At 43.2% G+C, this 288358-nt stretch overlaps 3 protein-coding genes and 2 long non-coding RNA genes across 13 annotated transcripts; 3 read left to right on the forward strand and 2 right to left on the reverse strand.

The window, feature by feature from the left end:
• Positions 1-3638: 3638 nt before the first annotated feature.
• ANLN (anillin, actin binding protein) lies at positions 3639-54065 on the reverse strand. 3 transcript variants are annotated; one of them, XM_072964673.1, is made up of 25 exons: positions 53926-54065; positions 47940-48093; positions 45624-45938; positions 41442-41827; positions 40076-40289; positions 37982-38172; positions 37600-37707; positions 31644-31770; positions 29133-29243; positions 28199-28425; positions 27341-27486; positions 26914-27061; positions 25873-26008; positions 25055-25237; positions 23630-23756; positions 22986-23034; positions 22837-22893; positions 22196-22234; positions 21909-21930; positions 20898-21001; positions 20098-20151; positions 14407-14493; positions 9812-9919; positions 6068-6240; positions 3639-4994 (listed from the first exon to the last, which is right to left on the reverse strand). In XM_072964673.1, exons 1-25 carry the CDS (start codon positions 53941-53943, stop codon positions 4871-4873), a joined length of 3408 nt encoding a protein of 1135 aa, XP_072820774.1. In that variant the 5' UTR covers positions 53944-54065; the 3' UTR covers positions 3639-4870. The 3 variants fall into 3 exon arrangements, with proteins under 3 accessions (XP_072820774.1, XP_031530137.2, XP_006201955.2); XM_031674277.2 differs by having other exon boundaries at positions 28187-28425; XM_006201893.4 differs by lacking the exon at positions 20098-20151 and having other exon boundaries at positions 28187-28425.
• On the forward strand, positions 53859-104363 carry MATCAP2 (microtubule associated tyrosine carboxypeptidase 2). 6 transcript variants are annotated; one of them, XM_072964674.1, is made up of 8 exons: positions 53859-54012; positions 59174-59243; positions 78653-79353; positions 96364-96507; positions 97198-97330; positions 97852-98157; positions 99778-99875; positions 101726-104363. In XM_072964674.1, exons 1-8 carry the CDS (start codon positions 53896-53898, stop codon positions 101885-101887), a joined length of 1731 nt encoding a protein of 576 aa, XP_072820775.1. In that variant the 5' UTR covers positions 53859-53895; the 3' UTR covers positions 101888-104363. The 6 variants fall into 6 exon arrangements, with proteins under 6 accessions (XP_072820775.1, XP_072820776.1, XP_072820779.1 ...); XM_072964675.1 differs by having other exon boundaries at positions 79052-79353; XM_072964678.1 differs by lacking the exon at positions 53859-54012 and adding an exon at positions 55040-55077.
• Positions 104364-106174: 1811 nt separating this feature from the next.
• On the forward strand, positions 106175-111772 carry LOC140697379 (uncharacterized). The gene is made up of 2 exons (XR_012074350.1): positions 106175-107488; positions 111602-111772. It is a non-coding gene; the product is annotated as an uncharacterized lncRNA (long non-coding RNA).
• Positions 111773-120765: 8993 nt separating this feature from the next.
• Positions 120766-219213, reverse strand: EEPD1 (endonuclease/exonuclease/phosphatase family domain containing 1). 2 transcript variants are annotated; one of them, XM_072964680.1, is made up of 8 exons: positions 219042-219213; positions 217208-218269; positions 156453-156504; positions 132850-132960; positions 129355-129489; positions 127060-127198; positions 122694-122888; positions 120766-121481 (listed from the first exon to the last, which is right to left on the reverse strand). In XM_072964680.1, exons 2-8 carry the CDS (start codon positions 218083-218085, stop codon positions 121282-121284), a joined length of 1710 nt encoding a protein of 569 aa, XP_072820781.1. In that variant the 5' UTR covers positions 218086-218269; positions 219042-219213; the 3' UTR covers positions 120766-121281. The 2 variants fall into 2 exon arrangements, with proteins under 2 accessions (XP_072820781.1, XP_072820780.1); XM_072964679.1 differs by having other exon boundaries at positions 218738-219213.
• Positions 219214-219584: 371 nt separating this feature from the next.
• LOC140697550 (uncharacterized) lies at positions 219585-222853 on the forward strand. Its single transcript, XR_012074698.1, has 3 exons — positions 219585-219653; positions 221019-221172; positions 222485-222853. It is a non-coding gene; the product is annotated as an uncharacterized lncRNA (long non-coding RNA).
• The last annotated feature ends 65505 nt before the right edge of the window (positions 222854-288358 follow it).

Consider the following 288358-nt stretch of genomic DNA (forward strand, 5'->3'; position numbering starts at 1 on the left):
AACAACAAAATGAATTCTGAACAAAAGCACATCAGCCTTAACTGACTGCACATCTGGAGCAGAGATATGTCCAGTGGTATGCTGGCACATCATGGGAGGGCGCTGGGGACCTGACTTTTTTATTAGCAGCATTTTCCAGTTTCAATGGTACAAAAACTCCCATCATGGTGAACTTCGAACTACCAGTTTGACATCACTGAACACGCAGTTGGGAAGAAATGGCAGCAATTCCCAGTAGGAGTTGGTCTTAGCACATCACAAATGTGCCTCCCAAACTCCTCTCTTCTAGATTGAGCCTCATATACAGCAGGCTGTGGGATCTGACGGTGTTAGAATGAGCCTGACGGAGACACTACAACCTGTAACCAGAAGATGAGGAGATACTCTCCTGATAATGCTTTATTTTCAAATGCACTGTGGGAAGCGGAGTCAAGCAAACAGGAAATGGTTTATCAGCCCCAGAGGACACGTAACATTTCTAAGAACTGAGCAAAATAATAGGTAATATGGAGCTTGACAGTATTCCCATAAGAATAAATTTTCCATACCCTCTAAGTCTTCATCTTTCCAGCCTGGAGTCTCACATTTCGGTAAGCTTCACTTACTACATCCAAACCTCTGAATTTTGTGAAATACGTATTTTAAAAAATTACTTCACTCACACAAAAATCTAACTTTTGGGAGAAAGCAGAGTAAGTCCATTTTGCACTTTTATAGAAGTAAAAGTTGTTTTCACTCCTCAAGGAGGTCTTAAAAGCAAGAAAAAAGATGTTAATTGAGGGCAAGCAATTCTAAAATTGTATCATTACTGTTATTTTCTCCCTGAAAAAACTTCAGTAAATACCATAAAGTGCTATTCGTTGCCAAGGGAGTTTCTAGACACTTTTAAATCTCAACAGCCTCTAACTTCAGATGGCAAGAACAGAAATCTTGGTGTTGGGAAGACGACTAGCCGAATCAGATTTACATCTGCCTCTGTCCCGATCTTCTTGGGCAGCTAATGCCACAATAAACAATCACTGCCGCCTGTTAGAAATTTACTTTGCCTTTTTACCCATCTGACGCCCTAATGTTTACTGTCTTAATGCTCCCAACAGAGTATGTGGTAGGTACTAAAATATTCTATTTGTAGCTGAAGAATGCTCAGCTAATGAAGGAACCGAGGGTAGATGCAGCCACATGTAAAGGAACATTAATCTCCCTAACATATAATCTTATAGCTCATACAATAAGAACAAATGAAATATGGACAAATGACACAAATATGGAATTCACAAATGAAGCAATACATAGGACCAATCAACACATGGAAAGATGTTTGAATGCACTTCAATCTACTCAAATTGCCTAAGCAGTTAGGAAAAAAAAAAACCTCACCAGTTTTGCGGACACTTTTTGATAGAATTAAAGAAAAAATGTATTTCATAGAGAGAGGATCGTTTAAATTAACATAATTAAAACCCACAAGATGTGCCTGAACACTCTGGAAATTATAGACTGTTAAAACTCCATCAGTGGGACCGAGAATGGAATGGATACATTTCTCCCTATTCCTCCCTCTAAGCACAGCCAAAGCCCCGGGCATCAGAATTTACGGATTCATGAGGCAAGACTCCTGAGAGTCCCACAAGCTGTATTACTACTATCGGGCACAAAATGGTAGTGTTTCCTTACCTACAGGCTCCCTGCTGTGTGAGAGCTCCCAAACCCCATGTGAGAGCTCATCTATTACTTGTCCAGTGTGGGAATATTGTAGACTCCCTGCTTAGGCAGTGCCTTGATTGCTTGTGTTCTTGAAATTATAAGTAAAGCTTTATATGGATAAGATCTCTGATGCGTGCAAGCCTGATCTAAGACTGATCCTGTGTTAGTTAGCAAGTTGCCAATCAAGAAGGCTCTAGCAGTTTCTGTTTTCACCAAAAATATGAGTTTCTCACCAAGACTGACTAGATTCTACCATCTGAGTGGCCATAACTCATTGCCATTTAAATTTGTATTTTTGTTTATTAATACTATTTTTACATGTTTGCTGACTCTTTGAACTTGTGTATATATGTATGCATTTTCTGCTAGTATTATTTGCCCTTCTTTTTTTAAAGAATTTATATTGTTTATTTAAAAATTAAGAGAAAAAAGGCTAAAGGGGTGGAAGGAAGAAAACAGATTAAGAGAATAAATATAGATATCTTATTTGCCCTTCCTTTTTTAGGTTAATTTTTCTTTTTCTTACTAATTTGAGAACCATCATAGTGTAATGATGAAGTATGTGAATTCTGGGTTCAAATCCTGGCCTGTCATTTGCCTATGGCCTCAGAAAAGTTACCTAAGTTCTAGGTTTCCTCATTTGATGCCTATTTCATAAGGTCATGTGAAGATTATACGAGACAATGAATGCAAAATACCAAGAGTGTCACCTGGTACATAGTAAATGCCCAAAGGATGCCAGCCAGTCATAGGAGTGCTTCATATATTTTACATATTAATTTTTTGATTATTGAATATGTTGTGAACATTTTCTCCTAGTCTGGTGATCATGTGTTAACTTTGCCTAAATTTTGTTTAAATTTGTCTGGAAGGAAATCTCTCATGCAATCAAATCCGTCATTCTTTCCCTCTGTAGATTTTGTTATAATTCATTATTCACCCGAATCATTTTATTGAATTGACGACTCCAGATTTCAGTTGTTTTCTTTAACCCGCTTTGTGATTTTTGCGGTCGAATCCTAAGACCCTTCTTTGGTCTCAGCAGACATGACTCTTGTATTTCTCTCATAGAAGACACTCACCAGCCACTCCTTTTTCACTTTTTCCCTAAAGATCATGTTCTTTCTGTTCTTGCTTCTTTCCACATCATACTCCCTGGATGATCTTATCAACTCTAATGGTTCCAACAGTCCCCCTAAGCAGACGACACTGAAATCTTCAGAGCAGTATTTCCCATTGTTTACAAGGTATTTCCAACATATGTTCCACAATCACCTTAAATTTCTTCTAAAACTGAGCTTTACATAAAGCCTCTAAACCTATACTAAAATGCGATGTTCGCTAAGGGATACGGTTGTGCTTTTTTTCTTTAACTTACAACAAACAGTATGTATGGAATTTTTTTAATGAACAGACGAGCTGAAATATGTTGATGTAATATGCATAGAATCTCTCTAGGAAGACACCCCAAAACTGGCAAAAGTGGTTGTGACAAGAGGAACACACTTTTGACTTTAACTTCTTTGCTCTGTGTCTTTCGAATTTTATATAACAACATGTAATGCCTGTTCAAAAATAAACACAAAGCTACAAATAGGTAAAAGGGACCCTCTCTCCTCAATCCCGCCAAAAGACCTAGTCCCTATTTTGGTGATGATACTCATCCACTCAGTCTCTGCTAAGCCCTTGGGAACCACCCTCCATCTCCTCAAATGTGCATCCAAGTACTTTATTCTGTTGAAATGCCTTAGAAATGGATCCTTTGTCCACCTCCTCATTCGACAGTGACTCTAAGAACATACAGTGAGCTGAGCGCTGGGCTGGAGGTAAAGAGATGAATGAGACACAAAGTCGTACAGCCCCCTCAAGAAGCCCCAGCCTAGGGGTGCAGGGAGGCACAGCGCACATTTTAATACTATTTCTTAACTAGCTGATTCCTTAGGCCATTTGCAAGTATTTATTTAGGTAAGAGATCATAAAATATACTTCTGTAATACACATACGAAAAAACACATTTGAATGAAAAATAAAATGACAGGAGGTGACAGTATTTAGTGTTTATAAATGAGACCATCAATAACTTTAACAATTCAGAGAAGAAATTCAAAGTGTTCTTAATGTTGAGACCATGCTTTACAATATTTTATAATTAAAAAAAAGTATTAGGCTTTTAAATGTAATACATGACTTTACAGCTTTTCAAGTGATTTTCTTAATGGGTTTCTAGACACTGTCGTATGTGGATGTGGAAAAAAAAAAAAAGACAAGAACTTTGGCAAGCAAAGTATTAGTCCATAGCAGCTTGGTAAAGTTCAGTTTTCTTACATAACGATTCTTCAGTTTATATTTGTTCTTGTTACAGGAGCAGAAAGAACTAACTTGCCATGTATATTTGAGGAGTCTGTAAGCTATATAGCAAAAATAGTTATTTTTAAAAGCCTGTATTGTATGAAAATGTGCACCACACAGCATCTAAAGTAACTGAGTAAATGTAAACCATGTGATTATTAAGTCTTCTAAATAAAATATTCAACCCCAAATCTCACACAATATCCTGTATGTCCACATCTCTTATCTGAAGGCAGCCTTGAGCTTTAAACTAATATATATTTGCTATTTTGAAAAAGTTGTTCCCTCCATTACTAAAAATGCTTCTGTGAAGTCCCTTAGAATTTTTTTTTCAGTTCTCTAGTAACAAGATATATCATGATCAATAAGTGACCACAACCTTAGAAAACAGTACCGAGGCCAGAGAAAGGATGGTCAGGTTGGAGGTTTCTGTCTCCAACCCTGGAAGACTCTTCTACTTGGAGACCCACAGCTCCAAGAAGACAACTCAAAATTCCTTACTTAAAAAAAAAATTTTTTTTATCATGAATAACTGAATAATTAGATTTATAGGAAAATGAGGTTTTTAAATTAAAATTTAGCAAAATTGACTACAATAAATTTTTTCTTCCAATCATTTAAGAATAATAACAAAAGAGAAATCAGGTGAAATTTTACATACAAAAGATATAAATACTGCATACAATGTAGTGAATGAATATTGGCACATACCCTTTCGCATTTAAAGCATAAAATGCAATCAGCAAATTTGATGCTCTTAACATACATTTATGACACAGGCAGAAAACCTCTATGTGACATGGAAGTGTCCCACACTTTAAGGCTTTCCAATAGGTTTATAGCAAGCATCAGGTTGCCAGAGGCGAATATCAACAAGAACTTGATTGAGTTTTTGCATCCAGAGATCCCGCTCTTCCTTGGTATCTGCAGACAGCCAGTTCCTACAGGAATAAACAAAAATGTCAGGAACTTTTCCCCTATCCCATACTTCCATGTACGTTTGCTCAGAGGGAGCCTAAGTAGTAAAATGAGTAACTCATTACTATCTTTCTTTTATTTTTTCATTACCGCCTTTTAATGGATGGTTATCAAGCGCCCCATAGTGAGGTGCTTCCCCAATTACAATCAGATTGGTTAGCTGAACCATAATTCACATTGATGATATTTGGGAAATGATGGACTCTCACACCAAAGACAGTACCTATCTTGTACAGGTGATCTGGCTGGGCAATTTGGTGGTGCAGGACAGCCACTGGTGGGTCCTTCCTAGAAGAGCAAGTGCGCCACAGGCCTGAATGTGGGAGCCCCCCAGGCGCCTCAGACTCGGGCTCCCTAAGAGCTGGAATCACAGGCTCGTGGACCCTCACCTGGCTTTGTAGGTAATACTATTTTGTACTGTCTCGCATTATTTTTGTCTTACTGTGTTAGCAGAGCAAGGTATTTACGATAAATGATCTGAAGATCCTAAGGTGTCGCCTATCCTAACCTCTCTGTTCACATCAGGACTCTCTTCTTTGCATCCTTATTTAGCTACATCTTATATCTAAGTTTAGGCTTAACCAAAAAAGTGACACTCCCAATAGTTTATTCTGTTCATCTCCAACCATAAATTTGCAGAGAGAATAACATTGTTTTTATAAGTCACCTGATTAATTGAGAGCATTTTGGGGATGGCAAGGAAGGGATATGTCAAGTCCCTAAGTAATACTTGACTTCTCAATTACACATGAAATCTTTAAACTTAACCCAAAGAATATTAGCCTTGAAAAAGGCTCCACTGTGAGTATACGGGAAAACAGGATTAGCTAAGATATAACTTGAATGCCGTGCTTTTCTTAACTATATTAATATAGATATTAGATTGCTCTCCAACTAATGTGCGTGTGGTTTGTTTTCTCATTCAGACCATACCCTCTTTGAAGACAAGGATCATCTCTGATATTTCTTACAGTGGTTAAGAACATAGTCGCAATCAGTTACTTAGCTGACAGAAAATGTACAGCCTAATACATACTTGGTGACACAGAGTGTGTCCCTGCATTGGCTGACCAGAGTCTCTCGGTCATCTTCTCTTTGTGGTCGGACAGTAATTAATTCAAAAGTGTTGCGTCTCGCACAAAATTCTCTGTTGGCTGGTTCTATCTGACGACTGGTACAATTGGCCAAATTTAATCTTCCTATGGGATTCTATAAAAACAAATTTTTAAAAAACACGATTAGTAGAAAATAAACAAGACCATTTAAGTCAGTAAGCATCAAGCAGTATTCAAGTTGGCACAAACTGAAAATTAAAAAGCCATTAATTTAAAAGTTAAAATCTAATTATGTGAGTTTAGAGAAACATATTTAATATTTATTATTGTTCTTTTGCTGGACATAAAAATAAAACCAAAAATGTTAACTGGAGATCTCAGCCAACTTACAAAACAAACTCTTTGTTATGGAAAACTTCAGATTAAAAAAACACAACAGCATAATGAACTTCTCTATATGCATCACTCAGCTCCAAAAATTAGAAACACACATTCAACCACCTGATAGCCCACTCACTTCCTCCCTTTCTATGAACAGAAACCCAGACATCTTATTTCACCTCTAAATATTTTCTATGCATCTCTAAAAGATACGGCCAAGCAATTGCTTTGGATTTTCAGAAGCTACATCATTCCTAAGGTACAAGAGTTGAAGATAAAAATTTGAGACTAAATGATCCTGAAAAATGGGAAAAGGGACATGTATGGGCACAAACAATTTAGAGACAGCCAACAGAAGTGTAACTCTGTTAGTAATTAAAAAAAAATTAGAATGAAATACACCCTTTTAAAACATTAGATTGGTCAAATCTGGAAAGAATGGTAATAACTTCTGTTGATTGGTTGGGAAGTAACAGAAACTCTCATACACTGCTAGTCAAAGCACAAAACGATCTATTACTGGTAGATAATTTGATAACAACAATCAAAAAAATTCAAAAAAATGTGACAATGAATATATGTATGGTCATGTATAACTGAAAAATTGTGCTCTACACTGGAATTTGACACAACATTGTAAAATGACTATAACTCAATAAAAAAGTGTTAAAAAAACATTCAGAACGGGCATATTCTGATCCTACAATTTCATGTAAAAGAAACATGCTAAGCAAATATGCAGGTGCACAAAGATGTTTAGATAGGCGTAGCCACTGTTTTTTCATAATAGTAAAATGTTTGAAACAAATAAACGACAGTAATAGGGGACTATTTAAACAAACAGTAATGTTTCCAGAAAGTACGGCAGACAAACAGCCTGAAAGACCTCCCATAACCCCCCAAATGCTAGATAAGTAAACTCACAAGAACGTAAAAGACACCTTCAAGGGCCAAAATCAGCGAGGAAGAGAGAGTGCAGGGTGGTGAGCTAGCCTGAAACCTGGCTTCACAGGGGTATTTACCAGGGTTAGGAAGCAGCAACCTGGACTCATACGGGTGAAATGATATAATATAGTCTGATATCTTTAAAATAGCTCAGCAAAACAAGAACAAAAGAGTATGCATGTTGTGGAGAGATAAATGAAACATGAAAATTAATTATTGTTGAAGCTAGGAGTCTATTATACTATCTCTCTCTGTCTTGTGTACATTTGAACATTTCAATTATAAAAAGTTAAATATATAGGTACATATATTTCCCCACGTGCACACGTGTGTGTGTAAACAGCAAGGGCCAAGAATAAGTAACATATTATTGAATGAAACTACAAGGTAAGAGACTTGCCTTATCAGACATTAAGATTTATTTTAAAATTATGGTAACTGAGACTGAGAAATAGAGACCAAAGAAAACAGGCTAGAAATCTAAACATAGACCTATATATTTAATGATATCTTGATACATGCCAGAAACAGCATGTGGATTAGTGGGGAAGGGATGCACCATTCAATGGTGCTGGCATAACTGGGTTTTCAAATGTGGGGGTGGGGGGTTGGGGAAGGATCAATTCCAGGTAAATTAAATGAGAAATGTAAAATTTTATAACTAGAGTAGGGATGGTTTTCTTATGTAAGACTCAAAAAACAAAATGATAAAGCTATAAATTGACAAATTTGATTATCTTAGCATTAAAAAATCTGTTTATGAAAAGATACTATAAAGACAAATTAAAACCTACGCCAAGCAAAAAAACAGGGAAATAAATGGCCAAAACACATAAGAAAAGATGTTTACTCTTAATGCGTAATCAAGGAAAATCAAAATAAAAACATAGTGAGATAACATTTCACACCTATCATACTGACTGAGTTTAAAAGGCTGACACACCACGTGCTGGTGGGATGTGGAACACTGAGAACTCTCATATACTCCTGGTGGGAATGGAACGTCATACAACTACTTTCCAGAATCACTGGACAAAATCTAGCTAAGTTGAAAATGTGCGAAACTCTACAACTCAATTCTGCTACAACATACAAACCCAAGAAAGAGCTCTAATTCATGTATGTAAGAAGCTAAGTCATAGCAGAGCTGTTTATAATAGCCACAATTTGGAAATAATCTAAGTGTCCATAAATAGGAGAAGTAGATAAATTAACTGTGACACATTCTTACAGTGGAATACCTGAGTACAGAGAAAGATGGCTGGAGCTCTACGAACTAAAGCTACATGCGCCAGTCTAGCCTAATTTCACAAACCATGGTGACTCAAAACATGCAAGTTGCAGAATAGCATATGCAGTATGATATTATTTGTAAAATGTCTCAAAATATGCAACTGCAATAACATATACCACTTAGGAATATGTACATACATAATTAAAATTTAAGGACATACATAGGAACAAAACTGTTTCAGGATAGGAGTTCTCTATGAAGGAGAGAAGGTTACAGGGGGAGCATCAACTGCATTGTTAACACAAAGATTGACAGAAATTATTTGTTCTTTAATGTCTTTTTGATTAATCCAAATATTTCACAATAAATTTTTAAATAAAATTTTACATGGCTACAATGTAATACATATAGATACTGAATGCAATATCACAGATGTATTTGTACTGATGTGAAAAAATGTCAGGATATATTATCAAGTAAAATTCAAGTTATAAAAAGAATGATACTTTATTTTTTAAGTTTAAAGAAGATTCATAAATGGACATATATAATTATACATTTTAAAAATTTAGAAGGATACACAGTCAAAATTAACAGTAATTGTCTCTGTTGTGGATGATTTTACTTTGTAATTCTGCTTATTTCTATTTTCCAGTTTTTGGATTAAAAAAAAAACAACACCTGGGCAATAACATTAAATTCTTTAAAAACTAGATGCAATTCGTTACATAAAATCTTATCAAATTTTAGAAACAAAATGAAAACCACTATATTCCTATGGTAGCTTTCTATTACTGTTTTATCTCAGATTTACGTAAATCAACTGTTAATAAAATACAAAAGTGAATGTAACGTATTTCTGACTAAAAATGTCAATTAAAAACATTATGAAACTTCCAGGAAAAAGAAAAATATATGTCTTAAGGTATTTTCAGAGTGGTCAAATCAAAGGGAATGGATAAGATGTAAAATTTTTACACAAATACACATACATGCACACCCACACTCATTCACTAGTCTTGCAACAAGAATGTTTTTAATGGTTTAGTAAATATACTCAAAGGGGAATTTGGGTGGGTGATGGGGGCCACAGGGAACACTTGCATAAAACATTATCTGAAAGTCAATCAGGGTTTTCACTACCGATCAACAATATTAATATTACCTTTCGTTTCTCATCATCTGGGTAAGTCCAATAAGAAATACAGTTTCCAGAAAGAACACACCATCTTCGATGCCAGGCACCAAAACCACTAACATCTTCAAATATGGTCTGGAAAAGTCAATGAAATACTGACTTCAGAAACCTGAGGATCAATTACACGTTTTCTACACATTAAACTTCAGTATGTTGGCATATTTCATACTTCAAAATCTACTTGCATGCTTTTCATCATCTGCTTTATCTTAGTAATGGAAATCACTGGTTGCTCATATGCAGAAATTTGCCTACATTCTCAACATCGTCTATAAGCATACAGCATGTAAGAACTTTCAGATATTAACCAAATTAAGACTTTAGACCTTTTAAAGCATGGTGTCCCTAACCAAATGCTCCTTAAATAAACGTACTTCAAGTTTTGGAGAGTAAAATATCAGAATATCATACCTTAAATATTGGGAAAAAACTGGTAGCTTGTTAAATTAGACTTATCTTAATATGGAAGATGGTATTTAATTCAGGAGAGCAAAACAGGATCAGAAAAGAGTCAACTCATGATTGTAAGCCTTGAGAGAGCACTGTGATAAACATCAGAACTCCCCATCTGCTGAGCCATCAACCACACGAGGAAGTAGCAGTCAGGTGGTCAGCCAGCTCATGCATCTGGAATGTAAGTTACATTCTACCTAATGGAAGGCGAAGCAATCCTGTTGTTAAGGACAGGATTCTGGAATAGGTAACTAACAACATGTGTTTTTTCCACGGAAGTACTTTTACTTAAGCCATATAAGTAGAAGCTGCTTTTTCCTCCCACTATTTTTTAGTTGTAGTCATAATGGAGCCCTAACTTATATGAAAGTCCTTACTTTTAATTAAAAAAAAATTCCTATAAGAACTGTTATGTTAAAGAACGAGGCAAAGTAAAAACGTAACAATGCTGTAGACTTGGTGCTGGCAAATTTTCTGCAAAGGGTAAAGATTCGAGACTTTGTGGGCCATATAGGTCCTGTCATGGCTATTCAGTTCTGCTGTCACAGAGCAAAAGCAGACAGAGACACTATGGAAACAAACGGGCTCAAGTACTAGTAAAACTCTGTATAAACAAGCAGCGGGCCATACTTTGCCAACCCCGATCATAGACAATCCAAAGGCATCTTTGTGTTTGATTTCAGAAAGCATTAAGGCTTTTTTCCACCTTCCAATGGCTCAACTAAGCCTTACACCAACCCTCTGATGGTGGGAAGTACGCTCTTTCTGTGTGAATTTACCACTAGGTGACTTGAGTTAGGAGTGCAGTCACTGGCCATGGGGGAAGTTATTTTGTGTGGAGAAGTGCATCCACGATAGAATGAAAGCTCAAATTTGTTAGCCTGATTAATTAGCTAATGAGCTTACTCCATGTGTCCTCTTGCCCCACCTTTTCTTCTTCCGTTCACCCGCTTTCCTCCCCACCAAATGCTTTCTCTGGGCAACATTACTCATAGCCACCCAAGGGAGAAAGATAGGAATCTTGTTACTTCAGTCTCAAGCAGAAAGTTAGTATAAATGATTCACCAGTGCCCACATGTGTTTATATTCACCTTTTACATCATACAGATAAATAGAAAAGGAAAAATTTGATGGGTAAAGATAATACAAGTTATGATTACACTCTATTATAATCAAAGAAGAATCACAAGAGGATAGTGTTTTCATTTTTACAGCTGAGAAAACTGAGGGCCAAGGAAACTAAATGACAACACACAATCACAAAGCAGAACTGGAATCTTCTAGCTAATCCAGAATGTACTTCTCTTGCTGCTCATCAGTCTTGGCAGAGCTAGATTAGCACCATTTTAGCATCATTTCGCTAGTTTCTCTGGTTGGCCGTCTCCTTCCTTCCAGCTGTTCCTGGCACATCAGGAAGGAAGACTGAACCAAGCGACTTTAATTTCAATGACTACCTCTATTTTTTATAGAGGTTAGAAGTAATTAAAAAGCATTGGTTAGACAGGGGACAGAAGTCATTCTGGGGAGTCCTGAGCAATTTTTTTTGCCACATTTCTGTAAGTGTGGATGTGACAGGAACACTATAGGATTCAAGACAGAGTAAACCTGAAGAGATCTCTCTAAACTAGTTAACAGCCCAGCTCAAAAATTAAATAGGTCAAACATTATAGGCAAATGAACCAGCTGCCCTAGGTGCTAAAGGTATCTATGATAAAATAAGGAAATACTTACATTAAAAGAAAAGATCAGGTAAACAGTGCCTTCAAGTCAGAAATTTATCAAAACGCTTTTCCAAGAATATCTAGTGCCACCTGCTGGATTTACATGTGAAAAAAGTCTGATTTACAGTCACCTTGGCCACCTGAACTTTCTGTACAGTCTAGCTCTTCTTTCTGTAGCCTTTGACAGCAATGGCAAATTGCTCTGTGATATCCTTTGTATAGGTCAAATTCTTGCCTCACAAAGAAAATCAAAGCTATTAGATTTTCTCTACTTCTCGCACCACACCCACAATCTTCTGTGTATTCTGCACACATACCTTTCTCCTCTGATAATGGAAAAGGAAGAATCTGTATAAGATCAACCCCATAAACCATGACACGGGTCTTATTTGTTCTCACTCTAATGACCTTGTTCCACGTATTATTCCTTAAACCTAATGCTCGTTCCCCTCTACTTTCCTCTCCTTTCAACCTCTTTGGCCCTACTAAAAGCTACCCATTTGAATGTAAAAATGCTCAAGTCTCTGTCTTAAAAGTGTCAACAGAATCCTTCTTTCACCCTACCTGGCTCTGTAAGTACCACACTCTTTACTCCTTTGTGGCCAAACTTTGTTTCAAACAGTTGCTGTACTCCCATTCCTCACCCTCCACTCCATTTGTAAACATCTGCAATCTAGCTCCTGCTCTCACCAAGACTAGAACGACCACCTCATAAATAGTCCGACAGTCTCTAATAGATCCTTACCTAACCTGATCACTCCCTCTTTCAGACTCTCTTCTCCTGGCAGTCATGACACTGACTTCTCCATTGCCCTCCCTGTAGTCTCTCTCGAGAGCTTCTCCTTCTAGGTCTGTGGCTTAAGTGTTAAGTGTTCTCCTGGTTCTGCTTTACCCAACTTCGCGTAAGCTTCCATTACTGTCTCTCTGCTGCAGATTTCCAAATCTTCATCTTATCTCAAATGTCTATCTCGCGCTCCAAACTCAAAACTTTGAAACATGTCTTTTGGCATCTAAAATTCAAGTTGTTTAAAACTTAACTCATTAAAACTTCCTATCTTTGGTGGGGATTGACTAATGAGAGGCATGAGGGAACTTTCTGGGGTAATTTTCTATATCTTAATAGAAATTTGGGTTACATAGATTTATGCCTGTGTCAAAACTTGGGGGATGTACACTTAAGATTCAAGGGAACATGCTAATGTCTACAGTATACTTTTAAATTCTTCCCCCCAAATATGGTGTTTCAGGATTGGCTAGAAGGATGGCTAGGTAGTAGACACACAATAAAGCAAGGATAGTAAAAAATGTTAAAGGCAGAATCTAGATGCTGGGTATACAGGTGTCCACTGTAAAATTCTATAAACACTGATGTATGTTTGCACTTTTCCACAATAAAATTTTGGGGAAAAACACTTTCCACCCCAAACACAGACACTTGCTCCTCCCCTAAGGTGCCTGATCTCAGCACAATCACTGCCACTCAACAAGTTGTGCAAGGCGGGGATCTGGGTGACATCCTCACTTCTGCTCCTCCACCCCTACAGTCAAACCACTAGGGTCTGCCCTTCTTCATCTCTCCACCCTGACTGCCAGTCCCCATCCCCTCTCTCACGGGGTAACTCAGTCTCCTCACTAGTCTTCTTCAGGGTCACCACTCCTCAATCCACTTCTACGTGTCAGTCAGAATGACTTCCCTAAACCCCATATTTGATGTTATTCCTCTGCCTAAGATCCTGCAAGAGCATCCAGCTGACTACAGGATAAAGTCCAAATTCTTTAAAAGGCCCTCTAATACTTGGCCCCATTTCTCCCAACCTCACTTTTCTTCCCAATCACTCCCCTCGCTTCCCCACCTGCACGCACACACTCAAACTCTAAGCTTAGCTATCTTGAAATGTCTACCACTATGTAAATGTGTCATCTTTTTCTTTGGTGGGGGTGAGAGAGGGAAGGGCCCCAGGCCATTTGCACATGCTTTCCCCTTCATCTGGAACACCTCTCCCTCCTCTTTCCCGCTGGCTAACTTATTCAGTTAGCAGTTTACAAGTTATTTCCAGTAGCTCTCTTGAAGCCTTCCCACCAATACCGAAGCCCTGGTGTCCCACCAATTTAAACCCATGCACTGCATGCTTTCTCCTATTATAGTACTGTGTTGTATTTACCCGTTCACTTATAATCCTCCTTTTTAAACTAAAAGTTCCTGAGTAGAGGGATTATTTTTCATGGCCTATTATATTTCCAGCACCAGCACAGTGACTGGCATGTAGTGGACATGCAACAAATCTTTACTGAACCAATTTATCACTTAATCACATAGGCTTTATTCCTAAGGGAAACAGTCTATACTTCACAAAATGCAAAAAAGAAAATATAGATTTTGTTACTTACTAGAAAACCTCTTTCTTCAACACTTGAATTCACTTGACACTTTATTTTTAAATAAATATGACCTTCCAAAGGAGATAGAAAGGGCACCTGCGAAGAAAGGGAGTAAATTATTTGTAAAACAGTTTCAAAGTGTGATGTGATGTTTCTTGATAAAACATGTATAAGTCATGAATAGAGAATATTATGCCTTGAAAATAAAGTATTTTCTAAAGCTGGAATATGACATAGGTGGCCAAAAAGCCACTAGTTCCTTAGCAACAAATGCTTTTAAAGAATAAATTCAGTCAAGGTAGAGTTTGATTAAAAACAGAACCCTAAGCCCCAAATTAATGTAATAAAGAAAACACAGATTTTAGAAGAGAATACATATGTTTATCCATTCTCTATCAACAGAATATACTTGATAGAAGGTGGGATAAACCAACCGGTATATCAATACAATGTAATATTATTCAGCAATAAAGGACAGGGAACTGCAGAACGGAAAAGTTGATCCTCAAATTCATATGGGATTGCAAGAGGTCCCAAATAACCCACTCTTAAAAAAGAAAAACAAAGTTGAAGGAATCTTACTTCCCAATTTCAAACCAATCCAAAGCTACAGTAATCAGAACAGTGTGGTACTGGCATAAGGAGAGACATAGAGATCGCAGGGATAGAATTGAGAGTCCAGAAATAAACCCATACATATATGCCAGACTGATTTTCAACAAGGGTACCAAGGCCTTTCAATGAGGAAAGAGCAAGCTTTTCAACAAATGGTTCTGGGGAAACTGGAGAGCCACATGCAAAAGAGTGAAGTTGGTTCCCTACTTCATATCACATACAAAAATTAACTCAAAATGGATCAGTGACCTAAATATGAAAGCTAAAACCATACAACTCTTAGAAGAAAACACAGGAGAAGATATTCAATGATTGTGGATTTGGCAGTGGATTCTCAGATATAATATCAAAAGTAAGTGAACGAAAGAAAAGATAGACAAACTTCCTTAAAATGAAATTTTTTTCAGTATGGAGGTCCCTCAAAAATTAAAAATAGAACTACCATATAATCAAACAATCCCACTACTAAGAATTTATCCAAAAGAATCAAAATCAGGCTCACAAAGGGTTATTTGCACTCCCATGTTCACTGCAACATTCTTCCTAATGGCTAAGAGGTGGAAACAATCTAAATGCCCATCAACAGCTGAAGAGACAAAGAAAATGTGGAACGGTTTCCTTTCTTTCCACTTCTGCATATGAAAACTACTCTAGGCCATCTGGATCCTGCTCTCCTTAGAGTATGAAGTCTGTCTTTTAGGCCCTGAAACTCCCAGTGTATATTTTCTTACGTGTCCTAACCCACAGACCCCACACCTCTGCAAAGCAGATCCTTGAGGTCAACTATTGTGTCTTTCTCATGTTTGTTTCCATATCCTATTGCCAAATCATATCTAGATATTCAATAAATGTTTGCTAAAAGACTATTATTTTGTCAAATAATACCCAAATACTCCTATTGAAAAGAAGAGGGTGGGGAATGTGTTACATAGAAACAATAAAATATTATTCAGCCATAAAAAAGGAAATCCTGTCAAATGTTACAACATGAATGAACCTTGAAGACGTTACGCTAAGTGAAATAATCCAGTCACAAAAAGGACAAATACTGCAGGAGTCCACTGGTACGAGGCATCGTGAGTAGCCAACTCATAGAAGCAGGATGTGGAACGGTGTTGCCTGGGGCTGGCAGGAGTGTGGAAAAGGGAGTTGCTATTCAATGAGCACAGAATTTCATTCATGCAAGGTGAAAAACTTCTAGAGATTGGCTACAATATTGTGCTTATAGTTAATAATATTGTACACTTAAAAATTTGTTGAGAGAAGATCTCATGTTATATACTGTTTATCCCAATAAAATGTAAACTTCAGTGTGTCAAAGCATTCTGTCAAGAAAGTAAAAAGACAATGTACAAAATACGTGAAAATATTTGCAAGTCATATATCTGATAATGGTTTAGTACCCAGAATATATTAAAAACTCTTATAGGACAACAATAAAAAGATAACTCAATTAAGACATTCCAAACAACCTAATTTAAAAATTGGCAAAGGACTTGAGTAGGCATTTCTTCAAAGATACACAAGTAGCCAACAAATACCTTATCAAATGCTCAGTATCAATAGTCATGAGGTAGTAAGTGTTAGCTTGATGACAATAATGATGAAGATGAAGAGAAGGTTGAGGATTCCAATGGAAATCTCAGATTGCCATTGTGCCCAGAGCCATTTAGTGAAGAATGAATAAAAAGGAATTTGACTTTTATTGGAAGCACATTGTTTTGAACCAAAATAAACATAAGCTAAATTATAAAACAAACAATAATTTATTGAAAGCATACTTTTTAAATTATTTATTTTACAGTTGAATCACTCTGTATCTATAAAGTTTTTCTTATTCCTTAGATACAAGGTGTTTCCAACATTTATAATCCCCAAGTTTATGCTATAGATTAAACCACATTGTGGCTGAAATGTGTCCCCTCCCCACCCCTTACCTAATTCACATGTTGAAGCCCTAACTCCACCACAGAAAGTGACTATGTTTGGAGATAGAGTCTTTAAAGAAGGTTAAATTAGTTCATTAGTATGGGCCCTAATCCAATAGGATTTATGTCCTTATAAAAAGAGAAGATTAGGACACAGACACTTACAGAGAAAAGACCATATGAAGACACCTAAGGGAGACAGCCACCTACAAGCTAAGGGTGAGGGTTTAGGAAAAAACCAACCCTACAACACCTTGATCTTGGACTTATGGCTTCCAAAACTGGGAAAATATAAATTTCTATTGTTTAAGCTCTTCCAAAAAATTAGTCATTAGGGAAATGCAAATCAAAACTACAGTGAGGTATCACTTCACATCCAATATGTATAAATCTACCCCAAAGGAATAAACTTTATCTGAGCAATAATTACCTAGCAGGTTATACATAGATAAAAATAAAGTTGCCCTATGATGTATAAATAGAGAACTAATACATCTCATGATGACAATTTTCATCAAATGTTTGTGTAATTTTACTTCCAGGCAGATTTCTAAAATTAAGGATCCCATATCTAGCACAAGTCTGCATAACAGAGAGGGCAGAAAGCTGCAGACACAGACCTGACAGTGAAAGCCAATGTTGAAATCTATCTGAAGAAGATTTGTTTAAGGTCAATATGAGAAGGTCTGGAAATGTCCTAAATCCCCATGCCAGATGCCATTACTGTCATGATGCACTGACTCTTCACTCCCAACCATGGCTGATGTGCTAGCTACAGAGACATACACAAAAGTAAAGACAAGCTGAAGAGGGGATTCCTGGTCAAAAAGTATACATTTCAATAGACTAATTCTATAAAACAAACCCCCCAACTTTCTGAATTTAAAGGCATCTATAAAGTATAATCAAAACATCATATGCCTCATTATCATATTTGTTATAAATTCTCTTGCCTTTTTCTTTTCCATACTGTCAGTGTTAAGTTCCTTAGTCTCCCAATGCTAAGTCATAGCAGTCTACTGTTTGGCCCAGAAAATGCTGCTAGTGAAAAGAATCTCATAGAGATGAGAATCTTCCTTCTACATCTACAGCCGTGAAAAGTAGACAGTATTCTTGGTGAGAAGCTTATCCTGATGAAGTGAATTGAGAATATTCACAGAAGAGTCAATGTCACTACCCCCCAGTCCAGTGCAGAGACGTGTGAAAATGTATGATCCTATTCTGTTTTCTGTTTAACGAAAGGTCCTTTTAAGATTATCAGCATCTCAAAAGGTTATTGTTAAGAGCTGTAAAATGTAGTCCCTATAGTCAGGGTGACTATATAATTTTTTATACACCAGGATTTTTCTGATAGAGAATAATTATACCTGTTAATAGTTATACCAGGCCGACAAAATCACGCCTTCTATCTAGCATAAACCAAGATAGCTTTGGACACACCAGAACACCTACTCACTCTTCCTACAATCTCAAAATTCTTCAATGTCAATCGGTTGTTTTACTTCATAATTGTATGCCCTAATACTGTCTAAACTGACATCTCTATTTCCTAGAAGGTATTAATACCCATGAAGTTTCTTTAAGTCAGAAGATGATTGTGGGATATGCTTCTCTTTATCCATAAAAGTATAGTAAAACCTATGATTATTTTGGATTCTCTACTCAAAGAAACAATTTAGAAGTCTGTGACTCATTGAGATTCATAATTCAAATTCCAGGATGCCAGACTTTACATCAGATACCTACAACTTCAAATAAGGGAATCCACTATCAGTGGTATCCTAAATTTGTAGAGCAAACAGCCTGGGTTAACCACAAAAGAAACTGCATTCTGGGGATCTCAGAGATAATTCCAAGACTTGTCATTACTGGTCAAGGTACCAATAAAATAAGCAAATGCTCCCTTGCACTGACGTTCTCTGGTAGGATATGAGAGACTTGTCTACTCTCTCAAATTTAATCAAATAGGATTATTATGTGAGTACAGAAGACCATCCATTTTCCCCACCAGTTTAAACAACATCTGAACCTAACTATTTGAATATTCTCCTACATTAACTACAAGATATTAGAACAAATATTTGTTCCTCTTACCACTCAAAAAAGCACATTTGGGACAAGTTTTACACCTAAATTGTATTGTATTTGACTCAGAAAGAGATTTTAGAGTATTGGACACAACCAACTAAATTTAGTGATTTGATTTTACACTCAATCATGTGGTTGGATATTTAAGTTATATTTCAAAAAAATTAAGAGAATGGATATATCATAATTTATTTTTAACTTATGTGACATTTTAAATTAAAATGGCAGCAAAAAATTTTTAAAGAGCAGTCAGTCTATATTTAACATGCCATTGAAATCTCATTCATTTTAGAGATTAATGAAATCTCTTACAAATACAGAAATTGGCTATTTGACTCACACTGAGTAAGGAATACAGTTCATAGAACTCCAGTTCTTATGCTTACATAATTTGCAAATCTTATTTTTGAATTTAAAATAAAACAAAAAGTACTATTCAGCATTTCGCAAATTAGCATTTCCATATACCCACAAAATGCTTGAAATGATCTTCACAAAGGTATTAAAAATCCTTTAAAAAACCTTCTAAAATATATGATTATATTTAGTAGAATTTTAGCATGAAATGAATTTTAATTTTGAAATTAATAAAGCATCACCTACATAGCAACATACCTATTAGCCAATTAAGATCATAAAAGTTTTCTACTTTTATGTAAAATATCATCAGCAGTTTGTTCAATAGACAGGAGGTAAACAATATTGAACAGATTTTAGTTTTAGACATAGTTATTAATTTGGCATTTTGGTACCCAGAAAATCAATGCTGAAATGACTATAGACTCTTAAAGAATTATAACATGAAAAAAAAGAATATAGAAGAAAAGTCCAAATTACCAAACATGCATGAAAAAAACTAGAGAACTTTTAAAGAAAACTTTAAAAGAATTATAAAAGTAAAGAAAAAGATGTCCAAGAGTCTAAAAGAAAGAATAATGCACATAATTCCTTAATTATTCAAAAACAATCAAGAAGCCATGAGAGTGGTTAGTAAAACAAATATGTAAGCGCCAAAAATTAAGGAGTGATTTTTAAGCTCATTAGTTTCAAGCAAAGAAAATGTGGCAACCTTTTCCTGGAACATATAGCCCAGTAGCTCTCGCTCTTTTACATCATAATTTATCTAAAACAAACAAAATAAAAGACAAAGAGAAAAAAAGAGCCAGAATCACTCAATTTGTTAAACTAGCTGAATTACTAAATTAAAAGTTACATGATTTTTTAAAACATCTCTATATTCTGACTACAGAAATCTTTTATAATATTTTAAAATACTCTATATTATATATACAGCAGGAACCAACCCTAAGACTAAAGTTTGCCTCTCATTGTCTCACTACTTAAAATGGTCATGTTAGCTATTGAAAGTTAAGTCATATCACATTATGGTGAAAAAGTATTCAACAGTGATATTATACAGGTCTAAATTGTGAAGCCTTAAATTTGGAGAGGAAAGAATGGGAAGGAAATCCATCAGATTCATGAATACTCCTCTAAGAAATTAACCTATCTTTCCCTACTCTGTCAAAACTAAATCTATAAAATGTTAGTCATTTCATAATATTAGTTTCAAACAGGCAAGAAACTACATTTAAAACTCGTAAGCTTAACATCTACATGCAAGAAGTAATACTTGTTTAGTCAGAATTGCCATTTAGAATAAACCAGTACGTGCTGCTGTGAAGACTTAACTATTAAGATAAAGAGAGAAATACTTTCAACATCAAAAAATGTATCATGCAAATAAGCCTATGTCTAGTTAAAATGTACAATTCTAACAACATACATTTTCAGCCAAAGATTTCAAAGTACTGGGGCATTTCCATTGACCTAATTTTTCAATCAATCAATAAATAAATTCTGGATTACCTTGTCCAGAGCAAATTTCGTGTTTCCTATTGAAGACAATGACAGCGTGTAGGATCCAACAAGGGCAAAGTTGCTGGTCCGCACAGCATTAAGACTGGCCATAACTAAAGAAAACAGAAATGAAGTTTAGTTCAGAGTGACTTTGGTAAGTATAAATAATAATTCCTCACCCCACCCAACTGCCATGGAAAAAACTGCTTCATTTTCCTCTATCTCTAAATATGGTGTGGGACGGGGGGTGGGTGGGCAGAATAAAACATCAACATACTTCCTAATGAAAGGAAGCTGTTAGGTACTTTATATTTAACTTAAGTGAGGTACAGGCACTCCTTAATATTTGGGACAGATGTGTTTCTAAAGACACAGAACCTCAAAATGTGTACATGTAACATAGATATAAGAAGACTTCATTGCTCCAGTCTAGGATGACAATGAGCAGCGGAGACTTCATCTGCACGGTTCTTCTTAGTTACTCTCTTGAGCCAAGGAAAAAGAAATCTAACACCCAAAGCTGAGTGAAATCAACTCAATCCTAATCCCCTTTGGAAAATTTAGGCCTAACGCCACTCTGGAAAAGTCCTTTCCTGGCTTACTGGCACTCCAGTTCCCAGTGAACTAGAAACGTGCTTTTCTGACATGATACAATGCCAGTCAGGAGCCGTGAAGTTAAGAGGTAAATTCCGCAGTGTGGGTAGCACAGAGCAAATCTACAGAACAGGAGAGGCAAGGGTGAAGAGTGATGCTGCCTGCGGCAGCTGTCAAGTGACCAGGCACCACACGTGTCCTGCCTGCTAGAGCCTGAGTAATGTGATGTTTGCTGGCCTTTGCTGGTATCGGATGGCAGGCTATTCCGGCCAACAATCTTGAAAGCTACTAAAAATGATATAGAAAATATTATTCAAAGGAGACTAAGGTAAACATTCACAAATCAAGATGCCCACATGTACAAGTATGCAATTGCTTAGTTCTTTTAATTATTCTAGTGTTCCAGAAAGTTCAAGACCCACTTACCTGAAGAATGAAGGGTGCTTTTCTTAAAAAAAAAAAAAGGAGAGATGTGAAGAACAGAAGTTATTTTCTTTATTTGATACAAAGATTTAAATATTAACTACAAAACTCTCCAACATTGCAAAGACTACACTTCAGAAAACAGTATTTTTTTCTTTTTAGTATATTTTAAAGTATATTTTAGAGATTTCCAAAGCACTAAGGGCTTAGAAATGGTTAACAAACTTACAATCTTATGTGTAAGATGAAGATTTCTCAAGGAAGCTCAGTTTTTTAAAGATTCTACTTACTGTGGTTATAGATGTGAGGAGTCGCTTAGGAGTAATAGCCTAGAAAAAAGATAACGGTATATTTCCTATTAAACATTATGATTCAGAGCTTAAACCCAACCAAACTTGAGATTTTCCCACACAGTAATAATTCTTAAATATGAATACATTATAAATGAATCCTTTATTAAGGCTTTATCCATACTGTTATTTCTTTTTCATTAAAGCTAAATACAATTCTTCTAAATGATGATTCAGAAAAATAACAAAAGAGCAAAGACTAGGAAGGAGGGAAACCAAGCTCGTTCTGTTCTGCACACTTGTGGTGACCATGTTATTCTTATTAGTCAGACTGAGAGGAGTTAGTGAGAAAATTGTTCAGAGGAAAGGCTTGAGAAAAGTTTAAAGAGATAACAAAAGTTAGTTGTCAAGTAAATATACAGAAAATAGAATTATCCAGCCTGAGTGTCTCAGCAGCTTATACTTAGGATCATGATCACTCACTGTAAGTTTACTCTTAATATTCATACCTACTAAATGCAGTAACTAGGAATTTGGGGCATAAAGATGACCCCAAATAATTACAAATTATACATAAATTAAAACTGACATTATACGTGCTATTTTTGATTATATTTTTACTGGGTTTCTTTCATTCTCACCTTTGACTTGTATGCCTTTTTCTTTTTATCAGTGCCTGCGGGATCTTTCTTCTGCACCTACACACAAACCCAAAGCAAAATTAACTTAAAATCTGGTACCTTTAAGAAAAAGTCACTATTAGTTATTTTAGAAAGCTTTAACTGCTTACCAAGCTGTAAACTTCAATATTTATTTCAAAGTCATTGGACACATCTTGCCTGGGAAAATAAAAATGTCAAATTATGCCATTAAAAATGATGCCACAAATACTGTTCTAAGACTCAGAGAAAAGGAATTTACTGTGTTTTAAAACTAAACACAATAGTTATAAACCATTAAAGAATATAAAAATTAATAAGAATGGTCTACTTTTTCCTGTAATACAAGTCAAACATTTTCTTCATTATTTTGCAACTCAAGATTTTCAATAATAAAAATAATTTTTTTCACACTGGATTTTGACCCTAGTTTCAAAATAAATCTTTGACACTGAATATTAAGTATATATAAGATTTAAAGCATATATTAAAAAATTGTGGTCCAGATTTTATGTGTATGAATAGTAAATAATGTTAAAACATTTCAAAATATTAAACACCTATAGTCACGTGGAAGAAATGCGCTACTCAACTGAAGGAAAGATCAGAAACATAAGAGTTAAACCAACAAATTGAAAAATGAATTACCTGTCCACATAAAAAAGGATGAATATACTGCATTTCAAAAACTGTAAATGCTACCTGTATGCTTAGAGTGTATTAACTCTATTAAAAGAAAAATATGTTTGAATCATCAAAAGCCTAATTTACTCACAGAGTAAATGTAGTAGTGAATGTTAGAGCGTCGCCGTTAAGAGAATTTGAAGTACTTGCTAATGGTGTGGCTACCATATTTTCAGCTCCTGCTTTTAGTATAATTAAGAAATAGTAATTTGCTGCATCTGCAAGAAAAAAAATCACATTACATAATAAGCACAAGAAAAATCAGATTTCGATAATCAGCATTCTGGAAGACCAAACGAATAAAGTAATACTGCAAGTGATTTACACAAAATTCATTTAAATTTTCTAAAGTCAACTTTCCAGACACAGAAAGATAAGCCATAAGCAGGTGAGATGGTAATCCTGGATAGCATCACCAAGGTCTCCTCCTACTATGTGAACTGTAATAACTTCACCCACATCTCTCAATTTCTGCTGAGTTCAAATTTTACCTATTGACCCCAAATTCTTTAGCTAATAGTATCTATCTCAAAAGGGTAAATTATGGCTTGTTATTTCAAGACAGATGAAAATACTGTATTTCTGTGAAAGTTACTGAGAGTCTAATAAAAACCTAAACTATTTCTTCACTGTCTGTCATTAAATACCCATGTATCTCAGGTATATACTAAATTAACAATAGATTAATGCCCACACCCCACCAAAATCAGACAACAGCACAAATTAGAACTTAAATTACCTCATTCCTACAATAAGTGCTCAAACTTTTAAAGATCTCCAGTCTTCACTTTCCCCGTATCGCAAATTCACTTCTCACCTAGCCCTCTATTCCCTCAAAGAGAACGTTTCACACAAAAATATAAAGCCATCCTTAAAAAAATTATCCAGAATTTAATAAAACTTGTATTTTATTAAGCCTGCTACATGCCCTGCCCTGTTTTCAGATCCTGGTGCCATAGCCTCCGTTACCCACTTTGCTTATATGTGATTTTAAGTAGAATAGTTTAGAAAAGTTTACTTATTCAATCTAGAAAAATAAATGGAAAAAAATTTCAATAGAAGTATCTATACTATGGTACTTTTCACTCCTAGAATTCATAGTCTAGTAATTCAGCATTCATAGAACAAATTTCTATAATGGAGTGAATTTTAAATAGAACATAGTAAGTAAAATAAGTTCTGTTAGATGTCTTTCCACAATAAAGTTAATGAAAGTCGAACGATCTGCTGTGTCAGGATAACTCATCTTGGCCATTTATTTTATGTTCAATATTATGTTTAACTAGCCTTACTTTCAGTTAGAGCCATGTCTGTTATTACGTGGATCAGTAAGCCCATATATGAAATTCTTCCTTAGTTATTTTTATATACATATCTTCATAAAAGGAACTAAAGGCCCCAGATACAAGCTTTGCATCTTTATGCTCTACTTGTTTACATCTGCACAATTACAATCTAGGTGAGGTTCATAAATTAACATATAATCTAGAAGGGATGCAAATAAAAATCACCGTACCTGGTTTCTGAACTGTACTGCAGACAAAATCTGCTTTTAGAGGCAAGCGGATTTCTGACAAAGTAACTGATCCCTTGGAAGGGACAAATTCACTTTGGGATATGGGACCAGCCTTATCCTTCCTCTGTGGCCCTTCATTCTTCAATTTATTCAACTCATCAATCAGAAGTGTTCTCTTCTCAGCTATGTAGAAATATGCAAATTAATATTTCAAGTAATAAAACTGTAATTGTTTTTAAATAAAACCAATTTAAGAAAATGTACTGACATAGCAATTGTATACAAGACCAAAGGCAAAATCAGTAACTCCTTCTTTACACAAACAGGTGGTAGGGAGTTGGGTAAAACCTTGATTGCCCATCTGTTCACCAAATCCTTGTAATTCAATACTTCAACTTTTGGTCAGTTTTCTTGTGTGATTAGTCTCTCCATCCTTACCTGCCCTGTCATCCATCACCACACATACACACACACAACAAAATTCATATACATTTTTTAGCTATACATACATACATAGGTGCAGAGACAATGTGTGTGTGCGAGCGTGTAAATATAGTAATACATTCACTCTTAGCATACTCTTTACGACTACATTTCTTCAAATGTATTACAGGTTCTTTCACCCTTTCATGCAAACTATATTTTACTTTACATGCAGAGTTTTCACAAATCTTGTAAGAAACAAAAAATAGATCAGCTGAAACAGATGATCAAAAAAGCCCTTTCTCTAAAATTCGAAATTTCTGAATATACTAGACCAAATGAGTTTTCCCTGGTTTGAAATTGTGTTGGAATTGCTTCAGGTGTATCACACATACTTGCAATTAGAAGAAGTCTTTCCGCTTCGGCTTCTTCTAGTGACCCTTTTCCATGCTCTTCATCAACACAACAGTTAAGAGCCTGGCTAGCTTGATAGATCACTGTCTGCTGCAAATTTATTTCATTATTGAGTTCCTAGTGAAACCAATGAGAGGAGGAAAAAAACCCACATTTTTAATCACCATTTTCACTTTACTTAAATTTTAATTATAACTTATCCAATTAGATAATTTCCAAAACATCCAGAGTGTTAAGTCAAAATGTTACAGTTTCACTGTTCAAGTTTCTAGACTATGTACCAAAAATATCTAACATGCTATATAATACATTAAACAATAAACATTCTTCCTTGTGAAAAGACTTTCAACTCATACTTATTAAAATTATACTTTTATTAAGGAGCTATATCTTACAAAGTAGAGATTTAGAAATTAATGATTCATTTTATTTAAATCACATGTATGTTATAGTTTTTCAAATGCTTTCCTTAGCATAAAAGAATGCCTAAGAGCAAAATAAATGTCACATTTCACCATCACCTAATTTATAGTTATACTTTAATGATATTTATGAGAAATAATCTTTTTTAAACACCTTTATTGTGGTATGATTCCTGTACAGTAAACCACACATATTTCAGATGTACAATTTGATGAATTTTGATAAATGTATTATTACACCAATGAAACCACCACCACAATCAAGACAGCTAACATTTCCATCACTCCCTAAGAGGTGCAAATTTCAAATTCCCAATTTATCCCTTCCCACCCCCTTTACCCTCTGGTAACCATAACTTTGTTCTATGAGAAACATTCTTAAAAGTAAGTATTTCAGCAATATCAAACAAGCGTCTAACTTTTCCAAAAAAGGGGACCTTTCTCAAACTGAATTTAAGCACAAACTACTGAGCTCCTATGTGTCAGACACTGTTCTAATCACTCAGGATACAGAGATAAATAAGGCGGGCCCTTTTCCTCAAGTAGCTCACAGTCTCATGCCATAAACATTCCAAATTCCCTTTCCACAGAAGTACATACCTGCATTTTCTGTTTGATGTTAACCTGACAAGGAAAGCCATTCTCTTTTTCATCCAATTTTGAAGAAACATCTTCCTTCCGAACAATCACCTGCTTTATTGAAGGACGGTCTGTTTCTTTGACTCTTTGAGATCTATATGCATCAATGCTTCAGAAAATAAGTTATACTCTGTTAGGAATCCAGCAACACACTAAGCACTATCCCTTATTGAACATATCAGCAGAACTCGATAATGATACTGCAACATATCAGCAGAACACTCCACTAGGATAGAAAACGCCATTGGGTGAAAGTGAGGCTGACCAAAGCTATTCCAAAGCTTTATAAAGATTAACATTAATAACATTGTAAGTATAAATAACACAACTTGTTATGTCAATCTAAACCATGACTTTAGTGAGTGAATGTCTTCCGAAATGTTCTTACCTATAAGGAAGATCACGATCTTCAGAACCAAGGCTATCACCAGACTCAGCTCGAGGGACACGGGGTCTCCGGAATTTTCCTGGCTTGGGACTTTCATCACTTATGCTGGTGTCTTTCAATTCCAACCTAGGCGAAGAAACTAAATTCTGCAGGAAAGCACATCAGAGATTAGTAGGTTTTATGGATGACATTGATTCTAAATGAGAAATCTGAGGAATTGAATGAATTCTTATCTTATTACTAGAAAATAAATATCCAGTAAGTTGACTGATTCATCATAAAAACAAGGCAAACTAAAATAAGTTCCTAAAAAGTGTATGAATAGAAGTTCAAAGTCAGCTGAAGCCTACATTGTAACTCTTTTTAAAAATATTTCTAATTGAATCAATTTCCAAGCAAAGCTACAGTTACTCAATTTAGGGTGATGGCTAATAACAGGAGTTAACTCTCAATAAATATTAGTTATCTGTCAGGTGATAAATACAAATAGGATTTAAGATTCACTTCAAGCCCATGATGTAGGTATGTTTTCAATCTCATTTAACAGATGAAGGAACTATGGCAAAGAAGTTAACCTGAGCAACAAACATCAGTAAATGACAGAGCCAGGATTTGAGCCCAAATGGCCGGCCTTCTAAGCCATGTTACAGTTGGGATTTTATCTAAGGCCAACAGGAAACCACTGAAGAGTTTTAAATTCTCTTTTAACAGAATTAACATTGGGTTTGCAAAGTACCCCTGGGTACAAAGTGTCAAACCCCCACGCATCAACTAGAACAAAAGGGGATCCCAACACTACTTAGTTTCCTTACATCCTGGCCCTGTTAACAGTTAGTCTTTTCTTACCTCTGGACTTACCACACCAACTGTCTGTGCTAATGGAGTAAGTAAAGACATTGAGGAGATATTCAGCGCATCCTCCTGTTCTTCGCTGCTTTCTGCGTCTGCTTCATCTATCTCCTCTTGGATCTTTTCCACATCTAGTTCACTTTCCTCTAGGACATCACTGAAGATGTCATTAATTACTTTTGAACTGTTGATATCATCGTCATCATCCACGCTCATCTCAATTTCACGTACCACTTCTGAAAAATATTTTGATAGGTGAATGCTGTGATATAGACCACTATGTATGCTAACATTCATATGCTCACTCAATAAACAGGGGAGAAAACCCTAAAAAAAAAAAGTACCTCCTAAACAAAAACAAAACAAAAAGAAATAGAATACTAATAATATAAAGTTCCAATTAACATTTTCTAAGTAATGAAGGTGGGAACTATCAAAAGCTGATTCAGTGCTTTGGGTTTAAGAAAGAGTATTAAGTACGAACTCAAAATGCAAGATAGTAACCAAAAGCTCAGCTTTACAAAAAACACTTTCAAATAATTCTTTTCCTTTTGTTGGGAGCTGCCCTTTTCACGTTGCACTCAACAACAGGAAACCATTAATATTATTTAGGACGCGTTCACAAATAAGCTCCATGGGTCACTAATTCCTCTAACAGTATACGCAGAGTGTGGAAGGGCAGCGCATTCCTTTCTCTGTGAAAGTGAGTGACAGCCTTAATCAGATTTTCACTGGGGTCCGTCTGGGACCTAACGATAACTGTGAACAGTACTGTATCTTTGTGGAAGCTAGAGTACTTCCTAGCTGAAAAAAAAAAGACTATTATAAAATCACAAGACATTCTGAAATACAGAACACTGTATATTTCAATATGTGTTTCCATCAATATACTAATTCTTACAGTGTGTCCAGAGTCAATAAGAAATAAAGAATGAAAACCAACCAGTCTGCTGTTCAATCTTTGGGTCGGATGTTACTTTTAAGGACTTGTCCTCTTCTAAAAACAATGTTATTTTCAAAGGGCTAGACTTCGTCATTTCACATTCAGTAAAACCTGAAAATATTTTAGGAAAAACCATATGAATATATATAAGAACCTAGAAATTTTTGATTAAGGATTCTTCTGTATTTTTTTATTATAAAACTATGCATTTCAAATCTAGAGATGTATAAAGAATCCCCCAAAACACCTCTTCTCTTAACTTTCCCATCTCTCTCTTCTTCCCCACCAAGAGAAAGGGGACATCAATATTACCAGGTTATTCCTTGCTCTTCCAGTTTCCCCCATATGCATACATATGTGTATATCCTTTTCTTTTATCAGAAAGTGATACTATACATGGTGTTCTGCACTTTGTTTTTCATTTTTAAAAAAAATATCGATACAAACACTTAACTAGCAATAGCAAAAAACTACCTCAACATAATAAAGACCATATATGAAAAGCCTACAGCTAACATTATACTTAACAGTGAAAGACTGAAAGCTTTTCCTCTATGATCAAGAACAAGACAAGCTAGAGACAAGCCCACTCTCACCACTTCTATTCAACATAGCTTTAAAAGTTCTAGTCAGAGCAACAGGCAAGAAAAAGAAATGAAAAGAATCCAAATTTTAAAAGAAGTAATATTATCTTTGTTCACAAATGACATGATCTTCTATATAGAAAACTCTAAGATGCCTAATATTTTATGATAACTAAAATGGAATACGATCTATAAAAATTTTGAATCATTATGTTATACACCTGAAACTAATACTGTAAATCAACTGTAACTCAATTTAAAAAAAAAAAACTTTTGTGTATCAAAAAAGACAAATGCAGTAACCAGGCAAACTATGGAATGAGAAAAAATATTTGGAAATCATTTATCTGATAAGGGGTTAATACTCAGAATCTATAAAAAAAACTCCTATACCTCAACAAAAAAAATCAAATAACCTTATTAAAAATTGGCAAAGGACTTGAACAGACATTTCTCCAAGATAATATACAAATGGCTAACAAGCATGTGAAAAAACACTCAATATCACCAATCACAGGAGAAATACAAATCAAAATCACAGTGAGCTAACAGTTCATACCTATCAGGTTAGCTACCATCAAGGAAGCAGAGAATAACAAGTGTTAGCAAGGGTGTGGAGAAACTGGAACACTTGTGCACTGCTGGTGAGACTGTAAATAGTAGGACTACTATGGAAACCAGTAAAATCGCTTCTCAAAATATTTTTTTCTAACCTTTTTTTTTTTTAATGGAGGCGCTGGTGATTGAACCCAGGACCTCGTGCATGCTAAGCTCTACCACTGAGCTATACCCATCCTCCTCCAAGCTTCTCAAAATATTAAAAATAGAACTATTACATGATGAAGCAATCTCACTTTTGGGTGTACAGCCAAAAGAATTGAAAGCAGGGTCTCAAAGAGGTATTTGCACACCCGTGTTCATAATAGCACTATTCACAATAGCCAAGAGGTAGAAGCAACCCATATGTCCATCAACAGATAACAGATAAACAAATGTGGGATATATATACAAGGAAATAGTATTCAGCCTTAAAAAGGAAGGAAATCCTGTCACATACTTGACACGTGACTTGTCAATATGGATGAACCCTGGCACATTATGCTAAATTAAATACACTAGCCACAAAAAGACAAATATTTTATGATTGCACTTATGTGAGGTATCTAGTCAAGTTCACAGAAACAGAAAGCAGAATGCTGGTTACCAGGGGCTGAGGAGAGTGGGGGATGGGGCGTTGTTGTTCAATGGGTTTTGAGTTTCAGTTTTGCAAGATGAAAAAGTTCTGGAGTCTGTTCCTTAACAATGTGAATATACTTAAAGCTACTGAAGTGTACACTTAGAAACTGTTAAGATGGTAAATTTTAGTAAATGCTTTTACCACAACTTAAAAAAAATTTTTTTTAACTATGATATGTTTAATGTCATTACATGCAAAGCTACCTTAATCTTTTTAAGCAGCTACATAATATGTGATTACATGGATTTAGCACAGTTTACTTACAGTCTTCCGTGGATGGGCACTTAGGTTGTTTAAATCTTATCACTATTAAAAATGGTGCTACAATTAATATCTTTATATGTACATCTTTGCACACTAGTTCTAAGAACTCAACTTACAGAAACACTTGCTGAGAAGCTGAATTAAAGAGCGTGCACACTTTACAATTCAATAGATATTACTCAATTTTTCTCCAAAAAAAAAGTTACAGTAATTTATACTCCCATCAAGAGTATGAGTCCTCACTCTGGAGAGAGAACTAAGGAAGAAGGATATTGCATGGCTAGATATTTGAAAAAGTACATGGAAAAGAAGAAATGAATCTGTCTTTTTACACTAGCACAGCATTTCTGCTTTCTAATCCAATTTCCAAAACCATGGTAGATTGAAATCTACACTTGAAGTGAAGTAGAAATAGAAAATGATTACCTGTAGGTTCTGTACTAGACGGTTTTGCTGGTATCTGATTTTCTGTCACCTTTTCTGTTACTGGAAGTGATGGAGCATTTGCCCCAACTTGATGTTTTTTGAGAGGAGTGTTCTGAGAGCGAAGTTCCTGCAAAAAGCAAATGAAGAGACAAATTTTACTTCTTAAAACTATAATTTTTTTCTTTATACATGTTATTAAATGAAACAAATAAGAATTATTCTATATAAGCTTCCTCAGAACAAAATCAACAATGCACATGAACGGGTCCAGCCATGTTTAGAACAAAAGCCCGTGCTAGTTTATATTATTGGTAATTCACAGTATGTAAAATCTTTTTTAGAGATCAGCGAGTAAGAGAATGAAAATTCACATCAGAGTTCAGCTTTAGATAAACCAATTCAAGTGAAAGCCACATATGGGGAAAAAACAGTTCCCCCGAGACACTGATCTCAGCCCACATCTATAAAATGTAGTGACAGCTTCTATATCAGGGTGCACTCATCAGTTATTCAGTGCATAAAATGCAAAGAAAACAAAGGACAAAAACTGATCAGAAGGAAAGAAAAGAGAGAAGGGGGGAAAAATCCCTGAGTCTTTTTTAATCACTTATAAGGCTATGACGAAAAACACTCATTGTTTGTGTGTTTTTGAAAAGGTTTTATGATTAAAGCAATAATTGCAATAAGCAAATAAAAGTAAGAATAATAGCAACTAATATCTGGATACGGCTTATTACATGCCAGTCACCTTTCTAAGCACTTTATATTATAAAAGCCTCACTTAATCCTCCCAATGATCCTGTAAGTTAGGCAATATTATGTCCATTTCACAGAAGAGAAAACTGAGACAAAGGAGTGTGAAATAACTTACACACACAGCTAGCAACAGGCAGAGTCAGCTTACAAATCCAGGTATTCTTGTTCCAGATCTAGGTCCAGACTACACTGTCACTCAAGTTGGAAGAAGCTTTTGATGGACAAACACAAAGCAAACTAGCAAATGCTGTGCTGGAAACTATTTCAAGGGTAGGTAAGACGCTTGGGGAGGAGAAGACAAGGTAGGACAAGACCATTACAGAAGAACGGGCCGGGCATACCTTGAGAGCACAAAGCTCTTGTGCTTTGTATACAATAGGAACTCAAAAATTTGTTGAGTAAGTGAAAGAATGACTGTGGTGGCAAGGAAACGCCAACTGCCCTCATTCTCAGGCTTAAACCAAAGCTTGAAAACACAATGCTAAACAAAGTCACTAAGCTCCATCTCCTTTCACTGTGGATCACTGCCTGAGGATAAACACAGTGGTGAAAGGAGGCTCTGGGCTCAGGTCTGGTCAGAATCTGTGGCTTCACCACTTACCAGCTGTGAATCTTTGGACAAGTGATTTACCCCTTAAGTCTTAGTTTCTCACCCAGAAAAGGGGGAATTATGTTACTACCTGATTTAGACTATTCGTAGGAGGATTACATGATGCATTAAAAACAAAACAAACAAACAAAAGTACTTATCAGAGGCCCGGCATACTGTAGACATTGAATAAATATCAACGATTGTAAGGATCTTATTATTTCTGTCTTTTCCATTAGTCTCATCTGCATACTGCTCTGTATTTTCTCTCTCCCCTATGTCAAACTCCCCGCTAACTGGGCTCTCTGAAAACCCTTTAAAGTGCCCAAACAGCCCTCTTCCCTGATAAACAAACTCCCCTACATCCTTGTCCTCTTCACTAAATATCCCCTCCACTTTCTAGCCCTATCAGAAGCCCAGCGCCCACGTACAGACACACCTTACAACTGACTAACAAAGCTGGTTCTCTCCCTGAACCCTAACAGCATGAAGGCAACGTCCTCTCCAGTCTCTAGCAATACTTCCACATTCTTAGAAATCCTCTTTTAAAAGCTCCTTCTCCTTTGAGGCTCCAGCCATCTGATCACCCTACTTCTCTAGTCCAAGACCTGCCACCGGATGGGTGATGTTAGTATCCACAAGTACTTTCCAAACAATACTTGGGCCCCTCAGTTGCATGAACACTTCAACTCCAAAACTTCCACCACCACTGCAATCCAGCCAGCCACTGAAAACCCGTTTCTTCCCTGAAATCCTAGATGCAAATATCCCACTCTAACAGCACCTCCAATCTCTCTCTTACACAGGAATTCCTACCAGATCCTGTTCTTTGGCCTCATGGGAACCTCTGGTCATTTGATGTTTTCCTTCCTCTCACCCCTACACTCACATCCACATTAGACCTTATGACCCTTCACTTCAGTTTTACCAATATTTTCAACCCCCTACCTCAACTGGACTTCCATTCCTCTTATCAAATCCCCAACGCTGGAACAACCCAGCTTCTCCATGTCTATATCCAGGCTCTGTGGACATACCTAGGGAAAAACTCACAAGTGCATAGTCTGGTTCTACTATAAATCTACGCTCTCACAGTGCACCTGGTTCTCAGCAGTACCCCCTAGCTCTTCTCTTTCGGAGTCAGGCCTCTCTTCCATCTTTCAGAGTATTTCACCTGTCACCCTCCCATCACGCAGAATGAACCAAAGAGAAGCAATCAGATAGAACATCTACCAGTTTTCTGTCACCTTAGCTCTAGAACTATCAGCCCCCAAACACTGCTTTCCTTCTTATCACACCAGGAACTGTGCTAATCCTGTCCTTTCACTGTGCTCTGGCGTCCATCCACTCTAACCTCGTCAAAGACTCACCCCCTCCCATCAATTATCACCCCCTTCTCCTTCCCACAGACACCAAAAGTGACTTAAGTCTCCTCAGAAAGAACAAAATGAACACAAATGCAAACCATACATCACCTCCTTATCCCCCTCCAGCCCCCACCGACCTTCTCCCTCCCCCGCAGAACTTCTGAGGGCTGGCCCACACGCCCGGGCTCTGCTCTTCACTCACTACTACCTGCATCCCACCCTCACCGCTTCCCTAAAACTGCTCCGCCTAAGTCACAACAAGCTCCTTCTTTCCATGCCCACTGATCTCGGTCCAATCCACACTTGACAACAACGCCTGACAATACCAACCACTCCTTCCTCCTCTGAAAGGCTCTTTCTCCCCTTGCCTTTAGTTACACCACATTCAACTGCTTTTTTTCCTGCTTTTTGGCTGCTCTTTCTAAGGGTACCACAGATGAGTTTTGAGGCGGGGAACTCCTCAGCTTCCTGTTATGTGTTCAGAATTTTCTTTATGGGCATATGTGAAACAGTCTAGGCAGGGATTTCACAGGTCTATCGGAGATTATTTAACACAAAAGAGTTTAAGACCTGTTGTCCTATATTTTCCAAAGATGTAGAAGGAAAATCATGAGACTGTGAGATAGTGGCAACCAAGTGAAGCAGGTTCTTCAAACAGAAGAGAATGATCAACAATGTCAGATGCTGCTAGTAGGTCACGTTAAACACCTGAATGACTACGGATGATCACTAGTGAATTTGATAAGGGTATGGTCTGTGGAGCAGGTAGTGGTGAGAGTTCGAGTGGAGAGATGAAGAGAGAAGGGAGGGGAAGGACTGGTAAAAGTAAGTAGAGGCAGTGTTTTGGAAGAATTTAGATGAAAAGGAGGCAAAGGAAGGGAGGGCAATGGGGGATCAAAGGAGCTGCTTTTAAGATCATAGATAATAGCTTACTCTATGCTGATGGGAGGGATTAGAACATTCACTCCTTCTTTCAAAGATAAATTTATTGAGCTCCTACTGTGAGCCAAGCACTAAGAACTAGAGATGAATAAGGCTCTCACAGACAGAGGTGGAAGGCAAATTAAGACAATTACAGGAAGATCAATATTCCAGTGAGGTAAACACAGGATGACATGAGCCAAAGGGGGGGGGGTGGAGGACGGCCAAGTAAACACTTGCAGAGGGGATTAAAGTGTGACCTGTTCTCAGTGAAGCAGGAGCTCACCACAGAGATACTTCATCCAGCGAGAAGAGCAAGGCAAAGGCAAAGAGATCTGAAAACATGGGGACATTGGAGAAACTGCAAATAGTGTACATGACAAGACGGAAGCACACATGGGGAGGAGCAGCAAGGAGGAGCCAGATTCTAGATATTAAGTCAAGCACTTCAGACATTTTTCTGAGGATGACTATGGGAAGCTCTCTAGGATTTTAAGCAAGTGAATACATGAATACATGAATATCTGCCTTTTAGAAATATTTTTCTGGCAGCATTGGTTAGATAGACTGGAGAGCAGCCAGACTAGAAGCAAGGTGTTCAGTACAAAGCTATGATATTGATTAAGGCAATGGCACAGAAAATACAGAGGACAAGGCAGCTTGGTGACATACTTGGAAAATGTATCACTGGATATGTGTGTGTGTGTGTACGCAAGCACCAGAGGCCAGGGGGTGGGAAGACACAGCAATAAAAGGAAGGAGCCAAGGAGGAACCCCCAGATGTTTTAGATGATGAGATACAGAGTAAAATTCTAAGTGAAGACATGACTACATGGGGCAGAGACGCCAGCAAAGTGTAGAAAGCTCCACTAGCCAGCCAAGGCTCAACTAGAGTTCAGGAGAGAGGTGAGGGCAGCAAAGCATCATTAGCATGTCGGTGAGTGGCTGAAGCTAGATATAAGGATGGGAAAGAGATGTCCCAGGACAAGTGAAAAAAAACAAAGGTTGAGATCAGAACTCTGGGAAACATGATTTGTTAAGCAAAGGAACTGATTAAAAACAAAATCAAACAGATCCTTCTCAAAGAATACTGGTTAAACATATTGCTCTATTTCCCGTGTTAAATATAGTTCTATTATTTTTAGCTTAAAAATATATCCTAACACAGGGAAATTAAGAGGTATAAATTTCCAGTTACAAAATAAATGAGTCACAGGGATGAAATGTACAGCATGGAGAATACAGTCAATAGTAAAATAATATCTTTGCATGGTGACAGATTGTAACCAGACTTATTATGGTGATCACTTGTGTACGTTTACAGAAATATCAAATCACTATGTTGTGTGCCAGGAACTTACATGGTGTTGTAGGTCAATTATACTTCAAAAAACAAACTCACAGTAAAAGAGACAGTTTTGTGGTTACGAGGCAGGAGTAGGGGAAGGGGGAATTGGATGAAGGTGGTCAAAAGGTACAAATATCCAGTTATAAGATAAATAAGTACTAGAGATATAATATACAATGTGATTAATTAACACTGTGTGTTATATATGAATGCTGTTAAGAGAGTAACTCCTAAGAGTTCTCATCACAAGGAAGAAATATGTTTTCTTTTTATTTTGTATCTATATGAGATGATGGATGTTCACAAAACTTATTGCAGTAATTATTTCACAATGTATTATACTGTATGCCTTAAACTTACACAGTGCTGTATGTCAATTATATCTCAATAAAACTGGAAGAAAAAAATTTAAATGTATATATATATCTCTTAACACAATATTTTGTACACAGTTGGCAAATGTGTACTATTTCATGTAGATGAAACAGTAGATAGTTTCACAGCAGAAATCTTGTTGAAGGCTAATCAATGAAATTTAACATAGAGTAGTATGAGTGAAGAGAAATCTGGGAGGTATTTGGTAACTAAAAAGATTACAGATAGTCTTAAAGTATGGTACTGGGGGAGAGATATATGATCATTGATGAAAAAAGTACATTCTGAGAAACATTTTGAAAACAGCATCTAAGTAGAATGTTAAAAGAAATCTGAAATCAATTGAATGATGAGAATAATTTTGTAGACCTGATTTTAAGTAGGTCATCAGTGAATATGATAAAAAAGTTCCATTACATGAGAAAATATGACAAGAGAAAAGCAAAGTTGGTATGAACTTTTAAGGAGTTTATGAATGGAAAGTGGCATAGTTAACAGGAACAAGAAAATGTATAGAGTTATTTTACAGTAGAGAACCAGAAGTTAGATCCGAGCACTACTTTGGTACCCAGTTCACTTTTATATTTCCTGTTTATTTACCTGTTTGGTTTCTAGCTGTTTGCTTCTTGAGTTTTCGCCTTTTTCTGCACTCCATAAATTGCCCTTGTCAAGTCGGCCACGAAGACATGCTAGTTCTTTTTCACGTTCCTAAAACCATCAAAAACTCTATTTTACACAAGAACCAACAGTATGTTTAGTAATATCCAAACACTAGTAACTTTACTCGTCTTCAGTTTTAAGATTAAATTCACAATACACATGGAATACAGGATAATAATATTTCTAACTTGAAATAAGTGATACAGAGAATATAGATGCTCTTTATCGCAGTCAAAAAGACTGGTGTCAGAATTCATAGTTTGATTTCTAGGTTCTATGCTGAGATCACATAGTAAATAATGTTAAAAGCAGTAAGCCATACCTGCTTGAGTTGTTGCGCTAAATGGGTAGTAGATGAAGATGCGTTTTGCCTCAACAATCTTTCTTGTATGGCCTTTGTATTTGGAGTGACAATGGGGGTTCTTTGGGGTGTGCTACGAGATGGACTTCCTTTGATGTGTTCTTGACAACGCTCTCCAAAGCGTTCCAAGAAAGGCTTAATTCCTGCTCCTCCTACAGAAAACACATTTTTGGAGGCTATTCAGAATAAGTAACAATTATGATTTCTATGGGAGAAGTTCTAAAACTCAGTCCAGCTCCAAAATGCTTTAATTCTACTAGGAACATTCAGTCAGAAAGTAAACATTTAGTAAGAAAATAGTTCAAAAAAAATTTTATCATACTACTTAATTCCATGTCCTAAAATTTTCTTATAGGATTTAATTCTTTAAAAAAGAAGAATTTTTAAAAGGTAGAGTGAGAGGAGACTGGGGATTAGGAAACCCTTAAACTAAATAATCAGAACGTAAATGACTGGAAATTGACTGCACATATATTAATAATACACCCTAACCACCAAGCGTCCTGACCATAATAACCAACTACTAATATTTCTCCAGCCCAATATACTTTACCTTGTTTTTAGTAAGTCTAACATGAAAATCTAATGATTAAATCCTTTCTCTCTTCCAAAAAGAAAAACTAGGGATAATTCACTTTATCAATGTTTTGATTTTACAAAAATCTTAAAACAGTACTCATCTGAAATAGTATGAGGTACATTTAAAATAGGACAAATGGGATATACATCACTTTTATTACAAGGATGCTAGGGTTGTATTATATAAAAGGAAGTTTGTCTATATCAGTAATTGGCAAACATTTCCCTATACAGAACCAGAGAGTAAACATCGTTGGCTTTGCAAGGCATATGGCCATTGTCACAACTACTCAAGTCTGCAATGAAGCATGAAAGAAAAGGCAGTAAATGGGCATGGCTGTGTTCCAATAAAACTTTATTTGCAAAAATAAGTGAAGGGTAGGATTTGACCTATGACCATAGTTTCAAGACTCCACATGTCACTTATTACCACTCCATCCCATATCTCAAACTAGAGTCCATTAAGAATACAAATGAGTGTGTAAATTAAATATCTCTGAGGTCCTGTTAATGTATTCTGGGTATATTCAGTAGCCAAGAATAATAAAAAGAATGCTTCTTATTTATGCCATTCTTTTCTATGTCATTAAGTCTAGAAAATTGGGAGTAATAGTGTGATTCCATGTGGGGATTTTGCTACTATTTCCACTTCTCATTTTGGCTCATCTGGAAACTGACTGGTTTCTACTTACTCCATAACTAATGGATTCCCCACTTTCATCTCTCTGTCTGCTTCTCTTTTATGATAAACTATAGTTTCTGGAGAGACTGTATTTTTAAGAAGTTAAAATTAAGAATGAAAACAGCCTTTCCAAAGGCAATTCTAATGAAAAAGAATACAGCTCAAAGTAAACTATACTGCCACTTATTTGAACCATATTTTATAGTCCTGTGTTTCTCACTAACAGCATGTGGGGGTATACCAGAAGGTATAAGTCACCACAAGATAAATATGGTCTTCCTGGACCATCAATTTACTATAGTAAAATTGAACTTGCATACACTTACACACAATATACACACATACAAATAAAATGGGAGTACAGTCATTTGTATACATATTCCCTTCCCTTTGGTATGAGGGGTGCTTTCATAGTGAAGTTTGAGAAACACTGTTCAGCACACTTGGTTACAAGAATGTTTCTCTATTATGTCCTTAAAATGTGATTTCCAGTTGTATATGCTTTGTCTGCATCAAGAAGTACAGAAGAAAGCATCTAGCATAGTCATTCTAGAAAAAAGCATGTTTAAACTATTAAAACGTAACAGGTTAAATTCTTGGACCAGTAACTGGGCTAGTCTACACTAATGAATATTCATTCAATCAATGACAGCTGAATTTGTGGAAGTCTCACTTGATCCATTTGGACATTTGCCCTGGCAACACTGTACCATTCACAACTGGATATTTAAAATGCAGAGAAAAAACACCCTGAAAATGGTCAGCAGTACTTTGGATTTTTAAAAATACATAACCTGGTGTTGTAGATTTGTCCTTAGCTTGAGACTGCAGACAAATGTCTCTATTTAATTCTTCCTTGGGCCGAACTGTTTGGGGTACAGTGGACTTCTCAACTGATTTCGATACCGCTGTTTTCAGAGGACTAACGGGAGTTTTTTGAAGAAGTTCAGAATTTTTAGCACTGGTGATGGATGTAGTAGAAGATTTCACTGGGGAAGAAGTAGCTTTCTGAAACATGATAATACTTAGGGTGAATAACAACATTCACAGTATCTAAAGGTAGTCCTACGACAAAACACCTCAAATCCTATCTGCTCGGTAGCCCTTCTGTAAGCTCACGAAAAAACATTTCTTGCTAAGAGAGCAAACCGATTTGAAAGGTTTGGAAAAAAATTAACTTAGAAAATGCTATTATTCAAAATTATAATACGTAGTTAAGGCTCATAATATAATGACGGGTAATTTAATACGAGGGACAGGACCACTCGCTATCTAAAAAAAAATTTCTTTATATTACTGCATTAGTACTTTTATACACGTTAACTGTATTAGGTCAAGTTACATATTTATTTGTATTTTAATTAAGTCAATGTTAATTTAACAAAACCATATCATGTACTTGATGGGGAATTACAAGTTCTTCAGTACTTACTATGTGCCAAGCACTCTACTAAGTACATTACACACATTATCTCATTTAATCCTCCCATAACCCTTTCTTTCCCATTTTATAAATGGAAAAATAAGGTTTTGCAAGATTCTCCAAAGCAACACTTCTAATTATGTGACAGGGCTGGGACTGAATGCAGGTCTGTCTAATTCCAAAACCTGGCTCTACACTTAAACACAATGCTCAGAAACACATTTTTTTTCTTTTTTTGGTTTTTGAATCTTGTTTTTAAAAACCACTGAGATAATATATGTGCAAAGTAATCTTTCAGATATTTCAAAAGGCTATATACTGTGAAAGTTTTGCGCCCATCCTTGACAATTGCCCTCTGGAGGTAACTACAGCTACTAGTTTTCAGAGATATTTGGTATCTTGTATTTAAACACATACATAAAGCGTTCTAATGAAGAAAGTAATTTCAGTGGTCTCCCTGATGACCAGGAAGAGGTCCCACCATTCCATATTATATTGTTTGGAATTACATTAGATTAGTGTGATTTAGTTGTCAACTGCTAATTTATCTTGGGACAGAGTACCAAATTTATGATTTTTTTACTTTCTGTGAAACAAATACTCTAAAAACACATATAAACACCCTATATACATGTTATAAAATAAATACCTACACACACACACACACACACACATTATCACTCATAACAACAACAACAACAAAAAGGTTTCCAAAGACCAAAATTCTATTTACTCACCACAGAGCTGGAAGTCGCAACATTAATCAAAGATGCATCCACAGCACTCGAGGATGGGGCTTTATTCAAAGAGGCCTGGCCATCCCTTTGGGAACAGCATGTAGCTTCCTGCTCAACACTGCTGCTATTGATCCTAGCAGATGCTCCACTTGCAGAGGAAAATTTGGATAAACAAGTGGTACCAGGCTGTTCTTGTACACTGCTTTGCTTTGCAGATGAGCTTTTTACATCATCTTCCCAGGAGCAAATAGTTGCAGCAAGGTTGGCCAGACGGCCCCTTCTCCCAACGGGAGTTGCTGAAGCATCTGAAAGGGCTGGTTTGGGAGGGGAGGCAGCCTTTTCCTCTGATGGCACTGTTGAGATGGGTGAGCTTTCAGGTATATTATCTGAAAATGTTTTCAGAAAAAGAGTTAAAAACCCGTAAGTTATGCTGTCATATGCATGAAATTACCAAGCTGCTTAAATTTGACAATATATTTTTAAACCAGACACTTAATCCAAATTTTAAAAAAAAATTGCTACATCTATTTTTTTCATTTTTTTAATAGATTATAAACCTATAAGATACCATACATTTAGGTTATGTTTTTAGAATTAATTCATGATGTTATAACACTGCAGAATTTAAGGTTACATATTCCATATATTTGTTTTAAAAATGGCTTTGAGCAGTACTATACAATAGAACTTTCTGCAATGATGGAGATGCTCTATATCCATGCTGTCTGATACAGAGCACCTGAAATGTGGCTAGGGCAATAAGAAACTTCACTTCATTTTAATTAATTTGAATTTAAAAGCTACATATGGCTAGTGGTTACAGTACTGAACAGCATAGGGTTAGACTAAAATGTTTTTCCACACAGTTCCTTCATTTGGAGATAAATCTCCAGTAAGTAACACTTAACTGACAAAGGCGTGTATGCACAAAGAGTATACAAGGAAGTCAAAGTTCACAGCATTTTCTAGTCCACAAATTCAGTCAATGGAACAGGTATTCTTCCTACTGTCCAAGGCTTATTCCTCTGCCTGAAGTTTTAATTCAACTCCTCCAAAGCCTTCTCAGGGATCTCACTCCAGATAACCCCTTCTTCCTCTCTACAGACTTTCTTTTCTGCACATAAATATGTTCAAGACTCTTGCATTCTAAAACTAAAACCAAACGTCCTCTCATCAACATTCACCCTCTTTTAGCTACTGTCCCTCCTTCCCTGCATGATATTCATTCACCACTCAACTCACTTCAGTCTGCCTTCTGCCTACACCACTGCCCTGAAGTTGCTTTTGCTATTGTCACCAGATGCCTACACACTTTGCAGGCCTTATATTGTATTTCCATTTGTGACATCATCATCTACTAGTTCTGTCTTTAAGGGTCTGACTTCATGGTCTCCCTCTAATGATCAACCACGTCCATATGGCTATCCCACCAGCACCCCAAATAATATATTGAGTTCAAATTGCCCCAAACACATTCCTCCTCATCATGGCCTCTTCCTCCATTTTCCCTACTCATCTACCACCCTGTCATCAAGTCCCACAGATCCTTTCGCCTAAATCTCTTAAATCCAGCCTCCTCTGCACTTTCAGACCATTATCATTATGCCTGAATTATAACATTAGCCTTCTAACTGGTCTTTCTGCTTCGAATCTCTTCAGTCCCTCCTCAACGCTGATGCCAGCATGCTCTTCCTAAAACATCTGCCTACTTAAACTCCCCTGGTACTTCCCCATCACCTCCTGCTTAAATTCCAAATGCTCTGGACCCTGCTGCTTTCTCCAAGCGTATCTCTTCCTTCTCTACCACATGAACCATGTACTGGAATACTCTTCATACGGACACTATGTCTTTGGTACCTCTGTGCTTTTTATACATTCTGTTGTTTCTGCCTAGAATCCCTCTACTGTCTGAAGCCAGCCGCCCCTCGAAGTCCAGGTGAATTACCTCTGCCTCCTCCAGGAAAGCTTCCCTGACCACCACCTCCCCTACAATACCATTTTGCATGCCTTTATCATTTTCCTTAGAATAAGCACTAACCTCTAAGCAGATGACAGTTTTATTACCATGTTTTAGGATTGGGCTTAAAAGACCTCTAGCTCTTCTAACTATTCTCTGTCAGAAAGAAAGGCTTCAGATAAATTACATTTTAGTATAATCCCTCAAACATTTAATCGGCTTATATCCACATCCTTGTATAGCATTCACTAAATCATTCATCACAAACACTTTATTCACATGTTTCAATGCTTAAAATTAGACAGGCTACGATGCTTTAATGAGATTTCTTTTCAAGGCTGAGGCAGGCATTTGTTAACATTTGCTTTCAAAATATTCAAAATCACTGCTGGAACGTTTTCTTCTCTAGAACGTTTAGGGCCTTGGTTGTTCTTCTGATCACGTGTTAAATCACACCCCTCTTTCTTTTTTCAAAAAAAGAAAATCTGCACTCTGCTGCCCTTGGATACTCCCTACAGAACAAAAACGGGACACCATTCTATTCAGGCAAATCTACTGGTAGCATCTTCAGGCATCATAAAGAAGCCTGGTTAGCCCCACCCACTATGAAAAGAAATAGGTATAATTGACAACATGGAGTATCAGCACCCTGATATGCACCCCCCAAAATCAGGCAGGTCACAGTCGGTAAAAGTTGAGCCCTAGAGTCAAACTACTGGGTTTGAGGTGTTAGCTGTCAATGGTGGGCAGGTATCTTAGCCTCTCTGAACCCCGTTTCCTCTTCTACAACATGAGGAAAAAGCAGAGTGTATGTCTTACGATTGTTGTAAGAATTAAATGCTATACTATTTTAGGATAAAAAAGTGTCTAGCATTTCGCACAGTAAGTATTTGCTCTTGAGATTATCATCACTGTCAGAAGGGATAATCTTAAATACTCTGTTATCCAATACTTATCAAAATTTCAGTTAAAAGAGTTGATAATTTATGGAAGACTGCCTGAAATATATGTAGCCCATCCATTTCTTCAGATCACTTGGTCTTAATTCTGGTTCTGCATCAGAATTACTTATAGAGTTTAAAAAAAAAGAAGAAGAAAAGAAAGAAAAAAAGAGCACACCCCAGGGCTCCACTGCACTCCTGAGATTCCAATCCAATGGTCTGAGTGATTCTGATACACAGGAGCTGGGTTGAAAGCCAAAGCTTGAGGAACGCTTCCTTGGGGAAGGCCCAGTCGCCACTGAGTGGTCCACTGCACTGTGCTGGCTCACTCTGGAACTCTTTTACTGAACTGAGCTTGGAGCCAGGCTGTCTGCCTACCTTGAGGAATGTTACATACTTGCTAGCTCCCATGTCATTTTTGAGGACCCAGGGAAGAAAGTTCTCTATGGTTCCATTTTTGATCTTATAAACATTAGTCATGTAACTGACAGTGTTTCACCTCTTTGCGTTGGAGGCTAGCAAGTTCAGAACCATCTCCAGCAAGTGAGGAAGACCTGAAGGCTGGGATTTAATAAACCAATTTACCCTTCACTATGTTTTTCCTTCTCTTCACCTTGATTTCCTTATTTTTCTCATTTTTAATACAGGCATTTTTATAAATCATCCAAGGCTTTTTTGGTAACAAGGTAGGAGATAAATAACATTTATTGCAGAACAAACGACCCTGCTGCATGATTGCTGATCTGCTCTCAGGCTCTCCATCAGATTCTGGGCTCATGAAAGGCAAAGACCAGGTCACTGTATCTGCCTCCAGCATCTTAGCTTTGTAGGTGCTCAATAAATGTCTTTTGAAGTTTTCTCTCTCCCCTATTGAACAGCATTGCATACCTTGGTCACTCAAGTTTATTTAATTAGTGAATTCATGAAACAGGATTACTTGAATATAGAACCGAAGGTCAGCAGTACTGATAATGCTAACAGTATAGTTTAATCTCTATTTCTTTTTATTGCAAATAAAAGATAGTTCCATTGCAAGATCAGGTTTTTGTGAGTGAGTCTTAAGAACCTCATCATCATCTGCTTCATGTGCTGAGAACACAACCAACTGATAAATATATACTGATATATAAGCCACTTGCAAGTATTGCTTGCAAATGGATACTCAGGATATCGACAAAAAAGCATTTACCTTTCATGTGTTAACTGATACATAACATTTTCAACATATCAAGTTGAATCTTACTGAAGCAGATTTAAAGACCACGCCATCCATGTAATTTATACCTGTCACATCTTCGTTATCCCAATGACGCCGTTGCTCGGCCAGCTTTTGCATTCGTGTTTTGACTGAGGAAGCTGCAGTTGCCTCTGATCTTGAGTTCAGGCCTCTCCTCATACCCAGCAGCGCTGCCGGGGCAGCCGTGGAATCACTAACAGGAGCTGGTGCCTGTGGCTGTGCCTGAGGGGACATAGGACTCGGAGAACAAGAGTTTGTAGAAGCTGACTCAACCGGTTTTTCATTTTCCAAGTTAGAAACTTTTACTTCAGTGTTGTCAGAACAGCGTTTTTTTGATGGTGATGGTTTTGGACAAGATTTTTCTAGATTAAAAAGGACAAAAAAGAAAAAATAAAAATTCTGTAATTTCTAACATCATGAAAAACTTGCAGTAAATACTTGACACATTAATAAAACATTACATCTCTCTTTAAATAATTTTACTTACAACAAGAAATATGTAAAATTCTACTTTCTTTCAGTAACTTAGAAATCTAATAGGAGAGATTTCTCTTTAAGCAAACATAATTTACGAGTTAAAAAACCTTAATGAAAAAATATTCAAATAACATTTTCAAGATATATGCATAAAACTCTACATGGTCTTAAGACCCTAGGAAATAAAAAAGTGCACACGCACAGAATAAGCAAATGTTCTAAGAGATTTTAAAGATTATACAGCCCAGTCATCACATATTTAGGTAAGAAAAATCAGACCCAGAGAAATCAAGTTAACTGCCTATAAAGTGATACAGTGAGTTAAGGAAACTTTTCTGCTTTTAAAACAATCTTCCACAAACAATAATAAAAGGGGTAGAAGGGTACCTGGCTTGAGGTTTAGGAAGCAGGGAATCAAAAAAAAAAAAGACTGAATTATTTGATCGCTATCAAACAAATTCATCAGTACAAATATTAAACATTTCACATTTTAAACTTCCATGAACACCTCTAAAATGAATTTAAAAGTTCTAAAAAAAAAAGAGCTATCCAAACAAAAGGCATGTAATTTTTACCCAAGAATGAGTCTTAACATATCTCCTAAAAAATTGAACTTTAAAATGTAGGGCATAAATTCCACATAAGGTCAGTTTCATTGGCTGCCTGACCAAGCGTTCTTGTTCCGGCAGTAATTGAAGTAACATGAGGGGGAAGTCATGATTGCCCTCATAAACATCAGTCCAATGAAATGTACATCATGAAACTTTCCAATCTCATTCAACTCATTTACGGACAGATTTTCAATGAATTTGTCTAATCATTTTTCTTTGGAAGTGTTCCTATTTTAACATGGTTCATCACCTGGATGTGCAGAATTCTTCAAGTTTACGTTTCTTATATAAAACAGTAAATATTTCTATTTAAGCATCAAAACCTAGTTCCAGTCACTAGTTTTCAAGTACACTGTACTCAATATTTGATTGCAGAAACGTGTGCCACAGTGAAAACAGAAGAAGAGCCTGGACTGAAGCCAGGCCTCTATTTTCTTATGTGATATACAGAGCAGTCCCTCCCTTCAAAATGTGTAAACACACAAAAGTAAATTCTCATTCTATGATTAGCTTAGAAAATAATTGTGACCAGCACCATACCCTCATCTTTTTTGTATTGGTTTTGCCCTCTGTAATACTCTTTGTCTATATGTATTTTAAATTTATACTAAGGAAACTTACCATCTCCAGACTATTCCAAATGCTAGGAAAGATTAAATCAGCTGGCTCATGCAGGCTGAGGATGCCAAGATTTAGGAAAGAAAAGATAAGATTCCAGGTGTGTTTGGGTTTGTTTGTGTGTGTATGTGGGGGTTTTTTGTTTAATTTTGTTTTTGTTTAATTTCACCATTCTGTAGACTAACAACCTATACTTTGCAACCAGCTCCAGAGAGATGGTTCAGCAGACAGAGGATGAAAAGGCTCATTCAGTTTCAAGCATCTGCAAGCAGGTCTGCCTTTTGTTGCCCTGCTCATGCCAGAGACACCATCTGAACCTGGCGGTCAGCTCCTCTGGCATCGTTGGGGTAGAAAAACCACATCCTTGCCAGTAAGTGTTCCACTGCTTCTTTATTATGCTTCCCTTAGGGTTTTTAAGGATATTTTGGAATGAGGAAAATAAAGTTCAACCAATTAATCTGAAATACCTGTTAGAAATTCTGCTCTGGCCTGATAGGTTCTAGGCTTAATATAATAGGCCTGAAATATAATAAGAGGCTGATCTTCCCCCCAGAGGCTATTACATTTGTCTCCCAAAGACCCCCATTCTTCTACACGCCCAATACAATGGTTGGGGCTTATCTCCTTTTAAAAAATGCAAAATTTACTTTTCCCCACCTTCACCACCAGTTAGGGGTTGCTGGTTACTTGCTTCTGAAAGCGGCTCCCTGACTCGCTTGGCGTGAGTCACAGACCGTGCTGCTGGGATGGGCCGCTCCGCCATCTTTCTCTGAAGATTCTCTCGTCTGGCACGGGTTCGTTCAAGCAGTTTCTACATATATGATATATCAGAGCATTAAAACACAAGTTCAGCCAAAGGTTCACAAAACTTCAGGTACCTTCTAAAATCCCTAATTGCCATCATGCAGGCTAACAGTTAAACACATTTCAAAAGTGAAATCCTAAGTAATTAAGTCAAGATTCACCAAATGAGCACCCCACAGTCAAAATTATTACAAGCGTAATATCAACATTAAAGGGGGAATAAAATGTATAAAGTTAGTTGAATGAGATTGTAAATGACTACAGATCTTTTTCTGCCTCCATCAAAAGGTAGAATCTGTTTCCACACCTTTGGATTGGGCTGGCCTTATGATTTACTTTGACCATTAAAACGTGGCAGAAGTAGTGATACTGTGTGACTTCCAATCCCAGGCCTCACGATGTCTTGCAGTTTCTATTCTCACTGCCTTGGAACACTGCCACCACCTGAAGAAGCCCAGGTTAAGCCCGCTAGGCACACGGCCCAGCTGACTGCCAGCATCAACCATCAGACGTGAAAAGAAGGCCATTTTACACCATCCAGTCCCAGTTAACTTGTGTATCACTGCAGACTCCTGCATGACCTCAGGGGACACCAGAAGCCCAGCTCAGCTGAGCCCAAATGCTGAGCCACTGAATCATGAGAAATAACTTGATAGTTGTTTGAGGCATCATGGTAGGCAGAATAATGGTCCCCCAAAGATGTTCACTGTCCTAATCCCCCAAACCTGTGAATATGTTAATTAACAACCTTGAGATGGAGACATTATCCTCGATTTTCTGGGTGGGCCCAATGTATTGTATCACAATTGTCCTTATGAGGGAAGAGAGGCCAAGGAGGTCAGAGCCAGAGAAGGCCAGAGTTAGAGCAGATTTGACAAGAGAAGCAGAGGTCTGAATGATGAGATTGCTGACTTTGAAGATGGAGGAAGGGGCCACAAGCCAAAAAATGCAGGTGGCCTCCATCAGCTGGAAAAGGGGAGGAAACACTCTCCCCTACAGCTTCCAAAAGGAACACAATCTTGCTGACACTTTGATCTGAACCCAGTAAAACTCATCAGACTTTGACCTACGGAGTAATAAACATGTGTGATGTTACACCAGTAGAGTTGTGGTAACTTGTTATAACAGCAAACCTAATACAGCCACTAAGATTTGGGGTGATGGTAAATAGCAAGCAATAAGTGACACATTAGTCCTTTGAAAACATGACGCTAAGAGAAAAAAAAAATCCTATGTTTTATTTGATTAAATATCAGTATTAATAAACTAGCTTTAAGTTGAAATCTTAGCCATCCCATAAAATCGTAAATACTACTCTTTTCTAACTCCTTATCAATAGATGCTCCTATTTGAATCCGTGTAGTAAAGCAAACATGAGACCCTGTAAAACAATTCATTCTCTTCCAAATGAACACAACTGAAGGAGGCACGTGGATTATTGGCTGGAGTTGATACACTGCCCCGCAAACACAGATCTAGCAGTTAGTGCAGACTAAGGAATTAAATTCCATTTGCCCTTTTTAATTGCTTAATTAAAAAACAGAATAATGTTTTCATCCCTCTGAGTATGCAAAAGAAGTATGAGCTAAACTTGGAAGAAGGTACAGCTCTCTCCTTAGGAATGATTTCTCAGCCAAAGAAGCGACACAATCTAAATGCTGTGTCACTGACAGAGTAATTTATGAGCCAAAGGCCTTCCAAAACACAAGACCTTCACCCTTTAAATAAAAGTCTTCAACAAACTCAAAAGTGATAGTATTACACAAATTTATACATGTCTGATCATTTCCCCCACAATAAAATATCTCACTCCCTAGATACAAAACTAGCCTAATGATATTCATTCATGGACACACCCACATTCCATTCTGGTCATTAGAATGCCTGAGTCAGTATATATCTTCAGTTACTATGACCAATGGGTCACAAAAGAATGTGTTTTGCCATTCAAACATACACAAGTGTTCTACTGCCACATTAGATTCAAAAATTTCAAGATTAAAAAAATTAGATATCCAATAAAGTTCCCTAATCTGTAAAATAAAACTAATTAAGCACCAAAGATTATTAATTTCAAAGAAATGATGTATCTAAAATACATAAACTCAGCTCAAAAAAATGTAAGTCACCCTTCCTTGCAATAGCGTATCAGGAATTTAAGGGTTCTTTTATTTATAAGGTACATTCTTTCATTATCATACCTCCTTATTCAAATAATAGAGGCATTAAAAAAAAAACCACTGCAAATTACTAACGTAATCAGGAAATAAGATATTTCACATGGATGAATCTAACATAAGTGAAGCATATAGTCCTTAAGCAATTTCTGCCCCACATGCTCAAATCATTTCTGAGAGAAATGTTTTCTAGGCGATGTTACTGATTCCCTTGCCTTCTTAAACAGAGTGGACTCAATAAACTTATTATTTTCAAAATATTGTAGCAGCATTCTTTCTCAGGTCATCACAGAGATTTCACTTAATTCTGAAAAATTAGAGAAATTCTATTCAAAACAGTAATAGCACGTTTGTCTATTTATACCACAATAAAAGATGGTTTACATAGTGTTTTAATTGTAGCTTTTTCTCTTTTGAGGTTCCTACATAAAAAGTTATGACTTGGCACACTTAGCTCTGGGCTTCCCTATGCTAATCTTAGACTGGGATGACCATCACCCCAAGCAGATCTTCAGACTAAGAGGCTAATACCAGTATTATGAGTAGTAAGTTTGTAGTTTTAAACCCACCTAACAAGTACAACAATCACTAATGATATAGGACTTAATACAAAGTACTTTCAGTGTCTGCACACACGATTTCATTTCATCTTCAAAATCTGATTTGGTAAAATTCTGTTTTTACTACTGTTTCACAGATGAAGAAATTCAGGCACAGGTTAAATAAGAAGCCATAGGTCATATAGCTAAGAAGCAGCAAGCCAAGACTTAGACCCAGGCTCGAGTCTGAACTCTTAACCATTTTGCTATAAGCTACCTTTTGACAAAATCCAATTGCTCTTTTAAAGAACTTACTATCAGCAGAGCTAACCAACTTTGTATCATCAACATAACTTTCTTAACGCTATCAGCTAATCATAATAATAAACGTGCCTTAACTGCTTGTTCATCCATGAATCAAGATGGATTCTTTATCTGGTTGGTCCATTAAGAACATTAGGGATACCCTGTTTAGAAGCTGATTCAAACAAATTGTAAAAACATTAGACACTTAGGGAACTCTGAACTCTGACAGGAAGTTTGATGACATTAAGGAACTGCTGCTAATTTTTTAGGTGTGACAATAGCATTATGATCAAGTTTTTTTTTAAGTCTTTAGTGTTCAGTAATAAATACTAAAGTGTTTATGTATAAAATTATATGATCTTTAGAATTTGATTCCAAATAATTCAGTGGGAGGGATTAGAAGGGAATGCAGTAAAACAATATGGCCATGTGTTGCTGGGAGATGAATGCACGAGGAGCTATTATACTTGCGTAATTTGAAATTTTCTATAATGAAGAAAAGGAACATTGCTAAAGTGTTCTAATAATTACTACTGTATATTATGATCTGTTTGTAAAATAATTTGCACTTAATAGTTCTCCATATCAATTCGGCAGAACATTACTGGATTGTGCTCGATGTTAGGAAAACATTTCTCTGAATAGGACAGGAGTCCTACCTTCATGAAGCTCACAATCTAACAGGAAATGTGTTCAACAAGTAAATAAATGCAAGTGAGATGGCTATTGTGAAAGGTAACCTCCCTTTGGAAGAAGGGAAATCAAATTATAAGCTGGAGGTTAAATCTGAGTTTGCCAGGCAGATGAGGCAGGTAGAGGAAGAGTGTGCCAGACGGTACTAGTGACAGCAGGGAGGAGAACCAGTTCCTTGTTTGACAAAGGAACAAAACTTTAGGACGACTGTAGCCTTTCTCAATCATAGTTACCAAGAGAATTAATCCCTAATGCCCTGGCATTAATGAACTGACATCTCTCCTATGCCTGTAGGATGGCATGATTAAGAATCATCTTTGGGAAAACTGAGAAAATAGTTCTTGTAAATAATTTTCTGGGTTTTGTGGTTCTGATAAGGAACTCTGGATGAAAAAGTCATTTTAACTGACTTTCAATTGTTTTTTCAGACAAGGAACTGTACTAGTTAGTTTCACTGTGCAAAAATGTTGTGAATGCTATAATTAAGTACCTAATCTTTGGAACCAATTCAAATAGTTCACTCATTACCAATTAAGGAAAAGATGTCAAAGCTGTTTTTTCCAACTGCAACTGATCTAACTTTTCATAATATAACCCATATGTATTTCTGAGCACACTCTAAAAAGAAAGGCATCTTTTAAATAAAAGTTTCTTTCAAATGAGATTTGTACTAGCTTCAGAAGACATCTTTAAGCAGAATGAAGTATATTTTCAACTTTCCAAATGCTTTGTTCCTGTCAGCTACTTAGGAGAATAAAAAGAAGAAACAGAACACACAGGGCTAAAGTTTTAAGGAATCCTATTCTAAGTTGTAGCATAATATAATCAATGTAAGGGGAAAATATATGGTACATGACTAGCTCTATACAGCTAATATAAAATGTGTTCTGGATTTTTCTGTTAGAAGATTTAATTAAGGTTAACAAATTGATGTATTTTCCCCAAGATGATTGAGAATTTGAAAAAAAATATATACTGTGGTGTTTGAATGCAAGTAAACTCTAACTGTGAAACTTTCAATATCTTAGACTTAACTTATAGAATCGTAACTACATCTCCAGAAAAAAAATACTACTCTCCATCTAAGTTTTTCAGTCTAGTGTAGAGATATTTTTAGGCTCACTTTGCAACAACTCAAAAAAGTAACTGTTTGAAACTTGCACAACAACCTAAAGAAAGAGGAACTACCCTGGGAGAAAAGGAAGTGGACAACTGGCCACACGAAATTCCTGTCAACGTATATTGCCAACAAGAAGCCAAAGTTAGAGAAATAATTGACAAAATAACGGTGTAATTAATCCACATTCAATTTCCAAAGAACAGATGATTTAAGTATTCCTGTGATGCTATGCTTCATAAACACACACAAAAATGGTTTCTTTCTTTACTCTAGTTTTTTAAATTGCCGGCTATTAATTTTGGTTTGCACATTTTCGGCGAGCAATGTTTCCTTTCAATTAGTGTCAGTCCCAGGTATGAAACTTCATCGCTAGTTAGCTGAGCAACAGAATCTGAAAGAACTATTGACTATAGGAACAGATGCAATGGTTTCAGGAATCGGCTCATTTTCACGTTTTGCTGTCATTTTGTTCACAGCATCCTTAAAGGCATAGCTCCTCTGAGGGCCGCACGAACCCCGCAAATCACATTCCATTTCATTTCCAGGCGGCGGCTGCACACACAGCACTGAGTCACTAAGACATCCGACTCCACCCTGCAAGTTATCCGCGCTTTTACTTCCAACAGGACCTGTTCGGTCAGGCCCCAACTTCAACACTGGAAGAGACAGGGATCCACTCCAGAGGGGCATAAAATAACCGGGGCTGACGGAGGTTTTTCACTACTGTCTTTGAGGACAGACTCAAAACTTTCCACCCAGAACTTCACCTATCTGCAGGACAAGAACAAGAACAACACCGCGGACGAACCGCGGGCGCAGAGCAAGCGGCATCCGCCGTCCGCTCTAGTCCTCCTGGGTCCTCCCCAGCCCGACCCCCGCACGCACACTCTGCGCACGCGCGCGCACGCGCTCTCCCCTCGGTGGGCTCCGAGGTTGACAGAAGGTGGGAAGGAGGGTGGGGGCCGAGAGGGCTCATGGCTGGCTCAGCCCGCAAGTTTTCTCACCTCGGTAAACGGGTCCATCGCCCCGGGCTTCGCGTGTCGATTACGAGACGACGGAAACGGTGGTTCAAATTCAGAAAAAGAAAAGAAGTGAGTGTCGGCTCAGTGTGTCCCTTGGAGAAATCGAGAAGTCCGGGGCAGGGAACTCTCCCAGCCTACTCTCTTCTCTGCTCTCAGCCTCCAGTGTCGGACTTGGCCTCCAGCGGCGGTTCAAATTTGAATTTCAGCGCCCGGAGCCGGGCGCATGCGCGCAGAGTGGGGAGAGGGCCGGACACGCCTCTCCCCGCCCCCGGCGCTGGATCACGGGGCCTCTCCGGGGCCCGGTGTTTCCCAAGGGTGGCCTTTCCACCCCTTCTCAGTGACAACCTAGCCCAGGCGACGAGTGAGGCGGGGTTGCGGCGCCGCGGCCCTTCAACTGCCTCTCTGCTCAAAGCCCCACCCCCTGCGCTCGCGCACCCCACCCTGTTTGAGCCGATCCTTAACGCATCCCGGTGCTTGGGCGTTCCGGCTTTCCTTCATTCCTGCATCTAGGATTAAGAGCCCTTATGGACCTTTGACCTTACAAAGCTTTCTCTCCGCCCGCCCCTTCTTCACCCCAGGGGGCACTCAGGCTAGGCCTTCCAGCGGGACAGGTCTGGTGGGCCTCCGGCCACTCGGGGCCGATGACCGGTGACCCCACCTTGAGCACTGGAGGCTTTTCTCTTTGGGAAAATAAGGTTAACAGTAATAGACCATGTGTGAAGACTTTACACCCAAAACTCTTGTCCCTTTTTATTTTAATCCCATCAAACTGCATACAGTGTTAGAGCTGGAAGGATTCTGAGAAGCCACCCACTTTAATCCTTCCTTTTACAGCTGAGAGAAGGGAGACCCTAAGACATTAACTGGTCCAGGAGAAATGGAAGTCCTGTTCTCAGTTCACAGTCCACTTTCCACCACTGGATCAAGCTGTTTCTCACGATTCATCTTTCTAGTTGACTTAGAATTGTAAGATACGTTGTATAGTTACTGTATCTGACTCATTTCTTATTTAGCAAGTCTGTGCTAGGGCTTGTTATAAAGACAACAAACGAGTTTTGACTTGTTCACCTGTAACGTTGTGTAGATTGTTGAGTGACTGCCCAACAGCTAAACAAACCAAACTATTTTTCCCAGGTAAGACGTTCCGGTATAACGTTTCCATTTTAGCCGACAGTAAACATTATAAAACGTAAATAATATCTCTAATTTGAGTTTTGGTGCTATAGGTAATAATGAAAAGAATTCTGAGTGCAGGATTGGAAGAAATTCTTTAGGTTCCTGGCTCCACCAGGACCGTGTGACCGTTGTTAGGTTTTAGACAAAAGATTTACCCCACAATTTTTTCAGCCTTTTGGGGGAGTCATAGATGCCTTTGAAAATATAATTAAAGCTGGCAAACTCCCACTCAGTCATAAAGTCTGTTACATAGGATTCTATGAAGCGAATGGTCACCAGGTTAAGAACCTCTGATTTAGCCTCTTTGGATTTTAGTTTACTCACTTGTAGAACAGGAATAATCAACTGCCCTGCCTCTCTAGGAGTGTTTAGGAGAATGAGATGAAAAATTAACAGAGATCCAAAAGTATTCTGTAATGAGAAGTAACGCCGTACCCAAGTGTTTGGTGTATCAAATTATTTAATATTTAACTCAAAATATGCTACTTACGAACCAAAGAGAAAAGATGCTTGAATTTTTTTCATGTGCTGGACAGGACAGTGGTGTGTGTATTGGGCCAGTTGTGGGTGAGGGGAGTTAGGGGGAAGTTTACATAACATTGGAAATTGAGTTGTTAGAAATTTATGAAGCCTTGTGCCTTTCGGTTTGGCCTGTGAGCCTTAGATTCTTTATAACTAGATTCCAGTCAAAACTAAAAGATAAATAAGCATGTAGCTCGATATAACTACTCAAAACGTTTAGTTTATCTTTCCTCACAGTCCTTAGCCTGATAATGATGGTTATAGCAACCACCACACAATAGCTGAAATTTGTTAAAACACCTGCTACGTGCCAGAGCCGTGCTAGAGGCTGACGTCTGCTCTCTTTAGAATCCTACATCTCCTGTCTCCCTGTTTCCCTTCATAACCCTGCAAGCTCATGCTTCAGTTTATAAGCTAGGATTACTTTTCTTCTTTTAAAAATTGTGTTATGAAATATTTCCAGTTTACCAAAAAAATTAATGAATAAAACAGGTAACTGTGTACCCACCACCAAGCTTAAAAAATATGTAACTTTGAAGTCTCTTGTGGTGTTCCTCCTTAATCTAACCATTCACCTTCCACTCCCCAGGGGTAAAACTATAGTGATGATGTTTATCATTCCCATGAAATATATGTACTCTTATTACATCTACATACATATCCATATCGATATATAGTGTTTTATATAAATTTTATTTTTACTGTAAGTAAAAATTTCTGTAATTGGTCTTTTTTCTCAATATTCTCTTCATGAGATTCATCCTTACTAATAGGTAGAGCTGCATTTTATTCATTCTCACTGCTGTATTCTATTGCATTAATGTTGTAATTTGGGTATCCATTATCTCATTAGTGGACGTTTAGCTCATATCTAGTTTTTCTTACCAAAGATCCCATGATACCATGACAATTTTTATGTCTCCTTATACATACATGCAGAGCTCTCTCTAGACTAATATACTTAGGAATTAGAGGACTATTTCAAAAATATATTCCAATATTATTGCCAGATATTAAAAATGAATTGCTCTTCAAAATGATTCTAACAACTTATATTCCAATCAGCAGTATATGAGCATGTCTGCTACTCATATACTTGGATACATTTTAGATTCTGTCATTCTTTTTTCTCTTGTAATTTTTTTAATTGAAGTATGGTTGATTTAGAGTCTGTCCTTGTTTGTATGCATTTCTCCTGTTACTCATGAAAGTAAATATTATTTCCTGTGTTTATTGGCCTTTCAGTTTCCTTTCTGTGAATTTCAACTTCATATCCTATGCCAGTTCTTCTGTGTGGTTGTCTTTTTCTTATTGATTTGTAGGCTTTTTGTTGTTTGCTTACTATTTTCCAGGAAAATAACTGTTGGTTTTTTTGGCTGGCAAATATCTTTCTCTAGTTTATGGGTTGTCTTTTCACTTTAAGATGTCTTGGATGTACAGAAATGTTTACTATTAATGTACTTAAATACATGTATATTTTCCTTTAGTGTTTGTGCTTTTTATGGATCAAGAAATTCTTCCTTATCCTGAGATTATAGAGATATTCTCCCATATTTTCTTCTAAAAAGTACAGGTTCTCATGGTTTTGTCTTTAAATTCTCTGAATTGATCTTGTTTTTTATATGGAGAAACAATGTCTTAGCAGCAGTTATTTAATTGTCCATCTTTTCCCCACTGACCTGTAATGCCACTTTTCATGCATATATAGGTCTATTTAGTTCTACTGGTTTATTTTTCTATTCCTTTCCTAATATCAGACTGTCTTAATTATGTGTTGATATGTGATAGGGCAAATTTAAAATTGACTTGGTTAATTTTGTCCCCTTGTTCCTCTGTATAAATTTTGGGGTCACATTGCCAGGGTCCAAAAAGGAAAAAAATTCTCTTGAGATTTTTGACTGGAACTGTATTGAATTTATCAAATAACTTGGAGGAAATTGACAGCTTTGTGATATCAAGCCATTCCATTCGTGAACATGGTTATATTTTCATTAATTTAGACCTACTTTAATATCTTCCAAAAATATTTATAATATACTTCCATAAAGATCTTTAAGCTCTAATTTATTCCTGTGTATTTTTTTGTTGTTACTGCTTCTATAAATGGTATGTTTTAAATTGTATTTTTAAACTATTATTGATATATAGGAACATGATTATTGCAAACATTCTGAACTATCTTACTAATTTTAGGTATTTATAGAGCAGGAGCTTTTTAAAATGTAAATTATACAATGCCAATATTGTTTAGAGCCAGTTTGTCTTCTGTTGCAATTAGAATAATATCCAAATTCTTTGTCATATCTGCAGGGTTCTATATGATATGGACCTTACTTGCCTCTCCTAGTATCCTCATAACCTCCAAATACCAAAATACTCTCCCTTTTCCCCACTAGTCTCCAGCCTCATCTGCTTTTCTTCTAGTCATAAAAATATGCCAAAATTTTCCTGCCTCAAGAACTTTCCACCCCCTGGACATTCCTAGATTCTACTCATGGCTGGTTCCTCATTAGTTGGGTCTAAGCTTGAATGTGCTGCCTCCTCAAAGAAGACATCCCTGATCAGGTGGCCACACCCCTCCTCTCTGCCACCAAATCACTTTCTGTCCTATTACTCTATTTTCTTCATTGCATTTACCACTTACGTGGGATTATTTTTGATATGTATTTAGGCTTATTATACTAGGGTGTAAGCATGGAATGGCACGGACTTGTGTATAGCTGTAACCTAGCAACTTCAGGGCACAGAAGTTCAGAAGGTATTTGTTGAATGAATGAATGTAAGATAACTATTATTCCTTTTGTAGAGATTGGGAAACTAAGATACAAAGAGGCTAAGTGATTGATCTAAGACCATCACCTAATAATTTGAACCAGATCTGCCTTGTTTATGATCTTAACATTTCAGTTAATTTATTTACTTTGATCACCAAAGACTCAAATAATGAGGTAATATGCTCTTGAGTTATATCTAAAGTGCTGAATAAATAGCAATCAATTGCTTTAGAAGTTTTTTGAACTACTAAGTTAGGAAAGGAAATAAACGTGTTATATTCACATGATTTTAGCAGTTGGACAATACAATTTGGCCTAAATAATGTTAATACTGTGAAAGTCATCAAAAGTGTCTTCCCTAGTTATTTAAATAAAAAGTTATTTACGTAAAGATATTTATTTAGGTAGACCATAGTTATTTAGGTAAAGACCACAGCTTATTTTATTATTTAGGTAAAGGCCACAGCTTATTATGTTAATTTAGAATAGAATTAAGGCTCTGAAGCAGAGATAACTAGAGATTAAATGTGGCCCTAGTAAATGAGTATTTGTTCCTTATAAGATCCTTTCTTTCCAACAAAGAAAATGATAATCATGTCTTTCACAGATAAAATTGACAGAGGGCTGAAAAAAACATTTACTTCAATAAGACACTCCAAATGCTATGTATTTACAATTAATTTTTCCAAGTATATTTGTACACATTTTCATTTCATTCACAAAGTAATACAATGATGTAAATATCTTTATTTTTACAGGAATCAAAAAGGCCAAGATCTCACCATAAGGCAGTGACAAGAAGGATTAAAGTCAAGTTCTCTACTTCAGGTTATCTGGCTAAAAGGCCACTTCTTTTACACATTTATTAGAAATAAGAACCATCAAAGATGTTATATATGTTTTACTAAAAGGGCTATTTTATTTGTTACAATCTTTACTGTTCATGGTCACTAGCATTATTTATATTTTAACAGTTTAAATGGTTTAGCATTTTTTTTTACTTTTCTAATTCAATCAATCAAATGTTTCATATTCCAAAGCAAGGGAAAAGAGATTGTGTGTATGCTTTTTAACATATTGTATTATCTCAAAAATCCAAGGCAACTGCAGTCATATTTCCTTTATTCAGTCATCTATTCTCAAAATGTATACAGCTTTAATCTTCTTTTTACTTTATCAAGTGGTTAGTAAGGGTATTAAGGGAATTCACATTTAAAGGACCACAATAAATCCTTTCATAAAGGTGAAGAATTCTTTTATGTATTTATCACACTATAATTTACATATTGCTAAGTTTAATTTTCTGTACCTAGAGTTCTCAAAGCTATATTCACAGAATCTACTTTTTAATTTTTTCACAAGCCCATATAGAAGAAAGGAAACTCAGTATTTAAAAATAGCAGAAATCCATGTTTCTTAAACATCAGAGTCTCTTTATTGAACATCAAAAATAAAACCTTCTCCTTAAATTTGAAACAAGAAGATTCATTATACTCCACTGATATTTGTCATGAACTTCTTTATCTTCCAAACACTTCAAAACTTTCTCCTCACACACTGCTTCCAGACCATGGTACTTCTCCTCGCTCACTAGCCCTTCCAAATGTGGGTGTTCATGACATCCACTTTCATTCTTCTGTCCCTTGCTTCTCACAGCCTGACCCCATTCCTGTCTTCCTTGGCACCATTCATGCCTGGCATGTACTAGGCCCTCAAGAAATGTTTGCTGATGAATTCTTGTAACCACAACCTTCTACACTCTGACCCCAACACTCCTCAAACCTTCCGACTCTACTAATCTCCTCATCTCTTCTACTTGTCCACCATATATATGGCCACAGTTGGACACTAATCAATACTAGGAAGTGCTCCATCTCCAAGTTTTCAAATCCCAAAACTGGCCTCCTGATTGTAATCTTGAATCCATAGCTTTTGTCCACTGCTGCTCATGCCTGCTGAACCCACAGTCCCCCTCCATTGGGGGTTAGAAGGTTAGGATGGACTAACCTTCAGTCTATTCTCATTTCCCAACTTTCAGTCAAATTTAAAGCGTTATAGTTTATTTGTAGCCATGCCTGTGTATTAGCCCTCACCTCCCACCTTGCCCTTTTCTATGAGACCACATGCTAAGTAGTACATCTCTTCTGAAAAGGAGGCCAAGGGAGTTTTTTTAAAGCAGGATCTGGCAGGGATCACCTAATTCAGCCCCCTGAAACAGTAGATGAGAAAACAAGATTGTGACTAGTCAAAGATTTCCAGAACCTGTCATTGGCCCTTCCCAGGGCTCTTCCCCAAACACTGCCCAGCCTCCTTTATGCCTCACTTGCCAGACCCCAAGGGAAATCACATCTATACCATTCTTCACGGCCCCTTGTCCTTTTTGCTTCATTTCATTTGCCAATATCAATCTACTTTTTCTGTTTTTCCTGGCTTGCTGAGCATTGAGCCAATTCCATTCCAAATTTATTCCAACTAATTGGACCTTTAATGTTGCTCAGAATCCTTTTATTCTTATCCATTTGAATCCTTATCAAATTCTCTGTCCATTTCCCATCACATCTTTACTCTGCAAATGGCTTTACTGCCCACTTTACTTAATGTTCAATGCCAAGGGATGTGCTTAAAGAACAGGTCTCAATCACTTGCTGTTCCCTGAACATATCCTGCTGTACTACATCTGTGCTTTCTCACCTTGATCCTGCTACCAAATTGCCCTACCAACACCTTTGGTTATCTAATTATGAGTCCAGCTGAATATCATGTCTTGTAAGATTTCCCATTTAGGACACAGTGAGGTCATTTTCCAACTTACTACTCAATTTGCACCACTTTATTTTGATATGATTTCAAACCTAAAAAAAAAGTTGCAAAAGTTTTATACACATACACATAGTAAAACGTCGAAGAATTCCAAGGTGTCCTTCAACTAGATTCCGAATATATTAACATTTTACTATATTTGCTTTATTCTCTCTCTCTCTTTCTCTCTCTCCCTCTATCTCTCTCTAGATAGGTAGGTAGGTAGGATTCTATAGATTTATATATAGATATACACATACATATGTAAATACATATGTATATAGTTGACCCTTGAATAACATGGGTTTGAACTGCGTAGGTCCACTTACACTCAGATTTTTTTCAATAAATACAACAGTACTACATGATCTGTGGTTAGTCAAATCCATGGATACAGAACTGCAGATACGGAGGGCTGGCTCTTAAGTTATACATGGATCCTCATCAGTGCCGGGGGCAGTGTCCATACCCTCCCGAGTTGTTCACGAGTCAAGAGTACATATATATTTACATATATACATACATACTGTTAAGTATTTAAGGGTAGAGGAGCATCCTGTCTGCAAGCTAAACACTTCAGAAAAAAAGCCATATATACACACACACATATATACATAGATATGTAACTATAGTTACATATACATTTCTCTGTGTGTCTATGTACAGACGGTCCCTGACTTACGATGGTTTGACTTAACAGTGATTTGACTTTACAATAATGCAAAAGTGGTATGCTTTCAGTAGAAATGGCATGTCAAATTTTGGTCTTTTCCTGGGATAGCAATAAGCTGTATGATGCTCTGCTGATGCTGGACAGCTGCAGCGAGCCTCAGCTCCCAGTCAGCCCTGCAGTCAGGAAGGTAACCACTATACTTAAAACCGTCCTGTTTTTCACTTTCAGTATAGTACTCTATAAATTATATGAGAAAGTCATCATTTTATTATAAAATAGGTTTTGTGTTAGATAATTTTGCCCAAGTGTAGTTTAATGTAATTTTTCTGAGCATGTTTAAGGTAGGCTAGGCTAGGCTAAGCTTTAATGTTTGTTAGGTTAAGTACATTAAATGCATCTTTGATTTAGGATGGGTTTATCAGGACATAACTCTATCATAAGTTGAGGAAGGGGTGTGTGTGTGTGTGTGTGTGTGTAACTTTGTTGGCTCCTCTCCCTCTGCCCCACAGCTAAATGACTAAGAACTCTCAATTCTACCCTGAGTGCTCTTGTTTACCTACACAGAGTCCCTAGGTGATCTCATAAGTCCCAATGACTTAAAATACCATCCATATACTGATGGTTCCCAAATTTATTTCGTTGGCATGATCGCTTCCTTGAACTCTGAATGCTAATATCCAGCCACCTACTTGAAATCTTGACTTGGACTTCTAACTGGTGTATTAAACTTTTAACAAACACGAAATGAAATTTCCCCACTAAACCTATTCTTCCCCAATCTTCTCCATTTCCATAAATGGCACCACTATCCACCCAGGCCCAAAACCTAGTGTTTTATTCAATTCCTTCTTCCTCTCCTCCTATCCACATAACCAACCTACCGATCAACTCTGCCCCCACAATATATCCTGGGTCTTTTACTTCTCTCCCTCTCTACAGCTTCCATTCCACCTTAAGCCATCATGACCCCCAGCTTGACCCACTGTAAGAGTCTCCTGTCTGGTTCTGCTGCTTCCACTTCCACGCTCTCATCCATTGCTTTCAGAGTAGTCAATGCTATCTTTAAAAAAAAAAAAGCCACATTATGTCACTGTCCTGTTTTAAATCCACCAGTTGCTGCTGACTGCACTTAGAATAAAGTCCAAACTCCTTTCCCTGCCCCCTTCCGACCTCTGAGATCCTTTCTCCTACCACTTTTCTCCAGCTCACTGGGCTCCAACCATGCTGACCTTCACATAGCCCCAGGATCATGTCAAGATCATTCCCATCTCAGGGCTTTTGCCTTTGCAATTCCCTCTACTTTGAATGCTTGTCCCCCACTTTATTCCAAGTCACCACCAAGTATACTTCCCTAATTTACTCTACTTTCTAACACCTGTTTGTATCTGAGATTACATCATTTGTTAGCTTGATTGTTGTTTCTCTGACTATAAGTTCTGAGAGAACTGGGATTCTATTTGATTTACTCACCACAGCATCCCAGATGTATGTGCGCAAGGACTGCCTGATATATGTACATCAGGTTTACGTATATACGTATGCACTACCGTTAGTAAAATAAAAATGTAATAAATATCTGTGGAAGGAGTAAATTATGCACATCTTGGTTTATTCAGAATATAATGAAGATAGGCAATTTTTTTTGGTCTGATTAAAAAATATCCTTCCTTCCTCAGTCATTTACGACAAATCATCCTATCAAAAAAAAAATTACAATGTTCCCCAGGATTTTTGTACTGTTCTGACCGTTTTCATTGAGGTGAAAAGGCAGAGGCAGTTTCACAGAGCATTCTTTGATTTGGCTTCCACGTCATGCTTTTCATTCTGCTGAAAAAAGACAGGCTGAAAACATTCCATTCTCTCTATACAGACATCCCGAAAGCATTCAAACTGCACTGAAAAACATTTTTTAAAGCTACAGAAACCCAACTTTCCCTGGATTTTTTTTTTCTTTTATCGTTTACAGCAGCCCTGAGGCTTCTGTTAATGCTTGTTAGAATCTGGGGTGTTGCAACTCCAATTGCTCTGTTCTTTTATTGTGGCAGTCTGCAGATTAATTTTCCTCAGTTCATATATTTCCAATGAAATAGAATGTTATAAATTGCTTCCAAGTGAACAGGGAGGAAAGTCAAAAGAATTTTCTAGAAGCTTCCCTCCCCTCATTCTTTTAAGCTCTCATCTGAAATTTAAAAGTAAACATCGTTTTAATGTTCTAATTTTTTTAGTTACTAATATAACATCCCCTTAAGAAATTACACTGTTTATCAGTTTCAAGCATAATACATACCTGATCTGCTCTCAACAAAATGAACTTTTGCTGTAGAAAGTCAAATATTATAGTTAATTGTCTCTCCACTGGCACTAGCAATGCTTACTAACATTACTGACAACCTTTTCCAAGTCTTCACCATCTTTATTTTCCTCTTTCTTGGACTTTACTACCCAGCTTCCCCATTCAAAGTTAATGATCAGATGTATTCTAAGCTTTTAAAAAGGAAGATGTTAATCTTTTTTTCCTTAAAAGAGTCTGATCTTCTCTCTACAGAAATGTTTTGATTGACTTTTATTATCCTGGAACTCCACCAGTTATGAATAGCTTGCCGTGAAGTTTGTACATGGAATATACAAATTAACATATGAGTTAAACAAAGTTGCTGATAAAATTAGAAAAATATAAGATCTTTATCCATAACATAAAAATCTCACTACACATAAAAGAACAATATTTCTATGATAATAACTGTTCTCCTATCATTTCTGTGTCTAAAATTTAATGGAAATTACCATAAAAGAGATTCAGAAGTCAAAATGATCCACAATATGATGTTGGTCGTGAACATAAAAATAACCATAAAAAGGGGAAGGTATAGTTCAAGTGGTAGAGCGCATGCTTAGCATGCATGAGGTCCTGGATTCAATCCCCAGTACCTCCACAAAAAATAAACAAACCTACTTATTCCCCCCCGAAAATAAAATAATTAAGTAATACAATAACAAATAAAAAAAAATTTTTAAATAACCATAAAATAGTGAAGAATAATGCTGCCGTAGGAAAACTGCAGTAGCATTTTTGGCTATTATTGGACAACTTTAATAAAACTTTAAAAAGGGGGGAGGCATATCCTTAGAGACACACAAATTAAGAGCAGTTTTAACAGTTCTTAATTTTATTTTGCAATCAGTGCTTTGAAAATGGAGTTGATATAGAAACAGGTATAAAGGAACTTTCTCAGAAAGATGGAATTGTTCATTGTTCTGGCAGATATGTAAAAACAAAGCTGACTCAAAAGCAGCCAAGTGGACAGCTGCAGATGCTGTGCCCAGTGGAAATACTAAGCAGGCGCAGCACGAATCAATAACTAACAAAGCAGATGCACAAAGCTTGATGAGGATGAATAATTGCATAGGCGGGAACGGTAAAAGGAGCCCATAACAGTACTAGTTTTGTAAGAAATTAGATAAACTCTTTGTTTTCATGAATTTGTTAGCAAGAGTACTTCAGTGCCTAACAGTACACAAAGAACATCTTTTTTAAATGCTTTGAAATTAATTGATATGCACCTTTGTATAGGATTTATCACTGAAAATATTCATGAATCAAAATGATACACCAGAAAATATTGGTAGGGTGAACATAAAAGTAATTTTTAAAGTAAAGAATAAAATAATATTCCAGATGGGCTAATTAACTACAGGGTGATCAAATTGTTTAATTTTAGAATTCTTAAATTTAACAAAATGTTGAAGAGGGAGGTAAAGCTTTAGTGCACATCATTTTCTAACTTGTATTATGCGTGTGTGTATATATGTATATATAGATACATATCCTCTGTGCTAGAAACTGTCTTGAGGATAAGCATTGTCTTTTATGTACTCTTAAAGCACTAAGCCTAGTGCCTTGTATATAAATAAATAGCTGTGGAATTAATAAAATAATTCATCTTGGCTTCTTCAAAATATAATGAAAATGGACAATCTGATTAAGCATGCCTTAGTAAAAGCATTCAGAGTAAATTTTTTACTCAGATGTTGAACATATGAAGTTTGTTTTTTTTTTAGAAATACAGTTCTTAAACTGCAGAGACTTGAAAGATTAGAAATTTGCAGAGGTAACAGATATATTTATAGCAAACTTGGAAAGTAGGTTTCAAAGTTTTGGGTATATAAGGAAGCTAGGTGTATAGGGTTCATTTACAGCCTTTTTCCTTAAGACATGTTGCAAGAATAACTGCTCTTCTAAATGCAAAGGATTCATTGCTCATTACTCTAGCAAGTGCTTTAACTTGAAGATTTGTTCTTTACACGCTCATTTTATATCATTCTACTTTCTTTGAGTTATCATTGAAAATTCATATTCTATTATCTACTTATTCATTAACTTACAAGTAATTTATTAAGTACCTACTTTGTGCCAGACACTATTCTAGGTGCTGGAAATGTAGCAGTGAACAATCAAAAATCACACTTGTGGAAATTTTGCTCTAGAGATGGAGGCAGACAATAATCAAGATAAATCAGTAAAGTATATAATAAATTAGATAATGTTAAGTGCTAAAGGGAAAAAAAATAAAGCAGAGAAGGGGGATAGAAAATCTGAGAAAGGAGTGAAATTTTAAATTGAAAAGCCAGGAAAGGCCTCACTAACAAGTGACATTTGGATTAAGTCCTGAAAGAAGTGAAGGAGCTAGTCCTGTGGACATAAAGATGGGGTTAGGGGAGGAGGGCAGTATTCCAGGCAGGGGAAATCCGAAATTGCAAAGGTTGTGAGGTGAAGCAGTGCTTGGTATAGTTGAGGAATGTCAAGGAGACCAGCATGTCTGGAGGAGACCAAGGGGGAGAGTAGTGGAAGATGGGACCAAAGAGATGACAGGAGGTTACGTCACTGAAGGACCTCACTGGTAAGAAAGGAAGCCACTGAAGTGCTTTTCACAGAGAACTGACATCTGACTTTTCAACAGGATCACGCTAACTGCTGAGTTTTGATAATGAAGTGAAGAGGGCAAGAATGGAAATACAGAGTTCATCTAGGAGGCTATAGCTGTAATCCAGACAAATGATAGTGGTGGCTTGAGCCAGAATGGTGGCAGGGGTGATAGTGAGAAGTGGCTGAATTCTGGATATAGTCTAAAGACAGTAGTCACAGGATTTTTCTGACAGAATAGGATGTGGGGTTATCCATTGTCAAATTTCCACTGTTCCTCCCTAATTGATGAAAAAAGATACAGATTCTCACATGTTTTCTGTCATTCTCAGAGTACAATGTTCCTGACATAACTTCACTTTCCTTTTGTTCCTGAGTTGGAAAACACATCCCACGATTATTTCTGTGTCCTGTCTCAACCTTGAGGAAGGATAAAAAGAAAGTGTGGCTCTGAAAATTGACAGTGCCAACACTATCTTATGAGTTCCTCCTAGACTGGTAGCTCCAGACAATTCATTTTCCTTGTTTACATCCTCAAGGCCTGTCTCAGAACCTCAAAAAATGTTCAGCAAATGGTGTAGTCTCTACATTTCCCATGCCAGTAATAAACAAAAAAATTTATCCCCTATCAACTGCCCATAAATTAGAATTTGTATTTTAGTATTAAGGATATTATGCCAAGGTACTTAACTAGTAAATGTAGTTGAGCTCCCAGCACTTTCACTATTACCAGCCACAATCTACAGTTTTCAGCTTTTGCACCCGGAAAGGCAACTAAAAGGCGGAAGAGACTCGCTGTGCAATTCACAACTGGGACTGAGTGTCACACCGCCTCTCTCTTGTGAGGCTGTAGGAATTAGGCCCTCTTCAACAACACACAAATAGTAACTACTATATATAAAATAGGTAAACAAATTTATACTGTGCAGCACAAAAAACTATATTCAATATCTTATAGTAACCTATAGTGAAAAAGAATATGAAAATGTACATGTGTATGTATATATATGACTGAAACATTATGCTGTACACCAGAAATTGACATAACATTATAAACTGACCATACTCCAATTAAAAGGAATGCAAAAAAAATAAAGTCTATGGAGATGATCAGTTAAAATACGAGAATTCCAAAGGCTGGAGACCTGAGCCTCTCCCAGAGCCCAGCCCACCAGCCCCCGCGGCGGGGACCTGCGCTGTGCACGCCGGGAGTTGTAGTTCCTTCTCTCTTCCGGAGCGCCTGTCCGCCGTTGCTCGAGCGCCTCCAGAGGCGCAGGCTCTGTGAAACGCAGCGCACGCGGACGGCGAGAAGCGTTTCCTAGCAACGGGGGAGCGGCAACGTCACGGCGGCGGGTAGTAGGAGCAGCTGCACACCGTTGGGCGGCCTTGAGTGCCTTCCAGCACCTGAGGGCTGGAGGGAACACTGCTTGCAGCTCTGTGTCCACCGTTTTTGGGCGTTCTTACCCCCTTTCCTGCCCCACGTCGCGGAGAGCACCCTCCCGCCACGACCCCGCTTCTGCGGCACGGGCCAGACGCGAGGGGCGGCCCGCCCGGCTCCTGTCCGTCCCTCGCCCGCAGCGCCTGGGGGCCCGCCGCCCGCGGCCTCGGCGGGACGATGCTGGAGTCCATTCGCGTGACGGGTGAGTGCCGAGAAGGGCTGGCACCTGGGGTGGCAGGGGCGGCTAGCGTCCTCCCGGCTGTTTGCTTCGAGTATGGGGAGGGTCCGCCCGGAGGCCGAGGTAAATGTGGGATGTGGGCTCCGGTAACCAAACCGAAGCCGGGAACAGTGCGGAGCGCGCTGGAGGTGCACCGGGGAAATGTGCGCAGGGAAGAGAGAAAAACGGTCCTTTTTCCTTTTGTCACTTATTATCAGTAAGCACGTGCTGTGAACTGTAGTCAGGTCAACTATAATAGCTTACTGGCCCTACAAATGTACAGTCTAAATATTGTTAAATTCTGTTTGAAAGCGTATTAGGTATGTAATTGGGTATTATAGTGCACCAGGATCTAATTTTCTAGAATGCTCAGAAAAATCACAGCTAAGCAAAAGAGCACATCTCTGTATATCAGCATTTATACTGTTTCTTTGTATGTGTGCTTTTATTGTTAAGTCAGAACGTTCTGAGTTGATACTAAGAAGTTACTCTATAGTATGTATTTATTATACCAAACGCAAAAAATGGATGTTTAGACCCCAGGTCAGAAAGTTTACTTGCGTTTTGTTATTTAAAAAAAAACTGTTGACTATTAACTATTTAAAAATTATCTTGTATAATATTGGAATAATTTCCTAGGGCATTTTCCCGTCATTTGATTCTAACATTACTACGAGACAGGGTTTGTGATAGTCTAGCATCATGACTAAAAACAACGAAAAACAACAGAGTAAAGGGAAATGTTTCATCTAGAAATAAGGCCAGGTTTTTTTACTTTAAGGCATTGCAGTACCTAATAGACCTTTTTCTGCAAAATTTTTAATTTTGTAACGAAATTAATTTTTAATGAATATATTTATGGTCTGAATTTTATACTATGTTATTTCATGTTCCATGTTAGAAAATAGGGAGCTGATTTTGTGCGGTCATAACTGCTGTAATTCATCTCATTGTTATTTATGTTGACAGGAAGCATGGACGATTACAAGATCTAAGATTTAAGAGAGAACTTAAATTGGCATTAGATTTTTTTTTAAAGTAATTTTATGTAGATGCTATTCTCTCATCTTAAAATACAATGAAAATATTGAAAGTTACTTAAAAATACTATATCTTCTTTTTGTCTTGGAGCAGGGTCTCTCAACTGGTGCACTGTTAATATGTAGATAGTAAACCCTCTCGTCCCACCCCACACAGAATTTTAACAACCAAAAATGTCTCCAGATATTGTCAAATGTCTCCTGGAGAGCAGAATTACCACGCCTCCTCCCTCATTTGAGAACAACTGCCTTGATGAAAAACATACTAAATTCTGTCAAAGTGAAGGTTATTAAATAATGATTCAGAAGTAACGTGGATTAAGATGATTTTTCCAAAGCATGGCAATCATTATAGAGAAAGAATAATATTAGTTTTAGATAATATTAGATAATAAAGATGATTATTAGTTTTAGAAAGAGGGTGTTGTGACCAGTCAGTCCGCAATATGAAGTGGATCTCCTGATTTTCAGTACGCAGAGTTGGAAGTGTCAGGAGAGAGACTTTATAATAGACTCACTCCTCTTGCCTCAACTCCCTTTCTATAGTTGATTGACAATACACTTATCAGTCCAGCTTTGCATGTTGCATATCCTGAGATAGATAATTAGGCAGCGAATTTCTATAGCTTAGTAAAAATTCAAATAGCCGTTTGAGACAATTCAAGCCTCAAACATAAAACAGCTGACTGATTATTTTTCAAAATCGTTTCTCCATTTCTTTTATATGGTTCTTGACTAGTTAAAATGATAATTCTAGAACCCCACGCCCAGCATTTCGCTGACATATCAGAAAGCCCAGTTTCGACTGCTAGAAACTATGAAGAGAGTTTAGCCGAAAGCATGGCCCCTTTCCCCCTCACTCTCCCCACACTATTCATTGATTTCTAAGAAGTCCATGCTCTTCTGGTTAGCATTAAGAGCTTGATTGTTGGTGAGAGTACTGATGGAAATGTGTTCATTTCCTTTCAGCTCTAAAATAGCTATAAATATAGAGCAAACTGGTTGTTTTTTATTTCAGGACTAAAGCAGTTACTTGTTTCTGAAATCACTTCCTATGTACCTGCCTATCTTACCCACTTTTGACTTACTCGTCATGTTTTAATAGGATCTAAGTATAACATCCTGGTGGAACTGCTGATTGGAGAAGTAAACTAAAGATGTGTATGCTATGTATACTGTGCGAAATGGAATCAAATCACAGATTTCTTTGCCACCACATAGCTTTTAAAAGAAGATAGTTTATTATACTAAAGCTACTAAAATGTTGATTCTAGAACGTAGAATTTATTAATGTTAAATTTACCTCAGGAATCCAAATTTTATGATCCTAAATATTTTTCCACTTACATTATTCCTTGGAGTATTTCTCTGGGAGCCGAATATAATAACAATGCTGATAAATAACACGTGCTGCTTAGTGCAGGCCAGCACTGTTCTCAGCACTTCACATATATTAACTTTTTTGATCCTCACACCAATACTGTGAGGTCTGTAGTGTTATTATCCCTTTTTACAGATAAGGAAACTGCAGCACAAAGATGGTAAATAACTTGGTCAAGGTCACAGATGCTAATAAATAGCCAAGATTCAAACCGGAGAAGCTCCATTCCAGAGCCCATTATCTCAAACAGTAGGAAAGTCAGAAGGCTGTTCCAATGACTACGTGCTGATTTAAGCTGCAAAATTCAACATGAAGATCTCATTTAATATCAGTGGTACATTAGCTGGTAGTTTACTCCAGGTGTTGTTTTTAAGTTTTTATCACAGGTAAATCTGTAGTAATTTTTACCTGGAAAGATCACATTTTACTTGACTATAAAATTGTTTTCAGGATAGGAAAGAAGACATCTAGCTCATTCAGTGAGTAACCAAATGCTGTCAGAAGCCATTTAATATAAGACTATGTTAATGTATGAATTCCTGCTGCCCATATTTTGTATGTGATACAAGAAGTGATTAATGAATCATCTGGAAATGAAGCTCCTTTGTAACAAAAGTGAATGTTTAAAAATACTGGGGACAAAAGTCTTGACAGCAGTGTTTGGCCACCGGGGATGAATACACTTAGGCACACAGCTCCTGTTTGTCCTGCAGCAGTAACACCTGCCATTAAAACTCATCCTCAACATCACTGATTGTTTCATTTTAAAAAATGAATGCGTCTGGTATGATATTTTCCTCCACCTTCAGGCATTCAAATCCTATATCCTTTCTCTTCTCTCAAATATTTTCTTTCGTTGGCCACCTCTCAGGGCATTAAGTAAGCAAAACCAAATATAGATGTATGCCATAATGGGACTTATAATTTCAGTGATGGGGAAGGCCATCAAATAAACAAATACAGGACTGCAGCCATGACAAGTGAGTCAAAGAACCTTCCAGGGAAGATTTCCTGAACAAGTGATATTTGAACTGAAGGATGAATAGCAAATAATATAACAGAGAGAGGAAGAAAGGGCTCTCCAAACATAGGGAGCAGAATGCGAAGAGGTGTTGTGTCTGGAGAGAGAGTGGTGAGTGTGAGGGATTGACAAAATGAAAGGAGGCTAGAAGGGGCTGCCTGAGGAGGAACACTGTGCACGATGAGGCCAGGGAGGCAGAGTGACCTGACCACGAGTGACTTCATGTGCCATGATGAGGAGTTTTGTCTTCCTGGGGAAGTTTGTCTTCACTCATATTCACTATTGTTTTAGGTGGTGTTTAATGCTGTTTCTTTTATCACAACCATCATTTTCTGGCATTATAGAATACCCTGAATGTTTCCGAATGCAGACAAACAAACAAAAAGACACACACACACACAGCAGATTTTGACCAAAAACCCCCAATAGTGTCACATTATAAGAATCCTTGCTAATAGAGTAATATTAAAGTGCTCCTAACTGGGACTGTGACGTTTTTAAGAATCCTCAGTACAGTTGAGTTTCTCAGTTCTTGAATGATACTAGCCTTTTGATCTCTCTCTTTTCACTTACAGTTGAGAAACTGTATTGGATAATGTTGAATTTAGAGATATTGTAATTAATAGACTATCTGTTATAATGCAGACAACTTGGGCAATGAATATGCTTTTAAGGATACTGACTTTTTATATACCTTTTCAGAAATTCTGGTGTAACTTGTATTCAGTAAAGTGTGTAAGTCTTAAATGTGCAGCCTGATGAATCTGTACCTATGTAACCACTGCCCAGAACAAGATAGAGAGCATTGCTAGCCCCAGTACCCTGGTACCTCCTCCCAGGTTATAACTCCTTACTCAAAGGTAACCACTGTCCTGCCTTCTAATTCCATACCTTAGTTTTGCCTGTTTTTGAACTACATATAAATGGAATTATACAGTATGTACTCTCTTGATCTGGCCTTGTTTGCTCAGTATTGTCTGTGACATTCATCTATATTGTTGCTTGCAATCTCAACTTGTTCTTTTTCATTACAATATAGTATTCAGTTGTATGAATATAACACAATTTATTCATCCTTTCTGCTGTTGACAGATATTATATGAGTTTTTTTAACATTTTTTATTGATTTATAATCATTTTACAATGTTGTGTCAAATTCCAGTGTTCAGCACAATTTTTCAGTCATTCATGGACATATACACACTCATTGTCACATTTTTTTCTCTGTGATTTATCATAACATTTTGTGTATATTTCCCTGTGCTATACAGTGTAATCTTGTTTATCTATTCTACAATTTTGAAATCCCAGTCTATCCCTTCCCACCCTCTACCCCCCTGGTAACCACAAGTCTGTATTCTCTGTCCATGAGTCTTTAGATTCCACATATGAGCGATCTCATATGGTATTTTTCTTTCTCTTTCTGGCTTACTTCACTTAGAATGACATTCTCCAGGAGCATCCATGTTGCTGCAAATGGCGTTATGTTGTCAGTTTTTATGGCTGAGTAGTATTCCATTGTATAAATATACCACCTCTTCTTTATCCTGTCACCTGTTGATGGACATTTAGGCTGTTTCCATGTTTTGGCTATTGTAAATAGTGCTGCTATGAACATTGGGGTGCAGGTGTCATCCTGAAGTAGATTTCCTTCTGGATACAAGCCCAGGAGTGGGATTCCTGGGTCATATGGTAAGTCTATTCCTAGTCTTTTGAGGAATCTCCACACTGTTTTCCACAGTGGCTGCACCAAACTGCATTCCCACCAGCAGTGTAGGAGGGTTCCCCTTTCTCCACAGCCTCTCCAGCATTTGTCATTTTTGGATTTTTGAATGACGGCCATTCTGACTGGTGTGAGGTGATACCTCATTGTAGTTTTGATTTGCATTTCTCTGATAATTAGTGATATTGAGCATTTTTTCATGTGCTTTTTGATCATTTGTATGTCTTCATTGGAGAATTGCTTGTTTAGGTCTTCTGCCCATTTTTGGATTGGGTTGTTAATTTTTTTCTTATTGAGTCATATGAGCTGCTGATATATTTTGGAGATCAAGCCTTTGTCGGTTTCACTTGCAAAAATTTTCTCCCATTCCGTAGGTTTTCTTCTTGTTTTATTTTTGGTTTCCTTTGCTGTGCAGAAGCTTGTAAGTTTCATTAGGTCCCATTTGTTTATTCTTGCTTTTATTTATTCTAGGAGAAAATTTTTGAAATGTATGTCAGATAATGTTTTGCCTATGTTTTTCTCTAGGAGGTTTATTGTATCTTGTCTTATGTTTAAGTCTTTAATCCATTTTGAGTTGATTTTTGTATATGGTGTGAGGGTGTGTTCTAGCTTCATTGTTTTACATTGCTGCTGTCCAGTTTTCCCAATACCATTTGCTGAAGAGACTGTCTTTATTCCATTGTATATTCTTGCCTCCTTTGTCGAAGATTAGTTGACCAAATATATGAGTTTTAAGTGTTGAACATCTTAGTAAAATTAAAATGTTTATCTTTTGGGGGATTGTTTTGCTTTATTTTGCCTTTTCTTCTGTAATCAAGCAGCCTATTGTTTTGTGGTATAAAATTATCCCAGGTTCTTAGGTTTCATAAGTATTAGTGAACCATATGAAATTGCCATTTTATGGGCCAAAATTGGTTGAATGGTATTCTCCACCAAGCTTTGTTTCTGATGATCTAATCTTCCTTTCAACCAGGGACCTTATAATTACTGTGAAACCTCACCTATTCGGTTGTGAAACACTAAGAGTTTAGTGAGCAGTGTTCCCCTCTCCCCCCCATTCCTTTCGATGAGGAACATGAGGCACTGATGAGTTTAGTGATTAGGCTGATATTACAGAGAGGTTATTGAAAGAGCTGGGAATGGAAGCCAGGAATCCTGGTATTATTTTCTGCTGTTCTAGATACAAATTAAGCTTTCATTGTGTTGGTAATTTCAGTATATTCACCTACTTGTGAATGTACTGAGTATCACTTTTAATGTAATATTATTTCCCCTTTTTCTCTCAATATGGGTAATCAGATTGGGGTGAATGACTTCTTTGATCAAGAAATTTTTTTTTCCCACAGCTTTAGTGAAGCAAATTGCTGTTAGCTAAAATGTTACATTATATAGTGACTTTTAATATGAGAAAGTATGATTTTTATTTCTTTTATTACTTTTACTAGAAAAAATGAGTTTCACTCCAAAGAAGCCGGCTTGTGCTTAAAAAAAGTTTTAATTTTTTCTGGGAAAAAAAGAGAAGAATAGGGTGTTCTTCATTGAAATTTTGTCTTTTTATAATGCTTTTATATATGTTTCAAAGTCTTTTTTTCTTAAAGTAAATGATGGTATTTAAAATTACAAAAACAGTATTTTAGATTCTCTAGTACTTAACAACTAAAATATGATTAGCATGACTCTGAGGAGTTAATTTATATCCATCTTGTAAAAGTTGTTTGAAGGACCACCTGCCCCACATTCATGAACTTCACAGGATATCAGCACTTGGCAGGATAGGCTTTTAGTAAACAAATACACTATTGGCACTCCCAGACTACTTTTCAGCAGATGGAGCTTCGAAAGCACTGATGCTAAACCTCTCCGGTGGAAATTAGCAGATGAACTGAAACTGAAAGGCTGCAACTCCTGAGATGGGTGAAGGGGTTTTGTCATACACATGGTCACCTCTCTCCCACCTCCAACTCCTGTTTTGACAGGTGGTTTAGGACTTTCTTTTTTGTATCCTAAAATGTACAGGTTGTTTGAGATGGGGCAAAATTATGAATTTAGAGGTCACAGATGCTTTATGACAAAACAACAGAATTCTGTGAACACAGCTCTTTGATCATAAAGCTACTGAGTCTTAGGAACCAAGGAAAGCATTTTTACATTGAATATTCAGTTTTTTAAAAAATCCATACACCTGTAATAAATCACTAAAATTAGGAGTTCTTTAGCATAGTTTTATTCACTGATTTTAATTTGAGGCATCTTACCCTTTTATTATGGAGACCAAGTGAGAAAAACCTGACTACCTCCCTTTAACTTCCAGGCTGTGTCTAGTTCTCACCCGACTTTTCTAGGTTTGTGATTCCCTTATTCTTATCTAGGTTCTCTTGCTCTTTTCCTTTCAGTGTCCATTTCAGTCTTCCTTTTGTTATCACCTCTTGTCTCCTAAACTTGTGGTGCCTTGTTAGGGAAACTGACATTGTTCATGGGCATCTGGACTGCAGCTTGTGTTTGCCCAGCCTGCCCAGTTCTAACTATCAGTTGGCAGCACTTAAGTGTGAAACCCTTGAGGACCTGGGACCTACCAGCCCCTGATGGGAGTTTTGTTTGTTCTGTTTATTTGGGGCTGGTTTTTAACATTATTGAATGGCTTCTTTGTACAGTCAACCTTCAACATGACCTTGTGCAGTCTGGTTCCTACCTCTCAACTTGTACATGTAGTAGACATTTTATTTAGCCCTTGCAAGTTGATACCTTTATCTTTAGACAGCAGGACTCAAAGTTCACATATTGGCCTATAAAATGTTAACTAAGAGGACTTCTAAGTACCTTACATAATTGGATTGTTTATTATCTGCTTTGACCTGATACTGTTTCTTTACCCTAAACCCTGTGTCTTCTGGGCTTTAAAAACTTACATTTAGGGCAGGGTTTCTCTGCCTTGGCACCATTTTAGGGCAAGTACTTTTGTTGTAGGAGGCTGTCCTATGCATTGAAGGATGTTTAGCATCATCCCTGGCGTCTACCCACAAGATGCTAGTAGTACCCCTCCCTAGTTGTGACAACCAAATGTCCCCTGGGGGCAAAATTGCTCCTAGTTGAGAACCACTGGTTCAGAGTCTTCTGTTATATTTCCACTTCTGCAGTGATCTCCTTATAGAAATATAGAATGGTTCCAGAACTACAAATACCTGTACCTAAATGGTTAGAGAATGGCATGTTTACGGTCATGCCATTCATTCATTCATTCATTCATTCCATTATTCAGTGTACATTTATTGAATGTCTACCAGATACTATGCTAGATGTTGGAAAGAGAAAGGTGAATAAAACATGGTCCTGGTACCTATCTTAGTATATCAGTTATTCAGGTTACCATGTAGTACTGTGCATATAGCAGACTTAATACTAAATGTCTGCTGATAATTGGATGAATGATCATGTATAATAGAATGAGCATGGACTCCATGATCAGACACATTTACATTCATATCACAGTTTGCTGTTCACTACTTTCTTGCCACATAACCTTGAGCAGATTAACATTTCTGAAGCTTAAGTGATACAACGTGCAGTTTTTGGTGAAATCCCGAATTCCCATAAATGTGTCAACAAATAGTGACTGCTATTATTATTGTTACGATTATTTATTACTACATATTATTGAAAGGCTCCTGAATGTCTGATCTTGAATAAGTGACAGATCTATGTGAATAAGCAGGTTTAAAAAAAAATGGAATAAAAACGTGTCTGCGGCAAGGCAGGCAGCTGTCCAAGTCAGCTAGCACTGAAATTGCGTCCGTAGTAGGAGCCAGAGGTTGAGGGCTAGAGGTGTAAGGTCCATGAGACTTGGAAAGTAGAGCTGTTTGAGAGGATCATATATCACATTTGCAGAAAGGATTTAGAAAAGGCTTATAAGGTTTATAAGCCGATAGGAGTTCAAATAGCAAGATTTAGGACAACCTCCAACACTTTGTCGATTTAGAACTGAATTTGAATGCTCTAAAGGGTTTACCTGAAATCTGCTCACCTGCTTGTCTTCACATTGCTCTCTTCCTTCTCTGAACTCTAGGCTATTGTCTATATCTTTTGTTTTTCATATTTAAGCTTGAACTACTTTGTGTTATCACTCAGATCTGCATAGGACTGCTTTGCCTACAGAGCCAGGTTAGAGCTAATTGATGGCAAGAACAATGCATTTATACAGATGTTTTTCAGATCCATGTACCTACTTAGCAGTATTCCTATATTTGTGCAATGAAAGAGTGTAAATCAACACAGCTTTAAAACAGTGCATGAACAACAGTATTTCAATTGATTCTTACCTCTTTATAGCACTTCTGAGATCTAAAGGCAAAAGTGACCTCTCTTTATTGTGACATGTGATATACTGATATTTTACATAGTGATTACACTTTTTTTTTCCCGTCTTGGCAAGAATAGTTGATTTTTCTTTAATCTTAACCTGTCACCTACAATTAAGAAAATCAACCAGGTAATACTGAGTGACATTACTAAAGCATGCCTGAGCATACACATATCATTTATTTAATCTTAAAAATGTTTTTTGAGATAGCTAAGACAGTGTTGTCCTTCTTTTACTGATGGCTACCTTTATATGTTGTGTCAGATTTCAAGATTGTATTGGCTTTGAAAGTATCTTGAGTTTTACTTTGACATTGGTATTACTATTGAAAACTATATCCTTTCTATAAAATCCATATTCTCTGATAGAGTTGGGTATTCAGATTATTTATGTGTATTATCTTACATTTTTATTTGACTTTGATCATCTAAGTGGTTTGAAGTTGAGGATTTTTACCGATAATTTAGCATGTATACACTCATATGTAAGTGGCATTAGCATGACCAAAGTGTAGTAATATATTCTTTTAACATTTAAAATGTCTTTGGTTAAGATTGTTGCAAAATTATAAAGTTTACAGAGCCTTCAGAATGCTTTTTAAATAGTAAACTATTTGCTTCATCTGGTACCTTTGTTATTTCTTTTGTTTTGATTTTGTTTTTTAACACAGAAAAGCTGCACTGGCCTGAGCAAGAACTTGCTAAGAAGTCTGTTCTAAGTGCAGAAGAGTCATTGATCATTGACAGTAAAAGAAGCATTTCACATTTATCTCCTGGAATACTGAAGGACATTTTCACAACTGGAACCAGTAGTTACAATGTCCTACTGCAGAGCAAAGAGGAGAGAAAGCATCATTCACAGAAACAACCTTCCTCCACCTACTCCAAAAGATGTAGAAAACCCAGCAAATCCCCTAGCTCTTGTCGCAGTAAAGAGCTTCGCAAGATGAAAGCCCCAGTGCCCGTGGTGCGCAGCAGCACTTGGTGCTGCCTAGAAAGGCAGCCTGCTGCTTTTGTCACTAGTTCAGTGTCAAGTCCTGTAAAGTTTACACATGGTATCTCTGTTACAGGAAGCAGCATAGTACCGCCACCCAAACCCCCAAGCGAAAGGAGGGTCAAGCGATGCCACTTCTCTACTCTTCCAAAGCCAAAGCCGCAGCCTCAGCTCTCTAGAAGCTTTGAAAAAGGAGGTGACTTTTCTGGAAAGAAGTTTTGTATACTGACTGCTATAAAGCCCACCAACTTGGAGAAAGAAAAACTGAGATTCTTCAAGGCTGACTATACCTACAATCCTCAGTTTGAATATGCTAATCCTTCTCTGCCAAGTGTGTTAGCCAAGCACAGCAACGCATCTGACCGATTTCTTAAACAGGTAAAATCCTACTTCAGTAGTGGTATTTCATTTTTATGTAATGAAAATAAGTATTTGCAATTTTATGGAAAGCAAAAAAAAAAGGTTGTTTAAAAATGTTCCAGGTATTTATGTTTATAGTTAACTCCCATCCAGAACATGTAGATAGGTGACAGGAAATCTCCAGGTAAGTGGCACAGCCCATATGTAACTACTTTGCACTAATCAAAATCTATAAAGTTGCTTCGTGGCAGGAAGCAACTATATTAGAAAACAAACTCTTTAGATTTTGGTTCCAAGCTTTCATGTGGGAGTTACAAACTTGTGGCCCGTTTGTCAGCTCACAAACAGTGTTGTGTAGCCCACACTGTTTGTGTTCTCTTTTTGATTTTGACTGCTTTAGATGGAGTGTGTAATATCTCTGGTTCTCCCTGTTGTGTTACATTCTCAACTTGCTTAGGCCCCTAGAGGCATTTAGGGGACCTTGGCTTGATACTTGCCAATGAACTTTTTATGCTTTATTAAAAGTAGTAATCATCATCAAGTAAATATTTAAGTACTCAAAGAAGAAAATAATGGAATTTAAAAAATTATCTTCAAGGTTAGCAAATCATGATATAAATGATGTAAGCAACAGCTTCCAAATTGCTCAATTTAAATACTCAGCACATAGTTTTGTATGTTAAGGTCCTAACAAACTTCAAAATCCACTTAAGTATTTAAGGAGACACTGGCTGCTGTTTACCTTCAGGGCATAGTGTTGAGATCATAAAAACAGAGTACATTTGATTAAATTAACTGTGTACAGATTTTTAAAATGCATTAGGTTCGACTTGGCTTTGTTAGTGATTGAAAATCTGTTTGTAGCCTAGGTAAAGCTGCAGGGTTCCATTTGTCTGTGGTGAATGCCCTACTTTAGTATTTTGCTACAATGCAAGTTCTCTGGGCTTGTGGCCAGCAAATTTTTTATTCTTTCTTATAAATTACATGAAATCTGACCAGTCTTTAAAAACCATTATATAAAGATTATTTTAAAATTAAAATAACTTTAATCTTGCTGCTTATTTTCTTTTGTTAGAAGAAACCTTTTCTACTGCTTCTCTTGTTTTTTGAAGGTGCTTTTTATTGAAATAAGCTGAGATTGCTAAACACTGATAAAAAGGTCAGCTATTGTTTTTACTCTTATTTTGGCAGTCATTTATTTATTTATTTATTTTGGGGTGGAAATTGCAGTTGATTGAATAGGGTTTTCACTCATTTAAAACTTACGGTAATTATAAAGATGCTATTTGCTTTTTCCCTCCTTAATGCTAAAAGAGATGACTGAGATTTATTTCCCAATATTCTGTAATTTTGAGTCCTACCCCAAGCCCTACCAATTGGGAAAGGGATTTCCCATCATCAGGTCAAAATGGATGCTCTTTCATTTCCTTTGAAGGGAGTTAGGAACCATCAGCAGCTCCAAAGATTGAGAATTGACAGTGCTTGGCCCATGGCTCTCCAATCTTTATTTTAATCCAATTCTAGCTTGAGGAGATAAAACTTATACTTGGGTTGCTTCAGATTTCTAAATAGCACCAGCAGTCCTAGCTGGCTGGTACTTCAACTGCCACCATTTGGGAGAATGATCTCAACAAATGCCAAATGTACTTTTTAAACCACTTTAATCAAATAAAGGAGATTCATCAGAACAAGATCTCCATAAAATATGCTTAAATTCCTGCCTAGCATCTGAGTGAATTCTGACATGGTATATCCTTTCCCTCCCAAGCTGTGAGGCTAAAGCAGCAACTTCAGGACTGGTCTCAGGACTCAGAAACGTGTTGCACAGAGGGACTAGGATGGCCAGATGGCCCATGCTTGAGGCCTTATCAACCCCTAGCTGACAGTTCCCCAGGTTTCATGATCTGGATCCTTCCAAGACAGCAAGCTGTATTGTTATTGGAAGAGTGATTGTGGTCCTGTTCAGTGCGCAGATTGATAGAACAGTGGTAACCTTTCTAGGCGCAGATAAAGTGTCCCACAGGGGAGCGAAGGCAGTGCTCAGGTTCTGGTCATTCCTAATTGGTTGCCCTGTCAATGTCAAGGAGCTCCAGGACTCAGTTCTTCCTTGTCCAGGCAGTTGATTCCTCAGAAGGCACTCAGGCCCTTTAGGTGGTTCATGGTATCTATCACTGGCTGTAGAACTTGAACGTGTCTCCAGTGGAGCCTGCTAAGCCCCACTTAGCCTCTTGCTGGCAGCCGTGGTGGCCCTCAGCTCCCTGAGCCTTGAGGAACAGACGCTGAGAAGGTTTGTTTTCTGAGGCTGTAGACCTTTGCAGGAAAGGGTGCAGTGCTTCCTGAGTGCTGAAAAAGGCATCTAGGCTGAGAGAATGCTGAAGGCTGTTCAGGGTCAGGTGCCTCCTCACCAGTGGGTCAGAAGTAGATCCTTGATGGCACATTTGAGCAGTAACCTGGTAGCTGGTACACTTTCTGCCCTACCTCTCAGTGGCCGACATCAAATCCATATAGCCATAGACTCAGCACATTGTTGAACAGAATTGGAAGTGAGAGATGAGAAGGATCTTCAGGGCAGTGATGGGAGTCCTTGGCAGTATTTCCAACAGTCAAATGGAAATTATATATTTACGTGGCAAAGCCAACAGGCAGCTTAAGTGACTGGTTTTCCACCTCTAGCTGGAATCATATCTCAGGGTGGATCCTAGCTACCTCATGCTAACTAGAAGTTCTGATTGGTAGAGTGATATTTAATAACATAGGGAAGATAAGTCAACTTCTGCTTGGCTTGATAAGGTAAAGTTTGAATTATATTCTTATTTGTTAATAAAACTGGAGCAGTGGGGGTTATTAGTGATTGATAAGTGCAGAATTTTTGTGTGAAAGAAGGAAGGCTTTGGGGTGTTAGATAGAAATGCTGGACTGAGGCTACCCTCTGGCTGTCAGAGAAGAAAAGTTAAAGGTGTGCAAAAGGAGGTAGCTGAACAGGCCTGAGACTGCCATCCTATTAACCTGAGGCTGGTGTCTGGGAACTTGACTGGGAAACAGCTTTCTACACTGAAATAATCCTTTTCGTAAATGATAAGAGTAGCTTGCTGTACCTAAACTGTGCAAATGGTATTTTTTATGTTGAACACTTATTTTCCTTTCTGGAGTCTACAGTTTTAGAATATGCTGGGCACAGGGGTGCTTTTGTGACCAGCCTCCGATAAAAACCTTGGGCAATGAGTATGTAACAAGTTTCCTTGGTAGACAGATCTTTACACATTCTGACAACTCAGTTCCTGGAGAAGTTAATTGTATCCTGTGACTTTACTGGGAGAGGCTCCTTTTTGAAGCTGCTTCTGGTTTCCTTCAGACTTTACTGTACTTTACATGAGAAATGGGGAGTGGTGGGCTTAAGTTGATTTCTTAAAGGCATTTACATTTCAGATTTTAGAAAAAGAAGAAAAAACTCTGTACTGTCCAACTGAAACATCTCCGTGGGCTGTATTCGTTGTCAGTTTGAGATTCCTGATCAGTTATAAGATCACTTATAGCTTTGTAAAGGGCTATTGTGTTGCACAATTCCAGGGAGTACCATTCACAAAGTGAACCTGGGCTCTACATTCATACAATAAATAGGGCTAATATTTACCGTAAGCATGAGATTCTTTTTTTGGCATTGTAATACTCCTCTAACACTTTTTAGTTGTATGATATTTGTCTTAAAAGGGCAAGTAAATTAAATGTATGCCAAGTTAGAAATCTTGCATGTAGGGTAGCTGGGAAAGAATGAACAAAAAAAGCATACCTGTTCTATTTTGAAATTTTTGGCAGTGCCTTTTTTTCAGGACCCTTGCTCCTTCATTATTCTATTAAAATTGCTTTGAAATTTAAGGACAAAGTCATAGGAACCATCTATGTATGACAAATTACAACTAGCATTGATAGAGTGCTTAATTCTGCTTGTTATTCTGTATGCTGAGTACTTTTCTCTGATTACCGTCTTTAGTCCCTCATATGAAGTACAATACTAGTAGTATTACCAGTTGAAAAAACTGATCTAGAGAAGTAAGTTTTCTGTCATTTCTGTCATAGTAGTAAGTGAAGTTGCGGAAACAGGAGTCTACCTCAAGCACTCTCTTGTCTTTCACACAGTGCTTTGTTGGCAAACTAGCTCTCAGTTTCCATCATGTAACATGTAACATTTGCAAATTAATAAAGGTTGAGTCAGCTCTGACAAGCCAGCATGATCCGCTCCAGCAGAGCACTGTTTCACAGAATGGTTTTAACCAGTCTTTTCTAACCCTAATGCACCCAAAGGGTACCAGATCAAAAGATCCTCTCACTTTGCTGGCAAGGATTCATGCCTTTGGTAAAAATGATTTTAGGGACTTGGAGGATATTTTTCTTTGTAATACACCTATGAAATAGTGATTGTTAGTTAGTTTTTGGGATCTTTAAGATGAGAGTATTTACCTTCTTCCTGTTACGGCACCCATCCTCATCTTTCAGCTACAGCTTAAATCTCAACTCAAAGTACAACACTGACTAGTGCCTTAGGAGGAATGGGTCAAAAGGTCAAAACTGGGCTCCTAGTTTCTAAACTGAGTAAATATTTGAAAGAAGTAAATACAAGGGCTCCTCAAAAAGGCTATCCACCACATTTTAGGTGGCTGGTTTTCTCTCTCCATGTCCCTTTGACTCTGTCAGAGACAAAGGAGAAATATCCCTTCCATTACAGCTCCCATGATACACACTTTTTCTCTGTTGACCACTGTCCTCATCATTGTATTTCACCTGTTTCCTTTCTATTTCACGTGGAGTATACACAGTCCAGAATTGACAAGAGGGTAAAATAAAAGTACTTATTTTCAAATGAAACAAAATAATTGAAAATAGCTTTCAAAAACTTATTCAGCAATGAAGTAGTGTGTCCATCGTTTTCCTATTTCTAAGACTTTATATTTTCAAAATAGTTGTTATTTGCAAATACAGAATTTGATTGCCTGTATTGATGGAAGGAAACATTTATATGGATTAGCTAAAATGGAAAGATTATTCCCTGCTCTGTCTCTATTGAATAATTCTCATCAGGGCAGTCATCTTAGCTTTCCTGCGTTGACAATGCTATACCAGCTATAATAAGTAGTAAATGCAGCAACTGAAAAAGCCACAAAACAGTGGCATAAAATGGAGATTGTAGAAGGAAATGATGTTAAAATCCACCATCTAAGTGAAAATAAGCCACTGAAATGATTTATTAAGAAGAAAACTTTTTGAACCTTTGATTTGAGTCCAGACATCTTATATTGTCATCTCTCGGGGAAAAGATGCAGTTAGGATAGTAGGGGATTAAGTATTGAGGAATGTTAGTATGAATGAAAAACAGGTGTTATAGACTAGTAGCTACCAAAAAAAATGTGCAGATATATTTGCCAAAAAATCAATATGTTAAGAATATATAATAAAATATCTTTCCATCTTAGCATACCAAAACACTCCATAAAAATGTACTTGTTAATCTTTGTAGTGTCTTGAGATGTAACCCTCTCAACGAATAGAGAAATGGGTTTGTATAGCTGTTTGTAAGAATTACTGTCTTAAATGAGAGGTTTGTTAGACATATAAATGTAATTAAGAAATTGGGCAATTGCCTTCTTTTAAAAATATTCTTTGATTTCTTATTGCTTTTTAGGAATCCTGTTCTATAGGAGAGAGATGTTTCCCTTGCACAGAATGGTACAGAATGAGTGTTCCTATTTCTACTTTAGTTTTACTTTAGCCCCCATACTGCATACTCATTTAAACATTGCAGTGTCTGCTTTATTTTCCTCATATATATATTGAAGGAAATAGACTCAGTGATCCTTGAGAGCCCTTTCTAGGACCACACACATCTCTCAAGTTTCAGGCCCCAAAATTCCACGGCTAATCAAAATCAAGATTCTGTTTCATCTCACATTATGTATCTGGTTGTGTCATATATTTTATGAAAGCATTCAGCCATTCTTCCACATTACATGTTAATCACAGAAAAACTCAGAGTTTCTACCAACTATGTTAACTGAAAATTCTTTTTACTTCAGATAACAGTGCTTTATTAATGCAACATAAATGGCAAATAATGTGGTTTGTTAAAATTAATTTTTTTAAAAGGCGTTTGATGTCTCTGAAAAAAGCCATTTCTATCATAACCATATTATTTAAGAGTTAAGGGTGGTGGGTATAGCTCAGTGGTACAGCATGTGCTTAGGTTCAATCCTGGGTTCAATCCCCATTACCTCCGTTAAATAAATAGTTAAGATATTACTTGATATTAATATAGTCTACATCTACTTAACTGGAAAATAAAAACTTCTGCTTGTGTAATTAGTGTGCTAAAATTTTCTTTTTTACTTAAAGTTAATGGAAGTTAATGGTTCTGTGCTATGAAGGGTAACTTGGTAGAGTTATAGTAAAATTTCAGAGGTATTTTAGAATAGAGAAAAGGAAAGGACTCTGACTTTAACAGCAACTTTTTTTCCCTTCATTAAAACAGCATTAACTATTCACAGCATCCTGTGATATAGCATTACATTTTCATTTGTAGAGTTCAGATATTGAAAGTGAGTACCTCGATGGACCAACTTCATTATGTTAGGAAATAAATTCTGATTTTCTTCTTCCTGGTTAGCACACTTTATAGAGCTGGATTATCTCAAGGATCACAAACTCAGATGCCTATAGGGTCTGATCAGGGATCGTGAGTGATTGCCGGGAGCTGAGAGAGTGCAGGAGGAAGCTGGAAACCAGACAGCAGTTTGGGACCCGAGCCGCATTTTGGGTCCAGTGTTACCATACCCTCAGAATTTTTAAGAGAAGGTAGACAACCTGAATTTTATATGAAGTCTTCCAATTATGTTGACAGCTAATTCAAACAAAAGCTGTTCAGACCCATGAAAAGCTGTCTGTGGGCCACATTCATCCTGTGAGTTGCCAGTTTGCTCCCTCTGGTTCATTGGCTCTGTTAAACATAAGCTTTATTTTAGGAGGGTCACTGATAGCATAACATAAAGACTTTTAAATGTGATTCTCAGAAAACAATGTCTTGTTTTTAGAGTTTATAGTAAAAATGGAATAGGTAATTCATTGTTATATTAAAATGCATACATCATAAATACATAAAGTCATGCTGTGTTTTAAAGCAAGACCAATTTTTTTTGATAGAAACAACATAATTGGAAATCAGATGGCTTCACAGATAGCAAGATGTCTTGACATAAAATTTCTTTAAGGCTAAGTTTTCATTGTACTAGCATTGAAGGTATTTTATCTTGGTAGACCTCAAGTTGTCCAGACAATAAAGGGGAGGGAAGAGCAAGCCTTCTTTAAACTATAACTCTCCCAAGGTGACACAGTTTTCTGTTTAGCACATCACAAACTTTTCCCAGACACATTAAAGTTATAAGATTTTTTAGAGATTATTTTGAGTTTAGTATATTACATAGTGGTTTTGTGTGTTAGACTAGAGAAGTGAGGACATTCCTTAAGCTAACAGCAAGAAAGATTTTCTTACAGTTAGAGATGGAAACACCCCAATCCGATTGTATGTCCTTGGGAGAAGGTATGACCTTAATAACTCATTGAAACAACACTTTGTTGATTTGCCTTTGAAAACTTGCCTTATGTACACTCTTAGATTCTTATCCTAACAGGGTCTTTCCTCCAAAACAGCTTGAATATCTGCTTATTCCTTGTAGGTAGTGAAAGAAGAGTCTGCAGTACTAAGCTGTTTATAAATATCTTCTCCTGGTAGCAGTTACCCTCTCATGTTCCCACTCACCACGCTATATATCCAAAATACTCCCAACTCTGGTGACACGAACATGCAGAAGAGGGAGAAGGGAGTCAGGGAAGGGCTGCAGGTGACATTTTTCTTTGTTCTACTGTGTTCTTTCACTTACTCCTTCACTGAAGGCAGACTCAATGTGTGGGATCTATTTATTTCCTGTATTCTGCATATGTAGAATATAATTTATTGAAATATTTTTCTTTTTATTATAATCTGGTTACAATTACCTTAAATTCTAAAGTTAAAACCCAGCTTCTGCTAAAACTTAAGAACTGTATACAGGCATAGGGGAAATAGACTACAAAGCACATTCGTAGTTTCTCTCTCTCTCTCTTCCTTCCCTCCTCTCTTTTACTCTTTGTCTCTAATTTCACTCTCACACCAACCCTGTGAGGTAAGTAGGGCAAAGATTTTCATCTCCATTTTGCTGTTGCAGAAACTAAACCTGAAAAAGGTAAAATGACATACCTAAGAGCACACAGTCAGTAGAAGGTAGGGCACTAACATAAAACCAGATCTTTTGACTTCTAGTCTTTCCAGTATCACCCAGACTCATATCGTATTAGGTACCTATTGTGTATAGTTTTTCATTGAGTGAAAACTGCAGTTGAGAGGGAAATAGGTTTTTAGCACATTACTGCTGAAGTGGCTCGTGATTGATGGGTCAGATTTCCAAATTGCTAAATGGCCAACAGAATCAGTAAGTAAACCCAAAGTAGATCATTTACAGAATGTTAAGATTCTTTAGAAAGTTTGTTATATCATCCAGACAATGCTCTAAGTTTTATATAGAGATTTTTCATTTTCTGAGTTAGTGGTACATTGTACATTTGATTACTGTTCCCTTTTTAAGTAACAGCTTTATTGAGATTTTACTCACATGCCATATAGTTCAGCCATCCAAAGTGTACAGTTAAATGATTTTCAATATATTTAGAAATATTCTGCAGTCATTGCCACTATCAAATTTGAGAACATTTCATCACCCCCAAAAGGAAACCCTGTGCCCACTAGAAGAGACTCACCATTTCCCACCAACCTCTCCACCCCAACCCTAGACAACCATCAGTCTACTTTCTCTCTCTATGGAGTTGCCTATTCTGGACATCTCCTATAAATGAAGTCATGCAGTATGTGATCCATTGTGACCAGTTTCTTTTATTTAGTATGTTTTCAAGATTAATCCATATTGTAGCATGTATCAGTACTTTTTATTGTTGAATAGTATTCCATGTATGTATATATTACTTTTTATTCATCCATTCATCAATTGATAAATATTTGGGATGGTTCCACCTTTTAGCTATAATGAACAATGCTGATACGAGCATTTGTATACAAGTTTTTGTGTGGACACATGTTTTCAGTTATCTTGGGTATATACCTAGTAGTGGAGCATATGGTAGGTAGTCATACGGCAGTAAATCATATAGTAGTGGGTCACATGGGAACTCTGTGTTTAACCTTTTGAGGAAGACTGTTTTCCAAAGTGACTGCATCACTTCACATTCCTACCAGCAGTGTATGAGTTCTAGTTTCTCCACATCTTTGTCAACTCTTTTTTTTTTTTTTTCCTGGCCAACTCTTGTTCTTATAGTCTTCCTAGTGGTGGGTATGAAGTGGTATCTCGTAGTTTTAATTTGCATTTCTCTGATGACCAGTGATATTGAGCATCTTTTCATATGTTTATTGGCCACTTATATATCTTCTTTGAGAACTGTCAGATCTTTTGCCCACTTAAAACTGGATTATTTGTGTTTTTATTGTTAAGTTGTAGAGGTTCTATATAGATTATAGATATAAATTGCTTTTCAGATATGAAATTTGTGAACATTTTCTCCCGTTCTGTGGGTTGTCTTTTCAACTTTCTTGATGGTCTCCTTTGAAGCACAAAAGTTTTTAATCTGGGTGAAGTCCAGCTTACCTATTTTGTTATTATTTGTACTCTTGGTCATATCTAAGAAACCACTGCCTACTCCAAGGTCATGAAAATTTTTGCCTATGCTTTCTTCTAAGAGTTTTATAGCTTTAGCTGTTACATTTAGGTCTTTGATCCCTTTGGAGTTAATTTTTGTATATGATATGAGATAGGGATCCAGTTTTATTTTTATTTGTACCCAGTTGTCCCAGAACCATTTGTTGAAAAGGATGTGATTACTCTTCTTGTTTTAATAGAGGAGAATAAGAGTGCTTCAAAATCATGAGATGGCAGGTCTGTAACATTATGAAGAACATTGATGTTCTGTTTTGTGTAGCATATTAAATGACATCCAGATCTGGAGAGAGCTAAGACCATTTCCTTCATGCTGAACAATTGCCCATTTTGCATTTATTTCCTCTTCGCTTTAGGTTTGAATTCTCTGAAAATCAATTTATTTTGATGCCTGTAAGATATGCAGACCTTTAAAGTATTACCCTCTTATAAAGAGGAAGGATTTGGAAATGGTTGATTTTTGAGGAGAGATAATATATTGAATCATAATTTAGCAAAACATGTAATTTTTGGTTCACTATTTTTAAAAAGGCAAAAATATGTTTGGATTGTTTCAACCCATTTTACCAAGAACTGTTATCCTCCCTGATAACTGTTCTTAGGGAACTCAAAAGTTGATCTTATTATATTATTTTCTAACATAGTTGTAGAGGAGGTGGCCAAATAACAAGATGGAAAAGTACAAAGTCCAATTCATGGAGACTAGGGAACCAAGACCTGGACAATAAGGATAGGTGTGTCTAAAGATGTTCTGGTTTCAGGAGTTTTAAAACTGATTAGTGAAACTATGTTATGTCACATTGCTTACTGTTTATATTAACTACCCTTAGAGTTGGAAGGAAGCAGATAATCTATTTGATGTCAGTGGATAAATCAGGACTAGAGTTCCACATGGATGAGGGAAGTGGCTGCTTGCTCCATGAGTAGACCTCAAGAATGTAAGCCATACCCACTCTGTCCAGCAGCAATCTGCTCTGCCTAAAAATCTACCATAGAAAATATTTGAATTTTTAAAAAATTCTCTTATTTCCTTTTTAAATACTCTCGGGAAGGGATATCAATGACTGACTGGCCAATGGGAGAAGGTAACTAGAAAAGAAAGTAGAGGGCACTTAAACATTATATTTTCCCAATTATAAAAGAGGTATGTTTCATGCAGAAACTTGTGAAAAGTATGAAGCAGAGAATAATTCTAATTCCACCACCCCCAGGTAATCACTGTTAACATTTAGTGTGTTTTCTTTGTCCCATGCCTAACGTTCACGACTGAGTTAGCCTAGTTTGTCTACATGTCTGTATTTTCTCATGTCATTGAAAGCTGTCAGCATTTCCTTTTTGTCAGCATTATTTTCACTGACTATCTACATTTGATGTAAGGGGTGCACAGTAAGTAGATTCAGTTAAATCTTTAAGTGGTTGCTGTTGTGTATTTAAGTTCATAGAAATGTTTAGTTAGTAGTCCTCTTGAGGGGCCTTCTTGCCCAGATTTGATTGGAAGGAGGCTAGTTGCTAAGCTGTACAGTGGAGGCACCTTCTGTGATAGGCCTGCCCTGCACTAGAGTCAGGGGAGGACCACAGCTGACCCAGTTACATAAGGATTGTTTGTTCCTTCCTCTCAGCCATCAGTAAATATACTGAAGGGAAAGAGAGGCCCTAAGAATGGGGGAGAGATGGCAAAGAATCAAATCACCGATTATGCCTTCCTTTCCCAGTCAAGGTTCTTTAGGCCTTAGGCCAGGCCCCACCTAGGGGAGGGGAAAGAGCTTTATTTGGTTATGTGATTTATGTTTTAAATTGGATTAAATTGATTTGAAGTAATTTTTTTTTCCTTTTAATACTTGAAAGTTACTGGAAGCTAAAGAAACTGGTTGAGATATATTTGAGGACAGGAAAGGGATATTCTGGATGGCAAATTGAAAGTGATGGTTGGAGAAAAATAATTGAGCTCCTTCTTGTTTGAATCCCCTACCAAGTAATATTAGGAGATGTAGTTTTCTGATTAACTTAAATGGTGATATTAATGGAGAAGAGATAATTTGACATGAAATTTGTTGCCCCTTTAAAGTATTAAACATGTATCATGGCACTCCCTTCTGGCCTGTAGAGTTTCTGCTGAAAAAATCAGCTAATAACCTTATGGGAGTTCCCTTGTATGTTATTTGTTGCTTTTCTCTTGCTAATTTTAATATTTTCTCTTTATCTTCAATTGTTGTCAATTTGATGACTATGTGCCTTGGTGTGTTCCTTTTTGGGTTGATTCTTTGTGGTATTCTCTGTGCTTCCAGGACTTGGGTGACTATTTCCTTTCCAAGATTGGGGAAGTTTTTGGTTATTATCTCTCTGAAAATTTTCTCAGGTCCTTTCTCTCTCTCTTCTCTTTCTGGTTCTCCTATAATGCGAATATTAGAGCACTTTATGTTGTCCCAGAGTTCTCTTAAACTATCCTCGTTCCTTTTTATTCTTTTTTCTTTTTTCTGTTCTGAAGTAGTGATTTCCACTAATGTGTCTTCTAGCTCACTGCTCCGTTCTTCTGCCTCATTTAGTCTATTCTTGGTTCCTTCTAGTGTATTGTTCATTACAGTGATTTTATTCTTCAACTCTGTTTGGGTATTCTTTATATTTTCCAGCCCTTTGCTAAAAACTTCACTCTGTGCATCTGTACTCCTCTTGAGTTCTCTGAACATCTTGGCCATCATTACTTTTAAACTGTTTCTCAGATAAAGGGGGAAACTTATAACCAAGAATACTGTATCCAGCAAGGCTCTCGTTCAGGCTTGATGGAGAAACCAAAAGCTTCACAGATAAACAAAAGCTAAAAGATTTCAGTACCACCAAACCAACTTTACAACAAATATTTAAGGAACTTCTTTAGTCATCAAACCATGAGAGAAGAGAACAAAAAGAAGAAAGAGAAAAAAAAAAGAGACCTGTAGAAGATTGCTTTGGCTGTTTGGGGTCTTTTGTGGTTCCTTATAAATTTTGGAATTGTTTGTTCTAGTTCTGTGAGGAATGTCGTGAGTTTTTTGATTGGGGTTACTTTGGATCTGTGGATTGCTTTGGGTAGTGTGGCCATTTTGATAGTGTTGATTCTTCCAATCCAAGAGCACAAGAAATCTTTCCATTTATTTGTGTCATTTTGGTTTTCAGAGTGTAGGTAACAACCTTAGTTAAGTTTATTTCTAGCTATTTTGTTGTTTTTGATGTAATGGAAATGTCTCTGCCAGTTACAAAATTCTGGCTTTTGAAGTGAAAAAGTGAGTGAAGGGCTGCAAATGGCAAAATATCCTTCTTTTTTATGGGTGAGTTGTATTCTATTATATATATACATATATATACACATATATGTGTGTGTGTGTATATATATATATATATATATAGAGAGAGAGAGAGAGAGAGAGAGAGAGAGAGAGAGAGCATCTCCATTATCTATTCAAATGTTGATGTGCACTTTGGATGCTTCCATATCTTGGCAATTATAATGTTGCTGTTAATAGCAGGGTGTATGTATCTTTTTGAGTTAATTCTTACTTTGTGGTCGGCTTTATTCTTTTGATAACTATGTAAGTTTCAAAAGCTAAAGGTCTGAATGTTCTTAGAAACAATGAACAGTACATTGTTCATTGAGGGAGGGAGGGAGGAATGAGTAGATGGAGCACAAGGGATTTTAGGACAGTGAAATTATTCTGTGTGATACTATAGTGGTGGCTAAATGTCATTGATGCACTTGTCAAAACCCATAGAATGTGCAACATCAAGAGTAAACCCTAATGTAAACTATGGACTTTGGTTGATAATAATGTGCTCACATTGGTTCATCGATTGTACCAAATATGCCACACTGATGAGGGATGTTGAAGGTAGGGGAGTATATATGTGTGCACAGGGAGGGCTATGTGGGAACTCTGCTTTTTCTGCTCAATTCTGCTATAAACCTGAAACTGCTCTAAAAAATAAAGTCTATTGAAATAAAATAAAATAAAATAAAATAAAATAAAATAAAATAAAATAAAATAAAATAAAATAATTATTAACCATGTGGAGGTGTGTGAAAGCTTGATCCTCAAAGTTGTATGGATATTGATTCTCTGAACTCTAGGGGAAAACAGTGAACTCTCTTTTATTCCTTTAAAAAAATTAACTTTTGTGGGGAGATGTGGGTCAAAGGCTAAAAACTTGCAGTTATAAACTGAGTAAGTTCAGAGTATCTAATGTACAGCATGCTGATTGTAGATAATACTGTATTGTATATTTGAAATTTATTAAGATCTTACATGTTCCCACATTAAAAAAATGGTAACTCTGTGAGGTGATAGGTTTGTAAATTAACTTGATTGTAGTAACCATTCCACAATGTATATATACATATATTAAGTCATCACATTGTACACCTTAAAAAAATACGTCATACAACCTAAGTATATACAATTTTAAATTTGTCAATAATACCTCAATAAAGCTGGGAAAAATGACTTTTTCCTTTACATATTGTAAAGAACTGTAAAACTTCTATAAAGTAGGAATAATTAAACATCAATGCAACACATCACCCTTTCCCAAACAGGAACATCATGTCACATAGCTTTTGGGTGTATCCTTCTAGACTTCCTTGTGTCCTAAATTGCTTATTGCCTTTTCCTTTTTCTAAAATTGAGGGCATAATTGTAATATTTTTGTGGCTTGCAAGAGGTTGCATAAGGAAGTAGAAATTGTAACATAAAAATATTTACTGATGAAGTAACCATTCAACATTCATGATTGGTCTCTTACTGAATTTATTCACCTATCCTACCACTGTCTATCTCTATGCTGAGGTCTACTATAATGCAGATGGATTGGGAAATCAGTGAAGGATACTGGAGATCTGTGTAGTCGCTGACAAATCTGTCTATGTTTGAGTTGAAAAATTAATGAAGAAAAATCAAGAAATGCCAATAGGATTGGCACTTCAGTTTTGAACATGATATAATATAATATAATTGAACACAATATATTTGGGAGCATCCATGTAGCTCCCACATAGGGTTGCTACCAAAATGGCGCCATGTAAGCCATTGAAGGATTTGAAGGAAATGATATGCTATTGTATATCATAGTGATGGAAAAATTACACCCCCTCCAAAAAAAAAACCCATTATTTTTATCCATTCTTTCATGTATCTAAGAATTAGTTCATAGGCATAAAGATTGCCTCAAAATTGTTAAACTGCCAAAGTTAAGATTTTTTTAAATCTCATATTCATAGGGTACCTTTTTCAGAATAAATTTCCAATCAGATCTTTGTTCCCTATTATGAATATGAATGCTTATTAGCTTTCTACTAAGTACCATTTATTGATAACAAGGAACACCTGTATATAAGTTTTCCTTACTTTTATAGACTGTTTTATATCTGCTATAATTAAATAGTAAGCAGATAAGCACATTTTCCTACTGAGTAAGCATATGCTAGAAAAGCTAATTTTATCTGAAATTAAGTTCATACTTTTAAAAACCTATAAGCACAAGTTATAATAAAAAATTTCTTTAACTTTTTTTAGATCTAAATATAGATCCAATATAAAAGGTTCCACTTCTCTCTTCTGGAAGTAAGGCAAAATTTCTCACATTCTTCTTACTCTGACATATAGATGACTAGTGACCATCACACTAGTATATGCAAATACCTTTGCTAATCTGCTAAAATGGATTTTTAATTATGTGCTAATTTGTTCTTTTAATTAGCCTAATTGTATAAATACATTAGCCCCTAGGGTATTTGTCCTATGTTCCCATTCCCTGAGATCCCTCTCACTTTCTACTGTGCACAGGAATCAGCTGAGGATCTTGTTAAAATGCTGATTCTGATTCAGGCGTGGAGAGTGGAGAGTGGAGGCAGGCAAAATTCTGCATTTGAAACCAGCTTCCAAAGCAGTGCCAATGCTGCTGGCCTTTGGCCCACACTTTGAATAGCAAAGCTTTCAATAACAGCTTTAGGAAATGAAGCCAGGCAAGCCTGTTGAAGCCATTTCTTGTTATGATAACTTTATGGTATATGCCAGTTTATCAGTAGTACATACTTTTCCAGTGGGGATATATGTTTACTTATAACTTACGTGTGAGCGTTGCTGTAGTTTTTGTGTTGGGCATGTCAGCTACAGTGCTGGTACTTACAAAGAATGATAACATACTGATGATGATGACGGTGATGACGTACTGGTTGACACATACTGACTACTTATGTCTGACACCGCTTTACAGAGGTTGACTGAATTTTCTCAACAAAACCGTGAAGTAGACATTATGTTGTTATCCTCATTTACTAATGAGGAGGCTTAGTAACAAGCTTAGTAACTTGCCCAGGGCCACACAATCAGAAGGTGACAGAGCCAGGACATTCACTCAGGAAGTCTGACCTCAGAGCTTGTACTTTTAATCCCTGTATTAGCCTGACAACAGCTGGAAACTGTAGATTTAATATAATGTGTATCTGAATTTTCTAGCTTCTGTCACCATTCATAAAAGATACATTTGAATTTTCTAGCTTTCTGAAACAACCTTTGAAGAGCATTCTCCTTAAGTTTTCCTTTTTTGTGGCTTTCCCATAGATACTGATGATCTGTGATTTGGTACCAGTTTTCTTCATCTTCTTTTCTGTGGATTTGTGCTTAGAGAAAAAGATCTCAACTTTCATATTCTTTTGGTGTGAAAATTTATGAAGAATGCAAAGTAGATAGTACCTACTCTGAATGAAAGATGAAAGTTTTAGTAATGTTGAAACTGTGTTTCCTGCCAGAGTAGCCCAGGAAAACTTCAGGTTTTATAGGATCATCACAGAATAATCAGCCCTTTTTTTTTCCTTTATCCAAATGGTAATTATATTCTAGTGATTAGTCTGGGGACATACCTTCTGGGTTCTCCTGCACAATCACCAAATGGTCTTAGAGAAGCCAAGGAGCCCCCTTGTCTTAGCTTCTCAGCCCGTCAGCTGTTGACAGTATGCAGCGCATGAGCTGCTGTATCCTTCAGTGTCTTAAGGAGAAACAAGTACATATAAAGGTGTGTGTAAAAATTTGTGAAATGAGTGAAAGTTGTTTAGGATTAGAAAAATGTGGTACCTTAGCTGCAATTTAATTTGGAAATCAATTAACACAGAATAGATCATGATGAATAAGAATATAAGTAGCTCATTACTTATCTCAAAGTAGTAGGAGGCTGTTTACTTTCATTATCTCTGTTTCTTTCACAGTCCGTCAATATTATGGAACTGACGTTACAAAAGTATGGAAGTTATGAAAGATTTGAACAGGCCACTGGTGGTAGCCTGCTATCTAAAACTCGAATCTGGAGTCATGTTAGGAAGTACATGATGAAAGAAGGCTGCATGGGTGAGGTATGAATCATGAGTGAACACGACAAGCTAACTGGGCATTTTAACTCTCAGTCAGCGCCAAGTCAGTGCCACATGTGTTTTTTTCCTGCAGGTTTTGTTTTCCCAACCCTATTTTACTCATTAAACTAGTCACCCAGATATCTTACTAAGTCTAAGTCTAAGTTTCTATTGCATTGAATTGTCATGTTGAGTTGTTTTGGTCTGTTTTTCTTTTCTTACTACATTTTTGTATAGCTTGTGGGATTATGTGAATTGGTTTATCAATATTATTACTGAAGAGATTTTCTACAGTGGCTTCTCTTATTAGTGGCCAGTTCCTAGGGTTCAGTCTCAAAATAAGCCTTGACCCAGCAGTGAACAGGACTCTGGTTCCTGCACCTTCCTTCGCATCATTCCGGCCAGGGGTCTGTATTTGAGAGCACAGCAGAGGCATGACTTCAGTTCTCTGTGTCTCCTTCAGCACAGCCGTCTACTTCTCTTTCAGTCCAGTAAAGGTTCTTGTGTTCCCAAAGGGTCAAAGTTGGAAAGATCTAAAGTGACTGGCCCTGCATTTCATCTTCTTGGTTTCTGGGAGATTCAAGGTGGTATAAACAAACAAAAAAAGTATTAATTTATAGATCCTTTGTTTTCTGTGAAAGCTCCCCTCCCCTACATTTTGTGTATACATGTATTTTTCTTCTTGCTCCTTAGATTGTAGTTCATCTCACTGAGGACCTGCTTTCCCGAGCTTCCATGACAGTAGTCAATGGATGTCCAACGCTGACCATCAATGTTTCCACTGCACGTGAGCATTGGCTGGAGGGAATGCTGAGGCATGAAATAGGTACGGGCAACCCTTCTCCACTTGCTCATTTGTAATAGCAGAAACATTTCAAGGACGTGTTCTTTTATAATGGGTAATATTTCTTAGTAATATTTGGCAAAAAGTAATTAAATTGTTAGGATTCACTTGAACTAAAGCTAAGATACTGATGTCTCATTCAAATTAGAGTTTTTAGGATACTGTGTAGCTGTATTAAGCTTGGAGAGTCATTTAACTCCTGTGGATTTCAGTTTCCCCACCTTTAACTGAGGGAAGTGAATTAAGTGATCTTTGAGATTCTTTTCAAATATCAAATCTATAATTCCTCTCTGTAAAAAATTGTTATAAAAGTTAAACCTCTTCTAATGAGACATGTAATTCTTCAGACCAAAGGGCACTAGGGTCAATTTATTTCCTATTTTGTTTTGTTTTGTAGGTAGACATCAATTTGGTTTTAGAACTGTCGGAGACTCTTTTTTTGGGAGAAGAGTTAAAATAAGAATGGCATTTCTTGTTTTTCATGTGCCTTTTCTTTTCCATAGGCACACATTATTTTCGAGGTATTAACAACCTTCAGCAGCCATGGAACAGTTGGACTGGCCGTAAAAAACATGAGCTAAAGCCAAACAATCCCACAGAGGAAGGACTGGCAAGTATTCACAGTGTCCTGTTTAGGAAAGACCCCTTCTTGTGGAGGGCTGCCCTCCTCTACTACACTGTTTATCAGGCCAGCCAAATGTCTTTTTGTGAACTCTTCAGAGATATTGGGAAGTTTGTCAAGGACCCCAACACAAGATGGGATTATTGTGTTCGAGCCAAGAGGGGATGGACTGATACTTCCCAGCCAGGTAGGTGTCTCTTGACTTAACAAGTTTTCTGATTTATTGGGTAATTATCTTTGACTTTGGTTACATCCTAATCTGCCCATTAGAGAATTCACTCACCAGTGAAAAATTAAACCTTTGTTACTTGAGGTCAGTGCTAGTTCTCCCAAACCGTGTTTTGTTGGCATTGTTTTTCCCATCTCATTTTGAAAAATTTGAAACCTACAAAAATAGAGAAAGTAATGATGGAATGAACATTTATATATTCTTCCTCTGGATTCACAATTGTTAACATTTTGTCAATTTTGCTTTCTCGCTCTGACTTTAAAAACAGCTTTGAGATACATCATTCACATGACATAAATTTACCCATTTAAAATGTACAGTTTAGTGGTTTTTAGAATCCATGGTGTTGTGCAGCCATCACCTCTAATTCCAGAAAATTTCATCATCCCAGAAAGAAACTTACACTCATTAGCAGTCAGTCCCTGTTCTCTCTCCCCATTGCCCCCAGTGGTAAGTAACCGTCCGTCTACTTTTACTAGTTTTGCCTGGTTGGGACATTGCATATAAATGGAATCATGTAATAGGTGATGCTTTGTGGCTGGCTTCTTTCACTCAGCATAATGTTTTAAGTTCATTCATATTATAGCATGTTTCAGTATTTCAGTCCTTTTTATTGGTGAATAATATTCTAGTGCATGGATATGACACCTTTTATGTATCCGCTCACCAGTTAATGGGCATTTGGGTTGTTTACACTTTTTGGCTATTATGAATAAGGCTGCTGTGAGCATTTGTGCACAAGTATATGTTTGTAAGTCTCTTGGGTATGTACTTAGGGGTGGCGTTTTTAGGTTATATGGTAACTCTGTTTAACGTTTTGAGGAACCGCCACTATGTCCAAGGTGACTGCACCATCTGACATTCTCCTGGGGTACTGGCTTAGGATCCCAGGGTGTCTCAGAGCTGGTGTTGGCCCAGCTGCTGGTCAGGGCTAGGGACCAGGGGGTCCCAGAGCTGGCACCAGCTGCTGGTGGCTGGGCTGTGTCCTGGCTCAGCATGCTGAGGTCGTCTGCTGTGAAGTGGGCTGTATGCAGCTAGTTGCCTCGTCTGACGTGACCCAGTCCTGGTGCCAACAGGCTGGTGAGTTGGAGCTGGGTCTCAAGGAAGATAAGCTAGAGGGAGGAGTCCAGAATGGTGCTTTGCAGCCCCAGTCTGAACATGGTGCCTTGTGCAGGCACCACATGTCTATATTCCAGGGTCAGCTCCATCTGCCTCCTGCCTCTTCAGGAGACTCTCCAAGATCATCAGGGAGGTCTGACCCAAGCTCCTTTCAGATGACTACTTCTGCCCTGGGTCCCAGAGCATGTGAGATTTTTTTGTGCACCCTTTAAGAACGGAATCTCTATTTTCCACGGTCCTCTGGGTCTCCCCAGAGCAAGTCCCACTCACTTTCAAAGCCAGATGTTCTGGGGTCTTGTCTTCCCAGTGCAGGACCACTGTAAGAGTTGTGTGTTTTGAATTACTAGCATTTCTTTAGGAAAAGTGCTATTTTAATTACTAGGAATGTAGATCCAGGGAGAAGGACTTCTTAAAGGGATGACTTAGTAGGCTGCAATTACCGTATTCTGGTTCCTCCAGGGTGTTTCAGTAAAGACCAAGTATACTTGGATGGTATCCTGCAAATCCTCCGCTATAGAGAGACCATTGACTTTCATCTGCTGACCGCCCTGGGGAAGGTGAGTGAAACTAATGACAGAAGGCCCCAGGCCAAGATTTCAGCTGATTTCATGATTTGAGAAGACTCAAGTCGGGAAACTGTTTTTACTTTATTGTTGGGGTAATTTTCCTTTATGTGATAACAGAGGGGCAGAAAACCTGTTGTTTCACAGAACAAAATTATAGTATTTCCTAGTGGATATTAACAGATAATAAAGAAGGCAATAGGAAATTTGGGAATATATTATTTATTTTTATATACATATATTTTTAAGTATTTTATTTTGGGGGGGCAAACAGCATACAAACTTTACTGAACGTTAATCACAACATTTCCCAGTGAATATCATATTTGACAACAGAACAACACAGGGCGTAATGGCAGGAGGGCATCTCACGCAGTCATCAGAACACAGCGCAATGAATACTGTATTTCATGATAAACATATGCTTCCAGTAGGACGTTCAAGATTTCTCCCCCTTCTCCCCCCCTTCTCCCCTCGTAGCAAAATAAAAATCTTTGAATTCTATTACATTTTCACTCCCTCTTTGTTTTTAGTATTTGGACTTACTGCTTTTTATTCCATTCTTTCAGTGGCTGTGCCTATGTTTTTTAGAACATGTCTACTTGTTTCCTGGCAAACTAAGATGTTTTCGGCTCATCTTGTCCTTTTTTACTCAAATCTGCAATTAGGTGTTTCTCCAAGGAAGCCATGATTCCTCTGGTGGGAAGTGGTATTTAGAAAAAATGACCTGAGTGCTCTAGGTGTGCACATCAGTCCTGCGGGTGCTGATACTTCTACACCTTTTCGATGAGCAACTCATGTATTTGTTTTAAATCATAATAGCATTCTAAGTCAAACCGGGGCAGTACAAATTCCATTTACAACTCCTTTCCCTTTCTATATGTGTTTCTCCCTTCTGTTAAGGTGAGAACCTTATTTCCCAACATCGGTATGTTTACTCATTTTCTCCTTAAAAAGAACTGTGGTTTAAAAAATTAAATCACTCTAATATTAACAAACCCATTTCCATTACCCTTACTGGAATAAATACTGAATACAATAAATAATTTTAATAGCTAGAATATAAATAAAACTTAACATGAACAGAATTTATTTAAACCCTTCCTACTAAACCAGAAAGAATGTTGGTCAGAAGTTAATAGTGTTTTTAAAGCCAGCCCACATTTTTGAATTTAAAGTTGCAAAGATAAGTTATAGAAGCTAAAAATTTTTCACCTCTAAACTGAATATAAAACCTGTGAATGATGGCTTCTTACACAGGTGAATGAAAGATGTCAAATTTTTGAAACCACTTAAAAAATTGAAAATGAACGCAATAGAATTTAGTGCAAAGCACAGATTACATTTCTCAAATTAAATACAAACAGGAATCTAATGTATAATTTGCAGGTTTTCCTAAGTTAATACTATGGTATTTACATTCTATTTTCTCAATTCTTTTCCTTAGATTTTGTCAGGAGCTTTGTTTAGCTTTAGAGTCTTTTCACTCACATATTGTTTAGTTGTGTAAACTGAACATTGTTTACATACACTGTTTATATATACAATATGTATTGTTTATGAACATGTATATTGTTTTCTTGTATCATTTCTAGACCAACTGTATAGGTCCAAGATGGAGTGTTGAATGAAATACTGAGTTTTCATTTTTGAAATATGGTCATGGTTTAAGCGGGCAGATAAATACTTTCTTGACCGAGTAAGTTTTGCTGATTTCCAGGTGTTGGAGTAATTTGAAAAACAGTCTACATACTAAGGTTTCAATTAGAACCAAAGGGAGAAATTGATCTTCAAAACATAACTGGTAGTTACATTTAAAAAGTAACCCACCTTCCTTTTTTCAGGTCTCTTATGAAGACGTGGATCGCTTAAAAGGATTGGCAGTTACTGAAAATATGAGAGTCCCTCACTTTTTGCAGGACCATGGTCGATACATGGAACACTTAGAGAAGATCATGGAAGTGAATGAACTGACCGACAGGGAACTGAGAGATCTTATATATTAACTAGCATTCTTGCAAACTTAGCAAAGCTGTACCTCCATGTCTATTAGCAGTTAGGTGCAGTTAGCACCAGCAGATTTATAAAGAAGAATGACTGTTTACATGGGTTTTCTGAAGAATGATCTGTAGTATTCAGCTGAATACTAAGGTTACGAACAAACCTTATACTCTTTCCTTAAAATGTTTCTTTGGCTGCAGGGAAGTTACTCGTATCTTCATCTGAATCTCAGAGTCAGATGAAAATACTGCTGATGAGTGTTTTTGACGAATATTGAGGAATATTGGTCAAACTGAGTGATAAGCTTCTGCCTGAGCAGTAAGCACTGGTCTCAGTGCCCCTGCCTGAGCACCAAGACCAGCTGTGACTAGAGATGGAATTCCGCTGTTGCTCAAACTCCAAGGTTCTATTTTATTTAATAAATAATCCTAATTGTTCTCCTTTGAAAAATTAGTTTGTGTTATGCCCCCAAAAGCTATATTTAAGATTTATTATTTCTTTATATGTTAAGTACTGTTAAAGGGAGGGGAAAAGCAATTTGTAAAGTTTTTCCTAGTTTTTTTATTTTATGCGTTGTTTCACCTTATCAGTTTACGGAAACTAAGTAGAGAATTCCCTTGTTTAGTCCAGTTATCCTTTCACTCTTACCCCTTCAAAATTTTAACTAAGTTTTAGGGTCTTTCCTCCCTGTTCCTTTATACAAATGTTAAGTACAAGTTTCAGGGAAGTTTTTCTACATAAATTAAAATAACTGGGGAAAAGAAAACCTACTTACCTTCTTATTAACGAGCAACAAGCAGGGGATGATTCGTGCAGGAACTGGTGTTGACTGGGTGGCATCCACAGGAAACTTGACTGTGCTCTGAGAAACAGTCTCAGGCGTTGCCATTTGATCAGCCAGCCTTGTGATATTGGCTCACAGTGTTTTTACAAAATCTTCATCAAGCCAATAATAACATTTTTTGAACTTCAGAAATGTGAATTCTGCTTTGCTACATTTCTGGCTAAAAGCTCATACACCCAGCTTTATAATTTATCAGTTTCAATATATACTTGGGCATGTATACCTGGGATCAAGTAGTTTTTCAAACAACTTATTTTAATGATCAGAAAGAATACCGATGTTAACACCCCATTCAAAATTGCTGCTGTAATTTCTACCCAAAGTCTGAGAGTTTATCTTTACCTCAATTCAGGCTTAAATATGGTGCTAACGCTGATGGATGCATACTGCAAAGCCGAGTTCACGTTCATACTAGGAAATGATTTTGGAAACTCTTACAGACTAGGCTGTGATTTTTCTCTTTCACATATCTAGAAAGGCTTGCCTCAGAAAAGACTGATACACTTTAACAAACAGGATATACTCTAACTGGCACCTGGTGGTTCATGCACAGCTGTGCATTGGGCCTTTGGCAATAGCAGGTCAGGCCCTTTGGAGCAGGGAAGGTGCCCACACCTGTGCCATGGTGGCTGGAGTGTGGCCTGCGTGTCTCTGCAGAGCTAGGGGCACAGTGCCAGACACTGGAAAACCATTCCTGTTCCCTCAGCCATTATTTCCTTGTAGCAAAGTCATCCAGCTTCAGCTTCGTGTAGTGTTTTCTGACTTCACCTTTAAACTTATCAAAGGTAATTGTGAAAACGGTGTCTTATTAACTAGTATTGAAATACAAACAGAAATGGCAATATTTATCTCCTGTGACTTAAGCCCAAATGCTTATAAACAACATTTATAGGCAGTGACACTGCTCATCTTACGTTACGGTTTAAATAGAAAGGAAACTCACAGCTGCCTTAATTTCCTGTGGGTAGGATTATCTGCACTGCTTCTAGTCCCTGAATTTTCAAATGGATAGATATTCTCTAAGTGATATGAAAAAGGAAAAGTTTTCTTGCCTTACTGCTTTGGTATAAAGACAAAAAGCATGAGCACTATCCAGACAAAAAAAAAAAAATGACCTTAAGTCACATTGATCAAGGTATTCCTAAAGTTCACAATGTACCAAAAATAGTCGAAGACTAGCAGAAATACTTAAAGAGCTCTAAGTTTTAAAATTTGAGATTGAAGATTTAATTACTGTTCATACTATTTCAAGAAAGAGAATAAAGGTCAGTTTTGTTCCCCAAAATGAAAATTTTAAATAGAAAATCATAACAACAGTGCTTAGGAAAATAGTTGAAGATCATATTAGTTTTAATTATCATCGTTAATTGCTGTAGGGTATTGATGATTGGGATTTCATGCATTTTGTCCACTGTAATTCTAACGTACAGTTGTATCACATACAAATTTTGATAAACTGATAGGTTTTCACACCAGACAGATTCAAAGTAAAATTGTTTGCAAACATAAATCCATCGTCTTCTTTATATTTTCACCTTTGCAGAAGTGTTTACAGTTTGTTATCATTTGTTTTATATATCTGAGCATTTTGTGTCTAGCTGTAACAGAAATAAAGAGCCCTGAGGTTTTCAAATGAAGTATGTGGATATTTACACATGCAAACTTCTGTTTTGCGAAAACAATACTTTTATCGTGGTGTTTCTGGTTTTTTATTGTGGTTATTATTGAAAAGACGATGTTTGTCTTCTAGCATTCTTATTTATAGGAGAGAGGAATATTCAATTTGCCACACTCTACCTTTCCCCTAATTAATTCGGCTTATATTCTCAAGTGGCATAGGGCAAATTCTGTCTTAATTTACTACCCTGTTTATTGAGTCAAGACTCATGCAGAACCTCTTGAGGACCAGGATCTGTGCTGAGTGTCAGAGGTCCTCTGATGAGGAAGACAACTGTGAGGAAGAGTGGCACAGACCCAGGTTACAGCACTGCCAGTCCCACACCCAGGAAGTGTCACCAAAAGACTGTAAACCACAGTGAATGGACCTGCTCATGTGTTTGAAGCACAGAGAGAAAGATCACTTGCAAAGTAGTGAATGTTCACAATATTCTTTACTATTTTTTGCAGGGTGGGGGTTCGGAGCCTGAGCAGCTTTAGCCCAGGGGAAGGAATAGACCGGGAACACAGCGGCTTGGGTTGTCAGAGGCCTGGAGGAAGCCTTTGAGGCTGTCAGCAAGTGCCCAAAGGAGTCAACACTTAATCGTTAATTGTCTTGGTCTTTGAATTCAAACCTTTATGGCACTTGTGAAAGCCTTGTTAGCTGGCTATGATTTCATTAATATTTGTTCACTCTGATTCCAATGGCTGAAAGAATTAATGTCTTGAAACTAATGCCACGATGTGGAATACCAACATTTGTTCGCTAGCTTTAAGAATATGTGGAATTTCAAGTACTCAGAGTGAAAAGCATATGCAGAGGGAGCAACAGGGCGACCCATCTGCAAGCCAGAGAGATGCCTAGAACAGATCCTCTCCTTTAGGCCCTCAGGAAAAAAATCAAACTTGCCAACACCTTGATTTTGAACTTCTAGCCTTCAGAACTGAAAAGAATTGTACCTAAAGAAAGAGGGCAAAGCAAGGAAATCTGATCACTAAGAAGAGACTACTGAATATTCATTTCGCCCCAGCCATCCATTTATCCTCGAAGACAACCAACTTCAGAAGTAACATCAACATGGCTGAATAAGCCATCCCTCATTTGTGTCCCCCACCCCCAACAATTTGGCATCCACTTACAGACAAAATGCCTTTGTGGGAGCTTTGTGAGCCAACACCATGTACCAAGCAATCTGGTAGGAATCTCGTCCACCTGGGCATTGGGTAATAGACATACAGACCTAGGTCCCTGCTTGGACCCTGCAGTGGTCTGTGAACCAGCTCCAGTCCCACTCAGCTACACTCTGGAAACCCCTGGAAAGTTTTATCTTAGATAGTCACCGTGGACAAGAGGGCTTTTGTGAAAGTCTGGGTTTCCAGTGGAGAATTTTCAGCATGCCGTTGAAGCAATAAAATTTAATGAGTTTAGATACTTTGAAGAGGAGCAGTTTGATTTTACTCTCATCACCCCTCCCCTAAGGTGGCACAGTTCAGTGTCAAGAGAGACCTCAACCTGTGATTTCTCCTGGAGGGGAAGGAAAGACTGAGTACCAAGCTTTTTCGACTATATTGGATGCTGCCAAAGAGACCCCTTTTTCTCATCCAGACTACTGAATCATGAGCTGCATGACCAGAGGGTGGAAGTTGCTAGAACAGCAGCAGACAACCTTTGGAGGGCATTGAAGGGTCACAGAGCCTACTGTCTGTCATGGTCCCATCAAGAAGCTAGCCCCACACCACTGGGGACACTTTACCGGTAGATCTCCTGACTGGCCCATGGAACCAGCAATGCCTCACCTACACAACACCCCCCACCCTGTGGCTGGCTCCTCTATGTGCTCCTGACAGCATCGAGAGCAAGCTTTGGCAGCTGGCTAGTGAGCATTGCAAACAAAGCCAGCCTGAATCTACAGGACAGGGAGAGACTACAGCGTAAGGTTTAGCCCCACTTTTTGGGAGGTGGAAGGGAGGGTGTCAGCACCCAGCCTTCTGCATTGCCGAATCAAGAGAAGGCATACCACAAGACAGCAAGAAGTGTGGAGCAGGCTTATCCATAACCGATCTGAGAAAGCCTCAGAATCTCTAGCAGGGCTTACTAAAATTACTTCTCTCCTGAAGCAGTTAGTAAACACTAGAGGAGGTGACTGCTACTTCAGATACAAAGACAACAAAGCAAAACTTCAAGGAAATATGACCAAAGGATTATGATAATCTTCTAGTAAATGATCCCAAAGTCATGGAGAGCTGTGATTTACCTGATAAAGAATTTAAATAAGTGTTTTTAACATGTTGATCGCCCACTGTGAATTGGGTGCCCCTGCGGAAACCCAACTGTCACCCAGATTTGGATGACCTGGCGATCAACGGAAACTCCGTGAGCTATAGGAATACACAACGACAATTTGATGAAATCAGGAAAATACATGAACAAAATGAGCAGTTTAACAGAGATATTAAGGACCAGAAATTCTGAAGTAGAAAAATAAAATGAGGTGAAGAATATAATAGCATTCATATCAGAACTGATCACACAGAATAAAGAATCTACGAGGTAGAAGATGGGAACTTTGAGATTATTCAGTCAGGAAAACAAAAGAATGATGAAAGCCTATTAAGACCTATGGGATACAATCAAAAGAAACAATTTGCAAAATATTAGCATTCCAGAGGGAGAAGGGGGCAGAAAGCTTATTTAAAGAAATAATGGCTGAGAAATTCCCAAATCTGAGGACAAATTTGGATATCCAAGTTCATCTATCATTCAAAGAGATCTTCTTCAAAATATGAAGTAATAAAACTATCAGAAATCAAAGACAAAGAATCTTAAAAGCAGCAAGAGAAAAGAAGTTTGTGAATTACAGGGGAACCCCTATACTGTAACTAGCAGACTCCTCAGCAGAAACTTCACAGGCCAGGAGAGAGCGGAATGGTAGTTTCAAAGTGCTGAGAGAAAACGCCCAACCAAGAACATTCTGCCTGACAAAGATGTCCGTTAGAAATGAAGGAGAGAGAATTTCCCACACAAACAAAAGCTGAGGGAGTCCATCAGCACTAGATTTGCCTTCCAAGAAATGTTTCCAGGCACAATCCTCAAAGGGTATTTTTGGTAAGTTGATTATAGAGTTCTATTAGAAAATACACAAAAATGTTAAAAGCATATATATCCTTAACCCCACAATTGCACAGTATTTACACACATTCATCACATATACATTGTACACCTGTGCAAATATATATGTATAAGGAAATTCACTGCAGTATTGTAGTAAAAATAGAGTAGAAACAACCTTAAAATTCATTAGCAAGGACTAGTTAGATGACATTTATAAAACTAGCCTATTTAAAAATAAAGTAGACCTGTAATTATTGATGCAGATTCTACATCACTATAGAACAATCTCCAAGATCTATTAAGTAAAAAGCATGTTTCAGGACAGTGTTTTTAGTCTTTTATTTTTTTAACAGGAATGGTGTATGTTTGTACCTGTACACACATTTGTTATACTCACTGAATATTTCTGGTGGGCTACACCAGACACTGGGAAGGTTGGTGACATCTGAAGGACTAGGACTCAGGAGTAAGGGACCCATTTTCACTCCATGCTCTTTTTATTTGAATGTTCTCTGCCATATACATATACTGTCTTTAAAATTTTCTTGCCTTTTTGAGTCCATGTTTATTTTAATCAGTGTGAGTGTTAGAATTCTAGGTTTACTCTTAATCATTGCATTTTGAAAATTTTTAAATTTCACATGAAAAAATAAAATGGCATAAAGTCTCCTTCCCACCCATGACTCCCATCCCTGCAATTCTCCCCAACCAAAGACAACTGCTCTTTTCAGTTTCCTATATAACTTACCAATTTGTGCATACACAGGCAAATAAATATATATTCTCATCCATCCTTTTTCAGAAAGCTAGATTGTTATATAAATCTCCATATATTGCTATTTCCACTTAGTTGCATACCTTAGAATCAAAATCACAAGCCACAAAAGGAAAAATAGACTGGGCATTTTTCAAAATTAAGTATTCTTGTTCTTCAAAGGATACCATAAAAAACAGATGACCCACAGAATGGAAGAAAATGTTTGCAAATCTTGTATCTGAAAGGGACTTGTATACAGAATATATAAAGAACTCTGAAAATGCAATAAATAAATGCTAAAAGAATTCTTCAGGAATTTCTAAAAGAATTTCTTTCAGGAAGCTGAAATGAAAGGATGCTAGTTAGTAACAGTGATAAAAAATAAGCATATAGCCAAATTTACAATTCTCTAATATTCTAATATGGTGGTGTGCTAATCACATAAGCCTGGTGTAAAAGTAAAAGGACAACAGCATTAAAATAACTATAGCTATACAAATTTTTTAGTGAATACACAATATTAAAAGAGGTAAATTGTGACATAAAAAATGTACAAGTGGAAAGTTTTCATATGTCGTTGAGGTTGTTATCAGCATAAATAGACTGTTACATCTACAACATGTTTTATGTGGACCTCATGATAACCACAGAGCAAAAACCTACAGTAGCTCCACAAAAGATAGAAGGGAATCAAAGCATATCACTATGGGAAATCAGCAGCACACAAAGAAAGGCAGCAAGAGAGGGAGGAAGGAGTACGAACACAACAGCTAGAAGACAATAAAATTACATTAATTCTTACCTATCAGTAATGACTCAAAATGTAAATAGATTAAGTTCTCCAAACAAAAGGCATAGAGTGGCTGGATGGGGGGAAAAAAACAAAATAAACCAAAGACCCAATTATATGCTACCTATGGAGATTCTTCCAGCTTTAAAGACACACACAGGCCCATGGTGAAGATACGGAAAAAAATATTCCAGGCAAGTAGAAACCAAAGAGAGCAGAGGTAACTATACTTAAATCAGACAAAATAGACTTGAAGACTTTAAGCTAAAATTGTACAAGAGGCAAAGCGGGTCACATATAACGATAAAGAGGTCAATTCAAGAGAATGTAACAATCAAATGTGCAACAGCGGAGCACCCAAATATATTAAGAAAATACTAATAGATCTGGAGAGAGAAACAGACAACACTACAGTAACAGCTGAGGACTCCCACTATCCCACTTTCAACAATGGATGGGCCATCCAGACAGAAAATCAGTAGGGAAACATTTGAACTACACTTTGGACAAAATTAACCTAACAGACATATATGAAGCAGTCAATCCAACTGCAGCAGAGTACGCATTCTTCTGAAGTGCGTACAGAACATCCTCCAGGATGGATCAAATGACAGATCACAGAACAAGTATTAAAAATTTTAATAAGACTGAAATCATACTAAGTATCTTTTCTGACCAAAATGGCATCAACTAGAGATGAGTAGTAACAGGAGGAAAACTGGGAAATACACAAATACGTGAAAATTAAACAACACGCTCCTGAACAACCGAGTCAGAAAAGAAATCAAAAGGAAATTTTTTTTAAAAAAAATCTTGAAACAAAAATGGAAACACAACATTACCAAAACCATTCATGGGGTGCAGCAAAAAAGTTATGAGGTAAGTTTATAGTGATAAACATTAATAAAAAAGAAATCTCAAATGAATAAGCTAGCTTTAGATCTCAAAGAAGTAGAAAAAAATAGACTCAGCCCAAAGTTAATAGAAGGAAAGAAATAACAAATAGCAGAGCAGAAATAGAGACCAGAAAAAGCAATACAAAAGATCAACAAAAGAGCTGGGTTTTTTTTTAAGATAAAATTGATAAACCTTAAGCTAAACTAAGAGAAGAATCAAACTCAGACATGAAAACGATGTTACAACTGGTACCACAGAAATACAAAGGATCATGAGACTACCATGAACAATTATATATACACCAACAAATTGGATAACCTAAAAGAAATGGATTAATTCCTAGAAACATGCAACCTACCAAAACTAATAAGGAAGAAATGGAGCCTCTAACAAACCAATAATGAGTTAGACTGAATCAGTAATTGAAACTCTTAACAAAATCCTAGGACCAGATGGTCTCCCTGGAGCTTTCTACCAAACAGTTAAAGAAAAATTAATGCCACTCCTCAAACTCTTCCATAAAATTGAAGAGGGAATTTTCCTAAACTCATCCTGAGGCCAGCATTACAGAGAAAACTACAGGCCACTTCTGTGATGAATATAAACGCAAAAGTTCTCAAAAATATTAGCAAACCAATTTAATAACACATTACAAAAGTCGTACACCATGAATAAGTGGGATTTATCCCAGGAATGCAAGGATGATTTAATATCCACTAATCAGTCAATATGATATACCACATTAACAAACTGAAGAATGGAAATCATATGGTCATCACAATAGATGCAGAGAAAGCTTTTGACAAAATCTAACGTCCCTTCATGATAAAAACTCTCAAGTACAGGGTATAGAGGAAAAATACTTCAACATACTAAGGCCATATATGAGAAACCCACAGCCAACATCATACTCTATGTGAAAAGCTGAAATCATTTCCTCTAAGATCAAGAACAAGACAAAGATGCCCACTTTCACCACTTTTGTTCAACATAGTATTGGAAGCTCTAGCCACATAAATCAGACAAGGTAATAAAGAAAATTCAAATTGAAGACGAAGAAAACTGTCACTGTAGATTGCAAATGACATGATACGATATACAGAAAATCTTAAAGATGTCACAAAAAACTGTTAAAAGTAACACAAAGTTTTAGAATATAAAATTAAAACACAGGAATCTATATACTATACACCAATAAGCTATCAAAAAGAGAAATTAAAACAATCCCATTTATAACTGCATGAAAAAGAATAAATCTAAGGATGTAAAAGATGTACTTGGAAAACTATAAGATATTGATGAAAGAAATTGAAGATAACACAACTGGATCAGAAAAATTAAATGTAAGACCCAAAGCCATAAAATTACCAGAAGAAAACATAGGCAGTATGCTCTTTGACATTGGTCTTAAAAATATTTTTTTGGATCTGTCTCCAAGAGAAAAAAAATCATTTGTTTTGTTGATAGTTTCCTTTGCTGTGTAAAAGCTTTTTAGTTTGATGTAGTACCATTTGTTTATTTTTGCTTTTTCTCTCTTTCTATGGGGACAGACGTACTAGCCTTACTGTGATTATTTCACAATGTATGCAAATGTCAAATTGCTATGTCTCACACCTGAAACAAATATTGTACATCAACTAAATTTCTTTTCCTTTTTTTTAAGTGAAATTTCAATGGCAATAATTTCATGAGATTGTAGAGCTCTGGAGATTTTTTTTTCAACATAGAGATGAGATAAATGTAAAAAATCCCAACACCATTATATATCAGAGTTCTTAAGAGCAGCAAATATGTGATGACATGAGGAGTAAACATCTAAAATTTAGATAAACCAGATATTTGGTTTTCTTGTCATTTAGAAATTACCTCTATCACATTTATAGTACTTTCCTAGTTAATTACTGTATTAAGTAGCTTGGATTTTACATGTAGACTGACTTTCTTGGATTTAGGGAAACAACAGCCCTCTTTTGTGTTGAAAGATCTAGTCCTGTGAGCTATTTGAGCACCGGCAAGAATTCTTGAGTGAATTTCTGGGTGCCACTCCAAAACTGTCCACCAGAGGGACCACAGCTCTTCTTTTTCCCTTCCCTTCTAGCTCTTTTCCCTTTTAGTATTTTACTTAAGGCTGGAAGCCCTGGAGATGATTAATCGTGCTGATTGACCCTTGGAGCTACACCCAAACATATGCTCTGATTTTAAGCAGGCATAGCTTTACTAGGAACGAGTTGCCTATCACTCTAAAGAGATAAAGAGAAGGAGTTATGAAGTGTCCTACAGGCCTGTTCCAAAATCTGTTTCCTCTTCTGTCCAATTTAAATTTCTCCTGAGCAGTTTTGAAATAAAATTCCTTAAGATGGGTTGGGCTGAACAGCAATATACATACTCTGTATAAATATACAGAGTCTATTCTGTGCTAAAGTATTATTTAGTCTTGAGAGAGATCTTCAATAACATTTTAATGTGTCTGAAACAAGCAATGTGAGATGTGAGCAATTTGAGATTCAGATGCTGTTTATCTTACCACAGCTTCCTAACATAATTACCAAAGATGGTTCTCAGGGAAACCAGTGTTTTCCTTTTAGAGAAAAAGAGAGAAGGACATATTGAGTAAAGACACTAGATTCCTTGGCCAAAGAGATTTCCCTGCTTAGCAGCTAATAATGGTCCTCAGCCTGGGGCCTGAGCCCTAATGCTCCCCACCCATGAGGAAACTCATTTAATTAAATGATTTATTATAATGGAGGCTGCGGGGCACTTAGGGGAGCCCATCTTCCGTCGCTGACTGTACAGACACTATTAGGCGCCCCAGAACCAAAAGCACCAAGTGAAGCCTGCCTTGTGTGGTTTGACCCCCAAAAAGCAGGAGAATGCCAGCAGGTGGGACATCTATCTCTTCTGGGACCTTTCCTCTCCCCACAGCTCCTCCCTTCCTCCCAGGCCACCTGGAGCACCTCCACACAAGGACAAGGCTGCGCCCTCTTTCCCTGCTGCCTTCAGCCTGTGAACATCACTGCTCTCACCAACCGGGATTTCCCATGTTACCAAGCCCAGCCTGGCCTCCCAGCCACCCCCATCTGAGATGGAGAGAGTGCCCCCCTCCAGCCTCCACCCAGGGGTGAAGGGAGAAATGGAGACCCCAGGGGGACCCAGACAACACCTCACCTCTGCCTTTGAAGCTCGTCCTTGCTGCTCTGGGCTGCACTGCACCCTGGCCCGCAGTGGCTGGGGGCCTGGCCCCCCCCAGCCCTCTGCTCCGTGCTTTCCTTCAGTCTGTGTGCTGCAGGACCAACTCCCGGGTCAGCCTGGGCTACTCAGCCTCCAAGCAGTTACCAGTGAGGAGGAGGCCACCGGATATACTCCCAGGACTTCCCTTTTGCATTAGCTCCACCTGCCACTTGTTTTCCACAGGCCTCTTTTATCTGCTTGATGTGTTTCAGGCCAACAGCACTCCTTATCACAGCAAAACCTGAGTCCTTAATGCTCCCCACCCACAATGAGAATCATTTACTTGGTTAATTCATCATGGTGGAGGTGGCAGGGCACTTTTATCACTGGCTACTGTTGGGAGCTGAGCTTGCTAAGCAGACACCATCAAGTGCCTCAGAACCACAGGTGCCAGGTGAAGCCTCCTTGTGCCGTTTGACCCTGAATGTCAGGGTCATCCCCCACCCCCACAGGTGGCCTATTTTATGCCCAACAAACTCCTCCACAATACGGGTCCTCCCACTTCTGGTTTTAGGCACATGGCCTGCTTCTCAGCGGCAGTCAGGTCTCCCTGAAACCCAGCTCCCAGTCAGTCCCTGGCATCTGACCTCATGTCCATCTTTATAGTGTTGGTTCACCCCGAGGGGTCTCCTCATGCTTAGCTGGGGACTGTCACAGGATCTGGGCAGAGACGTGGTTGGGGAACTCCCCAACCCTTCCATCTCCCAGAGAGGCTTGGCCACCACAGAAGACGATGATGATGGTGCGGAGAAGGAGGATGCACCACACACATTTAATATTTCATTTCACCTTTAGGATGATATTACAGAGTAGGTAGACATAGCCCCATTTTTTAGATATGGAAACAGGCTCAGGGAAGGTCAAGTAACTTGCCCCAAGTCACATTAATAGTAAGTTTTAGATGGATTTAAACAGGAGCCTGGGCCTATAACACGTATTCCAGCTGAGCTCTTGGTGCCACTCAGCAACTCCCTCCCTCTCATCCCACCAGTACCCCCTGCCTTGCTGGGCTCCAACTCCTCCTGGGACCATTCCAGGGGTCTGCTCCCCAGGGCCAGACCAGCGTCGGGGGAAGAGCGCCTTGGCTCAAATGCAGATACTGCAGAGTGGGAGTGAGTGTGGGGAGGAGCAGGGGAGGGGAGGGGATACACTTGAGGTGAGAACCCAGCTTCACTGGTCACCTCCAGGGGCTTCTAGGCTCTCTGGCCTCTCCCTGCCCCTCAGGATCTGCCCTGGTGACAAGACCTGCCCTGGTGCCTCCCCTCAGCCCATCTGCTGCCGTTCCTGGCCACAGAGCCTTCCTAGGGGAGGTGAGCACAGCCCGTCCCACTGGACACGCAGGGCTGTCGTTCTCTTGTCTCACCCCACACTACTGCTTTCTGCTCACGCCACCCCCCGCCATCCCTCCCTAAGCTTCATTTATTTGCTCACTCCTCAAATGCTGTGAGGTGCCAGGTTCTGGAGATACAGAGATGACTATAGTTTTTTCCTGAGAACGCTGTCACAGAGTACCACCAATTGGGCAGCCTAAGGCAACAGAAATGTATCATCTCATAGTTCTGGAGGCTAGAAGTCCCAAATCACGGAGTCATCAGGGCCGTGTGCCCTCTGAAACCTGTGAGGAGCATCCTTTCTTGCCTTGTCCTGCTTCTGCTGTTGGAATTCTTGGCGAATAGATGGATCACTCCATTCTCTGCCTCCACCATCATGTGGGTTCCTCCCTGCATGTTTCTATCTTCTCTTCGTATAAGGACCCCAGTCATACTGCACAAAGGGCCCACTCTGCTCCAGTGTGACCTCTTCTTAACCAATTACCTCTGCAATGACCCTATTTCCATATTGGGTCACATTCTGAGGTAGAGGGGTTAGGACTTCAACACATTTTGGGGGGGAACATAATTCAATCCATTATACTGGGTAACAGGACCCCTGCCCTCGATAAACCATCCGAGTCGTTGTGATGATCATGATCATTATCTTCAAGAGTGGGCCAGAGTTCTCCAGCTTCTCTAGATGAGAACAGTCTGGCCTGGTAGTCAGGCCTGAAACCAAGGCATCCTGAGACAATGTGTGTCCTCGTGGAGGGGTGTCCTGGCCTTGGTGGGAGCACAGGAGTCCAGGCATGGAAGCCTCTGGAAGGGCAGCTTTCCCTGCCCAGTTCCAATGACCTAGACCTTGTCTTACAGCCACCGGAGCTCAACTTGTTCACAACATAGCTCAGTATCTTTCCCCAAACCTGGTCCTTGTCCTGGTTTTTCTCTTAACCTGACAAAGATCAAGTTCTCAGAAACCTCAATGTGACCTTGGGATGTGCAGGGTGAGACCCTGCGAGGAGCCACAATCTGCCCACAGGCACTGGCTCTGCTCTGTGCCAGCACTGCTGTGCTCCAGGCTTCACATGTGGTGCCTTAAAACCCGACCTCAGTTCTGCCTCACGACATCCCTGAAATGGTAAGTCAGCTCAAGGATTACCCCAGGCAGATGTGGCTTCAGCTCCAAGGAGCTCATTAGGGTCCAGCCATGTACCCCAGTGGTTGCCCGCAGCTGGTCAGGGCAAAGACAGGACTGGAACTCATGCCCTCCTACCACTTAACCTTGCCCCCTAGAGCCCACCTCTGGTCCCCGCCCCTCCATGCCCACCACTGCTCTGCTCCCGGCTTCATTGCTTCCTCCAGGACCAGTGTGATGACCTGCACTTTCCTTGCCAGTCTCCCCGCGCACTGCTGCTGCAGCCTCTGCTTCGCTCAAATCCTGCGGAACAGCCTCCCAGCTCCTTAGCCCACTGCCTTTTAAAATCTGGCCTCTGGCTCTGTTTGGTCTTCTTCTCTCAACTCATCATAAACTCTTGCCAGAGTGACCTATACAGAACCCTTCCCTCCTCCGCACCCTTGCCCTCAGTACCCCCTGCCCTGAATGCCATCTCCTGCTCACCCCCTGCATCCCCAGTCCTGCCCATTCAAGATTAAGCTTAGGGACACCGCCCCCAGGAAGACCTCAGCTTTGCCCCCAGGTAAAAACATACTCTCTTCCTCTAATGACACAGCGCTTTATATCTCTGCCATACAAGTTTTTCTGTGTTTGCTCTTAATTATGAACCTCTCCCCTGAAGAACTTTTAAAAGAAGGCCTTTGGAGTCTGACAGCTGAGTGTTTTAATGTCTTTTATTTATTTTTTTTTTTGCTTGGGCTTTTGATTATTTATGCATTTATTTGATTGTGATTACACACAAAAGTTTCAAACACACAAAAGTAGAAAGAAGAGTAAATGGACCCCTGTGTTCCCAACACCCAGCTTCAACAACTATCCACAATTGGTACATTTAAGTATCCTTTGGATTTTAAGCTCTACTCAATCCTCTTATATTTACTGCTCAGCAGGGAGGGGAAGAGGTAGACCGTGCGATTATTCATCTTAAAGCTTCTAGAAAACTTGAGCTTTTAATTCTGTAAGTTTGATGAAAATCCTGCCTCTGGGCTAAAGGTGCACAGGCGGGCGGGGAAGCGCCGCGGAGGCGGGAGCTGGCAGTGGGCCAGGCAGCTGCTTCCCTAGCCTGGCGCTTTGCTGGGGAAAGGCTCCATCACTCCGCATGGCTGGGAAGGGAGACTTTCAAAGGCTAAATGTCCCCATCGTTAGCCCAGTGATGATGCCACGTAAGATGCTACGTCCATTCCTTCTGAGAGCCTGGAGTCCGTCTGCTACCACCTATCAACTCAAACAAAACAAGTCCCAGGTGTCGTCCCTGGGAGATGATGCACGGAGTGTGCTACCTAGTTTCTCCACCAGGGGCAGCTGCGAGGGGCAGGCAGTCTTGGACCCTGATTAAGACTTTGGGTCTTTTTCAGTGAAATGTGTCCATGTGACAGTCTTCCCTGGGTGGGGGTCCTGATTTCCAAGGGCCCAGCTAGATCAGTGTTCAGTTGAGGATCACAGACTGTTGGGAAACCACAAAGCTCATATTCCAGTTGAGCGGAACAGACAGAATCTGGGAATAAAATATAAACAACAATAAATCATTTAAAATAATTTTAAAATTCTGCTGCTGATTGAGTTCATACCATGTGACCAGAGCTCTCCCTGGAGTTGCGCCCTATGCTCAGACAGTGGCTAAGAACTTTATAGATGATTTTAACTATTTACAACCCTGGGGGCTTCTATCTTTATTTAACAGAGGAGAAAACTGAGACTCAGCCAGACAAGCAGAATGTGCAGGGCCAGCTGCTCAGACATGGCAGAGCCGGGACTCAGTGGCTGGGTCCGCTGGCTCCAAACCCTGGGCTTGTGGCCACAGAGCAGTGACATCACTCCTGGGGTCCTCGGATGATTAGCGCCCCTACTCTGCATCTGCACTGTCTGCGTACAGCTCAGGCTTAGCGGAAGCAGTGAGCAGACTCCAAAACCGAGCGTGGTGGCGATCGTGTGATGTGGGCACTGGATGGCCTGGCTCCCATCGGCTTTGCCACTCCTGGTTGATGGCCCTCGACTCTTACCTTCTCTGTGCCTCAGTTTCCTCATCTGTAAAAGGAATCCATGACCGATAACAGTACCAACTTTATTGGACTCTTCTGAGGAATAAAGCAGTTAAAAATATAAAGTGCTTACAGGGAACTATAGCTTGTAATAACCTATACTGGAAAAGAATCCGAAAAAAAAATGTATATATACACATAACTGAATCACTTTGCTATACACTTGAAACTAACACAACATTGTAAATAAACTATAGTTCAAATGCAAAAAAAGTGTAAAGTGCTTAAAGGAGCTATGAAGAGAGGACAAGGATCATGTGAGAATGGGAGCCAGTGTAAGATGAGTGAGTGGTGTTGCAGCCATTAATTCCTTTGCTCCGAAAGCAAACTCCGTGGTGGCCTCAGGTGAGGTGCACTTACCTCCCATCCACAGGTGGCGGGGACGTCGGCCAGGCTGGGTGACGACACAGACTCTGACGGCCCAGGTGTCTGGGTTCTCGAGTGGGACGAGGTATCTGCACTGGAGGAGAACTCCAACCATCAGGCCCAGAGAAACACAAAGAAGACAGTGACATCCCTCTGGTTTTGGAAGAACGCAGCCCTCTACCAAGGACCCCACTTGTTTTGCTCCCCCCAACATCCCCAGAGCAGATATGAGGGAGTCACAGCATGGGCCCCATTATTTGAGGCTCAGGAGGGCTAAGTCTGTTACAGAGCAGGGCTGGGGCAGCAGTACTGAGCTACATGGGCTCCTGCATAAGGGCTGGGCTCTCCCATCACAGGGTCTCCTGCGGGGCAGTGCGCAGGAGACAAAGGTTCCATTGGGGCAGGGGGAAAGGGGCAGCTGGGGGCTCTCAGGGCTTCCCTAGCACTTAATTCCCCATGCCCCACCTCCTTCCAGAAACCCAGCTCAGCATCAGGGGACACGCCTTGGCTTCTCTGACAAAGTGGTTCCACAGTTGGGCCTCTTCCCGGACAATCCTGACAGCAGGAGAAGGAAGGAAAGAATGGGGAGGGGAGAATTGGAGAGAGATGCTGTATTTGGGGAGAGGAAGAGGGAGAAAACTCTGGAGAAGGGCAGGGGCTTAGAAACAATCTGAAGGCCAAGCAGAAAAATTCCATACAATGGAACATTATTCAGCAATAACAAGAAGTGAGCTCTCAAGTCCTGGAAAGACACAAAGGCAAATTAAAGGCAGGTTGTTACGTGAAAAAGCCAGTCTGAAAAGGCTACGTATGTATGCTTCCAACTACATGACATTATGGAAAAGGCAAAATTAGGGAGACGTAGAAAGATCACTGGTTGCCGGGGGAGGGATGAACAGGTGGAGCACAGGGGATTTTTAGATCAGAGAAACTACTCTGCATGCTCTGTAAGGTGGACGGATGTCAATATGCTTTTGTCAGAACCCACATGGAGTACAAAGAGCGAGGCCTCGTGTAAACTACAGGCTTAGTTAATAATATACCGATATTAATTCATCGACGGTTAACACATGTATCACATTAATGCAAGACATTAGTAATAGGGGAAACTGTACAGGGCTTGGGGGGCTACTTTCTGCTCACGTTTTCCATAAACCTAAAACTACTCTTAAAAATAAAGTCTATTAATTAAAGACAATGACAGCAAAACAAAACAAAACACAAACAAAAGATCCAAAAAGAAAACTCAAGAGGGCTGGGCCCAGAGCAAGACCAGCGGCCCCTGTGGCCAGGCTCCCCGAGCCGGCCCTGGATGTCAGAAGCAAAGAGGCCGAGCCCACCCTGCCTGTGAGGTGTGGCCACTGTAATGCAGCTCCCCAGCCTCTGGCTCAAACCAAATGACTGTCACAAAGGTCATTCAACTGAATTTCTTTGACCTCTTCACAGTTGAGGAGCCTTTTCTTCCCCCAGTTTTTGGGGGCAGAAATCTGGCTGCAAGGACTCGGGGCAGCTGGCTGCTGAATGCAGGTGGAGGTTTTAGCTTTAGATGAGTCAGCTCAGCGGGGAAGCACCCTTTCCAACCTGCCATGACTTTTCGCTCTAACTCAGCTGCTTTGGGTCAAGGCTCAGCCCTCACAGGTTCAGTGCCTCCAGGTGCCACTCATCCTCCCACTGGAGAGACACTCCCTCAGAGTGGGCGTGGCTGACACCCAGGTACACCTGGAGCCCCCAAAAAGGACTTCCTTCTTATGCCAATGACCAGTGATGCTCCTTGGAGCCAGGTGGCCCCAAAGGTGGCCTTTGGTGGAAAAGAGGCCATCACGTCCCTGGGTTCCCACAGCGTGATGCTGGTGGTCCATGCTGTGTTCGGTGCTGGAGGAGGGCTAAGCCCTCAGAGTCCGTGGTAAACTGCAAGGAGCCGGGTCATGACTCACACGTTCACCCTCTGTGCTGATTCTGACACACTACTGCTGGCAGCACAGGGTTGACACATAGGCATGCGCTTTGGACTGAGCGTGGATCTTGTCTATTTACTTACTAGTTGAGTGACCTTCATGTGAAGCTCTCTCAGCCTCAGTTTCCTCGGCTGTGAAATGGGCATCATCTTGGTCTCACAGGAACCTCAGTGAGAACCCAACGCAAGGAAGGGAAGGGTGCCTGGTGGCAGTTAACGTGTGCTCCCGGCCTGCAACACCCACCGACAAAGAAGGACCCTCCCTCCCCCAGTGCTCCCAGGCTCCCTGTGGGTCCAGAATCAACAGCTATTCCTCAGAAGCAGCAGAGGAAGGCTCTGGGCTAGAGGCTGGGAGGGCGAGGACACGGAAAGGGGGTGGAGTGGGGAGGGACGGAGGAAAGGACATCGTTGTGATGGAATTTTCCCCCAGCACAAGGGAACCTGCACTGGATCTAGAGGCACAAATATAATAGCACGAATAACAGACGGTCTGACCAAAGGTCAGAAGATGCGCGCTCTGGGAGGGAGGAGATGATTTGAGATTTCACAGAGGTCTCAGGGGGTCTACGCGGCTGTGACAGACACCTGTGCAAGGTCTCAGGCGGGGATGTAAAGGAAGCAGGCTCCTGGGGGCTGGGGTGGGGGGGCGCACTATGTTCGGGACCCCTCAGGCCACAGCCCGCCAGGGGCATCCAAAGGGAGCACAAAGCACACACGGCAGGGGAACTGTCCCCGGGCTCTCACCGCGGCCAGGCTGGTTCATCTCTGTTTATTTTTTCAAAACAAAACTAAAAGCCACCACTCAAAATATTTGAGAAGACTGCTCAAGTTAAAAGCTTTATGTGATTTGCAGCCGGAACATCGCAGACTGGTGGGCAGAGAGGAGCTCCCGGCAGCCCTCGGGCAGGCCCGGCGGCCGGGCATCTCCCACTCCCTGCCGCTCGGCCGCCGCTGCTCCTCTCCGGGCTGCGGTCCAGGCGGCGGGCGTGGCCAGCCGGTCAGCTGAGATTGGCGGCAATCGCAGATGGCACACATTTCCGTTCTCTGCTGGGCTTCTGATCTGACCATCCAGCACTTCAAGGGCCCAACGTGCTCCCGCCTCTGCCGGAGGTCCGAACACATCCGCCAAGACGGCAGGCGGGTCCAGGCCCGGGCGCGGACCTGGTCAGAATGAAGATGAAAAGGCAGTTCCTGGCGCTCTGCATCTTCACCGGGGAGGGGGAGCTCCTGGCCTCCGGGGTCCGAGGGTGGAAACCCGGTTCAGTGTCATCACCGCTCGTGCTTAATGTTGGCTTCACTTCGCTCCAGGGTGACCCCGCTGCCGTTCCGGGCGCCTTCCTTCCTGTTCCAGTCCTTCTCCGCGTAAAACTCCGCCAGCACGGGGCAGTGTTCGGAAGCCACTCCGCCCCAGGACCAGTTATCTGGAATCCAAGGGTTCGTGAGGCCCTCTCTTACGACAGCCCAGTGACCTGAAGGCAGAGGGAAAGGAAACCAAAGGTCAGGATATAGGGGATGGGGGATGTGAGGGCGGGGTGTCACAGGCTGGCAAGTGGCTGCACACCTGGGCTCCCTGATGAGACTCAGCCTGGCTTGTCTGTGCAAATGCGCTGTCTCAGCCCATTTGATTTTCTCAGCAAGTGAGGGTTTACCACGTAAGCACTGAAACTACCCCTAAAAAGCTTAACAGCAAGGGGACAGACGAAATGATTTCTAACTTCCCTACAGCCCAGTGTTCTCAGGCTCCCCAGCTCCCGTGGTGAGAGCACTGCCTTCCACTAGCGCCTCCTTGCAGCCCCAGCCTCTGTCTTGCCAGCAGGCCATTTTTACAAACTGCATCTCACCTAGTTTGATGACTGTCACTCCTCTTGAGACCCACTTTCTTCATCCTCTGGATCCTCCCATGACACAGTCCAACAGGAAACCGGTGCCCAGGACGGGAAATTCTAGTCTTGAGGATCTAAGTCTCGGCTGCATGTCGGGGTCTCACAGTGGGACCCCAGCATTAGTACTTAAAACATTCTTAAATGTCTCGCTGAAGTATACTCTGCATCCATTGGCATTAGTGAAGCTTCCAGGCAGGACTGAGAACAACTGTTCTTGTCTTTCATCAAAAGACCCTACCATTGCGTCTATATTTCTGTTTTCTGATCCAAAGTCTGCTCAGCAAGTGACTGTTATGGGGGGATTGCTTTTCAGGGCTGAGATCACCCACCACACCCTGGTCCTGGAGGAGTCCTGTTTAAAGCACTTCTCCCATCCTGTCAGCTCACCCCTAACCACTGCTCCTCAGGGCATGGACGGTGAGTCAGTAAACCTCAGGCCACAACACAGCGGCTGAACATGATAGGTCTGGAGGAGTGTTTGCTGAATGACTAAGTGTCCTTAAAATTAGGCTACATTATCAGCTCATCTTGGAATCTGGGGATGCTGCCCAGGACACACTGGCATTGCCCCTGTGGTACATCAGTGAATGCCTTTTAATTATTTTTCACACCCCTTCACTCTTAAATGTGACTCTATTTGAATGATAATGATACAGTCACCTAAATGATAACCCAGTAAATGCCTGGGAAGGCAACTCCTGGCTCTTGCTCAAACCAAGTGATCTGGAACTGTCAGCTCAGACAGGTGCATTCTACTCCATTTCGGAGCAGGTGGAAGGACGAGTGACTTGTGTTTACCTGTGAAAAACTTCTTCAAGCTTTTACTGATCCAGATGTTGTCCAGAGTCTTTGAACCTTGAGGATTCTTGGTGCTGATGTTGGTGAAGGTGTGTGCGGGGATCAGGGGGTAGAATTTTTCTTTCCTCAGAATATCATAGTCAGTGCTGTCTGGCCCCTGGCCGAAGTCCCCTAAAACAATCACGTCTTTTTCTCCTGGAAGTGAAAGAAAGAAAATCAGGAGTTTAAGAGGAGGTGAGAAATGAACCCAACACTGATCACAGCCCATTTAAGTGGGATCGTGGCTGTCTGATTTGACTCGTAAGGTTAGGACTACAGCATGGTTCTTATTCTCCCAATTTTTCCAAACTCCTTGTGCCAACCCCCTCCCAAACTTAAGAACAGATTAGTGACACATCTGGAAATGGGGGTCAGTGTGATGGAGAGATCACCCCTGCTCCAACTCATGGGCTCCAAATCTCACAGCACAAAAAGGCCTAAGGGTCCTGCTCAGATATTTAACAAAAGCTCAACAAACATTTATCGAGCACAGAGGGAAGATCTTGGGAACACAGGGAGAAGACAGCCATCCACAAGGCAAGGAGAGAGGCCTCAGAAGAAACCAAATCTGCCGACACCTTGACCATGGACTTTCCAGCCTCCAGAACTGCGAGAAAGTAACCTCCTTTTGTTTAAGCCACCTGGACCGTGGTATTTTGTGACCGCAGCCTGAGCACACTAACACAGGGCCAAAGTGGAAAGCTTTTCTCTTTAAAGTATCTTCAATATTTCTCTCATAGTTTGATTTACTAGAGTGAGTGGGATAGTGATGAAGTATTTTCCAAAGTGAGCAGAAAGGACAGTGGGCCCGAGCGAGGCTCCCTGGGATTCGCATGGACTGCCTGACCGTCATGGCCTGTCTCCAAGGTCCCTTCAGGGGAGCCACGTTATCATAGGGAGCGGCATTTCTGTCTCATCTTGCAAGGGAAGCTTTAAGGAAAGCAGTTCATAAATGAAGGCCAAATGCATCTGAGACTCAGCAAATCTTTTTCCTGGACATGAACATGCTTCAGTAACAATGGCTGGAGGGAAAGAAATCTAAAGTGGAAGGACACACGCCACCAGCAGAGGGCGCTCGCTCACTGCACGTGACGCCCTCCACCGAGGCGTGGGCGGAACAGAAGGGAAGGGGAGGGAAGCCTTCCCTGCAGCCATTTGTGTGGTCCACAGAGATTTAACCCCTCATGCTAGATCCTAACAAGGTTGGCACCCAAAGCAGGGTGAGCCCAACCACGTGGTCTTGAGAAATCGGTGCCTCCTTCCAAATAGCAAAACTAACTTGAGAATAACATTAATAACAACTCATCCGTGGCCGGTGTTAATGACCATTCACTGAGCCCTCACTGTGCACTGGACCCTCTGTGCAGGTACGAGGCTGAGGCTCCGAGAGGTGGAAAGGCTTGCCCAGGGTCACCGAGCCAGCACTCAAATCCAGGGCTCTTTGCAAAGAGCAAGGATGGAAAAGCCCCGTGTGCCTGGAACAGTGCCTGCTGCCCAGCAGACGCTTGATAGACACGTGTGGAAGAAACAGTGAACAAGGTGAGGGGGAAAAAAAGTGAGGGGAAAACCTCGGAATTAGGGTGCAGTGTAATTTTGAAAGGAAAGAAGGAAAAGGTGCTGCATTTATCGACTATCAAGGAAAACTGAAGTTAAGAAAGTCCGAGGCAGGAGGTTCCCATGTGGCAGGGAGGTTTTCACTGGGGTGCAGATCTGAAGAAGTGTGAGCCGTAAAAGACACTTCTGAAGCCAGGGGAGATGCAGGTGTCGAGGGTCAATGAGCCGAGCTCTGTGTAACTTTAGGGATGAAAAGAACAGCTCTTTTTGAACAGGCACATCTAGGTTTTTTCTTTCGGTTAAGTCAGTTGGGGATAACATGGCGACAGTCCTTGCCCGAGAGTCCCCAGATGTGCGGAGACCGGAATTCTCCTAGAAGGCTGTCCACTGGGGTGGGTGCCTTAATCATCTTGGTTTCTGGGAGTGAGGGGAGAATGCTCGGGGCTGATTTGCTCCAAGTCTCAGGATTTATAAAATGCCAGTGAAAACAGCAGAAGCGGGTCCCCACGGGGGGAAGGAAGGTCCCCCCCAGATGTCAAGGATGACTGCACCCTGTGTCCCTTTTGCTGAGTTCACAGAGCAGGCCCCCCGGGGGGTGTGAAAGAAGAGAACTCCATCAGAGGATGGGCACACCCCAGCTGACGTCAACCTGGGTGCACATTCCAGACAAAGGCAGAAAAGCCCAGAGTTTACTAATCAAGTCGGCTCTGTTTGCTCTGATAGAAAGAAGCCCGTGGAATATAGGCTTAGTCTTTGTTTTAGCTGAACCGCCTCTGCTCATCGATGCACCCGTGTTGCCCCCTGGGCAGGCTGCGGCACTTCCTGAATCCTGGGTCTGCCGCGTCACCAGTTAACAATGAACTGGACCTTAGTTACACGCAGGGGGACACAGAAACATGAGTCACTGTCCGTACATGGGTGTGTCAAGGCCAAGCCAGGCTGTGGGTCGATAGTCCCCTGGCAGTTTGGAACATAACCTGCCTAGGTTTGCTAACAAAAACCTTACCACTCCCTGGATATCAGGGAGGGGTAAAAAAAACCAAAACAGAGAGAGACTAAGGTTATCAGAGAAGCTAGAGGCTGGCATCTTTCCTTTCTGCTTCCACGAAAAGGAAAACCTTGAGATTGAAAATAAGAGAAACGTGCACAGATCTGAAAAGCTATCAAGTCAGCCTTTTTAGGCTGGAGACTGCAGGTGAACAATTTCCCACATAGTTGCTCCTTGGATGAAATATCTCAGCTTAAACATCTTTCTGATACTATCTTAGCCCGAAGACTCATAATTTAAGGAGAATGCCGGTCACAGCACATCCTGGTTCAAAATGTAACTTGCATATCAATGTTTACAGCAGCCCAAAGATGGAAACAACCCTAGTGTCCATCGACCAATAAACAGAATAGTATTTGGTCTTAAAAAGAAAGGAAATTCTGACACACAGTATGAACCATGAAGATGTAACATTAAGTGAAATAAGCCAGAAACAAAAGGACAAATTTTGTAAGATTCCACTCACAGGAGATACTCAGAGTGGTCAAATTCAGAGAAACAGCAAGTTGAATGGAGATGCTCAGGGACCCAGAGAAGGAGGTATGGGGACTTTATGTTTAATGGGTGCAGGTTCCGTTTGGGGAGACAAAAAAATTCTAGAGATGGATGGTGGTGATGGTTGTAAAACAATGTAAATATGCTTAATATAACTGACCTGAAGGCTTAAAAATGGTTAAGGTGGTAAGTTTCATGTTATATGTATTTTGCCACAATAAAAAGTCTTTTCAAAATGTAACTTTGTAGTCTGACTGAATTATTTTTATAGCCAAATCTTCATAAGCCCATTGTGAGGGGCCAACTTAACAAGGAAAAAAATGCTGAGCCAGCTAGAGAACACTGGTTAAGACTCTAGTTTCTGGAAGAGAATTCTAGCCTCCAGCTGTGAACCTTCATCTAGAGAAGCTTTGAAAAAACCAAGCGCAGTCACACACGTCCCTATCTTTACGGCCATATCAAGTTTTCTTTCTGGTAAACTGTGCACAGAAAACCTTCTGTGTTATTGGCGGCAGAGCCCAGAAAACAGACAGCCCACCTTTCTTCTAAAGTTCAGCTCTTTTCTATGTTTTCGTAAACCCAGTGGCTTTTTTTTTTTGAGTCAATTCATGTTCGCTGAGTGCCTACTATGTGCTGGGCACTTCCTCAGAAGGTCACCAAGCCCCCTGAGCACCCTGTCAGGTCACCACTGTCCGTCCCCTGCTAGACGGAGCTTGAAGGGGTGGTAACTTGCCTGATGTCCTACAAAAAGAGCTGAGATTAAAATCCAGCTTTCCCGTCGGCTTCAAGGCTCCTTCGGTAAGGTCTGCATCCCACCAGAGAGAAAAATGCATCTCACTGCTCGACCAGACTTTCCCACCCTTGTCATCAACTTTTCCTCCTTCACAAGAAGAGCCTGTGCAGATGTGCAGGCGGCACACCCAGGGCAGCTGACCCACAATGAGCTGTCACCGGGGAGGGTGTCATCACTGAATCCTTTCCATCAGAGACTGAAGAGCCACAAAGCTGACACCATGGAACCCGTGTGCTAGACTCACGAAGACAAGCTGTCAGCATGTCCAGGGCAGCTGGGCTCCCTGAGATGCAGGGAGTGTGGTGCTTTCCTGGGCTTTGCTGCCTACTGGACAGACGGCCAGATGAAGGGATCGGGCGGAGAGACACCCAGAAGAGGCAACCCCTTCTACAACTCCTGCCCTGCAGAAGTGGGAGCTGAGAAAGACAGCCTCCTACCTTTCAGGGTTTCCTGCAAGGTCTGCACGAAGCTGGCCCAGCGGTGGCTGTCGCTGTGATTCCTGCTCGGGTTCTCGCTCCCTGGGAGGGTCAGGGCTGCCAGGTGAAGGTTCACAAGGATCAAGTCATTACTTCCCACCTGGGCAAGAGGAAAGGACACATCAAGGACAGGCGCGATGCTCTTACTTCCCGCTTTATCTGACTCACACACAGCTTCATGCCCAGCGCTGAGCACAGAGGCTGGCGCACCCTGGGAGATGGGCACCGGAAGGGTTTTCCGACCCCCCTGCAGGACAGAGACCTATCTTGTTCTATCAGTGCACCCCGACATCACACCTGCTCCTCCTAGGCCTGGAAAATTGGGCACATCTGGAAATGGCAAATTTTTGTTTTTTGCTTTTTCTCTTCTAAGCAACTAACAAGGGGGAAGCGGGGGTCTAGCAGCTGGTTGTTACCAAAGACCTGGGGCTCTTAGGCAAAGGGCCAGATCTCCATCCCCTGCCAGGACCCACTGCTGGGACCCTCCTCCTTCCCCACCGCCCACCCCTATGTGTTCTTCTCCCACCAGAGACCACTGTGCCCTGATGCGCACTTTCACCCGATTTCAAACATGTCGAGAACGACAGCCGGCCGGACCCTAGCAGCGCAGACTATGCCTGTGCCGCGTCCCCAGGGGTGGCCGTGGTGCACAGGTGCGGAAGCGCGAAGGGCGGGTCGGTCCTCGAGCACCACAGCATTGCTCAGCTGCTCAGAGTTTAGCAACCTGTCCTTCCGTTTGTCATGGCAACAAAGAGTAAACGCTGCCAGGAAGCAGCAGGGTGCAGGAAGTGGAGGCTGCCAGTTCTGTCTTACAGATGTGCCAGCACCACCACCCAGCCTGGAGGGTGGAGGGCTCTCTCTGCAGCTGTGGCTCTGACCGTGGAGGAACCACCTTAAGGCTGTGGGCAGGAAAACCCAGTGTGGAGAGGTGAGCCGCATCTCTGCTCCTACCACTTGTCTGGCCTGCGACGTGCCATGAAGTGCAGCAGGCTGCGCGTCTGTCGAGGCGATCGCTTCATTTGGACGCCTTGGCCAATATTTCGTGACCTGACAGCATTTTTCATTGGCCATTAAAAACAGCCTGCCTCTTAGAGTCACTGGCTGGTTCTGCGTGTTGTCTTGCTTGGCCAAAACCATTACAGCCATTTTACAGAGAAAAGGGATCCAGTGTGGAGGCGATACTGGTATTAACGGTGATACCTGGCTGAATTCCACATCAGCACCATAAGCACAACCCACAGACACCCCAGGGGTGTGTGTGTGTGTGTGTGTACGCACACGGAACGCCAGTGCCTCTGCAGCTATGGGCCTGAGGGGGACAGTCCTGGGCTGGACCCCAACCAAAGCCATCACAGCCCCAGCACTGGCTGCCCCAGCCCGGCGCTGCCAGAAACTGCGCTGGGGTCTGTAGCAATTCGCAGGCTACGGAACCTCTCTGGAGCGTGTGGCAGGTGGGTGGGGTGGGCAGCAGGTGGCTTGCTAAGCGCTATGGCCAGGGACCACTGTCTGATCCTGTGACTTCACAGGGATAAGGCCAACTGCTGACTTGCTGATCTGTTTTGGCTGCTGGCTTCTTCTTGATCCTGCTGCCCAGCTTCTGACTGCTTGCTGTTTATTAATATTTCCCAGGGATGTCTGGGGAAATCAGAGAGAGAGCACAGATCTGGCTGCTTGCTGCTCCAGACTCTGGTGAGATAGGGCTTGTCTGGAGGTGTCAGTCATAGGGCTTCCCTGGCTCCACTGCCCAGAAGCTCTTTCTGAGCCCTTTTCAAGCCCAAATGACCCCTTCAGAGTCCCCCCTCTCCCTGGTAAGAGAGGGGGTCCTCAGAGAAGTCCAGTTGCCCTCTAATCCAGTGAGTCCCAAATGCCCAGCCTCGTTTATCCCTGTGCAGGGAAGACTGAAGAAGCATTGAAGCTTGAAACCCAGACATTCTGTGTGTCTGGGGCAGGGTCCAGGAACCCCTGATCTTAAGAATCCCTCCGGGTGGTTCCGAGGTGGGTCAGGTTTGGGCAGCAGCCCCCTGACCTCCTTCCCGCCCGCATGTCAACGTGACCAGAGCTACAGATCCTCCAGATCCCTCTCATTCTTGCTCTGGACGTGGTCCCCAGCCAAGGGAGCCCCAGGAGGGTATGCTGCCCCAGCCCAGAGAGAGAAGAAAACCAAGGCAAAAGATGAGCTTCTCCAGCTCACAGTTCAGAAAGGGCCTTTTTTCCTTTTTCAGACGGAGTGGCTCTTCACGGCGACATGAGCGGTACCTTGAACCTCGCAAGGTACGGGCTGGGACCCACGGGCTTCCCGTGCCCATTGCCAGGCGAGCTCTCCTGCCAGGCGGTGTCTCTCAGCTCCACCCCGGCCGCCGTGTCCCACAGGAATCCCGCAAACCCGGGCCCCTGCAGGAGAAGACGAGGGTTAGTGTGTGTAGGGGGTCTGTCTGGTGGCAGGGCTCAGCCCTGAGCTGGGGAAGAGGCAGGTGAGCCCAGGAGGAAACGATGGGGAAGCAGCAAGCTCTGCTCTGGGTCCTGAGATTACATGCCCAGGGGCTGCTTCCGAGACAGAAGCACACCCAAAGCCACGGCGTGTTCCTCCTTGTCCCCCCACCCAATTTCCCAGACCGGCAATTTCAGGGAGCTTCACATACTGCCAGGGGTGCCTGGGCTCTTCTCTTTTTGAGGGGATGGGGCGGGAATGGAGTTATCTTTTTAATCATCACACCCCATGAAGTAGCTGCTCACACTCCCATCTGTCAGATGAAGACAGCTGCTCAGAGAGGGTAAGTAACTTCTTTAAAACCCCACAGCTGGTAAGCGGCAATGCTGAGGATCAAATACGAGAATCCAAAGGGTGGTTTTGCTTACAACAGCTGGGATCTGGCACCTAGCAGAAATTCAATAAACATGTGCTAGATGAACAGAGGTCAGGAGTAACAGTCTCAGTGGTTTGGAACCGGTCAAGGGTCCTCTTCAGGTGGATGGGGCCCCACGTCGGGGTCTGAAGCCCCAGGGCAGTGCGCTGCGAGGGCCAGTGAGTGGGGCAGACAGACAGGGTGGTGTGAGCAGGGTCAAGGTCTCTGGCCATCAGAGGGACCACTCTGAATCTGCCTGCTTCCTGCTGCTGCCACCGGGTGCCTTGTGGAAAGAGGAAAGTCTCCCCCTACCGCCAGTCCAGCTGCTGGGGGCTCTGTGCAGGGGTGGGGTATCAGCTGTGTCACCCGGTGGGGGCAGCGATGCTCTTGGCGAAAGGAGAAGTGACTGCACATCCTGAGTGGGCTCTGGCCGAGTCGCCAGCTTCAGCTTAGTCCCGGCCGCACGTGTGTGGCAGAGGAGGGACGGGGGGAACAGCGTTCTGCCTTCTGTGAGCCTTTCTATTTTAAAATGATCGACCTGCCCACCCACTCGTGGGGGCACTAGTTTAACAATGAGAAGACCTGGGTCTCAGAACCGCCTGAGCCACTTAGCGGTGGGATCTCTGGGGAGCTGCTGTGTTTTTCTAAACCTGTTTTCTCAGGTGTAGAGTGAAGGAAATATGATTTGCCCTGTTGGGATCAGAGAGTGATACACCCTTCCCCTCAATTTATTGTTTCCCAAGCGGTGGTGCCAGAGTAACCTTAAGTACCACTAAGGTCACCGTCTGCTGTAAAACCCAGGGGCCCTCCGGGTGGGCACCTCCCTGTTCATCACTGCCTTGCATGCCTGCTCGCCTATGTTCCCAGCACGACTGGGCCTTCCTGGCCTTGTGTTGCTGCTTCTTCCACTACTGGTTCCTCACATCCTTCTGGGAGCCTTTCCCAAGCCCCCAGCTCAGGTGGGCCCTTATCCAGAAGAGCTGCCCTCAACATGGGGTGGTGGGAGGAGACGGGGCGTTAGAGTCAGAGAGCGCTGGCTGGGTCGGGACCTGAACCCCACCTCGCATCAGCTGGATGACTTCCGGGCAAATCATTTTGTCTCACTAGACCTCAGCGTTCTCATGTGTGGACTGCCCCTCCACCAGGGGGTGAGGCTGGAGACCAAGGAGAAGGCACCTTAACGTCCCTTCAGACACTGGAGAAATGGCAGCTGCTGCCACACTCTCTCCTGCTGGTCCGCGGTCCAGGTGGCACATTTGTGACTTGCAGATTGTTTGTTACATCCAGACAGTGTTTAAAATAATTTTAAAATGATCTACCCACATTTAAAATTCAGGAAATTTCACATTAAAATCCAGATATTGGCACCTTTTGAGAAACCAGGAGATTTGTCCACTGGCCCACAACTCTCCATGGCAACCTGAGACAGGCACCCGCTCCCCGCCCAGCACCACCGGGCCTGTCTGCCGCCCATGCCTGTTAATCAAGCATTCAATGCACGTTATCTTTCTAAATCCTACAGCTGTCCTGTGAGTGAAGAGAGGGCTAGTTGCTCCCGTTTTACAGATGAAGGACTTGAAGCTGAGAGGTTTAAGTGGCTTGAACTTGGGCCTCCCTGCTGTTCTCCAACAGCCCTGACACCCTACCTGGAGTGGGGTTACCCGGCCTGTCCCCACCACAGGCTCCGTCAGGCTCAGGTTCGGATTCCCGGACATGCAAAGAATGAAAACAGGCTGGGCTGGGTGGCTGGGTCTGTTTTTGTCACCTTATATATCTGGCTTGTAACACAGTGCCTGGCATGCAGTCACCTTTCTAATGATTTGTTGAATATGAATGAATAAAAAGCATTAAATGCGCTGTTAAGAGACTTGTGAACCTACCTATGTGTGAAGTGCTATTAAAAAAAAAGGAAAGGGGTATTATTGTTATTTTCATGTGGACTGAGAAGGGACAGCTGTGGGCTTGAGTGGTAAAGACCAGATACATTCCAGTTTGACAGTATTTCCAGCCTCCTGTGAATGCACGCTGGCTCCCACCTACAGCAACCATTTTCACTCCAAAACCCAGAGAAATAGAACATAGGTCACACTTTAAGGTGTAGCTAAAAAGAGAGCTTACTGTCAATAAATGACTGGATACTTTTAATCCAGTAAACATTTATTAGTTAAAAGCCTCAGATCTCAATATCACTCAGCTAAGCACCATTCATGTGTGTTTACAAGCATATTAGGAATACTAGAGAGAAAAAATATATAGCATCTGCATTTATAGAAAAATTATGTGATGATACATTTTTTCCACTCATAATTAGGAGGGTTTTTTTAAAAATCTACAACTCCACTGATACTGAACATTTCAAGTGAGTAAAAACCGATCTTGAATATGATATGCCAGAGTGAAAATCTATATATATACAGAGATTTACCCAAACCCAGATGGGTGATACTACTGAAAGAACATGCAAAATTAAAATCGGCTGAAAATTTCCACACACCATTTCCACGTGCACAGTTCCTCCCACTGAAAGCCAAGAGTGCACACGCAATTAAGTGGGTCTGAAGTTTTCAGTCAATGAACACGGGCTCGCCACAAACTTGGCAGCGGTTGGAACCGTGGAGAAGGGATTATGAGCACAAAGGACAGAAATACCCTACTTGCGGACTTGGTTCCAGACAGGATTTCTCCTCTCCTCCCAACACCCAAACTCCCATTTCTGCTGGGCGGCAGTCCCTTCCCGATCCAAACAGGAAACAAGAACCAGGACATTTTGAAATGAATGGCAAAGAGCTAAAAAGTGGGCAGAAATACAAAATCACACCAAGGATGTTGGCAAAGGAAACATTTAAATGTCTAGGGTTGGGAGGAAAAGAAAATGGGAAGAAAATCCAAGTTCTGCAGACAAGGGTACCTTCTGGAGCTGAGTCGAGGGTGTCTCTGAAACAATGACCTTCCAGCATCCTCGGGGCCCCTTCCACTTGCGGATGTTGGGCAGGATTGGCTGGTTGAGCTCCGTACAGAACTGTGAAGACAGAGCACAGGTAGGTGTGTGTTCTCACAGCAGGCAGAGCCAGAAAACCTCGATCCTGACTCATCAGAGACTCATCAGATTCCATCCCCGTGTTCTCAAAAACCAGGGTCTGCAAAGACCCAGAGGACAAAACAGGTACCACAAATTAAACAAACTGTCCACCTATGAAATACACAATTATCACCTGGGGACACTCAGTTCACAGCAATCAACTCTCTGCAGCATTTTACCGCAAATAGTTCAAAACAAGTTGTCAGAATCCATTTAATTCTTGTAACACTAGGGGTTTCAAGGTTCCACGAGGGTCTACATCAGTATCAGATGCAGAGGAAAAAAGATGAATACATGGTGTCTTGTCTTCCCACCGCGGAGCTTAGAGGTGCAAAAACTGCCCCCAGAATTTAGTTGATAATAGTGGAATAACTTGTATGATGAAAAATGGTAACTAGACAATGTGGTGATCATTTCATAACATATAAAAATATCGAACCACTATGTGGTATATCTGAGACAAATACAATATTGTAAGTCAATTATGCTTCAACTGAAGAAAAACCAGCTGACCCCTAGCTTCACCATGAGCCACCATACTGTCCACCTTGGTTTTGTTCTGAGAAGAAACGCCTCCTGTCGTGATGGTTCCTACGCCCCACGTGTGTCTACAGGGTGAGATTCTTTCCGCTTATGCATGTTCCACCAATATGGAACCAGAAGGCGACTTTATCATCAAGGAAAACTAAAACTGCACAGGCAAAGTAAAATGAAGAGTTGAAAAACTATGGGCTTGAAAGTATGTGGACCAGTTCCTCTAATTCACGCCTCACATGCAACCCCGCCTCTTGGGGATGGCTACTTTGAGGGGTCCTCGAATTTTTCAGATATGGGCTCAGTTTTTGAGATGCCCTGACATCTGGTACTGCCCCTTCCCAGTGACACCCTCCTGTCCCTTTGCTTCATGCACCTCGGAGCACCCCACTCCTCTCTGTCTCTGCCCGGCCCTCCAAGCGAGTCTCTTGGCTTCCTTCTGGGGCATCACTGCTCTTTCTTTAATGAGCCAGCCTTACCTAATCTTACTCAGCCCCATGGCTTCAGCTTACACCTCTACCCCAAAGGCCCTCAAATCTATACCTGCAGCTCAGATTTCCCTCTTGAGTTGTGAATTGTATTTCGACTTCCTTTTTAACATTCCCATCTGGAGGTCTCTATAGAAGTGAAAACCCAGCAGCAGGTCCCAAAGGAACATGCCATTCCTCTGCCCCACCCCATGCCCATCCCAGTTCCTGGCATTTGCATCCTTCCGGCTGCTCTGACTCTTGCCTCTCCTCCTGTGTCCCATCTTGCATCCGGCCCCGCCCATCATCACGTGTGTCTGGAGCACCCTCTTTCTTCTTCCAGTCCCACTGCTGTGGCCTGTTTCAGAGCCCCATCTCCTCTCACCTGGGTCACTTTTAAAAAGTCTCCCTGCCTCTGTTACCTGGTCACCTTCCACCTGTCCGCTGGGTCAGTTGTGACGGCTGCACTGATGCTCCACCCCTCGAAGTGTGGTCCTGGGCCCAGGAGCATCAGCATCACCTGGGAACTTGTTAGAAATGTTCTGGCCCCATCCTAGACCTACTGGATCAGAAACTCTAGGGTGAGGCCCAGCGATCTGTGTTTTAACAAGCCCTCCAGGTAATCCTGATGCCTGCTAACATCTGAGAACCACTGTAGCTGCTACCTCCTCCCAAAGCATCTGCCCCAGATTTGGGGCAGCCCCTTTCCGGAAGGCCTCAGCTGCAGAGAGCAGCGCCTGTGCCCCTCCTGAGGCGCTCACATCCAGTGGCTGAGAGATGGCAGGATCTAACGGTCTGCTCTTTGCTCTCCTGTTGCTTATGCTGTAAGAGGGAAGATGAGGCATAAGCAAGTACTCAGCCAGTCATTTCTGTGGCAACTGCTATGGAGAAAATGAGACTGGGCAAGGGTGGAGCGTGCTGGGAGGCTGCTCCAGACACACGCTGCTCTAGGAGTTAGGCTGCCTTTACAGTTAGATGTTAAGTGCCTGCCTCTCGCCAACAGTGGATGCCATAAGGGAAGGGACTGTACCCGAGTCACCTTTATGCAGCCCACCTGGCACAGTGCATGGCGCCCAGTGACACTCTGAAAGCATCTCCTCGTGAACCAGGAAACTCCAGGGAAGACCACCGTCCTCAAATCCATGTGTAATAAATGAGAGGAGGGACTGCTCCTTGAGGCTAATTATCTAATTGCCTCAATTTTAACCTGACTTTGAGTTTGCCTGGGAAGTGCTCTCTCTGGGATTTGCTCATCGGTGACTGTTGTCCACTCCCCTTTCAACACTGCCCAGCGGCCGTGGACAGTGTTATTCCCAAGGGACGCTTCACCCCAGATGAATCCCCATGGCCAGATGGTCCTGGCTGGTAACTATCCCCGGGAGAGAAATGAACCACTTTGGAAAATGCAAGAGGAATTTATCAACTCTGACTTTAGGGATCCAGCGAGGAAATGTACTTCACAAATGGTCCAATTTCCTGCCGGGGAATCATTTGCTCAGCAGAGTAATCATTAGAGCTGAATCCAGGAATCGTTAAAAGTGAGAGCAGCTCTCCACTGCCCATCTGGTGCCTCGCTGCTCTCCACGCAGGGGGTCTCAAGCCTGGCTGCTCGCCCGAGTCTCCTAGGATGTACCCCAGGAAGCTCTATTTTTTAAAAATCCCCCCAGGTGATCAGCCAACCAGCCGCATTACAGAGCTTCCGCCTCTCGGGGCCCGCTGTGCTAGGAAGAGCCATCTGCAGGCAGCCGGAAATCTCATCTCTCCTAACCCTCGCAGGACCTTCAGACATCTGGAGACAGATGAACCTCTCGTTCACGCCGCAAACCCCAGCGCAGCTTAAACATGCCCACTCCTGGCAAAGCCACTGTGATCGGCAGGGTGAGAACCGGGAAGAGGGGGCACAGGCTGGCATGTTTCCCACGTGCACCACTCCTACAGACGGGCTTTGGGGACCCACGTGGTGCTAGTCCAAGTGTGCTCATCGGTATCCCCTGGGATCTGAACATGCTATTGAATTAGAATCCCCGGCGCGGAGCCTGGAAATCTGTGCTTTAACAGCCCCTCCAGGCGACTCTGATTCGAGATGCAAGTTGGTGTTACTGATGAAGGAAAGACATTCTCCTTTTTCTTTGCTTTATACCTGAAAGAAGCTCCACGCAGGGAAACTCTGGGAGATAAGGAACCATAACTCCTGAACCCTGAGGTATGTAAGGTATTTTGTAAGGTCCTTGATGACCTCTCTCGGCCCACAGAGTAGATTGTCCCTTTCCCTGCCCTCTTCTTCAGTATTTCTCATGTTATTGGGGACAATTAACAATATAAGGGACCAGGGAGAAGATTGCTGATGGCCGAAAGCCCCCTATGCCTAAACTTGCATGATCAGCGTCAGGTAAGGGGCAGGTATTTTCTTCTATTTCTAGGGCTGAAAAAAGACTTGCCAGCTTGTCGACCTAGTTGTCTGCACCAACAGTTCGCAGCAAACCTAAGGATGGGAGCACCTTTTGGGTCCTTGCTACTCAGAGTGTGGGCCATGGACCAGTATGTTAGAAGTGCAAGCTCTCAGGCCCAGCTCAGACCTCCTGCACTGGGATCTGTATTTTCCCAAGCTCCCGGGGGTGGGGAGGGTTCATGAGCTCAGCCAGCTCTGAGAAGCCTGCTCCAGAGCCTTCCCGTTTTGTACACACCGTCCCCGGCCCCCCACAGCGCTCACTCTACCAGTTATTCACGAGTGTCATGCAGCCTGGAAAGGTTATGCCCCAAAGTGAGTTCACATTCAAGATTACATAGCTGATAAAAGAGTTAAGAGGGAGGGTCTGAACTGAGGTCTGTCTCCTGATGCTCCACCTCCAGGCCCGGACAGGACAGGTGGGGCAGGTGGGGCAGGGGCAGGCTGCAGGGAGTGGGGCCAGCTCACCTTTAGCGAATCCTTAGATCCTTTCTCCCCCAAATTTCAAAGGAAAACAAAAGCTTCCTGTGAGAGCCCTCCACATCTGAATTCTGCCTTAAGGGTCTTTTTTTTTCTTTTCTTTGCAGAACAGCTCGTTCTCAAATTGTCTGCTTCGCCCACATACCAGAAGGAAGACATATTACTCGTAAGTAAAAGTGGCTCACCATGGCCGAAAGGATCCTGCTGCAGCCCTGCCTCTAAGATCCTTTCCCAGGGCCCAGGGGTCTGCGGGATGGTGGGGCAGGGATTCCTCCGCCCCTTGGAGGCTCACTGGGCAACTATCATTTCCTCATATTGAAAGAAAGAGGTGGGCTTGTTTCTTTGGAGCCTTGGTAGTGTCCTCAGAGGGCCACCTCTGGGGGCTGGAAGAAGAGGAGCACGGAGGAGCTCGGGATCCCGGGTCTGTCATCTGACATCCTGGGTCTCAGTCTCCCCACATGTAAAGTGCAGGGATAGGAGGAGAGGACCCCGCCAGGGGCTCTTCTGAGTTCTGCAACTGCCTGATGCTAGGACACGAGGAGGAGAGGGTGGAGAACAGGGAAAGGCGGGAGCGTGCGGGCAGAGAAGTGTAAAAATGGGAGAGAAAACACGGGATTCTCATAAGCATTAAAACTCCTTCTTCCCTCTTTCTGTGATAATCGCCACATGAACTCCACAAAGAAGTGGGTTGCGATGACTGGGTTAACGTTCCAAAGGCTTTCCCTCAAACAGGAAGAGGAGCATCCACTCTGCCAAAACACAGCATCAGTTGTTTTCCTTAACGTGCCCTACGCCCCACTGGAAGATCCTTTGCTAAACTGCCTAAAATAAAACTTACTTACTAACAGGTAATCATTCCAGTAGGTTCAGTTTGGGTAAATCCAGCAACAGTAAGAAAACATAGGTGGCCAATAATCTATGACCAGGTTAGCTCCTGAATCCTCTGAAAAACCGAGACCCAGAAGCAGGAGGAAGGGGAGGAAAGGGGACGAATGTTTCCTAAGTGCCAACTATTTGGCACTTTTCACATATTGTCACCTTTAATCCTAATGCCAACCAAGGGAGGCAGTTAATAATTCTCTCATTTGACACGTGGGGAAAGCAGGGTTCAGAAAGGGAACACAGCAAGGTCACTCACTGCCGGCCAGTGGGCCGGGCAGGATGAAACCTGGGGTAGCCAAGCCTGATGCTCAAATGCACGTAGGAGAGAAGGCTCCGGAAACACATGTTAAACCAACGCCCCCCACGTGACAATGCACACGCACGCATTCCAGATTTGGGGTTCCCTGGAGCTAAAAGCTGCATGGCCATCACGCTGCTAATGTCAGTTTCCCAATGCGCCAGGCTGCATGGCCTGGGGACACTGCTCTCCCAGGGAGGTCAGCACATCAGGCTGCCACCTTCCTTCTGGTAGGGTCAGGCACCAGCAGGACACACAGTCAAGCATTCAGAGCTTCCTAGGGCAGCCCCTGCTCTAATGGCTCACGGCCGTCCCTCTCCATCTGTCGGGAGAAGCAATGGACTCACGGCCCTTTCGTCACTCCACCCGCGAGCCCCGCTAGGTCAGCTCCATGTACATGCTCTTTCACAGGGACCCGAAAGGACTCTGGGGGACTGTTCATCCTTGTTTACACATTCTTACCACGCTGAGGAAGATACAAAGCAAACAAGGAGGCATTTCCTCAGCCTCCACAACCAGCTGATCGTTAGCAGCTTCTCAGAGCCCAGGGAAGTGACACCCACATGCACTCCTGTCAACAGAGTGGCTGCTGGTTCTGCTGGCCTCTCCTCTGTGCTCCCAGAAGTTACTCAGCACACGTTTCCCGACTGAGATAGTTAAACATAAGCAGGGCCAGGACAGAGGTTGGGGTGAGGGGGCTTGCCAGGGCAATTAGATTTTTTTGCAAGGGCGATTATAAAATGGAGAGTAAGGAGTTGAAGGTTTCGTGGAGCTGGAAGCCAGGTTAGGACAGGGAGGGAGAGGCACAGGGCCCAGGACCCTCGTGTGGGGGTTCCACACTCCTGTGCTGCCACCGCCCTCATGATCCCTTATTTCTGCCCTTCAGGGACATTTCCAGAGGCTCTTCTCCAAATGTCTCCAGATGCTAAAACTCTTAATCCTCATCTGTAACACAGGGACAGAAATCACTCCCGCCTGTCTCATTCAGTATGTCTGAAGCAGGGAGCACATGGCCCGGCCGGTGCCCAGCAAGTCTTCTGCGTTCCCGCAGTTGTCCCATTGACTGGGCCACACCCTCAGGACAGAGTCAGGGACAAAGGCTCCCCGCCTTCAACAATTCCTCAAACACGCCAGATGAGGAAGTGGGCAGGAGCAGGGTTGCGGCCAAACGCCACCAAGTTGCCTGCTGGAAGGGAGAGCCCCCTAAAAGTGCAGAGACGGACAGACAGACGGGACACCATAGTGTAATGGTCTCTGTGAAGAAGGGAATGGGTTCATCCAATCATTCAATAAAAACTTAATAAGCACTGACCACGTGGTCATCCTGGACTAAATTCTAGAGCTATAACAATGAGCAAAAGAGACTTGCCCCCTGAGCTTCCCTGCCCACTGAGCTTACAGTCTGGGGAAGAAGGGTGTTGGGGTGGCAGTGTAGGCAAAGTTCTTTTTTGTTTTTAATTATAGCTAAAGTACTTTTATTGAGGTCATTCTAGTGCCAGGTACTTAACATGTATGAATTTATTTCATTCCCACAACATTCATCTAAGGTAAGTGTTATTATGATCTTCATTTGATAGATGAGGAAACAGAGGCACAGAGAGGTTAATTAACTTGCCCAAGATCACACAGCCAGTAAGGGACAGAGCCAGCATTTGAACCTGGGTAGTCTGGCTCCAGAACCCATGCTCTGCATACAGCTGCCTTCTGTCTTTGTAGTCACAGTTATTAATGAAATAATCTTCCAAATGTAAAATTGCAACTGGAATTTGTGCTACAAAGGAATAGTTAGGAGCCTGTGGGCATCCAAGATGGTAGGGGTGGGGTGGGGTGAGTCTGACTTAGGGAAGGCTTCCCTGAAGAGCTGAGGCATGAGTTTAGAACTCTGGGGTGAGAAGGCGTTAATCAGGCAAAGAGGAGAGAGGAGCATTCCAGGCAACAGGGGAGCATGTGCAAAGGGCCCGTGGTGGAGCCCGGCATGGAGAGCCTGTAGGACAGAAAGGTCAGTGTGGCTCCGGCAGAGATAGTGAGGGGCAGAATGGTGAGATGAGCTTAAAGGAACAGTTAGAGACCTGGCTATGCAGGGCCCCGTGGGCCTGAAACGAGTTTGTGCCTTATCCTGTGAGCAACCTCAAAAATCAGTGAAGGGCATAAACACCAGGTCTGCATTTTGAAAAGGCTACAGGGCTACAGCGTAGAGTGCAGACTGGGGAAGGGCCAGACCAGCCAGCCAGGGCACCAGAGACGAGGGAGGCTCGACTAAAGGGAGAGCGGTGGACAGGTGTGAGAGACAATCAGGAAATCAGCACAACGTGGCTCAGAAGAATTGAAAACAGACTCAAATACCAGTACATGAACGTTCACAGCAGCACTGTTCCCAAGGGCTGAAAGATGGAAACAATTCAAATGTCTGTCGATTAATGAGTGGATAAATAGAATGCGCTGTATCCGGACGCTAGAACAGTATCGAACCACAAAGGAAAGCCGAACTCATACCCACGACATCACTGACAGGCCTCGGAAACATCAGGCTGAGCAGAAAAGCCAGACACAAAAGGCCACAGATTGGATGATTCTAGCTACGTGAAACATCCAGAATGGGCAGGTCCGCAGGGACAAAAAGCAGCATGGTGGTCACCAGGCGCCAGGGGGAGGGAGGGACGCGGAATGACCGCGTAACAGGTACCAGAAACTAGAGAGGCAACGGCGGCACAACACGGTGAAGGTGCTAAATGCCACTGATTTTTCACTTTAAAATGGACTCGAAAATAGTTAGTTTTACGGTATAGAAGTCACATCAATAATTTTAAAAGTGACTTGGGCAAAGGGTTAGGTGGTTTAAGGTAAAGCAGAGGAACCACTCTTTTCATTCGACAAGCACCAGGCGCTATTCAGGGAGACAGCTGTGAAGTCGGGCGGCTGCTCACGGAGCCCGGGATGAGCTGGGGAGCAGGGAGGCCGCCTCTGGGTGGGGTTTATTCCAGCCTCCTCTCCACACGGTTACCATGCACCTGGCAGAGATGCACACAGCCTGGAATTCTTGGAATACAGATTCTCTGACGCTCGAAAAGACAGTTTAAGGCCAAATAAAATACTTCGTCCCAAATTAGGCACTAATCTTGTGAGTAATGATTGAAACTAATTATTCTAAGTGGAAGCAGGTCTGAAAATAGCACAGAGTTTTGGAGGATTTTGTGGCTATTTTAGAAGAGCGCAGGAAGTTGCAGGTGGGGTGAAGTACCCCAAGTCAGAGTGGAGACCCTGGGATGGCCACGCCATGACCTGCACCAAGTGTGCCACTCCACAGATTCTGTCGTTTTGACGTCACTGGAGACACATGCCAACCATGAAGGCTGAGAATGCAGAGTTTCATCTGGTGCCTCCTACTGAAATGCTGAACCAAGAATTCAACAGGAAATGTCAACCATACATGTTACATCATTTCACTTGTAAGCAAAAAGGCATCTGCCCTAACGTGATGGTAGCATTTCCTAAGACAAACCATGCTGACTTAGCCAACCACTGTTCTTCCTTTTCTAGAGTCTTCTTCCCTCTTTGATATTTTTCAGGTGAATAGGCTCAAAGAATGAGTAAGATGGGTATAGACAGAGGAAGGACTGTCTCTAAACCCTGACATATCCCACAGTCCAAATGATTCATAAGAGCACTTTTACCCAAGAGCAACAGCCAGGGCAGGGGTGGGGAGAGAGGAAGCCAGCACAGAAGGGTGGGAAACGATTATGCAGCTACTTAAATCCAAAGAAATGATGAAGGAGCAGAACAAAGCTGGCAGTTTATTCCTACCTTCCCACGTGAACACCCACATATTTTTTAAAACCCCAGAGTTGTATTTTCTGGGTCCAGAAACACTGAAGACTAGTTCATTCTTAGACTCACTCTGGACAGCGAGGCTCCAGCACCTCCCACCCGTGTTTCTGTGAAGAACCCAGGGCTATCGAGGAACCGTCACATCCAACAGAGTTCGGATTCATGGACCCTCAGGGAAATTGCTCTGGTTGCCCTTTTTCTTCTGAAACGTCGGCCTCCAGCTATTCTAAATGGTGTTGACGCAGCCTGCCTGTGTCAACCATAAAGCAGCATCTTCAGCAGCAATAACCATAAAGACTTCAAAGCTGCGGGTGAAAGGATTACAGATTCATGACTTGCTTCGTTTGCATTATGCCAAATCCTAGGCTTTAAAGTCCGTGCATTTCCTATTTTATTTCAGGGCAAACCACACAGATTCGATTGTTCTTTCCGAGAGACCTGTGATTTCTCACTCCCGCTTTATGGCAGCAAGAACCACAGGTGGCAGTTCACGAAACAGCATTTTCATTTTGGAGAATGTCCTGAGACTCACTGGTTCTCAATTTTCCGTGCTAACGGGAGACATGGAAAGCCAAATCCCCAAAGTATCTTTCAGTCAATCTCCCTCCCCATCACGTTTTCGGCCAGAGGCAATTAAAAATAGCTAAACTGCCCGATGTTAGTTTCACAGGCTTCTCAGGCTTCTTCCAAATTACTGGGAGTGAGTGGAGTGAAAGCAAACAGGACAGAGAGGAATGTCACAAAGATCAAGTTGCACACCAGGCCAGGGCCACGTGGACGCCGTGACAGTGTCCTGCAGGCACGAGGATGACTCCACATTGATGAGCAGTGACCACGGCGTGACCATGGCATGCACTTCACTAGAATCCTCACCACGTGCCAAGCACCACGGCTGGCTCTTCACACATGTTACACGGTGTGACCCACAGTATGGTTCTAGAGGGAGACATCATCCTTGCTCAAGAAATGAGAAATGTAGGGTTGGAGGGGTTAAGGTCACCTATAGGGCAAACGGCTGAGCCAGGACCCAAATCCACATCCATAACCCCATTATACCACTTGGCTTCCAGCTGAAGCAACTCCAAGGAGGGAAGTTAATAGGCTCAAACTTGCATTTTAGGAGGGGTTACTCTGGTAACCATATAAAAGAAGGACTGAAACAAAATTACGGAGACCAAACAGTAATTTTATATGTTTTAATTTTTCTCCCTGCTTTCAAATTTTCTAGAAATTTCACTTTTCTAGAAAGCCACAGTGTAAATACTAATTGACTTGAACCTTTTCCATGCAGAAGACATGTGAGTGCACACACACACACGTGTGCTCACTTTATTCTTCCTCATAAAGCTGATTAAATGAAGTTACTAAATACATTAAGCACCAAAAACAACATACAAAAATGCCACTGCCACTGAAATGAAGCCTAAAAATACTTGTCACTCTTCCCCTCCTGTTCACAAATATAGCCAAGCAAACTAAGCGCATAACAAGGATGTCTGGATGAGGAGAAACAAAATGAACAATCGATACGCAGCCATTTCTTCTCTGACTAGAGGTTTCAGCCAGATGGAGACATGGCGGGGACAAAGCGTGCCCGATGGAGAAGACTAGCAATGGTGCAAAACTACAGTCTCACAATTTTACAATCAAGCTGAGAAAGGCTTCAGTGCCCCTGATCCCCACTCAACCATGGAGCGGGTGCAAAGGTTGGGAATTCAGGCAAAAATCCAGAACTTGTCACCTTCCCTTTCAGGCTCAGCCTCTGGATGGTAAATGCTGGGGGTCTTGTTTTAATTCTGGGCACTTTTGATCCCTCCAGATCCCTGGAGCCGGATACATCGGAAGATGCTCTGTGACCCAACAGTGATTTTTATAAAGCCACTGAAATCTCTTGACTGCCCACTTTGTAGGAAGCCACTAACAGCTAACTAGGAAGGCAGGTAATTTTAGAGTAACTCATATATGGGGAGCTGCTCTGTTTTCCCTGGCTGTCTTCTTCTAACCTAATTAATTCTGCATGGGAAAATGAGCCTGCATTTCATGGGCAAGGGATGGGGGGACAGGCTTGGGCAAGGGAAGAAACAGGGGTGGCAGCACAGAGTTTGGTGGGGAAACCAAGTCTAGGATCTAGAAAGAGGACCTGGATTATGCTCATAAGGGGTGTCTGTGTACTGCTCTGAATTTCTACAAAGATAGATCTCTAAGTGTCTAAAAATCTAAATCTCTAAAAGTGGGCTGGATGCTTTCCCAGAAGTCTGGAGTCTTGTTAAGGCCCACACTCACCATTTCAATGCCTCCCGCAGGTTAATAAAAAATATTTTATCAGCTGTAGGAATTACTCACTCTAAGTGGGTAGTTAACAATTTAATAGCTCTCTCCACTGAATTAATTCTGGCAAAGCATGCCTTAATGACCAACTCAATCAGGATAATTTTACCTGCTGAGAACATCCCACATAAATGTTTTTAGCAACTGAGCCAAATAGTTTCACCTGCCTGTCCTTCTGTTTCATTTAAAATTATAAGCTAGCCCGAACTTTGCTGAATACAAAGGCATGCTCTCAAGAAATGAATCAATGAATCATTCACAAAAAGTCTCAGAATTCTCTAAAACAGGGAATTGAAAGTTCTCTCAGTACCAACTCATTGTTAGCATTTCCTGATAAGAGAAGCATTTGAGGGTGGACCAAATAAAACAGGAAATTGCATAAAACTCCTGTCATCATGCTGTGTGAGGGTTGCTATGAGGTGGTGGCTACATGCAACAATTTTGAGGGGAATGCAGTGGGCTGGGCACATTTTCTTACTATTTGAAAAGCAAAAAAGAGTTAAGAGATTAACAAGGCAGGAGGGGAAAGTGCTTAGGATACACCCAAGGGTAAGCAGAGCCCTTCCAGTGCTGGAAAAATTCCCAGAGCAGGCCGTCTTCCCTTCTTTCAAGCCAAGAAATGGTCTAGGGTGTTTCCAAACATTTTTGACCATGACTCATAGTAATAAATAAATTTTTATATGGCAATCTGGTATATTCTATTTGTCTACTTGCCAACTATGTATATATGCATGTATGTATGCAAGTGTCCACCTATCCTTCTATCCATCTGTCCATCTATCCATCCATGCCTCCATCCACATACATATATAATGAAACAAATGCTGGTTGTAATTTACTCAGTTGACTTCATAACCTGTAATTTGAGAAGCAAACTCAGATATTCCTTATTATAAAGTCTTTGGTCTGACCAGAATATCATAATGCCCTTTCTTTTTCATTTCTCTTTGCCAAAACGAAGTGAAATGTTTTATTGGATTTTATGTAGATAATGCCTTAGAAGTCTCCTCAAACAAACAAGACTCACTAAAGTTGAACTAGCTTTGGGAATGAGTAAGTATGAGCCATTTCTCAGAAACCCCCAAAATAAAATATCCCTTCAGCATGCACGGTGCCCAGAAATATAGCCAGCTTTCAAAATTCACTTGTTCCTAATAAGATTAACAACTGAATTTTGATCAGAAACAAAGAAGTACAAAAGGTAGTGGACTGACATATTCAAAGTGCTATCAATGAAGAATCTTACATCCAGAAAAACTTTGTTTCCAAAATGAAGATGAAATACATTCTTAGACAAAAACAAGAACAAAAACAAAAACAAAACCTAAGAGAATTTGTTCCTAACAGACCTCCCTTATAAGAAATACAAAGAAAGTTCTTCAGGCTGAAAGCCAAGTGACCTCAGACCAACTAGAATCCTCAAGAAATCCTCAGGAAAAAATGAAGAGAACCAGTAAAGGTAATTATGTAATTATAAAGAACAGTAAAAATGAAATTTTCTCATTTATTTATATTATATGAATAAGAATACATGTATACATAGTTGTATTGTGGAGCCTATAACAGAGAAATGTTATATATTTGGCTAGCACAAAGGAGCTGGGTAGGAGTAAAGATGAGCTGAAATAAGAAAATGATGCTAAATAGTAAGTTGAATAATCCACAGGAACACATGAAAATCAGAAATGGTAAATAAGAAGGTTAATGCAGCTAACTCTATAACTATGTACTTGTTCTCCTTTCTTCTCTCATCTTTAAAAGACATAAAAGTACATAAAATAATGATCATAAGAATATATACTTGGATCTGCAGCATAGTTAGATGTAGTATGTGTAATAATAACACAAAAAGGGGGAAGAGGGAATAGAGCTACATAAGAGTAATGTTTCTCCATCTCATTGGAATTAAGTTAGTATAAATCTGATAAATTAAGATGTACATGATAAACTAGAGCAACCACTGATAATATAACTCAAAAAGCATAGTGAAAAAATCATTCAGGAAATTAAAATGACACATTAGAAAATATTCACTTAATGCAAAAGAGAGCAGTGAAAGAAAAAAAGGAACAAAACAGACATAAGATACAGTAAACAAAACAAAAAGTAAAATGGCAGACATAAACTCCACCATATTAATAATAACATTAAATGTGAATAGATTAAACAACCCAGTCAAAAGGCAGAGACTGTCAAACTGGGTAAAAAAATAATATCCAACTATAAGCTGTGCATAGGAGATGCAGTTAAGTTTCAAAAATACATGTAAAAAGTAAAAGATTGAAAAGGTTATATAATGCAAACAGCAGTCATAAGGAAGTTGGAATGGCTATACTAATATCAGAAAAATAGTCTTTAAAACAAAAACTTATTAGAGATGATGAGAGACATTTTATAATAATAAAAGAATCACTTAATCAGAAAGACATAACCAGTATAATATATATACAGCTAACAACAGAGCCCCCAAGTACATAATACAAAAATTGCCAGAAGTGAAGGAAGGAACAGATAATTCAACAATAGTTGGAGAATTCAGTACCCCATTTTCAATAATGGATAGAACAAAATTGATTAACAGTAAATGAAAGACTTAAACAATAATATAAACCAAATAGACATACAGACATTTATTAAACACTGAGCCCAACAACAGCAGAGTACAGATTCTTCTCAAGTCACATGGAACATTCTCCAGAATAGACCATATGTTAGGCCTTAAACCAACCTCAGTATATTTAAAAGGACTGAATTCATGATAAATATATTCTCTGATGACAACAGAATGGAGTGAAATTAGAAATCAATAACAGAAAAATTGGGGAGAAATTCACAAATAAGTGGAAATTAAACAACACACTTTCAAATAACCAATGGGTCAAAGAAGGAATCACAAGGGAAATCTAAAAACACTTTGAGATGAAAGAAAGTGAAGACGCAACATACCAACACTTACAGGAGTCATCGAAAGCAGTGTTTAGAGGGAAATGTATATGCTTATATTAGTACAGTAAACAGATGTCAAAGCAGTAACCTAAACTTCCAGTTTAAGACCCTGGAAAAAGCAAGGAGATCTAAAGCCCAAAAACCAAGGAGGACAGAAATAATAAAAATATGAGCAGAAATGAATGAAATAGAGAATAGAAAACAGTCGAGGAAATAAATGAAGCCAAAAGTTCTTTGAAAAGCTCAACAACAACAACAACAACAACAATGAGAAACTTTAGCTAGACTTACCAAGAAAACAGAGAGAAAAGACTCATGATATCCTCTACACCTGCCTGAGCCCTAGCTGCCCACACGGACCGCGGAATGCCATCAGGTAAAGGCCATGTGGACGCAGAACTCACCCAGTGTGCTTCCTTCTTTTGAGGGTTGACGTCTCTCCAGTTTTGGGTTGCTCTTAGGCACCTTCAAATAGTTGTTTGCACTTCACCCAGAATTTCTAATTGTTATTTGTGGGAAGGTTATCCTGATAGAAGCTACCCGGGCATGACTAAGAACTGGAACCTCCAGATGCCCTCTCGAAGAGGGAAGAGGGGGGTCCCAAGGCGAGAGTCAGCACAAGAAAAGTATCAGCATAAACACATTTTATGCTTAAATCATGGGCCAGCCAAGTTCACAAAACCAGCCTATCACTTATGAGCCACCAGAAGAGGCCAGAAAACTCGCTAGTTGATGATACAGTGATTCTTAGCAAAATACGGCGAGGGGAGATTTTTCAATGTCCCCTTGACTTTGAAGCCTGAATGATACGATCTTTCTGCCCTTGCCGTCGGCCTTGCTTTGGCCTCTGCCTGAGTTTGCGATCTATATGGCTTATGATAAGATTTCTCTTCTTTTCTTCTATAAACCCAGAATCAATTAGGAGACTAAGAAGTAATGAAGCTTTTAGAGTATGAAGACAAAGTAATGGAACCATCAGGGGAGTGTCCCCAGGGACAACCATCACAGGGAGCAGACAGCAGTTGATGCAGACTCCCCACGCAGTGCAGCTCTCCTCAAATAAGACAAGCTCTAGAAACGATTTCTTTCCATTTCCCGCTCCTAAATTCACAGCATTATATTTGAATGGCTTCAAAATTTAAAAAAAAATTTTAACATTAAATCATTATGTATGCATCATAAAAACAGAAATAGGTATAAAGAAATTGCCCCTAAATGATCACTGCATATAAAAATGTTAGGTTCTATGTAAAGTTATTTCATAATACTTTTTAATAGAAAGCAAAAAATGTTTTCAACAAAAAACCTTTGGGTTAGAAGTTGGCTAGGTAAGCTGTGATTTATTAGATTAACTGGGACAGGGGCTAGGCTCCTCAGGGTTAACGAGAGCTGAGAGGAGATGAAGGCTGGGTGTGGAGGGTGAGAATTTACATTCAAGAAAACCAGGAGTACATGAACGAAGAGAAATAGGACAGCAGCAAAGAGGAAAGAAAGTAGGACAAGTAGCAACGCATTTCAGATTCCAGGAGACCTAAATATGTCTGAAGTTACCAGGGAAGAAAATGATGCTAGAAAGAAAGGTGTGAAGAATGGAAACACTGGTCTACCTCCATGACCTGACTTTGTTTTGGTGTTTTCTTGGGCTGTGCTATGACTACTGTACTTAAATGAGCATTTATGTAATTGCTAATGTTTACCTCACCAATTCTACGAGCTGCATGAGGGTAGGAAAGAGAAACGTCTTGGTCACAGATCTATGTGGTTCCCAGCCGAGCACGAGGCCTGACACGAGTACTCAATAAACACTGGTTCAAAGAATGAATACGTGTATTTTTTACATAGCTGTAATTCTAGCAGGTACAACTGCTTACCCTCTTTCTTGTACCGGTTATATCAAATTTCTACAAGGCTTAATGATTATCATTTTGAATGGCCACACACCAATCCACGGGGCAGACCCACCATAGACTGTTGAAACCCACCCTTCCTACTGAGCAGTGCACTGCCTGCAATGATTCATAATTACAAAGCATGCTGTAAAATGTTTTTTTCACATTGTTTTGGATCTCTTCCCTAAGATACACCCCCAGGAATCCACCTTGGTCAGAGGGTAGGGGCATCTCAAAGGCTAATGAAATACGCCACCCCAGAGCTTACAAAAGGACAGTGCCCCCTCCTGACCCTCCCCATCAATGAATGGGGACACAGTATTATTATCACAACTTCAACATCATATATCATTGTTTAGAAACCTTTGCCAATGTAATTGTACATTTAAAATGATCCCTCATTGTTTAATTTGCTTATCTTTGATAGCTAATAAAGCTAAAGAGAATTAAAAGGTCCTATTTTTGGTAGATAAACAACAAGGTCCTACTGTACAGCACAGGGAACTATGTTCGTTATCTTGTAATAACCTATAATGAAAAAGAATATATATCTATGCATAACTGAATCACTATGCTGTGCACCAGAAGCTGACACAACATTGTATATCAACTATACTTCACTAAAAAAGAAAAAAGGAAACCTCTAATAGAAGACCTGAAAACCAAAAAAAAAAAAAAAAAAAGAAGAAGTCCTATTTTGGGACTCTACTTTTTGCTCCCTTCAAATAAAAGCTTTTCATAGTAAGAGAAAGGTAGTAGGAGATCTTAAATATATATGGTATCTTGTGACAGTTTTGAAAGAATAGGAGAAAATGCAACTTCTTCCCTTTTTTTTTTAAAGAACCCTATTGCTCGGCCCATAATTCACCAGATGCTCCATCTTCTGGCAGCTGAGGTGCTCTTGGAGGTACCCCAGCCGTGCCCTTTCCAGACGGGGGCAGGGCCCAAGTGTACAGTTTGCAAAGCAGAGCTGGTGAGCGGTGGGCTGTGGCAGCCCCTGCGGGCCTGAGTCAGACTCCACACAGTGACCCAGGGTGGTTGGGGAGCCTGGGCTCCACAGGGGCCCCTGTTTCTGCTTAATCACCCTTCAAGGAAGGTAGCAAGCTGCCTCCTGCTGGAAGGGGCTGAGCCGGGAACAGGAACACAATGAGTTTAATCAGGATTAGACACTGATCTGGCTCAACCCACTTAAAAAAAAAATCTAACAGATACATGAAACTGACCACCCAAGAGGGCATTCAGATTAAGCTCGGACTATATGAAGGACTAAGCTTTGGAGAAAAAACAACCCCAAGGAGCTGAAGAATCTCATTCTGATATTTTTAAATGAACAGAGTACTGTTTTGTAAAAGGGCATTTTGAAGTATATTTTATGCTAAGATTCTTGAAGCAATTCATCTGACACTGAGCCTCTGATGGTGGGGTCCTCTGCTTCCCTGCCCTCCAGCGCGTTCCTCACCGCCCTCCCTCACAGGCCCCGATCCCCTGCAGCCCTCACACCACTGCGAGTTCCTCTCCTCTCAGACGCTCCCCTGACAGTGTCCGCATCCTGAGCCCTGAACCTCCGACTGCCTCCTCCTCCAGCCCCCAGCCCACGGCCTCTGATTCCCCTGCTGGACCCAGGGGTGCCCATAGAGACAGACACGCCCATGTCTGTTTCGCTCCAAGGATGAGAAGGCCTGGATTTAACTTCTCCATCACCTGGGCCATGGACCAGCCCTCCGGATCTGCTCCCACCCCTGGAATATGCAGAGATAGAAGCGTCCCCAAGGTCTGCTAGAGCTGACGCCCAGGTTAAATGAATCCGTGGGAGACAGGCAGCAGCCATACTGAAGCGAGCTGTGGAATGGAGCCCAGTCCACCGGGGCTGGTCTTGCTTCTCCCAACACAACTGCTGTGGGCCCTGGGCGAGGAGGACCCTTCTACACCTCTGACCTCTGTGTCTTGTCTGTAAACTGACAGATGATAGAGTTGGATTCAATGGCTTAAAAACTCTCCCTCAGCTCTGACACTCTGGGATTTTATATGTGCCATTCAAATATATATACTTTTGGTTTGGGGGAGTTTTTTGGTTTTGGGGGGATAACTAAGTTTATTTATTTGTTACTAAGGTTATTATTATTAATTTAATGGGAGATACTGAGGATTCAACCCAAGACCTTGTGCATATGAAGCATGAACTCTACCACTAAGCTAGACCCTCCCTACCAAAATGTATTTTTATAACTTTATCTCCCTCGGTATGTAATGCAATTTAGGCAAAGCATAAGCACCCCACTGTTGCACAAACTGAATTATCAGGAAGTCCAAATCACAGTGAAAAACACTTCAAAGCTATGTAATAACAAAGCTAGAGCTTCTGTCTGCACATGTGTGTATGTTCAGAAAACACCATCACCAATTACAAACACAAGCACTTGTCATCCTTAAGTTATTCATATACTTCTCTGTGACAATTATCTACCTCCTATTTCCTTCTGAAAATCCCCAGGAAGTTGCTAACTTCAATTCCAATGCCACTCACCACCAGGGTTCAGCTGGGAGAGTCCCTGATTAGCCACCATGTGCAAACATCAAGTTCAATGTTTCTAGACTCAGGTTTGCTGGTGAAATGTATATGCTTTATCTCACATGGAAAGCACCAAGAGGTCTTAGAGATCATCTGCTCCACCTGTAGGAAAGCTGGCATAAGAGTAGGACTTCAGAGCTGAAATTCCAGGGACAATATCTAGCAGCAGCAGGCAGGAAGTCTGGCCAGTGTTTTGTCTTAGACAATGTGGCAAACAAGGTCGGGGTGGGGGCGGGGGTAGGACAGTCAGTGGCCACGAGGTGGGGGTCCTGAGCCTCCAGCCCGCAGGCTTGGGCCTCTGCTGGAGTCAGCCAGGGCTCTGCCCTCTGGGCCTTTCACAGAGAGGGTGACCTCCAGCTGGAGGGAATGGCCAATCTATTGTTTGCAGCTTTTTGCAGGAAGCTATTTGAAAGGGTCATTGAAAAATGATCTTACTAAATCAAGCTGTACCAATATTTTTATTTCCTTTCATGCAATGCCTCATTTAAAGGCATTAGATGGGCCTGTTTATAAAGCCTGGGAAACAAGTCTGTATGACTTAAGTTCAGAAAAACAAAAGCATCCTGCTCTTAAAGCACAGAAAACACACAGAGAGTGCGATGGTGGGCATCTGTCTCAGAGCAAGTCCCTGCTCTCCACACCGAATGGATGTTTGACAGAAAAAAAAAAAAAGCACATCAAATCCAAAACACTTTTTCAAAGAAATGTACACGTACTGACATTTATGCATATTCAGTTATCTTCTCAGGATTCTAGCAGTTTTTTAAAACCAGAAGAGATTATTAACTGTCTGGTTTAGAACTGATTTTTTTTTTAATGACAAATCACTGTCACTTGTCTGGGAAATGGCTTTATGTCGTGTTAGTGGGGAAGAGAATTTCAGAGACCTGACCTTCCAGGTGTCCCCAGCCTCCATCCCGATCGACTGCACCTGAATTAAGACAAAGAACGATTGAAGAGGTGAGAACTGGAAACCTACTGATCTACGTATGGGGGTCCCTGGGCAGGTGTTCAGCACTGGCCTCTCCCCAGAAAGTGCGCTTTGAGGGATGGTGAGTGGGGCAGATGAAACACGGAAGCCTCGAAACCAGCAAGGATCCTTGTTTCAGGAACAAGGAAGCAGAGAAGATTTTAGAAAACAGAGAGTGAAAGGGAGAATTTTCCCCTCTTCACAATGTGATCAAGGATCAACTGTGAACCCACGAGTTCTGGAGGAAGGAACCATAGAAAGACTAGAATGCAATTTTACGGATTAAGACAAGGGGTCTGGGCCCCCAAGCAAGGCCCTCTGCCAGGTCCAACGGCCAAACACAGGTGAGGCTGAGAGGAAACCTCCTACAACAGAGCCTCCCCACAGCTGCTCTGTGAGCTGCAGAAACTGGGAAAGCCCTGGCACTTCCAAAAATGGACAGGCTCTCTACCTAAAACCAGGGAAAGTCCAAGTCAGGCAAACAGCTGGTAATTTTAAGCTAAAATGCCAAGATCATAATGACGGTGACTAATATTAGGGGGAAAAAGCAGTTAAGAGTCTTATTGTCCAGAAGACTCCAAAACACTGCTGCTGCTTTTTAGCCTTTTACATTCTGTTTTAAATAATTTAAATATTTTACTGTCAGATTTAACCTACAAGTAGCTATGAGGGAAATGACCCCTGCAGAATGGCTTCCATCCTCCAAGAGAGAGACACGTGCAGGTCTCTGCTGTTGGGACTGTCTGGAAGTAATCCCAGCACGGTGGGATGTCAGGAGCTCAGTAATTGCAAAACCCAAAAGCATGTTACCGTTTGAAGCCCAGCTGCAAAGACAAAGAGGTTTGAGGTTTGCAGGATGTGTGTCTAACTGAGGTCATTCTTGCTGGCTCTACCTATTAAACAAGACTATTTTCTTAATGAAAGGGAGAAGCAGGCACACTAAAGATAAAAACTGAGTTCCTACAAGGTGACTTATGGCTTTTACTTCTCTTTTGGTGTGGAAAAAGAAGCTCGATGACCAACAAAAGCAAAGAGCTGACCCCACACAGGTTCTCTATGAAGACGGATTAGTCAACAGCAGTGACGATGATAATAAATGATACTCCTCAGGAGAACTTCTTGGACTTTGATGCGCACACATCGCCTGGGATCCTGTTAGAAGGCACCTGAATCAGGCAGCCTGGGTAGGACATAAGATTCTGCATTTCTCACAAGCTTACGATGCTACTGGTCTGCAGACCACACTATAGCTCACTGAGAACTTTCCTTGGTGGTTCTTCAACTTGTCCAGGTGGATGAAAACCTGGAATTCTTTTGGGAACATATCTTATTCCAATATATAAACTGAACCAATCTTGCCGCAAAAAATAGCAGCATGCTAGGTAATATACCACGTGTCACTCAAAATCATGCTGTACACCGGAAATCAACCCAACGCTGTAAAGTGACTATAATTCAATTTAAAAAAATGCAATTGGCTACCATGCTCGTGTTGACTGGTTGCTTCTGGGCTTGTCCAGAAATGTTTTCTACTTGCCTGGCACATCGGAAGCTTAACAAAGGCCTTTGTATGTATGAATGAATAAATGAATGAATGAATGAATGAATGCACAAATGAAAGAAGGAAACTGAGTGAACTTGGTTCCTAACTGGTCCCTGTGATTCTTTAAACCATCTTAAATCCTTCCACTGGTGATGTGTGGAGATAGGGGCACGGTGCAAAACCATTATCAGGCTTGGTGAGAAAGAGGGAGGAGAAGGAGGAGGAGGAGGAGGAGGAGGAAGGGGAAGTAACATGGGCAACAGCTAACTTTGGGGGATCACTGAGTGCCAAGCACGGCGTTAAGCCCCTTACAACAACTGTCTACTTCACCCTCTCAAAGCCTCTGTGAATTTCGGGTTATAACGATTCCCATTTTACAGACTGGGAATGTAAAGCACAGAGAGGGTTAATAAACCAAGATAACGCAGTTAGGAAGGCGGAGGTGGTTCTGGGCCCACGCTGTCTGAACCCCACACTATACTACAGATCTCCACATCGGTATTAACACAACTCTAAAGACTTAGTGGAGAATCTGAAAACAAATGTATGTATGCATATGTATGACTGAAACATGCTGTACACCAGAAATTGACACATTGTAACTGAGTATACTTTAATTAAAAAAAAAAGACTTAATGGATATTTTTGGTGCCTGTGTTTTTATTATGCTGATACTGCTTAGCACATGGGCTCCATGCTTTGTGTCAGTTTTGTTTTTAACTGAGGAGTAAGAAAGACAAATACCTGTAAGGAATACTGAGAAGATAATTGTTTTTGGAAGGGTAACTTTTTAAAAGCTTCAAGAACATACAAAGAATCTTCATGCACTCCTGGATCTAGTTTTAATGGCTGGGTGCATACTAAGAATGAATATGAGTAATTAAGAAATATGAGTCGACAGACTGGGAGTTCGAAATTTGTAGATACTGACAGGCACATGTAGAATAGATAAACAAGATTATACTGTATAGCACACGGAAATATATACAAGATCTTGTGGTAGCTCACAGCGAAAAAGAATGTGACAATGAATATATATATGTTCATGTATAACTGAAAAATCGTGCTCTACACTGGAATTTGACACAACATTGTAAAATGACTATAACTCAATAAAAAAAATCAATATGAGTCAAATGCTTTGGCATTTAGAAAGATCTTCCACTGCACTAACTCATTGGGTTGTCACGTCACCTCCTTGAGGCCAGGGTTTCATCTTCCCCATGATGGAAATGAGGCTGAAGGGGCACTATATTCGGAGCCAGAGCTCAAATACCTCCCTCCCCTCACATCCCTGCTTGGTGCTGAATTTAAAGACTATTTGCTTTACTGCCAACCAACAGACTGACCACCGATGCCAACATGTAAAATTCTATAAATAAAGTAATATCGTTATCTCTAACTATTTTCTTTTACGTCAACCTTGGAGATTCTAAGTAACACCCACAGCCACATACCCAGGAGGAGTCCTGAGCCAGCCAGGGCAGCAGCAGCAGGGTATGAGCTGGGGGGCTCGTGGGGAGGAGGGGAGTTGGACCTCCCTGTCACCTCCCCAGCCTGCTTTTCGGAGCCCATCCCACCCTGCACACCAGAACTTGAACACACAATTGGCAAAAGACCCCCAGCTGCGTGCTTGATCTGAACGCAGAAAGCTGAGACACCCTGGATACCTCCTTCCAGGGCACAGTGAGTCACCAGCTGGAGGTGGGAGGGAGTTTCCCAGTCCTCAGAAGTAGCCCCAGAAGGGCCTCAAAGTCATGAACTTGCCTATTAAATGGAAAAAGCATTGGTTTTGGAAATGAAACCAGGAGGCTCAAATCCTGCCTCTGCCACTTAGTTAATTTTCCTTGGGCGCATTACTTCACCTCGTTGGGCCTCAGTCCGATCATCCGTAAGCCCAGAGGAGGACACACACACGCGCAGAGATGGAGTGAAGCGCAGGATCTGGCGTGTGGGTCGCACCCAGTGTCGGGTGTTTCCAGGCACAGAAAACCTGCTCCCGAGCCCGGCCCGCAGCAGGGCCAGCCTCTGTTCTCACTCAGCTCTGAAGGAGCCCAGCAAGGGGGAGTTTGCAAATGTTAATGGCCTGTGAGCAACGTGGGATGTTTTGGTCAAAACTTTGCACGGTTCGCTGATTGTTATGAACACAAAATAACACACCAGCTTTGCAGTAAGTGATGGGGGTGGAATTTTCTCTGTGCGTGGCACTCTGCTCTAAGTGTGCGAACCTGGGGTAGGAAGAACAAAATATTTACCTTTTCCAGGGCCTCTCTGTCAAGTAGTTCTTGCACAGCTAGCAGCTTGATGCTGTAAGAAAAAATTAAAACCACACTTGAAAACAAAACATTTCACATCACCAAGCATCAGGCAGGTCATAAGAATGCAAGTCTGAAATTTCAGCCTATGTTTCTGCATCACCTCCCATCTTAAAGCGACCTTTGGTTTGAACTGAAATGACCATTTCAGAACTACTAAAAATGTTTCTGAACTGTAAAAGTGATTTTACCATAGTATCCAGCAATCCCACTTCGGGGCAGATACCCAAAAGGGCTGAAAACTGGGACTTGAACATTATTTACAACACTCATGTTCATAGCAGCATTATTCACAACAGCCAAAAGGTGAAAACAACTTAAATGTCCATCAGTGGATGAATGAATAAGTAAAACACGGTACATACATGAAATATTCAGCTTTAAAAAGAAGGAAATTCTATCACATGCTATAACATAAAGGAAACTTGGAGACATTCTGCTAAATCAAATAAACCAGACACCAAAGGGCAAATACTTATATTCCACTTACATGAAGTGCCCAGACTAGCCAAACTCAAAGAGACAGAAAGTAAAACGATGGAGTTATTATTTAATGGGCACGGATGTCCATTTGGGAAAAAGTTCTGAAGATGGATGGTGGTGATGGCTGTACAACAATATGAATGTACTTAATGTCACTGAATTGTACACTTATTAATGGTTGAAATAGTAAATTTTAGGTTATGTACACTTCACCACAAAAAATTCTAAAAGTGAGAGCTGCTCATGTAAGGAATTTGAATAAATTCAAAGAAATAAAAATAGTGGTCCGTGTTCAGCATGAATCTACCCCTGATGTCCCTTTGATGAGAACAAGCAAAGAGTTACAGTCAGTCCTTACGAAGAGAGCCTGCTCAGCTGCTCATGTTTACCGCACATGGATTGAGCCCTACTGTGTGCAGGTCGTCGAGGGTATCTGATGACCATGACCACCTCCCGGCCCACAAGGGGCTCACAGCCTCTCGGAGGCCACAGTCAGACCAGAATATGACAAGCAGGGTGCCACATGGACTGGCTGAGGCACAGAGAGGAGCCGAGCCCAGCAGAGGTCAGAGAAGGCTTCCTGGGGGAGAGGCTGAGTTAGCCTCGCCAGGGGAGGGGACTGGGGAGAAAGGCCACCTGCGGGGTGGAACTGGAGGGTGGGGGTGGCGGCAGCAAAGGCATGGATGGGAGAGGATGGGCTTGGAGTGTATACAACTCTCCAGTTTCCAGTTTAGGGGCCAGAGCTCAGACTGCAGCCCCCATCTGAGATGAGAGAGTTCAGATGCAGATGCAGGTTTTAGAGGGGAGGTCTTTTCCCTTTTGTGACAAACTGCTTTTGAAGTGTTCATGGACACCGGGAGCAGGCAGCCAAGGTGGCCTCGCTGGCACACAGGAGGAAGCAGGAGAGTTCACGAGACTGTTTAGGGAGCGGGTCAGCTGCTGATGGTGGCATTGCGCTCCCACCCCACCCAGCTAATCTGCCGGTGGTCACTGGTCACATGCTCCGACCTGCATGGTCCCTAGAGCAGAAGTGCGCCCCACCTGTGCCACACATCTCCCTCAAAAGGGGTTGTGCCCATGATACAGTTCACCTCAATCTACAGAATTCTTCATAATCTCCCTGTACAGCTAAGCAGGCACTCACTGTCCAATCACATGCAAAGGTTTACTTAAAAGCAATTCCAGTGAGTGCAATAAAAGTTTTAAAAGCTTACAAGAAACCGTCACCACCACCAACAACAATTTAGCAAACATCAGGGCTAACTGACAGGACTGGGCATTCCCTCTGCTCCAGTCACACTGACTTCCTTCATCTCTTGGACATGTTTACTTTTGTTGTTTCTCTGGCTTGGAGCAGTCTTCCCCAGATCTTGACAATATCGATTGCAACTCATTGCATCATTTCAGTCTAAGTGCAAATGCCGTCTCCTCCAAGCAGCATCCCTGATCACCATTTTTTTTTCTAGTGCACTTACTGGTGCCTTAAAGCATTTATTTGTTGGGATGCTTTTGTCTGTTTCCTCCCAACCAGCATGGAAGCTCCTTTAGGCTGGGGGCTCAAGGATGTTCTCACTACTGTAACTGAGACGGGGAGGGCACTCAAGAACATTTACTGGCCGTCTGGCAGGGCCTGGGGCTTACGGGCCACGTTGTTATCAGTGTGGTAGCTAAAATCACTGGCCAAGCCTCCGTTTCTCCATCTGAAAAGGAATGCCTCAAATGAGATGACCGTTTGTGTTTTCCCCAGGTGAAAGGTGCTACGCACATCTGCAGAAATGCCTGCCATTAATGGGATGTGTCTGGTGGCAGGTCAGAGCCACTAGCCACTCCTTAGCACATGCCGATTCCCAGTGTGCACATCCAGATTCCAGGTTAGCAATCTGGACTGCAATTTAGAGGCTAAGGAGATTCCAGTTGTAGCTCAAGTTTCAGAAGCTTAAGCTGCTTCTGAAATAGCCACTGGAAAATATTTATACTGGAGGAACTTTTAAAATAGCCTCTCATTCTGGCCTCTCTACAGTCATGAAGTCCAATTTAGGATCAGATGGCAATAGATTAGAGGAAAGGTTTAAACACTGTTAATACATTCAACTCTCTTTTTCTCCCTCTTCACAAAGATACAACATTCAAACCACTGTAGAAAGTGAGCTGAAACCCAACTGTTTCAGGCTTTGAATGAAAATGAAATTAAAACAACTTCAGGTGACTCTTATTTACAGTCAAAACCGGAAGGATGGTCCCTGCTCACCACTCTGCTTTCCTCTTGAAGGGGAGGGGGTGGCAAATACTTGGCAAGCATATTGCCAACTCTCCAACTCTCTCCACCTCTTTCCATGGAACTTCCCCCCATTTAACTTAGATCCAGCTGCAGAATCCTCCTCAACACTCCAGGGAGCCACAACCAATCCACTGAAGCTGGCACGTGAGACTAAGCCAATTTAACATCTGCTCTAAAACCAACACCAAATAGCATTCATGTACCGGGTGGGGACAGGAAAATGTCGAGGAGACCGTGTCACACTGCTGAAACACAGCAACACAAGATGAGATTTCTTTAGAGACAGTGGGAGAAGAATGGAGCAAAGATGATCGGACACTCAGATCTAGACAGTCTGAGTTTCAAAATGGAAACAATACATGTTAATCGGAAGTTACTGCTACAGCTGCTCGAAACACTGGATTTCTTCAGGAAGCTGTGTTTTTTCCCTCCTGAGAGCTGCAGTCTTTAGGAATACTTGAGATGTTTCCTGTTATATAATGATCCTGCCGTTAGTTCTTACCTCTTTGGAAACTGTTCAAGTTTTGGAGTATTTATTTCAGTATTTATAGTGTCAGATTCTTCTAGCACATCAGATACTCCCCAGGAGGAAATTTCACACACGCAAAGAAGCAATGAAACCGTTTACCACATCCTCCATTTGCAAACTTCTCACCCTGGAAGGGAATCTCATTCCTCATTTTCAGTTTTGCTCCCCCTTCCCTCTCTTCTTTTCTCCATCTCTCCTTCCGTCCCTCCTTCCATCCCTTTGCTAATTTCACAAGCATATACTGAGTGTGCCAGGCACCGGGGAACAAAGGTGAACGCAATATTGTCCCTCCCCGAAAGGGCTCACGGGGGCTAGGATACTGCTGGGGCACAAGCCCAGGAGATGTGTCTCTGAGACTCTCCCGGGTTTCAACATGGACCAGCAGAGCTGGGCTAAGCAGGGCATGTCTGTCGGGTGGCCTGCTGCTGGGTCAGCAGCTTTGGAAAACAGCAGAGCTCCCATCAGATGGAAGCTTAAATGAACTGCAGTTTCTTTTTCACACTTCACGTTGAGAAGAGAGGCAAATCACACAAAAGCAGCTGACAGCCATGACTTATTTAGAAAAATGGCCATTTCAAGGCCAAGTTCTGAAGTCAAGATGGGCAACACTCAGAAAGACCAAGAATGCATGCGATTAGTGTGTGCTAAGTAAGCTACAAGGAGGTGAGGCACCTGAGGGCGTATGTCTTATTCAGCTGGGTAGCAGCTGGCACGTGAGGGCTGTAACGGAATTCGAAGTGGTGATGGGAAGAGTGCCGGGCGGACACTGACAGCAGGGAAGAAAAGCAGCAGAGTTGAAGAGACGGAAGATGGAGGGCACCCCTGCAGGCCAGGCGTGGCTTAGAGCTGCAGACTGAATGAACCTCAGTGGCCCCAGAAAAGGCAGATAAGAGGCAACCCTGTGGACGCAGCAAAAACGCTTAGAGGATGAACTCCCAACGACACAGAAACTCACGCTTCCAGAACCGATTATGACCTACAGGGCACTGGAGTCAAGAATTCACTTTGGCTCCCTTTCTCTGAGGATTCTGGCACTTTGAGTTTCCACTGCCGTTACTAAGTGACACGATACAGTGCATGAGATACAGCAGATTTCAATAAATGCAGAAAGGGTGTAACACACTGAAGCCATGCATTCACTGCACAGGTGAACTATTTCAGAGGTACGTATTATGTACCAGACACTTGTGGAAGCTGAGGGTACAATGATAAGCAAACGCAGCCTCTGCCATCAAACATGTGAGTCCGATGAAGGAACCACATTAAGTGAATCAGCCACGTGAAGGGTGCTCTCAAGAGGTGAACTCAGGGTGCCATGAGGCCCTCTGGAAGAGCATTATTCAAGCAAAGCTGGGAGGTCCCCTGGGAAGTGACTCCTAAACTGACACCTACAGGCTTGCACGGCAGAGAGCTAGGGTGGCAGGAACAGCATGAGCTTCAAAGGAAGGAGGTGGGAGATCCAGCTCGGCCCCCTCAGGGACTGCACACCGACCAGGGAGCACAGGGTGGCTGGGGGCGGCGGGGGCAGGTGCTGAAAGATTTTCTCTTTTTTTTGCATTATTTTTTATTGAAGTATAGTCACTTTATAATGTTGGATCAATTTCTGGTGTACAGCATAATATTTCATACATATACATACATATATTCCTTTTCATGTTCTTTTTCATTATAGGCTATTACAAGTTACTGAATATAGTTCCCTGTGCTCTACAGCAGAAACTTGTTTATCTATTTTCTGTCCAGTAGTTCGTATCCACAAATCCTGAACTCCCAATTTATCCCTTCCCACCCCCTTTCCCCCCGGTGACCATAAGTTTGTTCTCTATGTCTACCTATTTCTGTTTTGTAAACAAGTTTATTTGTGTCTTTTTAAGAGTCCACATATAAGCGATATCATATGGTATTTTTCTTTCTCTGAAAGATTACCTTGCAGAAGCACACGGGCCATGTCTCTTTGAGGGTTTGTTAAGCCATGTTAAAGAGTCTGGCCTGTACTTTGGGGGCAAGGAGTGGCTACTAATGATTTAGGGCCGTGGTGTGGCAGAGGGCCCAGGACACCGAAGATGCCCAATTAAGGTATAAAAATGGCCCCAATGTGGAGAATGGACTGGGGTGGGGTGGGGTTGGGGACAAGACCGGAGGCAGTGAGATCTGAAGTGGGTCCAGGGAAGAGATGATGGAGGCTGGTGTCGGGAAAAGACATTGGGCTAATTCCAAACAGATCAGCAGCTGGTAGGACTCAACAAAGAATCAGACGTGGGGGGATGTGAGAGAAGTATCATTGCAATATCCAGTCCCAGAAACTGGGGTCTGAAGGGACCATCTACTTAGGGAGCAAAGCCAGGCTGCATGTGGTGAGTCAGGTCGTGGACACACAGGGCCCATGGGTCCTCTCGGTGGCGTGTGAACAGGCAGCTGGCTGTCCCTCAGCAAGTTCTGGGCTCTAGCTTTGGACACGAGGAGCCTGAAGATGACAACTGGAGGTGTCACCACACAGGAGACTGTGGAGGGACAGAAGCCCAGGGGCCATCGCCACTTCAGGGATAGGCAGAGGAACAGGGCCTGTCAGGGAAACAGGAAAGAAGCCGCCAGGAAGGCGGAGGGAGAACCCAGAGCACGCGGCCCAGGAGCCAAGGGGAGAGGGTGATGCAAGAAGTCGGAGCGGTGGGGCGGGGGGCAAGGGTTCTCATTTTGAGGAGCACCAGGGAAGTTAGGGCTGGTATCTGTGAGAGAGGGAGGCTTCAGGAAGTGGTGGAGAGACGCCGGGTTTCAGTGGGTGAGGAGTGGATGGGAGACAAAGAAGGGGAAATAATGAGATTAAAATCCAGGTGGAAGAGGTAGGGTGCCAAGTCCCCGGGTGCAACCTGCCCAGGGGCAGAAGGCAAAGCCGAGAGGTCTTCACCTTATCAAGTGCACATAAGTGAAAGTACAGACAATGACCCCTCTCAAGGCTTCTTCCCTCCTCTCTCCTTCCGTCCTTCTCTCTCTCCCACCGTCCCTCCTCTCCCCCACCCTCCCCAAACGGTATCATCCCAGGACCTAGCTCTTCCCCCCAGCATAATCAGCATGATCTGGGGAAACATAAAGGTCAAGAAAGTCCTCAACAATGCCGGGGTGGTTTTGTTCTGTAATACATTTTCACCACCTCTTGTGCAGGAAAAGAAGGGGAAGGGGTGTGAAGATTCGTGGGGATGCACGCTCTGGGCCCAGTGCTCCAGCCCACTGTCCCCGGGCCTGGGAGCCAGGCCAGAGAGGGGAGCAGGGTTTCCACGTGCACCTGAAGCAGGAGACCAGAGTCTCAGCGACAGCAGTATGAAACTGGGGGAGAGGGACAGGCAGCCAGCAAGGGGGGTGGGGGGCCCAGGAGGAGAAAATGGAGAGAAGGTAGAATTGCAGGCGGGACCAGTGTCCATGAGCAACAGCCACTGTCTCCTCGTGTGTCCCGTGCAGGATATGAGGGCCACTTATGAAATGTCACGAAAGTCAGATTCAGAAACCGCATCTATCCAGTTGCCTGAACACTTCTCCATCCCTCTCAAGGAAGGCTCCATGTTACCTTCCCCTGAGCAAAGCAAGGAAGAATTCTTTCTATGGATTACCAAATTTTAGAAGATGTTACGGGTGTTAGGTTCAGACCTGTTTTCCCTAAAGCTTTCTTGTCTTCCGCCACTAGCTCGGGACTGGGAAAACTCAGCAGACATCGGCCTCCAGACGCAGGTGGGGGTGCACACCTGGGGGAGAGGACACCCTCCCGGGGAAGGCGCTGCTCTCCTCACACACGTCCTCTGCAGCGTCTCATCCCATCACTGCCAAGCACATGCTCACATCTCACCCCTCATTTCGAAAGTGAGGCGCCGAATTAGTACATCAGCACCAGAACGGTCTACGTGGAGTTGAACTGAGGTGACTGTCCTGGGCAGGTGTGCAAGAACTAGTCCGCAAAACAGTGGGAGGAGACTTCTCCAGTGACGTCCTGTGGTGTTTGCTCTGTTTACGTTTTCAGCTGCTTGAATCAATTACAATAATTTCCATTTCTTAGAAATTTATTAGAAAACTGTCCAATCCATTCAGATTTTCAAATTTTGAGCACAGAACAATACTAGTAATCACTTTTAACTTAAAAACAACTTCTGTTTCTGTGGGCACGCCCCCTTCCTCATGCTTTGACGTGTGTAGCTTTTCTTATTTTAAAAATTCGATTTGTGAGGAATCAGTCTACTTTGTTGGTCTTCTGGAAAAAAATCAGCAACAAGATTTATCAAGTCTGCCATTTTTTTCTAATTATTTAAGGTCAACATTTATCTTCATTAATTCTCCAATTTCCCATTGTTTTCTTTAGTTTCTCTGTTTGCCTTCTTGAGTTGGATATTCATTTATTTAAGTGATTTCTTGTATATAAAGCCAGGAATTTTTCTCTAAGTAAATATTTGTCCTTGTTTCAAATCCCGTGATGTAGATTTGGTCACTTACTGGACTCCACAGCATCTGGACTGTGCTCTTTTGTCTCTAAGTATTTGGACTGTAAATTTTATAATTTTGTATTTTCTATAATTCTCATGCACTGTGGTCAAAGGAAGTACCCTGTACCTTTCCTTCTTTAAAAAAATCTGTTGATGCTTTTTCTTTATCTATTTTATGATGAGTTTTGCTTTTCTATTTCCCGGTGTTTGGGTACCTTCAGAACTTGTTTTTGGATCTCCTGGTGTTAACCTGTAAGGTTTTCAGATTAGCGCAGGGGATAAGGGAAGGGCTCTGGACTCCGTCGACCTGGGGTTCAAGCTGCACCACCTACAGGTGCGGGATCTTAAGGAACCTTTAGAACAGTGGGTGGGAGGGAAAAGATCCGGCATCCACCCCTGTGGCCTTGAGCAGAGAGAATGGAAGTCAAGACCGGAGCACATGGCTTAGCTCAGAGTAAACCTCCATAAATGGAGGACTTTGGTACCGATGCCACTCAGAGCCTTTCTTTTAGCCATCACACTTCTCTGAAGATTAAAATAATAAAAGAAGTAACATTGGGGGGTACCAACCTATCTCAGTCAAGCAGCATAACAAACCTTTTACGTCCTTTTTCCTTGCTGATCTCCATTAACCACACTCCAGGGCTCAGACCCAGAATCCGGTCTATAGCTTATTTTAGGAAACATTTCTGACGTGTGTATTTGTTTCGTTGCCAGACGTATAATAATAATTGAAACCGCTCTCTGGGTTTACAGCGTCTGTGCTGATGCTGCCCATTCTTGAGCTCTGTTTCGCTTTACCTCGTCAGCTTCTGCAACGTATCCTTACGGCAAATTTTCAAAAAAGGAACGTGTGTTTATTTTTCTAAGCCCTTGCATGTCTGAGAATATCTTTCTGATGGGCCTCCTACACAAAAGACACCTCAGTCAAGTACAAAGTAGTTGGGTTACCACATAACCCCCAAAACTTCATAGATGGTTCACAAAGGTACTTGATGATTAGAAAACCTTTTAATGTTTCAGATTCCCAGGTAGGAGTGAATATATCTGAACCAAACACAAAAAACAAACCCCCTCCCCAGCAAAAAAACAAACAAACAAAAACCAAACAAACAAAAACCCTCCCTGGTGTTCTAATCTGATAAGTTCAGTAGTACAGACTCTCTGTTGCAGAGAACAGGTCGGTCTAAAGTCAGCTTGATTTCTATTACTCTTTTCTCTGGGCACTTGTGAAATGTTTTTTTCTCCTCTTTATCCTTATAGTTCTGTATTTTCCCTAGGGTATGCCCAGATGTGGGCCTCTTTCCCCTGAGTTTGTTCCGAATGTGGTAGTGAGCTCAGAGAAGTATCTGCTGCCCGGTCCCAACAATCGCCAGCAAGCTGAGTGTGGGCTGTCAGTCCCGCCTTCCACAGCAGGAACCGCGTCTCTTGTTCTCTTTCTTTCTTGCGTTGTCCAGAATGGTTTTTCTAGTTGTTTGTTTGGTTTTTTTTTTTCTTCACCCACATCCCTGATTTGATTTTCCATAGCATTTGTATTCATTTCCTGTGACTGTTCTAACCAATTATCACAAACTCGGTGACTTACCACAACAGAAATTTATCCTCTCACAGTTCTGGAGGCTGGAAGTCTAAAGCCAGTATCACTGAACCCAAACGAAGCTGTCAGAGCAGCCACACTCCCTCTGGAGGCTTTAGAGGAAAATCTGCCCTTTGCCCCCTCCAGCTTCCAGTGGCTGCTGGCATTTGCTGGCTTGTGGCCACATCATTCTAATCTCTGCCTCCATGGTCACAGCGTCTTCTCTTCTATCACCAAGTTGCCTTTTGCCCATCTCTCAGAAGAACACTTGTGACTGCATTTGGTGCCCACGAGGAGACCCCAGGATAAGCTTGCCATCTGTCAAGATCCTCAACTTAATCACACCGGCAAAGTCTTCTTTGCCGTATAAGGTAGTATCCAGAGATGGAGATGTGGACATCTTTGGGGGCTGTTCCTCAGCCTCCCACACGTTAATACTCTCTCCTGCTAATTTGGATTTCGGTGCTGCCACTGGACTTTGTTTCCTCAAAACCTTTCCTCATTTCATCCATCTCTCTCTCTCTTTTTTTTTCTTTCATCTTTCTGTTGCCTTTTCATAGCAACCCATACTTTCCTTACATTTTTCTGTCCCTGTCCCAGGGAGGCCATGTCTTTCCGTGGTATACTGAGGAGGCTACACATTTCCCCAAATCTGTCTCCTGGAGCCTGGAGCAGACACGGCTTCTGGGTCTTCAGAAGCTATTGCCTTTACCTTGTTCTGCAGGATTTTTTCCACACAGTCTTTTGTCTTCATTCGTCCTTGAATAAGGAAAGTCAAGACCCAAGGATGAAATTTCAACAGACACTATGAGTGGACTGACAGGGGCTCTATTTTCTGCCCCCTGCACAAGGATGGATGTCCTTCTTGCACCTGCCACGTGAGGGGACAGGGCAAAGGCACAGCTTTTGGCAACTCGGAGCCTTTGCTCTAGAAGGGTTCATTCACCTCTTTCTTGGAGACCTGATCAACTCAAGACAGAAAGCATCCTATCCCCCAGCAGGTACAGCTTCCAGGGCACCCCGTTTGTAGCACTCTGCTTTTGCGGAGCAGACTCATTAAAATGCACCAAAATCATGCCAGTTACCCTCATTTCCCATCCAGTTTTAGTCCCATGTTTTCTTTCTCTACTTGGATTTTGGAGGAAAAAGAGAGAGAGAGAGAGAGATGGTGGGTTTACAACAGTCTACATCTGAAGCCTGAAGCTGAGAGAAAAAAAATAAAAAGGTCAACCAGCTGGAATCTGCTTCAAGTACACAAGTCAGGAATTAAATAAGAGAGAAACTATAAACTACTCTCTGACTTTTCTCCGGGGACTGGTGGTGGTGAGACGGGTTTCTTCTCCATGGACCTTTGTGTCATGGGCTACATCCTGGACAGTCCTGCAGTCTGTCTTCTAACTGTCAGCAGCAGACGCTCCGAAAATCCCAGCATCTGTCAGTCCTTCTTGATTTTTGCTGGCCTTTGAGTTTTTGTTATTTTTCTGTGTCATCGTGGGTATCTCAGGGGGAAATCAGGAAGGGCTGCAAGCCACGGGGCACCTGAAACCAGGGTCGAGCCGGTGCCCTTCTGATGAACGAGAAGACAGCTTCGGCGACAGCCTAACACCTCCAGAGATGGTGTCTCTGAAGGGCAAGATGATGTCTGGTCTCCTGTTTTTAGCAGCTGGGCTGTTCAGCAAATGGAAAGACTGGCTCCCCCTCAAATTGCAGGACTGTTCATCCTCCACATGAGGAAAAGCATCCCACAGGGACTGTGCTTCCCCGAGGCAGGTTCGGCTCCTCCAGATGCCGGGGCTTCTGGCTTCAGGCTCCGGAGTATCTGGCATGCACCCCAGACCGTGGCTCCCAGGGAGCCCCTCCGTGTGCAATCAGGGCAGCACCCTCTGGAAATCTCTTCAAGAACAAACCACTGGAATTGCCAGAGGCAAGGAAGCCTGACTTTAAGTGAAAACAGCTGAAGACAGACAGACCCAAGGCCAGACAGCTGGACAGTGAAGAAGGCTGGCTCCCAGTGGAGATGGGGAGAGGCTTTCCCAACCCATGCTTTTCTTTTTCAGCAGCAAACTGCCTACTTCACGCCATTTTTTAAAAGGCTAAAACATTTCACCTAATCTAAGGTCTCAGGCCGCATGGGAAAGCCTATTAGGAAGTTAATGGCACGGTTTAACTGCAGGAGAGAGAAGGACAGGAGACTGGGCAGTTTCGTTGTGGGAAGTTTGGAAGAAGAGTCACAGGAACAGACTGAAATGTGGACAGAACCAATGAAGGGGAGGAAGAGGATGCTGGAGTGTTTTCCAGGTGTCAGGTTCTCCGCTAAGGCTTTATTATGCCGCTTTCCTCACGCCTCCAAGCTTCATCTTGCAGGCACAGCTGGAACAAACTGCAGATTCCAAAGCTAAAGGGTTCTCAGGGATTGGCTGTCTGATTTGGATGCTACGATATTAGTTTTTCTTACTCCTGGCTTTGTGAAATTTTATTCTTAACTGAAGAGGCAGAGATTTCGACTCCTGCCTTACAGCTTCAGAGTGATTAAGTGGCTAGCACGAGATCCACACAAGAGCTAGGAGAGGAGCCCAGGTCTGCATGATTTAAAAGCACTCACTGCTTTCCATTCACTCAACAATGATTTACTGAGCACCTACTATGTGCCAGACATGGTTCTGGGCACCAGAAACAGAGCAGTAAGCAAAACAACATCTTTACGCTCAGGAAGCTTACATTCTAATGACAGGTGGGGAGCATCACAGGGACGTGTGTCATTAGCTCCACTCTAGAGAGGACAGTGGGGCAACGTCACTAAGCAAAAGCAAAGTGGTCATTCAAACCCGGGCTCAGGGCTCCGACTGGTAGCTCTAGACTTCATACCAAACTTCCTCCCCAGTGTCACATCCAAATGGTGAGAGATGAAGCCTTAGAACTTGGATGAGGTTCTTGTTGGTCATTCTTCATCCAAGTGGTTATAATGACATAGGTCCAGATGTTCCTAAACCAAGGGGGCTCTCAAATTACCATTCACTGCTCTAGTCCATGTGAACTGGGGACTTTCTGTAACTTGAGCCTTCTCTCTTAAATATTTTTCAACACACTTCTGCACAAGAAGACATCTGGCTAATATAATCAAAAGATGCTGCAAATATCATCTGAAGATAATTTTTCCTGCAGAAAGAAATACTTTTCACCACCCTCTCCCAACTGCTTTTCCTGAACCCTTTTTGGTTTTCATTGGGGAGGTACAAAAAACAAGCAGACGAACTGCGCTTTTGTATCACAACCTCCCCTGGCAACAGGGAAGGGCTGTAGCCGACTCTGGTCCCCTCTGCACTTCCGCTTTGTTGTGGTCTTCCCGAAGCAACTCGTTCAGAACCTGGTGGATGTGTCTCCAAGGTGAGCTCGTCTTATTTCCCTGCGTTCCCTTCCCACTCCCTAGGCCTCTTGCCAACATTTTTGACTTTTGCATCGTAGGTGTTTCTCTATGTGCATCAAGTCCTGTGAGGACAGAGATGAGTAATATATACACACACATTTTTTTCAACAAGTGCTGGCCAGCTCTCAGGTCAATCATTAAGTGTTTGGGGTTTTTTCTTTTTTTGGCCCCCACATTTTTGTATCTGGGGATTCCTGGGGGATTCTGTGTTATCTGATTTTTCTGTAAATGTCCACAAGTTAGGTTTTGCCATCCAGTTACTCTTTTTGTTCCCCGTATTTTAATTACGAATTTTTTCAAACCTTCAGGACAGTTGAGAGAACTGGGCAGTGATCACCCCTACACCTACCACCCAAATTCCACAACTGTTAGCATTTTGCTATACTTGCTTTCTCACACACTGGTCCTTCTAACCATCCACCCAACCATCTCTTGTTGCTGATGCATTTCCAAGTAAGCTGCAGCCCAATGATTTGGTTTCTGATATTTTGCACGAAGGCTGGCCTCAAAACACTTTCTCCTCTGACTTTCAACCCACCCACTCCCTGCAGACTCCAGGCCCCAGTGTGAAACTCCACCCTCAGGCTCTGCTGCAAACCTCAGATCAACGCTTCTCCTCCAGGGCCTTCCTCTCCAGGTCTCTCTTAAGCTTTCGTGAGCCCCATCCCCGACCTGGACGAAATCACCATTCATCCTCACCCCTGTCCTCTTCCACTGTCTAATGTTTCCATCCTAAGCCTGTCAAGCCACCGTGAAATGCATATTTCTGAGGCTCAACTTTATATGTGATCACATATTTTCAGCCAACAAGAGTGATATTTTCACAGTTCTCGGTATAAATGACCCCTCCAGGTGTACCTCAAGAGGAAATGAGACTGGCTTTGCTCCTGGCCCCTCCAGCCCATCACCCAACTCCTAGTGACAACCAGAGGGCCATTTATGCCCAGTGAGGCTTATCACTGCTGCTTTCAACTACCACCGCCACCGTCTTGAGAACTTAGCTACTTGCTTTATTTTTCTGGGAAAGAATCAGAGTGATTAACTGAACGTGCAAGACAAAAAAAATTTTCCACTTTCAGAACATCCTGGAAATTAGAAAGTTGTCCAACACAATACAGGGTCTGTGTGATTCCAGCTATTGCTCCTGCCAAAATTCTTCATCTGGCTTTCAACGCTGACCTTTCACCTCTTAGCAAGATTTCTCTTCCTTTTAGGCCAGACGAAATTCACCTCTGGGTTTTGTCAGCGGCAACAGCCTCATTAATCAGCAAAAAAGCAAATGTTCATTTCTTCTTATAATGCAAACCACCTAGTTAGAGGCTCTGGGCAGGAAGATGTTTAAAGCAGCAATTATAAGGGCATATTTCACAGGGATCTTTAATTTATTTTTTTAAGAAGTAATTTACAAAGCACACATTAAATGCAGAGAATTCAGAAAATACCAAAAAAAAAAAAAAAAAAGGAGAGCGAGAAAAGAAACATTAACCATAATTCTGCTACCTAGGAATTACCAATAACGTTTTGATGTATATCCTTTAGACTTAAAAAAGCAAATACAAATTTACACACATAGTGTATAAAACTGAAATCATATCGTATATGCTATTTCTATTATTTTTAAATTGCCATTAGGTTATAAATTATCATCATTAATAGACACGATTCCATATCATTAAATATTATTTGATGTACTATTAATGTAGACATATCTAGCTATAGATACAAATATAGATATGTATTTAATAATCCTTGTTGGACTTCAAGGCTGTTTCTAATTTTTCACTGTCCCAATGATCATTTCAGTGAAAAACTTTGAACATACTACTTTCTGCATAACTTTGTTTCAAATAAAAAATTTCCAGGAGGTCATGGGCTATGTGCATTTGTAAGATTTTTAAATAACTTTTGCAAAATTGCTTTGCAGACTTAGACTTCCACCAGCAATTATACAACCCACTCCCTTGCCTTGTGTAATTTCTGTAAATCCTTCCTAACCCAACAGGTGGAAAAGGTGTTATTATGCTATTCAAATTTACATTTATTTGACCACTAGAGAAAGAGAACATTTTACTGGCCATTTCCACTTCTTCTTCCATCAGAACTAGTGAACGCTGGTGAGGGAGGGGGCGGTCCTGGGGAAATGTGTTCCAGCACCCAGGAGTGACACTGGAAGGCCCACGAGAGCTTCAGCAGCCCTGAATAGGGCAATCAACGAGCAATCAGACATGTAACTTAGCTGAAGTTCTCGGACCATCTCTCTCCTTCCTCTCCTTTGTTAATTGGATATATTTCTCTGGAGACACGAGAACAGTATGTACAGGAATTTTTAGATTCCCAAATATTCTTGATATTTATTGACAAATACCTACTATCAATATTTTGCCCAAAAAGTTTTACCTAGAGGCCCCCGCCTGGAAGAAGTGTGATTAAGGCCAATTCACGGGAGAGGAAAAAAGAAGAAAAGAAAAGGAGTACTTGGTGGAAAGATTTAGTCTTTGGATCAAAATCACATGAGTAAACTAGAACCAGAACCGAGGGCTCCCACCTTCCCTGTGGTTTTCGGCAGCAGAGGAAGATGTGCCTATACAAGTGTGCAAAATGAGGAAGAGCTTAGGTTGGATACAAGTCTGTGGCCTGCAGGAAGCCCAGAGGTTTTCCCGAAGCAGGAGAGCAAACTCCCCAGTGACAGTGCAGGCACTCACCTGCTCTCACTCCCACCCAGAAGAGTCCCATCAGGGGATGGTGCAGGTCCCAGCTGCCCAGAATCTACCCACAACACTGCTCAATGATGCAGAATAGACTGGAACACAAATCCCAGGCGGCAAGGCCCCCAAAACATCCCGTTTACAGGCTTTTAGAAGGCCAGTGAGCACCCCATTGCAGGGAGAAACTGGCACTTTCTCTTTGCTGAGAGCCTTGGTTATCTGTGAAATTTCCAGGGGCAGCCTCAGATGTGTGGGGATCTGGCTGGTCCCTGGATATCTGTCCCTCTGAATTTCACAGAGGAGAGAATTCACTCTACCACTCTAGCAGTTAACATTTGCTGCTGGTTGTCCTCCTGCGAGCTGCAGCCAAGTCGAGCCCCTTAAAAGCCACAGCAGCCATCGGGGCTGCCAAGCTTTTATCCCCGGGGACACCCAATGTGCACTGGGAGCTCGGAGACCCAGCGTGGTGGTCAGGATGGCGGCTGGTGGGCTGTGGCTGGTTTTTGTTAAGCAACGGCATCTCACCAAGTTTTCAAAGCTACAGGTCCCAGACGCCACCACTATGAATTCCAGCTGCTATGTGTGAAACCTTATCCTCCGGTCTGTAACCCCTCGGGTCCTTCACTGTCTTAAATTTAAAATGCCGAATTCAGGGAGGTCTGGGAGGCTCCCCTTCCCCACCCTCTCGACTGGCTGGCTCTGAAACTAGTGTTCAGAGTCGGACCAGGAAAGCTGCAGAAACTGCTTACCCTGGGACAAGGTAGAAGCCTCTAACTTTATCAGCCCAGTTCTCCAACGGCAGGGAACTTCAAAGCAAGTTTTGGCAATTCTGAGTCTTTCGTGATTCCATATCCTTTACTATATATTAAGTTCTCCAATCCCATAGCCATATTTTCTTAATGCAACACGTAGTTTTTGTTTGTGATGATAAAATATTTACTCATTACAGGAAATTTTGAAAATACACAGGATAAGAAATTAGAGAATAACTACTGATAATTCTATCATATTTCCATGCATGTGTGTCTGTCTCATGTTTATGCACCGCAATCAAATTATGACTCTCTATGGTAGACTGTTTCCCTGGTGGCCACCAGTATTCATCTCTTGTGTGGTCTGCCCCCTGTAAGTCAGGGCTTGGTCACGTGACTTACATTGGCCAATGGGACATTCGTTAGCATGATGCAACCAAAGGCCCTTGGTTAGGAACTGATGCATTGAATCATCTTAAAAAACTTATTTTAAAAGGTTGGATGATATTTCTGGTGTGTATGTGCCATAATTTACATACTATTTCCTTTAGTGCTGGGTATGTAGATTTTTTTCCACATTTGTCTTAATGATGAATAACGGGGATCTCTGCACATATATCACATGCATTTCTGCTTATTTCCTTAAGCTAGATTTCTAAAGTTGGCTTTACTAGGTCAAAAGGTGTGTATATAGTTAAATCTCTTCAAACCGTATACCAGAAAAGTTTTATCCAGCTCTACTCCCACCAGCAATTTAGGAAAGTGCATTTTTCAACACAACCCCTGCTGGGTAACCTGAGAAAAAAAAGTGATATTTCATTTTACTTTGCATTTCTTTGATCGCCGGTAAGTTAAACATCTTCCCCCATGTTACTTGGCTGTTTGTATTTCTTCTGTGCATGGTCTGTATCTTCCCTTTGGCTAATTTTTCTATTGAGATATTAATGTCTTTCCCTAAAGATTTACATAAGCAACAACTTATATAGTAAAGGCTTTTGACTTTTTTTCTGTTACGTGTGGCAATTTTTCTATATCGACTATAAACTTTGTTCCTAATGCTTATGATACACAGAAGTTAATTTGTAAAAACAATCCAGTCCACTGCTCTTTATCTTTTTCCCCAGTGTTTTGTTCTCAGAAAACTATTCTTCCTTAGAAGATGTTTCCATATTTTTCCTTAGTTTTTTTTTATGGTTTAACTTGAAATGTCTAATTGAAGTTTATTTTGATGGATGTTGTGGAAGAGAATGTAATTATTTTGCATTAGTCCCTTACTAAATAATCCATCCATTTTTCCCACTGATTTGTGGTGCACCATCTTCCCACATAAAATTCTCATAAATGCTAGGGTTGGTTTTTGAGATATTATTCTGTTCCTTTAATCTGTGTCTCCACTCATATACCAATCACTACTTTACCTACTGTGCACTTATAGTATGTTCTACCATCATGCTTTCATGGATTCACTCAACAAATATTTACCAAACGCTATTGTGAGCCAGGCACAGGTCCAGGCACTGAGGACACCCCAGTGAACCAGGCAAAGCATTCCTCTGCCTGCTTCCCTTTTTCATGGGGGAATGCATGTTAAACAAGTAATAACAACATTTATTGCGTACTTAGTGTGTGCCAGGATTTTGGGAGCACATTACATGTCAAGTTTAATCCCCACAACAGTCTCGGACAGTCAGTACCATTCCCATTTTACAGATGAGGAAAACTGATGCCCAGATGGCGGCCGAGCAGTAAGGGGCAATACCCAATATGAATGGAGGCTGTGCAGGCCAGAGCCCACACTCTGAACCACCACACTCTAAATAAAGTGTATAATCCAGATAAAAGCAGAAGAGAGTGATGACAGAGAGAGTGTAATTTAGGCAGGGGTGGTCAAGGAGGGCTTCCTGGAGGAGGAGGTGCCTTTGGAGCAGAGACCTGAGTCATAAGAACGAATGAGGCAGGAGAAAGTCTAGACCAGAAACAGTTCAGTGAGGAGACAGCAGCAAATGTGAAGGTGGGCCCGAGCCTGGTGTTCTCCAGGAAGCAGCAGCTTGTGTCCCAGGAACTCAGACAGCAAGAGGGAGGTAAGAGGTAAGGTCCAAGAGGCCGGCCACCTAGGGCCTACAGGTCCTGGTAAAGAAGGGAGATGTTATTCTGTGTGTGACAGGATGACACGATCAGATGGACCTGACTCGTGTTTTAAAAAGATCACTCTGGAGGGTGTGTGGGTCACAAACTAAAGGAGACACCATTACCCTCCCTCGTGAAAAAAGGGCTTGGTTATTTTCAGCTGCTTATTCTTTGAAAGGAATCTTAGAATCATTTAGTCATGTTCCCGAAAGCCCACTGGGATTTAACCGGAATCACATTAAATACTCCAGGCATTGATTTTGGAAGAAATGTTATGTTTACACAATGTGGTATTCTTATCCGGGAAACTGGTCTATCATCCTTATACTCATGTCATTCAAAAATCTATCAGTAAAAATGTTGAAATTTTCTTTAAGAAGATCCAACCTGTATTTCTGGACCCTCATTATCAGTTGCCTGCACTATTGCAACCAACCACTTCCTGAAACTTCCCTCCCTTCCCCACTCCCTACCGCCCCCCTCAACCAAGCTCTCCACCTCCAGCTACCTCTCTGCTTGGTAACCCTCCCAGCCGGCCCCAAGGCCCTTCGCACCCCCTCCCCCAAGGGCTCCGCCACGCCTCTAAGAGGGCTTTCCCCCATCTCTGCACTCAGTGAACTCTGTCACCACAGGGCCAACCTGCCAGCACGAGATGTCCTCTTCAGAAAGACCCACATGGATAGTCTGAGGCCAGGCATTATGGGTCGAATCGTGTCTCCCCTCCACCCAAAACCATATGTTGATGTCCTAACCCCCAGGACCTCAGAATGCGACTGTAATCAGAGATATGGTCTCTAAAGAGGTAGATCAGTTAAAATGAGGCCAGTAGGGTGGCCCTAATATAACACGATGGGTGTCCTTAAAAGAAGAAGCGGCTTAGACACAGATGGTACAGAGGGAAGACCATGTAAGACACAGGAAGAGACAAAAGCCATCTACAAGCCAAGGAGAGGGGCCTCAGAAGAAATCAACCCTGCTGACACTCTGTTCTCAGACTTTTAGTCCCCAGGACCGTGAGAAAATAAATCTCTGTTTTTTAAGCCATCCTATCTGTGGTACCTTGTTACAGTAACCCTTCCCATGTATGCAAGATGGAGTGAAAACTCCTGTCAAACATGATAAAATGGAAGGATATGTGGCCACGATTCAGAACATCTCGATTCTCAAGCAGCCCTTTCCTGTGGCCACAGCCACACCTAAGCCCCAAAAGAGATGGCAGCAGGCCAAGGAGGAGGCTGATTCTTGGACCAGGCAAGGCCCATAAACTGCACACAGCCTCCTGCTAACCTGCCCCGGACACACAGCCTGCGTGACTCCTCTGGCCCGCCGCACCGAACAGTGACTCTTAATAGCCTCCCACCACAACCCAGTGACAGGAATGATCAAAAATTCACACTCAGCTGCCTGACAACCAGCAACAGCCGGAGGAAAGACGCCCTTGTGTGTGCAGGACAAACATGCTAACCAACAAAGGCACACGCATGTCAAACTCGGGCTTGGCCTTAAAGCCCTTCTCTCTCTGTTCCGAGCAGCTCCTACTACAGAACCAGAGCTGGCAGTGAGGGAGGAAACCCCCTGGGCGGCCCAGCCCACAGAACAGACGACGTTTCTGATGCAGAATGAGATGTGGTGATGGCTAATTGAATTAGGTTTCTAAGGGACAGCCGGTACAATAGAATGAGTAGGTGGATGGCCCTGTGGTCCAGCAGACCTGGGATCAAAGCTGACTGTGAGTTAGAGCAGACAGTGAGGGTGTGTTGGCCCCGTGCCTGCACTGTTCTAGGTTTACCATATGTTCCTTAATGTAACCCGCACAGCCCCATGAAATAGAGGTTCGCACCCTCTACCTACAGACAAGGTACAGGGTAGTTGCCCAACTGGCCCAAAGCCACACGCCTGAGGTTTGAGCCCAGATTAGCTCCAGGTCTGAGTTTTTCACCTCTTGGGTAGGGGGTTCCCAAGCTTTAGCATGCTTTAGGGTTTCAGGATGGTCTGTTAGAATACAGACAGCTGGGCCCCTCCACAGAGTCCTTGTCCTGGAGCCCGTGGGAGGGGCCCGCGAATCTGCATTTCTAGCAGGTTCCCAGGGGATGCTGCTGCTGCTGGTCCAGTTCCCACACGTGGAGAACCCCCGCCCTGTGGAAGGAAAACTGCCTCCATCAGTGATAAGCTCACAGCACAGCTGTGCAGGACTCAGGGGCCCACAGGGCAAAGGTACTCAACACAGGTCCCGGGACAGCACCAGGGGCCCACAAATATGGTATTTCTTCCCTCCGACTCAAGCCAGTTTCATGAGCCAACCGTAGGATGGTGGAGGCTGTCCTTGTTTCTAAAACTACCATATCATCCTGAGAGCCTGGGGCAGCCGCCACTCAATTCCAGGGAAAGAGCGCAACCCCAATGCCCCATCTCTGAGTGTGAAACCATGCTGTTCTGATGCATCAGCATGGACGAATTCTCAGCAGAGCCTCGCATGTGTGAGTGCCAAAGCCAACAGGCCCGAATTCCACCCACAGCCAGACTCTGAGAGGTACATGCACTTGATTTCTTGTTTCTAAATATTAACATCTGAATTTTGCAAACTCTGCTTGTTCTTTTAAAAGGGCTGCTATGAAGGGGATGAGGGAGCGGGGAATACAGGCCCCGGTTTACTTTCAGCATAGCCTTTTCCCAGATGGAGAACTTGTCAGTCTGGCCGGCCCCTCTGGCTCCCTGCCCCGCCCTGTCCAGTCACACAGGGAACCCCCATACCTGCCACCCCAGCCCAGCGACGATTCTGAACTGGAGTGACCTGGTCCTGCTGGCCCAGGCCCAGGCAGACAGCTCATTCGGGTCACTAGGATTCACACTTTAAAAGGAGGAACACGCTGATGAGATAAAAATAAAAACTGCTGAGTGCAGAGAAGGCTCGTCATTCCTGGAGGGCTGCGGGCCTCAGGCAGGCATGTGGATGTGCTGTCCTGCCTGAGTGGTGGCCAACGGCCTTGTATGGACGAAAGGCAAGAGCCCAACACCCTGTCTGGGTTAAAATCCTTGCACTGAAATTCCAGGTAGGTGGTTGGTTCACCTTGGGTTGGAAACCTCCAGAAATGGCGATGCTCTCCCCAGGATTCCCCAGGAACTACAACAGAAACACTGCAAACAACACTTACAGCACCCATCGTTACTATGCTTTACCTGAATGACAATACAGAATTGTATGCAAAATATTCTTCAGTTAGATCTCGAAACAAAAAAATAGCTGCTGCAAGCAGGAAAGGACCCTGGAATTGAGGTCACCTGACCCTTGAGTTTCAGGATAGGACCCTTCCCACCACCTATTCCCTTTCTAAAGATCGTGCCAGATGAATAGCTTTGTCCAGATGAATAGCTGCTCTAGGCCTGGCTCACCTGAACTCCTCCAGGACCTATGAACGCCTGGGAGGATTTCGAGCAGGTGGCCTAACCTATCTGGGCTGTAAATTGGACATACAAGGTTCAGAAGTTCTAACTAGAATGAAGCATGTTCAGAATGCATCTCCCTTTCACTCTCATTTATCTGCCTAGCAAAGGTTTTATTCTTTATCTTTCTACTCAAGTATGCCTCCTCTGAAGTGTCTCCCCTAACATCGTGGGCAGGGTTAGAGGTGTTTCTCTTGTGTTTCCATAGCCCCTGCACAGATCCACTGCAGTTCTAATCACACTGACACATGATTTGTTTTTCTCCCTTCCTGGAATCTGAGCTCCAAGAAGGCAGGAGTTGTCTGTGAGTCAGGATCCAGCACCCAGTACACCCTTAATAAATGTTTGCTGAAGGAATTGTACCTGCCTGTCCTCCTGCACAGAGTTTTATGTGCAAAGGAGAGAATACTAAAGTATCCTATAATGGAAAAGCCTTATGAAAATGTAAAGTATTACAATCTACAACCTGAGTTACTATGGTTGAAAACTTTTTTTTCCCCCAATGGCAGGAGAATGCTGTGAGGACCCAGCAGTGATCCCACTGGCCCAGACAGCATCCCAGCAGCTTTTCATGCTGTGAGATGCTGAGTGACACAGCTCCTAGACCTGCACCGTCCAGGATGCTAGCCAGGAGCCCCATGTGGCTCCCGGACACTTGAAATGTGATGGGTCCAAAGTGAGACGTGCTGCTAATGGTGAAACACACACACTGGATTTCGAAGAGTGAACAAAAAGAACGTGAAACATTTTATTAGTAATTTTTATATTGATTATGTGCATAAATGTGGAATGTTACTATTTTGGATGCATTGGGTTAAATTGAAATTGTTAAAATTAATGCCACTTGTTCTGTCTTACCTTTTTAAACTGTGCTCATTCATCGGGATTCTTATGACACAATCCTACTCCTTAGTTAGTGTCTCTGTCCAGGGATTTAGCCTTGTTATCGCCCCGCCTACAACCAGGCTCCTGGAGCCAGGAAATCCTCTGTGGGAGGGTCTGGGGCGCTCTGGCTGTCTCTGGACAGCAGCCTGTATGTCGTGTCGTCTGGGGCTTGAACGCACACGGGGCTGGCGTGTGAGTGGAGGAGGCCGCGGCCTCAATTCAGCCCATCCTGGCAGCGTGAGCTCGTCGTTTTGGAGGAGTCTTGCCCTTATTTAGGTCAGTGGCCCCATTACCCCAGAGTCTGAAAGAGAAAAGTTTCTATGGGGTTTTGTCTTTGACACTCTTTGCTACTCTTTGCAGAAAATGCCACTTTGCAGAGGCGCTAAAATGTTTAAAAATAGTTCGAGATCTGGTTTCCAAGTGCTACTCACTCCACCATCCTGATAAAATGGCCTGCTCGCTTTGGGGATTTGTTAACCATTTTCAGAAGTTAAACATACAATGTAAAATCTAAAGCTACTTCATTTGGGGGAAAAGAATCTCATTCCGCACTTTTCACCTGAAGCTCAGTTTTCCAAATCACACTTGGGACGAACGCCTTCGCTCTTCCCCACATGGCTTTGGGACCCAGAATCGAAGGGCCGCTTTGGTGATGAAACTTGAAACCCTTTGCAAAGCTGAAGAGAGGCCACAAATATTTTTCAGGCCACTCCTTCCTGCCCCACGTGAAAATGGAACATGTCTTCCTCATCACAAAATAATCTATTGGAAGTGACAGACATATGACACAGTTCTGAAAGGAGAGAAGTCTTTGGAGAATCTGGAGTCAAAGATTAATTAATTTTTTCCTATTGTTTATCTTCTAAATTATCTTATTTATACAAATACAGTAATACATGGCTGCATTCTCATTGCAAAAAAAAATCCCAACAGTGCAGAAGTGACTGAGTGACAGAAGGCTCACACCACTGCTGCCTCCACCTTGTTTTCTCAGCTTTTGCTCCTGATGAAATGCGATGTCTGTTTGTCACAGTTGCCAGCTCTCTCCCCCGCCCAACCTGCACTGCCTTGAGGGCCAGGGATCCAAGCACACCTAACCCTTTCCCTGCTGAGAAGCAGCGTGGCCGAGAGCCGGGGATGACCTGTGTGCACAGGCCACTGGTGGGAACAGAAATGAACCTGGACCACTGTTCCCAGCTTGAAGCACAGCTGACCTTTCGTCCTGTCTTATAACCATTACAGGATGGTCTTCCTACCAGTTCCAAGAGGGAAAGAGCCACAGTTTATTCCTCCCTACACCTCCGGTGTCCGGCACACAATCTAGCATCCAGGAAGTCATCAGCAGACATTTGCTGCACTGTCCCAAAGCACACCATTTTATAACCACTGTTGCAGTCATGTCTAGCCACTTCAGGACCTCGGTGGAGGCTCTCCAGAATATGGGGAGGGGGAGGCACACCCAGGAAAGTGGTAGCCCCCGCCTCTGCAGCCCAGGTGGTCCCATGTGTTTGCCAGGCTCAGGACACCCATTATGTCACACTCTGTTCTGGGGCAGCTGCACAGCCCTGAGGACCAGACAGCCCTGAGTCAAATGGGGGCACCAGGAGTCAAGGTCGCCTCACTCAGGTGGACAAATGACCCACACCCACGCAACGGGGCGGGCTTCTGCAGAAGGCCCGCACACCACTCCCCTGGCCTGTAGGGTGGTCAGACCTCACCTCTCCCAAAATCTGTTGTCAGCCACTAGTAAAGACCACCCATATTTACTAACACTGCTCCCCTCTCTGCTCAATCAGCCAACATTTACAGGACACGTACAGAGGACGCTGAGCTACAAGGAGACACGTGAGAAATGGCTCTGCCCCCAGGAACTTCTTTTTCTACATGGGAGACACCAAATCAAGAGACTGGAGTTAACCAACAATATGAGGCAACAAAGGTCGAGCAAGGGATCTGGGCGATGGGTCCTGAAGAACCAGAAATGCAGACCTCCTCTCTCTCCAGACATCTCAGTCACAAGGTCCAACGTTCACCAGACACCAATCCCTCTCACCTCGCGGGCCACCGTGAGGCCACCTCCAGACCAAACAAGCAGAAAGAGGAAAAGAAACAGGGAGTGGAGGCTGGTTCTCCAGGACGGTGGGGAACAGGCATCAGGGCTTTAAAACATGCAGACCCTTTGACCCAGCAGCAACCTATGGGAAACTAAGAGCGTGCTTAAACATGTATGTTCATTACAGAGCTGTTTAAAATACTTTTTTTTACGTGGGAAAGCTTGAATGTCAAACAAAGATTAAATGGGAATAACAACAGTCCCTCTCTCACACTGCTGTGCGAGGCTAAAGCGAGCTTGTGAGTAAAGCTTAGGACAGTGCCCGGCACCGAGCACGTCCCACACAACCTGCTCATCGTCCTCCTCACGCTGTTGCCGCCGCCCTTAGATGAGTTACGATGCCTTAACACAACGCAGCCATTTTACTACTAAAAAGAGCATTTAATGACAGAGGAAAAGATGGAACTATTACTGAGTGAAAAAAAGAGGTTTATAAAACTTTATATCAGCATGATCCGACTTTTGTACAAATAAACATTTATTCGTGAGCAGAGGAAGTGGAGACTGAAGGTGTATTTGCCAAGGTGCTGAGAGCAGTTGGTGCAAATGGTGGTATTAAGGATGGTTTTTCTTTATTATTTGTGCTTTTCTGACACCTCTAAATTTTCATAGTAAAACCTATTCTTTTTATGACATTTTTTCAAGTTAAAAAGTGAAAGAGTAGCAAATTTTGGCCCACTGCTTAATTTTCATTAAACCAATTGGCTGGTTTCTTTCAGTTCCTGTAGAAGAGGGTCCAGGGTCTATTTTTTATTGCCGTGTTCCCATCCCACTACAGATCATGGTTACTCCCACGAGGCAGCTTTTTAAGGTGATGCTACAGTCGTTCTAGAAGAGCTAATTACCTCTGAGCCTTTCAGTTGCATCTGAGAGAGAACCAGAGCTTTACAAACACCAGCCTCTCCATCACTGGCATCCAGAGGAAAGGATAAACCAAACTGGCTGGATGTGAATTTAGAGTTTCTGGGGGTTTTCCCCTCTCCTCTGCTCATCTGTTAGGAAGGAAAATGACTGCAGGATGGGAACAGTGACTGTGTGGTGCAGCCACAGTCCGTGGTGCTTCCCTGAGCCGCTTCCTGTCCAGGTGCAGCCTGCTCCCTGACTGCCCCAGACCCTGCCCAAGTGGCCACACTTCAAAGCCACTATGCAGTCTGGACTTTGGCTCAGCCATGCCACCCAGAGCTGCACTGTGATGAGCATTCTTTACCATGATTCTGCCTGGTCACCTAGCCCGCAACCCATCCTTCTTTGGGAATTGGTGATCCACCCAACACCCGTGCTCAACATGCCAAGAGTGACCACCAGCATGTCCAATCTCATCAGAAAGCATGGTCAGAGGGCTTGGCAGGTGGCTCATCCAGGGCAAGTGCAGAAATGCAGGGAGGAGCCTGCAGGGTCATGGCCTCTGCCCTGTGTGGGAGAAGGCATTGGGGTGGTGCCCTGCTTCAGACACCAGAAGGGAACCTGGATCAGTACAACACAAGGTTCAAGAACTGGGCTTGAAGACAAGACATGGAAGCAACCTAAATGTCCATCAACAGATGAATGGATAAAGGAGATTTAGGATACAGATACAATGGAATACTACTCAGCCATAACAAAGAATGAAATAATGCAATTTACACCAACATGGACAGACCTGGAGATTGTCATACTAAGTGAAGTAAGTCAGAGAGGGAAAGACAAATACCATATGTTACCACTTATATGTGGAATCTAAAAAAATGACACAAATGAACTTGTTTACAAAACAAATAGATTCACAGACATTGGAAACAAACTTACAGCTACCAAAGGGAAGAGGGGGTGGATTGAATTGGGGGTTTGGGATTTGCAGATACTACCTACTATATATAAAGTAGACAGAAAGGGCCTACTGTGCAGCACAGGGAACTATAGTCAATAGCTCATAATAACCTATAATGAAAAAGAATATGAAAAAGAATACATACATATGTATAACTGAATCACTTTGCTGTACACCAGAAACTAACACAACATTGTAAATCAACTATACTTCAATTTGAAAAAAAAAGAAAAACTGATGGGAGGGAAAAAAAAAAAAGAAAAGAACTGGGCTTGAAGGAAGCGCTGTTTTCGAATCCTAGCTCTACTTACAAGTTGTATGATCTTGGCCTCTGTTAGCCTTTCTAAGTCCCAAAGTCTAGGGCTATATAATGAGGCTGGCGGTGGTCCCACCTTGTGGAGTCATTAAACAGAAGGCACTTAAAGCACGTGGCTCAGATCTCAGTCACGCTGGGTCATCAAGGAAGGTGAGCTTAGTGTAAACCTGCACAGCACCGGAGTCTAGCTGGGAGGAGAAGGTCTTGCCACAAAGCCTCTGACACATCAAAGCACCCCGTGCCGCTGTCCATTCCCCGTGGGCACGCGTGGAAGCTGGATGCTGCCAACCTGTGTGCGGCGGCCCCGGGTGTGCTTGGCACAGGCTAGCAGGGCGAGAAACCCAAGTCCTACAGAAGATAAGCAGCCCCTTCAGGTGAGACCCGGGCCAGGCAACCCCACGCAGAGGCCCTGGCTGGAATTCCAGCCTGCGGGTAGGACCTCAGGCCCCTAAAGTCTCCTGGAGAGAATTCCACTCAGGGGCCTGGCCCTGAATGATGCGCCCTGAAGGCTTTTCTATCCTGTGCTCACGCTTCTCAGCTCTCATCTTGATCCTCGCCCAGCACCTCCCCCGCCTAAAGGAGGCCTGAGCCGGCAAAAGGGCAGCTGAGGCCGGATGGACTGGGGCTCAGTCCTACCTCAGGCCTCAGCCAGCAAGAGCCAGTCAGAGAGGGCCTCCCCTGCAGAGCTGCCCTCTAGACCTCGGGTGTGAATGCTCGTGCAGGTTTTGGAAGATACCACACGAGGGGGTGCCTGGTGGAGGTTAACAAGATTAAAGGACAGGTCGGGGAAAGGCTGGAAGGTGGGAAAGAAGACAAATTCTCGCTTTACAACTGGGTCAGGGAATGTCACTACAGTGGGTCACACACGCCTCACTTATCCTCACAGCAACGCCGGGAGGCGGGCAGGTGAGGAAACAGAGGCTCAGACAGGTAATACGACCTGCCTCATGTCTCTCAGCTAATAGCAGTCAGAGGGAAGATCTGAACCCAGACCAGGCCTTTCGGGTTCCGGAGCCCAAGCACTTTGCTCCACACCCCAGTGTGGAAAAGATGCCAGGACCCTTCACCCAGCTTCGCCAAGAGTTAGCATCTTACGAAACACAGTGCAATGATCAAAAACAGGGAACTAACAGTGACACGACACTATTAACTCTTAACTGTAACACTCTACAAACTAGACTCGCATTTCACCAAGCGTCGACTAAGCTTCTTTCCTGCTCCGGGATCCAGTCCAGGACCCCACCCTGCACTCAGCCACCACGTCCCCTCGGTCCCCTTCAATCTGGGAGAGTTCCAGAGTCTTCGTCTTTCATGACCCTGACATATGTTAAGAATATCGGCCACTTATTTGCCAAATGTCTCTCGATTTGGGTTGGTTTGTTGTCTCCTCGTGATTAAATCCAGATCATGCGTTTTGGGCAGAAATATCACAGAAGTGAGGTTGTATATATTCTTCGGGGAGCCTCGTATCAGGAGACACTCGAGGCAGCCATGCCCCCTATGGTGGGGTCTGCAGGGGCTCTGAAGCAGCTGCCACTTTCCCCTTTATAATTAATAACCACTCCGTGGAGCGTTACTCAGAGACCATCCCATTGTCTGAACGGGTGATTCTAGCGCACACTCATGTTCAAGGGCCGCAGGGCTGGAGCAGCAGTTAGGAGGCAGGACTTGAGAAACCTGGGTGCATGTTTGACCCCCTAGTTGTCACAACAGACATGCTGCAGAAGACTCCTGGGCCATGAATCCAGCCTGGGAAATTCGTGCATCTTAGTAACAACAACATCTTAGTAACAACAACAAAATAACCCCAAAACACAACCCAAATAAAGCCCTCGGTGCCAACCTCCCAGCAGGAACGTTCTGAAGGCAAACCCGGCATCCACAGCATCCACACTAGAAAACTGGAACGGGCAGGTTATGATTCCCCAAAAGTGATTTCTAGAGCCAACCTCCCAGCAGGAACGTTCTGAAGGCAAACCCGGCATCCACAGCATCCACGCTAGAAAACTGGAACGGGCAGGTTATGATTCCCCAAAAGTGATTTCTAGAACTGAGCTCTTATTTGGGAGCAAAACCAGGTATGCTTAAAGAAATGTGATGCAGGAGAAAGTGCCAACAAGTCTTAGAAAAGAGCAGGAAGAACTCAAGATTTACAAGCTGAGAAGCAATGGCTATCATTAGCAAATTCCTTCGAAGGGCCAGATGCTCCAGGTGCCACATGTCAGGCTGGTACTTGGAACAACCCTGCACAGGTGAGGGAGGGAGCTCATCCCTGCAGCCCCAGGCTCTGATGCTTCTGATGCTTGCAGCTCCCTTCCCCCAGGGGAAGTGCCCCTCCCCTCTGTAGATTCCGGGGGCACAGTGGCTTCTGGAAGGTGAGGGGTGTTATTCTTGGCTGAGACTCAGAGAAAATGCCATCACCCAGCAGGAGATGGGTAACGAGCAGGCTGATCCAATGGCACGATGTCTCCCCACCTCATTTTATTTTTCCCCAAAGGCTCTGCAAAACTGGCCCGGGGAGTCCTGGACATTTCAGAAGTCATGGACTTACTAATCCCAAATATTATTGTGTATTACTACTTACGATAATCCCGGGCATGAGGCTTCATTTCCCACAAACACCCCTTGCTGCCATCTCTCAGCAAGTCCCCATCCTCTCCCCCTCCTTCTGAGGGCTGTGCCAATAATTAGAAAAGTTAAACTTCTAAAGGGAGGGGATAATGAGCTTTTAATAATAATGATAATAATGATAGACTCCCCCTTCCTAGAAATTCATATCGTTAGGATACTGGAAAACCAAAGCAACTCAGTTCCCTGATACCCAACAGAGTAACGGCGGGTGAAGGGCCAGCTCCAGGTGAGTGGGTCTGAAGCAGTATGTGTGGAGTGTTGGCAAGACTGCAACTTCTGGAGATTCTTCAGATTTCTCAGAAAGAAAAAGAGTTCCCATCTCCCGAGGACAAACCTGCATTCCCGGGCCGGGGTTCTGGTCAAAGGTGTTATGCACAGCTGGTGTGTCCCGCCCGAGCTGGCTGGGTGAGCACGGAATCCGGAGACCCCAGCAACGCGGAAGGCGCTCTTCTGCTTTGGAGGAACAGCGAGGAGACTGGGCCTCCCGGTGACCCTTCCCTCACTGCAGAGAGCTCCGGGAGCAGCCAGGAGGGCACCCCCCGACCCCCAGCTGCTCAGACCACAGGCAGCAGCAAGTCAGCGGCTGGGCAGAGGTGTGCTTAGGGAGACAACTCTGGCTAGAACCCCTGGGGAAGGGACACTGACGACCAGAGCACTCATCAATCTTAAATCTCGCCTTGACCTAACTTAGCACTCACATTGTCCCCACACACAGGAAGGCAGAATGTCTAATCTCGTAAAGCTTCCGTTTTACCTTCAGAAGGAAGGTCCTTGACACTCCAGCATATAAGTGCCCTGCACGTGGTGCACAGACCCAAAGAGATCCCTGCTCAGCATCACATATCTCATCAGAGCTCTTGAACTAAAACTGGGAGACACGGCAGACTCAGTTCATCAAAGAGTCAGGCCGTATCGGATGGCTTTCTCAGCTTTTTTTCTGAATCATTAGGAGGGGAAGCATTTTTCTGACCCACCCCAATCTCACAGTGAGGATGGATAATGGATTCAATGCCCACAGCATCCCATCAGGGAAGCCAGGCGCTGGGCCTGGCTGTGGCCCAGGCTCACTGGGTCAGGGCCACTCTGGGCCACCTCTTATCTCCCGTGAGCAAATCAGACATGCCTTCCCCCTGCCCGACTCTCACCTCAAAGTCTGTCGGGCCTCAGCGTCCCTCTGTCAGCTCCACCCTTCACACTAGCAGGGCAACCGCTCGTGGCCCTCGGGAAGGGGGGTCCTGCCTCTCAAGCTTCACTGTATTGCCAGGACCCGGCCAGGTCCCTGCAGAGCAGGCACCCAGCGGTATCTGATCGCTAAAGGAAAACAGAAATGGACAAAGGAAGAAATGAGTCAGAAAGAGACTGCCTCAGGAGCTCGACCTGAGGCTTTAGGAAGCATTAGCTTCAAAAAGAAAGATTTTAATCATCTCCAGGGGCGTGAGTATTCATGTGGAGTAACTGGAGAACAGGTGAAGACACACCCAAATCACCACTGGAATCAAAGAACAAATCCTGGCACACACAGGGACATAGGGATTTCCGATAAAATGCCCACATTTTAAAAATGTGTACTTCTAAGCTAAAGGGTTAGGCAAGCTAGGACAAGGTGAGCTGGCTCAGGACCCAATGCCGCCTCTTCCATCATTTCTCTCAGAGCAGATCCCGCAGATCAAACCCCTATTCTTCCCAGGCCCGGCCAGACCTAGCCTGGGACCCCTCCACCTTGGACACTCTGTGTACTGTCCACTCACCCTGTCCACCTGCCCCAGAAGCACCCGGGATTCCGTTAGGGATTATGACTGCTGGCTCACACCGCACGCTGAGTAGGACTCACTGAGGGTGGGGCCGGGAAATCTGTATCTGAAAGGATGCCCAGGTGAACCTTCAGTAGAGGGACACTGAAGAACACGACTCTAGCAAGAACTAACGATCACGTAGAGTCCGTCCCATCTGCCATCCCTGGACTAGGACAGTATCCCTGGAAGGCCACACAGGGGTTTTTCCCACGAGAATAAGATCTCAGTGGAGTATTCACAAGCTCCAGGAATGCAATTCAGAACACTTAGGTTTTGATGCAGGGGAAGTGCAGAGGTAACAAGCCACAGAAAGAAAGGGTCAGCAGGAGGGGCCAGGACAGTCCGCTGAGGTGCCCCTATCCCAGGGGATACTCAACTCAGAGGAGGCCACAAGGAATGAACAGGGAGGGGTGACAAAAGAACTACTGCAGTGAAAATCACCAACTTGAAAAATGTGCCTCAGGCTGGAACTGGATTCATTCACATAGTCATTCATTCATTCATTCATTCATCATTACAAGATTTCTTCCTCCAACAAGTTCTTAACATGCCTGGACCTGGATCTGACCCTAAAGCGTGAACTTGGCTCCACAAATAACCAAGCTGTTCCCGAGGAGCAGATCAGGGCCTGGAAATCATGCCCAGTGAGATGACGTCCGCTGCAGGTGTCAAAACCCATCTTTCCCTACGTGGAACTAGAAATCCAAAGGTCCCTCATACGTGAACTCACATCTTTTCTTGACCTCACAACAGAAGTAGTCACAGTTCTTCCAGAATGAAAAGGACTCAAAATATGAAGTTCAAAAGCCACACAAAATAAACCAAGGACGGCTGAGTCCCAGGACTGGTGGGGGCTGCTCGGCCCTGAGGACTCGGGTGGAGACAAGGGGCTCCATGCGAAACTCTCCAATCCCCTCACGTTGTGTCCCAGGCTGAATTTTACTGTCAGCTCAACCACAGCACCATGATATGGCCCCAAAGGCCGCCTTAGAGGGAGATGATGATTATTCTGGAAAAAGCCTCAAGAACAGCGTACCAGGATGGATGAAACTGGTCTGCTACTGGTCACCCACTCACAGTGGCAACTGATGGCTTGAGTCCTGACTTGCTCCTAGCAAACACAGTCCTGGGCACATGCTAAACAAGACTGCCCCTCACTAAACATGAAACAACACCCCACAGGAGCCAAAGGCAGAACCTCCTGGAGGCTGGGGTCCCTGGAGCTTTTCTAGCCAAGTCTCTACTAAGAGGGGGCCTCTGGCCACCTCAGGGCACGACTCCATCAACATGTACTAATGAAAACTCCAGAGCTTCACTGGTGTTCCTGCCCCTCCTCTGTGTTTTCCACCGCTTCCGTCTACCCTCAGGGTGACCCCAAACCTCTCAGTGGCCTCCCAAGGCATGCTTGAAGGGGTCCGTCCCTTCCTGCCCAGCCTCCTCTCTCCCTCACTTCCCTCCCCCCAGAGCATCCTCTCTGTACTCCCGCCATACTTCACCTTCATACTCCAAACCTCTGCACTTTCTCCCTCTCTGGAACTCTGTTCTCTGAACCTCCTCTTTGTCTAACTTCTGGTTGGCATTTCAGACCTTGGTGTTCCCTAACACTGCATTCACCCCAAGACTTGGTGAGCGTCCTTGCTGCAAACTTCGCACTCCGTGCCCTTCTCGCCTCCCACCCTGGACCAGGGGATTCTTCAGGGCAGACACAGGGTGAGGGCCAGGCGGAGTCAGGTGGCAACTCCCTGCAGAGGGGCGATGAGGAGTCCAGGCCAGGCTGCCCCTCCCTTTTTCCCTCCCCAGCAACCTGAGCTCCACACGGGAGACCGAGGGACAGGAGCCTTCCATTCGCACCCAGGAGCACCAGGGTATCACTCATCCTCGGGGAGAACGTTCAGCCACACCAGCCCTGGAACTTGGGACAAGGAAGGAGTTCTTCCTACTCTGACGCTTTTTGTTTCTAGATCCAGAGGGTCTCTAATTACACTCATGGAAACACAATTTAGTTCTCCTGCTGGTCCAAGGAGTATCACTTCTACTCTGAGATTTTAATACTAATTAAAATATAAATATATATAAAATATATTTTTATATATATATATATATACACACACACACATACACGGGGAGCTGGGTTATATGAGAGTCTATGATTTTAGTAAACCAGGTTTGCCCAGTGCGATCTAGTGTTGAGATGCATCACCTTGTGATGTTACTGCAAGCTCGACACTCCTGACTTCTGTACTTTTCAGTGTGCACAAGAAAATTATTTCAACTTGTCTTAAGGAAAGGGAAGGAAGGAATATATGCATGTAGAGATGGACATCATCAATGCCTGAAAATCAGAGGCAAAGAAAGGTGTCAGCCACCCCAGAGGAGACAGGTGGACAGAATTTCCTGTCCACTCGTTTCTGGCATGCTGATCTGTCCCTCTGCCACTGCTCAGAAATGCCTCTTGCAGATTTTTTCCCTCGATTCATGTGACACGAGGAGCTCGCTACATCTGTTCTTTTGCTTTCTTCCCTTTTAAAAATAATTTGTGGTTTGTGTGTTTTTACACAATACAGATTAACTGGCTGTGGATGCGTCACTTCTCACACACCGTCACTCCCGGAGTTTAAAAATAAAAATCACATCTGCAATGCAAAGCTCATGCACTCCACTTTTAGAAAAGGGTGAGAGACTTCGGTGCCCAACACCTGCTTGTAAACGCAATGCAGGCCCCCACGTGCCTGTGCAGAGCTTGTAAAGATGAGGTATTTTAACCTGCAGGGTTCTGATAACCTGGAAGTCTCGGCGCCCCAAACTTTGACCTCCCAAACCCGCCCATGCCTTCTCAAGAGCGTGGGGCAGAGGTCACCAACGGCCTCAGGATCCCAGACACCCAAACCAGAAAACGCTGTGGTCTCTGGCCACAATCTCCCCAGCTGTCCCCAGGATAAGCTCCCTCAGACTAACAAGAGAGCAACCTTGAGTCACAAAATAAAAACACAAAATAAGGCGCATCTGGTCAGAGACCCAGCACTGGCTTCTGGGATTTTTTTTTAATCAATTAATTTTTTTAACGGAGGTACTGGGGAGTGAACCCAGGACCCCGGTTCATGCTAAGAATGTGCTCTACTGCTGGGCCATTATGCCCCTCCAGATGGCTTTAATCAGATTTACACCTCCTGGGACGGCTCACACCTAACCAGGCAGCTGACCACGTCACCACTCATTCCCAGTCCGAGAGCTCCGCTCTCTCCTTCAGTGTGGGCTCAAGTCTCACTGTGGAAAGTAAATGACAGTTCACCCCCGCCAGTGCCACCTCTGGCCTTGGCCAGAATGAGGGACGGGGACTCGGCAGGCCAGGTGGCAGCTGCCTCCAGGCGACTCCGGTGTCCCTCTCCCCGCCTCTCTGGTGTGCAGCCCACACCCTCTCCCACGCTTACCCACAGCGGTGCCAAGAAGGTTTCACCCAAAGCAAGGCTGGAACACTGATTTTAGGTTCTAAACAAAAGCCATCTCAGACTGGCCGACCCTGGGGCCCTGTCTCCTTGTCCAGCTAACTCACTCTTGTCAGTCTAAGCACATGCTTAGTTCAAGGACCAGTAACCCTGCCGCCCAAGGGAATGAGATCTGGCACAAACCAACTTTTCTCAGGAGAATGTTTCCTTCACAGGACCACGGGCACTTCATAACTCAGTACCCCTGTGGTTACTTCCTCCCTCTGCCGGGGTTTAGATCACCCCACCCAAAGGGGGGAACGCTGAAGCTCCCGTGTAAAAGCAAGTGTGGAAACTGTTTCAAGTTCAGAAACCTCTTAAAGCATTTTTCTGGAGAAGAGGTCAATGACCTACGGTAATGACTCAAGGGAAGACGGCTGGCAGGAGCCCAAGATGAGGAAGCGGAACTCTCGGGATGTGGTGGATGCAACCACTGCCAGCCAGCCTGGACTCAGCCCCAGGAGGCAGAGGCCAGGGAGGATGTGCGATTACTTGAGGGTGGGCTTCTCTCTAAAAATAACGGGGATCCTCGAGCTGCAGGCTTCACCCCCGATACTCCGACTTTCAAAGAGCGGGTTGTTTTACAACTGTACTTGGATTAGTGTTATTTTTGGGCGCCAGGCTTCCATCAGGCATTAGACTCAGAGAACGAAAATAAACCCAGAGGAACAAAGGAAGCCGGTGGAAGGGGCCAGATGTCTTCCCCTCGGCCAGTCCCCGAAGGCCACCCCGTGTGCTGGCCATGGCTCCCAACGTGTCACCTTCAGGAGTGAGCCTGTGCTTAAGGAGGAAATGTGCAGCCTTTGAAAGATCAAGCAAGACTCATTTCTCGGTCAGGATCATCATACTGATCTTCGTCTGATTATGTCACAGGAATGGAGAGTGGGCGACGGAACTGGGAGCCAAAGCAAGTGTCACCTGAGCTAGAAAGAGCAGCCTGCACTGAGGGCATGTTTCCCATGTGGTGGGTGCCCTGCTACGGAGATGCCCATGCACCCTCAGCTTCACGTCATCAAAATCAAAGGGGCTCCTGTAGTTTTTATTTTAGGGATGGGGAAACTGAGACACAGAAAGGTTTCATAATTTGCCCAACCTGTCAGACACGGCTCGCATCAGGCACAGGACGTGACCCAAGGCTATTTGCAGACCCCTCCTCTTACCCACAGTGTTAAATAATCTCTGCAGGGGGACGTGGGTAATTCATTTCTGGGAAGCCTTCTTCCTCAGTCATCTTGGGGAGGGGAGAGTGTGCACTTGCCTTTATCCCCAGAGCACCTGCGCCGACCAGGGCTCTTCACCCAGGGCAGGTTCTCAGGAAACACTGCCCGACTGGATTTCAAGTCTCACATTCCACGAAAGTCTGCCTCCAAAAGTTCAGACACCCAAAGAACTTCAGAAAGAGTTAGGAAAATTAATGTCCACTAATAATATTAAAAAGTTCAACATGTTAGTATCATAGTTATTTGCACATTTAGTAGTAAAATAAAACCATTCATGGGTTTTTTTTTCCCCTAGGACTTGACATTAAAGAAAACTACCCCTATTTTTCAACCAGACACATGTTCCAGCCTTCAGAATTCCGATTAGCACTCATCTTGAAATCCCTATAACCTGGGTTAAATCCTCTGGAGGACCACACTGCGCCCGGCTCGGGGCTAGGTCCCTCCCGCACGGCCCCTGCAGGGCTCTCGGGATCCCACATGCTGCGGGGGCTGGGGCAGCGGAAACGGTCTGACACCCACTAACACCCACGGCACAGGCCAGGGCGAAGGGCAGGAGGGTCTCAGTGGCACTGGATACTGCATCAGACTACTCAAGACCCACAGCATCCATCAAATTGAACCCTCTGAATGACACTCAATTTGTCGTACATCAAACAGATATTTTTAAAATGTGGAAATCAATATTTGCTAATAGATTACTGTGAAGCATTTCTAAATATGAAATTATATAAACCCTTGGTAACACTTAGCATTCTCATAATAAAACATCAGAAGTAACCAATGGGCCTCAAAAGCATTCATCTACTCATTTTCCAAAAGTATGTAAAAATAAATGTCTATAAATAGCCGTTTACACATTTCAGAGCTCAATTTTCTTTCAGCGCAAACCACTCATTTCAGCAGATAACTAGGAAGCAGGACAAAAGGAAAAAGCTGCAGAATTCACTCTCACCACCTATTCATCATCTGAGTGAAGGAAAGGCCCTGATGGAAATCTCACTTTTTATTGAAGCTGATTATTGATTTAGCCCGTAGGCTAACGGGCTCCCCCTCCCCGTAGGACTGAGAAGAAACAGCCACCCAGCTTGCCTGTCTCAGTTGCAGTCACAATGCTGCAGTGTCCCACCTCTCATCAGTGTGGTGGGAATCGAAGGCCAATACCACACCATCGAGACTGACCCCAGCACAGTGCCGGCAGGTGCCAGACACGAAATGACCGATAAAATGACGGATGTCGGGCAGAACAGCAAGGGCCTCTTCCTACTTATTTCTGGCCTCATCCTCAAATACAATCACTTTTACTACACTGATTATCAAAAAAAGTACACGTTCTAAAAATCCTGTAGCAAAAATAACAGGGTTTATGAAAAAAAAGAGAGACAGACAGACTGTTCAAGACTGATGCAAATTTGTACCCAGAGAATTAACAAAGAAAGTAACAATGACAAGTTAAAAATTACCAACACAGTTAAAAACAAGTTAAATTATGAATAAGTAGAGAAATAGGACTAGCAGATAGATACTTGTACCCCCATGTTCCTGGCAGCATTATTCACACAATAGCCAAAAGGTGGAAATAAATCAAGTGTTTACAGACAGGTGAATGGATAAACAAAATGTGTAATATACATACAGTGGAATATTATTCAGTAGTAAAAAGAAAGGAAATTTGGACAAAAGCTTCAATACAGATGAACCTTGAGGACATTATGCTAAGTGAAACAAGCCAGTCACAAAAGGACAAACGTTGTACAATTTCACCTATAGGATGCACTTAAGAGGAGTCAAATTCACATAGACAGAAAGTAGAAGGGTAGTTGCTAGGAACTGCAGGGAGCAAAGGGAACAGGGAGTTAGTGTTTAGAGGGGATGTAGTTTCAGTTCGGGAAGATGAGAAAGGCTCCAGAGATGCATGGTGGTGATGGCTGCATGACAAATATGAAAGCTCCTGATGCCAATATACTTAAAAACGATTAAAATGGTAAATTTTATGTCATGTACGTTTTACCCCAATTTTTAAAATTAAAAAAAGAAAAAGTGGCGAAGAAAGGAGACTTCACCTACAATCCTAAAAGGTAAAGGTGGCTGACTGAAGAGGAGGTAAAGACTGAGGCTGCTGGGTTGTAAGGACAAGGACAAACCGTGCACAAAGCTCAGACAAAGCCCTGCAGGTCACTTCCGGAACAGAGTGCGCAGCCACAATGAGCCAAGAACAAGGTGGAAGGGTTCTGTGTTCTGCCTCGCCTTGCAGCATTCTGCAGGGTTTGTGCACTGTTAACATGCTGGGAACAACTCTTCCACATTATACTGACATCATTCCATATTTATAATCGTAAGAGTATATGAGCTAGCCTGGATAATAGAAATACATATTGCAGCAGAAACGTTTGGTATTTAACATTTCCAGTGACAGTTCCTAAGACTGCTGAAAGGATAGTAAGCTTACTAAATTTTAATCAGTCCAAATTTGCATCTACCCCAGCCACAGCGATGACGGTGCCCACACAAGTACACAGTCATGCACCCTTTACTTGTACATTTATTTTGAGTGACTTTTGATTGCCTGCCTTGAGTCACTCTATTTCCCTTAAATCGATGCAGACATTTTAATTTGTCATAAAGGGAAAAAGAGACAACTATTGGGTCCTTCCAAGCAGGCTACTTCTATTTCACAATCCAACAGGAGGATGCGGTGATGCATTTTTTGTTGTCTTCACAATCCTCTTTAGGTTCCTCACTGAACTCAACAGAGTCCAGCTGAAGGTCTGGGGTTGGTGCCAGAGGTACACACCCAGCTCCTCCCTTCTGGGAATCACACTCGTAAGTTCAGACTGATCCCACCTGGGATAAACTTTTTGGGGGTCAGAGAGTTGACCTCCCCCAAAGCCCTTTCCACACTGGCCATCATCTTCCTTCACTGTGAACCTTGAGGAAATAAGAGACCAGACTTTTGAGGAAGAGGAGGGTGAAAGACGGAAGGAAGGAAACCTGCAGGGAAGGGGAGGGCTCAGAGAGGTGCCGCAGTGGGGCCTGCGTGCTAACAAAGTTTTGGCCATTTGGCCTCTGGGTCCCTGCAGAATGCAGAGCTAGGATCACATGCTGCTGGTTTTCTACAAATGCCAGGAAGAAACTAATCCAGCAAGCAAAACAAATACAATCTCTAGAAAGGAAAGAATGAAGGTAAATGCACTTTGAGTATCTATATTTATAACGTAACAGCCAGTTATACTTGTTCTGAGGTTAAATGGTCTCTTTTGCCAGTTGGTAGAGGGATATTCTGATTTATGCCGTACACTTTTATGCCAAGGTAAAGGCTTTCATAGAGTTTAAAAGAAACTTAATATAGAACATATGATCCCGGCAAAGCCTAATGACACGCCAAACAAACATGTTGCTGTCAACACAAAGGGCACAAAGTGAAACACCCAAGCTGCTCAGAAACCATAAGCGGACACACAGGCATGATCTTCCCTCTCTGACCAGAGCCATCCCCACCTGAGGATGTTCATATCTTACCAGTGACCTTCATGAGCTGGAGAGGGCAGCATCTTTCTAAAGTAGCAATGTGATGGACTACAGCCCATCAGGGCAAGGGATCTGGGAATCTACATGCTCGCCACTGTTACATCATGTCTGGTACAGAGATGCTTGATGCTACTGCAATCAATGACGTAAAAATTCCAAAGTCAGACACTAAAAGCTGGCCATTCTATTTCTAATATATTCTCAAGAGAAACCCTTGCTCACATGCACCAAGAGACACCTGTAAGAATGTTTGCAGCGGTACTGCTTGTGATAACTCTAAACGGGAAGCAATTTAAATGTCCATCAACAGTAGAATGGATAAGCCAATGGTGGTGCACCCACCACTCAAACAGTGGAACTGTCCAGCAGTGAAACGGACAGATCATAGCTATGTGCACCCATGTGGACAATCTCAGGAGCATGGGGTTGAGTGGAACAAAAAGCAAACTGCAGAGAAGTACACGGCATGTTACTCCATTTACAGACAGCGCAATGATGCATCTGTTTAGGGATACAAATATGTGGTAAAACTCTCCAGAAAAGCAAAGAGATGATTCACTGATGAAATTTCCAGCAAGTCGTGATCTCTGTGTGGGGAGGGCACAAAGGGAACTTGAAAATAACAGTGTTGTCTTTCTTAAGTTGTGTGGTAGGCAGATGAGGGTTCCCAGAATCACTAATTCTTTCTATCTTACATGTATTTTGTGAAAGTTTTTGTAGTCACTCATTTTATCAAAATGCTATTTTCAAAAGCTGCCTGATGATGAGAGAGAACCATAGTCCTTCATGCCTCACACTGCAGGGATTGCAGATCTTCAGGGGAAGGAAGGAACACGGAGCTGCTGTTCCAGAGCCTTCTCCTGCCCTCACAAGGTCCCACGTCTGATGTTCCCAGGGCATCCTTGACTCTTGACTCTGTGGTTGTCACTTGAATAAGATGGACTCCAGGTTAAACGTGGCCTGGGGGCTGCTGAGTGTACGTAATCCCTCCTCCTTCTCAGAAGTGACCAAAACACATCCATGGTTGGGGACACACATCAGCAATCTGCAAACCCATGGGTCATATCCAGCCTTGACAGCTGTTTTTGAACAGCCTGTAAACTACAAATGGTCTTGACATTTTTTTTAAAGGTTGAAAAATATCAAAGGAAGAAGAATATTTTATAACACAAGAAAATGATTTGAAATTCAAATGTTAGTGTCCATAAAGTTTCATTGGTCCACAAACCACATTTGTTTATCTGTGGCTGCTTTCACTCTACAACAGCCAGTGGAGTAACTGCCTAAAATATTTACCATCTGACCCTCTGCAGATAAAACTTGCTACCCTTGCTCTAGAGAAAAGTTTAAAAAATAAATCAGGTCAGGTACAGAAGAAACTAAGACACAAAATTTGCTTCTTTGCTTATACTTGGCCTCATTTCATATGGACTATAAGGCTGCTTGGGAGAATATATGATACAGTGTAAATTTAAAAAACAAGGACTAATCTGGTTAGAATGGGGAGCCAGGCCCAGTGAGAAAGACCACCCATGGCAGGAAACCTACACAATTATCAGTACTAGAATACCAATCTGTGTTTTGAGCAGTCAGAGCAGAAAGGGACACCATCGTAGAAAAAGTCACGTAGTCTGAGGAAGACAACCAAAAACGTAACTGTTATTCGGAGCAAAGCTGCTCTCCCATCAGGTGTGAAGCCTTTGCACCAATCGGTGATGTTCTGACAACATCCCCATGGCGACACTTCCTGCGACGGAAGCCGAGGGTGTGATTCCACAGCACAGCACGAAAAGCAGCCATTCTATGGAGCCCTCTGTCAGGCGGGGCTACCTCCGGTAGAGGTGACTGGATTTTATCAGAAAGAGGCTATGCTCAGGCTTGCTGGTCTTCTTTATCTTCCTCTCCCAGGGGCACAGCTAGATTGTGTGTTCACCAAGTACAAAGCCTGCACCAAGCACATCAGGTCCCAGTGCCCATGGAGAACATGATGATACGTGCCATCTGCACACCCTAAGACGCTCAGAACAGCCCACAGTCAGCTGCTCGAACTTGGGGAGAACAGTTATGACAGCCTGGCATGTGAGCTGGCTCAGTGGCTGGGGCTTAGAACAGGGACTGGCACCCCTCCGGGCTCTCTCTCTGAGGCCAGCCTGACCCCAGCCACCCAGAAGCCCTAATTCACCTGCACCAGAGCTTTAGGGTTGCCATGGCAACCACTGCCCGAGGAGGAAAGAAGAGGAAAGAGGTCAAAGGTCAGCATAACATGAAGAGTAGAGACTAATGGGATGTGAAGACCCAAAAGGGCATCTACAGACACAAAGCAAAACTTTAAAAGGGTAAAAAGGTACCAGATGCTGGATTTAACCTCAAGGGCGCTATGTTAGTGCTGCTTCTGCATGTTGGTCCTATGTCCATCTGCCGGAGGGAAGGCACCTCCTTCTGTTGTCTGATGTGCACAGATGGAGCCCTGCACAGGGGATCAGAAGCTGCAATCCTGCCCCGAATGCTGGATGGGAACTTAGGGCAAAAGCTGCTAAGACTGGTTTGGTTTTACAATTGTCCCTAGACATCCACGGGAGACAGGTTTCCCCCAGATACAAAAATCCAAGGATGCTCAAGTCTCCTATACAAACTGGGGTAGTATTTGCATGAAACCTATACACATCTGCCTGCAGACTTTAAATCATCTCTAGGTTATAATAATTTACAGTACCTAATACAGTGCAAACGCCTTGTAAATAGTTGCTGACACGCAGCAGATGCCAGTTTTGCTTTTTGGAACTTTGTGGAATTTTTTTCTCCCCAAATATTTTCAATCCAAGGTTGGCTGAATCCATGGATGTAGAACCCACAGATACAGACGGCCAAGTGTACCTACAAAAGAATAATCAGTCTGTTTCTGTAACAATATTTTAAATTATACTATAGATATTTTTATTTATATATAATTTTGGAAGGTAATATAGTCACATAGTTAAAAAAATTAAGGTGTTGTGGAGAGACACACTGAGAAATCTGGTTCCCACTCCCCGTCACTGCCCCCCATGTGTCCCACCACCACCACAGAGGATCATTTTATTGGGTCTGGGGTGTCCACCCAGCTTGTCTTAACAAATTTACAAGTAAATACACACACATACCCGTATTTTTCTCTCCCTTTCTTACACACAAATGTATACATTGTTCTCTTACTCTCCCCCCTTAACAATACAGAATGGGGACCTTTCTCCACGGGCGCTCTCTTTTCTCTCTTTTCTCTGTTATAGCTGCAGGGTGTCCCCCTGTGTGGCTGGACCCCCTGTGCCACAGTGGACACATAGGCTGTTTCCAGGCTCTGCTGTCACAGACAACATGCAATGTGCAATCTTATCCAGACGTCACTCAATGTGGGCAGGTCTGTTTGTAAGATAAATTCCCAGAAGCGTTATCAGAGATTTTAACTCCCCTTCCCCCAACACTACTATTTTATAAATTATGTTTATTTTTGTCGATGGCTTTAGTCAATGATGAGAAACACAGGAGAGGGGAACTCAGGTAGCAAAAGTCTCGGAATCCTTGTTTTTGCTGGTGATGTTAGAGAAGGAAGAATATTCTATGGCAAGACTGTCCTATGGTCCTGCCCTTTTTCCTCTGCCTCCTCCTGGTTGACACTGACAAATAAGGAGCTGAAGAAAGAATAAAAGAACCTATGGGATGTGGAAATAAATGCTCCTCACAAGTCTACGAAAAGGGAAGCCTTGTGCCCCAATGACCTGCTGGTCTGTGGCACTGAGGTGAGAGGCACCAAGAGAAACCCCAGGTGTTCCCTAACTCCACTGCCATATTAATTTATATCCCACACCGATGTATTTCTACACGGACCCATATTTCCCTCTAAAATGAGGAGGGGAGGCTGGGGGCTAAGTGCATAAAGGATTCACAAGGTCCAGGCCAAACTCAAGGTGCTTCTACCCTGGCCACCCTCAACTTGCAAATTCAACTCAAAACTTCTTTTTATGCCTTCTGCGTCAGGCTGTGTGAGACGTGAGGAGCACAAAGATACGATCTCTTGTCGTGAGAAACTTGCAAAGAAGTCAACCCTGGGATGGGGACAATCCAATAGTTGCTAAAACACGGGATGAGCACGGGACACCACCAAATCTCTCAGATTAAAACTAGAACATTGCTTCACTTAAATATATTTTAAAAATCCAAGTGTGGAAAAAATAAAGAGGATCTCCACAGGAAAAAGTTGGTTTTCAGGTTGAACAGATGGTTAATGGGTAAGTTCTTTCATTCCATGCAAAGAAGGTATTTCTAATTTAGGGCTTTCAGATCCCGGGAGATCAGATGGAAAAAGGGTCTTCCCCTTAAAAAAGCACCATCTCGCAGAATGCCAAGGCTAAGCCTCTTTTCCAAAGTCGAACCTCTGAAAGGCAAAAAGGAGTCTTTTCTAGAACAAAGACCCAAAGAAAGAAAGGATTCTAGACCTAAGGCTTCCTAAGACAATAGGATACACACTAGGATCAAGTTATTCCCCTGGGACAATTAAGCAGGAAGGTGAGTCAGCACTGGAGAGACACAGTTGATCTTCAAGGGCTGCTGACTGAATGCCAGGCATTGTGCTGGAAGCCACGACCTGCGAGGAGCAGGAGGGCACATTCTATACCTCGTGGGGCTCACAGTGGATACATGAGTAATTACGGTACATGGGGCTCACAGTGGGTACATGAGTAATTACGGTACATGGGGCTCACAGTGGGTACATGAGTAATTGTGAACCCAAAATTGGGGCCCCAAATTGAGAAGGCCTCATGGGCTCCAGGCTGGCACCTACAAGAAGAAAAAGGGAGGGAAGGTCATCCCAGGAAGAGCCCAGATGGGGACTGGAAGAATTCTTGACTGGCAGGAGTATCAAGGGCTAACAGGTGGCCGGAGAGCATGAGATGAGGCAGGAGACAAAGGGCCACAGCGTGTGTGTGCGTGTGTCAGTGTGTGTGTCAGTGCGTGTGTGTGTGTGTGTTTTGGGGTGGGGGCTCCCCGTCAGCACGGGGGAGTGTCGACTCTATGTAAAGCCCTATGGGGATCCACCACAGAAGCGGTTTCAGAAAGGTGAGGTCTTCCTTTCAGCAGCCGCATTCTGACTGCAGTGTGTGGAGCAGAGCGGGTGGGAGGCTCTGCAGTGAGCCTGGACCAGAGAAGGCCTCAGTCAAGGAGGGAGAAGAAAATGACCACAGCCACGAATATTGATGCAGGTGCTGGTGGTGGAGATAATGACACCAGGAACCAGGGGTTGTTGTGCTTTACACTTATTAATTCAATTATGTGTCCCAACAACCTCTGGGTAGGGCCCAATCACCCCCATTTTCCAGGAGAAAATGAGGCACGGAGAGCTGAAATGACTCACCTTAAATCGGACACTTGTTGAAAGGATGGCCTGGTAAAGAACGTCCAGGTTACACGGGCAGGGAGGGAGCGACAGACCCTGGATCAGAAAATGTCCAGGACAGTGGATTTCAACCGGGCTTCGTATTGTGGAGACCCTTCATGGGACCCTAACCCAGAGCAGCTCCCCTTTTATTAGCTTTATGTGTTGTATTTCCCTATGAGATGTCATTTAAAAAAAAAAAAGGTTTTCTTGGCTAAACACAGTTTTAAAACCACCGGTCCAGGGGCTATATATTAGGGTGTATCCGTTAAGATTCTTAATTGTAAGAACACTGCAACACTGGCTGCTCTAAGCAGAAAAGTACTTCACTGAAAGGATATTAAGGAACTAGGGCTGGACGATCAGGAACAAGAGGCAAACACGACCCAGAGCCAGGGTGGTAAGGACCCCACTGTCACAATGCCAAACCCTTGATATCATAGCCCGTGCAGCCGACAGCGCCAGCCCCGGACATCACTCACTGCCACCAGCCAGCCACACAGCCTCTGCTGTCCCAAGGACTGTCCCCATGGCCAGAGTAAGCCCTTTATTATTGTTATTTTTTTGTAGCAATCTTTCTTTTCCTCTGTTTCTTTCTATAAAGTCCCTATAGATTGTCTGGAGTTTGGATATATTTAAATATTTCATTTTTTAAATGAAGTATAGTTGATAAACAACATCGTATTAGTTTCAGGTGTGCAACATAGTGATTCAACATTTTTATAGGCTGCAGAGTGAGCTCGTCACAGTTCCTGAACTGTGAGTGCCACTGGCTCCCAACTCAGGGACTAGAAGGAACACTGACCTGTGGCACCCAGGCCCTCGCCGCAAAGGATGCTGGGAAAGTGAGCCTTTGCATTTCCAGCCTCCCCCAGGGGTGGTGGACTCTGCGGCCCACCAAGTCTTACAAGGATAGAGATTTTCCAAGCATGGAAGGCGTGGGGTGGGAGGGATCTAAAAGGGGGACAGTGAGATCCGAAGGCTCTGGGTCTTCCTGGATCCCATTTACTTCCTCCCTTGCATTTCAAAGAAGTAAAATGAGTTGACTAGAGGGGAAAAGGGCCCAAGTATTATCTATATTTTTGTATGCTTTAAAAGTTTCATATCAAAACTAAAAGTCCCTGCTTGGGACACCAAAACCAAAGGTCACAGTTTGGCCTAAAGCTATGCAAAAGACTAAGGTCATGGGGGCAGCCACCAGGCCGTTTGGAAACCTGGTTAAAGAAAAAGAAATTTCTTTCACCTGAGTTGGTTTTAGGTGAAATCAGATGCCAGTTACCCCTCGGCTTGGCTGAAACTAACCACAGAGGGAAGCTTACAAGTAATCAGTTAGAAAGCAGCGTACACACAGCCAACTGCAGACAGGTCCTCCCAGCGCTACACACTCACTGCGAAAGTGGAAGAAGCAAAGAAGCAATTAACACTAAAGATAAAGATCTATTTTAAAAGATGGGTGTATTTATAACTCACCCATGCCCAGACACTCCGTGGGTGGAGGCATGTACAGACATATGCCTGTGGTCAGACACACAGGAATCCACGGACACGTGAAAAGCAAAGAAGATTCGCAAAAATGAGCCTCAGTAAATGATGTTTGAACTATAAAAGAGAATTTCAAGGTCTTTGATCTCCAATTTGACATACAATAAACTCTGACTCACTGCTGGGGTTGTTCTGCACAAAGAAAATTAATTTTAAATTCAAACATTTATAATTTATGGTCACTAGTCTTTTTCTCTTTTGGTTTGTTTGTTTTAAGCCAGCGGCTGTGTTTTGGCTCCTCCACTGGGTCTGTTCATGTTTGTATACCTACTCATACAAGAAGAACAATCTGAAGTTTAGAGGAAAGCCAGAGAATTGATTTATGCTTGAAAAACATGAATCATGGAAAAAGGCAAAATAAACTAAAATGATCCAGCATGAGAATATAAGGTGGAAGGAGACTGAACTGAGGTCTCCAAATGTAGAAAGAGAGCCTCAGAGAGGTTCAGACTGATTGGTCTTTACTTCTACTAGAAACGACTTAGAAAAGCAGGTCAAAATTACAAATAAAGGATGTACAGTAAGTGGAGGAAGAATATCGTGGTAATAAGGACAGCTAAACAATGGAATGAGTAGCAGGGCAAAACTGTGGAACTTCATTCTCTGGGGATTTTAAAAACAGGGAATCAAAGTGTCTAAGAGCTAACCTAACAAAGAAAGAGCAGGATCTTCATGGAGAAATATTCCACACTCACCTCTGATTGCAAATCCTGGCATCCTGTATGTTGTGTTTTGCTTTTAGGAAAAAAAAGTGCTAAGGTTCCATCCAAAACACATAGTTAAGATGTGAAAATCAGAGGACACCAAGTACTTCTCAAGGACAGTGTTACGAGTCCAGCGCAGCCAGACCGCTCCAGCTAGAAAAGGTAATGAAGCACACTGAGTGGAATTCTCCAGTTCCTTCCTAGATGGTAGGGTATATTTCTGTAGGAGGGCGGCCACTTTTTCCTTTTACGAGGCAATTATTCTAGGTTAGGTTCTGGTATAATGATCCTGTGGCTCAGGCACAAGGAAGAGGGGGAATACGGAGGGAAGAGGGGAGTCAGCACCAAGATACCTTGTATTTTATTCAGCTTGGAAACAGGTGTGAGAATAGCCACCCAGCTCTAAAGAGACATTTCTCCAGAGAACTATACACATGGGCAGTAAACACATGAGAAGATGCCCATATCATTAGTCATTAGAGAAATGTAACTAAAACCCCTAATGAGATACCACTCCAGGCCCAAAATGTGGCTATAATAAAAAAGAAACACTAACAAGTGTCAGAGAGGATGTGCAGAAACAGGAGCCCTCATATACCACTGGTGGGAATGTAAAATGGGGCAGCCATCCTGGAAAAGCCTGGAAGTTCCTCAAAAAGTTAAACATGGAACTACCACATGACTCGGCAACTCCACTTAGGTATATACCCAAACGGAATGAGAACACATGTCACGTAAAAACTTGTACACAAATGTTCAAAGCAGCATTATTTACAACAGCCAAAAAGTAAAAACATCCCAAATGTCTATCAGCTGATGACTGGGTAAAGAAAAGGAGATACATCCACACAACGGAATATTATTCAGCCGTAAAAATAGAAATACAGACGCTACAACATGGATGAACCTAAGTCAAAGAAGCCAGACACAAAGGGCCATATATTATGTAACTTCATTAACAGGAAATATCCAAAAAAGGCAAACCCACAGAGACAGAAAGCAGATGAGTGACTCCCCGGGGCTGGAGGGAGGGGGTGACCACTAATGAGTATGGAGTTTTTTGGGGGGGTTATGAAAATGTTTGGGAATAGTGGTGAGTGTTGCAAAGCTCTGTGAATATACTAATAACCACTGAACTATATACTTTTAAGGGGTGAATTATATGGTATGGAAATTACCTCTCTATTTTTTAAAAATCTCATGCTGTCAAAGCCCCTGACCTCACCGGAGAATAGAACTGGATGGCTTCCTCAAGTGCCTGCCGGGCCCCACTCCAGGGAGCACCCCCTATTAAACCCGTCTCTCATACTTTCCAGAGCCAAAAAAGACGAGGAAACAACTGTCTCCTTCCTTAACCTCCTGGTCCCATCTCTGGGTTTATAGATTCTCTGCTTCCGAATGGGAAAGAGTCTGGGATCCGAGTATTCCTGCCCAGCTTTGAACTCCTGCTCCACACTCACCCACTGTGTGACTCAGGCAAGTTTACTTAAATGCTTTAAGATAAGTGTCCTTGTGGGCGAGGTGGGAACACTTTGCCCAAGACGGGGTGGTATAAAGATTAAGTTAGTTAATGAATATAAAAGGCTGATCAACAGCACGTGGGGCAAAGTAAATAGTCAACAGATATCAGGGTTTGTCTCTCCACAAATTCCTGAGTGTTACCGTGCTGGGACCAGGCTGTATGTACAGCCTGAGAGTGCAGAGGGCATCACATAGGCCGTGATAAGACAAAGACTGTTCTGGGAGCGGAAACACATGCCAATAATGGGGCTGAACTTGAGTAGGCTCCACGGTGGTCCCTGTGAATCTCCCCTTTCCACAGCAATGCTGAAGGCCACGAAAATTCTAAAGTGCAGACAAGCTCGTGTGTCACCATTGCTTGTAGCCAAGGGCAAGCAAGGAACTTGGCAAAGTGGAGCTGCTGCCTGGCCGGGGGTGGGTAGAAGGTTTCAGGTCACTGCTGTCGTTGCAGGAGAAAACACGGGGCTGGGAAGCTGGGAGGAGAGAATTTCAAGGGAAACAAATCCCAGCCCCTAACTGCTGGTGCACACCGCCTGTGGCCTGGCCAGAAAGCCGTTCCTCTTGTCTGGCAGACCGTCACTCCAGGAGCTCTCACGCGGGCTTCTCTAGCATTTAAAGTGTTAAACAAGTTTAACTTGAAATCATCATTGCTCCAGGAAACCCAAGAGGAACAGGTTCTTCATAAACAGCCAACAAGGAAGTCCCTGGATGATTTTTCTTACACCATCTTGTTATGGGCTCAATTGTGTCCCTCAAAAGTCACATAGTCCTTCAGTTCAGTTAGACTAGAGTCCTAACCCTCATTACTCGAGAATGTGGCTGCCCAATCCAATAGAAGTGGTGCCCTTATGAGAAGAGGAAATATGGGCACAGACAAGTACCAAGGGAAGACCATATGAAGATATGAAGACACAGGGAGATGACAGCTAGCTACAAGCCAAGGAGAGAGGCTTCAGGGAAACAAACAAACAAACAAAAAAAACCCAACCCTATCAACACCTTGAACTTCCAGCCTCCAGAACTGTGAGAAAATTAATTTCCTCTGTGTAGGCCACCCAGTCTGTGGTCCTTGGTTATGAAAGTCCTAGCAAACGAACACAGTCTTACCTGTAACCACAACTACTTTTCCTTCTGTGAATTGAAGGGCACTTGGTAGAAACAGTGATCATTTTCCCTCTCTGTAGAAAAAGCCTCAGGGTTGGAAGGGACTTTTGAGATTCAGAAGAACTGCATACATTTAAATATCTAGCCTGTACCAGTAGAGTCAGTCAATAAAAATACCACAGCTGTTCTGATGAACGCAGATACTGGACTTGAAATCGGGGGTTGTGGGTGATCCTGCAGTCACTCACTCATCGCCCAGTTCATTTCCATATCTTCCTTTGGTAGATCATTGACCAGAAAGTCCTGGCTTGCATAGATTAGATATATGGTTGCACACAGTAACATTCTGAACGAGCATCTTAGAGTCTCAGATGTTCTTCAATTAAACTGACTGCAAAGTTGGAAGGATAGAAGCAACTTTTATTTATAAGCTGAAACTCTACCAATATCTAACAACTACTTGCATTTTTACTGTAAAGCTTGGAAGTATCAAAACTAACATAATTCAAGGTTACAAATCTACTCCAAACAGTCCTGCCTGCCATGTAACAGAGCTCAGCATGTGAGGACTGTGACATCACGGTCTCCTGCGCGGTTTCACAGGCAGGGACAGGAATTCATTACTAACCAAAATTGGACTTGAACATCAAATTCAGAACAGTTAAAAAAAGCCAGTGAGGAGTTACAAACCTGGGGAGTGTTTTATACACCATCTAGTCCAGTCCACCTGTGTGAATGATTCCCAGCTTAGTTACTCGTGGGGTTCATAAGCCGTGTATCTATGTCACTGAAGAGCACACTGACCAGTATAGGTCTGAAGTCAAAATTTCAACAACAACAAAAAAAGCTCATTACTCCTTCACCCATTTTATTTCTAAAAGTTGCAAGAGATCGGTGGCGGTGGAACAGGGTCAGTGAACTCTTGACCTTATAACCAGTAGTTATATTTTGGAATCAATCTTCTAGAAAAAATAACAGTGTGTCAGAAACAACCTGGAGCTGCCAGGGGTCCGCAATATACCCGTACGGCAAATACTGTCTCTAGACTACGGAAGTGATGTAACCGGGGCCCAGGTACTAGTGTTCTTAACCACACAGCAGATGTTCTCCTAAGCAGCCTCTATTCAAGGGATCCACCAGACCATTCCCATTCTTTTCATAAACGCCCCGGCACATGGAGTCCTCCCGGCAGATCAGCTGTGCACTTCCCCCTTCAGTGGGGCACCGTGTGCTCACCCAGGGTCAGCTGGGTCTGGTCCCCGCCTTGTTTATGTCAGCTGTGCCTATTACTATGGTCTCCTAAATGTGACATCAACTGTTGAAACAGGACTGTGAGCAGAAAGAGAAGTTGTTTCTAAGAAAAGGAAGATGAATGTTTGGAAAGCTTTTATAAAAGCAAGTTGTTTAAAGAAACTGCTGTCAAAATAGGTGTGGGCAGGATGACTGCAAAAGACTGAAAAGTGGTAAAAATGTAGTATCCCACACTCAGATTGCTTTGCAAATATCCTTGCTCCACTTGGAACCAAGAATTACTGGACACATACACACACAACGATACCATTATCAGCATACTTATGAAAGACCATGACTGGGGAACTCAAACCAGGTTGGCTAAGGGAGTGCCTAGTCTAGTATAAATGCTGGGGTGATGAATAAAATACAAACACGTAGAAAGACACTAATGAACTCAGAGGAGCTTTTTATCATCAAACCTTGGAGTCTAATTGCTTGGGTATAATCCAAACTCTAACACTTAAAAGCTGTGTGACCCTGGGGAGAATCCCTCAGCTTCCCTGGGCCATCGCTCCTGCATCTGTAAAGGAGGGCTGATGAAAGGCACAAATAAAGGTACTGGCCCTGGGCCCCGGCCGCAGTAATTGTCCGTGTTTTTGTTCTTGGTACAACCGGACACTGAAAATACAATCACCAGTACATGGAGGGAGGGACATGCAGTACTTTGCTGTTTGAAATGAGGCCTCAAACTAAAACTGACTGGGAACCCCTTTGCAAAGAGCTAACCAGTAAAATGACTCAGTGACCTGAGGCTGCAGAGGCCACCCGTCAAGCCAGGAAGGACGAAGCCCCGAATCTACCAGCAGATGAATTTAACGCCTAATCATTGGTACTTTGAGGCCACTGAAATTTTACTTTTTCCGCATTTAAGAAAACAAAGACTGCAACAGTATTTAAGTCGGACTGAATTTGCTTATTGAAAATACATTCTGGAGAAGCTTTTCTAAAAACATAGAGATTTAGATCAGTATTTTTAAAAACAAGAATCCACCTGAGACGTCCCACTTTAAAAGACACCATGCTTTCAGCACAAGTTGAGAAAGACAGAAGTACCGATTCCACCCTCTAGCTTCTGGGTGAGCAAAGGGCATTCAGATCCCTGGAAGGCGATAAAACCCCACCCAGAATGCACAGAGCCTTCAACGTGGCCACGTGAACAACATTCTCTTGGCTTTCATATTGCATTTCGGGAGTTTATAGCAGCCTCTAGGTAAGACAATTGAAGGCCAGCTTAACAGCGTAATCAGGTAATGGCTGAATCAAAATAGGACTTGCAGGAAACAAGGGCTCGTTGGAAACAAACAACAAAGCAACGCAGTTAGATAGCTGTACTCGGCAAAGAAAACCCAGGGCTTCTTTATCTAATAATTTGATGGAAGGATTCAAGACTTCTTCATAATGAAATGCTTACTCTGAGCCCATCCCCAGAGTGCTTGTCCACCGGAATCCTGCTGTTCGGCAGCTGTCTATCAAAACATCACAACAAGAACTGTTGTCCAGCTCAGGCCTGGTGTACCGTCATCAGGAAGAGGATCAGGAAGTTTCTGAGGTTTCTAAATACTTGTTGAGGACTACAAGCCTGCAGGCTTTTTTTTTTTTTTTTGGCATATCCTGGATGTTTGGATGCTAAGAGTCACTGGTGTGGAATTGCCTCTCAGCTGTATGGACCAGGGTATCTATGATGAACACATCAAATTTTAGCGAAATGCATGATTTTATTTGCTACTGGCAGAGATTGTTATCAAGGACTTCTGTGATAAAATCTTTAGCAAGGTAGGGTAATTTTGGAATAAAAACAACACACACCTCAGTGCTACTCTCTCCTGTGAGGCACCATACATGGGAGCCTGCCGCGTTCCCTGTCTGAACATTTCAGATCGTGGACCTGGGTGGTAGGCCAGTCTAGACCCCTGCGTGTCGGGAAATGACTGTGACCTCCTACTCCTCACTAGACAGCTGCATGGGGGGCTGCTGACTTTCACCCCAATGGCCATCATGCTTTTGCCACTCAGACCCCAAACCCCTCCAGACTGACTCCTTCCCAACCACCTAATTTGGTCCTGTCCCCTCCATCCTTCCCCTATGCCTCCAGAGCCAGGCAGACGGGAACCAGGTCCCTGTGCTTAAGCTTGACCTCCCCCTTCATAACACGCAGCATCCTGGTTAAGTACCTGCGAGTATGTCTCCTTGTGAGACTGTGAGCTCCCTGAGGACCGGGCGGGGCCACCCTGGGCCCCTGGCCTCACCCCGCACTGGGTAGAGTAGGTGATCAATGTTGAATTTAACTTACGTAAATATCTTCTGATAGAAATAGTTACCTAACCTCCCCCCCAAATATGTCCTTGTTCTACATGTAGCTGATACCAAACAGCAGAAGTGGACTTGTTGAACGCCCGGTGTATGGTCAGGCCATTTAAGATGGCTGTTCTCTTGCTCTCTGTACATCCCCGCTGAACCAGTCCGTTTTGCTCACATTACCACCTAGTCTTCTTAATTATAGGGCTTAATTAGTCCCTGGTAACTGATGAGCCCACCTTACATCAATTTCCCCTATAAAAGGTAGCCTCCTCCTCCCCCCCAGTAGAAGACGTGTCCTGCCAGCCGCACATGATGGGACGTCACTCCACGACCCTTTGTGTAAGGTCCCCTGTCCTATAAACCACTGATGTCTCTGTTGCTGTCTCTGGGCTGTTTCTTCGGTCTCGAGGCTGAGCCACTATAAGGCTTGCAGGCCCTGCGGGGTGCACGGAGGACAAACTGCAAGGCCTGTTCCTCCCTCCACTATGGACCAAGATCCCACATCTGTCCAGAGTGAGGCAACAGCAGAGCGGAGGGGTGAGGTCAGCAAGCCGCATCACACCGACATGATGCAGAAGCATGTGAGTCAGCCCGGGATTTCTTAAAAGCCTCTGAGCCTGTCTTCTAGGAATCTACCCAGTTAATCCCCACAACATCCAAAACACAGGCACGTCTTTCCAGTTTTTGCCTCTAAAAGATCCTCTTATCCCCACCCACTTGCCCTGCTCCCCTGTCACCACCCTTTTGAGTCTTTATTCTGTAATGGCTTCTCTACTCAACTCTCAGGACCCACACCAAGCAGCCCCCCAGCAGTCAGAACAACCTGGTAACAGTTCATCAGCTCTGTTCCTAATCCTCTGTGGCCTCCTCCTGCTGTTAAAATTAGAGCCTTGGAGGCCCCTACCTCCCCCTGCAACCCTGGTCACCTGCCACTCCCCTAACTCGAGCTCTCTGTCTGGAAGAAGCACACTTGGGGCCTTTGCACCTGCTGGGCTCTCTGGTGGAGCACTCTTCTCCCCAGCTTTTCCATGCCTGGCTCCTCAGCTGACTCCTAGCTTTCAGCTGAGACCTTCCTTGACCCCATCTTCTCAAGAAGCCTCCATCATCCTCAGCCTTTGCCGCTATCTGTAATTATTTATCTAAGGGCTGACTTGTCCATCTCTCTGCCAAAAATGGAAGCTCTGTGAGAGCACCGGCTTTGTCTTGCCCTACACGTTATTACCAGAGCCTGACACAGACCCTGGTACTTAGAGCTCAGAAAATATCAGTTGAATGGGTGGATGAATAAATAATAAGGGAATGAATATCCCCTGGGAGAATCAATATTTTCAACGCTTTTCCCACGCCCCCCTCCCCCTAATCTCCCACCAAATCAGATACCAAATAGGCCCAGATTTCTGAAAAGACAAAAAGTAACATCTTTCCCTTTGGTAAAGTGAACTTTGCATCCTCTCACCCTAGGCCTTCCCTCATTCACACGATCTTCTCTTACTAATCCACAGCAGCCTTGTTACTGACCACCTTTCTCCCTGGAAGCGACCCAGAGCTCCTTGGCTCAGAAAACCGGAACTCTGCCCTGGAGTGGAGCCCAGGTCACAGACTCACATTTGAGGGCAGAGAGGCCCTGGTGCCCTTTGAGTGCTCTACCTCTGGCCAAAAGCCCTGTCCTCCGGAGGAACAAAAACAGGAAGGGAGCAGAGGCCTCCAGCGCCTTGACACAGTCCCGGGAGTCTAGGTGAAGCTCTGACACCTGGCCCGCTTCAGACCCAAGACAGGGAGGGAAGAGCAGGTGGGCAGGGGTCAGTCAAAGGACGTGGCGTTTGGGAAGACACTGCCACTACCCGCTCTGAAATGAGACAAATTGCCTGGCTTCAAAACCTGATTTCAACAACTCCAGTTTTGAAGGCCACACGTACGCTATTTAATCTCTCTGAGCCTCCATTTCCACAGCTGCCAAAATGGATTTCACAGTTTCTACTTTAAGAAGATTGCTGGGCACTCTGTCCCCAGATATTATGTCTGGCTACATCCACCCACCCTTCAATTCCCCAGGACAAGCCCATTATTCTTACGGGAAAAATTCAGCCAGGCATCAGTCCTACTCAGTGACTACCCCCCCTCCCCACATACGCATTTTTTTCTGACTGTTTTGAGGCTGAGCCATACAAGCTGATTCCCATTTACTTAACTTGGTTTGAAAACAAGGCCAGCCTGACTCCTGAATTTAGTGTATGCTTGTACACAGCAGCCATTCGTGTCTTTTAATGAACAAATCAGACAAGATGGGTTGTCTCTGTTGATCCTACCAATCAAGTCTGATAAACGAAAATCTCTTTTTTCACAATGAGTGAAGGCACTGATTCACCTTGTGCTTTGATACTGCAAACAGACACGCGGCAAGAAAACAGAGTCAGAACATGAAAAGGCTCAAGACTCTGAGAGTCACATTCCCTTTCGGCAGAGGCTATGGGGAAGACGTGCAAGTGGGATGTTAAATCTCCACATTTCTTTTGGAGATTACCTGTCAGCTCCCACAGAGCAGGGCTTATGCTTTCAGAAATCAAAGGGACTTTTCAAAATAGAACAAATCCTCCGCAAAATAAATAAATAAAAATTAAGCAACCTTCTCAGCATCACTCGTTATCAGGGAGATGCAAGCCAAAAACCACACTGCACCATCACCTCAAACCTATCAGGAGGGCCACGATCAAAACGACAACAAATAACAAACGTTGGTGAGAATGTAGAGGAGAGAGAACCCTCCTGCACTGTTGGTGGGAATGTAAATTGGTGCAGCCACTGTGGAAAACAGGATGGAAATTTCTCAAAAGAATTAAAAATAATGACCCAGCAATTCCACTCCTGGGTATAGATCTGAAGAAAATGAAAACACTAATGTGAGAAGATACATGCACCCCTATGTTCATTGCAGCATTAGTTACAATAGCCAAGATACAGAAGCAACCTTAGTTCCCACTGACAGCTGAATGGATAAAGAGGTACACAGTGGAATGTTACTCAGCCATAAAAAATGAAACTTTGCCATTTGCAACAACATCGATGGACATGGAGGATATTATGCTAAGTGAAACAAGTCAGACAAAGATATATCATTTATACGTGGAAACTGAAAAACAAATTAACAAACATAACTAAACAGAAACAGAGTCAGATATAGAGAACAAACAGGTGGTTGCCAGAGGAGGTGGGGAGGAGCGAAATAGGGGAGGGAGATTAAGAGGTACAAACTTCACATTACAAAATAAATGAGTCATGGGTATGAAATGTTACAAATGCAGGGAATATAGTCAATAATAACATAGTATCTTTGCACGGTGACAGATCCTAGCCAGACTTCCATGGTGATCGTTTTGAAATGTATAGGAATACCAAATCACTATGTTGTGTACCAGGAACTAACCTAGTGTTGTAGGTCAATTATACTCCAAAAAACAAGCAACAAACTCTTAGAAAAAGAGATCAGATTTGTGGTTACTAAAGGCGGGGCACGGGGAGAGGAGAAATTGGATGAAGGCAGTCAAAAGGTACAAACTTTCCAGTGCTAGGGATATAATGTACAACATGATAAAACATAATTACCACCGTTGTAGGTTATGTTTGAAAGTTGTTAAGAGTAAATCCTAAGAGTTCTCATCACAAGAAAAAATGCTTTTTTGTATTTCTTTACTTTTGTATCTATATATGAGATGATGGATGTTTGCTAAACTTATTGTGGTAATCATTTCATGAGGTATGTAAGTCAAATCAGTATTCTATACACCTTAAACTTATACAGAGCTGTGTGTCAATTATATCTCGATAAAACTGGGAGAAAAAAATAAACAATCTTCACTCCATACGTGGGCTGCCACTATATTTTGCAAGGATGTTTAGCAGAAGCATTCTTCTTTTAGTCTTGCTCCATAAATACTGAACAAGGAAAAACATTGCCTAAGACTGAGATTTGGCAAAGGAATCTGATGAAACCCGTCAGTTCTGTGCCTCAGTGTGACGTCCCTGAGGCTCCTGGTGATTGTGTGATTAGCTTTCTGCTGTCCTACCTCAAGCTTTACGTGCAAAACACAGTGTCTTGTAGCTCAGACATGCTTGTTCACCAATGCAGCAGCATCCCAAGCCATCTCTACCCAGTTAGAGGTCCACCTAGGGATGCTTTAGTCTAAGAAAACACACCTACCAAAGCAAACCCACAGAAAGGAAAACAGCAGCACATCCCTATGCAACAGAAGTGACCACGGGTTTCTTTTCCATCATTAGCTACATTTAACACAGGGAAAAACTTAGACTTGGAGAGGTTAAGGAATTTCACCAATTTAACTCCGAAGAGGTACAGCCAAGGTTTGTTTGTTTTGTTTTTGCCTTTACAATGGATTTAATGTAAGAAAATGTGACTAGCACACTATTTGGCAAGTGCCCTTGGTTAGGCAGAGTGTGGGAAGCATGAACAAGAGGCAGGATAAAGGTAAGGTGTTCACGAAACAGCACAGTTGAGAAGAGCGTGGGTCTAAAGTCAGACGGTCCAGGTGCTAGTCCCAGCTGAGTCACTCACGAGCTGTGGGTTGGAGGCAAGTCATTTCACTTCCTTGCTGTTAGTTTCCTCACCCAGAGATGGAGACTCATTAGTAGAAGCATGCATTACCTACTTCCCAGAGTTCCCGGGGAAATCAAATGAATGTGAAAGCTACTGGAAAATATGAAGGCGTATCCAGAAGTCAGGTAACTCTTGTAATTTATATATATATACACACATACATATAAAAACAAGAGCGGGAAATTACCTGCATCCATTCTTGCTCAAATGAAATGCATTTCCTCTTCCTAATAAAAGGATCAATAAGAATGTGAGAGATTTTTGTGAATCAGGATGAACACAGCTCTTGGAGAATGCGCACTGCTGTTTTGATGACATGTGATCCACTCTGTCATAGCCAGCTACCTTATGGTGTCCTAGGACAGTCATACAGGCCAATGGACCCACTCCAGTTCTGCAGGGGATCAGGCCCTAAGCCAATTACTTCGGGTTTACTGGACACTAACAAGGTGCTCGGAGTGCCCAGACCACTGAACACATTGTGAGCAGGCAAGAGGAGCCACCAACCTACCAGACAGCAGATGTGGCCAAGTGTGAGAAATGTGATGGGACACAGGTCACCTTCAAAGTTACTTCCAGATGCTCCCTTCTCCACCCTTCTGGGTTTGGATCAGCTCGTCCTGCACTTCGGCCTGAGGACGGCAGTTAAATGTCTTCAGCAAGTCATCATCCCTCTAGGAAATCCAAACAAGAGAAACCAGGGCAAACCCCTCCCTGGACGAGAGCTGCAAGCACCCTTCCTCAGTGGGCCCCTGGCCCGCAGGGCCTGGCTGCAGGTCGGAGCCCACTCTGAGGTCGGCTGTCTCCTGCTCACTCTCCCATTTCCTACCCTTCACATTCTTCTGTTCTAGAAGCTGAATAAGTTCCTCAAACTCTGGCCAGAAAGAACATCATACAGTTGAATAACTACAAGGATGATCAGAACAATCAAAGGAAACAGGACCTAGAAAGCTCTGCATGGACTTACTGACCTTGTCAGAAAAGCCAGCACAGGGGAAGGTGCTTTACAGAACAAGCCACACGGTAGCTGCCTGCCCACAGACAGGACAGTGGGGCTCAAACTTCAGTGGGTATCAGAACCACCCTGAGGGGGCATGAAAACACAGAAGCCCAGAGTTTCTGAGTCAGTTGCTGATGCTGGTCCAGAAACTGCACTTCAAAAATCACTGTCATAGTTAAGTGGGCAAGGGCTACCCGGTCTCTCATTCCCACTGGGACAACTTCAGATCCTGACTCATCCTCCTCCACCCCCGCAAACTGAGCCTTAAGAAAACCCCTGAAAGGAATTAAACAGCCATCCCTCCACCTCCTCCGTTCCCCTTCGTCCATAATGGACGACGAGAACAATCATCCAACAATATCCCCCAGGACTAAGTCCTGTTCTCACCTGTGCACAAGATGATTTTGCAAAAGGAGTGAGTTATGATGCAAACCAGAGGACACGGTAGTGCAGGAAGAGCACTCAGGGGTTCCCCAGGTCCTGTTCTCTGAGCTGCTGCGAGGTCCCTCAATGTTCAGTGACAAGAGCATGCCACCGGGACGGTGCCAGGGAAATGCTGTGACCTGCTTTTCTCCTCACTCATTTATCCTCATGCTCTGCCATAATGCACTGTGATTTCCCACCAAGAACTCCCATCGTGTCACCAAACTGCCGCCTTGCCAGCCTCGCCAACCATCCAATACAAAAGAAAGCAGCGAGCAACCCCAAGCAGACTGCATCTCTGGCGGGTGAGAGGGCAAGATCCCTCCAGACCAGGATCAGGGGGTTGTGACCTGGCAGGGACCATTAGAAATATTTCTTTCCTTCCCAAAGCTGATTATTTTATATAATACACTATTTCACTAACAGCTGGAGTTACTGCTACAATTAATATTATTTTGCTTTGGGGGGGTCATTCAAGGAAGTTCCTACAGAGAGCAGTGATGTGAACGATGTAAACACTCAGTGACAAGAGCTCATCCTACAACTCTCCTCTACAGTTCAAATGAGAAAATGTGGCCGATATTCACCACACATCAGCTTGGCCTTTTCTGGCTATGGGAGAGGAGCGGTTGCATACATTTGGGGCTGCAGTTGTGGGCCTGAAAACCAACTTCAGGCTAAATAAGGAAAAAGAATGAAGAGTGATTCATTTACAGCATTTTGGTAAATATACATAGTGCGTATATTTGCAAATACCTGGTTTTTAAGTTGGTTTTCTGCACACAAATAGGCATATTTAGTGGGACAAATGTGACTTTGCCTCCCATTAAAAAAAAAATCCAATTAGCTACTTCTCACATGCAAAACTGCAATAGTTTCCAGGCTCTGAGAGTGCCTGGTCTGGTATAAACCCCATGAAGTCTTGTGAGCCAACCAACATTCTCCAAAGCAGTAACACCAATAAATACAATCTCCACCTACCCCAAATTTAGGAATTGATCTCAGATATACCATGTTCAAGATACAGTCCTCAAGCCCAGACAGCTGTATGCAGAAAATTCTGGAGCAGGAGAGCTCAGCCAGTCAGAATACTGCACAATACTGGCTGGGGCCTCAAGAACACTGATTAAATAATCTTGCCCTCTCCCTAACCTCCCCTCCAAAAGTCCGCTCATCTGCATGCACAAATGAGACCACGCAGGAGCTGCTTCATGCCCAGCACCCTAGGTGGTTCTTGCCCTCACCTGTTTTCCAGGAGCGTCATACACACCACCTCTCGCACCCCGGGGTTGTTGGCCTTCTCCACGGAACAGCCCTGCAAGTTCCAGGTGGCCAGCCTCAGCACAGGCCGCCCATCCCTTGTGCCTCCAAAGGCCTCCACCGAAGGCCGGGTGGAGATGATCTGTGTAGGCCCCCCGGGCGGCAGGTCCAGGTCCTCACTCTGCAGGCTCAGCGAGGTGGGGCTGGGGTGAGGCTTGGCGGTGAAGGTCAGGCCCCCATTGGTGTGGGTGGACGGGGGCCTGGACCTCTCGGCAAACACCTGGTGCCGTATCCTGTCCAGGAAGGCGGCATTGATGCCGCCCATCCTCACCAGGTCCTCGACGCTGCGGAAGGGCCCATGCTCGCGGCGGTAGTCCACGATGCTCACGGCCATCTTCTCCGTGAGGCCTCGCACGCTCATAAGCTGAGCCGGGGTGGCGGTGTTGATGTTGACACGAGGGGTGAGGGGCACGGCGGCGGCCAGGTGGTGAGGTTGCTGCTCCGCCAGCAGGTCCCGCCGCAGAGAGCTGGGAGAGTGCTGCGCGGAGCTCCCCTTGCTGCTCACGCAGATCTCGAACTTGACTTGCTCCAGCTTGGTGGCACCCACGCCACTGACCAGTGCCAGGTCCTCTACCTTCTTGAAGCCACCGATGTACTCGCGGTACTCCACGATGCTGCGTGCCACCGCACGCGTCACCCCAGGCAGGGTCATCAGCTCCTCCTCCGTGGCGGTGTTGATGTTGAGCCGCTCCTGATTCACCAGGATGTTGCTGAAGTTGCAGGCCGCGCTGAACTTGCGACTATGGGACAGGTCCGAGGGGTCCCGGGGGATGGAGCGGTGGCAGCCCAGGGTGCTCCCCATGGCCAGCCAGGATCAGGGGCCCAGGAAGGCCTCACCACCGCAGATCTCTCTGGCTAGGGAGGAAGCCCAGTAGACCCCACAGGTACAGAAGAAGGGAAGGTACAGGATTCGGGGGATGAAATGGTTACCACAAACACTAAATCTCCATGCCCATACCATCCAAAAGCACCTTTCACTTGGCCACCTGGAAAACAAATCAATAAACACACAGATCGACTGAATCAATTAATCAGTTTGTATTAGCACTCCCTCCCTAAAGCTGGAGTTCTTAACCGGGAGTCCAGAGCTGTTGCCCGTCTGTGAAGCCCAGAAAACACACACACAAGGGGGCAGGCCCATGAGGATCTACCCTGTGGTGAGGTCCAATTTTTATCACACTGGGGTCCAAAAACGCTGTAAGCCGCTTCTCTTGGAAAGAGACCTATCCCCATCAGCCTACACCTCTCCTCCCCGCCTCTCTCAACTCTCCCAGCCCCGGGGCCTTTGGCCGCCCCCATTTGGGCTCTCGGGTATAAGGGAAGGTGCATCCCCCACCCTCTGCGCCTGAGACTCAGCGCCATCTGCAATTTGGGAATTCCGTCCTCACTAGTGCGGACACGGAGAAGGGGTTTCTCGACCCCCACCAGACCCACCGCTGGTCCCCGCGCCCTACCTCTCAGCCGCTCCTCCGGGACGTCCGCCTTCCACCTGCGGCTCCGAAGCCTGAGCCCAGCCAGGGACAGCAAGGGCCCCCTGCCTCCAGCCCTAGTGCCCGTGCGTTTGCGAGTCAGGGGCGGAACGCGGGATCCCTCCCACACCGCCTCCGGCCGGGCGTCCCAGCTCTTTCTGCTGGAGAAACTCTTAAGAGTCGCTCTCCCAAAACCGGCAGGAGCTGCAGGGCTTCGCCGAGGCGGCAGCGGCGGTGAAATCCGGCCGCCACGGCTGCACCTAGTCTTGGCGGCTGCACCAGGACTTACGGCGTTGCCGCAGTTGCGTTGATCCAGGCAAAGAAAGGGTCTTGCCCCGGACTCGGACGTCGGATCCGCAAGAACTGCGTCCAGACCCCGGCACCAGAGCCACGGCTCACGATCGCTGTCCGTGTCAAAGCCAAAGTCCCGGCCGCGACGCCCGCGCCTCCGCCGGCACCATGGCCACGCCTCCTCCCGCGCGCCAACCCCTCCCCGGGACTCCGAGGGCACGTGGGGGCGGGGCCCGCGCGCGAGGCCAGGAGCCTGGAGAGCGGAACCCGAGAGCGTGGGGGCGGGGCCCTGGAGCGCGAGGGGCGGGGACACGGGCCGCGGGGGCGGGGACAGGACTCGAGACGGTGGAATGCGCGGCCCAGAAGTGTAAGAGGTGGGGCTATGCTGCGAGAGGGCTGACCGGAGCGCTTGAGGGGTGGTGACGGAAGGGGGGTAGTGGGGGAGGAGCGAGGAGGCGGGGCCATAGCTAGGGGGCGGGGCCCGGGAGCGCGGAGGCGGGGTTTAGGGACGGAGGAGGCGGGGCCGACGCCATAGCGGCAGCGGCGGGTCACCCAGAAGCTGTACTGGTGGCGGCTGCTCCTAAACTTGTGTTGCTACCGTGGATCAAAGGCTGGTTGTGCGGGATGGGGGCTTTCTAGTCTCGCCCGAGGCGAGACCTGATCGGCTGCTTTTCGGCGGGCGGCACCGAGGGGCGCGGCAGGCGCTGCCGGGCCGCCAGCCCGAGTTTAGTCCGTGTTTGGGGCGTGGGGACAGAGATAGGGCACTCTCTATCGGGGCGGGGGGCACCGCTGCGGCTCAGGGGCCTCTCTCAGTTCTGTCTGAGAATGTTCGAGAAAGGACTGAATGAATCTTTCTAACGTCTGCCCCCTACTTTCGGCTTCCTCTTTTCTTCCACCAGAGTATTACCCTTGCACTGCTTACAGAGAGATGTCCTCAAAAAAACAACGCGAGCAATTCATTGTGCTACTAGGAGGGAGCTCGCACCACCGATTAGAGATGTGTTCGCCTAGGTCACTTGCAGCGCTGCTCTTTGCCTGTTCAGCGCTCCGAGTAAATACAGATATTTTCTATAAGTATTAAATCTAGTCATTAAGAAGGAAGAACATGCTAGTTGGAAATGGAGGTTACTTCCCAAATTCAGAACAGTTTTTGGATCATAGTACTAAATGACAATTTGGTTAAAGATTAAAAAGCCTTCTACATTACATTGAATACACGAAGCTGGAATACTCGGTTAAACAAACCATGTGGTGATACCGTTGAATACTTTGACACTGGGTATTCAGTGACCTCTGAAGTTTCATCCCCAAACAATGTGACCGATGCTCTGGCTTTAAATTTCCCAGGCTAGATCAGCAAAAACTCACTCTCAGGGAAGGCAGAAGTATTTCAGATGTGAAATGAGAGCCAGAAAAGGCTTGGCAAAATTCTGTTGCCTTTCTGATTGTGTATATACTAGTCAGGACTCTTAATTGCCAGTGACAGGAATCCAAGTCAAACTAGACCAAAAAGGGGTGGGGGGGATTTCTGGGTTCTTGTGCAGAAAAGTTAAGGAATAGCTCTTACCTGTGTCGTGTGTGACTGCATCCAGCTCAAATGATGTCATCAGGACCTGGTCTGACCCCCTCCATCTATCTCCTCCTCTGGCTCCCCAGCTCCAGCACTAAGCTACATTATACCTCTCCTTTCCTCCTGCAGTCCTGTTGTGATAAGGGAAGAAAATGTTTAAACAGAAAATGGTAGAGGAAGGAAAGATCTTTGTTGATCAGAATGCCTTAATGGGCCTTCATGGCTGTGGATGGACAGCCTGGGAGCCTTGCTGGTTGGGCTAGAAGTAGAGAAACCACACATTGTATTATCCAAACCAGGTCAGGACACTTTAGAGGGTAAGGGGGGCACTACTGACTTCACCATCACAACAGGTATAACCTAGCTTTATTCCCTGTAAACCTAAGCATATGTTCCCTCTTTCAGAAATGAAGTCAAACGGCAGCTAAACTACTGTGCGTTGAAACAAACAAAAACCCAAAACAGGATGGCTAAATTTGAAATGACTGACCACACCAAATGATGATGAAGATGTGGAGCAACTGACGCTGTCATACATTGCTAGTGGGAGCATGAAACGGTACAGTGACTTTTGAAATCAGTTTGGCAGTTTGTTAAAAAGTTAAACATACATCTGCCATACAACCCAACCATCCATTTGTAGGTATTTACCAAAGAGAAATGAAAGCATAAAACCTAAAATCTTGTACATGGATTTTAATTGGAACTTCGTTATAGCCAAAACCCAGAAACAACCTCAATCCACCAGTAGAGAGTATATAAACAAATTGTGGTATATACATATGAAGGAATACTACTCAGTGATAAAAACAAACTATTAATAGCCACAAATATAGAAGAATCTCAAAATCATACTGAATGAAAGAAGCCAGATTAAAAAAACAGAGAACATATTGCATGACTCCATTTATACAAAACTCTGAAAGATATAAGCTAGTCTCTGTAGAGAGAAAGCAGATCAGCAGTTGCTTGGGGATGGGAGGAAGGAATGGATTAAAAAAAGACACAAGGAAACTTTGAAGGGAGTGATGGAAGTGTTGTTTGGGGTGTTGTCGTTCCATGGGTGTATGTATGTATGTCAAAACTGATAGAGCTGCACTTTTTAAATCTGTGCAGTTTAGTTTACTTCAATTATACCTCAATAAAATAGGAGGGGGGAATCTTCAAAACATAAAAAGAAATGCTCTTTAAACTTAAAAAAAAGAAAAAAAAGACAGGATTATTTGGGGGAGGAGGGATAGGTGACCCAGGGTGGAGAGGAGGAAGTTGAAGGGGAGCAAAAGGGTCCAAGAAGAAGGTGAGTCTGGAGCTAACAGAAGAGACCAGTGATCATTCCCCAGTTAGGGTTGGGGCCCCAGGAGAGGGAATAGATTGTCATTGTCTTAAGCTTATAAATACTGAAGTGGTTGCCTCAATATTTATCATATAGATGTGATCCTAAGACCTTGCTTTCCCAGCAAGAAAAGCCAGTGTCACAGCTCCAATGTTCCCTTTACAGTCCACTGACATTTGTCCTATTCTTAGGATGGCTTCACCAGGTTTCAGTTTCCCCAAGGAAAGTGGTTTGGTTTGGTTTTGTCTTGTTTTTCCATTTGAGTCACAAGCGAATTTTGAAGCATTCAGGGCGCTCCTCTTGCCAAGTGGTAGATGAGGGCCTTGTGACAGCTGTAGCAATAAAGCAAAGTATTTTTCATTTGTTTATATATTTTTTAAATGGAGGTACTGGGGATTGAACCCAGGACCTTGTGCATGCTAAGCATAAGTTCTACCACTGAGCTATTTCCCTCCCTCCTGAAGGTTTTTTTTTTAAAACAATTATGTTTAAACACAATAAATCAGCACATTTTTTTGGATTGTGTCTATTTCTACAGGGCCACTTCCCCTCCCCCACAAGCACAGAACACGATGGGGAAGAGCAGGGAAGAGGAGAAATGCCCGGGGCAACAGTCTCAACTCAGAAGTGCACCGACATGGAGGGGAGGAGCCCCGAGCCTCTCCTCCTGTCTCCCGGGTGGCCCTAGGGCAGTCCTTTAAGCTGCCAGTTATCTTGGAGACTATGCTTCTGAAGGCCATGGAGGTGCCAAACATCCTTTCATCTGAACCCCATGAGCAAAGGCCAGGCAAGTTGCACACCTCCATCCTCCACTGCTTGAAGTCCTCTCGAAGGCGGGCCATGCACCCACGGCAGCTCAGTTCCCACCCACAGCTGTTGGCACCCAGCATCTGACCGCATCCTGCATTATCTCGTTGGGCTCCATGGCCCCTCAGGCCACAGGTTTTCTGTGCTGCTGCTCTGACTGTTCTCAGAGTAGGAATTAAATGTAGAAATGGCAGGCTTGCTGAAACTCTGCTCCTTTGGGTCAGCTGTACCTTGCAGGATGGGAGGGTAAGGAGGGCAACTGTTGGTGGGACTGGCCAAAGGAGTGGGCTTCAGGGTAATGGTGCTGCCCTCCAGCTCAGATCTCTGGCAGGCCGGGAGCCTATAGGTGACTGTCACTTCATCATACTTCTAGCGCATCTATAAGTCATGGATCCCTTCCCATGTACGTCTTCAATTCAGTCTGCCCAGGATCCTTGTAGTCAGGTAGTGGCTCTATATAAGGCATTAGTTCCTCCCTATGGCGCATGTTCATCCACAAATCCTTTATGATTCCCTCTAAAGGGCCTCCCTTGATGGGGTTGAGGATGACGAATTTCTTGAGCAGGTTTTCATATTCCATGGGCATGTAGAAGGGAGTATTGTATATTCTGTTCTGTACCTACTCCCACAATAAAGAAAAAGAGAAAAGAATAAAGAAAGAAAAAGGAGAAAAGTTGAAAAGAATAAAGAAAAATGTGAGAAAAAGTTAAAAGTAAAATAATTAATAAAAAGAAAATGGGAAAAAGAAAAGGAAAAATGAAAAGGTTTTAAATTAGAAAAATTAAAATAAAGGAATAAAGAAAACTGAGGGGGAAAAAAAAAGAATAGAGGGTGGAAAAAAAGAAAAAATACCAAAACAGACAAAAAGCCAAACAGAAAAAAATTTTACCTTTGGTGAAAACCCCTCAGGTGACTGAAAGCTGGCTTCCTGAGCTAGACAGACCAAAACCCTAGGCCCAGCACAGCAGGTGTTCAGAATTCCATAACAATAGTTCCTTACCAGGTCATAGCAAGAAACTGACCTGTCACAGCTAGGGATAATACACAGTGACTTTCTCACTTTTTTGTCTCAAGGATCCTTTACTGTTTAAAAAAAAAAAAAAAAGGAGCTTTTTGTTTATTTGGATTATGGCAATCAATATTTACCTTATTTGAAATCAAAACCTGTAGGATGCTTCAGTGAACTTCTCATTTCTAGTTTGAAAAGCTATAATAATTTTTAAAAAGCTCATAATGTCTACATTTAAAATATTCCTTTTGGGGTGGAAGGGATAGCTCAGTGGTACAGAGTGTGCTCAGCATGCAGGAGGTCCTGGGTTCAATCCCCAGCACCTCCATAAAAAAATAAAAAATAAAATAAATAAAATCTGATTACCTCCCCCTCCCCCCAAAAGTTAAAATAAATAAAATGCTCATTTCTTTTTTTCTTTAAATTCTGAATGGTCTCAGAATGATGCCACAACTTACTGACATCATGATACTACACAGAAATGTTCCTTTGCATAAAACAATGAAATGTTTTGGTCTGGCCTTGGTGTTAGGGTAATACTGCTTTCATAGAATTAGTTAGGGAAGATTCCCTTCTGCTTCTATCTTCTGGAAGAAATTGTAGAGAATGGGTATTATTTGTTCCTTATATGTTTGGTAGACTTCACCAGTGAACCCACCTGGGCCTGGTGCTTTCTGTTTTGGAAGACTATTAATATCAGTTCAATTTCTTTAATAGATACAGACCTATTCAGATTGTCTATTGAATAAGCCTTTTTTTTAAATGAAATTTTTAAAGAGAATTAATCAAAACATTTCTGTGACAACAAACAAAATAGAGAGGATTGTGAAAAAAAAATTCCCCTCTTATGATCCATCTGTCTGTTTGCAGATGTGCCCGCCTATCTGCCAAGGGATCACTGTCTGCTAATAGATATAGAAGAACCTATTTCTTTGATCAGATACATAGAAAGTGAAGAAGAAACAGCTCCAAATCATTTTTATGTGCAAACCTACATCTATTTTGGTTTTACTAAATGGCTTTCATCAGCCCCCACAACTGAGCTCAACAGCAGTTAAAAACAGGCACCTCAATTCACAACTCCAAGGGGACCCAGAAGTGTCATTTCTCCTTCCTTCAGTGGACTTGGCCTTTTTCCAGGGAAATGGATTGAAAGGCAGGAATAAAATTTTGGCAGTACCAGTTTGGGTTTCTTTGTATCAAATTCCTCCTTTAAAAGCTCAGTCTATTGACTGATAAATTATTTCATTTCATGGCTGACAGTTGAAGGCTTTTGTCATTTCCCTGACATCGTAAATGCCTTTCCAATTGGCATTTTATTTCTTATGGAGCATTTGGCTAGAGATTATTGTAGCAAAGTCCCAACAGAAGGAGGTGGTTTCATTAACAGTACCAAATGGAGAACATTTACCGTCAGAGGCACTGTGTTGCTTCTGATGGTAAGACCCAGAGTTGTTATTATTACAGAAAATAATATCCATTAATCTTTAAAGGTGATGTGATTATCACCATCACACTTAGGAACAAAAGCTCCCATTTGTTTTATTCATTTCCTCATAAAAGCAACATTTCCAGTTAATTTCAGACTTCCACTTTTTCATAGAATAGTTTATTCTTTATTGTTTATTAAATTTGAGGGTTTATGAAACATTCTTCTTCATCAAGCCTATTACTTTGATTTCTGGGTGCCCAATTAGGAGACTTCTCTTAGCATAGAAGACTCCAGAGGCAGAAGAGGGAATGAGGCAATTATTCCTACCTTGGGGTAAATCAAGGCAATGCCCTTGGACCCTGCACTTCTGAGGGAAGAGTAAGGAGGAAGCGTGGCTGGCTGGAGCTCGAGGAGGCGCTCATACGCATACAAGCAGCAGGTGGACCTCACCTGCTCTGCCTCCCCCTTCAGGCTCATTTGGCAGCTGTTGGATCCCAACTGTCAACACCCTGCCAAGTTCAACCTCATGATGCACTTTCCAGATTCTCCCCTTCTCTTCCGTTTCACCATGGCCACTGGCGTTCTTTTTTTAGCCACATTTCTCCTAAATATTGGGAAAGTAAGGCCTGATAATCTGGTTCCTGACCTCAAAGCCCTACTTCTAGGAATGACTCCCTTAATTTCCTTGAAGGACTTAAAGAGTATCCCTCAGAGTGTGATCCAGTGGTGGTGAGGGAAATTGAGGAGACGCCACACCCAGCACTAAATATGATTGAGCCCCGCTGTGGGGAATCTCTCCATTTTCATTCCTCTGACCGTCACTTTGTGTCCAGGGGAAATTCTTAGTTCAGGGCCACTGTGATCGTAACATGTTCTCACATTTGTTAATCTTTTTCTGTAGAGAAAATGATGTTCTGAGGCTCAGAATCTTGGCAGGCACCAGTATCCAGCTAAAATTTAATTACATTGTTTTTCATTTGGGAGGGTATTTGAGGGGGGCACTATCTTCTATTTATGGCCAAAGATATAGCTGTACTATATACAGTCATACATCCCCAAACCCACAGGGTGCTCCAAAGTGGCAGTAAACCATGAAGGTACTCGAGAAAGGCTGCAGAATAAGGACTGTGTTTTACAGGCAGTGGTTCTCAACCTTGGCAGCATGTGGGAACCCCAGGGTCGCTTGTCCGAATCCCAGTGCCCAGGCCCCTTCCCAGACCAATTCTATCAGAAACTCGGGGGTGGGACCTAAGTAGGGGTATGGTGCATAGCTTGAGAACTAGTGCTTTAAACTGATCTTAGATCTGAGTGTAGATGAGACTGAACATTTTCTCCACACCAAAGTGACAGGATCAGCACCTGGAACATGAATACATATTTTAATGGCCAAGGTCAGCCACAGTCTTAAAATGTCAGTCCAAAGAATTATAAAATTTTAAAGCTGGAGGGGATCTGAGAGCATCAAATCTAAATCCTCATTTTATTTTTGAGGCCTAGAGAGGCTAAGAAACTTGCTGGGAATCACCCCGTAGGAGCCCAGGGCAGGGCTCCTTCCCCAACATCCTGCTGCCTCTCTGGTGGCTGTAATTGCCTCAGTTGCAAATTGACCCGGAAGAAATGACAATCTTTTTGAGGAATAAGCTAAAGACACAAAATTTGGAGGCTTCCAGAAAGGGGGGGGGGAGATGTTGTAGGGAGCCCAAGAGACACCACAGACGTTCCTCTAAGCATGTTCCATATTGGAAAGTGCTAGATTAGAGAAAATGAAATGAGTTTCATCACTGCAGGACTTCTCAGGGCCTTTAATTTACTAACATACATAGGGAATCTCCAGAAGGAGACAGGACAGGCAGCGTTGGTGTGCTCTTTTATGTGGCAGATTTCACAGGACTAGCCTCTCTTGGGAAAGTACTAGGTGGACAGTTTCCTAAAGTTCTGGCCCACTCTCCATCCTTCTTACCCTGCTTTATTTTTCTTAATAGCCTTCATCATTTATAGATTTGTTTATTGACTGTCTCTTCCTCACTAAGACATAAGCTCCTTGAGGGGAGGGAGTCGGATCTCCCAAGCACGTCCAACAGTGCCTAGGTCTTCATAAATATTTATGAAAGGGGCTGAGTGGATAGTCTCTTAACACATAGGTAACCATAAGTAGTTACCTAGCGTACTCCTCCTGGTCATGACTGTACGTCTCTCACTGCCACGTTAGGCAGGGTTGTTGGGGAGTCTGTATGCTGCAGGGAGTTTCAAAAAGCCAAGTGGCCCTGGTGACACATGGGCTAATGGCCAGGCTCTGGCACTAATGAACTCTGTGGCCTTGGGTAAATCAATTGACTTCTCTGGGCCCCATTTTCCTCATACAGTAAAATGAGCGGACAGGGTTAGACAATCTCCAGACGTCCTTCTCAGGTATTGTCTGACAGTGTTCCAGTGAAAATAACTGATGTAGCTGGGGATTTGCCTGCTTCTCCTTGGAGTTCTATCAGCTTTTCCTTCCTATAGTTTGAAGCTGTTATCAGGCCCATAAATATTTAAGATTGTTATTTCCCCTTGATAAGTTAATCATTTTATTTTTATGAAATGACCTCCCTTGTCCTTGGTAACATTCTCTGCCCTGAAATCCACTTTGTCTAATGTTGATACATCCCCCCCAGCTTTTTTTTAAAATTAGTGTTCCCATGGTACATCCTTTATCATTCTACTTTTAACCTATTTGTACTTTTTTTAAAAATTTAAAGTGAGTTTCCTGTAGACAGCATATAGTTGGTTCTTGCTTTTTTAAATCCAATCTCTCTATCTCTGTCTTCAAGTTGAAGCAGTCAGATCATTTAAATTTAATGTGATTATTGATAACATCAGGTTTAAATGGACAATCTTGCTGTTTTTCTGTGTTCCGTCGTTCCCTTTTCCCTTTTTTCTCTTTTTCTGCCTACTTTTGGATTGATTACTTTTTTGTAACAGCTTTTTTGATATATAATTCATATCCCATATACCTCACGCATCTGAAGTGTAAAGTTCAGTGATTTCTAGTATAAACACAGAATTGTACAACCATCATCATCCATTAGAGAACATTCTCATTACCCCCCCAAAAGGAACCTCACACTTTTAGCTATCACCCCCAAATCCTCCCATTTTTACCCTCCCTCCAGCCCTAAGCAATTATGAATCTACTTTCTGCCTCAATAGATAAACTTATTCTGGACATTTTATATAAGTGAAATCATGTAATATGGGCCTCTTGTAACTGGCTTCTTTCACTGAGCATAGTGTTTTCAAGGTTCATCCATGCTGTAGCATGTATCCGTAATTCATTCCTTTTCATCAATGCATTTCACTGTATGGATGTTTATCTTGTCATCAATTGGTGGACATTTTATGAAAAATGCTGCTGTGAAATTCATGTTTTTCATTTCTCCTGTGTATGTTCCTCGGGGTGGACTTACTGGGTCATATGGTAACTCTGTGTTTACCTTTTTGAGCTGCTGCCTGACTGCTGCAAAGAAATTGCCCCATTGTACATTCCCACTAGTGTTGTATGAGAGTTCTAATTTCTCCACAGTCTCTTCAACGTTTACCAATATCTTTTTTTTTCTCTATAGCCATCCCAGTAGATATAAAGCAGTATCTCTCAGGTGTTGATTTGCATTTGATTCCATTTTATCTCCTTTGGGATTATTAGCTGTACATCTTTGTGTTGTTATTTTAATGGCTGTTTTAGGATTTCTAGTACACATCTTTGACTTATCGCTGTCTTCCTTCATGTGACAGTATACCTCTTCATGCTTATTCAAGAAACTTACAAAAGTGTGCTTCTTCACCTCTGACTTTTGTGCTATTGTTGTCATGTCTCTGGTTAGAATAGATGCTCTCCTCCTTGTAGGGTAATGGTGCTCTGTGACCCAGAGGGAATAGGACTTGTCGTGGGAAACTACAGGAGCGAAAGCAAATGGGTTAATTTTTTAGGCTTTTGCATTGTTCCTAGAGGGCAGGCCTGGTCCAGCTGTCTGTATCACCAGGGAGAACCTGGATTCAAATCAAGAGGGGTCTGGATTCAAATGCAGGGAAGTGGAGAGGAGGTCTCAGAGTGGGAGAAATCCTCCGGAATCCCCAAAGCACCTTCAACAGACTCCTGATTCTCCTGAGGATCTTCCTGGCTGCATTCTTCAGGATCCACGTTGCTGGATTCATGACTAAAAAGTTCATCAGGTACAGTGATTACGCATGAATCAGGGTAGGACAACAGAGAGTCACGGCTTAGAAACAGAGAGACTTGGGCTCAAGTATCAGCTTAACCATTTATAGATACATATCCCAGGGACAAGATCTAAAAATCTCATGAGCCTTAGTTTCTTCACCCATAAAATGGGAATAAAAATTCTTACCTCCTAATATTGATAAAAGGATTAAATGAGGTGATGCAGGAAAAAGCAGCCATCATGTGATGTAGCAAACACTCCATGAGTATTTTATCCCTTCTGTAGGACTCATTATTTACTAGCCAATTGTATTTTTACACTTTTTTATATTTCGCAGGAATTCATATTTCAGGGACTACACTGAGTTTGAGAACCTTTTTCCTCCTTATACTCTGAAAATTCTAGTGAGTTCAAATATTTTTATGAGATTGTCACCAACTCCCTACTTTTCAAAGTGCAGAACTGCCATCCATTGGGATGAGCAATGCCAGGCACCCTGCATGCCTCATTGCCAAAGATAATCATCAACCCCTTAAAGATGGGCAGGGTTTCACAACCTTGGCACTATTGACATTTGAAGCCAGCTCATTCTTGGTTATGTGGGGCGGTCCTGCACATGGTAGGGTGGTTCCCAGCATCGCTAGCCTCAACCCATGATATGCCAACAGCATTCCTCAGTTGTGACAATCAAAAATATCTTCAGACACTGCCATGTATCTCCTGGGGGGTGAAATCTTCCCCAGGTGGGGACCACTGCAATGGGGTTGGTGTCATTCCTATGTACCTGTGAAGTAGCCACAGTTCAGAGTGGTCAGGAACTCTGCTCAGAGTCACGCAGCTACCAAGTGGTGGAGGCAGGATTCAAAACAGAATCCAGCTCACTCCTAAGCCCCATATCACAGTGACTCGAGAATGCACTCTTGTCTACAAATGTGGCCTCCAATACTTTTGACAGCCTTGGCTTTGAATTCTGCCTTTTGTGCTGGAATTGCCTAGAATCTGGACTCTCTGCTCTAAAAACCAAGAATAGGCCTCCAAAAGGAGCAATTAGATAGTCATTGTTCACAGACAATGGGCTCAGAGGAATGAGTGGGCACACTGCATGCAGCTGGCAACCAAACGTGCTTTTTCTTGACACGAAGGATGTTACAGTTTGAATCATCTCCCCCAACAGATACATTGGAGTCCTGCTCCCCGGTACCTGTGAATGTGACCTTATTTGGAAACAGGGCCGTTGCCAATATAATCAAGTTAAGATGAAGTCATCTGGGGATGAGCCCCAAATCCAACATGACTGGGGTCCTTATTATAAGAAGAGGAAAGTTTGGACACAGGCACAGAGGGAAGAAGCATGTGAAACTGGAGGCAGAGCTGGGAGGGATGCTGCCACAGGCTAACAGACATCAGGGCTACCAGAGCTGGGCCAGCCAGCGAAGGATCCTCCCCTAGAAGCTTGGTAGGGACGTGGCACTGTCGAAACCTTGCTTTCAGACTTCCAGCCTGCAGAGAATAAATTTCTATTGTTTTAGTTCAGCCCATTTGTGGTACTTTGTTACAGCCACCAGGGGAAGGCCCTCCAGGGAAGCGCTCCCCAGCTCTGGGAGCCCCGAACACCCCATACTTTGGTTTGACAGTGCTTCTTGTTCCCCCGTCAGTTATAATATCTGGTCATTAATCAAAGTCATGAAAGCTATTTAACTCTCCTACAATAAACCCACAAGTTAGACTGTGCCTCCTGCTAATTACATGGTGGAGATAGTGATCTGACAACGAACTGACAACTCAGGGGACTTCCTAGGTGACAGCTGCCCACTCAGATGCCTCCACATGGCATTTCCATAGCAGCAGCCTGGTGTGTCAGCGCCTTATCTTTCTTGGTAATAGGAGGGACCATATCATCCCGAGATAAGGAGGAACGACTTCACAGAATGACTTGGTGGCCTTGGTTACCTGCAGGTCATGGGTAAACAGACAGAGGAGAATGAACTTCAGACAACCATGAGATGCATATGCATAGGAAGTGACCAAAGCAACCAAGACCATTTAAAAATCTAAAATCCAAAGTAGTTTGTTCTGGGCACGTAAATAGGTGGCAGCAAATAGACTCATATTTAGTCCAGAATTCCTGAGGCTAAATCAGACCTTAGAAGTCACGTGCGTCCCAAATAGGTCTCTCATCTTTCCCTGCCCAAGCCCCATGGGATGTTCCAAGTTGAAAGGATTGTATGGACAAGTGAATTTGGGAAATGTTCTGTATTTTAATCTCTGGGAAGTTTAGAAGGCCCGTTAGCATAGTAAAGACTTTGAGAAATTCTGCTGGAAAGACACTGTTCAACTCCTTCTGGGGACGCAGTGGAACCTGCTTTGGACTACTGATAAAGTTTAACCTGTTCACTTTGCAGAATTTGAGGCTGAGGCCCAGAGAAATTAGATGCTTTTTCAAAGGTCACACAGAAAGTGACCTTAGGTGACTCAACTGGGATCTTCAGATTCTGAATCCATTGCTCTTTCTGTGTTTTCATCTTCCCATTAACTAGTTTATTAATAAACATTTGAGTGCTACCATGTGGGATGTGGGAACACAAAAATGAATAAGGCAGGCCTTGCCTCGTGTGTAATTTACTATTTCAGGAGCGCATGAGCTACAGAGTAACAAATAATGGAGAGGTTACGGGAACAGGGAAGGGAGGGAGAGAAAGGCTGACTTTGGGATGCTTCAGTGATGAACACAGAGCAAGTCAGTCTGGAGGTCTGAGTTTCTGTCACTGCTGTCCTCGTAAGTTTCATCGTCTGGACCCACCATCCCTGCCACCCACAGCCTTTAATGGGGAGACGGGTGGCCAGAGCCCTGCCGACTGGGCTGCCAGGGAGGCTGCCTGCCAACCTGGCAGAGCTGATTGGGTCGGGGTACAGCCTACAGCCTGCTAGACACTTACAATGTGCCCATTCCACCCACACGGGACGACCAATCTGATTTCTTCAAAATGTGAACTGGGGGTTACAGAGAAGAGGCAGTGAGCAGGGAAGTCGAGGAGGAAAGCTCATCTAAGGAGCGTAGGTTGGGAGTGCCCTACAGGGTCACAGGGAAGCCAGGGAAGTGAGGGAGTGGGCTGCCAGCAAGAGCAGAAGCTGTGAGGTGTGAGTGGGTGGGGAGCAGGTACTCCGAGGAGAAGGGGAGATGAGGGTGGATCCCAGTCCACAGCCTCAGATCCACAGCTGCCCCGGCTCTGGGCTCTGGATCCGGGGAGGCCTGACTCCATCCCACCTCCGGCCACTGCATTTCCCCAAGGCCTTGCTTCCCTTGGTGCCCCCACCCACCCTCCCTGAGCCAGCCTGAAAGGGGCTCGAGTCTTGGCTCCTAAAATTGCCTCAGTCCCTTTTTAAACGGTGGTAAAATACACATAACATAAAATTTACCATTTGAAGTGTACGGTTCAGAATTTAGGGACATCCACAATGCTCTGCAACCATCACCACTATTCATGTCCAGAACTCTTTTTTATCTTTCAAAACTGAAACTCTGTACCCATTAAACAATAACTCCCCATTCCCTCTCCTGCTCCTAGCTCCTGGCTCCTGACTCTCTGCCTGAAGGAATTTGACTACTCTGGGTACCTCATAGAAGAGGACTTGTCTTTTTATAACTGACATTTCATTTAGCATAATTTATTCAAGTTTCATCCATGTTGTACCATGTGTCAGAACTTCCTGTTTAAGGCTGAATGAAGTTCTGTTGTATGTACATTTCCCACTTTGCTTATCCATTCATCCATTGATGGACACTTGAGTTGCTTCCCCTTTTTGGCTATTTGAATAATGTTGCTGTGAACATGGGTGTACAAATATCTCTTTAAGGCCCTGTTTTCAGTTCTTTTGAGTGTCAAGACGCCTGCCAGGGTAGCGTAAGAATCAGGGGCTGCCTAGGGCCGAGATGGTGCTCATCCCACTGAGGTCTGATACGGTGGGGTGACGAGGGAGTCCTTCTTTGGGGCTTTACCCTGGCACATAGCTTGTGTGCTCAGCAGCGCAGGGAGACTCTCTCCAGGCAGAGACAGAGGATCAGTCTGAAGCACAATTTCCAGGCACTCTCGATTTCCCCTCCTGTCACAGGCTTTCTAGAATGTAAGTTCCATGGGGGTAGTGATTGCCCCCTTCTGTTCACTAATCCATTTCTAGCTCCTGCTAAGTGCCTGGCACAAAAGACAGGTTCCTATATTCTTCTTTCTGTCCTCCCCATAAACTTCCACCCCATTGTCTTGTTGTTTTTTTTTTTATCGATCAAAGTCTGTAGTCTACATTGGTGTTTACTCTTGGTGTTGAACTATGGGTTTGGACAAATGTATACTGACACACATTCACCATTATAGTGTCACACGGAGTCATTTTGCTGCTCTAAATATCCTCTGTGCTGAGTATTTATCCATCCCTCCCCCCAGCCCCTGGAAACCACTGATCTTTCTACCATCACATAGTTTTGTCTTTTCCACAAGGTCATACAGTTAGAATCATACATATAGCCTTTCAGATTGGCATATTGTTAATATGCATTTGAGGTTCCTCTATGCCTTTTCATGGCTTGATAGCTCATTTCTTTTTGGTGTTGAATAATATTCCATTATCTGGATGTACCACAGTTTATTTATCCATTCACCTACGGAAGAACATCTTGGTTGCTTCCAAGTTTCGGCATTTGTGAATAAAGCTGCTATAAGCATTTGTGTGCCGTATTTGTAGGGACGTAAGTTTTTGACATCTTTGAATAAATACCAAGGAAAGTGACTGCTGGACATGTGGTCAGTGTGTTTACTTTTTCAAGAAACTACCAAACTGTCTTTCAAAGTAGCTGTACCATTTTGCAACCCCACCAGCAATGAATGAGAATTCCTGATGCTCCACATCCTCACCAGCATTTGATGTTGCCTAGTGTTTTGAATTTTGGTCAATCTAACAGTTGTGCAGTGGTATCTTACTATTGTTTTAATTTGCAATTTCATAATGACATACAATGCTGAACATCTTTTCATATGTCCACTTGCCATCTGTATATATTCTCTGGTGAAGTATCTGTTTAAGCTTTTGCTCATTTTTCAACTGAATTGTTTATTTTCTTATTGTTTTAAGAGTTCTCTGTTAATTATGGATTAAAGTCCTTTATCAGGTATGTCTTTTACAAACAGTTTCCCCCAAGTCAAGGCTGTGGCTTGTTCTCATTGTCTTGACATCCTTAGTTTTAAAACAGGCATGAAGCCAACAGAAAGCTCCCTTGTATGTGGGGGATCTTATCTAGCGGTGCACATTACAATCACCTAAGAAGGATTTTGAAAACCTTTCTAGGTTTGGATCCTACCTCTGAGATTCCTGTTCTATAGATTTGAAGTAAGACCCAGAAATCTGTACCTTTAAAAAGCGCTCCTGGTGATCATGATGGACTGCTCCAATAGGAACCATGACACTAAAGACAGAATTTCAGACACCCTAAGAGATGGGAGGATGGTCCCATCAGGACATCTTGCAGAGCGCTGCCTACGCGGCCTCCCTACATACCCTGTCACACAGCTCCATCTGAATCCAGGTGAGACCCAGACCCCTGTAATTCACTTCTCACTGGACATCTCCACCTGCCATCTCAAACTCGCTTCTCCCAAGCTAAACCCATGATTATCCCCACCCCTACCTGGAAACCAGCTCCACATCTGATCTTCTGGCCTTGGAAGATGGCAGTTCCAATCTTCCAGCTGCTCAATTCAAAACCTTGACTTCTCTCTTTCAGACGCATTAATCTATCAGCAATGCCTAGCAGCCGGGCCTTTAAAATAAAACCAGGATCTGACGACTTTACCCCTCTGCTGCCACCACTAAAGCAGGTCTCCCTGCTTCTGCCCTTGCCCCTTCTAGTCTGTTCTGCACCCTCACCCTAAGCCAGAGTCAACCATAGAAACGGAGGTCAGATGACGTTCTCCTCTGTGCACTGCCTCCCACTGGCTCCCGTCTCCCTCCTGGGAGAAGCCAAAGTCCTTACAAGGGCCCCTAAGGTGTCTCGCAGTCCGTGTTGTCCTTACATCACCTTATCTCCTCTGCTCTTCTCCTTCCTGGTCCTTCCAGCCACACAGGTGCTTTGAAGTTTCTGGAACTAGCCAGACCTACTCCACCCCAGGGCCTTTGCTTTGTGGTTCACTCCTCCTGGGTTGCTTTCCTCCCCGGAGAGCCCTGCAGGCTTCACAAGATGTCCTGTCTAAAATTTCAAGCCTCCCACCTGCTTTGCCAGAGCTGCTATCTTTATTTTTCTCCAGAGGACTTAGCTTTGGTTGATTACCTGCTGGCATCTTTCTTTCTGTCCGGCTCCTCCTACTATGTGTCTGAGCTGTCAGGCCAGGCTGACAGTCTGTTCTGTCCTCTGCAGAGCCCAGGAGCCTAGAACAGGACCTGGCAATGGCGGGTCTCATCCTCCGCACCCCTGTCTTCATGACATCCTCTCAGTCTCCCACGTCCTGAGTCCTCTTTCTTTTTACTCTCTTCCACCTCCGTCTCCTCCATTTGGTCTCCACTTCCTGGAACTACTGCTGAAAGCCAGGGCCCTCCTCCCATCTAATGCATCTTCACAGCTGCCAAAGGCTTCTTTCTAAAAGCCAGGTCTGTGGCAATCTTTCCACGACACCCCCTAACTTTAAGAACAGAGTTCAAACTCCCTGGCTTCAAACCCAAGGTCTCTGCAGATGGGGTCCTGCCTGCTTCTGCAGCCTCATCTGGCCCTTGCCCACGTCCACGCACCTTCAACTCTGCAGGCTGTTTTCTCTGTCCTGCCTTTGCACATGCTGTTCCTTCTGCCTGGCAATGCCACCCTCGCTCCCTGAACCCCAGCCTCTCCTACCCTACATCCAGCAAGCCCCTACTTAGCCTTCAAATTCCAGCTGATGGAACCACCTTCAGGAAGCCTTCTAAGAACCCTGGTCATATCAGCAGCCCCTTCCAGGGACCCCCTAACCCCCAAGTGTACATCTTTATTATTTTTTTATATTGATGTATAGTCAGTTACAGTGTGTCAGTTTCTGGTGTGCAGCAGAGATCGTCATTCTAAGTGAAGTAAGCCCAGTGCGTTTCTGCAGCCCCGCTCTGAACAGCGGTTGGATATTTGTGTGTCTGTTTCCATCATTAGTCCATCCAAGTTCTCTGCGTGCCTGGTTCCTCACCCTGGGCCTGGCACTGAATAGGGGCTCTGTATATGTTTCCTGGATGGATATGTCTCCAGAAATGTGAAAATGCGGCCCCAATCTGTGATAATGGTTCAAATGTCCATGACATTTTTGCCAGCTAATGAGCTCAGTATTTAATAGTGCCAAGAATTGTTCCAGAATGCATCATTGCAAGTGTACCTGAAAACTAGGACAGAGGAGATAGCTGACCTGTCAGGGGTACCTGTGTAGCTCAAACTGGACTGGCTAAACCGTCTCCCCATATTTTTACTGTTCCTGTGTACATGTGTGTATATATAGGTAAATATATAAAATGTAATATACACATGTATATTGTTATATAAAATGTTATATACACATGTATCTATATGTGATTAAAGATCCTGGAAATGTTCTCTGGGGATGGCTGGCTGGCTGGCTACCCTGATTATAGCCTCTGACATCTGGCTAAGCCTCCTGCATTCAGGCCGGTGAAGGGATAAACTATCAAAACTAATAGTCACTTTTTCCAAAGTCCCAGAACTGAAGTCACACTAAACACCTAGATATGTTTCTAATCAATAGGAGCTTGCTTCAAAATTTCTTTCATGTTAATTTTAGTCTACTTTATCCTGCAATCATAGAAGCCCCCTGACTAATATTCGCATGAAGAAATTCTGATATTTTAAAGGCAGTAATTACATCTATCACATTAGCTATTTTTAACTTTTCCCAAATTGTCCATGTGATGCAGACTAATGGTTTAATTTAACATCTCTGAGTGTGTTCATTCATTCATTTTCATTTAGAGGCTCTGTGGGTCATTTGGCAAATAAATGGTCACTGGCTGTCTACTTGGTTGGGAAAACATGTGATGTCCAAGTAAACATATAAATGAAATGTTCAAATGATATGTGCTGTGAGCAAAATAATATGTGCCAATGGATAGAGTGCTGGGACGAGGGGGCTGCTGCAAGTAAGATGGACAGAGCACCTTTCTGCAGAGATGAACTTTGAAGGGGAACCTGATGATGAGGTGAGCCAGCCACGTGGAATCAGAGGGGAGGAGGCGAGAGCAGAGCAGTGGGGACACACTGTGGAACACGATCCTTGCCACACTGGAGGAGTCAGGCCTGATCTCCCCTCCATCCCCATCTCCTGCAGCCTGGCCAGGTGCCTTCCACTCCCCTACTCGTCCTCTGCCCTGCGGTCCTTTGTTGACCCACTGGTCTCCGTGTCACCCGAGACAGCTTCTTGGGCCGGCCCGGAGATGGCCCACCCTTTCACCCTTGTATCTATTCACAGTGTTTGGCAAACAGGTGGAGCTCAATCTATGCTTGTGGCATTGTTGAACAACAATGACTGGACTACAAAGTAGGTGATGGCCAGTTATATGGTAGAGGTTCCCAGAGGTGAGATGGAAAAATGAACTCCTGGAACCAGAAGAAACGTGTCTTTTAATTTGGGGATGATCTATAAATGATTCTCAGGAAAAAAAAAAAACACATGCAGTAACTATTAAGAAGGATTTATGTTGTAAAACCATGAAGGGAAAAAATGGGAGTGATTTGGAGCACTGCTGAAAATGGAATTTTATGTCTTTGCTGTTAATTTCATCAGCCACAGTTCTGGAAACCATTACTAGCCGCAGCTGGAAGGGCTCTGTGTGCTGGGCTGGGCGCCTTCTCCACCTCTGAGAACGGCCAGAGCCCATGATAATGCTCCTGTTGGCAGGCAGGCTGGAACTGTCGGGGTGTGACTCAGCCTGGTGTGCCCGCAGGTACAGCCAGCGTCCAAGGACCAGACACATCCTCTAATGGGTCTGCGAACCCTGACCAGTTGTGTGTTTTGCCTCTGATGACCCCGGCTCCTAAAGAAAAGACTAGAAATAGAATTCAGTAACTTCTGATCTAAAATCTCACAAATTGGCTCATATAGGGAGTCATTTTCGCGTCAATAGCAAATTCCTCTTATGGCATTTCTAGAAGGTTGAGCCCCAGGGGTGTGAGTCAGACTTGCTATTAAAAACTTTTTGTTTAAAGTACTGACAGGTAACATTTATGGAGTGGTGACTGTGGGCCAGGTGCTGGGCCAAGTGCCTTATCTTAGGTTAATTCTCACAGTAAACTTACGAGGCAGGCATTAATATTAACCAGATCTTCCAGAACAAGCAAAATGAAACTCAGAGAGGTTACAAAGCTGGCCAAGGTCTCTCAGCGATGGGGGATCATTTGTCCTCTGGCCAAGAAGTCGATATCTCAAAAGCAAGGGTCCGTTCTGTTATCAGGATTTGGGCTGTTCTAATCGCATCTGCAACAATGGCACATATTTACACGGCAGTAATATTAACCCAGAGAGCTCACGGCTGAAATTGAGACACTGGTTTGAATTCTATGATGGAAGGTTCCAGATTTTGTGCTTTAGAAATAAAATCAAGCACGCCTGTAATTGAGTACCTGCTGTGATCACAATTACAACAGCTACCATGGAGCACCTATTAGGTGGCAGAAATGGGATTCAAATCCAGGCAATCCAGCACTTTAAAATAAATTACCAGATAAATATTTAAGAACATTTATAGTTTTAATTTTTAATATTAATGGATAAAATCCAGGGAAGTGCTTTAGAGTCCTTAATGCTTTTTAATGGTATCAACGAGTCCTGGGACCAGAAGATTTGAGAACGGCTGTGCTAGGAAGGATCACCTCCCTGATGTGGTCAGGTCCTGTGCCCACCCGCAGCCCGGCCTTCTTCCTGCTGTGGATTTGGTGAAAAGAAGAGCTTGCCTCTGCTAAGCCTCGTCTCACCCCATCCTAAGTCTGGCATCCTCAGCAGCAGTTCCTTCTGGGGCGTCTTGGCTCCACGTGGCAGCGAGGCCCAGAGGGACCTGGCTCTGCTGGGTGGACCGCAGGTGTCCTTTTCCAACGAGGGCTGAGCAACATGCTCTGTTCTTACCAAACCCTTTCCTCCCAGTGCCTCCTCCTCTGAACATCATAGCACAGCCTTGAATTTATAAGACTTACTCCAATGATGAGGCCACTATCTCTTTTTAAGATCTCTCTGTGGAAGGCGGTATGTGGAAATTAGCAAGTTCACTGTCACTGGACAGTTTCCAACCGAGGCAGGACCAGAGCTCTCTGAGGGGTTGTGGAGGAAATTCGGCAACAAAAAAGACACCTGCATTCTCTGGGATCCCTCCCATGTAAAAGCTGACTGCTCCCAAAGGCAAGGGCCATCACTGTTGATGAAACCAACCAGCTGGGGCTGCTTTTAGCCCCGGAGCATTCTAGGAAGCGGTGTTCACCAAGGGGCTTGCAGTAAGTCCAATTCCTGAAGCTTCTGTAGGTGGCCTTCTTGTCTGTTGGAATATTGCAGAAACCATGACCTAAAACCACCAGAAGTTAAGCCCAAGCCTTTTTTAAGCAGAGCCAGGTGCACAGAAGGAGCACAAAACTCTGAGACAAGGGAAAGCAGATGACTGTGGAGTCTTCTCTGTGCTCTAACTCCTTATTACTATTCATGAGGCCCCGTGTTTACAGGATATGTGCAGTGTACACTATATTTCTGCCTACATCAGGTTACCAAGAACTTTATGATGGGCAAGTGGAGGATCCTTTGTGCTAAATGACTTGCCCAGTGGCAGAGCGAGTTTCCAGCAGAGCCTAAATTTGAACGATGCTCTCTTGGCTATGAACTCTGTCCACTACACCGAAACTAGCTCTGATACCTGCAGGGGTGGGGGGGTGCAGCTCCTTGTGAATCCACTGAGCAGCCCCAGTGTTGGAATGGATGTTCTTTTGGCCTTGGCCCAGAAAGGAAACCTCCTACACCTCCCAGGTCTCAGACTCTGGCCATCCCATAATGATCCAGCAACCTCCTGACACCAGACCCTGTGACATCATTGGAAGGCCAAATCCTGGGCAGGAGGAACCAGCAAGGGACATCCAGACTCCACTCGCAGGCAAAGAGAAGAGAGAGAGAGAGATAAAGAGATCACATTGCTGAGCCCTGTGTATTGACGGGCACTGTCCTAGACATTTTAACGGTAAACTTTTGATTCAAGTCAAACATACATGCAGAAAAGTGTACAGATCATAAGCATGGAGCTTAGTGAATTTTCACAAAGACAACACGCCCCTGTAAGAAGCAGAAAACTGCCAGCAGCCCCAGAAGGCTCCCTGATGCCCCCTTCTAAGCACCACCCCAGAGGTACTGCTACGCTGACCCCCAGCAGCGTTCACCGCGTTGAGGGTTTTGAAGTTTAAACATATGGACACACAGTGTGTTCTTGCTGGTGTTGGGCCTCATTGTCTCCCAACACTGGTGGTAAGATTCATCCTGTGTGCAGTTTGTCCATTCTTGTTGCTATAGAGTAAGGACTCTGCTCTATGAATGTATGATGACTCATTTACATTCTCTGTTGGTGGATTTTTGAGTGGTTTCCAGTGTCTAACTATTGAGGATAGTGTTGTGAATATGTAGACATTCTTATGTGTGTCTTTTGGTACTTATGTACACTCATTTCTCTTAGGTTTGTAACTGAAAGTACAATTGCTATTATATGACTTACGTCTGTTTAGCTTTATAAGAAACTAACAAACAGTTTCCCGACATGGATGTACTGATTTCCAACCCCACCTGCCGTGTGTGGGTGTTCCGGCTTCTCCATATCCTTCCCAACACCTGGTATTCCTGCACCAGGCACTTTGGATGTACCATTTTGCGGCAGTCTGGGAGGCACTGAGCAGTGTGGACCCTGCAGTCAGACAACCTGGGTTCGTATCCTGGCTCCCACCCTTTTACCAGCTGTGTGACTTTGGCTGACTTCCCTAACCGCTCTGTGCCTCAGTGTTCTCCTCTGTTAAACGGGAATAACCATGGTCTCATCCTTTCAGGGTTGTTATACATTTACCACAATGCCTGTCACATAGTTATCATGGCACAAGTGTTGGTTGTCACAGTTATTCCAAGTGGACACCAGGAGGTCTTCATAGTGGTCTTTAGGGGGTCCCTAGAAAGCCCATGCCCCTCAAACTCCTTCATTGCCCATAGCCAGGGTCCCTATGGATAGGGTGCTAAGTAGTGAGTGTATCTGTGCTAGATGCCTGCGAGGGGGAGTCCTGTACCTGAGGAAGGAGCCAATGACGCATCATCTGAATATGGGAAAGAACAGAGACAGGCGTGGGGAGGGATAGGGAGGCAGACGGTGGGGAGGGGGTCGGTCTCTTCTCTCAAAGCGTTTCCCGAAGAAGAAGGGGCTTAAAAAGATTCTACAGCTTATCCTGACGGTTGCCTTTTGGCCTCTCTTCTCAGACTTTCGTAGCTCCTCCCTGGTACACATAGTTCCCTCACTGCTTTGGAAGAGCTGGTGATTACTGAGAAGGCAGAAAGACGGGGAAGCGTCGAAAATGTTCAGAACAGTGTGAAAAAATTGAATTGCAAGGAGCTTTGTCCTGATGGGCCACACTTTCAAAGTCAATGAAAGTCTAATCAGTATTTCTTCTTTAGAAATAATTGTTTCCTACCCCCATTTAGTTTTGTCTTATAATTTTTGCCAGGATAGAAGCTCTTCCATTTTTAGACCAAGCACTGCTATGAATCATGCTACATTAAAAATGAAAGTTTGTGCTCATGGCAGCTAACGGTGCTAGGAAATAGAAACACAATCCTCTATTAAAACCGCATGAGACCAGTGCCCCTGAAGAAAGCTTTTTTAAAGAAAACTAGTCCTGCCGTTTGTTGGGGCCAAAATACACACCGAAGTTTCCCTTCTTGGAGTCACAACCCACTGAAATAGAAGTGGCTTCTATGGAAAGTACATGGCATGACAAGAATCACCGAGTCCAGGGCAGGGAGACCTGAGCAAAGCCCTTAGACCCTCTAGGATGAGCCGCCACTTCCTCATCTGTGATGGGGTGGATTTGACCAGCAGCTCTCAAACGACTGTTTCCAGCGCCACCATTTGGAGATTATAAAAGCAACTTGGCCAGTGGCGAACACCAGCCTAATTTTCTCTCAACACTCTTTCTTGGCCCGTTTCCCCCAGAATCCAGCATCAGAATACCCCACCATGTCACCCGCCTTTCCCCCTTGTTGTTCTACCAATGGAGAGATTTTGACTCCTAAAATGCTAAGTGGCAGATCCCAGCAGGACAATGACAGAGGCCTTGGCCCCACCCCCAGATCCATCCCTAAAAAGCTCCAAAAAGCAGATATCTTTCTCTTGAGACTCTTTTCAACCCTACAACTCAAATTCCTTGGTGGAAAACACTGCTTTTCAAAAATTTAATAATAAAATAAAATCTAGTTTAGAGACTAGTCCGTCTACACCTCTTATTTCCAAGAGAGAAACCAGACACCCAGGTGAGTAAAGCAGTTTCCCTAAGGTCACAAACGATTAGTGACAGAGCCAGAACTCAACCTCAGGTTTTCCTGTCAACACAGTGGTGTTTTTACTAGTCAGGGAGGGGAAAAGGATGAATACTTCTGACGATCTGTTACGTGCCACGAATCTCGAATGAGCTGGGAAGACTGAGAGATATCCTTGACCCATTTTACAGATGAGGAAACTGAGGCTCAGAATAACTTCCACAAATTATTGTTGGTGGCAGAAGAATGCAAAACTTTCCGATGTCCAAAACCTTGCTTTCCCACCTCCAATACCTACCTCCATGCGATCACTTTAAAGTCAAAAGAAGAATTTTCCTCCAGAACTTCTCTTAGTAAGAAAACTTAAACTTTTTTTTTCAAATGAATCTTGGGCTGGAAGGGCAGATCTCGAGGGGGCCCAAATGTGAGGTAACCCATTTAGTGTTAGATAAGACAGATAATTTGTTGTTTGGGGAGCAGGAGGGTGGAACCGGAGAGCTGACAAAGGCCACATGTGGGCCTCAGCGCAACCCCGGAAACTTCAACGTGTCTCTACAACTCACGAAGTGCTGGAGTGTGGGGAGATGTCTCGATGGAAAATGGTGAAGGATGAACAGAACCGAGGCAGTTCGTGTGGGAGTGCAGGACTAAGGAGGGAGCCCCAGAGGAATCACAGGGCGGGCACAGCTCCCGCACAGTCAGGGCATTCATTAGGTTTCAGGCCGAATTTTCCAAAGAGCGACTGCAGGGGCTGGGCAACCACCTGATATCTGATACCCCTGGTCTGAGGCTGGTGACCCCAATGAAAACTGTCACGTAGGCCAACTGCCACCTCAAACCTCGATTCTTTGGTGGGGGGACCTTGTCTCTTGCTTAGTGAGTTACAGGCTCATCACAGGGGATCTCACAGACCCCCACGAACACACACACACACACACACACACACACAGCATCAAGCACACTCCCAAGGGGCACATCCTCTGAATTTCTTTGCCAGCAGTAGAGCTTTGCAGGATGTCACATGTGTATTACCCTCAGATTTTGGTTAAAGCAACAGCTCACAATGAGTATTTATCGGCGCAACTACGTAAAATGCAGACATGTGTGTGTCTGGTGACTGCAGAGGCAGGAATCATTGTCCGGTGGGGCAGGAGACCCCATGACAAATTGCAGTCTGACAGCTACACAGCAGCCTGCCTGGAGCAGAATGAGAGCATGCGGGTGCGGGGGCTGATTGTGCTTGGGGGTGTTGGGGGGTGTCAGGGGGTGACGGGAACGCAGGCCAAGGAATCATGTACCAGGAGCAGCAGCAGGAGGGCAGGATCATCCAGGTGGGAAAAGTGAGACTTCGGTGTAAGTATGGATGTAATTTTGGGGGCAGAATCAATCAGAAAAACAGAAGGACAACCAACCCCACTCAGAGAAAGACATAATCGTTTCTCAAGATAATTGGCAAGAGGGCTGCTCTTTCCCGCATCAACATCGTTTTTATCAGTGTTGTTCTAACTTATCCTGACTGTTAATGGCTTTCAGTCACCCACTCCCCTCGGCAGCTTCCTGGCAACCTAAGATCTCTGATCTAATTTTATCCCTGAGGAATTTGGATTTAGAAGAAAATGTGCAGAAGCCTCACTTGGTTGGAGGCTGGAGGGAAACCGTCACTCCAGGCCCCATGTGAGCACACGGGCAGGAGAGATGCTGGGGGAGGACTTCCGGCGGGCGAGACGCACAGACGGCTGCCGTGTGTCTGAGTGACGGCATTTTGTGCCACCGCCCGACAACTGTATTTACCCAGCTCTGGGGAGGGTGACACAAGTCTCTGGAATGTGTATCTTATTTTTTGTCCTGCCTGCGTTCATGGCCATAAAACGAGGTCTCTCCCTTCAGAGCAGGAAGGACTAATTAGTCTAGTTGATCTGGGCAGGAATTCAGACTGCATTTTCCTGGGGCTGACACCCGTGAGGCTGTAAAAGGGTGCGTCCCAGGAAGCCTTGATGGGAGCCTGCAGTTCTGTGCCCCAGTGTGTGAATGGGTCTGTGCAGAGAGGTGTGTTCCCAGCGGTACCCAGGGTGCTCAGGGACAGGTACGACCGCGACGCCATGACTCAGGCCTAGGGGTGGGTGGAAGAGGAGACAGCACATATTAATATAAAAATCAGCCCTCCCTCCTGGGTCAGCGGGATGCCAGCCTTTGCCACTCCCTGCTGATGCCAATCTGTCCTGATGCTTGGAGATTTCTCCCCAGTGATCTATTGTCAACGCAGATTGACCTACAGGTTCAATGCAATACCAATCAGAATCCCAGCAGAATTTAACATGACTGCTCTGTGAAAGACGCCGATAACATTAAGATAAGCCACAGACTGGGAGAAACTGTTTGCAAAAGACATCTGCTAGAAGACTGTTATCCAAAATATGCAAAGAACACTTAAAATCCAACAATACAAAAGCAAACATTCCACTTAGAAAATGGGCAGAAGATCTGAATAGACACCTCACCAAAGACGATATGCAACGGCAAATAAGCATACAAAAGGATGCTGAACCAAATATGCAAATTAAAAAGACCATGAAATACACGAACTACCTATAGGCCAAAATCTAAAACACCAAGTGCTAATGGAAATGGAAATGCAGTTTGGAAGACAGTTTGGTAGTTTCTTACAGAACTAAACACACTCTTATCATGTGAGCAAGCAATTGTGCTCCTTGAAATTTATCCAAAGGAGCTGAAAACATATCCACACAAAAAAACTGCACACGGATGTTTTGGGTAGCTTTATCATAATTGCCAAAACTTGGAAGCAACCAAGATGTCCTTCTGCAGGTGAACTGATAAATAAACTGGGGTACATCCAGACACTGGAATATAATTCAGTGCTAAAAAAAAAAAAAAGCTATCAAGCCATGAAAAGACATGGAGGAAACTTAAACACATACTACTAATTGAAAGGTGCCAATCTGAAAAGGTTACATACTGTGTGATTTCAACTCTGTGACATTATGGAAGAGACAAAACTGTGGAGAAAAGTAAAAAGATCAGCTGTTGACAGGGCTGTGCAGAGGGAAGGATGAATAGTCAGAGCACAGAGCTTTTAGGGCAGTGAAACTACCCTTTATGACACTAGAATGATGAGTGTGTTATTATACATTTGTCCAAACCCATAGAATATACAATACCAAGAGCGAAGTGTTGTAATATAAACTATGGCCTTTGGGTGATGACGATGTGTCAATGCAGGGCCATCATTTGTAACTGCTGTACCACTCTGGTTGGGGTGGAGATGGTGAGGGAGGCTGTGCCTGTGTGGCAGCAGTGGATGTATGGGACTCTCTGTACCTGCCACCGAATTTTTCTATGGACCTGAAATTGCTCTTAAAAATGTCTATGAAGTACTCAAAGAAAGAAGGTAGAATTCTTGCTTTTTTGACCTACAGATGCAACCATTATATTTAAAGATACCCAAACGGACATAGGGAGTTTTCTTGTTTACAGAAGGGAGAAATCTGCTCCAAAGAAACTGGGCAAAACTGTAAATAAGAAATGAAAACATGATGAAAGCTGTCATCCCCTTGGCTTTACAGATTTCACGTCTTATCATGTAGTTTATTATGTCCAATGATGGTCTCTGTTTACTTGGGTTTGGAATACAGAACTGTAACATTTACCTAGTTATTTTGCATCTGTTCAAAGTACTGGCTATTACTACAAAATTCTTTGGAAGTTTTCCCACTGACTGGAAGCAGATTATTTTTTGTACTATTAAAATTAGTTTATTATATGAAAAAATACTATATGAGATATACAGTATCTTGAAGCCACTTAAGTTGGGGCATCATTTTGAGACCAACCATTGAGAGTGTAAAAGAAATTAATTAGTTTAGGTGTAAACATTATGGGCTCTTTAACAGCCATAAATTATTATAGCTTTTTGAACTAGAAATGAATAGCCTCTGAAGCATCCTACAGATTGTAATTTTGAATAAGGTAAATATTGATTACTACAATCCATATGAACAAAAAGCTCTTTGGGTTCCCTCCACTTTGTTGTGCGAGTAAAGGATTCTTGAGTCCAAAAACCAAAAAAGCTACTTGGGATTCTCCCTAGCTATGACAGTTCCATTCCTTGCTATGACCTCACATGGAGCCACTGTTACAGAATTCTAGGCACCCAGAGAAGACCCTGGCTGGAGTTTTGGTCCTTCTAGCTTGGGAGGCTGGCTTTCGGCCACCTGAGGGATGCTCACCAACATTAACTTTTTTTCCTTCTTGAATTTTTGTCTATAAAAGAAAACTACTTGCAATATTTCTGACACCAAATGTGTGGGTTTCCACACCAAGCAGTTCTCCAGTTATCTGTGGACACCAAGCGGATATCCTATAATTATATTCAGTTCTGATCTTGCCTGCTCTGTATGAGTGCAGACCCCACAGGTGAAGGGCTCAGTCCCACAAGATTGCTCCCCCACTTCGGATGCCAACCGCAGTTAGTGGGTCCCCAGGTTCTCCCACTGATAGACTTAACTACAAACTGGGGGTTTCTATGACCCCCACCTCGGGACCAATTATTTTCTATAATGGCTCACAGAACTCAGAGAAACACTACTTAGTATTACTTATTTATTGTAAAGGCTATTATAACGGGTCAAATTGACAGCTAGAGAAAGACCCACATACAGCAAGACGAGAAGGTTCCCAAGCTTAGGACTGTCTTTCCCCATGGAGTTTGGCACCTGGATATGCTCACCAATCCCAAAGCTCTAACCCCTTCGTTTTATGGAGGTTCTGTTACAGAGGCATGATAGATTAAATCATCCACCATTGGTAATTAATCCCCGGCCCCTTTTCCCTCCCTGAAAGTAGGGAGGTGAGATGGGGCTGAAGGTTCCAACCTACGAATCACATGGTTGGTACTCTGGCAACCTGCCCCCATCCTAGGGGGCCAGCTATCTGGGATGCTACCTAGGTGCTACCTAGAGGCTCTTAGCCACCAGTCACCCAATTAAAGGTGGTGAGAGGGGCTTATTATGAATAACAGAAGATGCTCCCTTCTCGCCATCACTCAGGAACTCACTAAGCTTTTACAAGCTTTGTGCCAGGAACCGGCGATGAAGACCAAATATACATTTCTTCTTATGTCACAGTTTATTTTGCTTGTTCTTTTTCTTTTTCTTCCTCTACTTTTTCTTCTCTTCTCTCATTTTTCCTCTCTTTTTGGGGGGGGAATACTTTTTTTTTAATGAAGATACTAGGGATAGGGCCCAGCACCTCGTGCATGCTAAGCTTATGTTCTACCGCTGAGCTCTTACCCTCCCCCATTTTTTCTTATTCTTTCCTATTTTTCTTTTTCTTCTTTTAAATTTAAAAAAATTTTAGTTTTTAGATTTTCCTGTTTTAAAGTCTTTTCCCACTTTTGCTTTTTGCTTTATTCTTTTATTTTTATCAGCTTGTGCTTTTTCTCATTTTTCTTTATTTCATTTTTTTTTCACTTTTCATTTAGTAAGTTGGTATTATTGGCAAGAAGTCCAACATACTGTAGGGCCTCTCAGCCCTCTCTGCTGAGGAAGAGGCCCATAGAGGGAAACACAGACTCCTCAAGGTCATTGGCAAGGACAGTCAAACTTATCACAGTGTCTCTAGGGCCAGAACCACGGGTTTTGAAACTGAAAATTGAGAACTACTTTCACTTCTTACCTTCCACCTCCTCTCCCGTCCCCTGAATTACCACCCCCTTTGACTGCCGACAAAGAAGCAGAAGGCCAGTGACCTTTGTCTCTCTGACCAAGGCCCCAGGTGGGAACTCTGCTCTAAGGAGCAGTGGGTGCTGCACGTGGCCTTCAGCTGGAACCATGTGACCCCTGCCCTCTGACATACTCATGTAACACAGACGTCAGCCGGGCCTTCTAATGTCCTGTCCTTGGAGAGGTCATTCCCTGAGTAATTCCCAGCCAAGCTCCAATGTCCATGGGGATTCCTGAAATTCAGACATTGCACCAGGTTACCTCAGACTGTGATTTTTCCGCTTCCTGTGAACCCTGGGTCTTCCCTCTATCTTGCATATTTTAGCTGTCCCCGTCTCATTGTCCTGAATCCACCCAGAGAGACTCAGTTCCTTTATTTCTCTTAAGCAACACTCACCGAAGGCCACTGCATTTCTAATGATAGATTCAGGGTATTAGTGTGGGGGTTCATCGGACAATAGTGATTGCCAGACATCATTCTGTTAAAGCCTCTGGTACCCCTTCTCCTGGGGCTCAGCCCTAACTGGGGAATGGTCACTGGTTTTCCATTCTGTCACCTCCAGACTCATCTTCTTGGCCCCTTTCTCCCCCTCAATCTTCTACCCTCCACCTTGGCTCACTGCTCTTACATCTCCTCATATGCACTTCCCACCCCCAATTGTCTCATTTTTTAATGCTCTTTAAGATCATTCCTTTCTATTTCACTTTTTATTTTTAGAAAGTTTTCCAACTTCATTGAGATATAATTGAAGCACACTAAACCGCACATATTTAAAGAGTGTAATTCTATCTGTTTTGAAATATATGCACACATAAAACCACAACCTTTCTAACATCTCCATCACCTCTTAAAGTTTCCTTGTGTCCCTTTTAATCCTTCCTCCCTCCATCCCACCCCCAAGGAACCGTTGATCTGCTTTCTCTCTATACAGATAAGCTTATATTTTCTAGAGTTTTGTATAAATGGAATCATACAATATGTTCTTTTCTTTTTTGTCTGGCTTCTTTCATTCAGTATAATGATTTTGAGATTCTTCAATAATGTGTGTATTAATAGTTTATATGTCTTTATTGCTGAATGGTATTCCATTATATAGATAAACCACAATGTATCCATTCATCTATTGTTGGATTTAGGTTGTTTCTGGATTTTGGCTATAACAAATAAAGCTCCTTTTAAAATTCACGTACAAGACTTTGGGTTTTATGCTTTCATTTCTCTCTGGTAAATACCTAGGAATGGAATGGTTGGGTTGTATGGTAAATGTATGTTTAGCTTTCTAAGAAACTGCCAAACTGATGTCCAAAGTGGTTGTACTGTCTCACACTCCCACCAGCGATGTATGAGAGTGTCAGTTGCTCACATCCTCACCAACACTTGGTACCATTAAAGTGGTTGTACTGTCTCACACTCCCACCAGCGATATATGAGAGTGTCAATTGCTCACATCCTCACCAACACTTGGTACCATTAGTCATTTTTAAATTTAACCATCCTGTTGTGGTTTCATTTGCTTGTTTTAATGCACAGCAGTTTAACTACCCTTTGGCTTCATTTCTCAAAGTGGGAACACATGCTTAGGTTTACAGGGAATGAAGCCAGATTATATATGTTGTGAAGTGTGTGAAGTCAGTAGTGCCCCCCTTACCCTCCTAAGTGACCTGGTTTGGATAAGACAATTTGTGGTTTCTCTACTTCTAGCCCAACCAGCAGTGCTCCCAGGCTGTCCACCCACAGCCACGAAGGCCCATCTGGAATTTTTCTTCTTTTCTTAAGACAATTTTTTCCTTATCCCAGAAGGATTACAGGAGGGAAGAAACGACATAATGTAGCCACTCAAATAAGTTGAAAACATATCCACAGAAAAACCTGCACACAGATTTTACTCTCAATTGTCAAAAACTTGGATGCAGCCAAAATGTCCTTTAGTAGGTGAGTAAACAAACTGTCTCTCCAAACAATGCAATTTTATTCAGCAAAAAAGAAATGAGGTTTTGAGCCACTGAAAAACACCGAGGAACCTTAAATGCATACTGCTAAGTGAAAGAAAGCAATCTGAAAAGGTTACACGTTGTATGATTTCAATTATATGGTATTCTGGAAAAGGCAAAACTATAGAGACAGTAAAAAGATCAGTGATTACCAGGGGTTGGGGGGGAGGGGTGAATAGGAGGAGCAGAATTTTTAGGACAGTGAAATTATTATACATGATTCCCCAGTGGTAGGTACATGATATTAGGTATTTGTCTAGACCCATGTGACTACAGAACAGAGTGAACCCTGTGTTAAACTATGTTGGCCCCTTCCTTAGTCACAATAACTGTTTGTGGGGGATTCCCATGTGTTTACAGAAGACCAGTGAGATGCCATACTTACGAGACCTGGCTGAGCTTTCAAGGGACCATGTGGCCTGGGGCAAGTCACTGCTGTCCAACTTTCTGTCTGAAATTGAGATGATACTTTATGGTCCTTTCTGCTCTGAGCCCTCAGTAACCCCGTGGCTGGGGATCCCACTGTCCTGCACAAAGGCAGGATGGAGGTGGGGTTGTCTTCCCATCAACTGCTTCCACTTCCGGGCTGTGCATCCTGCGCGCTCAAATGGCTTGCTTAATTCAGTTCCCAGAATAACCCTTTGCCTCGATTCTGAATTACACGACCTAATAAAAACAAAAATAGCTACCCGAGTGAAAGGTCCTCTGCTGACCTTAACTCTGCATAGCATATGTGATTAGTCACATTTTTTGGACTGGGAAAAATGAGGCTTAGAGAAGTTAAGCCACTTGTCTGTGGTCACACAGCAAATATTGGCAGAGAGAGCCTTCAAATCCAGGTTTTCTGATCCTGGGAGCTTTCTACACTCCCCACTGAGAGGATAGTACTTTTAAAGGGTTATGTTCCTTTAATGAAGAGGCTGCCTTAGCAGGGTACCAACAGAGGGGAATGAGCCCAAGAGTTCATGAGATCTCCAATTCCTTGATACATGGGAAAACAGCACGAAACCTGTGGGGTGAGGTGCAGAGGAATTCCTACTTGCTCAGGGGAATTCGCTGAAGCTTGAAGCAACTCTAAATACAGTTCTTCTGAAACTACTACTAATAGCTAACACTTCCTGATCATGTATAGCATTCAAGTGGTGCAGTAAATCTCCTGGAATAGACATTATTCTGCAGAATTCTCACACCCTTAGGGAGGTGGGTACTATTGTTACCCTCACTTTACAGATGAGGTGATGGAGTGGGTCAAGCCTTGCCCACAGCAGCCCCCTAGTAAGCGGGGAGCAGATGTGTGTCAGAATCCCATCACTCCACTCTGTTTGAGTCTCTGTTCAGCCCCATCGCCATCTGATTCATCTTATGTGTTTATTTTCTGTGCTCTGCTTCCTATCCTCTCAGACTCCAGTGTATAAGGGTAGGACCTAACCTCTGTTACTCACATCTGCACCCCTGGCTTCTGGACACACAGTAGACGCTCCAGAACTCATTTTTGAAAAAAATGAATGAGAAACATTGCATTGCTTGCCCTTAGGGTCGGCGCTTATCTCCTGCAATAGGAAAAGGAAAAGTCCAATTCACTGGCGTTCAGGGACAGGTTTCCATGGGAGGCTGAGGATGGATTTGAATGAGTTTCATGGAGGTGAGGGGATGCTTCAGCTCGTTCTCCTTCTGTCTCCACCAGCCCCACCCCAGTTCTTTTTCCAAGTTCCTGTTCTTTTCTCTTTTCAGTTGTAACCATTCTGAGTTTTCACATCTATGTAGTAATCATCACAACAGGCTACAGAACAGCCCATCACACACAAAACTCCCCGTGCTCCTCCTTTGCAGCCACATAGCCCCCACCCCTAATCCCTGGCCACCACGGACTTATTCCCCATCGCTATAATTTTTCCTTTTGCAGAACATCCTTGCCTTGTACTGAGTCTCAGGGGAAAGCATTCCCTTAGGGTTTATTTCAGAGCCTGTCTAATGGGGGTGGATTCTCTCAGTTGTCCTTCATCTTCATTCCTGAAAAATGTTTTTACCAGATAAGAATTCTGGGCTGACAGCTCTTCTTCCAGCATCTAAAAAAACGTTGCTCCATTTCCTTCTGGCCTTCATGGTTTTAGATGAGAAATCCACAATAGTGCAATTCAGCATTTCTCTGTAGAGCATAATAAAGCACCACTCTTCTCCGGCTGCTTTTATGACTTTTTCTTTCTCTTAGTTTTTAGCAGTTTGAGTAAGATGGGCCTGAGCATGGATTCCTTTGGGTTTATCTTATCGGAAGTTCACTGGGTTTTTTGAATCTATAAGGTTATGACTTTCACCAAATCTAAGATGTTTTTACCTGTTATTTCTTCAAATAAAATTTTGCACCATACTCATTTCCCTTTCCTTCTGAGACTCTGACAATATGAATGTTAGACTTTTCAGCATTGTTCCACATGACCCCAGGGCTCTGTTCATTGGCATTTTAAAATTTTTTTCTTTGTTCCGATTGGATAATTCCTATTGTTCTGTCTTCAGTTTCCTCTGATTCCTATTTTGCTATTGATTCTGTCCAGTGAATGTTTTATTTCAGTTATTTCATTTTTCAGGTCCTCCCATTCCTATTTAGTTCTTCTTTGTAGCTTCAATTTCTCTGCTTACGTTTTTTAGCTTTCCATTCAAAAGAATTCACCCTTACTTCTTGGAGCATAATTATTACAGCTGCTTTAGCATCTTTATCTAATAATTTCAACATTTGTGTCATCTCTTGATTGCCCTTTCTTTTGTAAGTTGGTATTTTTCTGGTTCTTCGTATGCTGAGTAGTTTTGAAATCTATCCTAGATATTTGAATATCATATTCTGAGAATCTATGTTTATTTAAATCCTAAAGTGAATGCTGAAATTTGTTTCGTTTTGTTTTAGCAGGCAACTGATCTAGTTAAAGCTCCAGCCTCAAGTCCTGACCTGTCTTCTGTGGACTGGTTTCAACATCAGTTCAGTTTTCAAAGACTTTGCAGTGCTGTTTGGATCTGTTCTTTGTTACCCGGTGGCCATTTGGGAGTCTGGGTGATTCTCTAATCCACAGTTCAGTTCCCAAAGCACACAGAGCTTAGAAATAAGCCCAGGAGTTCACATGGGACTTCTTTCTTAAGCTCTCTCCTTTCTGAGATCATCCTGACACTTCGGCTCCCTTGTGGCCCTCTGGCTAGAAAGCTGGGGCTGTAGCTTCCCTGCTCTGCTGTGCGCTTTCCCGGAGTGTATCTGAGTGTGGCCAAGCAGCAGAGAAGCAGAGAGAGGAAAAAAAGCAGTGGGATTTTTGTCTACCTCTTGGGACCACAGCTTCCCTAGTCAGAGGGAAGGTTTTCTTCTCTCAAAGTTTTTGGCACCTTTCTGACTGCCGCCACCTGCTACCATGGGATTAGCTGGGGGTCAGGGTGAGAAAATGAAGAACACCAACCAGGGGCTTTCTCCACTTTCTCCAACACTTAGGAGCCCCTTTTCCCCTCCTCAGACCAGACACCAAGGGTTCCTTTCCCAGTCCTTTCTGTTTGCATCTGGTGTCCACTTCCTGTTCTCAGGCTGCCTGTGAGTGGAGGCCAGGTGATTCCAGGAGGAGAAAAATGGGGGACTCACAGTGGGTTTGGTGGTACTTTAAATTCTGATCTCCTCTCCAATCCACCTGCCCCTGTTTACTTTTCATTGTCCTCCGATAGCTGCTCCATGCAGTCTGTCCGAGACTTGCTGTTGCATTCAGCGGGAGAGGCACTGAAGTGTGCTTACTCCGTCTTGCCCAGAGCAAGAACCCCAATATGTAGTTTTAGCCAAGGCTATAAACAATAAGGAAAGCTTGCCTTCAACAACATGCACGAGGTCCAACACTAACCCCCAGGATTGCTTTCACGTGGACTCTAATAGTTGTGTTCTTCCTGCTGGACTGGGCCTTGCGGCCACATCAGGGGTTAGCTGAGGCAGCTGCTCTCCTGACAGAGTGGTCGTGAGGCTGGGCTACTTGAAGCAGCCCCATCTCCTCAGAGCCTGGCTCCTGTCTACACCTTCACCTTCCCAACCTCCCCAAAAACAGTCCAGGTGCTAAGTAAGATGACCTGCCTTCAGCGCCCCCTGAACCATGACAGAAGCATCAGGGAGGAAGTGACACCTGGAATCCCTTCTGGGCCATTTGGCCACGACGTCATACATAACAGGAAGTTGCTGAAGATTCTCAAGGAACAACATCATGTAACCATCATCATGAAAATAATAACCACCAACATTTATCACACCCCTAGTATGTGCTGTACACTAGGCTATATTCTTTTGTATACATCATTGCATGTATATGACTACATTTAATCCTCCCAGCAGGTTATGGGATAAATACAATTTCACCTCAATTGCAGATGAGGAAAGCACTTCTACATGGGAGGGACACCTGCTACCAACATCGAGGGGGCAGGGAAGTACAAGCCTCCCCTATTTGTGAACAGCCCCGGATACAACCCCAGACACCTGTAATCTGTGACCACGGTGTTAATTTCCTCTTCGGTAAAATGGGGACAACAGTGGTGCCCACTTTGCCTGGTAGGTAGCCCAGGACTGTGGATGCAGCGGGCTCTGCCCGGTGGCTGCCACATAGGAGGCGCTCAGTAAATAACCATTTTTATTTGCTTTTCCTTGATGCGTGGGCCTCGCTGAACCAGCACACAGAGTTCTCCTTGAATCTCTGAGGACAGGCAAGTCCTTGGGACCAGACTCCATTTTTAGCGATAATTGGATGCTTGTTATCACCCAAGAGCTGACTTGACAGCTACTTAACACTTCACCAAGGAGGAAGAAAAAAAAAAAAAAAACAAGCAGCTGTGTCTTGGTGGCGGTCAGATGGCCAATATATTAAAATTAGTTGGCACGACCCAGTACTTTACCTACAGTCAAGTTTTTAAAGACCTCATCTATTTAAACAATTCCATTAAAGTTTTTTTCCTCAATTTCTGTGAAGAGGTGCACACACACACACACACAAAGGTAATGTGTATTTGCCACTAGCATTTTCACTTAATATGAGGTCACGCTTAAAAGCAGCTTCCACACATTTGGTCAATAGTTCAGGGACAATTCGGGCAGCGGGGAGGAGTCATGTCCCCACTTAAGAAGTGAGAGCGGGCGACTGGTCAGTGATATTCCACTGCTCCCATGAGGAACCTAGCAGGGAAAGGGGTGGGACAGAATGAAGAGAGACTGGGAGGAAACGGAGCTGGGCAACTGCCTTGCGGGGACCTGGGGACTGTCAGCCAACTGCCTTGGACTTGTCCCCGCCCGGTGTTCTGTCAGCCCTCATGATGAAACCTGGGGCAAACAGGTCTAGAAACAGACCAACGGGAAAGGAACATCACAGCCAGGCTGAGGGAGCCGTGGGACCGGAAGGGCTGGGACATCAGATGAATCTGCTCTTCATCGTTACTGCTCACAGCAAGTTGTTTAACCTGCCTGAGCCTTGAGTTCTTTATCTACAAAGTGAGGAAAAACATACCATCCCTTACGACTTGGGGGAAGAGGACAGGAGAGCCTGTGTGTGGCACAGCTGTGGGACTTGGTGCCCAGGGCGTCTCAATAGTGCAACTTTCTTTCCTTTTACAACACAGATGCCCGATGGGCCCTGTCTGCCCACCAGATCTAGAGATGATCTCACACCCCCACCCAGCCCAGTGCCAAGGTAGGATTTCCGGTAAGGCCCCAGGCATCAGATTTCTTGCTTCCACTCCATTGTACTTCCCTCCACTGGGTTTTTTTTTTTTTTAACCTAATCCAGATGTGGAACTCAGCTTCAGACAGACACACACACCACACAGTCACACATTCTCCCACACATTCACACACACATACTCTCTTTCATACTCACACCATCCTCTCAAGGCCCTGCGTGTGGTCCAGCAGGACTGAAACCTTGAGGATGAGGAGGAAATTGACACTGTAAAAACACAACAGTACAAAAAAGAGTACAGATGACTCGGTTGTCGGTTTGAGTCTCCGAGATATCTCTGCCCATTCATTCCATCTCTGCTTCCGCCTTCCTCCTCTGGGCTCCCCTTCCTCCCTCCCCCCTTCTCTTCCTCCTCCTTTCTGGCCCCGACTAGTGTCCTGGTTCCTAACCTAAAGGGCTTCAGCTGCCTCTTCGTGGTCTTCTAACTCAAGCCCACAGGCTCTCATCTTCCACTTCCAAAGTCTTAATCGAGTTATTTTCCTAAACACACGTGGTTCCTTCCCTGAGCCCTTTGGGACCAACCAGTAAAACACAGTGTATCTGTTTTGCTCTCTGGCTTTCTTTCCTGCACCGATGCTCAGTGACCAGAGGTGTGGAGGTGGGAGCGGTATTAATTCTCCATTCGCCTCCTGAAGAGCAGAAAACATGTGTTAGTCTCCCTTACTGCTACCTTCCCAGGCCCTGAGCTGCCCCAGCACAGAATCTACCCCGGATAAACACGACCTAACTGGCTGATGGCATAAATCATTTTATGATGCAGATTAGATAACCAGTCTTTCTAGAACAGTAGCACGCCCAACACCACCACCATCAGAGGTTATTGGATGTCACACAGAACTGATCTGGGTTATAATCCTAGTTAACTCATTGCCCGGTGTTTGACCTTGGGCAAGTCCCTTCACCAACCTGGGCCTCAGTTTCATGACCTTTAAAATGGGAGTGATGATACCGATGCCCAGGGCCATCATGTTCACTATGATGAGAACAAAGCTAAATAGCTAGGGAGCCCTCACTTCTAGATAAATATCTGCTCTTGTACCTAGTTTGACATTTGGTAAATTTGTGTTCATTTTCTAAAAAAGGCTCCACTAATTGTATACTGTTTAAGCCCCACAAAACCCAGCTCCCAGCTGGTGCTGGGAGGAGAAAATGAGACATTGTAACTGCGTGGCATGGAGCACCCCAGGAGTGGAGTCCCTGTGAGGAGGATGCTCCCGGTCTGGACATGTCTTTCTGGCACCCCCACCCCCACTGGCCGTCCCTGCAAACCTGGGAGGACTTCCAAAGGGCCAGTCACTCAGGTGTCCAGGCCAGCGTCCAGGTTCTCATAGGCAGAGGCTGACCCCCCTCTTCTGGGGGTGTCGGGAGCAGGAACCTGGTGACTCACACAGGGGCAGGGGAAGCCCCTCACTAGACTCAGCCAGCTCCGCTCACCCCCCTGCCAGTCCCTCTCTGGATGCCATGGTGGTGTCCCACATCCAGCGGGAGGGAGTGGTACAGGCCATCCCCTCCCCTCCACAGAGGCCCTCTTGCGGCCACTGGAGACACTGACCCCACGTGGTTTATTCCTGCACTCTATTTCCTGGCCTCAGGTACACAGAATTGGGTTAGGAATTAATCACCATCCTTCGTTCATGCTATGCTGCTATCTTTGGTCCATGTCTGGCCTCCTGTTACTTCCTTAGGCTTTTTGTTTTATCCTTTAATGTAATAAGGACTGAAAAACCATCATTCAAAAGCAAAGCTGGGACTGTGGTGGAAACCAACAGCTAACTCCACGGCCCCTCCCTAACCTGTGGTTTCAAACTTTTGGCTTTTAATCCAGAAAGTTTATAGCCCAGCCAGTCAGCCCCCAGCTGCTGTGTGCTACCAGGTCCTGTCTCATTTCTTCTTTTCTTCTTGGCTACATATCTCTGGGAAGCACAAGTTAATCGCTTTAGCAATCTGATAGCATATTTGGTAAGAGTGTGGGTCACAGAGCAAGAGGAAATCAATAATTAAACTGAGGTTTTGGAATTCGCATTCATTTTTGCATTCAACAGACTTCCTTCGATCTCTTCCTATCTTCTAGGCCTTGCAGGTCCATCAAGATGTCCTTGAGGTTCTGAGGGCAGCCGCCCATAATCTCCTGATGAGCAGACGGGCGCCCACAGCACTACCCCTGGCCACAATGCAGGAGCCCGTGCTGGGCCGGGGGCCGTGGTGGAGGGTGGTCGAGCACGAGCCAGGTGTGTGAAAACATGCTAAATCCATCTCAAATGAGAAGAGGGAGAGAAACAAGGGGGCAGACCCTCCAGCCAGGTCACCAATGTGAACAGGTGGGACAGGAAGCAGAGCTGTGGGAACCAGGGCCGCCAGCCTGGAGGAGGGGGGGCTCAGAGTAGAGGGGGAGAGTGGGGCTGGAGCCAGGGGAGCTGAGCTATGTGTGTGTGTGTGTGGAGGGGGTCTGGTCTGGGTGCTTCTCAATAGAGCCCCTGCCCCCTCAGCCACGATGGGGCACCTTCCGCCTCCCCCAGACTCTCTCTGGTACCAGTGCTTCTCAGTGCTGGTAGCTCTTTAAATCACCTGGGGAGCTTTTTAAAATTACCAGTACCTGCACCCCCTTTCCCCCCGGTTCGTTTGGTGTGGAGTGAGGCCCGGAATTCACACGCTTGCTCTAAAGTGCAGCAGTGCAGAGACTGCCCGGAGAGGCGGGGCTGGGCTCCCGCAGCCTGCCTGCAGGTCACAGTAGAATCAGGTGAATTTTGGATGTGGGAGGTTCCCAGGTTCCTCCAACCCTGAGGGTCAAGATTAAAGTGGACTGAGTACATAGAAGGCCCCCAAGTCTCTTGGTTCCTGTCCTTAGTTATCTGATGGGTCTGGGGATTCCAGGGTGCAGCAGGGACCAGTGGAAGAGGAGTCAGGCACAGGAGTTTGGGTTAGAAGGCCACTGGGTTCCAAAGTCTCTCTCCTGAAGGGCCTCACTTCTTGGTCCCACAGCTTGAGAGCTGGCCATTGGCTCATTTGTGGCCAGGTGAGGGCCAGAGAGCTCTTTCCCCTGGGGCCTGGCTCCTTCTGCTGGCCTGGGAGGGCGCTTGGGCATCTCCGCTCTTTCCGCTGACCATAGTTCCCCCAAATACGGCTGGGGCATCAGGGAGGAAGTGGAAATAGCAGCAGAGAAGCAGAAATTTCTGTGAAAAGGAGAGTTTGGGGTTTTGAAAAGCAGTGAGGAGGAGTACACATGGCAGGTGGGCCAAGCAGGTCACAGCTCTGTCCGGAGCCCTGCTAAGGGTTTTCCTGTCTGCCTGGCACCTCCACTGGGCTGGGGCCTGTGGGAGGAGTGGCAGGCGTGGATAGATCTGTAGGGCTGTGGACAAGGCCCTCCAACACCAACAGACAAATTTGGGCTGAGGCTGTCAATAAAGCAGCTAGGGAAAGGTTTTACTGCTTAATAGGGAGGTCACGGTGGCTAGAAGAGTGGGCTATCGGGCAGGGGAGGGAGGGGGAGTATGTCTTTGCTGGGGGAGGTTTACCACCAACAGAATGTGGTCATGATGTGGGAGGGGCAAGAGATTGGGTAATTTTATCCGATGCTCGTTGGCCTCGCTTTGGTGGTTGGTGCAGGCGGTGTGGTTATGTTAGAGGTTGCCTCAGTCGGGCCCCAGGAGCCCCCGTGGTTTGCATCCAGTGACTTCAGCAGGCCTTGGCTGACCATGGGGTGTCCCAGTGGTGGGGCCACGATGGCTCCAGGCTCTCCGCCTGGACACACAGCTGCCTGGCCAGAGTTGCAGCTCCCCCGGCATCCCGTTCCTCCCGGGCTGTCAGGCCATGGTGACCAGGTGTCCTCGTAGTGTTCGTGCTGGCCGACCTGTGCTGTGGTCCGTGGGAGAGGGCAGAGCGCTTCCTGTAGGCGCTTCCTCTCACAGGTGCGCCGGTTGACAAAGACAGGTTCTGGGAGATGGTCCAATGAATGTGGCCCATCCGGCTGTTGGCACTGAGCCTCCAGCCGGGTCAGGGGCCCTGCAGTCACCGCTGTGGGCTGTCAGCCATGAGCTCCCTCAGCAAGCTCACGCAGGAGCGACTCCTGACCCCTAAACAGCAGGCTCCTCTCTGTGGCCCACTTTCCAGGGAGCACAGAACTCCTGGGCCTTGTTCCATCCAGCCGGGGCCGCCTCTTCATGTCAGACACAGCTCACAGTCTTGAGAAGGAGACTCCGGGGTTCACCAAAAGCGGCTAGAAATTTCTGGATGCACTGGACATTACCAACAACTCAGCCGCTCTCCTGGCTCCTGGCAGTACCCCTCTGCCTCTGCGGGAAGGGAGCCTCACCTGGTCTGGCCCAACCGACCGGTCCAGCCCCGCCGCACCACCGCTCACGCAGCTTCCCCGATGAGGAGGGACAGCCAAGACCCTGAGCCGGGTGTGCTGTGGGCTTAGGCTTCAGTGGGCATATTTTGCTAATCCTTCCCCCTTCCTCTCCTTCCTAAGAAGCGTTAATTCTCTTACAATAAATCAAAATGGGAAAAGGCTTCTGCAAATAGATCATACCTGCTTGAAAATCTCTTGGATTTCTTTTTTTTTAGAAAACATCGCTGGGATTAGAAACCTTCTCTTGATAACAAAGGGCTTTCAGGGTAATCAGCAACCTAAGGTAGGTTTCCTCTCCAAGAAGCAGATCAGTAGGCTTTTCACTGACACTTTGTAAAGTCTCTTTGTGTGGTCCACCTCGGTCCAGGCCTGGAACAGTTAAATAGTGACCTCACACATTGCTGCCACCTGTACAGGCTTGATGTCCAAATACAAGGGCAGCACAAAATGGACGACTTCTCCCAGGGGCCTTTTCCAGGTTGTGCTCAGTCTGGAAGTTTTTACCGACACAAATCTAAAGCCAAGAAAATTCCTCTGAGAGACACAGCACAACTCAGACAGATCGGGGGTTTGGGGTCGATGAGCCTCTCAGAGAGTGAGGCTGTCTCGGGGTTCTGGGCAGCTAACTTCGCAAAGCCCACATCCCAGCACCTACCTCTGCACAGACGTGTGCAGTAGCACGTAGTAACCAGGAGAGCCTGGGCTCCCTGAACATGGGGCCTGTAAGGTGTGGACTTTGAGCAATTATAACCAGACAGGTAGAGCCCCCTGTCCTATTAGATTTGAAGCCCTAGCAAAAGGGGTGAGCCATCTGGGGCAGACAGGAGGGAGGCAAGGAAGCGTGTGGGCACAGCAGATCGATGGAGAATGAAAGAAGACACTGTCAGCGGGAAGGGGCTGAAACATTTCCACAGCCGCATCGAGCTGAGGGTTCACCAGCCAGTAGTGCGATGGGCTAGGAAGTAAATATGTGAGGCACTCTGTATGCATTTGTCCTTGGTGCATTCATGCTGAAGTTAATGATCCAGTGGTTTTGTCTGTAGGATGGGATTGGCCACCGGAGTGTAATTTCTTAAAGCTGAAGTATAGTTGATTTACAATGTTGTGTTAGTGTCTGGTGTACAGCACAGTTTAGTGCAAGGCAATGATGCCCCCCAGCCTCCTTCAGAGGACTACCCTGCAGGGTTCCTTGGTGGGAGCTGCCAGCCCCTGCCATCCCCAGGAGCTTCCTGGGGCTGACTCCTCAGAGGGCAGGACCCGGACCTCATGACCATTACTGCCCCATACAGACAAGTGAAGAGAAGTTGTTCTCTCTCCCTGTTGAGAAACACATTCCTCTCCAGAAAGTCCTTGTCTGTATCACCTCTTTCCGGTTTCCCTCAGCTGTTGCCTTGGGCACTTCTCGGCATCTGCCATCTGTAACTGGCTGGGCAGGTGGCACCTGGGAACTTTGCCAGGTAGCTCGCCTGAGTCATCTGTGTCTCTGTGGTGAGCCAGCCGTCCTCAGGGACGGAGCCCGGGAGTCTTCAGGAACACCGAGCTTCCTTCACTAGCTCCTGCCTAAGAATCTTCCTCACCCTTTTGCTGTAGGTTCTGCCTCTGGAATCAGAGCTAACCTTGGTCATTTGAGGCTACTGATTGGCATGACAGCTCTCAAGCACCCATTGTGCTTTGTAAGCAATCCACCACAAAATGAAGCTGGAAAGTCTTGTACCTGGGAAAGCAAGGAATTACTCAGAGAGTGATGGGGACATGTCAAAAGGACACGGGGACCAGACTGAAGGTTAAATCTGGGACAATTTAAGCATCAAAATAAATAGTGATAATAATGGATTATAAGCCACTGAATTAAAAAATACGTATATAAGTATAACTAGTTCCTACTCATGTAACTAAACAAATAAGTAAATGGTCTTGTTTTAAAAAAAGACTGTAGGGGATAGTGATGGGTGGATGAAGTTCAGAAATACTGGTTTAGCATCTCTCAGTAGAGCAGAGTCTTAGATGTTATCAAGGAGGAGCTGAAGTATTTGCTGGCTCGTCCATTCACTCATCACTTATGGAAACCTACTATGTGTCAGGTGATGTACAAGACTGGGATACAAGAGGGTAAAAACTTTTCCTGTCCTCCTGGAGCTCATGGTCGAGGGGCTACTTAGCCATGTAAACAGTCTACCTAGGGGGTGGTGGTGGGTCTGGGAGCCTGGAAGAATGAAGAGGACTTTGCCAGTGGACCTGGGAAGAGAAGGGCATTCCAGGCCCAGGGAAAAGCAAAGATGTGGAGGAGGGTGGGGCTCAAGGCTGATTTTATCTGCAGGGATGTGTGCACTGCAAGGTTACAACAGAGGAGGGATGAACAGCAATTAAGGGCCAACTCCCACACCACGAACTCGGCCCTGGCCCTGGAGTAGTGAGTTCCATCCACTGAGCCCACACTCTGCAGAAAACAGCAGAACGAGACAGGGGAACTTTTGGACGGTCACACTAATGGTACCCCGAGCACACACTTTTAACTCGTTCGCTGGCTTTTATGTACTTTTCAACTGACCAGCAGTTGTTTGGTAGGCATGCAGGATCTCAGGGAATCTGCATTTTAACTTGACCTCCAGGACTTTCCTGTGCACTTTCAAGTGTGAGATGTGTGGGTCTAGGATGGTCTCTGATGGCTACAGGAAGGATGGATTGAGGTGGGGGCGGGGGGAGATAGTGAGACCAGGTAGAGATACGTCATGGGAGAGGGGATGGTGTGCTTCTGCCCCACATGGCCTTTCTGTCTACATCTTAACTGTAAGCTCTTTCAGAATGGCCCACGGTGTTCTCCCTTGGGGCCCTGGCAGACCTAGCATGGCAACATCCACCCATCGGCAGTCAGCAGACAGTGGCTGACTCAGTGCTCTGTGGACGTATCATTAACTCCAGACCCAGAGCCATGAGATCGCCCACAGCCTCTCACGCTTTCTGCAATCCCACCATCCTCCATATGAACACTGATCTGGCATCCACAGGGATCTCTTCCCTCCCCTGGCCGGTCCAGCCACTGCCTGGGCCCAGACTCTTCCTGCTGACTCAGTCACTCCAGTGACAGGTGGGAGCCGTGCAGGTGATGCTGGCTGGCAGGTGGTAGGTGAGTGTGGGAGCCCACACAGTGGCCAAGGCACCTGTTCTCTGTCAATGGCTGGAACACCACTCATCACTGGAAGAAAAAAAATCCCACAGCCACTGTTGCTGTTCTCATTCTGACTAATATATGTACACACACATATATACACACATACATATATATGCATATATATCTCAAGGTAGCAGTAATTATCACAGAATTGGAGATTTCCTGTTCTGGGGAGTTTAGTCCAACTGAGAAGGCTGGAATATGACTTCATGTCAAGTGATCAGTGTAATTTCTCTGAACTTCCACGATCTCTAGCAATTTACACATTGTTTAAGGACTCAGTCTCAACCCCCAAGTGACCTCAGGTCACTCCCATTCATGGTCCTGGTGCTGCTGGGGTTTGGCCCTCTGTTTGCCCAGGAGGCTGCCACTGGGCATTTCTTTTCCCTAGTCAGGGTTCTGACTGAGCATCTGAGGGTGAACTAGAAATGCATTTCCATTAGAGGCATTACTATTACCATGGGAAACTAGCTACCAAGTAATTCTGATAGTCCCATGACTCAATCATAATTAACATTAATAATTATTACTAACATTTATTGATGTTCATCTCCTTAAGAATTTCCACTGTCATTAAGTTGCTCCAAAATTCCCTGGGGAAAAGGAAAGACCTGGCTCTCTTCCCTTAGCTCTCCTGGACCCCTTTTGCATATCTTTCTCTGAGAGCAGTGACTGTTTTTCATCTCAGAAACCCATTGGCCAGCCCAGACCAGGTGAAGTTAGTTCAATGAATGGGCATTCTGGCCAGTTTCAACCCCAGGAATCCTACAGCTAAAAAAACTGAGAGAGTGGAGCTGGTGGAGAGCTCAGAGGAGGGGTGGCCCTGACCATGGCCCAATAAACACTCCTGTTATTATATGGCTAATGAAGGAGCCAATGGAAGAGGGGGAAATAATCAAAGCAATGAGATGATACTGCAAAGCTCTCTGGGAATTAGAAGACGGATGCAGTAATTTTGCAGAATAATGAATGGCTAGGTTTCCCAGGAAGCCCCAGTCCTACCAAGCCACTGAGAAGATGAACATCTCCAATCAGGAGAGTCAGATGACTGTACAAGGGGGCATTAAAGTGACAGAGGAAGGATAGAACATGGGCTTTGGGTGACCACCCTAGGTGGCATCTAGACGTAATGGTGCCACCCTACACTGGCCCCCAGCTGCTGTGACCAGGGGGAAGGTGGATGCTTGGGGAGCAGTGACTGGGGGATACGTTTTGCTGTGCCCTGGCCCGACTCATCCATACCAGCTGGGGACAGACAATTTTTGAATCCCCACCCATGCTTGGCAGCTGGGGCTGCCCTCATGGCCATGTGGGCCCTGCAGGGCCACAGTCCTCTGTCCTACCCTGTTCCATCTTCCTGTGGACTCTCTATCATTCAAATCTATAAGCAAAACCAGTCTTCAGTCTGCAGGGCTACTTTCCCTCTAATCAGCCCCATTTGCATTCCACAATTTGGAGCTGGAAGAAGCCATTCTTGACTCCCTGAGGCTTCTCTTCCTCGTCCCTATTAAGGGGTAAGTGGTATGTGGGGTGACACACTGCAGGCAGTCTGCTTAGTGCCTCACAGACATTAAACAGCCAAGCCTGGAGCCCGGTTGCTGTCCTTCACAGCCCGGCCACCAGCACAGCTGGGGGGAAGGACAGGAAGGGCGATGAAAGCTTCCTGCCATCATGAAGAGCCTGATTCAGGAACACGGGCCGGGGAGGAGCTGGAGGGCGGGTGGAGGGAAGCAATGGCTGGGCCTTCCTGGGTCAGGGTGCTCTTTGCCTTTGGGAAAAACTGTTTGATTTGGGGAGGATCCCCCCAGAAGCAGCCTCCAGAACAAGAGCAGCAGGCGGAGGGGTGGCAAGAGCAAAGGCACACCAGCCAAACTCCCTTCCATGGAGGAGTGGAGACGGGGTTCCCCAGGTGGTAGGGGCCAGCCAGTCAGCCCCTCCCTGGCCCCCACAACCCCGCAGAAGGCGAAAGCTAGTGCCCCTCTGTGTTCTTTGAGGTCTCGTGACAAAAGTTCCAACAAACCGTGACATGCAAAAACTTACTGCTGGCGTTATTATTAATGAACGATTACATTATTAGCTCAAGAATTAAAATGCTTTGTCAGGTGCACAGACTAGGTACCCCAGCACCTCCTCCACAAATAGAAATCTCACCTTGTGTCATAAAACTCAATGGGGAAGAAAAAGGCATGTGTGTTCCAAGGGAGCAAAGCAGGTGCCGGGAGCATCACCCGGGGGACCAAGCACAGCTCCTCTCGGGGTGGGGGTGCAGATGGGGGCTTTGTTGCACTGCAGGCCCCTCCCCTCAGAGGGACGAGAGAGGCTGTTCTGGCCACAGCCTTGCTGGGTGGGAAGGCCACTGCTTTCCTGCGAGCTGTGTCTATGGCCCCGCTCAGGGTTTAGAGGAAACTAGGCTGCTACCTTGAAATCTGCCCCAGACAGTTTAGTTTCACATTGTTTTGCAATGATCCTGAAATGTTCGTCAGGGTTTGAAGTCCTCTCTGGGTGCTAGAAAGGCTGGTGGAGGCGGGGTGGGTCCCACAGTATGAGCGCCCAATAATCAGGCACTTATCACTGGAGATGCAGGCCGGGGCCGTGCAGACAACGTGGCTGATGGGACTTGGGCCGTGACTGGCACTGAAGTGCTCCAACGTCGGCCAGGTGGCCTTGCTGCAGCCTTAGCTTCCGGATTTCGGAGAGGAATCGAAGCCCCAACTACATTCATGTCACCAGACAAAAAAAAGTGGGGGCGGGGAAAGGAACTGCATTTGTGGAGCTCTTTATGGACTAGACGCTTTATGGAGTGTTTTATGGACCTACTGTCCACCAGAACTCCTGGAGGTAGAGCTGATCGTGCCCATTTCACGGGCAGGGAAACTGAGCCACACTTTGGTGAAGCAGCCCTGCCCAGTATCTTAGGGCTTGATCTGCCAGTCTCTGAAACCTGCACCCTTATTGTATCACAGAGGCCCCTGTACAGGTGGTTCCTCCCCATTAGGGGACCCCTGCAGTGGGGGACTAACAGTCCGCCATCACGTATTTACCACTCTCCAATCCTGCGAACTTAATGGCTAGCCCTGCAGAGGGCTGAATTGTGCCCCCTCCAAAAGACATGTCCCTGGTACCTGCGAAAGTGACCTTAGATGGAAACAGGGTCTTTGCAGAGGTAACAGAATGGACGATCTCAAGATAAGATCCTCTGGATTCAGGGTGAGCCCTGAATCCAGTGACTGCTGTCCTTATAAGAGAAAAGCAGGGTAAAGGGTGGATTTGACACACAGGGAGAAGGCCACATGAAAACGGAGACAGAGATCAGAATGCTGCGACTGCAAGCCAAGGAATGCCAAGAGTTGCCAGCAGCCACCCGAAGGTGAAGAAAGATCTGGAACAGACTCTCCCTCAGAACCTCAGGAAGGAACCTGCCTGCACCTTGATTTCAGACTTGAAGCCTCCAGAACTGTGAGCAAATCCATTTGCGTTGCTTTAAGCCCCCCAAGTGGTGGTCATTTGTTACGACCCCCGGACACCGGCCGAGGCCTGATCGCCATTTTAAGGGTAGTGCAAGCTGCTTCCCATCGCGAGTGTGCTGTGTGTCCCAGGCACTGAGCTGGACATACACAAGCTACTCAGAGCTTCTCACTCATTCTATGAGGAAGGATCCATTGTTATTCTGCTTATCATCCAGATGAAGAAACTGATAAGTCATCAGGCTCAAGCTGAGCTGGTGCCTGCAGGGGCAGATACCCCAAATCCCACAGCCCTGCATAGTGGTGACTCTGAGAAGAGGAATGCTTGCCCTGGGGCGGGGAGGGCGGGGAGGCTCAGCCCTGGTCCTGAAGTCCGTATAGCCTCAGGGTGTCCTCAGAGCTGCACAGGACCAAAGGCCCTGAGACATCCAGGGGGCATCCTCTCTGCCCCCTCCCCACTTCGAAGACCAGAGAGGTGCAGCACTTTGCCTAAGGGCACACAGCCCTGCCTGGCAGTCATCAAGAGAGCTCAGCAAGTCTGGGTCCCTGGTCCTTGTTTCCTGGAAGCGCCCCGGCACTGGGATTTCTTCCCGTGGCACAGCTGAAAGGATTCTAGACCAAGGCACTTCCCTGGTGTGTGCCTGCTCCCTGTCCTTCCCCACCCAGATAACATCTGGAGAGGATTCAGAGGAGCAGAGGGGCCCTTAAGTACCACCTACAGTTCCACCATCCCTTACAATGACAACCAAATCCCCAAAGCTCCGAAAACCCGAAGCTTGGCTTACCTAATTTGGCAGCAAAAACCTGACCTCAATTCCTGTGCAGCTCTTGATAATCTTTATCTATCCCACTGCTGCAAATATTTCTCTGTAGAAATATTAATGTGATTCATTTCAGGGTGCTGCCCCGGACCCTACCAGGTCTTATGCAAGACATGACATATGCACCATAATTCCGTCATAAAATCTGAAAACTTCTGAATTTTCATTTCTGATTTTAAAACACACCTGGCCCAAGAATTTCAGGTTAGAGATGGGGGCCCTGTTCTAATTTCCCCAAACCTGACCTCCACCCAGGAAGGATTAGGGAGCTAAGTGACAACCCAGTCTCTCACTTTTTGGTGTGTCTGAAGACACTTAATTAAAAAAAAAAGTTTAATTTGACTTTAAGGTAGTATTGAGGTAGGAAAATGGAGATTTTCAAGTCCAAGAGACCTGGATACAAATCCAAGTTTCAAAGGTTCATGACTCTGTTGCACCCAGGCAATAACATCTGGAAAACATCTGGAAAATGGGATCCATCGCAGCTACAGTGCGGGACTGTGTGGGGGTGGGCATTAAATGACTCAGTACAAGGAAAAGCTTAGCAACCCATACACAGAATCCCCCGGTTCCCACCCACCAACTCCTTAACGGAGTTCCTCCCCCAACGCCAGCCAAACTGGAAATTCTCAGAAAGAAAACAATATTCTTCCCAATTCTTAGCAACAGATATTTGGTACCTGGAACGAGGTTGTTCTGATGGTGTCACAGTCGTGCCTGGCATTTGCCAAGGGCCTCCCGGTGAATCGTCCCGTGCCAGACTCACCCAGCACATTTAGGCACAGAGACCAGGGGAAGCTAAGGCCACCCCAAGGCTCACATCTGACTGCTACAATTAGCTGTTAAAGGAGAGATCCATTTTAAAATGTCCTCTTGCCCCTTTTGAGTCCCCAGGGGACCCTGGAGGAAGCCATTATTTGAAACTGAAAGGCCCTGGGGATTTGCAGGGTGAGATTTCACAGGAGACACTCTCCTGACACAGAGAGAGGGCCTAGGAAATGAGGCTGGAGGGAGAAAAAGCATTCTTTTCTCTCACTCAGCTGGTGTCCTTTTATTCTATTTGAATTCTTCTTGATTCACATTATTGTCATTATACCGATGGTCTCATCTAGGCTAATCAGTAAAAACCTTGGGGTCTTTAATTGTGCAGGGGCTGGTGGGAGGCACAGGTAATCAGGGCCCCCATCCCCAGCCCAGGCCCCAGCCACCAGCCCCTCCCCCAGTGACCCCCAGACTTCTTACTTAGTGTGGTATTTGTGAGTCTGACTTTGAGGACACTTGGTCTGGGAGAGGGGAGATTCTCTTTGTATTTCATCCTGAGGGATATCCACTGCCTACCAGTCTTGAAGTAATTGTCGGGCCAGGACAAACTGTTCTTCCCTCCCTGGCTTCAAATGGAGGAGGTGAAGCTTCCTGAAACCGGCCTAACTTCACAAGGCATCGCCGCAGACAAACGACAGGCCAGTTGGGTTTGGACAATGATGGAAGGAAAAAGAACATTTAACAGGGCTGCTCCGCCACCCTCATATCTGAGGGTAACAGTTGCCCCCATTCAAGGCTGCTGCCCTGGAAGAGGGTGTTAGAACCTCCAGGTGGGGTCAGGAGGATGAGAGGGAGAGGCTGTGCAGTCCGGAGGAAGATCTACTTGTAATGCTTCTCCTCCTGGGAACGACCAAGCATGGGGCCCCCATGTTCAGTAACTCCCTCCTTTGCTCATTCGTTCAGCAACTTCTAAGCCTATGGCCCAGACCTGGCTTTCGTGTATTTCACTGCTTTGCATGAGCTCGCTTGAAAGGGCCCTTGTTCATCCTTTAAAACTGAGAAGAAAATGTCACCTCCTCTGTCCAGTGTTTGCTTCCTCCCTGTGTCTCACCCCTCGGAATGCCCTGAGCACAGCAAGTCTCTATCATGTTGATTATTCTCAAGCTAAAATCCATTCCTTTTCCTGTCTTTACTGCCCTTCAGCCTTGGGACTCTTGGAGGGACTGGATCACTGTCTTTGTGTCTCCAGCCCCCAGTCAAGGCCTGGCATATAGAAGGTGCTCAATAAATGTTCATGGACTGAATGAATGAAGGACTTTTTCAGAGCAAATACCCTCAAACTGTGATCAGAGTGGTATGTGTGTGGGAGGGGACGGGGGAGGCAGGACAGCTGAGACCAAAATTCTGCTGTGTGGCCTTGCTCCCAGGACTATCTTAACCAGGTGTCTGGAGGCTGTGCAGGGAGGGGATTTTGAGCAGATGGGTCAAGGGACACCATGGTGCCCCACCAAGGTCCCCTAGCCTCCTGAGCTCCTGGAGCTGGTTGGGCAGCAGGTGCAAAGGCCTGGGAGACCCACTAGCACCTGACTGCAGTGAGCATGTGGACACTCAGCTTCCTTGCCTCAAAGGCAAATTCCAAGATGCAATTCCCATTTGAGAGCCTCCCGAAGGATCGGGATCTGGTTGGTGGGGAGGGAGGGGGACTTTGTCTGAAATGGAGCCCTTGCTGGCTTCCCCACCACCCCCGTCTTACTTCTCATCCCCCTTTACCATGTCCCCACTGGCACTGTCTCGACAAATCAGGGTCACTTTCTGGGGGGAGCTTTTCTGTACCTCAGCTTCCTCATTTGTAACATGGAGACTAGAAGAGTATCTGTTTTTACTGTGAGGATTAAACCAAGTAATTCTTGTAAAATCCAACACAGAGCATGGCATTTAGCAAGTTCTTAAGTGACAGAACATTCACGTGGTAGCGAGCGCACTGGGCCTCCCAACACAGTGGCTGCATTTCCCAGTCCAAACCCCTTGTAGCTTGATGGAGCCGTATGACTAAGTTCTGGTCAACCGCGTTTGAGCAGAAATGATGAATGCAGCTTGCAGGTAATGACCCTTGCAAGTCAGGGGAGTGCTCCACTCCGGCTGGCTGGAATGTGGGTTGTGATCATGGGAGACAGTGCAGCCAGCCTTGACAATGAGGTAGAAGCTGCCTGACAAGGATGGTGGAGCAAAGGGACGGGGTGGGGGTCTAGACATCACTGAGCCACCCTACCGGCCTGAGACCATCTAAACAGGTGGTTACGTAAGTGAGAAACTTCTAACTTATTTCAGACAATGTACTGGGGTGGGGATCTCTTTATAATGGTAGCCAAACCAGCCAAACCTGCGTCTCAACTTCTACAGTCTCCAAGTGGAATGATTACTTCAGGAGAGAACTCTGAAATGTCCCCAGAAACAGCCACCTCTGGCTCCGACAAGAAGAGAGACCTGCTTCAGTGTGTGCGGGACTTCCCCTTCCCTCATTTGCTGGTCTCCATCTCTCTTTTTGCATGAAAATGGGATAAGAATGAGAAGGTATATTGTAGAAAGGAGAGAAAACTAAGAAATGACAACTCTAAAGGGAAGGTAACTTTATCACTTGAGTCCAGTGGATATAGGCAAGTGAACAGGGCTGAGTGCCTAGACAAGTCTTCATTTTAGAAAGCGACTGCGCTGCCCTTTCGCTCACTTCCGAAGCCCATCAACAGAAGCGGATGGAACCGGCCACGTTCCTCCCACAGTGCCTGCCTCTGATGCCATGGCCACTGGAGACACTGTCACTGATGCTGCAACACTTTGTAACTTTGTACAAAAGTCATGCAAGTGATTGCTGTGATTTTTCCAAAAGTGAAAACAGACTGAGAAGAGATTTGTTTAATCAGTGAATTGACACAAGTATTTGGTGTCTTCTTTGTGGTGTTTACTTGGTCACTGCCACTGTCCAGGGGCAAGTTCGTGTCCTGGGAGGGAGGCATAGAATATGGACATTCTCGAAGGGCCTGGGACGAAAGCAACAAGGCATGAAGAAAAGGGGGGAGGAAAGGTGGCTTTCTGGCCTGGTCCCATCCTCCAGGGCCATGTTCCTCAACCTTGGCATGTTGGTCTGGACCATTCTTGTGGCGGGGGCTGTCCTGCGCATTGAAGGATGGTTAGCAACATCCTTGGCCTCGACCTGCTAGGTGCCAGTAGCACTACCACCTCCTCAGTTGTGAAAACTAAAAATGTCTCCAGTTATTACCAAATGTCCATTGGGGGAGTGTGTGCAAAACCACGCCTTGTAAAGAACTACTCCTCTAAGGTCTGCATCTAGGGAGAGAAGCGGTGGAACCAGCACCTGCAAAGAGTAGTGCTGCGGAACACACAACCTGCTCAGGGCCCCACTGACAGGGTAAAGCTCAAAGGGTATAAACCATGCGCTGCTCCTTAGTAGAAACCCGAAGAATATAGCATCACCAGAGGGTTGCAAGCAAGGGCAGCAGACATGCTGAAAAAGAAGAAGAGTAGAGGGAGAAGAAGAGTGCAGATGCCCAGCGGTACCTGATTCTAGTCGTTAATGGCAGTCTCATTCCTTTTCCCCAGTGAGCGGACTATGGAGGGGCATGTGGTCCTGAGAAGGACGTTCTTCCCTGATAATAGAGTGGTAGCTGGGGAGGAGGACCCCTTTCTGCTCTCCTCTTCCCTTCCCAACCTGTGCCAGGATGGAGTGTTTGGAATTGCCAGCAGCCATCTTGCAATCATGAGGCAACAACTAAAGGTCAAAATCTATTAGAGACGTGTGGAAAAAGTCTGAGTTCTTGGTAACATGGCTGAGCCAGTGAACCAACCTTAGGATTGTCCACCTGTAGTCTCTTTGTTAAGTAAATAGTATATGTCTCTATGACTTAGGCCCGGCTTAGTTGGGTTTTCTGTCATTTACAGCCAAAGATGTTGCTAATCAATGGAAACATTTTCAAATGCAAATAATAGAACATCCGACTAAAAGACACTTATAAATGGAGGGGATTTTTTTCTCACAAGAAGTCATGACATAGGTCATTCCAAGGTTGGTTTGGTGGCTGGTGAGCGTCGGAGCTCTGAATTGACATACTTGTAATTCTCCTGGGTTTTCCCTCATGGTCACAATATTGCTGTCACAGCTCCAAATGTCATGCCCACACTCAAACTGTGTTTACAACAAGAAGGAAAGAGGCAAGTTTTCTTTGCCTATCCCTCTCTATCAGTTTCCCCCTCAAGCTCCTGGTAAACTATCTCATGGTCTCATTGATCAAAACTGGACCACATACCAGGATAGTCTGAGAGGGAGCACTTGGCATTTTAACTCTGTGATGGGAGGTGAGTTCTTGCAAAAAGGTTCTTCCAGAGAAGAATTGTTGGGTCAGCAGACAACAGTTTTTGCCACAAAATAATTTTTCACACCATATACCCTATCGTTAGAAAATCAGTATTTCCCTGTTGAGGCTTCTCATGCCCCTATGCCCCTAATTGTCCTTATGCCACCAAGAGTGGGTTGGCCCAGCTTCCACACCCACAGGAGAGAGAACTGGAGCTGACCCATTCAGTTCTGGTGGTAGTTTTCCTGCCACATGGTGTTGTGCTGAAGACTGTTTCCCGGACAACAATGCTGCCCACCCCCTGCTGAGAAGACCCTTTGCTGGCTGGAAACCCAACCAGGATGTAGTGGTTCTTCTAAGGAAGGCAAGGGCTGAAATGTCTCTCCAAGAGCTTCATCTCTTCCCAGTGAGACAGGAGGGAAGGGGGCTGGGCACCACCATTAAAAGAATGGCACAGCAACTGAAGATAGGACATAAACTGGTTAGAACCAACCAGGCCCAAGATGGTGGAGGATTTGCCTTCCAATGGACCTTGAGCCTCATTATACACTCATTGCAATGTACTAGGACACTAAACGACACACCACCGGTGCCATGACAGATCCCAGTCTGAGCATAAAAGACCCAAAAGTGGGCAGTGGCCTAATTCCTGGAAATCCCCTCCCCTTTCCCCAAAATAGTTGGAATAATCCTCCCACTTGTTAGCATATGAAATTATCGAGCCCAATCCCTATCAAATTACCCAGGACATATTTCACAGAACTAGAACAAATCATAATAAAATTTATATGGAACCATCAAAGACCTAGAATTGCCACAGCATTACTGAAGAGAAAGAAAGAGGCTGGAAGAATAACTCTCCCAGACTTCAGACAATACTATAGAGCTACAGTCATCAAGACAGCATGGTATTGGTACAAAAACAGACATATACACCAATGGAACAGAATAGAGAGCCCAGAAATGAACCCACAAACTTTTGGTCAACTAATCTTCAACAAAGGAGGCAAGAACATACAATGGAATAAAGACAGTCTCTTCAGCAAATGGTGTTGGGAAAACTGGACATCAGCATGTAAAACAATGAAGCTAGAACACTCCCTTACACTATACACAAAAATCAACTCAAAATGGATCAAAGACTTAAACATAAGACAAGATACAATAAACCTCCTAGAGGAAAATATAGGCAAAACATTATCTGACATACATCTCAAAAATTTTCTCCTAGAAGAAATAAAGCAAGAATAAACAAATGGGACCTAATGAAACTTACAAGCTTCTGTACAGCAAAGGAAACCATAAGTAAAACAAGAAGACAACCCATGGAATGGGAGAGAATTTTTGCAAATGAAACCGACAAAGACTTGATCTCCAGAATATATAAGCAGCTCGTACGACTTAATAAGAAACAACCAAACAACCCAATCCAAAAATGGGCAAAAGACCTAAACAAGCAATTCTCCAAGGAAGACATGCAAATGATCAATAGGCACATGAAAAAATGCTCAATATCACTAATTATCAGAGAAATGCAAATCAAAACTACAATGAGGTATCACCTCACACCAGTCAGAATGGCCGTCATTCAAGAGTCCACAAATGACAAATGCTGGAGAGGCTGTGGAGAAAGGGGAACCCTCCTCCACTGCTGGTGGGAATGCAGTTTGGTACAGCCACTATGGAAAACAGTATGGAGCTCCCTCAAAAGACGAGGAATAGACTTACCGTATGACCCAGTAATCCTTCTCCTGGGGATATATCCAGGAGAAACCCTACTTCAAAAAGACACCTGCACCCCAATGTTCATAGCAGCACTATTTACAATAGCCAAGACATGGAAACAGCCTAAATGTCCATCAATGGATGACTGGATAAAGAAGAGGTGGTATATTTATACAATGGAATACTACTCAGCCATAAAAACCGACAACATAACGCCATTTGCAGCAACATGGATGCTCCTGGAGAATGTCATTCTAAGTGAAGTAAGCCAGAAAGAGAAAGAAAACTACCATTTGAGATCCCTCATATGTGGAATCTAAAAAACAAAAACAAAAAACAAAAACAAACAAAGCATAAATACAAAATAGAAATAGACTCATAGACATAGAATACAAACTTGTGGTTGCCAGGGGGGCGGAGGGTGGGAAGGGATAGACGGGATTTCAAAATTGTAGAATAGATAAACAAGATTACACTGTATAGCACAGGGAAATATACACAAGATCTTATGGTAGCTCACAGAGAAAAAAATGTGACAATGAATATATATATATGTTCATGTATAACTGAAAAATTGTGCTCTACACTGGAATTTGACACAACATTGTAAAATGCTTATAAATCAGTAAAAAAAAAAAAAAAGAAAGAAAGAAAGAAAGAAAAAAAATTACCGAGCCCATAAAGACTAGCCACCCCTGCATTCCAGGGCCTTTGAGATGGCCCGCGTTTTGTCTATGGGATGCGTATCTCCTAGGGCCATCTCTTGCCTTCTGAGATGGCTCGCACTCTGTCTATGGAGTGTGCATCTCTCTGAGTAAATCTACTTTCACTCTACTATGGCTTGCTCTTAAATTTTTTCCTGCATGAAGCCAACGACCCTGACCCTCACTTGGAGGGATGCATCCCAGGGACTTGCCAGAGACCTAGTACACGACCATCCTCTCTGCCTCATTTTCCTGCAACAACAGGGCTCAAGCTGGTTCCAAGTGGTTGGGACTTAGAGCCACACCGGTCTCTTTCCTCTAGGTGAGCCCTCCTTTCTCCCTGGATAGCCTGTCTGCTACAGGAGACCACGGGCCGTGACTTCCAAGGGCCCCCCAAACACGCTTTTCAGAGGTCATCTCACGCATCCAAGACCACACCCAGCATTTGCGATACCAAGACTCAACCCATACCTATTATGCTGAAGAAAAGAAAATAATTAGAACATGTTCAGTCTGTAGCAGGGCCTCCCCTCTGATATAATCTCCTGATACATAAACACATACGGCCCCAGGATTTAATCCTGATGGGAGGTACCCCTCTGCCAAGGCACCTGCTACATCAGGTCACCACCCTGCGGGTTTCCTGCGGGTCTGTCTTGTATCCATCCTCCTGTGTACTTCACTTTTCTGCCCTGCCTTGGAGTCTAGTGTAGCCTTCCAATCCATGCAAGACTGGTCCTCATGAAAAATGTGGCCTCCAGTGAGCTCTCGTTCCTGTGCGTTTATTTTCAGAACTTGCTGCCTGATAGGTTTTCCACTGATGATAGAGAGCAATTTGACATCATACATAATCCTGGATTACTGACTTGGTTAATATTTCATGGTGTCTCTTAGTCATTTACATTTATAGAAACATGGGTCATAAAAAATTAAAGCTTTAATTGCTTTGGGTTTCCTTTTGTTTTTTTAAATTTTTTATGGTTAGGAATTTTTCTCTTAGCTGAGCTATCTTCCAAGTGTGCAGACCAGAGTTACTCAAAAGTTACCAGGAATTTAGGAGACAGAGTTTGGGGACAGACTGGTAGACAGCAATACAAGGAGGTGTTAGAGACCACAAATACCATTGGTCAGCGCAGGGAGGCCCTGGAATAAAGGAAGGATTCAACCTATTACTTCCTTTCTTAGCAAAGACAACTTTTTTTTTTTAAACCAGGAATCAAAGGTTGAATCTGTCATTGCAGAATTTCAGGCACGAGGACAGCCCAACATCAGACATCATGAAAGACGACGCTGTGATAGCCCGGCCCTGAGCACTGGTGTCTGTGGCAATGGACTTTCAGGTTTGGGGCATGAATTAGGCATTTCAGATGTGTTTCAGCCACAGGCATCAAGCAGACAAGACGCGGAGTAGCTGGAACAGCAGCAGGCAGGGTAGCCCACCCCTGAAGATTACCCGGGGACTGACCTCTGCAGTTAGGCTTCCGGGGCCCACAGACGCAGGGCCCTTGAGAGGCCGCTGCAGTCCTGAGGAGCAGATGCCTGGCCTCTGATGCTCTGCACTGCTGTCCTGCAATGCTCTTCCTTCTATCAGGTTTTTCTTGTATTGGACTTGGTGATTTCAAACGAATGTTTGACTTCAGCCTCACAGCTCAGTCTCCCTGGGGGTGTATTGTTATGAAAAATTGGAGATTGTAAGAATTTGCAAAGTGGAGCCTTTAGTTTCCAGTTTCCACTTTCTAATGGGACAGGGAAGGGGGAGGGAGGAGGTAAAGAGGGTGAGGGGATGAACTGCTATTGCTCAGGGAAGAGGAGGTCCATTCTGCCCTAGTGGAAAGTTCTGGAAATTGGCCTCGAAGGGTGACACAGGAAGCAAAGGTATGTGTGGCAAAAGGTGTGCACTTGTGTACATGGCAGACAGATGTGTGACACATGACTTTCTATACTGAATGGTAGAACAGCTTTCCCAGGGAAATCATTAACTCTCTAAACTAATTGCTAATTAGACAAAGGTACAGCATTCTCTAAAGCCAGCTTGAATCATGGCTATGATATAGTGCATTTTTAGATGAAAATAATTGTTTTATGTCCCTTCAGCATAAACCACCATTTCATCACCATGGAAATTACTTAACTGAAAAGTGAACGCTTCTTTCTAACCGCTAAATTATGCAAAACTTTATCGAACCAAATTTACAGCAATATCATACTTTTAACCGTGTAGTATATGACTTGCCATGGACTGTCACAGATTTATGGCACCAACTATCCAGTGCTGAGAAAGTTTCCATGAAGATGAGACAGTATACGTAGGATAAATGAGCCAGATATTTTGTCTTAAGGATTAATTTCTCTCTAAGCTCTACCAGATTCGCATGAACGTGCTTAAATTAAACCGCTCTTCAGTGAGGTTTGTTTTCAGTATTCCATAAAACTCAAAAACAGAGGCCATACCTATTACAGATGGCATATTTTAGCATGTTACCCTAAGACATACTATCGTCTACTTTAATAATTTCTTGAATATAGTTTCATAATATAGAACCGCTTTTAACGAAGAGGTGAAAGCACACTTTTAGAACATTAGCGTTTTACTTTTTGATTAGTTCAAACTATTTCATCAGCTGAATTCCTTGCAATATGTAAAGCAAGTTGATCCTTTAGGTGGGCCACCGCCAGGATCTGGAATTGTGGGGAAAGGGACATTCTAAATTAGTTCATTGTGAAAATGAAGACAGCGAGCATAAAGAAAATACATTTTAGATTTTCAAAGAACTGAATTTTGTTATGATTATGCAGATGAGGCTCTGAAACATTCATTTTTTTTCTTTATTTTTACAGAACATTGCTGGGGATGGTCTTTTGGATGTAAAATAGCGAGCTGCGGCTGCTAACTACTCCATCCTTCTGAAGGACCCCATGAGTGTGACCGGCACACTGCTGTCATTCACTGCGATTCTGTGTTCTGCTAATAAAGGCACTTACACAACCACTGGGCTCTGGGTATCATGACGGCCCAGGTGAGTTATCAAGAAAAAGGAAGAAGCACAAAGACACCACCTGCAGAACAGAACCAAGCCAGCTTCCCCCTTACGTGTGCTGGGTGCTGCTGCGAAGGCTGCTGTGAAAGGCTAGGTGGGTGTGAGCTGCCAGCAGTGAGGACAGTCCCACCCACGACCACTCAGGCCATTAATGCAGACAGACAAACACACTCCTTAAATAGAAAGTGGAAAGCCCTCAAATCCAGGATGATAAAGCAAAAAATAACAACAACAACAGAACTGGCCATGACAGCAAGCTTCAGCAGATGCACAAAACCAAAGGACACTGGTATGTCCAGCTTCCTCTGCCTACTTTCCTCTTAATGCTCTCGGGACATGAACTTCAATTGACAAGAGGACACACAGAACCTAGTCTGTCTCTTCTAGTGAATCTTCAGCCCTGACGGGATGCCCAGGACACCTCCAGTGCTGAAAACAAGAGCAAGCAGTTTAGAAGAGTAAGTCTTCTCCACCATTATTTGGAAACACTGTAACAGAGATTAACATTAAAAAGACACTACTACTCACACCCAAATTCATAAGGAGACAAAACTGAACTAGAGCAAGTCACCAGGCTATAAGTACTTGTTAACAGACTGCCAAAAAATCACAGAGGGAAACACGATTTCACTACTTGGGGAAGTTTCATGATCGTTTTAGTTTCCAAGGTCTGGACTCAGGAAAGTGGTGGTATTTCCGCAATGTTTCTGACCCTCACGAGTCCTTTGCTTCAGTATCAACGTCTGGACTATCAGGTTGCACACTTGGAAGATCACGGAAGTTTACAGGCACACACAGAGCTTCATTCAGAAGAACAATTACAGTGTCTTTGAAGCACAAAGAACAAGATAACTTCAGTGTCTGTCAAAAAATGAAAACAAAACAAAAAATGCAGCTTGCCTTCCATGAAATCCTCTTGGGCAATGTCTTTGTAGCTTCCAAAGAGTGAAGCTCAAGAGGCAAAGACAAGCAGTTTCTCCAAAGGGGCTGAAGAATGGTTAGTTGCACACAGAGGGCGGACGGAGGAAGCTCACCCACCCACGGCCCTCCCACCACAGTCCAAGGGCCCTTCGGCTCTGCTGAGGGCAAACGTCACCCTTTGCAGCCAGACTTAGCTGACCTGAGGCTCCAGCAAGGTGGGGAACCCCTTTAATATGTTGGCTTTTGTGTGGCAGAAGAATCAGGGCCCAACTCAGCTGCTGCATCAAAGGCCAAGGCTGTACAAACCTGTCCCCCAGGCTGAGGGCATCGGGACCATCGATGCCACCTGTGCTAGCATCCACTTCTGTCTCTGGAGCCCGGTGTATCAGTCCGCTGGCGCTGCTGTAACCGAGGACCGCAGACCAGGTGGCTTGCACAACACATTCATTGTCTCACCAGTCTGGAAGCTGGAAGTCAGACCAAGGTGTTGGCAGCGCTGGTTCCTTCTGAGGCCGCTCTCCTTGGCTAGGAGGTGGCCGTCTTCTCTCTGTGTCTTCATATGGTCTTGTGTGTGTGTGTGTGTGTCCTAATTTCTTACAGGGACACCATCACATTGGATGAGAGCCATTCTAGTGGCCTCATTTTAATTTAATGAGTCCTTTAAAGTCCCTATCTCCAAATACAGTCACTTTTGAGGTACTAGGAGTTAGGACTTCAATGTATGAATTTTTGGAGGCCCATAACTTTGGGGTAATAAACTTTTGACTTTCTATCACTTCCTACTGTGTTTTTTTTTTAATCATGATTTTTAAGTGAAAATAATTTTTTGCTTTTATGTATTCTCTATTGCCTTTTTAACAAGATGAAAATGGAATTCTCTCATACTCTCTTCACACGTCTACCCTCCCCCAATCTCCTGATCAATTACAGCACAATTTAAAAAACTAAATATTCAGCATTTCTACTATGATTGCCAACATTCTTCACAGCTGAGACTAGTGGAACACCAAAGTCATTTCTTCTCTTGTACTTAACATTTTTTTTCCCGGAGTTAATAAATGCTTCTTTTTCTTTTCTTTATTAGTTGCAGGAGTTTCGCGTGGAGCTGCTGCCTCCTGTTCCCGTCCACACTGGTGGCCCCGATGCCCGCTGCACGGCGCTCTCCCCGGGGACTCCTCTCATCTGCATCCGAAGTTGGTTCGTGCCTGTTTCCTGGCGCCCATGTCTTCTTCACTGTTTTTTGGTTTCCTCTCTTGACCCTTTGTTGGCGTCCCCTCAGCAACACTGAAGTTTGGATTTCTCTGCTCTGTTGAAGCAGTTTCCCCTCATCTAACCCATCAGCTTCCCAAACTTGGTTGATCTCTTTTTTCTGCTATTCCTCTACTCTTCCATTCTTTTTGTCCTTTGGGTTTACCCTTTAAAAAAATTCTTTACTGTCATTTAAAAGGGTTTCCAAAGGAGAGGAGATAAATATATAGGTTTGATTTGGCATGACTGATTTATATCCTACCTTCTTAACCTCAGATTTGAGACTTGGTTCATAATTCACCTCCTTTAGGAGATGTTCTCACTCACCTGACCAGACCTAATTGCCTGTTTCCTCTCCTCTCTTTGTGATCTGAGCTGGCAGTCTGCTGGTGTTTGCCTGGCTCTGCACAGTGGGTATGTGCCTGTGAAGCTACCCAGACTCCCAATTCTTCTTCTTTTTTCAAAAAATAAGCTTGTGATTTTAGAGCAGTTTTAGATTTACAGAAAAACTGCAGAGACAATACAGGGAGCTCTATATCCCCAACACCCAGTTTCCTTTATTATTAACCTCGAACATCTTATAGTATGGTACCTTTGTTACAATTAACGATTGTTACATTATTCTTAACCGAAGTCCATACTTTGTTCCTATTCTTAGCTCTTACCTAATGTCCTTTTCCTGTCCCAGGATCCCGTCTAGGACACCACGTTACATTTAGTTGTCATGTCCTCTTAGGCTCCTCTTAGTTCTGCCGGTTGACCCCCACTTTTTAGGAAATGAATCCAGATACTTCTGGCGATAGGAAGACACATTCTAGAGATACACTGACATGTTTCATTGTTAGAAAGTTCACAGCCAGGGATAGAAATAATGCTAAAGGGAAGGACACCTTCAAATATGTTCTCAAGTGTCCAAAGAGCAAAAGGAGGAGAGAATAGGATTTATATTCAAACTGGAGAAAGAGGGAAGGGAGCCCTACCAGGCAGAAGGACCTGCTGGCCAACTTGAGGAGGTTCTCTCTGGCCAAAGATAAGCAATTTGAGCTTTGACAAGAATAATTGAAATAAATTAAAATCCATCTAACATAATTTAATATGTGAGTTCATAATGATATTTTTAAAGTAGGTGGTCACCTGGAAAGTATGATAAGGAAGTAACTCATTATCTTGAAAAGTGCCAAATAATGGAAAGAATGAAACATTTCTTTTGTCTTCTCTATGTGAAAGGTGCCACCGTGCAACCAAATTGCAGATGAGGGAAAGCATCTCTTCCTAAAGTGTTTCAACAATTAAGTAAAAAAGGAATATGTAGAATTGGACTGTCCCCAGTTTTCAACCCCTAATGAATTAATGGATCTAGACTCTGACCATGAACATCAACAGTGGCCAAAAGCATAAAAGGGAGGGAGGGAGGGGTAGAGAGAGACAGAGAAGGAAGAGAAGAGGGAAGGGAGGGGGAAGAGGGAGAGGAAGGGAGAGAAAACCAGACATCATGTGCCTTTTTAAAATTGAAGTATGGTTGATTTACAATGTTGCATTAGTTTCTGGTGTACAGCATAGTGACTCATTTATACATGTCTCTATATATTCTTTTTTCATATACTTGTTCATTATAGGTTATTATACACTATTGAATATAGTGTCCTGTGCTGTACAGTAAGACCTTGTTGTTTATCTGTTTATATGCCTTCTGATGAAAGAACACACCACCACTTACAGTCTTGCCAAATGGATTGGAAATGAGACTGATGAAACCTCTGATTTCAGCTGCCAAATTTTAGGAAATATCGAGCACAGAGGAACACGTTGAACTGCACCATGAGTGTGGCAATCAGCAAAATCCAGACTGAGAGAAACTCTGCAGGTCATACGCCCTTCTGTCTTAGAGGGGTGGGGCTATAAATCTAATGGGACTTAAAAGATATAACAAATGTTTTCAAATGCAAGGTGAAACCATAGAGACTAGGAATGCACAATCAGGTATTAGAACTATGAAGAAACACAAGAAGGGATAACTTTAAACGTCAGGAGAGTGTTACTTTTAAGGGAAGGGAAGGAGTTGAGAGGACGTGGCGGGGCCTTCTGGGGTGACTGGCAAAGCTCTGTATCATGACATGAGCGGTGATTAAGAAATGTTCACCTTATAACTCATGAAGCTATACATTTATCTGATATGGTTTTGTATATGTCTTTTGTTTTATAATTAATTTTTATAATTAATTTTATAATTTTTTTAAAAGCAGGGGAGAGGAGAGAGAGAAAATCCCCCACACCCAGAATTTCCATTCACTGCAGTGATGGTCTCAGGCATTTGGAGGTGCTGAATGGTATCTGGAGCCCTCTGAGAACAGCTCAATATTTCCAGGATATTTCTGACATAGAGTGTGCTGTATTGCATTCCTCATATTAACAAGTGGTGGTTCCAAGTACCATGAGTTACAGAGAAAATAGCAACGAGGGTCTCTACTCTGCCTCTCATGGACAGCATTGCCTGGTAGCCGCGTGAGGAGTAAGTTCTGAGAAGTCACACTTTTTCTCAGTCCTCTTTGTCTTTCTCATACCCAAATTTCAAGAGCTGTTAACTGAATAAAACACAAAATGTCATAGATAGCTAGAAAGGACCTCAGAACTCACCCAGTCCAGTGTTATGAAAATGGGCTCCCACCCCGAGACCCACCTGCGTCAGCATCATGGGGGCTCATGTAGAACACGGACCTGGGCCCCCTCCAGACTTGCTGAAGGAGGGCTGGCCTCACCTTGACCCAAGCTCCCTAGAGACTCCTGACACTCACTGAAGTGTGACACCCGTGGGTCTAATCCAGCCCCCTCTTTTATCAGGGGAGGAAACAGAATCTCAAGAGAAGAGGAGGTATTTGCCAAATTGTGTGGCACATTGGCACCAAACCAGGACTAGCAAGCACCTCATTCTCCTATTCCCGCCTCCACATCCATAGCAGCTTGCTCATTCTTCCCCTCCCTCCCTCCAACGTATAAGCCCCAGGAGGTACGATTTTGAGTGAAACAGACTTGGTCTCCTGCCTTTATGATGTTCACCATCTAACGGGTGAGACCAGCATTAATTTTAAAAATTCACACGCGATGAAATTACAGACCGTGAGGTGTTCTGAGAGGAGAGTGCAGAGGTACACAGGCTGACTTTCATGAGGCGGGGACACAGGAGCTGAGATGTGAGGGGAGGCAGAGGGTCATGGGAAGCCTTCCAAGCAGAGGGGAAGCCCTGAGGCCAGAGGGAACTGGGCTCGGTGGAGGGGCTCAGAGAGGTCCAAGGTAGCAGGAGGACTCCTGGGGCACAGGCCGAAAGAACGTGGTGGGGAGCACTCCCAGAATTCCCCAGGCACTCCGGGAATCACCCTGTCCCCATCAGAATCTTGGACAGCAGTTCTCAAACCTGGCTACAGATCTGAATCATCCTGGGCACTTAAATATTTCTGTCCCTGCCCAATACTGTGATTCACCACGGCTGAGGCAAATCCCAGGAATTAGTATATATTTTTTAAGTGCCTCCATTTATTCTGGTGAACAATAAGGCTGGGGAACTTCTGGCCTTGGAGATTTGAAGAAAATGGAAAGGATTGAACTTAAAGTGATGCGCTGGCGTTAAATTCCTTCTCAGACCCTCAGTGTGTTTTCATTTGTGTGGTGGAAACAGAAATACTTGCTTCACAAGGATGGAGCAGGTGACACCAGATAACATCGCCAAGAATCAGCTCAGGCCTTAGTACCTTGGTACATGGTCAACATAAAGTGACTATAATTAAACCCAGGGCTCTGGTTTCAAAGAGGGCTATTTTTAGAAGGAAAGATTATTTTTATCACTCTGCAGAATACCGGATTGTTTCAGGGAAACTCTGCATTGCACCCCTCCCTAAACCCGCAACAGTTCCTGTCCCTTCTACCCTCCACCCCGCCCCACCCCCACTGAGAGCAGGAGATTTAGGGTCAAGGCTGTTTCAAGTCTCTACCCCACCCCCACCCCCACCCATGCTCGATTCCCAGCTGGCCATATGGGTGAATAATCTCTTCCCTAAAAATAGGCAGTGGGCACAGGCTCTGTCCAGATTAGATTTCACCACTTGTTTTTAAGGCTGTCAATCTGGCAGCCAGCACTGAGCTAAATTATCTTCTTGAAAAATCTTAAATGATGAGAGGAAGGCCTCAGGGGTATGAATTCTTGGCATTGGAACTGTTATATGGCAAAATCCGCAAATCTGAAAAATTGAGCAAGAGATTTATTTGAACCACAACTATTTATCCTTGCAAAATCAGCATAAGCTCTTAAACTGTCTCAGCGGGAAGGCAACACCAAGATCACGTAGCGCAATGGGGAGAAATCGGGGCCTAGAGCCTGCTTCCAGATTTTGTCAAAGTTACCTCCAGGTCTAATGGTCTAATGCCTTCATTCTCAAAGGAGAGAACAAAATGGAGTATAAATCAAAAGGGAGACGGGGAGGATGTGGCGATGGGGAGACAAGCGAAAAGCCAAAGAGGGAAACATGGGAATGTCTGAGGTTGAGGTCTGCTTGGCACCTCTCTCTCTGAGCCACTGCCCCAGGTCCTCCCTGACCATGTGGGCTGTTCCGTGCTGGACCCAGCTTCCAGGTCAGCTCCGCCACTAAGTATATTCCTAAGTAAAGGAATAGATCCCCCCTTTTATTCTCTCAAACACAGTTGACACAAGACAGTTGGGTTCAGTCAACATCGCTGAAGATTTAGAGTGATAAAAGAGGATTACAACGCAGAACAGGAAAACCTAAAAACTTGACTGTCGGATTCCACCCGCTGTCCCTAGAGACCGTCAGCCACATCTAACAAAAGGGGCCCCTCCCGCCCCTCTCTCTTCTTGGCCCTGTCCTGCTGCCATACTGCATCGCTGCCACCCAGAAGCGCCGTCACCTCAATACTGATGGTTTTCACGGTTAGCCTCAGGAAGATGCTACCGAGATTTACACAAGTACAAGTTTGCCCACCAATCTCATGTGCTTGGGTTGGAGTTGTTTCTCCTTCTGCCCTTGGGAAACCATCTGTGGATTTCCTTTATTTCTGGGTCCACAGAACGCAGGATAGTCATATCTGGTCTGTCAAGGCGTGTGTCTCCTTCCCCAGCCACCTTCACCTCTGCCCCAGGCCTGGGGCTCAAGCAGGTCTGATTTTCTATGCGATTGGAATCCAAACAGGAGGACTCCTAATGTCAAAACAGCTCCCTCCAGGTATTAGAAATACCTCTAGGTATTAGAACCTGGTGTCAAACATGAATCTTTCTTTTCCGCTGCCCGTGTTCTACATGCTGGAAAGATTTGGGGGAAATGGGGAGCGATCAAAGGAGAGGGTTTATTTTGCCCTGGATTGTGACTTTCTGCTTAGTTGCCACTCAAGGACCATCCTTTACTTGAACTACGGTGTCTCATTCGGGGCAGCGAAACCAGCACAGAGATTTAAATATGAAATGTGCTTAGGAAAAAGAAGCAAGCACTAAAGGAGCTCATAAACAATTTACATTAAATAATACTTTACAAATACAAACACACACACACGGCCAAGCTGGGATTCGAAACTGTCATTGGCTGGCATCAGTGACTGAGACCGGATGGTGGTTACCTGGGAATGCACCTGGGGGATGGGCCCTGAGATGGTGTTGTGGGAAATCACGGCCAGTGAAAGGTTACTAGGGACTTCGATGCCCTCGGGAGAAAGTTGGTCTGCATATCTCACTGAATCAATGGCTCCAGCCCTAATTCAAACCCAGACAGCATGTTCTCCATGGCTCTGGGGTGAACTAGAAGTCTGCTTTAAATGGATCTACAAGTGGGAGTGTTGACTCAAAGCAGATGGGGCAGTGACCAGCCAAAGGCCATGAGAAAGTCCAAAGCCCTGCTTACGGCCACCACAACTGGCCCCAGGAAGCCAGGCGTGTCTAAACATCTCTCCGCAGCCCCAGCTCTTGGGGCCTTACATGGCTTTCAGAGGTACTAACAGGAAGGCGGGGGGGGGGGGCGTGGAGAACAGTACTCCAAACTCAGTGAGGCCTCCCTGCCCCTCCAGCTCGGGGTCTGTCCTGTCTCTGTTTTGCCCACATCATGGAGTGCAAAGCTCAGTCCCTTCCCTCGCTCCCCCCCGTAAAATTAAAAACCCACTTGCACCAAGCACCGCCTAAGGTTAACCACTTTAGTGGCCGTGAAACCGTGCGGGGCAGGAGCCGACTCCCACACGCCCTCCTTCCCTCACTGCCTGCCCCGCCGCCTCCGGGGGGGGGTGCACAGACCTCTTCTGGTCCCTGTGGCTTCAGCCACAATCCTCAGGCTTGACCATGCCCTCGGGGCCTTCTCTCCCTCCCAAGAGGCCAAGCAAACAATTTCTCTCCAAACAGTGTAGTATTTTCTCCAAAAGGAAGTGTGAGGAATAGAATTTCTCCATCCCATTACATAACCATGACTGGGACAAATTTGACAAGGGCAAAGGTTTTTTTTGAAGCCCAGAGATGGGACTGATTTCATACAAAAACTAGGGGAGTGAGAAGTTCACGGGGAGGCTGCGAAACTCAAGTTTGGGCCACTGTTTCTTTAAACCTGCTGCCAGGGAGCCTGTGCTGTGAACACATTTCTGCATATCACACCCTCTGTCGGGCTACGTTGTTGTACTCAAGTTTCCTTGTAGTCTGGGACAAAGGCCTGATTTCTCAACGTGAAATCCAGAGATGCCAGAATATTCTCTCCTTTAAAGACAGAGGTCATTCATACTTCCCGTTTGCTTTCATCTTTGACAATCTCGATTCTGCCAGATGCTTAATAAATGCTTGTTGAATGAACACATGAAGGAATGAGTGAGTGAATGCATAGGTCCTAATTGTTAGCCAAACTCTAGAAAGCTCTTGGCACCTTCATCTTGAACTTCTCAGCTTCCAGACATATGTATATGCATATGTGTGTGTGTGTGTGTGTTTGTGTGTGTGTGTTGGCTGGTCCTGTTGGTTCTACTTCTCTGGAGAACCCTAATATGCCATAGAATAAAATAAATGTCCACAATCCCATACTGATATAAATAAATAATTGAATAAATAAATAACTGAATGAGAGGAAAAGAGACATCTCCTTATTACAGAGGCATTCCAGTTAATAAAAGAAGAAAGAATGAGGGAAATACAAAACCATTAGCAGGCAAACACAACTGTGAGAATTATTGCAGGAAACGTCCACTGTTTAGATCCTAAAATCAGGAGGTGGAAGTTTGCACAGTTTCACAGTAGCCTCCTCAAGGTATTTATCAATTGCAAGGCGAAAATAATAACTTTATAGTGGAGATGCCCGGCTGACACCACCTTAATCAAGTGATGAAGATAAATACAGCCAGTAACAAGACATACTGACAGCATGTGCCCCCGGA

This window comes from Vicugna pacos, chromosome 7 (genome assembly GCF_048564905.1).
Source record: "Vicugna pacos chromosome 7, VicPac4, whole genome shotgun sequence".
Classification (NCBI taxonomy): domain Eukaryota; kingdom Metazoa; phylum Chordata; class Mammalia; order Artiodactyla; family Camelidae; genus Vicugna; species Vicugna pacos.

What these genes read in the sequence shown, in the direction of transcription:
- MATCAP2 (XM_072964674.1), top strand. Translation starts at nt 53,896, where the DNA reads ATGGCTGGCTCAGCCCGCAAGTTTTCTCACCTCGGTAAACGGGTCCAT. An exon ending in AATGCTGAGGCATGAAATAG is followed by an intron (nt 97,331 to 97,851) that starts GTACGGGCAACC and finishes TCTTTTCCATAG; the next exon opens with GCACACATTATTTTCGAGGT. An exon ending in GACTGATACTTCCCAGCCAG is followed by an intron (nt 98,158 to 99,777) that starts GTAGGTGTCTCT and finishes TGGTTCCTCCAG; the next exon opens with GGTGTTTCAGTAAAGACCAA.
- ANLN (XM_031674277.2), bottom strand. An exon ending in AAAGATTGAACAGCAGACTG is followed by an intron (nt 28,426 to 29,132) that starts GTTGGTTTTCAT and finishes AATATTTTTCAG; the next exon opens with AAGTGGTACGTGAAATTGAG. An exon ending in TTGAAGAAAGAGGTTTTCTA is followed by an intron (nt 9,920 to 14,406) that starts GTAAGTAACAAA and finishes TGACTTTTCCAG; the next exon opens with ACCATATTTGAAGATGTTAG.
- EEPD1 (XM_072964680.1), bottom strand. Translation starts at nt 218,085, where the DNA reads ATGGGGAGCACCCTGGGCTGCCACCGCTCCATCCCCCGGGACCCCTCG. An exon ending in ATGACGCTCCTGGAAAACAG is followed by an intron (nt 156,505 to 217,207) that starts GTGAGGGCAAGA and finishes TTTTTCTTACAG; the next exon opens with CATCAAGCTGCTAGCTGTGC. An exon ending in CTTGAAGAAGTTTTTCACAG is followed by an intron (nt 121,482 to 122,693) that starts GTAAACACAAGT and finishes CTCTGCCTTCAG; the next exon opens with GTCACTGGGCTGTCGTAAGA.